We start from the raw sequence: 248,279 nt of genomic DNA on the forward strand, positions 1-248,279 counted from the left end.
GGAATCGACGGCGGCTTTTTGCGCTGAGTCACATCCCGCCGGCTGCGGCGAAGAAGATGAGCATGAAATATTCAAGTGGCTTTCTTGATCTTTTATGTACTGTGTCTTACAGAACGCTTCTCTTTAGCCGGAGCGTGCCTCTGCATTTAGCGTCGCTTGAATATGAAATGTGCAATTAGTGAGAAGCGCTCGGGCCTCGAGGGTGCCTCGCACTTTCCAGACTGTGTGCGTGCAGCTGTTGGAAGATATTTAGCAATTCACCCAATGCATTTCCAATGGCGGACAATTTCGCCAGTGAAACATTTTACACCATTGAAAAAAAAAAAAATCTCTGTAGGAGTGCTAGTTTGCGCTAGGCTGTTAACACGATTAGTCTCCCAGTGCTACGCTAGGCTAAAGTTAAATCGTGCTATGCCGAACGTTAATGCTTGCATGGTATCGTTTTTTTTATTTACTCAAGTCTATGACAGGGAGATTTTAAATTCAAAGTTTCCTAGTGTCTCCTGATACAAAATCGGCCCCCCAAGCCCCTTCTGCAATGTCGTTTGAAAAACAGCGATGCCTTGAGGCGTATGCGGCACAAACACTTCCGACATTCCTCATGTAAACAAAGAAAATACTGGATCGGAATGCTCTATGAAATGAAACTCACGAAATGAGCGGAAACTTTGGATAAAAAGCTGCAGGGGAAAAATAAATTGAACAAAGTCGACATTGAAAAACAGCAACATTATCGAGTTATCTTTCAAGAATCCCAATCTTTAAAAGAGTTTATTCTGTATTGGATGATCGATGATGTTGTGTCCAGGCCCAGGAGGACAAGAAGATTTCTGTTAAGTGTAAATTAAACGCAACTTTCGCCCGGTGGGCCCTAACTTGACTCCGCTTTGATTTATTAGCTCGGGAGACAAAGTGCAGGAGGCCTGGCAACAGATGAGCGCCCGAATCCCGCGAGTCGGCCGGCACGTCCGATCGGAAGCAAGCCTTATCCGTCAGGTGAGTATCGGGCGCATTCATCATTATCGGCCGAGGGTGCGTGTTCCGCGCCGGCTGACGCTGTGCCGGCCGGACGAAAGGGAAAGGCGTCATACATCATACATGGTGTCGCCTCCTTCAACCTTTATAGCTTTTTAATCGAGGTGGAATCCACTTTACATGATTTAAACGCAGCTGTAAATGTGAGGAGGCATCACATTCACGCCAAATAGGCGGCCATCTTTTTTTTTTTGGGAAGACATTTTTCTCTCTCTGTTTCACTTGTTGTGCAAAAACAACACTTGGGCGGTTCAAATCCCCAGACGGGGACCTTTTAAAGAAGGCAGATGAGCAAATGCAATCAGACGCAGCACTTTAGAACTCCCTTTGGCTTTTTGTGAAACATTACACACTTGATGGCAAGTGACAGTGCCATGATTCTCTCCTCTGGGGCACTTTGTGTATACACTGTGTCCAGCGTTAAATTCTTTTTTTTTTTCTTCTTCATGATCAATACACTAACGGGCTTTAACTCAATACGCTGGCCTTTCTTACTACAAAGTGTAAAAATGTCTCTCTTGACAATTCACTCGTTTTTGCCATTTTTCGGTTGACAGAATCCCTTTTTGTTATCCCAATACAAGTCTGTCTAGCAACACCAAAGCACTACTTTTTTTTATTTGGCAGGGCTTGGTGACATTTTGTGGCATCTTCTGAAAGAACAGAAAAAAAATAGTTTATGTTCTTATTTAAATGAACCCGGTGAAAAATATTGTCTGCAGCCTTTTCCAGCCAGTGGCATCTTTTTTTAACACGCTACTGACATCTAGTGGACAAAAAGTGAAACTACACGTCATTAAAAATGTAAACACGCCGAGCCAGCCCGCACTGATGAAAAGATGATTAACAACAAGGGAACATAACCCGAAAGCTGCTCTTTTGTTGTCACGCCTTTGCAGCATTTTCTCCAATCAAAACTTTAATGAGGAAACCAATTAAGGCTCTCCACATTCTTTTTATTCCCAATTCACTTTCTGCTCTGATGTAAACACACACACATATGCTAAATCCTCCCAAGACCTTTCCACCCCTCATTAATTCCACATCGTAGCCTGCTGCTGCTCACATCACACTTCGCCGAGGTCGCTTTGTTCAAACAAAAGTTGGAAACAAAACTCATCAACATTCGAAGCAGATCAAATATTTTAATTCATGGAAATTAATTGGTTGACTTTTTTTCTCTCTCTTGAATTTTAAAGCCCAAAACACAGAAGGAAAAAACTTGGTTAAAAGGCATCTCATTTAGTTTCATGAACAACTTTTATCATCTCATTTATATGGATCCAAATTGAAGGGATAGAAACAAGCGGTGGTGTAAGAAAGCCCGGAGCTCAAGCGGTTGACTTTTCCACTTTACAAGTGAGTGGTGGTGGTATCCCTTGATCAAAGTGTCTGAGGCAACCCCCACCCGTTCCCTAGACCCGAACCCCCTTCACAAAAACACAACCTCAGGAGTCTTATCTGCACATCCTTGATCCCCTTGCATACAATTAAGACTTCCCCACCCCACCCCGCTCGTCCCCACCCTTGACCATTACCTTCATTAACATGAGCACAATAAGCTGCACAGAAGGGGGATAATACAAAGATGATGAGTGGCTCTCATCGATACTGCCAGCTCCCGTTTTTAGTCCACTCTAAAATGAAAGCAAATGTTTTTTGTATTTGATCAGGTTAGAGTAAATTGCTTTGCCCACCGAGAGGAAATAAAAACAGCAACTCTGTGGCACTTATTTTTTATTTTTTTTTACACTAATGTAACACTGGACCTCCCCAAAAAAAAAAAAAAAAAAAGCTAATAAAAGGTAACCGGGACTAGGTAGTCTAAAAAAATTAAATTCATTTACATTCAAGCGTCGTCAGAATAACCATAAAGGTGCGTTTGATCAAAATAGGACATTCACAGTGACTAAGCAAAAATACAAAATAGGTGAATTAAAGAAAAAAAAAAAAAAGAGAATAAGAACCCTGTCTCCTACAAACGAGACGCGAAAAGCATACGACAATGAAAAGGGGGCCCGGTACGATGCCTAGCGGGAGCTTTGAACTGCTGCCCTCGGACACGCCCGCATCTCAGTCCCAGTGTCACACAATTTTCCAAATGCTTCAGCCGTGAACCAGCGACACCCCGTGGTGCAGAGCCCGCTTCCACATGTAGTAGGTGGAGCGCGGGGTGAAGGGGAAGTGGGAGCGGAATTCCTTGAAGGTGGGGAAGGACTTTTCCTCAAAGCGCGTCTGCAGGAACAGCTTGGCCTTGGCTTTGAAGTTGGCCAGCGCCACCACGTCCACGGCCAGCTTGTCCGGCAGGGGGCATGCCAGGGCTCCTCCGCCTTGGGGATGCGGGACTTCCAGAGGAGCCGTGCTGCAGCCACCGACATACGAGGTCATCTCAGCGCACGGGAGCTCCTTGCGTGCCACGTCGATGACGCTCAGCGGGGTTGCTTCAACCTCGGGGTCGTTGACCTTGCTCAACATCCTCTTGGTGTCGCCGCTCCTCCACAGCCAGAAGAAGCAAAGGGACAAGGTCGGGAACCTGAGCTTGAACTTGCCCAGGGACAACTTGGACTTCTGGACGAGCAGTTTTGCAAAGTCTCTGAGTTGCTTCTTACTCATGTAGGCGAGACGGAAACTTCTGTGCGTACGCCTGCAGAGCTTGGACCGCGGAGCCGCTTCTCCGATGTTCCGCATGACCGGAGAGATACTTTTCGGACTCTTGTCGGCGTCCGAGCTGTCCGAGCTGTTGGCTTTGTAGCCTCCGAAGAACAACATGGCCTCTCTCCTCCAGTTGTAGTAGGTGGACCTGGAGATGCCGGGGAAGTTGCGCTTGAAGACCCTGAAGGGAAAGGAGGCCTTGGTGGCGATGCAGTTCTGCAAGCAACGTTTGGCTTGCTGCATGTGGGCCACGCTCTGGGCCCGCTCCAGATCCAGAGGCCCCACGCTGAGGCCGAACATGCCCGCCACGCTGTCTTGTTGGTCCGACTCGTCTTGTCTGAGCTCGGGAGAGGACCAGGCTTCCTGCTCCGTGCTCTCCCCGGGACTTACCTCCCCCGTGGACGAGGGCGTGGACAGGGTTCCGCCTGACCTGAGGAGCTCCTGCTTCCAGTTGTAGTAGGAGGACCTGGAGATTTGCGGAAAGAACTCCTTGAAGCGGTGCAGCGGCATGAGCTTCCCTTCCAGGTAGCACGCCTGCAGGAAGTACTTGGCCTCGTAGCGGGCTGTGGATTTCTTACAGTGCTCCTGAGACTGCCTCTTCCAGCGGTAGAAGGTCCTCTTGGTGATGTTGTACTTGTCTTTCAGACTCGGGTACGAGAACTTGGAGTTTTGCTTGAGGAGCTCCTTGCTCTTGAGACTACTCGAAGCAAAGTCGCTCAGGTGGACCAGCGCCACAAAGTGATCGGGTCGGAACAAAGTCCCTGACTTCAACTCGCCGGACCACATGATGTGGAAGGTTTGAGCCTCGCGCTCTTTGGACCAAGTCCTGGGCCGGATGACCCGGTTGAAGTAGGATCGGATTTTGTGGTTGAACATGGGGTAGATGGAGTATATGTTCACCTGGAGCACAGACGCCAGCGCGTAGAGGTGCCACATGTTGGCGTAGGAGTCGGGGAAGCACGAAGCCTTGACGTCGGCGTCAAAGATGGCCTCCAGGACACTCGCCGACAGGTTGGGCATGGCCTCCGACTCCTCGGCGCAGAGGCTGAAGCGGACCGCCTGGAGCATCATCTTGGAGTCGATCATGCCGGACAAGTAGTACCTCTTCCACAGGACCATCTCCACAACTGTCCTCACCTAGCGGGGGCAAAGAGAAAACAAAAGAATGAACAGCTGTTTCATTTCAAATTCAAATGCGGCCGACTGTTGCTTCCGGTATGGACCGGTCGGCGCCGGACGCTCACCTGTAGCTCCAAGCTCAGCCCGCTGTTGCCTATTAGCAACATGCTGGCGGCGTCAAACAGCAAGTTGCCCTTTCCTTTGCAACGGAGCGGCAGGAGGTCCGCAGGGGCGTCCTGCGGGCACAGGCCCTGGGCCACGTCATCCACCCCCACCCACTCGGGGAAGTTCTGGCAGGGCAGTCGGGGCAGCGGGAAAGGAGCCAGGAGCCGGTCCACCTCCAGGGCTTTCAGGGTGAGTGCGTCCAGGCCTGAGTTCTCCGTGGCCTCCTGGAGCTCCCTCAGGATGGACAGCACCGCCTCGTTCCGCTGAATCATGACTGTGGGGATATGGCAGAACCAGGCAAAGCTCGACCAAAAAGATCAAATACTTTTAAAAAGGTTTATTAAAAGGTGCGAAGAATATTTGGTCAATTAGGTAGTCAAAATGGAAAGCGCGCGCGCGCGCACGTTGTAACTCGTCTTGTAACTTTTCTCACAAAAGTGAATCAAATAAACGACATTTAAAACTCACGAGTATCCGGATTTTATTTCCCGATGACTCCGTTCAAACGAGACTCGTGCAAAATGCGTGCGTCCGCCACCGGAACTTTTTGGCAAACTTTGACGAACGCAAAGGTAAACGCCCCGAAAGCAACCAAACATTTCACGCGAGGAACGCGCAAAGGAACAAACCTGCGGAATGGCGCTGGTGACTTGACGTCGCGGAAGAATGGAAACGGGGAGAAAAGAAAAAAAAAAAAAGCAACCTCGCTTTCTCAGAAGACTGCTCCCGCTGCTGCGTCCTCACTCCATCGCGCGCGTCAAAGGTGACAATGACGCGCAGCCAAGAAAGCTCCTCAGGAAATGGTCCATCGGAGAAGAAAGTGCTCCTCCTTCCTCTTTCCTCCTCCTCCTCCGCTTGGTTGGTGCAGTCAGGGTCAACTTCAATGTGAAGTGTTAACAAAAGGACAGGACCGGCGGGGGGGGGGGGACGAATATGTTAGTATTTTGTCAACAGTTCAAGGTTATTTGTCAACTTTGTTTGTTTCGCTTTGTCCGTGCAAACATTTAGTTTTACGCCCGTTGGGCATGCTTTTTTTTTTTATGGTGCTCCATCAAGCACAAACGTGCATTATTAGCTTTGCAATTTAAATGAATATTGTAAATGCCATGAATTTTTTTAAAAAAAGGACATATTTTACTTCATAAAATAAATATAGTAATCTGAAAATGGAATGTAAAGGATTTTTAAATTTGTGCATCATGATTAGTTTGAATCAGCATTTTGCAACAACTAAGTCTGCCGTAATATTGGTCCCAGATGGTTAAGAATATATAACTGAATATTTGGAATAATAATTTCTCTTCAAATTCTGAAAAGCCTTAACAGAAGCACATTAATTAGTTTGCAGAATTGAATGCAGTCAGGTGATTGTTTGAAAGCTGAGCTGTGATTGGTCGTTACCTGAAGCGCATATGAAAGCATTTTTAAAGGTGCGAAATGTTATCAAATTCATTATAGACCAAATAGGAACTTTTTACAACTAGAAAAGGCGAAATAAAGTCGGACTCGAAGTCAGGCCTGGCCAGTGGCCTGCGAATCCCGTTTGCGTATTGGAGAGGAAAGTATTCAGACTGGGCGTGGAGCTCGGCCTCTGCTCCTTTAACACCTTTGCCCTCTCTCTCGCTCTTGTGTCTTGCAGGATTTCGGTCATCAAGGCTCCTTTTGTTCCACGCACCCCCAGCAAAGTGACACGCGCACACACACAGCAGGGGCCAGCAGCATTTGGCCCCCGCCGACCCGTCAGACACGCTGGTGCCTGGCTCGGACAGGCTTCGCGGCTTTGACCTTATCAGCTGATTGCGTGACACACCTCACAATGCATCGGTGAGTAAATGATGCATGTAAGTTTTTCCACGCTTGAATGGTTGCGGCGTGTGTGTGTGTGTGTGGAAAGGACTTGCACATTTTGTACGCGGCGGGCCCACGCCAAAAGGTTTTGAAACGACGATGGGGAAATCGTTGCGCAAGCCAAGGGGGACGCACAAGAAGTGCATGAAAAAAAATATTGACATTTTGACATGGAAAAAAAATCAGTTAAAAATGATTTAAGAAAATGTGTGGTTGTTTTAATACACAAAGTGTAACACTCTTTGTTTTGTGTTTAGTTTGGCAGTAAACTTCAACTTGGAGTGGAATGAACGTTTTGACGCACGTGTCACTTTCGGCCAAACTGCCCGCTGCCATGAGGTGAGTCCAAATTGACCTAGCTCAAGAATAATGTATATGCACAAACATTTAGAAAAAATATTCGACAAATTTCTCTCGTCTTATCTGCTCAACACCCCCGCTCGCATCGTTCTGTCACACACACACACCTCTCTTAGGTGTGGAGATGCACTGTGAACAACACAGTAGTGGGCTGACTAAAAAAAAAAAAAAAAAGCATTTAAAATGCAAATCGGGCAACGCTGGGACCGGCTCCGGCAGTCTCTTGCCTGCTGAGAGTGTGTGTTGCAGTGTATGCGTGCACGTGTGACCACTGTGTGGTGTGACAATGCAAGCTAAAGTCAAAAATCTGGGGGAAAAAAGTTTGTTTTTATTAGAATAGACTCATGTGTTTTTGAGGGGAAAAAAAAGGAGTGAATTTTTTTTATTTAAATGTAGTTTAATCAAAATTTAATTTTAATCTTAAATGTTTCATTTTATTCATTTAAATTTAATTTAATCAAAATGTAATTTTAATCTTAAATGTTAAAAATTTCTGAGGGGAAAAAAAATCCATTTAAAATCCCCCCCAAAAAAGAACAGAATGTTCACAATACTCCAGGAAGTCACTTTTCTTGTCGCAGGATTTGACAAAAAAGGGGAAGTAGTATTTGTTGAGGTAGACCATATATATACGTAAGATACTTTAACAGCTGCTATGTACATTCAAACGGCAAGAAAACCTGATGAACCCAAAAAACGGAAAAAAAAACAAGTTGACTACCTCAGTAGAAACATTTAAGACACGTTTAAAGACACATTTCTATGACATGGCCTTTAACTAACCTGTAGTGGCCGATTCGGCTGGAGTTTGTTTTCTCTCCCTCTCCACCCCCTCCCTCCCCCCTCCCCGGCCGGGGAGGTGGTTAGGTGGTACCCATGCTGACAGCGGCTATCTGGATTCTCGTGGCCAATTCAGGATAGGGGAACTGCAGCTCAACCTCCTCGAAGAGCACTGCCAGGACAATTGAGGGCTCCTTTCGGCAGCCCTCTGCTGTGACATGGAGATCCACTTTTTATTTAATTGATTTTCATGTTGTATCATTTGTGCCCTCTCTGCATCCATTTCAACCTGGTGATCCTGAAAGGGGGATCCTTCCATCTGTGGTCCCTTCTCAAGGTTTCTCATTTTCCCCCTGCTAGGGGTTTTTAAGTTTTTCCTTGCCCTTTTGGGAGCTTAAGATCAGGGGATGCTTTGAGAATAATTGTCAATTTCTGTCTATGTGAAGCCCTTTGAGACTGCTTGTGATTTAGGGCTATACAAATAAACTTGACTTGACTTGACTTGACTACCGGTAGCGAACGCTGGCGTATTCCGTATCTTGGCCCTGAGTGAAAGAAATTCGATCTGCGCCAACGGGGAAGACCACATCGGCATAAACGACGTCGTCCGCCACCTGCGGCGACACAAAACCTTGTTAGCGTGCTCCCACTTGAAAGTGTCAGGCTTAAACTTACATGGTTGTGAACTGGCGTGGGACAGGCAGCTAGGGACAAGTCTGAAATCATCATTCCAAAACATCAAAATACATTTTTTGTTGGACCTTTTCTTCTGGTCACTACTTACTCGCTGCCTTTCGTCGCCTGACCACGACAAACATGGCAGCCAAGGCGGTCACCACGGCCAACGCCGCCACCGCCAATATCACGCCGACTTGGTAGCGGCTGCCGCCTGGACACACGGCGTGAAAGTCACTTTTCTGGCAATCTCAGTCATTTTTAAAAAAATGAGTGGACTTCATCCCATACCCTGAGGTTCTACGTCATCTAAATTGAAGTTTCCTCTTCCCTTTCCCTTCATTTTGGGAACTAAACAGGCAAAATGGCGTTAGTCGAATCAGAATAAGAGCTCTGTGTTAGTCGTCGGCCCATACCTGGTACTTGGACTCGCATCGCCGCCAAAATCCAGGAGTCACCGGGAGATTTCCCCACGCGAGCCCGGCACCTGAACGCCTCGCTCCCGGGAGCTTGCAAGGTGACAGTCAAGGTGACGTCGCACTGGGACCTTTGCGATATGTGATAGTTGGAGTTGTCGCGGACTTCCCGGCCATCTTGGTCCACCCACGTCAAGTGGACGCTGGACCGTTCCGAGAGGGAGCAATGGCGCAGCGTCAAGAAGTGCACCAGAGTGCACTGGAAAGATACGCCAAAGCCCGGCGCCACTTTGAACTCAGGAGCTTCTAAAGAAACCACAAAAGAAGACGTTGCTCTCTTGTTTTTGCTCTCCAACATTTTGCTCAAATGGATTGACGGACCTTTTTGCGGCACGAAGGCGTTCTCTGTTATTTTGCAGTAATGCAAGCCGACGGTGTCGTCCGTCAGACGTTGGAGCTTCTCGCTACATTTTATATCCTGGTTGTTGTCTCCTGTAGATCCCATCATCCGCCCGTTACTTGTTATCGCAACGTCAAGGCGCCGGGTTCCTGTGCTGAATCTCCAAAAGTGATAACACACGGAATTGTCGCACGGAAACATGAGCCGCAAATTGTCCGTGTCGCCATTGAGGCCTGCAAAAGAGAGTTGGGGTGCCTTCAGTTGTCGTTATATATCCTTTTTTTATTTTTTTTCTTACCTGCTATGATGAGAGGAAGCATTAGCAGTGTCATGGCGAAGCACCCGAGCATCCCAAGTATGTGTGCACTGCTGTATCAAGATGCACGCTGGAGTCGATTTGCCGTATTTCCTTCCTTTGCATGCAACTTCCTCTAACTCACTAACAGCCGCTTGTGTAAAGACTCGATGACGTCACAAGTGACTGCGTCGTTTGATACTTTGAATTCAGCAAGAGTCGACGTGGGAACTGGGACTTCATGATCAATGTGTGATCTTATATGCGTTGATAATATCATTAAGGCAACGGAATACTGCGGCATTTAATTCGGCCACTAGATGGCAGCATTGTACCTTTTACTGTCCTATCAATGATTGAGGAGCTCTACTATGAAGGCAACAACAGTCTTTCTTCTTTGTGTATAATTGCTTACTTGAAATGTAAACCATTTTAAAGCCATCAGTTACTAAGAATGTGTATATATGACAGCGATTTTGATTGCAAATCACAGAAAAAACACCAAACTATACATAGCATGTCTGGATGTTGAGTTGTGGTTAATTACGGTTCATTTGAATCCTACCAGAGGACCAGTTTTCCTTGGCAAAGCCCGTCTTGAATATTCTGAGCAAAAGAGAAGGGAGTTTGGGTTTTTTTTTCTTCTTCTTCACAGAAGGGTGTAACCACGGCTGGTTAGGTCTTTGCAGTTATGCAACACTTAAGGATGTCCTCCAGACAGCCGTGTAATAAAAGACGAGGAGCGGCTTTGGGGTCGTTCGGGTTTAGGCTGGTTTGCTTCTACCTGGATGTTTAGTTGGACATAGTTGTTGTCATTTTCTAATAATCTAAATCCCATTTGGCATTGGTCCAATTGTTGGATTTGCAATGGAGATTTAATGATATATTCATTTTGACGCAGCAGCTCTTTGGCCGCAGACGTGTCACGCGAAGGAGGCTCGAAAGAAGCGAATAGCATCTGGTGGCGAGTGGAAAGGGCGGAAATTTTCAAGGTCGTTACGCTTGGCCTTTCGAACGCGGCAGACTTGGCTTGATGTCGACGACGTCCTTGACGGCCGTTCTTGAAAGCATCCGTGACCTCACATGAGAATATTTTCCCTCTTGTCACTTACAGCAAGAAAACCGTCGACGTCGGCATTTTTTTCGTCTCTCAATTAGTCTTCCAGTCAGCTTCGCTGGCAAACTAATAAACGTACAAAGGTTCATTTTCATCCATGTTTGCGTCCACGTGAGCCGTCATCTTGGCCCTTAGAATAAATTATCCAACGGTCAAAGAATCTACAATTGAGCCAACAGTGAAACAATGGAGGCAAAAGATGTCAAAGATGAGAAAAATACAATACAAAGGCTAATCACAAAGCATCTCTCGAGATAATATGGAACAGACCGTGGTTTGGAGTCAAAACTTCAAGATAAAAAAAAAAGAAACATGTTTGCATCCAAAGCGGCATGTTCGGAATAGGACAATAGATTAGGTACACTTTTGTTTTATTCAAGGATGGACTGGTCGTTTCCAAAAACGTCCACAGGTTCCTCTTTGCCGCCTCCCACTTGACAGACTAAGTGTGATCATGCAAAGAAAAAAAACTTCATTATTGCGGTCTGCTATGTTTAACTGTCTGTCTAAACGCATGTCCGCACGAGAAGAAAAAAGAGTTGGACTAGTCGGCATGGAAAAGATGACAACAAAAAGCTTGAGGGGCAAAAAAAAAAAAAAAAGTGGAGGTAGTTTGAAGGTCAAATCTGTCAAATGACAATAGTGGTGACTAATACAAAGATTTCAGGTGAGTTTTCTTATAATTTAATTGGGGGGGGGGAATCAAAATTGGAAATCTTGAGCGTCTCTATTTCGTTTGGCGTTTGCCGCCCCTGAAAGAAATTTCACAAGTGAACCTTTAAGGTTGACAGATGATCAGCTTTTAGCTACGGCTCATTTTCCATTTTTGATTGAAATGGTGCGGAACATGCGGGTTTTTTTTCCTGTTTATATTCCCATGTGAGTGCCCCCAAATATAGACGAGAAAAGAAAACCACCTGGAGCACGACGTGATAAAATAAACAATAATTGGGTCATCGCTCGGAGATTTTTTTTTTTTTTTACAACCATAAAATCAGAGTGGGCAATTAATGATTTCCAGATTTTGATTGTTTTTATTGTTCCTTGAGGTTTTTGGTTCATCCTATTTTTTTTTTTTAGGTTGAGGCGGGTATGTCTAAAACTGAAACTTTCCTAAATGGGGTCCAGATGCCTTTTTTCTTCTCATGCACTTTAAAGCCAGCACAATGATAGTTAACACACACACACACACACATACACAAAATCATAAAAATGTCACAAAAGCTATTTTCAGTATTTATCGGCGCAGCTCCTGTGCCAACTACATTCGAATGCCATCTTTTGTTAATGAACCCAAATTTGAATGTTTAATATGTGTGTGTGGTCTTCAGCAGCCAGTCTGCTAAATCTTTGGAAGTGTTTTTGGACGATGCAACCAATGTCCTTCGCTAGCTGCGTTCTGTTTTTGGATTTCTGTTACAAGTTGACAAAAGTGATTTAGTGCAAACTATTTACAAATATATATATAATGTAATATAATATATAGTGGACACTGATGATAAAAAATAAAAATAACAAAATAAATGAAAAATATAAACAAATTAAAAAAATATTTATCAAAAAAAAAAAGCATATCAATGATGCTAAATATCTACAAATGAAATATAAAAGTAAGGTGAATGTGAGTAAAACAAAATAGCAGGTTTTGGAGCAATTCCACTCCAAATAAATGCATGTTAAATATTAGCGATAACAATGTCGAATCCGGAACTCGAGCTGTAAGTAAAACATCTGTTGTCAAATCAGAGGCTCTTAAATAGATTTCCTGCCTGTCAGAGGCTTCACTATGATGATTGAAGCTTTCTTAACTTTTTCCACTTCTCAATAACGTGACGTATGTTCACATTCTTTAATCATCTGGAATTAAAAAGGTGCTCTTAAATGCTCCTCAGTGATGCCAGAAAGAAGCTAATGTACGTGTGGAAAGTAAGCCCGGGCCTGGACTTAATCAAGCCGGCGTGGCCTTTTGCCCTTCATGCTGTAAAAGCTGCGTCGTTTGCCACGTGCACGGACCTTGACGCTCAGCGTCCCGCATGACAAACTATCGCACGTGTTCCGACAGATTCTGGGAAAATATCTGACAGTCCGCCCGACTAGATCTAATCAGACCTTAATGTGGTCAGCAGCATAGGTGACGCACACGGGCCAAACTCTTTGTCATCGGCGCATTTATTCCACAAAGACCACCGTGATGAGATGAAAAAAAAAAAAGGGGGGGGGGGGGCTTAAAGACACTTTTAGTGGACTTAATCAACAGATGTTTTTTTTGGGGGGGCAAGATTGGCTAAATGAAGTGAATCAAATAGCTTGAAAAGCACTGAGCACTGTACAGTTAAATATCAATATACAAAAAATATATAGCATAATATAAAGAAAAAAGTATAAAATAAATAATAAAATATACCGTATTTTCCGCCCTATAAGGCGCACCTAAAACCCTAAAATTTTCTCAAAAACCAACAGTGCGCCTTATAGTCCGGTGCGCCTTATATATGGACCGAATTCCTAAATTTAAACTGGCCCAAAGCATTGTGTCATGAAATCAATCATAAGTGGCCCGCTGAAGACTATGAATCATGAATCGTCTGAAGTTGAAATAAAAAAGATAAAATGGAGAATCATTTGATTTGGATTAAAAATCTGACATGATGAATTAATGGTGCGCCTTATAGTCCGGTGCGCCTTATATAAGGATAAAGTTTTAAAATGGGCCATTCATTGAAGGTGCGCCTTATAGTCCGGTGCGCCTTATAGGCCGGAAAATACGGTAAATAAAATGATATGACATTGACCCTACCGTTTCAAATTTGACATCCTGTCAGACATTTTGACAAATGAGCTCAGTATGACTGCAGAAACAAGCATTCATCTCCCTTAATTGCCCAGCGGCAGGAGCGACATAGAATATACATGACATCAACATTTTTGGCTTTAGTTGGCGCTCATGACAAATGAAGTATTTTGGCGAGCTAGCCATTTTATAATGACAGGACCCTGAGGCCTTTTCTTCTGGTGGAAGATGAACGCGGCGGCCGGTGGCTACCGCCGCCTATTTGAAAGCAACAGCTGCTCGTTGGAAGCAGCCCAACGTGAGCTGCAAATGAATCTCATGACGTAACGATTCAATCGGCGACAAATACGGCGCAGGCTTTTCCACTCGTTTTCCAGCCGACACATCACGGGCAAAGTATTTTTTCCCCTTTCGACACTGCGAGTCATAAAAAGTGACCGTTGGATGTGAAAATCCATGATCAAAGATTTGATCGTAAACATATTGAGAAGATTTGTCTGGCGAGACGGTTGCACTCCAATAAAAAAAGATTTCGATTCCGCAACAATTAATTATTATTATTATTTTTTTAATTCCTCACCATTAAAATTCCGACCCCGGCTCACCTGCATCTGTGCTCAATATGTTCTTTTTGGATATTTAGTAGTGTTTTAACTGCTCCAGTTGGCCGAAAATAATGTTATGACTCAAGTCTCCCATTGGATCGATTGGAACTCGAAAACAAAAACCTTGATCAAGCGCTGATTGACTAATAAAACGTGTCTGGGATGATGAAATGATCCGGCTCTTTTCATCGCTGCGCTTTCCGAGGGCGCCTGCTGAGCTCCTTTATTCTTCATCTGCATACATTTAAAAACATACGTGGTAATGCTTTGAAAGATTCCGATGGAAGTAAATGATAAAAAAAAAAAAAAAAAAAAAGTCAGATTTCAGACTGAAACTCAACAGACTTCAGTTTATTGCCTATTATGCATGTTCCTTAAATAAGATTGCATATGGACCTGCTGCTTGGGTGCTTGCTTGACAAGAATTTTACAAAGCTCATGCCTTTTCTTCCCTCATATACAGACTGCTTTATGTAAAAAAAAAAAATTAAAAAAATACACAGGGCTTGCGTCAAAGCATTATGTTCATTTGATTAAAAGTGGTGTCTTTTAGTTGCGGCGAGCAAAAGTCTCTGTTTTAGTTGGCGGGGCGACTGATTGGTTGCCCTTTGTAACAGTGCCCCCCCCCCCTCCCCCTCCTCCTACCACTTTCCAGGGATGGGCACCCCACATTCATACCAGCCCACGAAAGGATGGGATGTTCTTCTGCCAATCACTCCAAATGTGACCGGCTCCTGTCTGTAGGCACGATAATATCCTAGAGGGGAGGGGGGGGGGGGGGCGATATAGAATTAGCACCGCGTCCTCAACGTCATTGAATTGCTCCCCGTTAAACATCAGTCATCACAAACTCCCAAAGGGCAATGTAGATAATTGCGCGTAACTAGTCGCAACCAGTCCAAGCCAAAAAAAAAATAAAAAATCGAGCCAATCCCGCCTGTTTGAAATTCAAAAGAAGCCCAACGATGAGCTCATGTTTACCTTGAGCTGAAGGCAGAGTAAGAGAGAGATACGCGGGCCCAGTCCTGCCGTCCCTGTGCGAGTCCACAAACTGACAATGATCTTCTCCTTCTCCCACCGTGTCTCCGATACTGTAGAAAGGCTCTGCAGGATGAAACGCTTTTGTTTATACAGATCATCTTCACTTAGTTTGAGACTTAGCGTGGAAACTAACATCTGTGATGCATAATAGACAATAAACGAACCAGCACCATTGTTTTGACCTGAAAAGATTAAAGTAGGGTATTCAATACAAAATGTGGATTCAAACATACCTCTAAGACCGTCTCCCATGAAGATCTTGTATCGCAGAGAGTTGCACAAAACCACGCCCACAAACTTCCGGTACCACGTCCGCTTGACGTACTGACTGCCTTTACAGGAACTGTGGGCCGAGTTGTAGCGGAAGGAGAAAGGGATCCAAATTGGCTCTCCGCCTGAAACAAAAATATACCCCCCCAAAAAAAGATTAAATATAACTGTAGCAACATCTGGCGTCCCTCAGGGCTCCATTCTAGAGGTATTGCTTTTTTGATTTCGACGAGGTATGTCGTGGTCATTTTGTTTTAAGATTGACTTACTAGGATGTCAAAAACTAATTGGACCGGACTCATTGAAGTTTTCGTAGGACACGAGTCAAAATAATGTATAGACTCACCAGGCGGTCTTTCAATGAGAAGAGGATCGTCTGAAAGGAAAAACACGGAGGTTAATGTTTTCACCTGATAGATAAACACATCTGGTAGCCTGCGATGGCCTCCTTGAGGTCAGTCAGACGATTTTTATTTGTGGCAGAATAAATAACCCCGTCATGACATTTTTATGCTGCCCCGTTGCTCACCTGATTCGGTGACATAGGTGAGCGTATCGCTGACGGGTCCCAACCCAAACACATTCTTGGCCTGGACTTTGAAGTAGTACCTGAAAGAAAACAAAAAAGCACAACTCATGAGGGCTTTTAGTGTCATTCTGTTGTGGCTCTGCAAAAGTGAAGCAAATGCTAATGACTAGAACAGACGACTTTGGTCAGCCCCATTCGAGACTCGAGGCCCGTTTCCTATTGGTGGGGATTCAAAGTGGAGCAGATCACTTTGAAGGTAGGAAATATGCTCAAGGGACAAGCGTCGATTAGATGATAGCAAGGCAACTTACTGGAAGTATCACAACTTCACGGAGGATTTGTTTGTGCAGGAGTCCATTCACGCGAGTTGGCCCTCGGATCGTTTTGGGAGCCTGCAACCGCCAGGCCTGGTTCCAATCACCGGAGCCACATAACAACAGTGACCGAAATATACAGCACCGAAGCGAGAAAGAGGAGGAAAGAAAAAGCAGATGCAGAGAGCGGTGATGTCATGAAAAGCCAAATTGGAGCGGGGTGGAAAAAGAATCGCAAGCAGAATACAAAAACAAAGGAACTTACTCGAAAATATTTGGAAAAAGAGCCATGAATGATCTCTTGTAGTTTGAAATGGAGTGGCTTGATTCAACCTCTATTATTCCAAAATAACTCAAATGATTTATATTTCTCCTCCATTTGATCTGTTTGCTAACGAGAAACCGTTTCCAAAAATGGTGGAAACTGTGACGAGAGTTCTGGTCTTCTTTTCACGATCCGGTTCTGATAAAACTGCAATTCTTCACCAACCGTTTTCGTCCGCCCTATTTCGTCAGCTGTCGAGGTTCTAAACGACTTATGCTCCATATTTTGTTCATCTAACGAGCAGAACACCTTGTGGAAATCTATCCGCATTAGAGCAGCGACGTATAGTGTGCGTGTGCGTGTCTGGAAAGCAGAAGGGGCCTCAAGTTTTGGGAAATGCCAAGAGTGTCCCACAGCAGTGGTCCCATGAGTAACTGTAACCAAGTCAGACATGCCAGCTTGGATACACGCTGGTTGCTAGGGAGGAGCTAGACGAACTTTCGGAGAAGTTGACACTTGAAACACAGCTCCATTGTTTGACTTCTTCAGCAGGTGCTCCGTTGGGCTCTCGGCAGGCCGTAGACGAAACACCTGTGCTTTATCGTGTCGAAATCCGCATCGACGGGTCATTTTGACCCGACTTGAAAAAAAGGAGAAGAATAAGTGTCCTACATTGACGTGCTACTTCTTAATGTGAGACAAGCGTTGTTTAGCCTCGTGCAAATGGATTTCATCAGCTGATGACATGTTTGTGATGAGTATTCCAAACATATTTCTCCACATGCCACCGTTGACTCCAAATTGAGTCAGATGTTTGGATGATCAGGAAGCTTCATCATCAAGCTGCATCCCCTCATAAAGACAAACAAATCAGTGCCATATAAATGAATATACAAAGAAGTATGGGAATATTTTAGGTGTTGTGTCACGGTGAGATGGTGTCCTAACAGTCCAAAATCCAGCAGAGCCAAGAAAGAACACCAGAGGCTGTTCCACTTCATACCAGACTTGATCAATTTAGACAAGATGTTCTCTTACTTGGAAAACAAGAAGTTGGCCATTTTTACTGGGGCTTGATCTCATGGAGTTCAAAACGGATCGGTTTTACGACGTTATTATTGTTTGGGCCGCATTTTGGACGGCTTCAACAAAACATGACTCACCGAATATTGCAGGTGTGTGTGTTTTTGGAAAAGTCGGGCATTTTGTTTGAAGCCTGGTGCTACAAAAACAAAGTGATTGTTACCTGGAGTTGGGTTTGAGATTCTCCACAGCCAGATGAGTCCCGTTGGATACCTTTGAGGACCATCGATTGTTGAGCACGTCATCGTACGAAGCACTGTACACCATGTAGCCTGTAAGCCCAAAACAGAATTTCAATGAGTCCACTTAGGTCTACCGTTACAAAAATAGCTTTTCGGGGTTGGCTTTAATCCAGCCATTTCCTGTTTTCTTCTTCACGTCACTCCTGCAGTCATGCAGTGAAAAGACTCCAATCCGGTACGTGACCTGGAGGTCGCGCACCCTGGAGGAATTCCCTCTAAAGCTTTATCGAAACAACATATGGCAGCACATCAAACCCGACCTGTTGAATTTTGAGACTTTTTTTTATATTTTTATTGGCGCCACATCAACGCAGCTGACTGTTGACAGCGGGGAATAGTTTTAATCTACCCTCCTCTGTCGTTCCCTACTTCAACTATGAATGGAACATTCCAAAAGAAATTGACCAAAAAAAAAAAGCTTCAGAAAAATATCCTAAATACTGCAACAGATGATCATTTCATCTTATACTAAGTTGAAAGTAAAGCAAATGATTCACACCAGCGGGAAGGAAACGCTAAGGGCTGAAAAGAAAATACCAAAAAGAAAAAAAAAATGGGGCACTGGAGAGACTATCTGTTTTCCACATCAAAAGACGGCGGCCCGTCCCACAACACAAGAAGGGGCTCGTGTGTGTCTGCCAAATCAAACATTCTGCGACTCTTAAAACCTTGCCTCTGATAGTCCCGCATTTTTCACACACAAGCTCCTGATCTTAAATTATTTTAACCACCGTGCGTCACGGGCTTTTTTGTTTCCCCTGAGAAACGGAGTAGACTGAGAAATTCCAACAAACTGATAAAGCTTAAGAGCACAAGAAGCCATTTTGTTAGGCGGCCATTTTGTTCTCTTACCTGAAACCATGTCATCCTTCAATGGACGGCCCCAGTCCAGGATGATGAACGAGTGGCAGCCCTCCATGGCGACCACGGTGAGATTATGGGGTTTATTTTTGGGAGGCTGCTTTTGATTGGAGACGCGAGTGTCCTTCTTGATCAGATCTTCCAGGATGTCAACTTGGAGGTATTCCAGAGCCTCCGTCAGGGAGCACGGAGATCCCGGGTCCTTTTGGATGTAGTTCACATACGGTGCTGATGGGCAGATGGAAATTCAGCAATGAATGATGCCATTCATACAAAATCATAGTCGCTGATATTTATATTTCAAAAGGAAAATAATGTCAGGAAAACCTTGGATCTTGGAAACAGATCCTTTTCACTCCTTTTGAAACCAAACTCGAGTTTTGACTTATATGATCTTAAACCAAGTCCTTCCGTCGCCTCCGCCTTCGCCTCTTTGTTTTCTGAGTTTCGGAGAAGGCCAGCTGGACCTACAGCTGTGAATTCCGAGTTTAACTGGGATTTGGAAGCAACCGCATGAGGCTGGACCCGTTCCCACCTCTGCAGATGATTGGGCCGAGAGTCTTCCACGTGTCAGTGTCGACATTCCGCAGCTCTCGCTCTGTGTGTGTGTATGGGACAGTTTACCACTTCTAATTACAATGATAACAGTTTCATTTTTTCTTGTTTTTCGTTGCGATCCTGCAGTTTCCTCATCTTCGTTACGGAACCCTCCCTTTTGAGACTCCGCATCCTCCGCTTGTAATCCAAACATATCTGGCATGTGAGACTCCAACGCGGATAAAATATGACTGGGAAAAGTCTCGCAGCAGAGTTCAGATACAAGATAAAATATGTCGAGACATCCGACTCATCCAACACAATTCACTCTGTCGACGTGGACGCAATCGTAAAGGGGATTTACGCAAGTTATAAGAATGACAAGCTAAGACTCTTCGTTTCATGTTTGTCTGATCGTTGGCCGTAGAACAAATAACTCGAGATAATGTTAGCTTAAGAGAACAAATGTGACTCGTTTTGTTAGTTGTTCACTTTTCCTCGGTTCGGTGCCCGTTTTTAATAACTTTCAGATGGCGCCATGTGAAAGGAGGTGGTCACGTTACTGACCAAAATAAACAATGTCCAAAAGAACAAATGTTGATTTTGGAGCAAATGAGAGCCCTCATAAATCTCCACGATAAGGCCGATAAAAGCAAATCTGTCTTCTGGCAGAAAATTGCATGCTGTAATCGACCGGTCTAATCCATCGTTGAGCTAAGTCAAATTTCCAAGTTTCGTCTATATAAATAATCGCAAATATACCAAAATATTTCAATTGTGTTATGACTAGCAGGATTTGGCTCATTAAAACCAAATGAGACCGAAACAATAGCACCAAGGTGAGACCACAAACAGGAAATAACCAAAGAATTAGTTCAGATCAGTGTAGCTGTGATTCAGGGCGATTGTTTTGTTTTGGGTAAAAGTCCAGTTTGGGGGATTACAATGCTTATGCCAACACACTTTTCATATTTGGATTGCTCCAAGAGGCCTAAATAAAGGCTTATGTTATTTGGATCAACATTCATTTGGCTGGATTTGATTGCATGAATCGTTAATCCATGTTCAACTTTGGTCATAGAGTCTTTAAATGAGTTTTATCAGGAGGGCCAACGTTGACTGAGCGTCAAACATTAACTTTATAAATTACCTGTAAATCGCCTCTTCCCACTTTCGTCAAACTCTGCTAAAGGACCTCGGCCGGTTCTGGTGTCTGGAGTCGGCATCTCTGTTGTGGTGGTGGCGACGGTGGTTGTGGTGGCGACGGTGCTTGTGGTTGTCGGCGGTGCCGTCGTAGTAGGCGGAGGCGGCGTAGTCTGGAGTACAAAGTCATCTAGCGACAAAAGTATTTATGAGTATTTGCTAAGAAGTGATTTGTACACAACACACTGGATCCTTTATAACGTCCACCGTGAAGTATGTCAAACACAATGGAGTCATTAGCGGGCAGCTTGGATGAGATCATTTTGAACGCAATCCATTTTCTTCAAGCAAAACAATCGTTATTGACGTGTCGTGTGTGTTTACTGCCCACTTTCTCAGAATGCGTGTGTATGTGTATTCGAATCTAGTCAACAAACACATAAGGATGGAAAATGTGTGAAGGATTGTTTCAACAGGCCAGTTTTATAGCTTCTTATCATGCAGTACCGGAAAATGTTTTGTCATAAGCGCTTCAAACTGTGCATTATCTGCCCATAATGTTCGAAGCAAAAGCAAATCTTGTCATAAGAGAGGGGAAATATCAAATGGCGCTCATTTGCAGCGTTGTTCTTTAGACAGCCAAACACCTGCAGTGAACGACTCACAGCGGCCAAAACAACTTGTGTTTGGCTCACTTTATCCATGCGGATCCAAAATCCCAAGACTCAATTCATCAAATATCGGAAGAGAGAACCAATATCAAGGTTATATATATCATATTCGTTTGTATTCACAAGACTCACCTTCTGAGTAACAGTTTAATATTCCTTCCGAGTCAACCATTAGATCCCCATCTTCATCCATTTTGGCGAAGGTTCCTGGTGGACATGTCGGGAATGGATCTTCAGTGGTGGACTCCGCCGTAGTCCATTCTACGGTGGTGGGTTCCGGTGTAGTGGTTGGAGCTCTGGTGGTGGTGGTAGTGGTGGTCCTGAGGTGAGGCAAGTCCAAGCCAAGCAGCGGTTTTCCTCCAACCATAAGGATCTTCTCTTTGGGGTTGACCACTGGGCGACTATCTCGGCCGTGACCAAACAAAGCCATGCCTTCCTGGTTCAGCAGGGGGCTTCCCAGATGGTCTAGTTAGAAAGAAAGGAGTCGTTATACACTGAACCTGATGAGTGTGTTCTAAAACCGCTGTAATACCAAAAATGGTGCGTCCATCCTCGCCAAGTACGACTCTCTTTGGTTGGCCCTGGGAGTCCTGGAGGACTTTTCCATCCTGGTTCATAAGGATCCCCAACTCCAGATCTACCAACTTAATCAACCGCAATGGATGTTAGATGTTGGAATAATTAAGATCATGTCTAGTCCTGGAATCTTACCCATTTGTTTCCGTCAGGTCCAGTAATAAGCCTTTGCCCAACAGACTTGCTCGTTCCATGAATGTCTGAGGAGTCTTTATCCAGATGCGGTTGTCCATTTTGACCTAGATGATGAGAAGATTTACACAATCATTGTCTTACTCACGAGTTGCCGTGTGACGTCTCCAAACTATTTCATGCATTTTACCATTTGACTTTACCATTTCCATTGGCGGCTATAGCAGCTCCATTGGGTGTTTTGCCTCTGAGGGTAGGATAGCGACTTCTGCCCCCCTGGCTTCTAAAGCCGTCTCGAGGTGAAGATGGTGACAACGATATCGACTGGAATCGACCCTCTGTGATCCCCCCAGTCCTCGTTGGAGTCGAGATTCTGCTTGCGTTGCGATCTGACGTAAACATTGGTCTGAGTCGATTCAAAGAAGAGTGGGTGGATGATGAAGATGAATCAGATGTTGTTGAAGAACCCAGTCTAGAATTGTGTGTTGATTGTGATCTGCTAGGAAGCCTGGATCCACCAAACAGTCTGGTTCCAAGATGAGGAGAGCGTATCCTCCCATTCATGCCAATATTAGGACGGCGGTAAGACGGAGGGACCACGGGCGATGAGCTAGTCCTCGAAGGGTTGTCTCTTGTAGCTACACTCTCATTGTCCTCCGTGTTTCCGTTTGCTTCGGTTGGTGTTGTGGCTGGATTCGTTTGGTCCACTGCGGGTTTTGCAACATTTCTATTGATCCCACTGTTTTCTCTCTTATCAAGATAGTCCTTTTTATCATAATCGTTATTAGCATCGTCGCTTGATTTCACGTTTATAGATAGGCCAGAGTTTGAAGAGGGTGAAGGAGCTGGTGGAGTTGGATACCTTGAGTTGCTATGTTCGGAATTTCTGTCAGTCAGTGAGGGTTTGTAAGAACTCCCGCCCAGGTCATCGTTTTTTAGTGAGTCACGAGACGTGGCAGTTGGGTTTTCACTCGTCTCCTGAATCGAGGAGCCTCCTGCAGTACCTGAGTCCCTACTGGGTGTCCCCTGCAGAATGGGTCTGCTGGCTCCTGTTGAGGATGCAGATCTACTCCAAGGAGTCCTGCCACCATGTCTGGAAAATGGGACTCTTGTTCCTGAACCCGCCCTGGTTAGGAACTTAAATCTCTCCGCAAGGGAAGGACTAACTCTGATACGAGTTGTTTTATTAGAAGGACTCTCCTCGCTTTTCTTTTTCTCCTCTTCCCTGGGATCTTCTTTGTAGCTTGTAGTAGGTTCTTCAACTTTGGGTTCCCCTGTGTTTTTGAAATTGCTCTGGTGAAGTATTCCCTCATTTGTTGACGCATGTTCTGGTGATGGATTTGACTTTTCTATGTTCTGTAAAGAGCTCTGTGAATCCCGGTTTGAAGTTGCTATTGGTTGATGCGAAGTTAAAATGCTTCTGGTGTTTGTATCTGAAGCTCCAGCGCCATTTGATGGGGCGGATGAAGCGATTTCCGATTTCTCCGTCGTCGATGATATCGTTTTGCCGTCGATCCTTCCTTCCGAAGATGACCCAACTGCCGCTTCATTGACGGACTGCTCCGGTAAGGTGGACTGCAATGTGATCTGATTGTGAGAACGTGACTGTGAAGTAATACCCGGTCTGTAACCGTTGAGCGTTCTGGTTGAATTTCCTCGAAAAGGAATTCCTAGGTTCCTACGGCCATAACCGTTTCGTCCACCAAAGCCAGATCCATTGGTCCGGCCGGATGATACAGATCCTTTGCCTCGAGGATCATTGGACATGTCTTTGCTCTGAAGGTGTGTGGACGCTGTGTCCTTTCTTATGTCCTCTGATTGGGTATTACGCAGGGCTGTGGTCGAAGGTGAAGAAGATGATTTTGGAAGCAATGGCAATGAGGAAGAGGTGCCTCCTTTTTGATGGAGCCTGAGCTTTGTGGGTTTTCTTTGCTGCGGATAAACAGACGAGGGTTTCGTTGGGGAGAGTGTAAAAACTTTCAGGCTGGGGGTCTCGGGAGTTGGAGCTTCATCCACTTCACTATAAATGTCATCCTCAGATTCAGAGGAAACATCATTATATGGCTCTTTTGTCTCAGGTTCAGACTCCATGGTTGTCGTGGCTTCTTCCGGAGAGGAGGTTGTAGGTATTCCCTCATCATCTTCATCCTCCTCCTCATCCTCCCGAGCTGAGGTTCTGCCTTTGTTTACTCCATTCCTGACTCCGCCTCTTACTGAGGACATGATGCTGTGATAAGAGCGTGTCTGAGAAAGTGGGCGCACCCGTCTACTGACGGGTGCAGAGTTGCGTGGCTGAGCGGCTTCGGTCGCTTCTTCTTCTGGTGCCTCCGTTGATTGGAGCTCTGATTTGTCATTGGTGGCGTCGTTTTTGGAAGGCTTGTAGCTAGTCCTCTGGCTGTCCTTGGTCCTTGAAGAGACGGCACTGCTGGCTAGTAGAAGGGAAAGAATGGACCTTCAATTTATGATGTAAACACTGGAATACTATCCACGTTGAGTCATTCTTACATCCTGGCATGACAACGCTGAAGGCCTTGCTTAGTGGCCCTTGTCCCCTCCGGTTGGTGGCTTTGATTTTGAAGATGTACCGATCTCCAGGTGTTAGACCGTCTATCGTCGCTGAGGTGGTGCTGCCTCGGTACGTCGTACTTTTCATCCCAAATGGCTTCAATGCAGGAGCATAAGACAGGATGTACTCTGTGTGGAGACAACTGCTATGAAGACACATCTTGGAACTCGGGAGCTAAAGATCTTGGGCATTGCAGTAGGTTTTAGACTATCTGCTTCTACCTCGTATCCTCCCATTGGTCTCCTCAGGAGGATCCCAAGTGGCCGTCACAGCAGTCCCTTTACCCCGTAGCGGTTTGACTTCAAAGTTCTCCGGTGGGCCAGATGGTGCTTACAAGTGAGGAGAGAAAAAATGAGTAACACAAGGGCAACAACAGACATGAGGAAAAAGGTTGCTTGAAGCACTTGAAGCCATAAAATGGACCAGGGTTCTTTAAACGAAGGAAAATATTGCCGCTATATATCGTTTGCTTTCTTTTGACATCATGCATGGAAGTTGACGGAAAACTCAGCAGGGAGGAAATGCCGACATTGCAGTAAATCAACTTTTTGTCCGATACGTGCTCCAGCCGACGTTGAAAGCCAAGAATAAGCTCATCGGGAATTCTTCAGCGTGCTCCTACCTGACTCGGGGGTCCTCTGATAGACGGATACACTCCACTTGCCATCATTTTCTCCTTGAGAGATTTTGACGGCAAATTCGTACATGCTATCAGCAGACAGGGTGTCTACCATCACTCTCCTCTGGTTGCTCTCTTTGTACTCCCAGCGGGCTGATTCACCCTTCTCCCGGTACCGGACAGTGTAGGATCTTCAACGAGACAGACGGAGCTTAAGTTTCGATTTTTTTTAATTGCGAGATTTTTGGTTTATTCTTCACCTGAATTCCCCGGATTCGATCTTTCCCATTTCCACAGCAGGGTCAACCCAGGAGATGAGGACGGATTTTGCAGACATGACCCTGACACTGATGTCTTTCGCCTCGTATTCAGGCGGCTCTGCTTAGGGCATGACGGGAAAAAAAAAATGGATTCAAATCAACGGCGGTGAGAATGATGACCAATCAGCGCAACCTACCTGGAGCGATCGATTTTGTTGCTGCATCGTTTGCAGGAGCTCTCTGGCCTTGGGAGTTCTGTGCCTGCAGTGACACCACATGAACGGACTCAGATGCTATGAATAGAGAAGGATACCAGGCACGACCAGGGTTTACACGAATGACACTAAAAAAACGGAACCAAAAAAATGCACTCATTATACTCCTGTCGCTGAATTCTACATGTAGCTAAATCCCTCACCTAATACTCTGCTATGAAACAGTTTCTTACTTAATTTCTGCGAGTTACGGTTCCTCTGGTCAGACTGAGGCTTGGTGTGGTGTCTTCTCGCCAGTGAAGATGTTCTTGCGAAGCTCCTCCCGGGTTGTCGGGGACCGGTGGAAGACTGAGGGGCCCTCCTCCTGTAGGTCCTGGGGCTAGAAGCACTTTGGCGGTGTGTTGTTCTGTTCACCCGAACAGCACGCTTCAACGCTGTCTGATTTCTCGCCGCAGGGTATGTTAACCTAACTGCGCCTGTGACAGAAAACAAATATGAGAAATATGAAATATATGGAACAGCCTGGAAGGCTCAAGGAAGGGAGTTCTCTCAAAGAAACGGTCTGCTTTTCCGCTCACCTGCCTGAACTTGGCTTTGACTTGAAAAAAAATGCACTCGAGGTCAATGAGTTCTATTCGAAGCCCCCGGAGGGGTGTCTTGCATTTCAAAGGGGAAGTAAAAATGGGACACTGCGTGATCGATAACCTTGAGTTTTGCATCCTTCTCAGCATGTCCGAAACTTGGAGGTCAAGTACCATCTTCCCACTGGGTCTCGCTTGGCTTGTCAAGGTTATAGTGCATTTTCGGTTCATGCAGAAATCGGAATAAGCCTACGAGTGATATGGTGCTAAATCTGCTCCCCCAAGGCGCCAAGTCAATAATATGGCTAAAGGTTACTTTTACCTGTTGATGTGTTGCTGACTGGTGCGTTGCTCAGCACAGCAAAGCCATCAAGCTTTACCCATTCAGGATCTAAAAATAAAAATATAGATTTGGAAAATTATATACAGTGGACTCCCACCTCGCTATTCACTAATCAATTTTTCTTTTTTTCCTTCAATGAATCTAACTTTTGGGAGTCATCATCACTTTCCTTTTCCATCACAACTTTGTGTTTTATTTTCCTGAAATCTATTCCACTCCGCCTTCTCCTTCTGCTGGCTTGCTCGTAATAAGTCAAAACAAATGTGTCTTTGATGTTTCCAACAGTAGCTGGCCAGACACATTTATGAAGCGAAGGCTAGCGCTGCGTGTTATTTACGACGCTGCCGAAGAAATAACACAAGGTGTGTGTGTGTGTGAGCGTGGGGGTCTTACCGACATCCTCCACTAAGGGAGCCCGACTCTCCTTGCCCACTCGGGTGTAGCGATGAGTCCTCAATGGCCTGTTAAAGCGCTCCACCGGCCTTCCGTCCAGATGGATGGAAGGCTCCCAGCTCTCCCTCAGGCTTTTGACCAACGAAGTCGCTTTGCCATTATGTGTCCGCAAGGGCTTCTCCGCTGCAATACAAATCAGCCATGCGTGCAATTTTAGTTGACAGAGACGGAGCCGCGAGGAGACGAGATCCCTCGGGTCAAAGCAGGCATGTCAAAACTTTGGAAACACCATGGTGAGCTTTTTACGAGAGCACCTCTCACCTTGCCAGAAAAAAATCCCAAACGCCGACCCGGCTGCACGACCCCAACAACCGTACCCTTGACCCTAATAATTCAACTTAACAACCCCTCACTAGCTAGGCCCACCCGTGATCTGCCATTTGAGTGTCTACCTGTCGGTCTTCCCTCACTCCTGACCCCAAATGAACCCAAATGAAAAATAAAATACATCTGCAACCACTCCCACAGCGGCGCAGCCCTCCCTCTTGCAGATCAACCAACTTGGGCTTGTCTTTTCCTAATGACTTAAAACATGATCTGTAGAATTCCAAGGATTTGACGCAGATTCATTTTATTTTCTCTTTTAAAGCCTTCCAAAATTAATGTTTGAACTTAGCTTAGCGGTTTAATGACCTCATCGCTGCGGTGACAGGTGTGCATTATTTGTGGCTCAGACGGAATATTTTGGAGCGTTGCCCTGACGTGACATCATGACACAAGACGTGTCGCTGCTGGCATTTGGCATTTGGCCAGTCGAGGCGCAGGTGCTTGGAGATCATTGAGATCATTTCAATTTTTCTCCGTCAAAACGCAATAAAAGGCGCTAAAAATTCCTCATTGTGGAAAAGTCTCTTGAGAAAGCTCCTGCAGAATTCCAGCATGTTAAGAGGGGCAGGGAAATTAAATTCCACTGGCTTGCAAGGACATGATCGCCTCTCCCCCAACTCACTCACTCTTCTCCGTCTCACTTACTCTCCCGCTTTCCGCAAGGAGGTGAGCTGACATGACCCAAATACACTACGCCTCTGTTCTCCTGTTGCCAAGGCGTCCCGATACACCCAGCAGTCCACAAAATAACTTGATAAATATGACGCTGACAACCCGATGACATGTGAATAGAGAAAGTAAATGAGGAGCACTCACATCTCCATTAACAACTACTGTAAAAAATGCTCGGGGGGGGGGAGGCGTGTAACTGATCTGTGATTGCATTAAGGAGCTCCCCAAAGTGATTCGTCAGTAAGAAACTAAATGGACCCAACCAAAAAAAAAAAAAAAAAAGGAGGGCTGCTGAGGAGTGAAGAGGAATGTAAACTTGGAAAAATGTTCCCTTGGTCACTTTTCCAAGTCTGCTGCTTTGGAGATTTATTTTCGCATGACTGTTGTTACGACGATAATTTCAAGGATGTTTTCGCACTGAATCATATTAGACTGTAGGCACCAAAGCATTTGGAAAGTTCCAGGAAAGTGGAATTTAAGGAAATAAATTATGAATTGGCAACATTTCTGGACTGTCCGTACGGTAAATATATGCCCATATGTACCTAAAAAAAACAAACATTTGTAACATCATTTTTGCTATCAGTATGCAGACAATGAAACCTTCACTGCCACCTAGTGTAGTGGATGAGCAATTACATTTTATTCTAGTACAAAAAACTAAATAAAAACAAGCATGCACACCCCACTATGTTAACGTCATTTCTAAACTTAATGACAAAGCCTTATAAAATTTAAAAAATAACGATAATGACAGACAACAAATTCACAAAATTGATATTTTTTCCCCTCGTAAAAAAAAATCCAAAACAATATTGAAGAGTAATGGACTCAGCATCAAGCCACCCCAACCACACCTACTCTGCACCCTTTTTCTCCAAGCTTTCATTGCCGCTAAGCAGAAGTAATATTACGACAGAACATTCTTGGTACATGGGATTGGTAGAAATCAGCATTACCTGTCCACCCGCATCCAGGTGTGCAGAAAGCCACAAAGAAGGCCAGGAGCGTCCGACTTGCGCACAGAGCCATGCTGCGTGTGGCGCACAGTTGCAGCAGAGGCGCAGCAACCGAGAAGGAGCCAAGGGGCTGGGACTCAATGACCCTCCTCCTCCCAAGTCTCCACATTGGGCTGGGGAGGGGGGCGCGGCTCACACGCTTGTTAAACTTTAGAGATGTTTGGTGCCACTTGATGGTGATATGCTCCGTTTTATAGATGCCACCTGAGCTCGATCCACTACTTGGATCAAACTGGGAGCGAAGGGAATTGCGTTTTTTGTCCACTAGATGGCGAGTTAAGCCACGTTTTACAAACGCCACTATTTAAATATATTGTAAATCAAAGAATAGTATATAAAATATGAGAAAAATGACCCATTTTTATTATAATAATAGTTTACGAAATTAGACCAAAATAATACTTTTATTATTAAAATTGTATGTATAACTGAATGACCTCAAATTCACTCCATAATGATTTGTTGACACTTGATGACTCCTGAAGTCTTCAAATTAGGTTTCAATTCTAGACAAACACTCCCCTCTGTTGGTGTGCCTCGTTATCTGCAATGAATGCAGGAACAGCACATTTTGTCTTTCTCCACACACACAAGCCGACACACACGGAGAGTTTGCAATCCCGTCCAGGGACATTAGCTTCGCCCGTAATCACTGCTTGTCTGATGCTAATTACTTCTTTAACTACGCCGGCCGCTTGAGCAAACATTCCAACTCTCAGGTCTAATGAATAATCCAATACTCAAGTATCACAAATCAAGATGAGTCCAACAGTGCACAAAGCTTGTCCGGTAGAGTCTTCCAACATATTTTGGAGCCTTCCGGAAGTCCGAGTAGTCAACTGATTTTTTTTTATTATTATTATTTATTTATTTGCATTTTTTGTAATAAAATTGACAACTCCTTTGTCATCTAAAGTGACGCTAATATTGCACACATAGCTTTTTTTTTTTAACCTTTACAAATAACAAACAATAGTGTGTTGAACTGATCCCATCAATGAGCTGCTTCAGAGAGAGCAAAATTTTCTTCAAGAAATAAAAAAGAAGAAAAAAAAATACAGATCTGAGTAAGGAGAGTCCTGTTGACAAGGTTTACCTGATGTGACTCCAGCATGACCAGAACCCGCCTTGATGGACAGTGGGAAATTGGTTGCCTAGCAACTGGTCAGCATCTGTCCAAGCGGTTTCATCCTTCCTTTTTGAGCAGCTCCGTTCCTTCATTAAAACAAAATCGTTCAAGCTTAAGATAATGCGACTCGGTAGACCCATCGCATCGATTCATTCGTATCTCGGTTTATTTTTAAGCAGAAACTCTCTGAGTGATTCGATGATAAATCCATTTTCAGGTCCAATTTTTTTGTTGCAATCCTAATATATATCTATATACTAAAGTTCATGTTGTAATTTGCCAATGAGGAACTCATTGCATCATCTCTCAAACCGAGCCGTACGATATCGAATCGAATGAATCGTAAACTCGCTGAATCGAATCATTACAATTTACACTGAACTCTTCTTGAATCGTATCGCACTCTATAAATTGACCAAATTCTTATATTTATGACATCACTTTTTTTTTTTTTTTTTTTGATGATGCAGCTTGTATTGTATTTTCCTCTTTACTGACAAGTAATATTGTGCCAAAGGGACACATGAGGTCCAGCTACTTCATTACACGGATGCTGTAGCACGAGCACACACACACCCGCGCACACACACACCCTTCTCCACCTACCCCCTGCCCGCACCCAAGCAGCGAAGAGAGACGCGTGCCGCAGCCTGCGCAGTCGACTCGCATCTTTTGCCACGCACGTCGAGAAAAAAAAAATCACAAAACTAAAAAGGAAAAAAAAAGACAATCGAATCTTCATGCCGTGCACATGGATTTAGGATCGCGGAGGATCCACGCAGGAGGAGACGCTCAGCTTCACGGCGGAGAGGCAGCAGGTTCAAGTTTGCTCGTGTGGAGGAGTGAGGTGGACTTCCTCTCCCCGGCCCCGCCGGAGTCATGATGTCCCTCACGCTTCACCTCAAGTCGGTCGCCAACCTCCCGGGGAAAGGTGACCGCGTTGCCAAAGTCACATTTCGAGGTACGGCCAAACTTTTCCATCTAGTTGCATGCTCCTAAATAAGCTGCTGGAGATATTGATTGAAGTTTCTTATGTTGACTGCCAAGCTAATCAAGACTAAATCCAAACTATTGGAGCAATTGAAGAAGAAGCTGGTCAGGAATCATCTAATGTCATTCTAGCCAGTGTCACTTGAAGACAAAAAAAACCTTCTCAAAGGTTTCCGTTTCCAGGCTACCGAACCCAAATCATTCTTATCAAGTAAAAACAGTCTCTCGTTAAAAGCTCCCTTATCTTCGCTCCTTGTCAGACACACAAGAATGTGTTCACACAGGAATTACAGCCGTCCGAGAACTTATTAGAAGTGATTAGACCCAGCATCACTATTGTGTAGGATGTCACATTGCCGCCTCCCCTTTCCTTTTTCCTGTGTGTGTGTGTGTGTGTGTGTTCAGAACAAGCCTTAGTGTTGTGTTGCACGCTGCAGCAAACCCGCTCGGCTCTGGGTAGTACAGAACCCGTCAGCCGAGTCGGGGGGGATTGGACCTGCGCTGCTGCCTTGATCAAAGCTGGAGCTTTGTTGTTGTGTTCCAATGCCCAATTGCTCCCGCCAACGTCTTCATCGCTTTGGTTTTTTTTGATTGGCAGCCGAGACCAACCGGTGGGATTATTCGATGAGAGGAGAATTGAGGAGAGCTATGTAATTGATTTGAAGGCAGAGTCTTATCTGTAATTGTTCCTGCTTGTGCTCAGCACTCGCTCTCCAGCCTGCCAGAATGGAGTTGAAAAGTTAATTATGTGTATGTGCAGCGGTGCTACTTTCTTATCAAACTTTCTTTCTTATCATTTCGATAAAAAGTCTCTGTGAACTAGGCTGAAATGCTAGATGATTAGCGGCAGCATTTTTTTTTTTTTTTTTTTTTTAGTTTGACGCAGCACGCCTTATGTAAGCCTCATAGCATCTACTTTGGCAAACCCACGTCTCAATGGGAAGGCAGCAGAGCTTCTGTTTTGAATAATGTAGGAGGGATCTTGTCATCCTCTCTGCCATCGAAATTAAAAAAAAAAAAAAAAGGTGAGTGTAGATATATCAAAAAAAGCTTTCATTTTGCACTAGATTTGGAAATTAATTGAAATCATTTTATTTAGATTAATAAATACTTTAATATTATTATTATTATCATTAAAATAATTTCCCAATCACTCCACATCTTTATCCCTGAATGCTCGTGAGTTCGAACACACACACACACACAACACCTGCACAAAGCAAACTGTGACACGCCCGCTGCCATTCATAAATATCACAAAGCAACCAGGTGCAGCAAGTCACATGACAGAAAGTAATTAATTACCCCGATTTTATATCACACTTTGCACAGTGAGGTGCACCTGCAGCATTGGATCAAGACGTGCCGCTAATTTGGCCTTTGCATAAATAATGATTATGAAAATTGTTTGCTGGATACACCGTCGTATCAGATGTCATTGTGATTGTAATTACCACGCTCATTTGTTTTCCTAAGCAGGGGAAAGAGTTCTGGGGGATATTAAAAAGTCTGCACCCCTCCCCTGGTTGAGTCATATTACCAATATATATATATATATATATATATATATATATATATATATATATATATATATATATATATATATATATATATATATATATTTATATATATATATATTTTTTTTTAATCATTTCTGATTTCCTTTGCAAAACAAAAGGGCTGCTTTTATAAATGCGTTCACTGAATGTCAAGCACAGATAAAACTTAAAGCCGCCACTTAATTGCGCTCAGAAGCCATATACGATTTAAAGATCAGTCAGTGACATTTCTTCCCATCTGGAACCTGCCGGCTTAATTCATCTTTTACCTTTTCAGGGTCGTCCTTCTTCAGCCGTGTGGCGGCCAACTGCGACGACGTGGCTCACTTTAACGAGGTTGGTTCTTTCCAATTCCCCAATTATTGCTGGGATTCATAGGAAGATTCGTTTAGTCCATACAAATTGGGTTTATTTGGAAACAATGCTAATTCCTTTTTTTTGGGATTAATGACATCGCTTAATAGGGTTTACCGTTGTCGCTAATGATATCACAATTGAATCTCGTAGCAAAGTGCGTGGGGCTGGATTAGGTTAGAGCAAAGTTTCCGTTTTATAATAAACAAGGTGATGAACGGGAGGGATCCAACTTTTGTTGTCCTGCAGAAAAGCAGCGTGTCCGTGGATTTCTACCATGACTTTTTTTCCCGCTGCCTTGAACCGAAGCGATGTCACTGATTTCTTATGACAGCTTCATTTGTTGCTCTCTGCGCCGGCGAGTTCGTTAGCATCACTCGGCATCATGTCCAGAGGAACAACTTCAAGTGACCTTGCTATGGGGGGGATGCCAGAACATGTCTACATATATGTATAGTCCTCTTGGCTGGTCTCCTCGCTCATAAATGTGGCCTTCTCTGGCGTTGAGGGAGCACTGCGAGTCGTGTTGCTTTCTGCACGGTCTAGCACAAACGCCTTTCAACTAGTATGCCGCTTGCTTGGATGGGGGAATGTGCATTCATTATTCATTCCATGGTGGGATTTAGCTTTTAGCTACGGCGCGCTACTGCCTCCCCCTCACCAGCTCGACAGAACTAGAGCGGAGAACGGCAAAGATTGCGAGGGGTTGGAAGTTTGGCTGCGCTCCAGTGCGTGTCATAACTGGGAACAGGATCATATGCAAAAATGATGATGTTAATAGATTTATTTGTACACGAGTGAGCGGGCAGCTGCTGCAGCTCCAGCATTATGTTGTCAATTATTCAAATATATAATTTGATAGTTGACTTATTCTCAATAAATGATGACCCCCCCCCCCACACACACACAAGAATTTGTCCACTGAATTGGAAAACAGACTGCAAATATGAATGCAGTTAAAACAAGCACCAGAGAGAAATGAATGTTGCAGCGATCGAAGGAAAAAAAAAAAAAAAAAAAAAAAAGCTATTTCTGTTGATGTTCATTAGCTTGGACTTCTTCTGCTTTAACGAGCCCCACTCAGCAGTAACAATGCACCAAACAAACGTTATTAAAGTGTGAGGGTGAGGGAGCGGGGTTAAAATTATTCCAGCGAAGAGAAAAATTGTGTCTCAGCAGATTTTTTTTTTCCCAAGCAAAAGCTACTTCTTATAACCTCTGGGCACCACAGCAATTTTCTTCACCCTTGAGGAATTCTGGGACTTCAGCTGAGATGGATTTGAGTTCAGAGGTGTCCGGCGACAAATGTATGAAATATTTTCAAGGGTTATAAAAAATCTTCTCTTCTGGTCAACATTGCCGTCGATTGCTTCATAAAGCATGACGAATCTTCTGCTGTCACACCTCGTCACGGCGTGGTTTTTTTCTAACCTCCTCCTTTTTATCCTTTAAAAAGGCTCTGACAGAAGAGGGGGAAAAAAAAAAAAATTTTTTTTTACTGTAAGCTTTTACGCATCCAGATGAAAGGCAGGGTTGTTGCAAAAAAAAAAAAAAACTCAAGCTTAGTATGCTTCATAAATAACCAGAGGTGTTTCCATGCTCTGTATCCATGGCAACCAAAATTAAAATCATCACAGCTTCTTTTCTTGTGCATTTAACAACTTTGATAGAGCGCAGTGGCCTTCTGCCCTTGTGTCACTTTTAACGAGCAGCCCGCCAATTCAGTTGGGGGGGCAGGGGGGCGATCTCGGAACGGGAATGAGCGGCTCTGAAAAAGAGAGAAAGATCTAAAAAAAAAAAAAAACATTTTTTTGCAGCAGCGTTATCTTCCGTTTTCATGACTGTATTTTTCGTCAATGACGTGGTCTTTTTTTTTTTTTTTTCCTCTGGGGAAATTAAAGCCGTCATCCATTGTAGATGTCGGAGTAACAAAAACAGCTTTGCGCTTCTTCTATTTTTATTTTTTTCCCGCTGCAGAGGCAGTTGGGGGAACCCCAGGATTTGCTTAATGGGATGAACAAAGGCCTGATTGATAGCCTGCCCGCGGCGGCGTCTTGAATGAGAGCTCCGCGTTAGCGGGGGGACGTCTAATGAATTTTAAATCACCTTTTCCAACCTTCATCTCTTCTATCTCCTAAAATGCAACAGTGCAGCGCAATGAGAAATCTACCGTTGGACTTGATCAAAATGTCAAAAATGCTGTCCTGTCGGTAACCACTCGTGTGTGTCTTCTTCAGATGTTTCGATGGCCATTAGCGAGCAGGCTGGACGGCAGCGAGATGCTGGAAATCCAAGTGTACAATTACAGCAAAGTCTTCAGTAACAGGTAAAAAGCCGCAAAAAGAAAAATAATCTATTTTTTTCAGTCGAGTTATGTGTTTTTACACACCCATGATAGCATGCGTGGCGGCAAAATATGGCTAAGTGCTCAAACTATTGATTGTACGCATTTGTTTTATGATATGATCGTTCCCTGCGGGGGCTTTGGTGCCGTCAGCTGCTCATTTGCGTGCGTCATCAGAGCACGTGCAATGCCGTTTTTCACTTTGTCGACGTTTACAATTAGAGTGTAAGCAAGCCTGCGACCATGTTGTGTGTTCTTCATATACTCATTGGTTTTGTGGGCTGGAATCACTTTGGGGTGGAGGTGGGGGCAGGGAGGGGAGTCCTTTCAATTATTCAACAGCTCTAATTGGTCAATTTAATGGTGACTTGATGTTTATATGAAGTGTGGGTAAGCAGTATAACCAACACTTGGAGCCTTGATAAAAACATACAGTCGATAAAGTGCACACGCTATGTTAAGATTCAGTTGCTTTCAAAAAAGACGACATTGTTTTTTATGTGCACGCTTCCATTATGGAGGCAGTTAAGCTGCAGCGAAGAAGCAATGATTCTCAGCAGGGTTACACGATGAAGTCTGCTTGGTGCAGGCGATGATAGGCTGAGTCGAAGCAATCCACACCGTCTGCTTTGGCTGCGGCGCGCAGTAAGTCTTTGCGAGGATTTGTCCAACAACGGTGAAGATCAAAATGTGCAGCAAAGCCTCTACCCACATGCTCCATTCCATCAAGTTTGCAAAAAATATGCTGTGCTTTACTATTAGTTGCTCATGAGTGGAGCACAGCTTTCAACGTGTGTCTTCTCTGCAGGTCGGTGGGGACTTTCTGCATGGTGCTCCAGAAGGTGGCAGAGGAGGGCCAGCTCCAGTTGACTGACACGCTCATCGACGATAACAACACGTCCATAAATGTGAGTCGACATGCACCGCTGTATTATTTTTATTATGATAACCCACAAGTTCAGCTATTTTATTTATTATTAGCCATATAGTTCAGGTTCAGCAGGAGAATGGCTCTTTGAGTCCACCTAAAGTTCTAACAAAGTAAGAATGGACCGGTCTCTAGGCAACAGCAGCCTAATTGTATTCTTGCCATAATTATAGCTCTTGAGGGGAACTTGTTTTTCGGCGCAGCAAAGGGGCGAAGATTAGCGCGAGGACGACGCTGCTTTTGAACAAGGCGACTTTAAGGCCTTGTGATGGAGGATGGCGGATGTGCTGACTTTTTTTTTTTTCTTTCCAGAACATAACGCGCGCCGTGGGAACGCATTAACAATTCGATTACCGAGGCTCAAGGTTAACGCTTTTGTTATGTGCGCCGGTGTTGTCGCCATAGTAACACAAAACAAAAAGCTCGACAAAGAAAACATTTACTCGCTGCTTATTTTTCTTTTCGCTTGCAATAAATCGGCTTTAATAATAATTAGGTCAAATGAATAGTCACCCCCCCCCCCAAAAGAAAGACAAAGAGGCACCAAAAACAAATTCCATTGTCACCATTGATTCCGAAAGAGATTTTAAATGACTCCTAACCAGATTTCGCCTCGCAGGCAACGTTTCGATGATTTACAGGGCCTGCCGAGTCCATTTCCTATAATGACAAATGCATTAAATTTCAAATAAAATGCCAGTTAGCCTTAAGGTGCTTTACATTATGTGCAACTGCAACAGAAAGAAATCTGACATTTCCTATAAAAAAATAAATATTGGGAGTTTTTCCACGTTCTTCATAAACACAAGACACTTTTTCTTTTCCAGACCAGCGTTACCATAGAGATCCGATACCAGTCAATGGATGGCGCAGCGGGCATGTGGAGTAACGGCGAGCATCTGGATGTCCCCGACGATCGCGACGGGATATTTACCTTCGAGACGGACAGCTTGCTGTCGGGGCAAAGCCGCGGATCCGGGACATCTGCCAAACGATCTTTGCAGGGATCCATCCCCACGTTCCGAAAGTGAGTCCAATACGAGCCCGAATCCAGCATCCATGCATTCGGTCTGTCCTTGGGCGCCAAAGCACACTTTTTTCTGCAAAGATTCTTCCTTCTGTGCCACTCTGGAAAAACACTTTCCCCCTTTTCCATGCGGCAAATTCATTTTGATGTTAATCGGACCGGATGCTTGGACCCTCCACGGCACGGATAAGGTCACCGAGGGAGTGACCTCATCTTCCAGTCGGACGTTTTCTGTTTAGGAACCGCATAGTGAAAAGCGAGACGTGCACTATTGGATAAAATTGAGGTCAGGGTCCGCAGCATTTAGAGCCGCGACGTAATTGGGACTGCGTTTGACATCGATCTCAGTCGCCAGCAGGGGGCGCTGCTGCTTAGAATATCTCCTTGAATGCCCATTAAGCAGAATGCGCAAACATAGAAGATAGAAAAAGATTGATTTGACTCTAAAGGTCATCCAAGCTAATTTCAGAATCTTTTGTGCTTCTTTTTAGGAACCTGGATTTATTTATGGAGCTGCACTAGCTTCACCTAAATTGAAAGGCATGGCTTCCCCCTGTGGGCTGTGTGCCTGCAGGATGATTTATGACAGAACCCTGAACACATTTTTTTTCTTTTTTTGGGATGCACCTCAGCTCTGCAGAGGTTTAGTTCCTCCTCATGAATATATCAAGTCCCGAGTGGGTGGACTGTCACTCAGGGGTATTAGCCGTGAAGCAGCTGACACATTTGACCACAGCAAAAATAGCAAGTATGGCTGCTGCAAACATATTAAGGAGAAATAAAATCATAATAGCTGACCCTTAAAACATCGGACACATTTTTTTTTTTCACGAACGAGTTGGTATAACTGCAATGAATTCAAAGTGATTACAGAAGCGCTCCGCTCGCTCGGAGATCCGCAGTCTGTTTTTTTCTTTTTCCTTCATCCTGGCTGCCTGCATTATGTAGGACTCCTTCATTATGACACTATGAAACACACAAAGGAGACTAAAGGGAGTGGAAAGTATTTGGAAGAACAAATAATATCATTTAGAAAGTCAAGCCCGGAGAGATTTTTTGGCGTTTAGCTGAGTTGAGTTGAAATAGCCCTAGACTGGGAAAAAAAAAAAAAAAGCTCCACCTCCTCTCATCCGAGTGATGTTCCCGGTACGGAACACACAAATGAATTATTGAACGTGGCTATATTATTCATTTTCATATCCGAGCTCACGTGCGCCAAACTTGTGATAACTTTGCCGCATCTTCAAATATTTCTGCTCACGTGCGCTCTCGGAAATGGAAATGAACCGTTCTTTTACTTGTTGGATCAACTTTGGGATGTCGATTGTTGTTGATTGATGTATTGACCCACAACATCTTTTGACTGATGGTAACAGTACCCAGGCCTCATTATCTCCACTCCTCGCCCCCTCCCTTCCTGTGTACCTCCCTCCTTGACATCCCATGTGTCACCCACTCGTTGGTTATATCTGCTTGCTTGTTTTGGACCTGCAGCATTTGGCCCATGACAAATATAACGACCCATTAAGTTTATAAAAAGGATTCATCCATTGAGAAGGTAGGTATGTAATGCTTCTTTAGGCATTGTTTTTTTTCTTCTCTAAATGATGAAGGCCAATTCCTAATTTGTTTTTAATGTTTTTAAAAAAATGTCAATATTTTTTAGGTGATATATTCTAATGACTTGATCTTGTGAATCGGCCAGTTTCATTAGCTGTTAGATCAAACAATTTAAATTAATAACTGAGAAATTCAGTTTTTTACTTTTGAAAAGTTTCAACAATATTTCCGAATAACGAGATGCGATTTATGTTTTTTTAACTTCACCGAGAAGCTCGCTAACGCGAAACATTTTTCCACACGTGAGCTGGGGATTATAGCAGAAACTGGAGCCGGATAGATTCTGAAATGCTTGAGGAGGCAAAAGTGTTTTTCATTCATTTCCTGACATCTTTCCATAGCCGCAGCAAATTAGACGGTCACGCACTTTCTTAATTATTAAGGACGCCCATTCGTGGGCTGTCGCCGATGACATCACCAGTCTTTGTCGTCGCCGGGATATGCGATCCAGATGAAACAAATGTGCAGAAACCGAACACTCTTGTTTTTGTTCGCAATCGTGGCCGGTGCCAACCGGGGGTTATACCGACTTGACTTTAATGTCGCTATGATTGACTCGGCGGTCGGTGTTGGGTTGCCTCTTGATCGGTGTCATTGAAAGTGACCTTGAAGGTGCTTGTTTGTGGATGCTATCGCTTCCTACTTTCTCATTGTCTTCATCAACAGATCAGGGAACAGAGTGTTTGCAGCCATGAAGCTTGGCAAGATCAGGAGCTCACGAGATGATCACAAGAAAGGTACAAAATAAGTTGAGGAGAACTTTCTGGATAGGACTTTACGTTTCGAATAACTTTCCCGTCTGAACCTCAGATGAGCCAGCAGTGCTCGACACGGAGGACCTGGACAAGAAGGCCATGCGTCTGGCCGGAATGTTGGAACCAGACGCCATTTCTCTGGCTTCCGTCACTGCCGTCACCACCAACATCTCCAACAAGAGGTCTCGGCTTTTACTCCAACACGAAAAGATGTCAAGTCAAATACGAATGAACGTCAATGAGAAATGTTTGTCCAGGTCCAAACCAGACATCAAGATGGAACCGAGTTCTGGACGACCAGTGGATTACCAGGTGTGCTTGCTGAGCTAACATGCTAGCTCAGTCACTTTACATTATATTCACTGTGACTCCAAAAAGATTGAAACTGACAAATTCTCAGATCAACATCACGATCATCGAGGCCCGCCAGCTTATTGGTCTCAACATGGACCCCGTGGTGTGCGTGGAAATTGGCGATGAGAAGAAGTACACGTCCATGAAGGAGTCCACCAATTGCCCCTACTACAATGAGGTGAGATTCGGTCAGCAGATGATTCTTCCGAGTCGCCCCGTGAGCCCGAGCTCCGGCTCGCGACTTTGTCTGCTATCGATTGTTTTGTCTGTGACACAAACCCCCGCGGACACACAAAGTAAAAGGTAAAGCTATCAGAGTAATGGCCCTCACATCTTCCCAGACTTATTTTCTCACCCTTCAGCGGTGCTTGCTATTCATGGATATTTATGGTGCCGTGAATGGAGGTGAGGTCGATTAGGAATGACAGTAAACGCTTGGCTTCTTTTTTAAAGGTGAAAGCCAGAGTGATTTTCTTCACAAAAGATGACAAGCACAGCTTTTTTTTATGGTCTGCCCAATTTTGCCACTGAACATTGATGTTGATATCGGCTAACACGATTTTCTTCTCCCCCCCCCCGCAGTACTTTGTCTTCGACTTCCACGTCCCGCCTGACGTCATGTTTGATAAGATCGTTAAGCTCTCGGTAAGCTCTCCGCCCTTTATTACTGTCCAATCGTTAATTCATCGTGAACGTAACGTTCTTCGGCCAAGGTTATCCGCTCGAAAAACCTTCTTCGGAGCGGAACGTTGGTAGGAACCTTCAAGATGGACGTCGGGACTGTTTATCATCAGCCTGGTAAGCGACAATACCTGAGCTATCCACGCTAACGTGTACTAATTGGTTTTTCGGTGGATCCCAGAACATCAGTTCTACCACAAGTGGGCCATCCTGTCCGACCCGGTCGATATCACGGCGGGATGCAAAGGCTACTTGAAATGCGACATCGCCGTGGTAGGTAAAGGCGACAACATCAAGACTCCGCACAAAGCCAACGAGACCGACGAGGACGACATCGAGGGGTAGGCCGGATCTCAAATATGAATCCGCCGAGACCTTTAGCTTCTCAAGATCTTAACTTCTTCCAGGAACCTGCTTCTTCCCGAAGGGATTCCAGCCGAGCGTCAGTGGGCGAGATTCTATGTGAAGGTCTACCGTGCCGAGGGTCTCCCTAAGATGAACACCAACATTATGGCTAACGTGAAGAAGGCCTTCATAGGAGAAAATCGGGACCTGGTGGATCCTTACGTTCAAGTGCACTTTTCTGGGCAGAAGGTAAATCCCCGCCAAAGTTGGGCTAACTGCTGCAAGGGTCATTTTCAAAACATGTACCGTCCGCAGGGGAAGACCTCAGTCCAGAAAAGCAGTTACGAACCCATCTGGAACGAGCAGATCGTCTTCACCGAGCTCTTCCCGCCGCTCTGCAAACGCTTGAAGGTCCAAATCCGCGACTCGGATAAGGTGAACGACGTCGCCATCGGAACCCACTTCATTGACCTGCGCAAAATATCCAATGATGGTGACAGAGGTAGGTCAAAAAAAAAAAATTTAAAAATACAGGATGTCTTCTTAATTGCTTCCACGTGCTTCAGGGTTCTTGCCGACCTTGGGTCCGGCCTGGGCCAACATGTACGGCTCTACACGCCAGTACACCTTGATGGATGAGCACCAGGATCTGAACGATGGACTGGGCGAGGGCGTGTCCTTCCGGGCCCGTCTACTGCTATCCGTGGCCGTGGAGGTCCTAGACACCAGCTCCCCGGAGATCCTCAGCTCCACCGACGTGCAGATAGATTCCGTCTCCAACATCTCGGAGGTGAAGAATCGAGCCACTTAACTAGCGCTCAGCGTTTTTGATTGTCCCTGTGTCCTTCTTCCTGCCAGAGCGCCACGGGGAAGATGGAGGAGTTCTTTCTCTTCGGAGCCTTCCTGGAGGCCACCATGATTGACCGAAAGATCGGCGACAAGCCGATTACATTTGAGGTCACCATAGGTACGGAAGTAGCTTTCCTTTCTTCTCGTTGAAGCGTGAAGGTTGACCTTGTGATGATGCACCTCCGACAAAGGTAACTATGGCAACCAGATAGACGGCACCAGCAAGCCGTCATTGTCGAGAAAGAAGAAAAAGGATGACGAGAACGACGACGAGGACAGCGAACTCATCCAGAACTCCAGCGAAGACGAGGCCGATGAGGAAAGCGACCTGGAGTCGGTCTCCTGCACGCCCCACGTGAGGCCCGTCATCACGGACAGGTCAGAAAGGTCACATCCTAGAACGCCAAATGACCTTTCACCCCAAGATCCAACGCAACTGTTTGTTCCAGGAATTACTTTCACCTTCCCTACTCGGAGAAGAAACCATGCGTGTACATCAAAAGCTGGTGGCAAGACCAGAGACGACGACTGTACAACTCCAACATGATGGACAAGATCGCCGACAAGCTGGTCGGTGCGCTTCTTTTGCCCTCCGCCCCCATTTCTGGCTTTTCTTCTCACTCTCTTGTTTGGTGCCCAGGAGGAAGGCATCAATGATGTTCAGGAGATCATCAAGACAGAGAAGGCCTTTCCGGAGCGCCGACTCAGAGGAGTTCTGGAGGAACTGAGCGTTGGCTGCAGGTCAGCGCCATTGTTTACATTTGTCCAAATGCCGGCAATATTCTCACGTCCACCTTTTGCTCTTTTCCCAGCCGCTTTATAAATTTGGCCAACAAGGACTTAAACCAGGCCGGGAGAACCAAACTGGATCGGGAAAGACTCAAGTCCTGCATGAGAGAGATGGTAATGCGTCCATTTTTAAACAGTCCAGAGAGATTCTCGCTTATTGTCTCGGTTCTTGTAGGACAACATGGGCCAGCAGGCCAAACAGATGAGGACGCAAGTGAAGAAGAACACAGTGAAAGACAAAATAAAAATTGTGCAAAACTTCCTGCAGAGGCTTCGCTTCCTCGCCGACGAGGTAGACGCTCCAATCCGGAATGAAAAAGTTCCGATCTCATGATTCTCGTGATTCTTGTCCAGCCTCAACACAGCATCCCCGACGTGTTCGTGTGGATGATGAGCAACAATAAACGCATCGCGTACGCCCGCATTCCATCCAAGGACATCCTCTACTCGCTCGTGGATGAGGAGACGGGGAAGGACTGCGGCAAAGTTAAAGCTGTCTTTCTTAAGGTATGATGTCACCCGCTCGCTGGCTTCCAACCTCCAGAGTCCCACCTCTGCTGTTTTGTCCACAGCTGCCCGGTAAAAAAGGTTTCGGGCCGGCCGGTTGGACCGTTCAGGCCAAGCTGGAGTTATACTTGTGGCTGGGACTCACTAAGCAAAAGAAAGAATTCCTCAGCGGTCTTCCCAACGGTTTTGAGGAGGTCAAAGCTCCTAAAACGGCATCCAACCTGCTTCCCACTGTACCGCCCGTCAGCTTGGTGTATAACAGTGAGTGCGAAATTGGTTTCCGATAAATGTTTTTGGAGCTGATTGGGGTTTTTTTTTTTTGTGACCGACAGTGAAGCAGGTCTTCCAGCTGAGGGCGCACATGTACCAAGCGCGAAGCCTGTTCGCCGCCGACAGCAGCGGCCTCTCCGACCCCTTCGCCAGAGTCTTCTTCTCCACTCATAGTCAGGTTACTGAGGTAAAGCCTGACTCTCCAAATGGCGATGTTTTATTTTGTCATTTTTCAAGACCTAACTATGTTCTGCAGGTTCTGAGCGAGACCCTGTGCCCCACTTGGGACCAGCTGCTGGTTTTCGACAACGTGGAGCTGTTTGGGGAGGCCGGCGAGCTGAGAGACGACCCGCCGATCATCGTGGTGGAAATTTACGACCAAGACACAGTGGTAGGGTTTGCGCTCGGTGACATGGGAGAAAAACAACGGTGGACTCTCATGAAAGCCCTTTGCTTCTCTTTCCATCTTCTGACCTTCTGTGCACCTCCTGTCTTTGTTTAAATAGAGTGTGAAATCATCATTTTCAGGGGAATATTGTGATTTTTTTTTTTTTTTTTTTCTTGGGGTGGGGATTATTCAATTTCACCCTTTGCAGATTTGGATTGTATCATCCCACAAGTGGCACCATTTTATTTTTATTTATTTATTTATTTATTTTTATTTTAAGTGTAAGATAAAGAAAAAAAACAAAATTTCCCTGAAAATTTCCCATTTGGCCAAATACCTCCAAATTCCTTTCCATTGTCATTGAAAGTACTTTCCATATATATACATCTAACCAACACTGCCCTCAAGTGGGTGGCGGTGGAAACTGCATCCTCCCTCCCATCCTCACCTAACCCCAACTCTCCATCGCTATGATGCCGCGTCCAGGGCAAAGCGGAGTTCATAGGTCGCACGTTCGCCAAGCCCACCATCAAAATGTGCGAAGAGCACTACGGCCCTCCGAGGTTTCCGCCCCAGCTGGAGTACTTTCAGATCTACAGAGGGAACTGCACTGCTGGAGAACTGCTGGCTGCATTTGAGCTCCTTCAGGTAAATGATGGAGGCTAAAAAAAAAAGGCTTTCCATTTCCTGTCTTCCATACCAACTCCAACTTATTTCTGAATAGAACTCACCTGGTGTTATCATTTTCCCATTTCAAATGAACTACTGGGCATCGCTCTTCCTTTTCCCTCTCTTGTGAAACCACCCGTCCCCCGCTCCAGATCCCTTTCGATGGCGAGGAGGTTAGACGGGCTCTCATCGCTGTCCATAACTTTGCCGTTCCTCAGATAAAGGTGCTCTTCTCTTTTCATCTCTTCAATCTCACTTCCTGAACCTTCATCCATCATCGTCATGCAGAGGAAGCATTGAAATCCAGGAGACAATGCTAATAGCTAACATGGATGCTTACAAATCAAGTTGATTTATATTTACGGAGCCACATGGAAATCAATAAGTACAGAACCGAAATATTCTCTCCGATCCCTCGTTAGATTGGTCAAGGAGGGACGGCGGATCTTCCTCCGCTGGAAGGAGCGACAGATTCCGAGCGAGGTCCGATTATCCCGGTTCCAATGGGGATCCGACCCGTTCTGAGTCGCTACCGCATCGAGGTGGGATTTAGTTTTGGATTCGATTACAATCGACAACATACTAAGAAGTTGATTTTTGGCCGGTCCAGGTTTTGTTTTGGGGCTTGAGGGACCTCAAGAGGGTCAACCTGGCCCAGGTGGATCGGCCCCGCGTGGACATTGAGTGCGCTGGGAAAGGTGTTCAGTCTGTCGTCATCCAGAACTACAAAAAGAACCCCAATTTCAGCACATTGGTTAAATGGTTTGAGGTGGTGAGTATCTCCAAAGTCAGGAGCAGAAATTGGAAGTTAGGATTTTTAATGTTGACAACAACCTTTCTCCTTAGGACCTTCCTGAAAATGAGCTCCTCCACCCGCCGCTCAACATCAGGGTGGTGGACTGCCGAGCTTTCGGTCGCTACACGCTGGTGGGTTCCCATGCGGTCACGTGTCTGAGGCGTTTCCTCTACTGCACCCCCGACAAGACGTCCAGAAACTGGAGCAGCGCAGGTAGCAAACATTAGTTTCTGGTCATTAATTAGATTTTAAAATGTATATAGTATGGAAAAAAAATAATAATAAGAATGGGTTTTTTTGTAAAAAAAGAGACTTGTATAATAAGTTGTTTTTTTTTAATAAAAATAAAAAAGACCATTGCAGCATTTCCTTGCGCCCTCTGCAGGCGAAATCGTCATCAACATGGACTCCATGGAACCCGCCATCCGGAAAATGGATACGTGTGTCAAGTTAGATGCTGTAAGTACTAAAGTGGTATTTTGAATGTTATAGTTTTTGTAGAATCTCTGAAAATTTTGCAATGAATTAAACTCATCTCTGATATTTATTTGTAGACATCTGATGCTGTTGTAAAAGTTGACATGGTAAGTGTTTGTTCCGACAGAACAAGGAGCATCAGATGACCTCGTACTTGGGTAATAGAGTACTAAAAAAAAAAAATAGAGTGACTTAAATTTCTAATCTGTTTTGAATAGATTGAGGAAGAGAGTGACCGAGACAAAAAGAAGAAGAAAAAGAAAAAGAAGGGAGCTCTGGATGAAGAGGACGACACAGACGAGAGCGTGCTGGATTGGTGGTCCAAATATTTTGCTTCCATAGAGACGTTGAAAGAGGTTCGTGCAAGACAATGAGAATTATTACCAAAAAAAAAGAATAAATCATCATAAATTTCCAAACCTCTGTAGACCATCAGAGCTCAGGAAGCAGCTCAGGCCGAAGCAGAGGAGCGAGAAGACCTGGAAATTGCAGCTGAGACGGCAGGTACGGAACTGACAAGACCTGCTAGAATAATTTTGGGTGACTCGACTACAAAACGTTCAACCCGCAGATATCAAATACGATGACGTTATTCGGAAAGGCCACAGGATGAGGGAGAGGCACAAGGAGAAGAGAAGTGCCAAGGAGAAGAAGAAGAGCCACACGGTGGACGCGGCCGAAAAACGAACAGTTAGATCCAAAGTGGACGAGTTGATGGTATGCGACAAAATGGGGCTTAAAACAGAGCCCTGCGGAACTTTTTTTTTTTTCTTACTTTGCATTTTGTGACGTCGATTTTGCAAATTTGACTGAAAAATAGCAAAAGAATCATGAGTCAAACAAATCGTATCGTCTCAGGTGTACAACAAGGAGCTCGAGACCGAGTACGGTAACTTTGAAGACTGGCTGCACACCTTCAACCTGTACAGAGGGAAAGCCGGCGACGACGACGAACACGCTCTGGATGAGGACCGCATTGTCGGGCGATTTAAGGTCTTTTTTTGGGAAGAATCAAAAAGAGTTGAATCAAAGAGTTGATTCTGTAACCTGCGTTCAGGGTTCCTTGTGCATGTACAAAGTACCATTGTCCGAGGAGATGACAAAAGACGTGGGATTCGATCCAAACATGGGCATGTTCCAGAGCATTCCTCATAACGACCCCATCGGCGTGCTCGTTCGGGTGTACGTGGTCAGGGTACGTTGCCCGCTACGTCCAAATCCACCCGGACGTCAAACTTCAACCATCTTATTGTCCTCCAGGCCACGGATCTTCATCCTGCAGACATCAACGGAAAAGCAGACCCGTACGTTGTCATTAAACTGGGGAAATCCGAAGTCAAGGACAAAGAGAACTACATCTCCAAACAGCTCAATCCCGTGTTTGGAAAGTGAGTCAACTCCCAGATTTGGATTAAAAGCAAAAATTTGAATCGTATAATCACAGATGTCCATCTTGTCTCGCAGGGCGTTTGACATCGAAGCGACATTCCCCATGGAGTCCATGCTTACGGTTTCCGTGTACGACTGGGACCTGGTGGGCACGGATGACCTGATCGGAGAGACCAAGATCGATTTAGAGAATCGCTTCTACAGCAAATACAGAGCCACCTGCGGCCTCTCCTCCACCTACTCTCTGTAAGCCATCTTTGGTATGTCCACATTTGACTACTCCAACTATTTGTGTTTTGTCCACATTAGCCACGGGTACAATATTTGGCGGGATCCTTTGAAGCCAAGCCAGATCCTCGCAAAGCTCTGTAAGGAAGCCAAGATCGATCCTCCTCAGTACAGCCCGGGAGGGAAGGTCAAGGTGGCCAACTGCATTTTCGTGGGACCGACCGAGATCGAGGATGAAAACGGTAGGACGGCACGGCACGCCATACACAATTAAGCGTTGAAGTATTTCTAACAAAGTGATGCGCTCACACTTAAAAGGTTTGAAGAAGCAGACGGAAGAACATTTAGCTCTGACGGCGCTGAACCACTGGGAGGAGATCCCACGAGTGGGCTGCCGGCTCGTTCCGGAACACGTGGAGACCAGGCCCTTGTTGAACCCGGATAAACCGGGCATTGAGCAGGTAAAGGTGGGGGGGGGGGGGAGAAAAAAAAAAGGCGCGCTTGCTTTGACCGATGTCCCCGTGTGCTAAAGGGGCGAATCGAGATGTGGGTGGACATGTTTCCTGCCGACATGCCGGCTCCCGGGCCGGCCATTGAGATAGCACCACGGAAGCCCAAAAGGTGAGCCCGCCAGGCGTGCTGCATCCCTGAATAAAAGTGGAACAGAAATATATATAGTTTGGCGGCGTGGGAAGATTTTTGGGCCAATGACAAGGTACGGTGCTAAAGTTTTTGCATTCGCCAGTTTGAGTGAACCTTATGTGGCTAATGACATCATTGGAAAAACAAAAACACAATGAAGGTGCCACTATTGCTAAATACAAAAACAAATTTCAAATATTTTTCCAACCAATTCTACTTAGATAAAAAAAATGTCTCGGTTGCTTTTGATTTATTTTAAAATACATTCATTTTAAATGTAGGTCCCAATTTTAATTGTATTTTTTTTTCCCCAAGTTGAAGAAATAAAAATATATTAAAAATAAAAATATAAGAAATAACATAAGTATGGAAATATACATAGAAATATATTAAAAATAATAATAATCACTTCTTGCTACTATTTAGCTCCCCATGTGCAGTGTCTATGTGTATGTCCTCCTCCCTTTACCAGATATGAGCTCAGGGTGATTATTTGGAATACAGACGAAGTAATACTGGAAGACGATGATTACTTCACTGGGGAAAAGTCCAGTGACATATTTGTCAGGGGGTACGTACAGCGGGATGCAGCCAAGCAAATGGCGCCGGCCGCATCCCCAGCTGTGTGTGGTGTGGACTTGTTTTGTTTGCACTTAACTACCTTTTTTTTTCTTTTGTTTCCATTTGTCGCGTGTGTGTCCGTCTTTGGTGTTTGTGGCGTGTCTCTTGCTTGTGTGCAGCTTTGAGCTTCGTGTTATTATTTGGAACACTGATGACGTAATTCTAGAGGACGATGCTTTCCTGACAGGGGAGAAGATGTCTGACATCTATGTCAGGGGGTAAAAAAAAAAAAAAAGAGATTTCATCGCATGGCTCGTATCACTTTGTGCATGTTTACGGAAATGAGGAAAGGCTTGCTCCGTTGCTTTGGCGTAACCATTTGAGGCGCATGTACGGCCAAACCCGTCGACCGGGTTCTGATCCACGGTCTCGCCCGTCTTGCCAGGTGGCTGAAGGGGCAGCAGGAAGACCGACAGGACACGGACGTGCACTACCACTCCCTGACCGGAGAGGGCAACTTCAACTGGCGCTTCGTCTTCCCCTTCGATTACCTCATGGCGGAGGAGAAAATCGTCATCTCAAAGAAAGAATCCATGTTCTCCTGGGACGAGACGGAGTACAAGATCCCGGCTCGCCTCACCCTGCAGGTGTGGGACGCTGATCATTTTTCTGCTGATGACTTCCTGGGTAAGTCGTGAAATTGGACTCAATATATGAGAATGCGCCGAGACGAGATTTGGACTACTCGCAGGTGCCATCGAACTGGACCTAAATCGCTTCCCTCGCGGGGCAAAGACATCTAAGCAGTGCTCCATCGACTTGATCCGAAATGAGCAGGAACTTCCCTCCATTTCCATCTTCAAGCAAAAGAGGGTGAAGGGTTGGTGGCCCTTTGTGGCTCGCGATGAGAACGATGAAATGGAGCTGACGGTAAGACCAAACGTGATCAGGCAATCCGATTTTTTTTTTTCTTTCTACCCACTCTTGTGACCTTTTGCCCTCTCTGCTGTTTCTCCAGGGCAAAGTGGAGGCTGAACTCCATCTGGTGACTGCAGAGGAGGCAGAGAAAAGTCCAGTGGGACTCGGACGGAACGAGCCCGATCCACTGGAAAAACCAAAGTGAGCTCCAAGTGACTCCCTGCACAGTGAAGACACGCATGGCTGATTTAATTCTTTGCTGCTTAGCGTTCTTTCTCTCAGTGAGGAAAGCGGTGCAATACATGTGACAACCACTGCTTTCCTCACTGATACCTTCTCTTCCATTTCTTCTTCTACCCCCTCCTCTCTCCTCCTCTTCTGTCGTTTCTTTGCTGCCCCCCCCCCATGCTCATAAGTCGCCCGGATACAAGCTTCATGTGGTTGCTGGGTCCTCTCAAGTCCATTCGCTACTTCTTGTGGCACAACTACCGCTGGCTGATCCTCAAGGTGCTGGGTCTCATTCTGCTGCTCCTCATGCTGGGCCTCTTCCTCTACTCCATCCCTGGCTACCTGGTCAAGAAGATTCTGGGTGTCTGATGAGCCGAGCCGGTAGTCTTGGTGCTCCAACCAACCCCTCTTCCTCCTATTCTTCTTCTATGTTCTGTGCATGGCTTTTGCATCCTACTGTCTTGTTTTTTTTTGTTTTTTTTTCCCCACGGCTGCTAACGAGTTACTATTTCTTGTGTCCACCATCAAGTCGGCCAGACACCACCTTCCTGTGGTTCCTGAGCCCGCTGAAAGCTATCCGCTACCTGGTGTGCAACCGCTACAAGTGGCTCATCATCAAGATCGTGCTGGTCCTGCTCCTGCTCATCATGCTGGGCCTTTTCCTGTACAGTATGCCAGGCTACCTGGTCAAGAAGTTGCTCGGGGCCTAAACCAGAACATCAAGTGGGCGGGGAGAGTGGAAGTATATCTATCTATCTATCTATCTATCTATCTATCTATCTATCTATCTATCTATCTATCTATCTATCTATCTATCTATCTATCTATCTATCTATCTATCTATCTATCTCGATAGATATAGATATATGTAGATATAGTAAAGTGTGTATATATATAGTAAAGTATGAATATATGTCTGTCTGTGAAGTCTCTCTCTCTATTTATATGTATGTATAGTACATATACAACTATGATTTGACTTAATATTTTTCACATTTAAACATTTTCTTGTTTTGTACCAACAAAATAAACGATTGTTTGAATAATGGCAATTTCACTCATTACCAAGCTAATCATAATTAATATGATTTTTTTTTTTTATATAATCAGGCAGCCTTGAGTTAAATCAATTTACAGTTATGTTGATTTTTGGTTTTACGCATAAACTGTATATATGTTCATTTGTTGGTTCCGATATTATGTCAGGATTTTGTACCTAATTTTGTGTCCATTTTTGTAGCTACTTCTTTACAATCTCTGCTTGCTTCAGTATAAAATGGCAAATAGGAAACACAGATGTATGTACTCAGGATTTGACAGACTCTTGCAGGAGCATGCAAAGTTCTGCTGTTCCAGGTTCTCAATTTCAGGGAAACAATCGGAGATCTTGGTGAGAACAGCCCTGGAAGACAGGCTGTAAATAGGCAACTATTTAAAATTTGGTTGTGCATATGCATTTGTATGGATTCCACTCACTTATTCACGTGTGTTTTTTCAGTGTGATCTCCGTCCCCGCCCACACTTTGTTTATCCTCGGTGATGACGTCAGCCAAACGCTTCCAGTACACTTCGGCTAATTTAGCGGCAACAAATAGACCACAAGTGGTCAATTTCATCCATATATTGGTAAGATACATACCGTTGGACGTTTTTGTATTTTCAAATGATTTTCAAGATTGCAAAATTCGTCTTCCGGCCAATGTGGCTACGTCATTTGGTCCCACCTTAAAGTGATCGTCATTGGTTAATCTCTAACAACAGTGTATGACGTTATTGATTTTCATTGGCTGTTTTCATTTTATTGAATGTAAAATGTGGATTTTGTTTATTCTGTTAAATATTAAAAGAAATCAAATGTGACAATTTATTCCTATAATAAAACATGATTGTCCCCAAAACAATCTCATGTGGCACTTTATTGCATATTCGTTTACATGATTACGTACGGTGTATTTTGAGTTTTCACTATTCGCAACGTGACTAAAATGCAAACCCAGTTATTTTGTGTTACGCCCTGAAAAGTAAAAACATACTAATCAAATGTTTTATTCTTATTCCTTTTGACAGTCATTCTGAGGCCGCGCCCACTGCCGAGACGTTGCTGTTGCCTGCACACATTGGTTGCTTCTATGGGTCAAACCGCACACTCCTCCTCCTCCTCCTGATTTTTTGGGTCCGAAACTACATCGAGATTTCGAATACAGTATTACGTTACTGGTCCTGCTGGAAAATGGCGACTGCGATCCAGAATCCATTAAAATCGTAAGTAAGCGCTTATTATTGACGTACGGGAGGTTGCATCGGAGCAGATTGTGTGAATGCATCAAAGGAGTGCATGTGCTTCACGAAAATCAAATCAAAATAGCACATTTGAACGATGCTATTGTTAGACCTGTACAATCTGTGCACGCGTGTCTGCAGGTAATGGCATGGCAGCCTATTTGATGGATTGCGCAATGATACGCTATGGAAAGATGCATTTGTGCTCCTCTTTTACTTCGGAAAAGTTGTCCTCGATGCACTCGGGTTGAAGAGAAAGATGCATTATGAGACATTGCGTTCACATTTATTACCTCTTATTTTGTTAAATAAAAAAAAAAAGTGCAATATTTTGGGGGGGGGGGGGCGTGGAAAATCAATAGTGCCTAAAACACAAGTTGTGTTTAACTTTTCAAGTTCTGCACGTTTGTGTTTGTTTTTAAACATTTCGCTATGGGACATTTATGTACCATACAGATTAATTATACCAATAATTAAATACAGCTCTATTTTATTTTCAATAACAATAAATATACTTATTATAAATAAAAGCCTAGTTTGATGAACACTTAGGGTTACTAAGCTACTGTATTTTAGGCTGTCCATCTCTAAATTTTTACACAAATTTGGAATGACTAAATATGACATGATGACCGTATCGGGAACATGTTTGTCTTAAACACTTTACGGCATTTGTTTGGATGTATTGCAGGCTATTTAGAAGCTTTCCTGCAACTCTGTTTTTCCAGCAGTGCCCTCTCTATTCTCACCATTATTTTCACTTTCCTGAATTCCCGACTCAAAATGAATAGGGGCACAATGACGCAGAGTGTAACACACTTTAGCAGACTGGCGGCATGTTTCTGCAGAGTAGTTTAGCCTACAGACAGTGTCCAGATACAGGATTGTATTTGCTTGTTTTTGTTGTCGTGCATGTCTGAACATCAGATTAGTGAGAGGCCATCTGGTGTCATAGGAGTAAAAGGAAGAAAGACCTGGAACTGATTGTAGGACCTCAGCCAAGCCGGAATAATCCATATTTGGATCTGTACCTTCTTCTTCGATAATGGAAAATGGCTCAATAGAATACAAATGCACAGGCTGAGCCCGTCTGCATCAACGTTATTGATGTTTGTTTTTTTGTGTGTGTCTGGGTTAGCCCGGGAGCTCTGTGGGGGTTGTGTATTTTTTTTTTTTTATGTTTGTTTTATATGTCGCCACGCACCCCTCCCCCCATAATGGCATGGGGGGGGGGGGGGTCTGGAAGTGGAGGGCGGTCGTCTGGCTGCATGCACTTCATACATGCATAAAGCATTACGGGAGAACCTTGCGCTCCATCCATGCGTCCATCTTTTCATCCATTTCAGCCCAGCTGCATCGGGGACATTTTAACCCCCCCCCCCCCCTGCGCTGTGCATCAATGATGGCCCTGATAATCCCCTATCCACCTTTTCCCCTTTGTGTGTGTCCCCCCCCCCCCCCCCCCTGTCTGCATGTGAGAGTGATTCGGGTCGAAAGGGAACAAGTGTGCCTCAAGACACATCACTCCCCCCTCACACACACACACACAGAGCCAACCAAATTTATTCTGTTTTGCCCCAATACCCCCCCCCCCCCCACGCACACACTCCGCTTCTTCTCTGTTCCCTCAGCCTCCAACAAGCCCGACATGTTATCACTCATCCCGATACATTTAACATATTTTTGTATTGAAATATGGAGAATAAAACAATATCTTTTATGGGCTTGCAAAAAAACAATCATACCAACGAAGTAAGGACGACGAGCATGGAGTCGGTTTCACTTCCTGTATCACCTGACAGTGATGAGTTTACCATTGATTCATTGCTGTGTTTCGGGAAAAGAGGAAGTCAAAATACTCAAGTGCGCGATATGAATTTAACATGTGGCAGGCGAGGATGATTTGATGCGGTGGAATGACAAGCAGACATAAACTCCCCCCCCCCCCCTTTATAGCTCATATCCACTGTGGAAAAAACACTCACAATAGCTTCCACTCTTCTGGTGACGTTCAAAGTACATTTTGAGTCAAATAAAAATCCAATATTTATTCTGACTTCATCCGAATACCTCAACTGGTGACTGTATGAAGAAATGTTATATGAGGAAAAAAAAACATGCGTGCAAAGGAGAAACACATAGTCCAATCTTTGAAGGGTGAGTCGTGCTGGTCTCAGGACGCACGCCGCCTTTTTCCATTGCATATCATACAAACACACGTGATGGCACACATGAGCGATGACGGCGTTATGTAAGAGCGAATCAAGTCGCCCGAGGAAACGAGGTGACCCAAGGTCAGGCGGTGGAAAAAAATGATTATTATTTTTAAGAAAGGCGGAATTTTTCCGAGATGAAATCCTAAATTGTACGTTAGTCAGAATGCACTGGCGGTAAAGTCACAATTACAGAAGTCATGTTGATAGAGTACCTAATGAAATGGCCAGTGAGCCTTCACTCATCTTCTAGACCCGCTCGCTCACCCTTTCATCCAAACAAAGAACATCTTTGTGAAATCCACATGCTGGTCCTTGTCCAGTTTGGCATTCTTTACATATCTTCGCCAGGCATCTGCAGAATCTCTCCAGCTTGTTGGCACACAAATACAAAGTCAGATAGCATCCCGCGTACATGCAGGTATCGCCATGTTTGAACATTTGTCTATCTGTCTGTCTGTCTGTTCAGGCTGGGCGACCAGTTCTACAAGGACGCCATCGAGCAGTGCCGCAGTTACAATTCCCGCCTGCGCGCTGAGCGCAGCGTGCGCATGCCCTTCCTGGACTCGCAAACCGGCGTTGCTCAGAACAACTGCTACATCTGGATGGAGAAATGCCAGCGGCAGCCAGGTGAGGCTTGAAGATGAGAAAAAAAGTTTGGGCTTTTTATGCCCTTCAGAATTTCTTCTGCACCTGAAACCCAACACAACAGGAAGATTTGAGCTCGCGTCGAGCCGGACACAAATAGCCTCCCTCCACGGCGCCGCGCCGGCCGCACCCAGCACTTTGCGGGCGGGCGCACATTATATTACATTCGAATCCTCTCCCGCTGCCTTTTCTTCTTTTGCCCCGTGCAGACCCAAAAATAAATTCTTCACCATACAAATTGTGACAAACAACCTTAGTGGGACTTCCTGAATGTAAAATTGTGCATGTGTGATGGTATCAATGGCAGTTTTGTTCCAATATTAAGCTCGCCAGTGCTTGTTAAAATTCTTCTTGTGTCCCCTCATGTATGCACGACTGTGTGCAATTTTCTTATATGTGTGTGTGTGTGTGTGCCAGGCAGGGTGTCAGGACAGCTGTACGCCTACCCGGCACGTTGCTGGCGAAAGAAACGTCGACTCCACCAACCCCTTGATCCCCAACTACGCTTGTGCGAGCTTCGGCTAGGTAGGCAACATATACGCTCAAACTGTTGCGTAATCAACATCATTTCATATCACTATAAGAAAAACAAACTGACAAAAGGGAAAAAAATATCACATACGGCAAACCCTATGATATGATTGCAATGTGTGTTCAAGGCTCACTATCTGACCATCTGGCTCTGGTTAGTCTGGTCTCCAGGTTGGAAATCAATGCCCCCTCTCTCAATGTTGCGTGGAAACACACCCAGACACACACACATACACATACGACCATTGCGGCACAGAAGAACCTTAACAGGGCCTCTAATCATTTGGCCATGAGGTATTAGACTGTGAGTTTTTTTTATTTTATTTTTATACATACCAGGAAACTGATAAGAAGGGAGGGAAGCTACTAAGGCGAGTGTTTGTTTCTGCTTGGCCGCCATTGTTTTTCCTCTCTGCCTCGTCTTCTAAATGAGTTATTTTAGAAACCCCAAAAAAAACAGAAACGGGTTAGGGGGGGGAATAAACTGTGCAGCACGGCCCAGATATCAATGACAACACACGGTGAAGGAATGTGACTGCTCCCCTCACAGGATTTTTTTTTTTTTTGCTTCATGTTTATTTAATACTTCCTGTGCAGTGTGTGTGTGTGTATGGGGAATTGTACAAGGTCAGCGTCAAATAGGTGGAAAGCTGGCTGAATTGAACTAGAGTACTTGTTTTGTAGTTCTTGGAAATGAACAAATGATGACCAAAATAAATATTTCTTCAGAGGCCGAGCTGGCCCCCAAGCGTGAAGGCCCCCCAGGGGAGGCCACAGCCCTGGAGGCCCTTCTCAGGGGAGACAGCCTCCTGGAGAAAAAAGGCAACGTGTGCAAGGAGGAGGAGACTTTGCTGGAAATCCAGGTGATTCGAGCAATCATTTCAAATTGTTTAACCTCCCATTTTTGCAACTGACGTGTATTTTTTTGTTGGGCGTAGAGAGTGCTGGAAGCCGAGGAAAACGGTGACAGCTTTCAAGACGACGAAGATTTTGAAGCGGAAACGCCCAAGAGGAAGAACAGAAACAGAGGCAAAGTGAGTCCAAATACACTCGGAATCAACAACGCATAAAACAACGTATGTGATTTTATTTTTTACACAGAACAGAGGATCCAGTCGCAAGAAGAGCGAAGCGCTCAACGTGGACGACCAGGACAAACCTTACGTTTGCGACAGTAAGGCGCCAAAAAACACATTTCATTTTGATCCTGCCTGTGTCGTACATAGCCTAAATTTTGGATTCAATCTATATGTGAGGGGGGAAAAAAGCCAGTTGAATTCAGGTCACTTCCTGTCACCTGGCATGAAGAAAGAGCGGGCTGTTTGTATGACCTGCCTCATAAGCATGCTCCTCTCCTCCCAGGAAGGATTGCAGATGCGGACTGAATGAACCTCTATTTGGGAAAAACAAATTGAATGAATCCTGTCCGTCTTTTCTTTCTTTTTTTTTTTCCTTTTTTTTTTTGCCTGTGTGTCTCCTCTGTTCCAGATAGACACAAACAAAAGCATAACTCAAAAAAGGCTGAAGAAGGTATCTGTCTTGCTGTGTTCTTCTTCCTGTGTGTTGTCACTAATAGCTTTTGTTTGATTGCTTTTAAGAGCATGTCATTAACGCTTTTTCTATTGACTGACGAGGCATGCCGGCAAGCAGGCTAACAGGCTGGCTTTATACGCAAGCATGTTTGCAACAGATAGAGATCATTGTGAGGATATTTGGACAATTTATAAAAAGTCGACACACCCCTGTTTGAATGCAAAAGTTTTTAGCGTAGGGGAAAAAAAAATAACAAAGAACATGAATGGGGATTAAAAAATGTTTTGAAATCATGTGTTGCTCTCATTTTGTCGAACCGAGTATTTCAACAGGGGTGTGTCGACTTTTTATACTCACTGTGGTTCTGCAGCCCGACAAAATGGCTGCCCATTTTTTAGATGTAAAGCTCACAGGTCGATTGTACAACTTAAATCGGGTAATTGTCGTCGAATATTACTGAAAAGTTCATTTTCTCCTATTCACAACTTTCTTGTCGTAGTCCTATTTTCACTTTTGATTGTGACCCTAACCAAAGCTCTAACCTCCTCTGTAGTTTCACTTTTTTTGTCCATGAACCTGGCTTCGTCATAGACAACCGATAATTTTGGGGTTCTTGTCGATTTACAGTCTGCGGAAAGCGTTACAAGAACCGTCCTGGCCTGAGCTACCACTACACGCACACTCATCTGGCAGAGGAGGAAGGGGGCGATGACGAGAAGGAGAGCGAGCCGGCCTCGTCCCCCCCGCGACCTGACAACCACAAACGTAAGAAGCATTTCACGACACAATCAAATAGAGCCTTTTCCTCACCAGACTTTCTGTCACTGTAGCTCAGAAAGGTCCCGACGGCGTCGTCATTCCCAATGACTACTGCGACTTCTGCTTGGGGGACCAGGACTCCAACAGGAAGACGGGCCAGGCCGAGGAGCTGGTGTCCTGCTCCGATTGCGGACGCTCCGGTAAATCCTTTGAGGGATCGGAATGGTTCAGATGCTAATGTGCTGCTACGTCATCGAGAGGCTTTTCAAATAGCACATTAATGACCTTGTAATGCTCGTTTTGTCGTTTTTTTTTGGACAGGCCACCCGACATGTCTGCAGTTCACAGACAACATGATGCACGCGGTGAGAACGTACCAGTGGCAGTGCATTGAGTGCAAGTCCTGCAGCCTCTGCGGCACCTCCGAAAATGACGTATGTATCTCAAAGGGAAACCTATTTTCATTTCGATGACATTCTGTAATGGAATCCTGTGCTCAGGACCAGCTGCTGTTTTGTGACGACTGCGACCGAGGCTATCACATGTATTGCCTCAAGCCCCCCATGACCCAGCCTCCAGAAGGTATCGTAATAAAAGCGAGAGAATGCAATTTCTGAAATGATGTGAAGTGAATTGTTGGAATTCTTTTTTGCGTCCACAGGAAGCTGGAGTTGTCACGTGTGCGTTGACCTGTTGAAGGACAAGGCCTCATCCTTTGGCGACGTATAATGGCCGCCTCTCTGGCAGTGTACACACACAATATAGCCTTTAAATTCAGTTTCGTCATGTTTTTTGCTGAATCAGACTGTGTGTGGGTGTACCTAATGAAGTGTCCATTGAGTGTATTTACAATGTACAATACAGCCCCCTCTATACATACATACACACACACACACACACACACGCCAATGCAGTTTTTTGGATTGATTTTTTTTTCCCCCCTCTCTACCTCTCATGTAGCAGAGACAACCTTATGCTAATCAGTCTACCTCACCGCTCAAGCACATCTCTTGATTACTTATGTCAGTTTTTCTCAACAAGCGCGACTTGCGTCATTTCATGTTGGACTTTGTGAAACAAAAATAAATGTCTTGTAAATTTGACACATCACTGGGAAATGTGAATCATTCAAAAAAAACACTACAAATATAAAAAAAAGAAGGCTTGAAAAAGGTAAAAATCAGGCCTGCTATCAAAGTCAGCGCTGAAACCATGTAATTCACATGTCAGTCCGGTAGATGGCGGTAATGCTCCACAATACAGTTGACTACTGCCATTTAAATCCAACCTATGAATGGACAAGAATGAAAAGAAGAGGTAAGGGGCGTGGCTGACTGCTGTCCGTTCGAAGCGCATACACGCGCCTGTCCCGGCCAAACATGGACCCCGCCGGCCGGGTCGTGCTATTTCTCTGGCTGCTCTGCGGCTACCTGTGTCGGATAGCGCTGGGGACCGAGTTCTCGACGCTGACGCTGTTCAACAGCGAGCTCCACAAGCAGGGGTGCAGCTCGCTGTCAGACTGGGAAGAGTACGCGACGGACTGCGGTAAGCGGAACGGGGGAATAATGTTGTCCTTCTGCTCAACGAGCTAAAGCTAACGTACCGTAGGGACTGACAACAATGTTTTTGACAGCCGCGGGCGATCGTATTTCCTCAGTTGATTGTTTGAATGGTTTTGAAAACAACTGATTTGGCGTCTTCATTTTTTTTATAGTCTTGCAATTGTTAAAAAAAAAAAAAAAAAGTTTTCAAATATTTGTGTAGTCTGACGTGGGTACTATGAAAACATTGCAAAACTTGTTTGCTCGAGAATAAGTGAATGTCACACAGGAGAAGATTGTATTTTTCTTAAAATATATTGAATTTCAAATAGGAGGAGTAGTGCAGAATACCCTGCAATAAATTCATTTCATTGTGACACCTTTTTTTTTTTAAAACTTTTTTAATTACCTTCATATTCGTATATCATATTCACAACCCCTAAAGAACATACAGGTTTATCAGGACACACCACCTTTCAAAATCGTTGATGCTTACACGCCCTTCAAAATGAGACTATTTGGCAGACATGCACTCGTTCTGTACCTTACGAGTATTTGTACGCCTTCTGTAATTGGATCTAACACGTGTCTCTTTTCAGAATCTTCCATTTTGCAGCTGGATGACCCAAATTGCGATGAAGGCAGCAACCAGCCCTGCGAGTCAGTTTTCTCGCTCAACGCCGAGAAAATTCTTGTGAGATCACGCATCAAGAAAAAAACTTCACAAAGCAATAATGTATTATCTGAGCTGGAGTTTTTTTTTTTTCCTTCTCGTAGAATCAAGCCAAACAATTTATAGAACAGAAGAGAATCCCTTACCTTGTCAAAAACGTCAACACGAATGAGGAACTTGGTATGTTGCCCAAATTGAGCCTCTTTTGCAATTTGGTTAAGAGCCTACAATTTATGTGCTTTATTTTTTTTTTAAGCCATTGGTTATGTTCTGATCGGCAACGGCCTCTACGACGAAGCCATTAAACACTTCTCCCTCCTGCTACAGGTACGTCCAAACATCTCACCGTAATCTGAATGATGCTGCATGTTTTTTTTTTTTTGTTGTTTGGCTGTAGAGTGACCCTGAACTAGTCAGTGCCATTTATGGCAGAGGGATCGCCTATGGCAAGAAAAGTCATCCAGTAAGTGACATTTATATTGATTTTATTTATTTTATAACACATCTGCAACTGCTGTTCCTTTCTCCTGTACTTTGTAGGACATAAAAAATGCCGACCTGGCACTTTATGAGCTTACCAGAGTCATCACACTGGAGCCCAACTGGCCTGAAGTGTACGAGCAGAGAGCAGAGGTAGACAACTCCACACACAGCAACAATTTTTTATTTATTTTTTCCTAACCCCACAAAAAAAAATCAACTCCCTGCTTCATTGCTGTGTGTGTGTAGATTCTTTTTCCTCTGGGTCGCATCAGCGAGGCTTTGGCAGACTTGACCAAAGCCATCCAGCTGCAACCGTCAGCTCGACTCTACAGACATCGAGGAACACTACTCTTCATCTCAGAGGTTTGAATTATAAGGCACCGCCACTGTTTTCTTCAATCAAACCGATATTTGTGTTTGCACCACTTCTACCAGGACTACGTGTCGGCGTCGGAGGATTTCCAACAGTCTTTGGAGCTGCAGAAGAATCAGCCTATGGCCATGCTCTACAAAGGCCTCACCTTCTTCCACAGGGGGATGCTCAAGGTGTGCTGACCTAAATTATTTGACTCATGGGGACGAGAAAAAAAACATGTCTGTATCTTTAGGAAGCCATTGAGACGTTCAAAGAGGCGCTGAAGCTCAAGTCTGACTTCATAGACGCTTACAAGAGCCTAGGACAAGCCTACAGGTAGGCTAACTTCCTGTTGTCCTTTTTTTTTTTTCTTTTCCCCTTCTCTATCTTCTCTCCCTCCTTTCATTGTGCTCTTCCGTCGTCGCAGAGAGCTGGGCGACTTTGAGGCGGCAATGGAAAGCTTCCAGAAAGCCCTCATGCTGAACCAGAACCACATCCAATCCCTGCAGCTCCGAGGCATGATGCTCTACCACCACGGCTCCCTACAGGAGGCCATCGGCAACTTTAAGGTGGACCCAAGTCCACGCCTTTCCGATTCGGAGTGGCCACAAATTGAACAATGTGGGTTTTTTTTTTTTTTTGCCTTCAGAGGTGTCTGCAGCTGGAGCCGTACAATGAGGTGTGCCAATACATGAAGGGCCTGAGTCACGTGGCCATGGGGCAGTTCTACGAGGGTATCAAAGCGCAGACCAAAGTCATGCTCAACGACCCACTGCTGGGACAAAAGGCCAGCTCCGAATACCTCAAAGTCAAATACCTCCGAGGTGGGGGCCGTCCGGCGATCCGGATCATTTTCAATCACGCTGATGTGATATTTTATTTTCTTTCCCACCAACTAGAATACTCTCGCTACCTGCACTCCCACCTGGATGTCCCTGTCGCCGAATACAACGTGGACCAGGACTTGCCGGGCAATTTTAAGAACCACTGGGCCAAGAATTTGCCCTTTCTCATAGAAGACTACGAGGAGCAGCCCGGCCTACAGCCGCATATCAAGTACAAATTTGCTTCCAGACTCCAAATGTCGCAAAATAAAACGGCAAGAACGTAATTGGGTCATTTCCCTCCTTTTCCAGGGATGTGCTGCCTCAGAACTTTGAGTCCTACAGCAGCGAAGTCCAGAAGCTGATTTGCACGGCCGATCATCTTGGAGCGATGATGCAGTACGACACGCCGGGCTTCTTGCCCAACAAGAGGATACACAGAGGTGCCTGGAATGACCTCCTGACCTCTTAGTCATAATAATAATGCTCTTTGCCGTGTGCAGCCATGGGCCTGGCTACCTTAGAAGTGATGCAAGCCATGCAGCGCACGTGGAGCAACGCCAAAGTGCGCGTCAACGGCAAGACCAGGCAGATGCAGTGGAGGGACATGTTTGACATCGCCGTCAAGTGGCGGAGGTAGGAAGTCGAAAGAAGGTTGCCGGGATTGCAATTCAATCCTCGGGCATGAATTCACCCACGACGTTTTTCACGAGCTCTCGGCCCGACTTGTTCCCCATGTGTGAAGGATTGCTGATCCCGACCAACCAGTTATGTGGTTAGACCAGATGCCTGCCAGGAGTCTCAGTCGAGGCTTCAATAATCACATCAACCTTATCAGGTGATTGCAAGACTTATTAAACAGGCCTTCTGTGAACTGTTTTCTCAAATGTCTACACCCCCCTTCTCTCTCTTCTCTCAGGGGCCAGATTATCAACATTCGATACCTGGCCTACTTTGACAACATCCTGGACTTCATCAAAGACAGAATACTGGTCTACCACGGGTGCGCATACGCATGTCAAATTGAGAAAGGGAACTAAACCAAATCAATACATTTCCAATTTCCCAGGGCGTACAACCCCAAAGGGTTGGTGGAGGTTCGCCAAGCCCTGGAGAATGTCCATAAAGTGGAGGATCTTCTTCCTATCATGAAGGTAAAGATACAATGAGGGCAAGCGGAACTCCCGCAATGTGCTCGTCTTGCATTTGCAGCTCACGTTTGTTTCCTGAAGCAGTTTAACAGTAAAACCAGAGACGGCTTCACGGTGAACTCCAAAGTGCCCAGCATGAAAGATCCGGGCAAAGAGTACGACGGCTTCACCATCACCATCACGGGAGACAGGTGAGCGTGCGGGATTCTTTTATTTTATTTATTTGTTTTTTTAAGTCAGCAGTCAAATCAAATTATTTTTTTGCCGTCTTCCAGGGTGGGCAACATGCTGTTCTCGGTGGAGACGCAGACCACGGAGGAGCGCACGCAGCAGTATCAGTCGGAGATCGAGTCCATCTACAGGGAGCTGACCACCAAAGGGAAGGTCTTCGTGCTCTCCACTGAGTTTGCGGTAATGTCAAAGCGCCATATAGTTAATCAATGATGTTTTTTTATCGTTGTAACTCCACCTGACCGAGGCAACCTTTGCTCTTTGCAGGACGCCGACGCCGTGTGCAACCTCATTTTGTCTCTGGCCTATTACTTTTGCAACCTGATGCCACTTTCCAGAGGCTCCAGGTAATCATTACACATCCGGTTTAAAAAAAAAAAAAAAAAAAAAAAAATCTCAGGTTGAACGCCAAGATCAAACGGCTCACATAGTCCACAGAGATTGTTTGACACATTTTGTCCATGTTGTGATTGATTGAGACATTTATGGTGTGTATGGTCAGTGTGGTGGCCTACTCTGTCATGATGGGGGCAGTGATGGCCAGTGGGAATGAGGTCAGTGGGCGGATCCCGAAAGGAAAGGTAACAGACGCATTTAAGCCTAACTCAAGTTAAGTTCACGTATTCAACCATGTATTTTGAATGAAACTCAAATGAGGTTGCGGGTATTTTGTTGTCAGCTGGTGGACTTTGAGGCCATGACGACGCCCAGTCCGGAGACTTTCAGTAAAACGGCAAAGAGCTGGATGCATTTCAAAAGGTGAGATGAGCAAAATGTTCATTTTGATCAGAAGCATCATCATCATCATATACTTTTTTTTTTTTTAGTTTACCATCTTGGTACCAGAGTCTGCCCTCTGTGGCCGAGACCTTCCCATCCATCAGAACCATGATCGAAGTCCTCAACGCAGACTCGTCGTCGCAATGCTCAAAGAAGTCCTAGCACGAAATGCGCAAGAGATAAGTCAGGACAAGTTGGAAATTAGCGGAACAAATGGAAAAGCACAACATTCAGTCTCAAAAGGTGGCACAGCTCCGTTTTTATGCTTTATTATCATTTGGCTCTTAATTGCAAGAGGCAGAGACTAATTGTCGACGTGCAAAAGAGAAAGCACAACATTTTGGTCACACTCGCACAAATGCACAGTTGACCTGCGCGGAAGAAAAAAAAAAGCACAACAGTAGACAAAACTTAAACGAAGAGATGTTTACGCGGATTCTTTGTGAGCACATGGTTCTGGAAGGCTTTTTCATCAACTTTGGTATTCTAAATTAATTTAAGAAAAAATCAGATCAAACAAAAAGTTCCTTAGGATTTGTGATGACCCTTTAAGAGTGCAGGGGATTTGGAGTAATAAGCCAATAAAGTGGTTGACCCGTGTTGTTTTCTTTGCTATCTTTTTTTCCAATTATTTATATCGCAAACACAAATGTATTTTTTTTTTTATTATGTAACAAAAATCCTTAACCTGTCATAATACACAGCTGTGATGATCATAAAAGTTCAATTTTATTTTTAGTTTTCCTTCTCACCGCTAGAGGCCGCCAAAACCCGCTGTAAGCCCATTTGGTCACGTGATTTTCCGGAAGTGTAACTCCCACTTTAGTTTTTATCATGTTTCGTTTTCGAAGTTAAGCACTGTCCTAAACTGTGCTGAAGGATTTGAGGAGAGACAACGGCCGGCCATGGAGGAAGACGTGATCCCGGAGGAGAGCCTCACTACTGCCTTGAAGCAGCTCGTCAGTCTGGGCAATGTTTTGCTACAGCAGGCCAAGAAAGACGCGGAGGGTAGGATGAATAATTTTTGGGGGGGACCATCACATTTGCAATACATATTGCGACATATTGCCTTGCATGAAAGCTTGAGACGACTATTGCAGTATGTCCAGTATTTTTAAACATATTCCACTTTAAGAAATCCAAAGAAATAAATTTTCTGTGTTTTCTAGTCTCCATGGAGGACTTTGTCCCTTACAAGATTGCCACTTTGTTGGGCCTGATTGCGGCCGGAGCAGAGTTCTATAGGAGGTAAGCATTTTTCTCGTTTCTGGTAAAAAGTAATAATTAACTTTTGTATATTAAGATTGTATTTTCTTGCCATTGCACAGTATCGGAGTGAAGAAGAAAAGCGAAGCCGAGGCTGCCTGGCAGAAGTTGTATGGGTAAGTTTGAACAAACAAACCAAAGTTCACAGATTACCATATAATTCCTCTATATTGATGCGCCACTTTGTTACCTTGTGTAACGAGTTAAAATATCACCATGATAACACATTGACTAATCTACAGTCTTCCATGTTTGCATTTTTTTTTTCCTCAAGGTCACTCACGTCAGCTTATATGTTAAGTGACTATTTCTGTTTCACAGCCGTGCACCAGTGAGAGAGCAGGTGGAGGAGCTCCTCCAGCTCCAGGTCTGTACCAGAAAATCCACATTCTTTATATGGTTGCTTTTCTCTGAACATAGCTTGCATGTGTGTGTCTGCACAGAGCGAATGGGACTCCTTCCTGGAGTACGTGGATCAAAGTCTTCAATCATCTTGTGCTCCTGTAAAACCAGGAGGAGAAACAGTGGATATCTTTAGCCCCGAAACTTTGTTGACTGATGGACGCAGTGGAAAGTGAGTTTGCGTGTTCCTATTTCAACACTGCAACTTTCCCCAAAACTGAAACCAAAAAAAGTCCAGTTTACTCCCTGGCTCTGTCGATTTGTGTTGCCTTTGAAGGAGCGTCACCTTGGATCACTACCGGTCTCCGGGTCAGAAGCTTCTGCTGGTCCTCATCAGACACTATGGATGACTGCCGTGACGCGACCACGTGGCCGAGCTGGAGGGCAGCAGGGTTAGTTAGCCTCGAAATTACCAAATAGACATGTCATGTTTTTATTTATTTTATTTTTTATGTACTCCGCAGGCTGCCCTGGAGGCTCGGTCTGTGAAGGTCGTGGTGGTGGCTTTCGGGGCCCCGAAGGGGGCTCGTTTGTGGCTGCAGCAGACTGGATGCTCCTTGGACTTAGTACTCGATCCACACAGAAAGGTTAGCAATCGCCATGAATCATCTTGTGACCAGAATTTCATTACGGCAAAAGGTCACAGGATTACCTCGCTGTCATTCAAACTTAGATCTACCGGAGCTTTGGACTGATCTCATCCTGCGCTAAGGTCATGAACTTTGACTCCATGCTTCGGTATTCCGAGTACCAAGCTGCTGACAGAAGCTTCCCAGAATTCCCCATGCACATGCTGGAGGACATCTACCAGGTACACGAGACGCTAGCTAGCCATGTAAAGTTGACCTTTTTATACTCTAGGTTAGGTTAACCAATATGAGCTAACTTGTTTTGGTATTGTCAGCCACATATTAATTGTTAAAAAAAACATATATATTTCCAGATGGGAGGTGACTTTTTGCTCAGCGGTACCAACAAAGTCCTTTTGTCCCACCCAAGCAAGTACCCGATGGACCGACCCACCCTCGGCGACATCCTACGGACAGCGTCTGGCTCGACCGAGCTCGTCGCAAAGGAAGCAAGCGGTAGTGGCACGCCGATGCACGCCGATGACGTCACGCCTCGCTCTCACAATACCGTGAAGAGGTGTGACCGATGCCAAGCTGTGCTGACCGGCCTCCCGCTGCTTCCTCTCAGATCCTTGCTGTAGCTTAAACATGAACTTTTTGAGCATTCATTCCATATCCTTAATATCAAGCGCATGGAATGCTCTGACGAGGCCTGGGACCAAATCACTGGTTCCGATAAGACCTCTGATGATCAGCGGATACCCGATGACATTTAATTGGTTTTAACAATGACACAAAATTGTACTTTTTTTTCCTGATTTTCCTTTATTGCAGTGCTTCTCAATTATTTTCTGTTACTAGGGGGGCGCCCCACTATTTGAGAAGCACTGGCCTAGGTGACTGATTCACAATTTGGTTTTGTCTGATATCAGAGATTAAATAAAGAAAACCAACTGGCTGATTGATTTGTTTTAATTGAGAGGAAAAAAAACCAGCAAAAGTATTTCACTAGCTGACCAGGAGATGGCGACAGCGTGGCATCTGAAGACCATGGATTGTTTGTTCTGCTATAGCCTAGGTGACTGATTCACAATTTGGTTTTGTCTGATATCAGATATTAAATATAGAAAACCAACTGGCTGATTGATTTGTTTTAATTGAGAGGGAAAAAAAACAGCAAAAGCATTTCACTAGCTGACCAGGAGATGGCGACAGCGTGGCATCTGAAGACCATGGATTGTTTGTTCTGCTATAGCCTAGGTGACTGATTCACAATTTGGTTTTGTCTGATATCAGATATTAAATAAAGAAAGCCAACTGGCTGATTGATTTGTTTTAATTGAGAGGGAAAAAAAACAGCAAAAGCATTTCACTAGCTGACCAGGAGATGGCGACAGCGTGGCATCTGAAGACCATGGATTGTTTGTTCTGCTATAGCCTAGGTGACTGATTCACAATTTGGTTTTGTCTGATAATAGATATTAAATAAAGAAAACCAACTGGCTAATTGATTTGTTTTAATTGAGAGAAAAAAAAACATCAGCAAAAGCATTTCACTAACTGACCAGGAGATGGCGACAGCGCGGCATCTGAAGACCATGGATCGTTCTGCTATGCCGGTTTAAAAAAAAAAAAAAAAAACGTAATTAGCTAGGGGTCAAAGGTCAAAGTTTACGGTTCAAAGTTCACCCAGGGGTCAAAGGTCGGTTCAAAGTTCACGGGGTCATGTGCACATTTTCGATTTTTAACTAGAGTTAAAAGTTCAGGGTTCAAAGGTCACCCAGGGGTCACCACGGGGTCACCACGGGGTCACCGCGGGGCCACGGGGTCACCACGGGGTCACCGCGGGGTCACCGCGGGTTCAAAGTTCAGGGTTCACTTTTTTTTTTTTTTTTTTTTTTTTTTTAGGTTAACCTTTATTTAACCCAGTGCTTCTCAATTATTTTCTGTTACGCCCCCCCCTAGCAAGAAGAAAACTATTCGCGCCCCCCTCCCCACCGTGACTATCCTAACTTGTCTTGTAAGTCGTAAAATGTTGCACTGTCGCAAACGTGACAGAAGTAACAATGAGAGCGCCACTGCCCCCTGCTGTAGTAAACGCGCGATTACACTTTATTCTAGTACTGCCAAAAAAAAAGCCTGTTCCCCAGGGTCACACGCGCCCCCCCAGGAATAGCACCGCGCCCCCACATCCCCGGTTGCGATACGACCTCTGATGATCAGCAGATACCCAATGACATTTAATTGGTTTTAACAATGACACAAAATTGTACTTTTTTTCCTGATTTTCCTTTATTGTGTGAAATCAAAATCACAGAATACAAGTTGAGCACATGCACACTAGTCCTGTTGTATTCATTTTTGAACACTAAAATAGTTTTCTAGTGTCATTTAGGACTTGATGCAACATCGCCTTTAAAAAGATGTCTGGTGTATCACTCAGAGCGCATTCCAAAAGATGCAGACGAGCATGCCATGTGGTGCTATCTCGCGTGTGGTTGGTTGACACGAGGCTACAAAAAGTACCTGATAAATATCCATCCAAGGACAATAAATGTAACACTTCAATGAGAGCTACAAATGGTAATGCATTTTTTTTTTTAACTATGCGGTTGCCATGACTACGTTTGCCGAACAGTAATATTTTGGCCCTCGAGTTGTGACAAAATGTCATTTTCCACAGTTCATTAGAAATTGGAGGTCATTAAATTAGCGGAAGTAGTTAGCGTTGGGCTAACAAACATAGCAAAGGCTTTACAGCGTTACTTGCGAGAAGCAATCATTGTGCTAATTATCTAATTACTACAAATGAGCCATGTAGTCATTTTAACCATTTTTGCACATATGAATTTTGATTCTCAAAATGTTGGCACACGTTAACACCAATCAAGCTAATAAATGCTGATGCTATTGGCAGGGCAAAAGGTCCAGTAAAAGGAGTCTAGAAGACAGGCAGTGTTAAAAGCGGAAAGTGTTCAAAACAATAAACAGGGCATGTGAGTGGATGATACGAATGTCATTGATGAAGCAGTGATGACATCATCCAGCGGCCCCCGTCTTCACTTCCGTGGTTACCAGTTGTCCAGGAAGTCGAATCCTGTCTTCAGGATGCTGTTGCTGTTCAACTGCAAAGGGAAGGACATGTTAGAGAAATCCAAAAGAATCGAATTGTTGCCTTCAAGGTTTACCTGGGTAAAGGGGGGACTGCCGGGCGCGGCGTTATCCTCTTTTTCCTTCTTGCTGGGAAGAGTGGGGCTCTTGACAAGGCGATTGGGGGTGGGGAACACCTCATCCACGGTGTAGCTTACAACCGGCAAAGTGCTCTGCGAACGCTCCCAGCCCGCCACTGATGACAAGACGCTGAGGGGAGGGACGGGGCCTGGTGAAATAGAGATGGCAGCCGGAGCTGGGGGTGCGGGGACGGGAGGTTGCGGTGCAGGAGGCTTGGGCGCCCGTTGCTTGGCCGGCCTGGACAGCGCCAGTGGATGGGGGTTCGGCTCTGGCTCTTTGGCGGGGAAAGAGGTCTCCTGCGGACACAGTGAGGCTCCGTTCTTATTCCGAAATGAAGAAAAAAAAAGATGTTATAATGAAGAACTTAGCAAAGCTGTCTCACCTGGCGCAGGTACGAGGGCAGCGACTTCTCTCCTTTCTCTAGGGACTTGATCTGGCTGGGCGTCAACGACTGGAAGTCGGCTTGCTCGCCCTCAAGTCGCGAACGCTCGGCGCTGATCTTCCAAAAGGCAGACTCCTCCTCGGGACGCCTGGCCTCGCTCACCGACGCCTTGGTAAGACACAGAAGAATCAGGAGTAGACGCTGACCCACTTTGGCTTTGTTTGAATTCAGTTCCAGCATCACAGCAACCTCATATTGAACAAATGAAAAAACATTCATTACCTTGGTTCCATTTGCACTTTTGCTCATTTGAGAGGTCTTTGCAGATTTAGTGTCCCCCAGAGAGATGGAAATGCCCTGGTCGGGGCCTGGTGTCAAACTGAATTCTAGCTGGCTCTGAAATACAGTGAGATGGCTTTCAGTGGGGATATCAGGGTGGGATGAGCCGCCCTTAAACCAATCTCACAATGGAAAGAAATGCACTAAAAATAAATTATCATTGTTGTTCTTTGACATAAACATATGTTTACCTTGGTTTCCCAGGAGAAGGGGGCTGAATGCTCATCTTGCCATGTAATATCCTGAATACAAAAGAGTAAACAGTTATTGTCGCGTAACTTTAATGTACCCAATTAACGTCAGGTGGACCATAAATGTGTATATTGTTTTGAGTATACTGTACAAAATTCATACAGAGCAGATTTATTTTTCCTCAACTTGAACTGCAGTTCGTGACGTCACGACAATCCACCCCTACGTGGCTAGGGATTAGTGATGCAGCTAGCATGGCCTAAAAACATCGATTTAAATTCCCAGGGTGACTCTTTCTAAGCACCTCTTCTCCAAAATGGACGATCTTCTGTCCGGTCTGAATGAGGAGCTTGGGGTAGCAGACCACCTCGTCTCGATCCACCCGGTGCATAGCATATCGGGCTTGGATGTGCGGGTCCATCATCCAGTTGTCGATGGCGTTGTCCTGCTCTTGCGGCGACATCTTGTCCCATGTCGAGCCGTGGTTGGTTTTTATTTTCTCGCGTTCTTGCATGATCTTGTTAGCCATGGAATTAATGGACGAGAAGTACTGGAATTTCTTCTCTTCCATGTTGTGGGCTTCGAGCCCCGCGACCGACGCGGCGGCCATCTTGGATGTCTTCCAGCTGTTTTTTGTTGTGGGAAGGATACGTCATAAAATAGGCGGGGCTGGGTGGATTCGGGTACTTATCGTAATATTGAAGGTCTTATGATGCAGTTCGGAACACGATAATCACTCGAAGCCAAGAGAGTTGAGCGAAGGCGGAAAAACGTACCCACAATCAGTTTTAGTGTGACGTAACTTACGACTTTTCGACTCATAAGCTGTTGCTGGGATCACACGGACAAAAGATGCAGCGTTAACTGTCATAGGTAAGTCAGGTTTACGTGGTACATTGAACGCACCATCCAGCCGGGTTAACGTGACGTGTCTTTCTTTTTAAACCGGAAGAGATTGCAAAGGCCGCCTCCTGTGAGCTCGCTCACAAAACCATCACGTTTCTCCAAGAAATTCTATTAAAAACATAACGTAAGTTGTCGCATTTCCAAAGAATCTAACAAGAACCTTTTGTTTTCTTATTTTTTCTGTGTTTCCATACCTTGTTTGCATAAATTGTGCAGCTTTGGCTGAAATTGGGAAATGTGTGCAATGCTGCATATTAAATGTGCTGTCTGTTATCATTTGACAGAATGGTGACTGACGTGCAGCTGGCAATCTTCGCCAACATGCTTGGTGTGTCCCTATTCCTGCTGGTGGTACTCTACCACTACGTGGCCGTCAACAACCCCAAGAAGCAGGACTAAAAACTGGTGCAATCATGGTAGGAAAACAGCTAGAAAAGATTTAGTGACATTCATGCACAGGAGAATAGGGTTACACCATAATTTAATTTATTGCAACGATGTGAACACAAACTAGGTTATCTCATTTTAACTGCTCCGGTAACTTTAGAGCTCCTGAGAAATCGGGTTAAATGAGAATATTATCAGGAAGTGGAGGTACTACTAAAAAGCCTTTTTTGTTTTCAAATGGCAAATTTAATGGAAGCATTTTTTTTTCTCATTCTACAGATGGGAATCGTCGCCACCACACTACCCAGGAAACAAACATTCCCCCCCCAAAATGATTTCCCAAGGATTATGTAGTTGTTACTTTTTTCAATAAATAATGCCAAGAAATTTTCTTTCCTCGTTTATATTGCGCGGCATTTCCCAAACTTATTTTCAGTCCAGTCAAGTAAAACAAAATAACCAATGTGAAGTGTGTGGTAATCATTTAGTTTAATGTAGCCACAGTACACATGATGGTGACAAAATATATTTAACACTTATTGGTCCACAGAGAACATATTGCATGTGACGTGGTTTTATGACAATCGCAGGAGGAGCAACAAACGATAGGGCATTAAAGCACGTATCTAAAAATTGTGTTGCTCAAAAGGAACCTGCTGGAATCTATGAAAACACACAACAACATCCATTGTGTATAAATGAGCAGCATACAAGTGGATTCTTCCAATAGGCAACATTTTACAGAATGAGATTCATCAACAAGGTGCTGTGTGTGCAGTGTTAGCTTGAGAACGCAAATTTGAAATAGTTGAAAGTGTCCTCCTTGCCCATTTGCTTTGCATCTTCAGTGTTAGTTTAAAAAAAAATCATTTGGGTTGCTTGTAAGTCAAGCTATCACTGCATTTTTACACGTTAGGGTGTCACAGTATAGTGTTGAAGGTGTCGAGAAATGTGATACGAAATGAATTCGCTTGCTTATACTCACTGTGAAGGCACTTGGACCTGACAACGACAATACGATTGCACTTAATAAGATGGAAATAAACTACATGACACTCGCTGGCCACTTCATTAGGAACGGATGAAGCAGTGGCCAGTTTCGAGGTTAGCGTCATTTTTTTTTTTCCCCCGAGGCAATTCAGCGTTGAGGAAATACGCAGTTCCAATTTTGGTCGGCACTGAGGGTCGCTATTTCGCAACATGGCTTCGGGACGTGGTCCTCTTGTGGGATTTACTCGTCTGTTGCTTGCTTCGCTCGTCCTCGGCTCCTGCAGGGCACGAAAAAATAACATAGTAATGCATTCAACGCTACTGACCCATTATGCTAGCAAGCCATTAGCTTCTGGACCAACACTATACCTTGAACGAGTCCCTTCTGGCGGCTTTTAACGAGACGCGGCACGGTACCGTCGGACGCCCCTGCCTTCTTGTTGCGTACGGCCACGTGTGGCTGCAGCTCGCACCTGCGTGTGTGACACAAGGTTAGAATTCCAAAGCCAAATATCCCAAAAATGAAGTAAATACTCATTTTGGGGACTCACTTGGTAAATTTGACCGAGGCTAGGATGTGCTCTGGTCCACTCTCTTTAGGAGTCTGTAACAGATGAACACAGAAGACCATCAAAAAAGAGTTTCCGCGTAAAAAAAAAAAAAAAAAAGAGTAGATGCTAACCGCAGTGGCGGCGCGGTGGCCTGAGTTTCGGTTTCCTCTTCCGTTTCGGCTGGGGCGTGGGGGTAAAGCTGGTTTGGACCAGGCCGCCGACGAGCCCGCGTGGAAGTCTGGGCAGCCCAAACCTGCCGAGAAAAAACAACAAAGCGGGTGATTATTATTATTTTTTTTTAAATGCATCATAGTCTTGCATTGCCACCTGAACCAAAGAGAACAGGAGGGAGTACACACCAACAATGCTGGTGGGGACCGCCGCCGCTGCCACCGCGCACACTGACGATGATGAAGACGAAGAGGAAGAGGAGGAATGGGGGGGTGAGGGTGGCGGAGGGGGGCGGGCGGGTGTATGGCTGTTGCCAGGGGGACGCAGGACAGCACGATGATGGTGGGGAATCGGGCGTCTCTTCTCCGCACTTTTGGTGTCTACAGAGACAGACACACCTGCTGACGAACATGCGGGAGTGGAGGGGGGGCATGCTGGGGGCCGCCCGGATCTAGCGCGGCGCAAAAACGGCTACTCACCCTTTGTGGGCCCGGCAGATTTGCGACCGCCGCCTCGCCCGCCGCGGCTGCCTCCCGTTTGGGTCTTGGCGTGCGGCGGTGGGCACCCGAAGGCGAAGCTGGGCGTGTTGGGCGTCTTGGGGGACGGCGTCAGGCTGCTGCTGCTCTGGCTGTTGCAGCGGACCCGCGCAAAGGACCCCTCAGGGGTCGGGCCGCTCAGACCGCTGCCAAGCCATTGCCATTAAGAGTGTGTCCAAAATGGTGGCTGTGTGTGTCAACTCACTTGATGAAGGTCTTGGGTGGCGACGCCTTGCCGGGGTGCTGGTTCCCCTTGCTCGGCGGGTGTGTACCTTGGTGGGCGCTCGGGACTTTGGTGTTGCGGAGTTGCTTGAGCACCCATGCCCGCAGGTTGCCCAGGCAGCTGTGCTCTGAAAGCACCAGCCGCGGCCACGGGTTGCACTCGGCCATGTCCAGCGCCGAGATGGCCACGGAGCGTCCCACCTGGTTCGGGGAGCTTATGCTAAAACCACTCAATGATCTTTTTTGACAGACGCTGTACCTGTTCGAAGATTTCCGGCGTGTACTTGAGCGGGAACGATGGGATCAGAGGGGGCGTGGCCCGCCCGTTGTCATGGCACGCCGGCGGGATGGCATTCAGAGTCTTTCCCGTGTTATAGTTGCACTCTAACGTATAACTAAAAACCAGCAAAGACCCCTTTTTGTTTTCTGATGGATTGTGGTGATGTCATCCTTGTGTTTTTACCTGTGCAGGATGCCGATGGCTTTGTGAACGGCGACCCGGCCGCTGCCTTCCTTGGACTGGCCGTCGCGTTTGTCCCGCGCGTACATGTTCTTCTCAGAGAAGTTGCAACCTTGGAAGTCAAAGTGTGGGGAGTTGAGGGCGATCAGCCTCGGGTATAGCATGTTCTCCACCTGTGCACACGGGAAGAACCGCATTTTATTTTCCGCTTGGCGGCAGCAGCTTTTTGAAATGGCCTGGTTAGAGTTTACCTGCTGGTTTTCAGTAGGCAGATTATTTCCGTACATGAAGCAGCCTCGCTTGGAGGCGTGGCCGTGCAAGTCCACGTAATAGGCCACGCCCCCCTCTTTGTGCGGAATGGATTCCTGCTTCTCTTTTTTTGCCTCCAATGGTGTCGGCGGTGCCACCTTTGGCGGCTTTGGCGGTCTACCGGCGGCCGTGACAATCTCAGAGTTGGACAAACTGCTGACATTGCTCTTTGCCGTCCAGCCGTTGTGCGCCGTCGCCTCGGTGACCTCAAGCTGCGGAGGGGTCGCACCCTTGCTTGCGTTGCGCTGATTCAGGCTGACTTCCAGGGCGGTGAGGGCTGGAACCTCGTGTTCATCGCTAGCCTTTGTGGGCGTTCCGGGTTGCGCATTTTTGTGTGTCGTGCGATTGTGCGAGTGGTGGTAGAGCAGCAGTGCTTTGGCGCCGTAGATGGACGGGTGCAGCTCGGGGCTGGGATTCATGTACTGCCGGTTCAGGTTCACGCCCCGTGAGTCGGTCCTACACATTAGAAATATTGAGACTGTGCAGGTGTACCTAATAAAGTGCCGAAAGAGCAGGGTACATTGTTCTGACCTGTAGTGGCCTCGCACGACGCCATCCGGGTTGAGCATGGGGATGAGCTTGAAGACAAACATATTTCTGAGCGCGTGAGCTCGCGGGTCGTCTTTCTTCAGGATGAAGTCCAGGAAGCCGTTGAAGACGAACGAGGACGGCGTCTCTCCGGGGTGCACGCGGCTGCTTAGGAAGAACACCTACCAAGATGTACACGTGAGTTTTACAAACTAGCCAGATATTGGCCACGCCTACGCTAAGGTGTATCTGTACCCTTTTGTTCTCAAAGCGGTGAGGTCGAAGCGTGTCGACATCGGGGAAGAGCTGCGGCAGCCGAGGTTCGCGCTCGTCCATCATTCCGCTGCAGTTGGTCACAGTGAGGAGGTCCACGCGGTTGCCGTCAAGAGAGCGACACAGCAGCTCGCGTCGGTAGTACACCTCGTCCGGAGAGCTGACACACGCAGGGCACAGCGGGAACGTTACGATTCATTTCTTTTTATTTTGAAGCGCGCCGTGTTACCTGGCAGGACCGAGCCGTGCCGCGTCGCGGTGCCTGTCGTCCAAGCACCGCAGCATCTCCTGACACTCGGTGTACGAGAAAGGGAAGCAGAAGGAGAAGAAGGTGGTTGCACCTCGAATGTCCAGCAGGCGGTGAGTGAAGGACATTATGAACTGGCTCCGTACAATCTGTTGAAGCACGAGAGGGGTGTTATCATTAGCGATGATAACGATGCTTACTTCTTGGTACCTCAATGACGGGTCTGTCTCGGATCCTCTCCCATTTGTTTTTCCCAGGTAAAGTCCGAACGAGTGGCGCCATGCCTTGACTGTAAAGCTTCCTCTGGTTGTTCATGTTCATCACATTGAACTTGAGCAGCCTTCCAGGGACTGCGCCCTGCACGCTGAAGTAGAACCATGACCTCAAACACAAAATTTGACATCATCAAACATGAAATTTTGTCTCATCAAATTGCAACATGTTCCCTACAATTAGGATTCATTTTTCTTCTAGAATTACAAAATCACACAAATGATAATGATAAATCACTGTTTATCAATTTTGGTCTCACAATATGACATTTTAGATAATAGTTTGACTTTTTGCAGATTTTATTCCTGAAATATTACATTTACTTTTTAGGGTAAAAATGTTGTGTAATAAAAATAACATCCAACAGTCACCTGTTGCCATTCTCGTGTTCCGTTCCGGCGCAATCGTGCTGCGTCCAAATGTTAAACTCGTAGTCTGGGATGTTGGCGGGGGATGCGGCCCCCCCGAGTTGAGTGCCATCATTAAGGAGGCTCGGTGTATGCTTGTTCACCTTCTCCACATGGGCCAAGTTGCCCGAGTCGAACTTGGAACTGAACACAATGTTGCCAAAGCGAACCTCCATGGCTGAGAGAGGAGTTTCCTCTTGGGACGTTTTCACCCTCTACAAAACCTAATCAAACTTGACAACAAAAATACAGAAATGAGTGGTCACCCAAAAATAATTGATGTGCAATATTTGTAAAATTATTTGAAAAAAAATAAATAAAATATCCCCCCCCCCCCATTTCAAAACTCAAAATTATGACTTTATTAGACTTGGGCCGGTGGATGTGACAATATAAACAGATAACAGCGACACCCAGAGGCGGGAGCAAAGACTACAACCACGACCAAATGACATTTGCATTTGACAACATTTGATTATTAACATACCACGTAATGCATGAGAATGTGACGAATGTGATTGTTTCCAACGAATCCGATCATTTTTATCCTGCAGGACACGAAAATGGCTCAGGTTCGGTCCCACCAGCGCCTCCACGACAAACAGCTGACCCACAAAACAAGCTCAGGCATCGGGATTTCAAATCTCTCGCGATGCCACATCCGCCAAACAAGAGAGTTTGATTTTTATACAGTCCGATTATTAAATATCTTAGATACTACGTTTATGTTCTTTGGTCCCTGAACGCCCCTTGACGTTACTAAGCTACAGGGGACAACTTAGCTGCCGAGCTAGCGGTCGTTGCTAGGAAGAAAGGACGATCGCTATGGTCCTAATTCACGTCGTATCTCCTCCACATCGTTGCTGGTGCAAGACCAAATGATCAAATATTGACCCGATCGATGATGTTGTTGATCGATATCCGTATGTTTTGATGTCATGTTGCCGCCCCCCTTTCTCCCTCAAACTCTTCATTTGGCCGCTATACATGAGGCGTTCAAAGAACTCCTGGAAACGCAGGCTACAACCTCGTGTATTTTTTTTTAATGATGTGATAAATCAATAAAATTAGACTTTTAGTGTCTGAATTTGCTCATAGTTTTGACTCAATTACCTGATGAAATGTAAATTACAGTAGGTGTTCAATGTTCCTTTGAAGCGATTTATCCCACGCAGCATCTTTTCCATGACACGGCGGGTGGTAGAGAAAAAGGCTAAGATCATCATTCAAGCCATTTAGCTTGCTTTTCCAATTACTCTGCCATAGTGAAATGACAAATTTGATTGAGTGCATCCCCCGGAAGTAAATGTGACGTTTTGGGGACGTGCTCCATATCTATTTTTCAAAGCCTCCCTGTTTTTGTCATAGCTGTGTTACGTTGACATCAGGCAAATATGAGAACCTATCTACAATGAAGCGTTCAGGTGGCTCTGTAATAGTGATGTGCATTCCGGTTCTTTTAAGTGAACTGAATCTTTAGAATCGGTTCATTCAAAAGATTCGTTCAAACGAATCGTTCAACGAATCGTCCCCCCCACACACACATGTTTTGATTGGCGAATATAACTACAAGGGTTAGGGTTAGTGAGCGAATCACTTCCTAAAGTGATTCGTTCTTTTTTCAGTTCATATGAGTTCAACCAGTAGGTGTCGGTAATGCGCATTGAAGCTGGGTGCCACCTCGCCGTAAAACAAAACGAAGCAGAAAATGACGTCACTTCCCGTTCACGAACGAGTCGTGAATTGCATTTTCCGTTCGACAACTGAATGGACCTGTGAGTGAACGAAGCTGTGAGTGAGTGATTCGCTCACTTTAGGAAATGATTCGTTCACTCTCGTTCACTGAAAAGATTCGTTCTTTTGAACACTACTCTGCAAAACAAAATACCTACTTGTACACGCAGAAAAAAAATGCCGTTGCGCTGTAAAACCCATCTGTTACCATGGTAACGTAGCGAAATTGTCGCAACTCTGCTGAAGGTTCCACTTCTTCTATGTTCTCAGTGTTATTGTTACCAAATTAATTAAATATTGATGGAAGTCTGCTGATGGCCGTGGACTTTAATCTCCTGTTTCCTTCCCTCCCACGGTGCGTTATGGTCATCCGACCTTTGGGTGTCGCTAGTGAGCTCAACGCATTGATAGCATGCCGTCTTGTTTCATGGAGGAGCGGCCAGAGTGTTCCGATCTCACGTCACACGGCGTGACCGACGGCGGCTCCGGTCTATGATCGCTTAACGTCGCCTCGGCCGCTAAAATTAAACCCGGCACGTTCGCCCGGCACGAGAAGGAGTTGGATTGTCATTTCTTGTTTTGCGTAGCGGCGACGGACTGTTCCAACATGGCTTTTCTGTACGAATACGTCACACAAGAGCAACTCGCAGGCTTCGACAAATACAAGGTAGTATGCTAAGTGGCTAGCCCCTGTGTGTATCCATGCATGCAAGCAATTATGTATGAATGAGGATACGTACATTTGTCTGTGCAAATGTATGTATTTAACGCAGGTCATAAGCTGCAGTATCTGCAGAAAGCAATTTGTACATCAATCCGTAGCTGTTATACTTCATACTGAGCTCATATTTGCTCCAATCTGCCCCTTTTTGACAGCAATAACAATACTCAAGCGAGTCACGTTGTGTTATGTGTATGCAATGCATGCTCTATGAATAAAACTGCCTTGTTTAAAATAGAATCATGGAAACATTCATAAATGGCAAATCTAAAAGCTCTCTACAAGTTTTTGAAGAATTGAGACAATTTCATCCTTCCTGTTGCCTTCCAAAATGAGCATAATGTAACCACGCTTATTTAGCATCTTCTTGTTGTAATGACAAAGTCATCTATTGACTATTTTTAGTCATATTTGTAATTCCATTGTTATTATAAAATCCACAGTTTTTGTCCACCAAAACTAAAATGAAGTCAAACTCCCCTTTATGTCTCCCTGGTACAATTAATTTGTTTAATTGCTATTTGATTTGCATTTTACTGAACTGCCAGACCCTGCCTGAATATTTCCTTTTCAAAACACGCTTTTAGATGGTGTCTCAGGAAATTTGCTTGATTAAAAGACGAAACAAAACTGCAGGTATCTGCAAAGGTGACGTGTCGACAAATGATAAAGCAAAGCTAAACTTTCAACTGCCACGCCAAGATTATTCGTAATTCCAATGAGCTGCATTTGTGCGCGTGTCACTGACAACTTACGTCATGTGTGTGTTTGCAGTACAGCGCGGTGGACTCCAATCCTTTGTCCATCTACGTCATGCACCCTTTCTGGAACTTTGTTGTGAAGGTGAGAAACACGTTTGAGTGTGTGTTTTGATAACTGCTGTGACACTCCCTGAAAATGTTGCGTCATCTTTAAATTGCCTTTGGCAAATATGGCCGTCGCTGTCTATTCCGTTTGGAAGGGGATTTGATCAAAAGTGACATCAATGAGAAGAACTGGGAAAGAAATGTTTTGAAATGTTCTTCAAACGTGGAAGAGACATTCACCGGTGACCTTGAATTTCTGGGTTAAAAAAAAAAAAAGAGATATACACTTTTGTTTTTCATTGTAGTTTCTCCCAAAGTGGTTGGCTCCGAATCTTATCACGTTCACCGGCTTTATGTTCCTGGTGGTCAACTTCCTCATGCTGGCCTTCTACGACTACGACTTCGATGCCTCAGGTCTGTTCACAAAAATAAAACCTTCCAAAATTAGCTGAGGTTTGCTAAATAATGTGTACAATCAATCAATTTGTGCCCGTTTGTTTTAGCCATTGGACAGGATCATGTGCCTAGCTGGGTGTGGGTGACGGCGGGGCTCTTCAACTTCCTGGCCTACACGCTAGGTGAGTAACCTCACTTGCGTCTCCTCCCTCCTCGCGATGACGTCGCCTCCGCTTTGCAGACGGCGTGGACGGCAAGCAGGCGCGCCGCACCAACTCCTCCACGCCACTAGGGGAGCTGTTTGACCACGGGCTGGACAGCTGGGCCTGCATCTTCTTCGTGGCCACCGTGTACTCCATATTTGGGCGTGGCGAGAGCGGCGTGGGCGTGGCCACGCTTTACTACATCCTTTGGGTGGTGCTCTTCTCTTTTATTCTGTCACACTGGGAGAAGTACAACACGGGCGTGCTCTTCTTGCCGTGGGGCTACGACATCAGCCAAGTGGTGAGCTTGAGGACGCGGCATGTCACACTTGTGACTAAAATGATTATTTATTTTATTTTCTTCTTCTTCACTCCAGACCATCTCCCTGGTCTACGTGGTGACGGCAGTGGTAGGCGTGGAGACCTGGTACCAGCCCGTCCTGTTCCACTTCCTCTACAGAGACCTTTTCAGCTTCATGATCGTTGGTAAGACGCACACATCGATCACATTTTCTAGCAAGAATCTTTACGAGGTTTTGAAAACCCATTTGATGCTTTTCAGCCTGCTCCTTCACTGTGACGTTACCCATGAGCCTCGTCAACGTCCTCCGGTAGGTTTTGCTGTCGCCGTGACCGCTACGTTAGCACGAGTCCGACTTAGTCGTGTTTGTTCAGGGCGTACCGCAGCAACTCGCTGAAGCACGAAAGCGTCTACGAGGCCTTCCTGCCTTTCCTGTCGCCCGTACTCCTCTTTGCCATTTCCACCGTTTGGGTGCTCTTCTCTCCATCCGAAATCCTGGAGCTACAGCCCAGGCTCTACTACCTCATGGTGGGCACGGCCTTCGCCAACGTCACGGTAGGTGTCTTCCACTCAACGCTCTTTACATTTTGTCATTATTATCAAGCAGACTTTGTTTACGTTTGCGTTGCAGTGCAAGCTGATTGTGTGTCAAATGAGCAACACGCGTTGCCAGCCACTGAGCTGGCTACTGGTGCCCATGACCGGCGTGGTGACGCTGGCCGTGTCGGGCCTGGTGGCCGACGAGACGCGACTGCTGTACTTGTGGACGGCCGTCGTCGTGCTGGCGCACATACACTACGGCGTGTCGGTGGTGAGGACATGACTACTACGCTCGATTTGCGAGATTAATTTGTCACGTGGCGGTTATTGAAGTGTTCTTCTGATGGCTTCATTATTTAGCAGGTCTACTTTTGTTTATTATTTTGCAAGGAGTGTCATTATTTGGCAAGTGTCACTAATTTCCTTCCCTTGTGTGCAGGTCCAGCAACTCAGCAACCATTTTGGCATCATGGCCTTCTCACTGAAGAAGCCTCGCAGTGATTGACATGAGGACGAACGAATCGGCTTGAAAGGAGCAGAAGAAGTTTAGACTCTCCCCGCTCCTTTTCTCTCTCTGCTCAACGACATGTCACCCTCGTTACCGCGGTAACCGTATCCTCCATCCATGAGGGATGCCCCAAAACACGCACGCACACATAGCCGCCCGCCTCAAGTTTTTTTTTTTTTTTTTTTTTGGTGATCGGGGGGCTCAAGGAGGTTCGGCTTACCTCATTGGAGGATCGGTCGGTCCACTGTGTCGAGCCAATGAGGTGCGAGTGTTTCCTACGGAAATGTGTTCCATTTATTGGCTAGGGAGCCAATACGCGGCCCCCCCCCCCCCCCCCCCCACAGATAAACAATATTATGGTATTATGAATGTATATTAATAAGCTTTGAGGAAAAGTCGGAATTCAAAAGTTTTTAATTTACGCTTTAATGCAATCATTATTTTAATATTTGCGGTTATTTGGAAGTAGACCTGACTAATGGATCCTGCGCGGCGGATACACGCTGCCGGATGATACAGGGAAGTGTCGTGTCTTACACGCTGATTCGTTCTTTATTCGCCCCCCCACCCCCCTTCCCTCGTCTTTCGTGTCGTTGGGTTGCCGTGGCGACGGCAGCCGCTTGAATGAAGAGTGCATCCCAAAAGCCGTGCCACGGAACGGATTCACTCTGAGGGGAGCAAGCGAGCGCACGCCCGCCGCCTGGCCTCTTTTGTTGGTTTGTTTGTTCGTTCGTTTGTTTGTCGTTTTTTTTTTTGTAATGTGCGTCGGTTTTGTCAGCAAGCGTCAAGCCTGCAGCTCTGCTACTAATGCCTGGCAAACAGGACGCGAGTGTTGAGGGACAGCCTGCATGCCTTTCAAGCACATCGAGTCGAGGAAGCTCAACTTTGTATGTATGTGTGTACGTGTGTGTATATGTGTGTATGTTGAGATAAGGAAAGAAAGTGACAGAATACACGAGATGAACACAGACGTAATGCGTCTATATAGAAAAGTTTATTATGAGCAAATGCGATCAATTCATGGCTGAATTGTGTGGTGCTCGGTACACTTCATAATGTTCCATCCTAACATTAGAGAGAAAAAAAAAAAGAAAACCTCATTGAGTGTAATTTTTTTTTTCAACTACTATGTTGGACACCACTGTGTTTTTTTGTTTTTTTATTTTATTAAAATGGATGAAAAATGCCTGTAAGTGCTTAATACTTCTAATCAGTTGAAAATATCTGATGAATAAATGCTACACAAACTGCAACGTGTCAGTGTGTGTGTGTGTGTGTGTGTGTCACAGCAGCTGATAGCAAATAAATGGCAGCTGGAAGAACTTGCAAGGCGTGTGCTGGGTCGAGGGGGAGTCTTGCGGCCTAATGGCCAGCCGAGCTATCAGGAAAGTTCTCGTCTTGACTGACAGGCACCGCTTGTGGCTTTGCTGCCCTACAAGGGCACGTCAACTTTAGAGCTCTGGTGTTTCACGCCACACGTAACCCCCCCCCACCCGGTAGTGCTCGTATCTTCTGGAACCTTCTGAATGGGTGCTTCCAGAAACCCCCACCGAGGTATAAAAAGAAACCGACGTGTCGTGGGAGTCTGCATCGTGTCCAAAGACACTCATCGGAAGGAGCAGCAGCTCAAAACTGAGATTCAGAACTTCTCACAAAGGAATCCAACGTAGATTTCAGATTCAAGGTAAGTCTGAAACACGCAAATCTAACGCTATGCTATTTTATGAAGGGAAAGAAAATAATTGACAATAATATTCCACGTTGACGACCTACGTTGAAGCGTGGACTGAACACATGACCTTAAGAGTGCAATGGCGGACACCGGAGTAGCAGGAATAACGAGCAATTCGTGACGATTTCACACGCTACAATCTTCACGGCATTCAAATAGACTTCTATTTTAATTTAAATCAAATTTCTTGGACATGGAGGTGTTAGATAACCCATGGGGGGGAGGGGTCAGAGGTGTTTGATTGACAGGAAGAACACGTGCTCTTCCACCATATGCAGCTGCTCCCCCCCCCACCCCACCATGTGGTGGTCTTTATCAAGTTTTATTTTAAAGAACAGTTGTTAGCATGTTAGCGTCTGTCTCACAGTTCTTAGGTTCAGATTTGAATTTGATTTTGTTCGATTTGCTTTGATAGATGCCCGAGAACGCCGCACGTGCCATGGAGGAAGATATGGAGACCTTTGCCTTCCAGGCTGAGATTGCGCAACTCATGTCGCTGATCATCAACACCTTCTATTCCAATAAGGAGATCTTCCTCAGAGAGCTCATCTCAAATTCTTCTGATGTAAGCGTAAATTCTTGAATGGTTGTACAATCTTAAAGGTCGCAACAATAGAACGCTTATGTGATTTCTTCTCACAGGCTTTGGATAAAATCCGCTATGAGAGCTTGACCGACCCCAGCAGACTGGAATCCTGCAAGGACCTGAAGATCGAAATCAGACCTGACCTGCACGCTCGCACCCTCACCCTGGTCGACACGGGAATCGGCATGACCAAGGCCGACCTGATCAACAACCTGGGCACCATCGCCAAGTCTGGAACCAAAGCGTTCATGGAAGCCCTCCAGGCCGGAGCTGATATCTCCATGATCGGTCAGTTCGGCGTGGGCTTCTACTCGGCCTACCTGGTTGCCGACAAGGTGACGGTCATCACCAAGCACAACGATGACGAGCAGTACGTGTGGGAGTCCGCCGCCGGGGGCTCCTTCACCGTCCGTCCTGACACTGGTAAATCTCGCTCAACATTAGCCGTAGCATTAGCATGTTCAGTAGATCACTCCATCCATTTGTGACTTTCAGGAGAGTCCATTGGCAGAGGCACAAAAGTAATCCTGCACCTCAAAGAAGATCAGACGGAATACTGCGAGGAGAAACGCATCAAGGAAGTGGTCAAGAAGCACTCTCAGTTCATCGGATACCCCATCACGCTTTACGTAAGCGACTATTATCTTCTTGAAATGGAACCAAAAAGATCCTAAAACTGTTCATTATGATGAAGGTGGAGAAGACAAGAGAGAAGGAGGTGGACCTCGACCCGGGAGAGAAGGAGGAGGATGCTGAGAAAGACGCTGCGGAGAACAAGGATAAACCGCAGATCGAAGATGTCGGGTCCGATGAGGACGAGGACACCAAGGAGAACAAGAACAAGAGGAAGAAGAAGGTCAAGGAAAAGTACATGGACCAGGAGGAGCTGAACAAGACTAAGCCCATCTGGACGCGCAATCCTGATGATATCACCAACGAAGAGTACGGCGAGTTCTACAAGAGTCTGTCCAACGACTGGGAGGACCACCTGGCCGTCAAGGTAAATAAAGGAGATGTTTGTCAATCTGACTGTTGCAATGGAGCCTTCTAAGCTTGCTGTGTTTGCCTTCAGCATTTCTCCGTGGAAGGCCAGTTGGAGTTCCGAGCGCTGCTCTTCGTACCCAGAAGGGCTGCCTTCGACCTCTTTGAGAACAAGAAGAAGAGGAACAACATCAAGCTGTATGTGCGCAGGGTCTTCATCATGGACAACTGTGAAGATCTGATTCCAGAGTATCTCAGTGGGTATCTCATTCTGAAGGTTCATCTGAGGTTTTTCATCACTGACCAATTTGGCTTGTTTCATTTCTTCTCAGACTTCATCAAGGGTGTGGTGGACTCTGAAGATCTGCCTCTGAACATCTCCAGAGAGATGCTGCAGCAGAGCAAGATCCTCAAGGTTATCCGCAAGAACCTGGTCAAGAAGTGCTTGGAACTGTTCACGGAGCTTTCCGAAGACAAGGACAATTACAAGAAGTGCTATGAGCAGTTCTCAAAGAACATCAAGGTATATTGATCTGAAACTCGACAATCTTCATCGACCCCGATAAATCTTATTCAGCAACATTCCTGTTTTAGCTCGGCATCCACGAGGATTCCCAAAACAGGAAGAAACTGTCCGAGATGCTTCGATACTACACTTCCGCTTCTGGAGATGAGATGGTTTCTCTGAAGGACTACGTTGCAAGGATGAAGGACAACCAAAAATTCATCTACTACATTACAGGTTTGTATCATCTGTTGTCCTTCTTATTTCCCGACAGGCCTATTTATCTCCTGAAACTCTTGAAACAGGCGAGACCAAAGACCAGGTGGCCAACTCGGCCTTTGTGGAGCGCCTCCGCAAAGCCGGCTTGGAGGTCATCTACATGATCGAGCCCATCGACGAATACTGCGTCCAGCAGCTGAAGGAGTTTGATGGCAAAAATCTGGTCTCGGTCACCAAGGAAGGCCTTGAGTTACCCGAGGATGAGGATGACAAGAAGAAGCAGGAGGAACTGAAGACTAAGTTTGAGAACCTTTGTAAGATCATGAAGGACATTCTTGACAAGAAGATTGAAAAGGTTTGTATGCAGCATAATTACTTCATGACTATGTTCTTGCTGTGCCTATAACAAAATGCGACATTCTTTGAAGGTGACCGTCTCCAACCGCCTGGTCTCGTCACCCTGCTGCATTGTCACCAGCACGTACGGCTGGACGGCCAACATGGAGAGAATCATGAAGTCGCAAGCCCTGAGGGACAACACCACCATGGGCTACATGACAGCCAAGAAGCACTTGGAGATCAACCCACTGCATCCTATTGTGGAGACCTTGCGGGTGAAGGCAGAGGCGGACAAGAATGACAAGGCGGTGAAGGACCTGGTCATCCTCCTGTTCGAGACGGCACTGCTATCTTCGGGATTCGCGCTTGAGGAACCCCAGACGCACGCCAACCGCATCTACAGGATGATCAAGCTGGGTCTGGGTGAGTGTATTTCCATTTGGAAAATTTTCTCTCATCTACGTTTAGTTTGCCTAAATGATTTGCTCATGCAAATATATCATTCGCAGGCATCGATGAAGACGACTCTGCAGTTGAGGACCTCGTTCAGCCTACTGAAGAAGACATGCCAGTTCTGGAGGGCGATGACGACACATCAAGAATGGAGGAAGTGGACTAAACTATCGCCTGCTTTCATAGTACTTTTTTGTAACTTATTTAAGTAATTTGTTTCCAAACAACAAATATTTAGAACCATAGCTGATTATGGGAAACCTGCACAAAAGAAATCTTCATTTGGTTGATGCCCTCACACTGGAAATATATATGTAGCTTATGTCTTTTTGTAAAGTTTTTTTTAATGAAAGCTTTCAAATTTGTAATAAAATAAACGGAGGAATATAACGAACTTTCTCCCTTTGGCATTTGTATTGTATAATTAACTCTTGCCTTTATTAGTCACAAAGTGAGGTTTACTACGTTAGAATCTTCCAATATTCTGGAATGTTCCTGAACGCCGCGCGGTTTGCCCCCCCCCCCCCTCTTCGATGACGTTTCCGCTTCGATAGATCCCGCCTCCTTTTTCTGATTGACAGCCAATTCAGGCCAACCAACGTTCGATATTTTCCCGGCATCGAGGAGGATTCTAGAGAGTTCCAGAAGCTCTAAGCTCAAATCGACGGTTCTCGAACACGCCGCTTTGAAGAAAGGCTATATAAACCAGCTCAGCAGCCCTGTCCAGTAATTATTCCGAGCATTTTGACATCGGGATCTACTCTCCCAAACCACTGAAGACCAAGGTAAAGTAGCAAAACGTGTTTTAGCATGCAAGCTAAATCATTACTGTCGCCCAATTTTTGCAAAGTCATCTCGCATGTAACGAAAAAAAATGGCGTGATATGTACTTTTTTTTGGGGGGGGATTATTCCAATAGGTTTTTAAAACATTAAGGAATGCTTTTATGTTTTGATTTATATATATAATCCTAATCCATGCTTTGATGACTGAATTCCAATGAAGCTGCAGTCGTCGCGTAATATTGTCAGTTAATTGGATTTTCAATTGTTTCCTTCTCCTTTCAATGTGTTTTATTTACTGGCGATAAATATATTCATCGTTTTTAAGCGATGCTTTTGATAGACGACCACATGGTCCCAGGGTGTGCCAGACTAGTATTACATGTGACCGTTTGAAAGCGACATGCCACGCAGTTTTAATATTTTTACACACAAGTGGTCCAAGAGACGTTTTGCTATATCGTGAATCGTTAAAATTTCAAACGAGACTTTCCACTAAAAAATCTCAGAGTACCTTCTAGAAACTTGTAGTACACTACTGAATTCGCTAGGTGGTGACACCGAGCGTTAATGACGTGTAAAGCAACCGCCTGTCAAATATAAGTCCTAATTTACGTCATCCGAGGTTACGAACGCTAGAACAAGAAAGCCACGCGGTTAGTAAAGGTGGTATCATCTAGTCGTAGAGAAATTACGCTATCAAATGAAACTTTTAAGACAAAAGTGACCTTAGAGCAGATTGCAATGGGATTTTCGTTTCAAGGTTAGATTAAAGGAGCTGTAGGAGCAGTCTGTTGCGCCACCTGCTTTGGGAGAGCTCTCCTGGCCATACTTGTCATCAGGACAAATGCTATAGAAAATGGATGAATAATCTTGAATATTTATTTTAATAAGCATATGTTTCTTGTGCCGAAGATGCCAGAGTCACAGGACCATCCAATGGAGGAGACGGAGACCTTTGCGTTCCAGGCTGAGATTGCTCAGCTGATGTCCTTGATCATCAACACCTTCTATTCCAACAAAGAAATCTTCCTCAGGGAGCTCATCTCCAACTCCTCTGATGTAAGTTGCTCCAAATTTGCTAGCCATGTCTGTCCCTGTACTTCCCAGTCCTATTAAAGAAAAATGACAGGTTTGTCCACTAGGTGGCAGTAATTAATCTCTGTATCTTTTTGATGAATAAAAAGCTGCATATCAAGGGTTCATTCCAAAAAGACTTTGATCGGAAGTGACAAATGATTATTTCTCTTCAAGGCTTTGGACAAAATCCGCTACCAGAGTCTTACCGACCCCTCCCTGTTGGAATCGGGCAAGGATCTGAAAATCGAACTCATTCCCAACAAAGACGAGCGCACCCTCACCCTGGTCGACACGGGTATCGGCATGACCAAGGCCGACCTGATCAACAACCTGGGCACCATCGCCAAGTCGGGCACAAAGGCTTTCATGGAGGCCCTGCAGGCAGGAGCCGACATCTCCATGATCGGCCAGTTCGGTGTGGGCTTCTACTCGGCCTACCTGGTGGCCGACAAGGTGACGGTTATCACCAAGCACAACGATGACGAGCAGTACGTGTGGGAGTCCGCCGCCGGGGGCTCCTTCACAGTCATGGCCGACAAGAGTAAGTACATGCCGTCCGTTGACTTAGCACAGTTTCTTCCCATAGAAGCTCACCTGTAACCTGGCTTTCGTCCTTCAGTTAATGAACCAATTGGTCGTGGAACCAAGGTCATTCTGCACCTTAAAGATGACCAGATGGAATATGTGGAGGAGCGGAGAATCAAAGAGATTGTGAAGAAGCATTCGCAGTTTATCGGCTACCCCATCACACTCTTTGTAAGTGAAATGGATGATCCATTTTTTTCCCCCAGGTCGCTAGTTGCCAGGCAGAATTCGTCATCAGGCTCCATCTTGTAACTGCTGACTATTAAAATATCAAACTGAATTTTCATCCAGGTGGAGAAGGAGCGTGATAAGGAAGTGAGCGACGACGAAGCAGAAGAGGAGGGGGAGGAGGAAAAGAAGGAGGAGAAGAAAGACAAGGATGAGGAAGAGCAAGATGACGACAAGCCCGAGATGGAGGACATCGGCGAGGATGACGACGATGAGCATGACAAGTCTTCCGACAAGAAAAAGAAGAAGATCAAGGAGAAGTACATCGACCAGGAGGAGCTGAACAAGACCAAGCCTCTGTGGACGCGCAATGCTGATGACATCACCAACGAGGAGTATGGCGAGTTCTACAAGAGTCTTACAAACGACTGGGAGGAGCACCTGGCTGTCAAGGTTGGTTGTACTTGATAACTCCGCAGATCCTGTTACATTTCCCGCTAACAAATATTTCTGCTTTTATATTTTATCAGCACTTTTCAGTGGAAGGTCAGCTGGAGTTCCGCGCCTTGTTGTTTGTGCCACGCCGTGCTCCTTTTGATCTCTTTGAGAACAAGAAGAAGAAGAACAATATCAAGCTGTACGTACGCAGGGTCTTCATCATGGACAACTGCGACGAGGTCATTCCCGAGTACCTTAGTGAGTACATACAGACTGGTTGAATGTATTTTGCCCCCCCCCAAAAAAAACAAATTGCTGACCGGCTTATTGTCCTTTGCAGATTTCATCAAGGGTGTGGTGGACTCTGAAGATCTGCCCCTGAACATCTCCAGAGAGATGCTGCAACAAAGCAAGATCCTCAAGGTTATCCGCAAGAACCTGGTCAAAAAGTGCTTGGAACTCTTCTCGGAGCTTGCCGAAGACAAGGAAAACTACAAGAAGTGCTATGATCAGTTTTCGAAGAACATCAAGGTTGGTTTGGTGGCAAAGTCCACATGGCTTTTGGACTTCTACAGACTTTGTTACTTACACACATTTATATTTCAGCTCGGCATCCACGAGGATTCCCAGAACAGGAAGAAACTGTCTGAGCTGCTGCGTTACTACACCTCCACTTCCGGAGACGAGCTGGTTTCTCTGAAGGACTACGTAACCCGCATGAAAGACAACCAGAAACACATCTACTACATCACCGGTGAGCGTGCAATTCATCTCTCCGCCTTGACGAGCGGTTGAAACAATCGAGCTGATGATTCACGGAAATTGCCTGCCTGTCAGGCGAGTCCAAAGACCAGGTGGCCAACTCTGCCTTTGTGGAGCGCCTCCGCAAGGCCGGCCTGGAGGTCATCTACATGATCGAGCCCATCGATGAGTACTGCGTCCAGCAGCTGAAGGAATTTGAGGGCAAGAACCTGGTCTCGGTCACCAAGGAAGGCCTTGAGCTTCCCGAGGATGAGGATGAGAAGAAAAAGCAGGAGGAGAAGAAGGCTCAGTTTGAAAACCTGTGCAAGATCATGAAGGACATCTTGGATAAGAAAGTGGAGAAGGTAAGCCCAATGTAGGAGCATATGGCGAGAGCTTTACTGTTTTCCAAAAAAATGGTGGAACTCTAAAGAGAATCAATACTGGATCTCTTCACAGGTCACAGTCTCCAACCGCCTGGTATCGTCCCCCTGCTGCATCGTGACCAGCACGTACGGCTGGACGGCCAACATGGAGAGAATCATGAAGGCGCAGGCCCTGAGGGACAGCGCCACCATGGGCTACATGGCGGCCAAGAAGCACCTGGAGATCAACCCCGAGCACCCCATCATGGGGACACTGCGGCAAAAAGCAGAGGCAGACAAGAACGACAAGTCCGTCAAGGATTTGGTTATCCTGCTGTTTGAGACGGCTCAGCTGTCATCGGGCTTCTCGCTGGATGACCCGCAGACACACTCTAATCGCATCTACAGGATGATCAAGCTTGGTCTTGGTGAGTACTTCAAAAAGGTTTTTTTTCCCCCTGTGAATGCTCATGTTTATGTTTTATATGAATTCACAATTCTTGGTACTCCTTTTTTTTTTAGGCATTGATGAAGAAGATCCAACTCCAGATGACACCCCTGCTGCCCCTGTTGAGGAGATGCCCCCTCTGGAAGGTGATGATGATGCATCCAGGATGGAGGAAGTGGACTAAAACGACTGCTCATATGTACTCGGTTATATCTCATTAAAGTTCTGCGAGATCACTGTTAATACCGTCACACTTCCCCTAACTTCTGCAGTTCTGAATGTTTGAAAACTGGTCACATTTTGTATTTTTTATTTGATTAATGTTAAAGCATTCCATGTGTTTGACTTGAACTGTAAAATGCATTGCAAGAAAGATATAAAGCTGTAAAAAATTGTGGGAACCTTGAATAAATGTTGAACATGATGGAGCATCGTGCAGACTAATCCTAAAGAGAGATTACCTTCAAAAAATAAATTATCTATGAGACGTTAGATTCAACCTAATATAAAATATGACGTCACTGCGTGGATGCACGTCGCCGGTCGCGTTCACACCTCTCGCGATAATGACCGGGTTGGGGGCGGTCATTTTCCGCCATTGGCATGACGCCATTAATCGCGTAATTGGGTCAACTGACTACCGTGAGCCAATCAGATGCTGGGAACAGAATGAACCGCCTCACACTGAGCGACTGGCAGCGGGCAGAGAGTTGCTGTGGTTTCACCAGTGGAGGATCCGAGAGGGGTGCAAGGGCGGCGACGTTTGTACAATGCCGAATAAAACGAAAAAGGACAAGGTGAGTTGCTGGGGGAACTCATACCAGTTTAGCTTTTGGACCATTTTTCACGACTTAATCTCGTAGACGCGAATGAAAGAATTAAACCAGCGGGGATGAAGCTACCACCCCCTACCACTCATCATTGCTAAAGCCAACTAGCTCGGAGCTATCCGCAATCTGCCAGATTTAACCTAAATGCCCGTTTCGAAATGTCCCACACGCCCCTGATCCGCGTGAGATTGATTTCTGTCGTGTTTTCTCTCACTCGGGTTGAAATGTTGGGTCGTTATAAATTATGCTGAAGTACCGTTAGCTTGCTTGTTAAACATGCCAGTTGGGCAGGATTGAATTGCCCCCCTACCCCCCCCCCCCCCCCACACACAACTATATTGTTTTTCTTTCTTTTTTTCAGGATTCATCAAAATCTGGGAAAGTGGGCAAAAGCGGAGGAGGGCAGGAGAATTCACAACATGAGGTGGGCTAGCTCTCGAAGCTAACGCGTTCTTTTAATTGTGGACCATACAAACGTTAGGGACATTAATACATACCCCCCCCCCCCCTTTCCAACCTGGCTTTTTAAATATTAATATGCAGTAGTTTTAGCGATTTAAATGAAATCAATCGTTAGTGATCTTTGTATTGCGCCGTTGTATTAAATCCTTGAACAAGATGAATAATAAAAGCCAGAAAATGTCTCTTGATCAATATTAGATTTCACATTGCATGGTGGCCCATAGAACTTGACCATTGAATTGTTGAAAATACACAATGTGTAATTGATTATCTTGATTGTAAAGTTGAAGCTGGCAAATCACAGCTTTTAGACTCACTGAGCTGAAGTCTCATAATTGTGCAACTTTGTGTCCTTTCCACTCACTCCCATACCCCAACGAAAATGTGCAATCTACAACGAGTTTGTCTTGTGACACAGCAACGTAACGGGACGTACTGTGCTAGCGGACCCGCCGCCGTCTTGCGAACCAACGATGCAAGCGGGATCCTAAACAAATGCGATGCCCCCCCCCCCCCCCCACACACACACCGTGATTGTGTGAATCACACACTTTCACAGCTGCATGTTGCTGAAGTCAGCGCTGTGTGCAACTAAGCGGGGGGCTCTTTGGTGAAGGCGGGGGTTTAGGGCTGTGAGAAACCTGCCGCACGAGGCACATCTGTCTGATGGTGCGCAGCTGGCCTGGACAGATTTGCAGATAACAATGCTTCTTCTGTACCCCAACGTATCTCGGATGCACTTTGCTGAAGAAATGTGTATTTTTAAGCCTCCCCGTATGTAAATTAGAGGTGAAAGACATGTCACATATCCAGGATTGTTTTTTTTTCTTTTTTAAAAGGAGTGGAACATGCTTTGTATGCCATTTTTGTCTATATCTCGAAAAGTATTGAAGTATTTTGGCTTTTGCCGGCATTTAATTTGGGTTATTTTATCGTGTTTATTCAAAAGGCTCAAATTGACTCGCAGCATAATAGGAAACAAACCGCTGTGAACAATTTAGCTGTCTGACTAAATTTGTTTTGGCATTGTGGAAAATGAACAACCGCTCGACCCATATTTCTTTTGTCTGTTTCTCTAAGCGAGTTTGTAATATTTTTTCCTCTCGTCCTCTCAGCAGAGCTCCAACAGGAAGACCAGCAACAGCGTCCCGCCGACCACCCAGCTCCTCAAGGGCAAGCAGCCGGGCTCCCAGACGCCCGTCAAGAAGGACAAACGGCAGAGCTCCTCTCGCTTTAGCTTGAGCAACAACCGGGAGTTGCAGAAGCTGCCCGCTTTCAAAGGTACTTGATGTTTGGACTCTGAAGCCCAAATCTAAAGCCACCCAGAAGCTTTACATAACCCGGGATTCTCCGCGACTGATGCAATCAAACAGCTCGGCCTTAAATTGCGCTTTAATCTACTCCTGCTACTGTCCGCTCATTGTGCGTTTAAATTGCGGCGTGTAAAAAAACAAAAAATCTTTAAATCCCTGCAATCTTGTTATGGAGATGTACAGTGGGACTTTGGCATCACCCTCATTTTCATATTGAGCTGATGACACACGGAAACAAACACGGGGCGGGGGGGAACATACACAGCATTGACTTTGCGCTGGATTTATTCCAAGCGTCTATATTTAGTGGTAATCCAGATAAAGCTTTAATTCCGCAGGCCCTTGTGTTGCGCAATGTTAGGGTTAGATAAAGCGAGGCTTTCAGACGCTGTCACTTGGTTCCTCAGAGCGGTTGAAAAATCTTTTGGCAGGTCCTCGCCGGAGTATGCACGGGTAACCTCGCTCTAATGGAATTCCAGCAAAATAGTGAATAAAGAGTGCAGAGAATATCACCGGGGTGTTTTTTTTATTTTTTATAGAGAGCAGTTAAACTGACATAACGCAAAAGCAGGAATGTACGACCGCTCCGAGGCAGTTTTTCCTCTGACCTTCCCCATCGGGACCATACGTTCGAATGCGTTTGGGAGTGCAGCTGTTGCCCTGCAACGCGCGAAGAAGCGCCACTCTTATTGTGGCTCGCCAGCGGCTTTTGTGACGTTTCCCCGCGCATATTTTTACTTCAAATCCTGCCAAGCAAATGTAAAAAAAAAAATAATAATGGCGATTACGCACTAAGCTTTTGTTTTTGGTTGGGTAATTGGACATTCTGCCATTTTAGGAGATAAAGTCGGCTCACTCCCCACACCCCGCCGAGCGCTCCCCGCAACGTTATCCCACGGCGGGCTGAGAGATGTTGTGGCACCGACCTGCCCAAACAAAGTCCTCGCTTGGCCTGTTTTCATTCAGTGCACGTACGCCGCCTCTCGATGGTAACATGTCAGACAGCCTGTCCCGGCCGGGCACTTGAACCGCAAGCTCACCTCCCATTAAAACCCAATTCTCACCCACAACTTTAGCGCTGCCACATTTTAGATCGTAAAACCGAGGGATAGTCGACTGTGTGGCGCGGACCGGCCAGATTGAAAACATTTGTCGTGTGTGTGTGTGTGTGTTCCCTTTTTAAAAACAGGCGCTCGCTCTCCAAGCAGGTTGTTACGGGTGCCATCTGACGGCCAGTTGTTGTCGTTCACAAATAGAACCAACAATGCTTTGATACTTGTTCTGGTTTCATTTGACTTGGAAGCAACGTTGAAATCAAAGTCAGATTTGAGGTAATAGTTGCCCAGATTATACGGAGTAAATGTGATTTGCCACAGTGAAGCAAGGCCATGTTTTTTTTTTAACCCGGGAAGAGGCTGAAGGGGGGTCAAAATGACCCTGGGCTTCTGTTTGGGAGAGCTTTTTGCTCTCAGCGCGTCAGTGGGTGTCTCTCTGCAAATAGACTGTCGCCTCCAGCGCTCGCAACAAAAGGCCGTGACATTCTGATATAGAGGCAAGGCGGGGAGGATCAGCTGACTTTTTTTTTTTTCTTTCTTTTTTAATATGAAGCACTCAGCTGAGTCGTCGGACCGTCGGTGAATCTATATTCATGCTGTTGCCTTACGTCTCATGACTGCAAAACATAAGAAAGAGGTCTTTTATGCCAGTCTGCGTGGAGCTGTTTTATTGTTGACATAGCTTGACGAGGACTAATTGTGGGATTGCCATGTGTGTCTCATTCGAGAGGTTCTGGATTGGGATCTGGCCTCAGCGGTGTGCGGATTTGAATCATATTGCTCCAATTGTCAATGAACGGTTTGATCAAGAAGAATTCGTTTGGGTTAAGTCGGCGTCGTCTCACGCTCGCTCGCACATCCTGTGTGGCTGATGTCGACGCTTCCTGCCACGCCGTTTGTGTCACATCCACCTGGGCTCCTGCTGGGGCTCGGAGACAGCCATCTGTCATGTGCATGCGCGGCAGAAGACCAGAAATAGCGTTTGTATGACAAGGCGTGTCACCTGAAAGCAGGCTCGGCGCTCCTTTTGAGTTTGTCGTCGTTTGAATTTGAGCGACGCTATCGTGGTGCACGAATCGCCACCCGTATTAGAAATGTTTTTTCCAAAATGTTGGCTGATTCAAAGTGTGAGTGTGCAACATTAAAGGAGGTCTGCTCTCTCGTTTTAATTTGTGATTCTTAGGTGTCGAGCAACTGTGACCTGACTACTTTGTGTTTACATTCCAGCAACTGATGGCGGGCTTCCAGTTTGCATTGAAAAAAAAAAAATGTCGCCGCTCGTCCTGCTTCAGTTCCACCATTTCCCGCCTGCCCCCCCTCCCTTCGCCAAGCCCTCCCTCAGTATTTATGTATCCCCCACAGCCGGCCCACGTGAACGCTGCCGTCCAATCGGGGAGTCCGAACGCAGGGGGTGGGTGGGGGTCTCGCGGCTTCCCTCTAGCTTCATTTTCTGCTCGCGGCGTTTATACTAAAATGGAAGCCGGCTCCTCACCTTGCTAGTACCGGAGCCCGCCTCCCTCCGCTGTCCCGCCGCACCTCGCTCATGTCGGCATGCGTTGGAGCGGTTCTGGATACGCCGGCCTCCAATTGGCCTCTCTTGCATTTTAGAGGTGAGAGCAGGAAATGCACCTAAGTTGCGTTTGTGTTTGTGCCCGTGTTGTGTAGTTGTCAGGTGACTTTTTTGGAAGTGGCTCGAGTCGCAAACCAGGACTTGGGCTGTCACAGGAAGTGAGGTCTAAACTTGGCATCCATGACATGTGCTAAATTCTGCATAAATTCTTGTGCTGATTCCTCCGCTAAACACTTTATTTATGACCTAGTTAGGGGTTTTCTGCGCACGCTCAGTTGAGAAAGGCTCGGCTTTTAATATTTCAAGCTCGCAGGAACCCAAGTGCTGTTGTGCAACAGGAGCTGCAAGACCTCTCCACACCTGCCTTGATGTGGAGCCTCCCCTAACAAAAGACTGAATATTCACCACTTGCCCACGCAAGCTTTGTTTAGTTTTTCCACCAACGTGACAATCAGACCCAGAGCTGACTCCCAAAGGCCTTCAATGCATTAGAATTTTTACTTTTTCCAAGCCATGAGTGCGTTCCCGTTTGGAAATGAAAAGTTGTAGTGGCCACGCTGTGACAGGTGTGGCTCAGCCGCTGCATTATTAATCCACGCTAAATTATTGATTTTTGATGAGTGCGTTGTCGCTGCTAGGCGTCAAAATATGAGGAAAACATGACCACGGGATTTAAACCTCTCCTCCTCTCCCCTCATTGTGCAGATGTTGCCCCGGCCGAGCAGGAGAAGCTTTTCATCCAGAAGCTGCGGCAGTGCTGCGTCCTCTTCGATTTTATCTCGGATCCGCTGAGTGACCTAAAATGGAAAGAGGTGAAGCGGGCGGCGCTGAGTGAGATGGTGGAGTACATCACGCACAACCGCAACGTCATCACCGAGCCCATCTACCCCGAAGTGGTCCACATGGTCAGTAATGTGTATTGACGGCTTCAAGCGGGGCCAACGTGCTCTCGGCGGGTCGAGGTTGCTTCGTTAGACCGACATGTGCTCGGTCGGATGTGCTCATGTTTGGCATTAGCGGCATCGCCGCCTTTGAAGTGAATCAAAGCGGCCGCGTGACGCCCAGCTGCCCGACCGAGGTGCAAATTTGCCCTCCCGCCTCCTCCTCGGTTTTTGCGCGGCTTCGTTTCATCCGTGCGTCAGAACCGATCATCATAAATATGAACCCCGAGCCCCTCGGCGGTCCGTCTTTGAAACCCGGCGGCGGCTTTCATCATCAAAAGCGCCGACGGGACAAACACGTGTGGCGCGGAGATTTTGTACGCAGGAGGTCGTTTCCAAAGATGGTGTCAAACTCTTGCACTTGGTGACGTGGCTTTCCTTTCCCTTTTGTCCCCAGTTTGCCGTGAATATGTTCAGGACCTTGCCGCCGTCGTCCAACCCAACGGGCGCCGAGTTCGATCCAGAGGAAGACGAGCCCACGCTGGAGGCCGCGTGGCCGCATCTTCAGGTGCATTTAAGCAACGGCGGTCACCTCGACGGGGGTTAGCCTCTCGGCCGCCGCTTAAATCCCTCGTTTCCCTTCAACAGCTCGTCTACGAGTTCTTCCTGCGCTTCTTAGAGTCGACCGACTTTCAACCCAACGTAGCCAAAAAATACATTGACCAGAAGTATGTAATGCAGGTAAGGTGCGCTCTGGTTAAGTCCGGCTTTCCCCTCCGCGTTTGATGGAACGGTGCCACTCTGCGTTCAGCTCCTAGAATTGTTTGACAGCGAAGACCCCAGGGAAAGAGATTTTTTAAAGACCACCCTGCATCGCATCTACGGGAAGTTCCTGGGCCTGCGAGCGTACATTAGGAAACACATTAATCACATATTTTATAGGTGAGTGCGGGGTTATGTGAGGCGCAGTGTTTACTGAAACGCTGGTTTCCTTTTTGAATTTTTATTTTCTTTTTTTACAGTTTTATTTATGAGACTGAGCATCATAATGGAATTGCTGAACTACTGGAAATATTGGGCAGGTAAGAAAAGAATTTGGTTATCATTCAGAGCGCCGTCCGGTTTGGGCTTTTGCTGTAACGTTAATCCGATTCTTCTCTCCGCAACCCTTCCAGTATAATCAATGGATTTGCGTTACCCTTGAAAGAAGAACACAAGATATTCCTACTGAAAGTTCTGCTGCCGTTGCACAAAGTGAAATCATTGAGCGTTTACCACCCGCAGGTACCTTCAGCGAACGTTTTTTCAACTTCCGACTCAAAAGTCGGTGCACTAAAGGTTGTCCCTTCGTTCGCTTGTTTAGCTGGCCTACTGTGTGGTACAGTTCCTCGAGAAGGACAGCACGCTCACGGAACCGGTGAGTCGGGATTGATTTTTTTTGTTGACGCCCGTCCGAATGCTAACGCCAAGACTCAACTGTGCCGAGCAGACCGTTATGGCTCTGTTGAAGTACTGGCCCAAGACCCACAGCCCCAAAGAGGTGATGTTCCTCAACGAGCTGGAGGAGATCCTGGACGTCATCGAGCCGTCCGAGTTCGTCAAAGTCATGGAGCCGCTCTTCAGGCAGCTGGCCAAATGCGTGTCCAGCCCGCACTTCCAGGTGGCCGAACGGGCGCTCTACTACTGGAACAACGAGTACATCATGAGCCTGATCAGCGACAACGCCGCCAAGATCCTGCCCATCATGTTCCCGGCGCTCTACCGCAACTCCAAAACGCACTGGAACAAGTCAGCCTCGCCATCCTCACCCGCTTCAAAGAAATGATAACGTTCCGCCTGACTGACCACGTGCGCTTTGCACTTGCAGGACCATCCATGGCTTGATCTATAATGCCCTCAAGCTTTTCATGGAGATGAACCAAAAGCTGTTTGACGACTGTACGCAGCAGTTCAGGGCAGAGAAAAGCAAGTAAGACAGCGGCTTCTTTTTTGTGATGGTTAGTTTTTGTCATTTACGTATTGTCGTCGGTCTGCAGAGAGAAAGCCAAATGGAAGGAGCGAGAAGAAGCCTGGCTCAAGATTGAGAATCTCGCCAAGTCCAATCCGCAGGTAGTCAACGATATCACGCTGGCCCACTCGTGAGGGCCTTTTAACAACAATGGCCGTCGTTTTACCTTCCATAGTTTCTGACGTACACTGAGCCGGTGAACTCCAGCGGACCAACGGACATGGAGACGGACGGGCCGCTGCTAGATGACGTCAGCCTGCTGAAGAAAACAGTAGCCGAGGAAGCCACACAGGTAAGGCGTTGGCGCACCAGCGCTCCATCAGACAGTCTGGACTTTGCCCGCTGACATACGGCCGGAAAACCGACCGCAGACCTCTTCACTCGCCGTGTGTCCTCGCTCGGTTCAGCTGCAGAAAGACCAGCGACGAGAGCGGCCGCTAATGCGGAGGAAATCCGAGCTGCCCAAGGACATCTCCACCGTCACAGCTCTGGAGCTTCACCGGAGAGCAGAAGAGATGTTGACCACGCACGACGGCCACTAACGAGCCACGAATCTCTCGGCCCGGCCCGGCCAGGCACAACGCATCCGTTCAACCCCGCCACCCTACCTTGCCCCTTTTCAACCTCAAGCTGCAGCGGACAAAGCGGCGCTGGGTCGTCACCCATCACCACCTCCTTTTGTGTTCTCCCTTCCTCTTGACTATTATATCTGGGGTGATGTGCTGCCCCCTTGTGGTCATTGCTCTCAGGCGTTCCGTCTCTTTCTAGATGTCAGGTGCTTTCACAACAGCGACAAAAACAAACAATAATGTCAGCATGTGCCCAGTGTAAAATCTTCAAGTGGAGGCAAGTTTTTAATATAGTTTTCCAAATATTGAAGGTGATGGTCACGCCGACTTATCTCCTGAGTTAAGGTCTGTCAAAATAAAACCTCTTATTTTTGTAGGGGAGACAGGTTGTTAAGCACCAATTTCCTGAGAGGTGCCGCTGCAATGGGGCGGCAGAATCTACCTGACAGTCTTCGCTTCATCTCAGATGTGACCCCTCAACCCCCACCCCACCCCTTCCTTTGCTCATTGACCCCCAGGTAGGGATGACACTGCTTCACACAGGAGGTATGTTTGTTTTCATTTTTTTAAGAAGAGCTCAAACGCGCCTTTCTTTTTTCGCAGTGCCTTTTTTATGAAGGGGGACATTTGATCAAGTAGGAATTTTAAAAAGTCCTCCAAAGCACACGCCTTGCTTTAAAGCCCGCCCCCCCAACCTCCTGCCGAATAAACGGGGGGGGGTCTCGTTAGAGGTGCGGGAGCCTCTCGAACGAACGAAGCACTTCCTGATTACACTTGAACGTTTAAAAACTCGTAAAGAGATCTCGTCGCGTCTCACCCATTTGAACAATCTTGGTTTTGTGCCCACCCGCCCCGCCCCTGCCCACCCAACCATCCACCAACACCTTTAATCATTAAGCTGAATGTGCGAATTATAAATATGTCGCCTGTCATCAGTATTGTCTGGTTGCTGTCCTCTCTGGAAAAAAAGGCTTTAATAATGGCTCCTTTTTGGAGGCTCTCCCGGTTCCACATAAGCTTCTTTTTTTTTCTCACAGAATGACTATTACAAGTGTCTTTTACGTCTCATACTAAATGGCTTGTACATATGATGTACTATTATTTTATGCTACAAATAAATGTTTAGAGTCCATATTTTGTACAAAATATCCCCCCACACTCTCCCATGTGTACAGAAGAAATAGTCAAATCGTGGCAAAACAGTTTTATAGCAGTTTATTTTTGTCTCCAACATGTTGAAATCCTTGGAAAATAAGATTTCTTTTTGTGTGCGCGTGTGCTTTAACCCCCCCCCCCCCCTGTGATGTACATCTATCTATACACAGCAAATAAAGAGAACATGTGAGTTTTATATTTTCATCCTAAAAAAAACTCAAACTGTAAGTCTTGTTTTTTGTTGTTGCTTCCATCCAGAAATAGTGGATGTCCTTGAACCATTTAAAAAAAAATAACAGTAAAATATTGTACTTTGCTGCCCTCTGCTGGACAGCATGCTCTATTGTCGCCTAATTAAATGTTGGGTTGACAAAGTCCATTTCAAACAACCACATTGCTACTTTCCATTCATCCATTCGGACTTGTATTATATTTCAAATTTGATCTCATGTCTTCTTTTACCACCAGGCAAGAAAATGAGCAGTTGTCCCCCGACTGAACGTTACTAATGAGATCTAATCTCCATTTGAGCTTTGTCCTTGACACCGTTTGAAGGAGTTGCAGCGTGCTCCTTGCCCTCAGCCATTCACAGTCTCCAAATTGACTCCTCCAAGGTCGTTTGGGTTCTCTGTGTTTCATTCACGCGTGAGCAAGCAATGTTGGCACACCCATTAATAGTCCCTAAAGCAACACTATTAATCTTAATAGCTTAAATCTTGCGTGGTTAATCCGACTTTTGCTTGATTATGAACACATTGTTCGTCATTGAGGGTCAAATATGTCAGTCGCCGCGCCCGCACCTTTCAACAAAAGGTCACTTGCGTTCAGGGTCGTCGCCTGCAGACTAAAGCGCTCAACTTTAAATTTGGCGTGTTTTGTTATGTATCAAGCTTTTCTCTCACAGCCCTCCTTTTGACTTACACTCAAGCCCACCTCCCCTTAACGCTCGTCACGACCGAATATGTCAGAACCTATCACTATGGAAACAAGGCTCCAAAAAGTTTTGGAATTTTTAAGGGAAAAAAAATGTGGTACTTTACCTTGCATTATGCTTGGTGACTAAGGTGTGGGGTGCAGCATTGAAAGCGTGACTCATCAGTCCGAATCTAATGGGCCTCCACTCAAAAGATTTTTTTTGATGGACCCCTCGGCTTAGAATCGAAACGTTGTCTTCGACAACCGAGCTAGCAAGGCCGTGTTGACATTTCTTTTTCTCCTTTTGTAAATAGTCCTCAACGGTGCCAGATGACAGGTAGCTCTGTTTGAACAAGCAAGTGTTACGACAGGTTTACTTATCACTGCGTGCACAATTTTGCAGAAATATGTGGCGCTGCTATTTTCCCCTCATTTTTCAAAACACTTTCCTCCCCCTCAAAACCTCATTTGTGCTGCTCATGAATCGTCCGCCGCTGATGGCAGGGGGAGACCAGCCTCGTTACCGGATGAAAAGATAAAAGCTGATGCTACCATTTTAGGCACTGGCACGATGCAGCGGCTGTGCCCTCAGATAACCTCGACGCCAACCGCTGACTTCTGGAACTTTCTCAGACGTGCTGTATCACGTCGCGAAGGCCGAAACATTTTCTTTGACGTGCTTCCTATCTGGGAACTGTCAAAGGAAATAAAACCGCAATTCCCTGGAAAGCGGCCTGCGAGTGCTCGTAGAAGATGATTGTGATCCATTCAAGACCGCTTGGAAATCTGCGGTATGCTGACTTCATGGACTGTAAACACACACACACACACACACAGCGCCGCAGAACTGCTGCCACTATTTACCGCCGTGCTTAAAATGTTTGTTTTTGTCTTTTAAGTTCCCGCTGACACTAAGACCAAAGAGGACCTTTCAGGTGGTGGAGGTGAACCTCCAATGGCTCCTGAGTGAGCAGCTGGAACATTCCGTGACTCCTTCACGCAAGTCAAGTAAGGCCAGGTAATGTAAGGTTCTCTTTGGCTATTCGTGTTCGAAGTCAAGCAATAGCAGAGGAAGAAAAGGTGGCGGCCCATTTATGGCGAGTGTGTGTGTAAATACATTGAGGACATCAAGCAGCGGGGGCCCTCTTCAGCTATAATGAGTAGGTCGGAGGCTGGCTTCATCCCCGATGCTCCTCCGACTCCACCGTCTGGAACACGAGCATATTTAGAGCACCCGTGGACACGCGCACACACACTTGCACATCTCTATAGAGTAGTTACATCTCACACACACACAAGTGACAAAGGTGGAGGTGACGCGGCGGAGACGACTCAACCTCACCTGACTGTCTGGAGCTGAGATACACTTGAGGGATATGAAGTAGAGGAATAAGCTCAGATTGACAGGCGGGGATAAAGGGCGAGGGGGGTGGGATGACTCAGATGAGCGTAAAGCCCAATGTCCCGCAGATGACCTTTTGCGTGAGTGATTTGTGTGTGTGTGTTCAATCCTGATGTCCTCGCTTTGACATGTATGAAAGGCGCCCCCCGCCCCCTTGGTGCGAATATTCAAACACTTTTAGGCAATAGAAATGAAAAATCATTGTCAGAATTGCCCCTGAATATTTGCCCCAATTTTGTGTTTTCATTTTTCCCCAAATACAGTGTTTGGTGATTTTTTTAAAACTTAGCTTAGTTTTGTGATTTTATTTTATTTTTTAAACATATCTACATCAATAAACAAAAAAAATCAAATTTAGAAAAATAATTTGTTCTCATTTTTAGCACCCTTTTTTTTTACATTTAAAATAGTTTCATTTGAAGCACGGCATAACAGAAAGATTGAAATCAGCAGCAATACACATTTCTATCTCAACAATATGAACACAAGACAACTTGACTCTCCACATAAAAGGAGGCTTTACAAATATGTAAATCCAAGCGACGAATCCCTTTAGTTGATGCACAATGGCGTTTTGTGCCCTTCCTCACCGTGCGAAAATAAGATCTGCTTGAGTCGAGCGTATCGACACAAAAACAAACCAAAATAGAGCAGGAATGCGACTGATTTATCCCGAGTGGTGTCTATAAAAGGTCACACTCTTAGCCCCCACGTGGTCAGCACAAAAACAGAAGCGCCTTGGAGAACAGCGGCCAACTTTGAGGTCAAGCCGCGTTAATGCAACTCTGGCATCGTATTGATTTTGAAGCTGAGCCATCACTTCCAATGAGATAACAGCCCTGATCAAATTGTCCTATTACGCGCCGTTGATAGTCACGCCATCCCAATCTACTCGGCCCGTAACTGTTCTCTCCCACTATCCAATTTCTGGTCCAAAATGGGATGGGTGATTTTGGGGAGACTAGTTTTGAGCCAAAAGCCCTTTTCGCAATGCACTTAGTTTTCTTGGTGGGGTTAGCGCCGACCAGAATTTTTTTTATTATTGACCAGAATAGAACTCGCTCCCGATCTAATGCAATCCGAGTCTTCCTGATGTGTGTTGGCGGCATTTTCTTTTTCTTCTGCTTTCACTTGGGAGGTTAACCACTCTTACATGCCTCCAAATTTTAACAGTCTGTAGAGCACATGGCAATCTGAAATCACACTCCATCGACAACACAACACCATCCCTCCCCCCCCCCCCCCAAAGGAATACGGTTCAACGCCTTTTATCCGGCACCAAGTGGGGATCCAAGTCATTTATGATTGAAAACGTGGCTTCAAAACCACCGGAATTTGGAGAAAGAAGTCTCCAAACAATATTTAGAAGAGGGGAAAATGTCGACGTGCTGGCCAAAGACAGAAGCTCTTAGCAGGACCTCTTGCACGGATAACTTCCAATTATAATCACTCATTCGATTTCTTTGTAGTAGTTTTACTTTCTAAAGAAGTCGTTGGACCACTCGGCTCTGGTGTCGTTAATCAACGTTGCTGTCTGCCTGCCTTGGACATTCCGAAAGGCAACAAAGCAGCAAAAAGTCTTGGTGGGGCCTGGAAATGTATTAACTGAGCTCAGATAGATCAACTTGACCCATGTTTCTAATGTTGCTTTATGGATCAAATCTCATTCAAGTGAGATGCTTGACCATTTTTTTTTCTTTTGTTTTAAATGCTTCCTTCAAATAGATCCTGCCACTGAGCGTCTTTGAACGACAACGTGGTACCCGATTGCAAGGGAAGCAAAGAAGCATCAACGTATCGCAACAAAGTGGAAAGTGAGTGGATGCACGGCCGAGCCACGCGTCAGACGCGCTCAGACTTGCGTCATGTGGAGGAGGATGCAGCCAACCTGAGTCATCTGGTTCCATTCATGAGTGCCACTTGGCTCTCCAGAAAAACCGAAACAAAAGGTGGTACCCGAAATGCTTAATTTTTCTTTTCCAAATGAATCTTTTTTTTTTTTTTGTCCATCTAACGTGTCCACTGTTTGCTTTACACAGTGTTGTTATTGAGAAGCGGTGCCCGGTGACATCTGCACCAGCAGCTGGCACAACTCTCCAGACAAAATGGATCTCATGGCAACCAGGTCGCCATGGCAACCGGGACACAGATGCCACGCTGAGGTGATCCGTGCAATTTGCACCTCCTTTTCTCACGCCCGCATAGAGCCGTGAATGTTTCATCCAGTTTTTGCTTTATTTTGGTCGTGTTTGAAGTTTGTCGGCAAGAGGTCATAAACTCGTGATTTGCCGCTGCGGAGAATTGTCACGGCAGCATCTGAGCCCCCCCCTTTTTTATTTTTTATTTTTTAAATGTGATGTTTCTACACGCCGTCACTTTATCATTGTATGCATTATGTGCACACGCACAGCACTCTTTCCAATTTATTATTAATTAACCCCCCCCCCCCCCCCCCCCCTCAGGTTAGGTCATTTCATACAACAGAATCGCTCATGGGTCATCGTGACCCGAGGCACATTTTGTTTTTTAAATCCGAAAACAAAATCGCAAAGTTGTTTTCCAGACACACGAGATTGTTCTTTCGGTATCTTGTGAAAGTCGTCGTGTGTGTCCAAACTTTTATCTTATCTTATTTCCAGTGGACACACTAATCATGTGAAACACACGCAACAATCTTTCTATATTTCTAAACGAGCATGTTGAACTATTCATACAAAATGACACTCTCCCATCAATGTCGCACAATTTTTTTTTTTCCTCCCTTTGTGCAGTTGCCCGAAAGCTAATTAAACAGCAACCTTCAGTCTTTTGCCTTTCACAAGCTTTTTGTTAATTTTCCACCCATGTTTATGGATTTATGGAACTATTTTTTTTTTTTTTACCAACCAGTCCAAACACACTCAGGGTGAACTTACAACAGGTTACTGAGCGGAGACCCCCTCAACACTTCAAAGGTCAACCTGAAATAGTGATCTTTAAAAATAGACTCTGAATTGTGTGTATTGAACTGCTAGCGGCTGGAATTGTGCATTTATTTACATTCTATGAACATGAATTGACTAACCAAGCAATTTTTTTTTTTTACCCGAAACCGCTGCAGTCTTCTTTTCACTCAACAGCATTGAAGCAAAACCGAGTCGATATAATTTAGTGGCGCTTTAAATACAACCCTAAACAACTGCAACAGTCTGGCTTATCAAATCTGTTTGCTCTTTGGTCAGACAGATATTACCAATCGTCTGATTTTTGTGTCTGCTGTTCTTTTTTTGTTATTGTTTGTTCCTTGCAGGCCGTCTGAGAATTATCCAGGATGGAGGCGAGGGCGTTTGAAAAGTGAACCTCTTGGGACCAGTGTGAACCAGAGCTCGGTAATCCCGAATCCTCCGACCGTGCATGTGTCACATGATCCGCGGTGTGCATTTTGTTTGCATCTTGGAAATGTTCAACACGTATCTCACGCAATCCGTCTATAAGGGAACATCAATGTTTTAATGCAGGCGCCTTCAATTATGCATCACGAACGAGGTAGTCAGGAAAAAGGGCATCGTGATATTGTCACTTATTTATTTTATACAAAAAAATAGGTTAATTACACATCGGCGTGACATCACGTCATATTGCACCATCGTCATCCCCGGTGCCCACGGGGGCAGCCGCGCACCCGCCTGCCCACTGGGATGTCACAAACATCAGTGTCGGTTCTGTGGCTGGGCCGTTGAAGAACTGAACTTCACGCAGACACCCCAGCGTGCCACCTGGAACCCAACCCATCGATAATAGGCGTTTCAAACTGGGGTTCCTGGACCCTCCGGTGGTCTGCCAGCTGTAGCTTGGAGGGACTGCAAAATAAGTTGGAATCAAAGAAAAACTAGGGACAGTATAAAAAGAACATAGTAAACCCATTACTCTCTCCCTAGGCTTGGGGCTAATTAAGTGTTTTGATTGTGACATAACACTTGAAACTGGACTTTTCTGGATAACAACTTGTCTTCTTTGGGAATTTGTGTATTCCACAAGAATGCCGTTTATTTGTAGAAAAAAAAAGCATTTTTATATTCAACAACAGTTCTATTTTCTTAGCTCGTAAAGGCTTCCTTTAGAGAATAAAAGGGGTATTAGGGTTGCATAAGAATGTTGTATTGTATATGGGAAATTCATATATATATATTTTTTAAATGTGACTTTCGGATCATTTTTAGACTACTTTGAAAAATACCATTTATGCAGACTGGTCCTGTCACGATAATCTATTTTCTTCGAATAATCGTGTGAAAACAGTTGTATTTTTTTTTAAATGCACCTTAGTACTCTGTTGGGTCAAATTGGCCCAAGTTGGTCCATCTTTTCAAAATTGCAGCAGTTGTAATGGTGTTCCTTGAGGGATACGCATGGCAGTTTATTGGGGCGCACCCAGAATGTTTGAGAACCCCTGATTTCAAGGAGTAATCACACACATCGAAACGTATACGAAAACACTCCGTGTGTGTGCAGGCAAACAAAAAGTTTTTAAAAAATGAAAAGAACATAAACAAGGCTGCTCCTGGGTTAGGCTTGCAGCACCGGACACGCACTCGTGTCCCTCCGGTACTGTTCCAGCCACTTTCTGAGCTCCGAGATCCGGTAGCCCTCCGGGCCCCGGCCACCCTGGTAGACCACCCTCTGGTCACGCACGATGTAGAGTCTCTCGAAGTAGGCTCCGTAGGCGGCATTGGACGAGTTGTCCATGTTGTCCACCACCACGCTGCTGCCGGGCACCCGTGCCAGCATCAGGCGCGCGGCGCTCAGCCGGTCCTCTAGGCAGCGGTGTTTGAGGATCTGGTAGGGGGCGTCCGAGCTCACCCAGCCGTCCGCCGGGTGCGCCTCCTCAATGTAGACCACCACGAAATCGGCGATGTCGCCGTATTGGCCGACGACGCGCTGGAAGGCGGCCAGGCGCGTCATGAAGGGCGGTCAGGAGCAGCTGCCGAAGTTAAGCACCAGCGGCCGAGTGCCGCGCACGCAGTCCAGAATGCGCACCGGGCGCCGCTCGGGCACCAACACCACCTCCGTGTTGGGCGCCGCGCGTCCCAGCCGCGCCGACTTGAGCAGGTCCAGCTTCTGGCCGTACCACACGGCTCGCAGCGACTCCAGCGTGAACATGCGGTTGGAGTCGGACACGCACAACGGCGGGTCGTCGGCGCTGTGGGGCCGCGCGCCCATCTGGAGTAGCACCTTGCGGCGAATGCACAAGAAGTCCAGGAGCCACAGTGTCACGGCCGCGGCTAGAAAGCGAGGCACCAGCAGCAGAAAGAGGGCGGCGTGCCTCAGAGCTCGCGCCAGCTGCACCCCGCCGGAGTCGTGCATGGTGCGCGCGAGGAGGAACGGACTAGACGGATCCAAGGCGGCCGTCAGTCGCCTGCACACATTTGGAACGGAACTTTCCTGACGTGCGCGCGCCCGCCTTTTATATGGCCTGCACCGTTTAAGTCATCTCCGCCCACTCACATGGTGGGGGAATTACCTCCTCTCACCTCGTTTGCACTAGTTTGCGCGCACACGCGCGCGCGCGCTCTTACGCATCTTGTAATCACCTTAATAACACACCTTTTTAGATCCATATTCATTACATTGTGTTCTCTTTCCCCAGTGGATGGTGAAGAAAGAAGGAAGAAAAAAAAAAGTTTGACCTCAACACCAGCTGGGAGCTCCTGAAGCAAGTGCAGGGACGTTTGTCAACGCTAGACGGCGCTGGACCCACACACACACAAGTGAAGGTGGGTGATATTGTGTGGGCGATTCAGTCACTGTTTGGAGCTCTCATTAAGAAATGGCAAGTGTGCTCAAACATCTTGTTTCCATATTGTTTTATTTTTAGGGCATTTTATCGGAAAAAAAAAACGGTCATTGCCAGCTTTGAAATTCAAATAGAGAAGAAATGTACTAGATTTATTTATTCATATTCAATTGATTCCCAATGAAATGAAACGAAAAATTGCAATATTTGGTATTTTTAGTTGGACAATTTAATTATTTGTAAACAACTGTGCAGAAAATGCTCGTGCGTAACTATATTAGGCTAGATTATTTTTTTTAGATTAAATTAAATAAACATGTCGATTCTTTTTTTTTTTGGTTTACCAGAATATTCAATTCCGTATATTAGCTGCTGTTTTTTGTAATAAATGATTGCATTATGAAAACATTGAAGTATTAACAATGCCATGTAATGTATACATTCTTAGCGTTGCCTGGCCAGACCCCGTTAAAACCCACTCACCCCGGCCGGCCCTCCCCTCCTTTTTTTTTGGGTGACATCATCACGCTCATCATCATGTTTTCCTCTCCCACTCCTTTCCTTGCTCGTTCCCTCCTTCGCCAGCCACGTGTGAGGCATATGCGTCATCGTCCGCCTCCTCCGCCGAGCAGATGGAGCAGAGTGTGTTTTCGATGAAACGCTTGTCAAGGAATGCCGCCCGGGCGTAAAAATGAGCACAATTGCCCATGTGTATGTTTGATACAGCCACTCAATCATATGCAAAGTCGGTGAAAAAAACATAAGATCTAAATACCACAAAGGATATCTCCCATTGTTTTCTTGTTATTGGATAATAATAATTGACATGTTTTCAATTGTTGACCTGCAGCAAACTGTGTACCAGATGAAAATGGAAGCTTTCTTGTATAGCGCCACCTGCAGGACACTCTTTCTTGGGGACGTGGGGAGTGTTGCTTTTTTTTTTTTCAAGAATAGTCAGCCGCCTTATGAATAAGTCTCCCGAGCTCATTATGTTCGATCGCTTGAGGCCCGAGCACACACACACACACACACACACGTGTGCTCGGAGACACGCATTTAAATCCACCCACAAATCAAATATGTCTATAACATGTTGAGTCTTCTATATGTCTCACACAGTCAATATATTCCCTTTGTGAGGAAGTAGTAAATCATTTTTGATTGAAACAAAAAAAGATTTCCTTGTAAAAATGCATCGTTTTTCCATAAACCTCCCGTCTTCTGCCGCGTCGTCACCTTTGTTTCCCTCACGAGTCAATTGGACGAGCGGGTCTTTGTGAACAAACAGTCGGCTTAATTTCGCCCCCCCAGAGATAAAACTATTGGAAGCTTTCTTTCATTAGATGCTGGCAAGAGACCTGCCTGGGTTCATGTGAGGACATCCCAGAATAGTAAAAGCAGACTGGAAAGAGCCTGCAGCAAAGCACAGTGTGACAGCGGCCTAGCTCAAACCATTAGACTGGATTGTCAAGAACTACTACATGTGTGTGTTTTGGATGAGTTCTACTGCCATGATACCCGGGTGAGTCAACTCTGCAACTTGTGCCTATTCATGGCCCGTCTGCTCGCCAGGCAACGTTTGAGTGGGTTTGTAGTTGCTAGGCAACCATCACGCACTCCCGTATGGGTATGCATCACCTCGCATCGCGCGACCCCCCCCCCGTCCTCTTGGCTGCGTGTTCCTCTAATCAATTTGGGGCTCGCTTCGTTAGCGGCTAGCGACGATTGCCGTCGGCCCAATCTTTGTTGAGTGGTGTCAGGTTTCGACCACGTGACGTTCCAGTTCGTTTTCCCTCGTGGGAATTTGGAAATGTCCCAATTCTCTTAACTGTGAATCTTGAATACTCACGTATTCTCTTTGTAGTTTTTTTTTTTTGGAGCGAAGGCCATCACGAGTGAGGGTTCAAACAGAGGATGCCGAGTAACACGGGATTGTTTTTGACTCGCACAGCAGCACGGCATGTCGCTCAAAGCGCCCGACAGGGCGGATTCGGGATGCGAGGGGAGAGATGTGCGCAATCCGAGATGTTATCGCAAGGAAAGTTCCAGCTTGGCTGACGCACACTCTGACCGTTGACATTTTGGAGTGAATCCGTGTGACGGAGCAACAGGCATAACATCACACATGTCGTGTTTGTTTGGAAGACAGTACGGGTGTACCTAATAAAGTGGACAGTTTATCGATCACAAGACTTACTTTGAAGTAGCTCCGAATCATTTGATTGTGTTATTGTCTTCTTAACTCTAGTGGAGCACTAAATACAGGACACAGTGTCCATACTATTGTTGAAGTTAATCAACGACTTGAAAGTCAATCATTAGTTCAAAGGGAACCACGTGGCAATGGATTCAAATCTACCCGGGGCCTGACCTCGGATGAAACGCCATTTCCGATCTTTGCTTTGTTGTTGTGAGTTTGGAGATTTCCCAGTTTACCTTAATGCGCCGTGCAGCATCTCAGTCTTGATTTGTACATTTGAAATTTGGCAACAGAAATTGCAGACCTTGTCAATGGCGGCGACGTGCAAAAAAAAATCTGTTTGCGTTCAGTTCAGCGGAAGTCATTCGTGTTTTTATGAGCCTGTTGAGTCATTCCAGGCACGTGAAGACCTGTTCTTCTGGCGTGCTGGGATCATGCGAGGACACATACACGCAGGTTCAGTTGGTTTAAGAAAATCCCGGACTTGCTTAAGTGCTGCTTTCACACTGGGCCGTGCGTGATGCGACCCGCCACTTTGTCGTCGTAGCGCTTTGCTGACTTGAAACGTACCCTGCGCTGTCATCTTGTCAAACAGAAAGTGAAGTGCTGGATGTTGTTTGTGTGCTAAGTTGAAAACGTTCAGAAGATAGCCTTGAAGAATCGATAGACTTGCAGCTTGTTGACTCGGTGTCAAGTCTGGACTTTTGTTTTGCAGGGTTTTAAGTGCACTCGATGACGCCTTACCTCACCGTGTTATTTGTGTCAGTGCTTTTTGGGTCAGCGTACACGCGGGCTTTTTTTTTTTTTCTTTCCCCCCCCCCCCCCCCCCCCCCCCACATTGCAGCTGATACGACCGTCATTATTTTGCTTCGGAGATCGCTTTTGTGCGTGTGACCTTTTGCTCCCCATGCATCACTGAATCCGGCCGGTACATTTTGTTTGTGAGTTGACGTTACGCAAGCGTAAGTGGAGGCATGTGAAGAAAAAAACAGGGTGGGGTGGGGGGGTATTTCGAATGTACCTAAGCTTTGTTTGGACTTTCCAGGAATTTTAAAGTTAGCGCCAAGACTTGAGGTTTCGGATAACAGCTAGTCAGGTGTGAATTTATGTCCTCCACCTGTGTGATTCATGGAAGTGTAGTTGTTTTCCAGCTGTGAGCAGCAGGTGTTTTCAAAATGTGACTCATACGATGAACGCGCCGGCGGCCATTACAACACTTTTGCTCTGCCTGCCGCTGCCGTCATGTTTACCGGAGCGCCGTGTCCTAGTTTTGGGAAGCAAAAGACGTGTTTCCGCTTGTTGCGCCACTTCAACCCGTTGTTTTGGGTACCAGCTAGTTTCAAACCCAAATGAATCCAAGTTGTCGATTGGAAACGGATGTGCTGACACATGCCCGTTGGATCTCAATCTTTTTCTGATTCTTCCTGTGCTTACCCTTGAGACCTTTCCACAAATTCTCTCTTGGCTCAGGGATCGTGCGTCGCTCCAATGATTGACTGCGTGGTGCTTAGTTCCCGTGGTGAAAGCGCAAGATATCATTCGGTCATCAACCATATATGCACAGCGCCTGCACAATAACATCAACATGGTTCAAATTGCTCAAACCATAAATTGTGATTCAGTAACAGGTCTGTAAAAAAAAATCTGCAAAAAAATAATCGTCATTTTCCCTTTAGAGGTTGAATCTATTGATTTGATCATCGATTAGTTGCCGATTAATTGACTCACCTTAATAATAATAATTATTACTATTCAGCTACTTGGACCTCGGCCACGGAGCAAACGTGCCCTTCCTTCCTCTTGGAGGTTTTTCTTTTGCTCCTCAGACTTTCTTTGTCTTGCCATAGTCGTGTCCTTGAGTGCACTCTCTCCTTTTCATATCCTGTCCTCGGCTCACCTCACCTCACCGCCCCTCCTTCTCCGCCTTCTTGGTGCACCAGTCACATAACTCACTGACACGCTGTTTGGTTTGGCAGAAGCGCTGAAGTTATGCGAGCCATTTGTTCGTTTTTTCGTGGAATTCATCTCTCGAATTACTCCACAAGGCTTGATCAAAGATTGCACATTCGGCCGCCGTAATTGACTTCCCAATGTCTTGTCCGGCGCAATCACATGGCATCCACTCAGGCGCCAAAGATTTTTTTTTTTTTTTTTTAATGGGGTTGTGTTTTTTGTTTTTGGAATGCGGAGACTGTCCCTGAGCCAAAACTTTTGAGGACACGACCCCAGCCTTTGAGGTCTTTGGCAGGGGGCGACCAACTCGCCTGACGTGACCCTGAAAATCTGTAATAATAGGCGTGTTAAATGAGAGTCTTTAAAAAAAAAAAAAAAACATTATTGTATGTAACTCATTAGAAATAAATAATGTCTTGAAAAATACATGTTTTCAACGGATGATGCAATTTTATTTTATGTTGAATTTAACTGAAATTATTTTTGCTTGCCTAACCTATCTCATTCTTCTTGCCTTATATTGCGCTTTGTGACATTTATTTGAACTCAAGTCAGTCAAATTTGATTCCCTGCTTCCCCCTGTAAATGATATTAGTCGAAGAATTACTGTACATGGCTATCTTGATAACTTTCTGGTGCGAGGTTGCCCTCTGTTGGTGAGGAGTGGCCAGTTCATCCACACGTCAGTAGAAATACATATATATATATATATATTTTAATAACTAAAATTCTCCGCTCAAAACTAGTTAAAAATAAAAGGAGAAGTTACGACACGTTTTACTTCGTGATTGAAATAAATAAACGAAACGAAACTTCTGTAACAAGGAGGATTAACAGTAATACCAAATAATCTAAACAGTATTAATCTCCTCAGGCATAATGGCTGAAAATCAAAGATTTGGATGCCAGGACCTTGTTAGACACATAAGAAGCCCGTTTCTGCTTACAGATCAAAAATGAAGGTAATCGGCTCGTGTTGGGATTATCATTGAGCTAATATTCGTCCAGTTACTGACTCTAATGAAGACTTTGCAAAAAAAAAGCCCAAAAAATTTGGTCAAAGTCGTTTTTCGGTGTGCGGTTGCGCCAGAAGGATGCCGATTACAATTAGGCCCGTACGTTTGTTCTCATGACCCCACAAAGACATTCGCGGGAAGGTGGGGGGGGGGGGGGTCGCTTCGTACCGAACTCGAGCGACAGTTGGGACGCTTTGGCCACAAAGGACTTTAAGTAGGGCATCTTTTTTTAATTAATTTGGAACGTTTACAAATGTTTGGTGATATCCAGCGAGTACCAACTCTGATGCTACGCCTGCTGTGCGCAGCCTTTTGTACAAGCTGGAACGTCCGCTCGGGTGACCTGTTTACTCTTTGCCACGATAACTAATAAGCGGGCGTGGGGAAGCGGGGGGGCTCCTGTGTCCTGATATGAACTTTACCGTATGCTAACGATGTTAGCACGTAACTCAAAAGCAAAGTCAATACTGATGAAAGAGTTAGTGGTCATTGAACTTGTCCAAAGTTTCGAAAGAGCTGATTTCCACATTTGGTCAATTATCTTTATGGTTTTACGTCGGACGTCGTCATTAGTTTGTAGGAGCAAAGACGCCGACGAGAGCAAAGGTCCGACGGTCGCAATTACGTAAACGTAAAGAGCCCCACGGAGGAATGTCGGCCATTAGTCTATCCAACATCCGCCATATGTCCGATTGAATGCTTCACAAGCCATGAGAAATTGCAGTGTTTGTTTGTTTGTTGTGGGCGAAAAAACTTGGCCTTTTTTCCACCCGCCTCTCAATTATAAAGGAGGCTGTTCTTGTCGGACAAACGTGTCAGCGTCCACCGTCCATGGGAATGATGGCTTGGCTACGGTCATGAAAAAATAACGGCCGTGCGTAATTGAGCGTCGTAGCCGGGACGAAAACACCGCTCCATGATCTGATAGGTTACGCAATTAATTGGGTCCCGACTATTATTTTGATGTCAAGAGGAGGTCGCCGTCAAACGGTGGTTTGAGGCTACGCTTGACAAAGGACACAAAGCTTCTTTTGTAAGGAAGCCCAATGTCCTCCCACTCTCTGTTTGTTTTGAATGCTCATTGTCAAGTTAAAATAGATTGGACCTGTAAGATAAAATATAGTTTCTATTTTTCAGGATATGAATTTATGGACCGCCAAAATGGCCGTCTTCCTGTTCCGCTTTTTTTTCCCCCCAAGCCCAAAATGGCTTCTTCCAAACAAAATGGCTGACTTCCTGTTTCACTGAGACTCTTTCCTTTTGTCCCAATTTGTGTAAATCAAGTAACCGATGTTCATGTGATGTTTGGAAACACACAGTTAGCAGCAAAGGTTAAAGGTCATCCGGCACAGGCACCTCAGATTCTTAATCTATCCCTTAATCTAGAATTGGAACAAAGAATGTACATGGTCACCTTTTAAGCACTACTTAACCTGTTTGCATTACCTAACATATCAAGTGCTGGCATTACTTTAAGATGACTTTAATTAATCTCAAACAACAACACGACTTTTGTTGAAGTTTTTTTTTCGTTTTCTAATTAGCCAACTTGAGCCAGGTCACTCGTGAACATGCATTGCGGTCCTGCGCATTGCTTCTTGTCTACATCTATCGAAGATGTGACGTCCAACATCGTCGTCATCGATATTCCAGTCTCAAGCGCATCTCATGATGACTTTACATTTCTAAGGGGAATGGTTTACAATCTAGAGTATCTTTTGTGGAGTGAATATTAAAACCAGGCTGGGGATTATGGCATTAGAAGATACTTCTTTTTGTTAATTACCTCACCACTTGCGTAATTGCGTGTTTTACAAACTGATATCCTTTACTCCCAAGCTTCCTCCTTGACGCCTTGTGAGGCTTCTGTCGGGGTCCGGGGCCGCCTGAGTTTTTACCCAGCAGCACACGTCACCGCCGCGAGAGCGCAGACCTCCCAAAATAGCCCAGACGGCAATCGGCGTGAAATGGCCGGATTCGAGCGCTACAAAAGGACACACGTTGATGCGGAAAAGACTGATGTCGTTATCAGCGCCTTATATTCCTTTTTTTTTTTTTTCCCCTCCACAGCTGGCGCTCTCTGCACGGCTTTAATGTGAAGACGTGATGTCAGCATGCTGGTCGGAATGCTAATGATCTCACATACCCACTCAAGTCATAAAAATGCCACCGGTGTCATTTTTATGACATCGTTAGCATAGTTGTGACCAAACCATGTGTTTGGTTTTTCACACAATCAGAATTTTTTTTTTGGGAGTGAGGCCTTGATTTGTGCATACCTGGAATAATATTAATCAAACCTTGTTAGCTTATGTGTATGCTGCAATTGAAATCAAGTAACGCAAGATCGTTAATACTGAGTAAGGAACTCGTTTACTGTGTGCTATATTTTGTTGCCAAATGCGGTTTGGACTGGAACATTATAATTGTCATTGGAGCGGTCATCCCTGTAAAATATAAGGTCGTATTTAATACTGAAACGTGCAAATACAAAAATCTTTTAATCATAACCACCACATGGATGACACCTTAAAAATGTAATAACTTGACCTTCAAAAAGATCCTTCCTGCTCGGACCACAATCACAAGAGTAAAAACAACTCCAAAAACCGCCACAAGAGGGCGTAAGATCCCCAAGAAACGCCAATTAATAAATATTTTGAATGAACTTTTTTAAGTTGAGGAAACGCTGCTTTGATATACAACAAAATTACCAAATACCATCGCATGATATTTTTTGATTCAAGGCGCATACTCCCATTCACCAATAAATACAATTACATATGCATTTTAATGTGCGTGTTGCAGCTTGTTTTTCCCCAGTCAGTTCTTTCCGGCCGAGAGCCACAATTGGCGGACCGATAGCACCACCTAGAGGCCACAAGAGGCTTCCTTGTTAGTGCATAATGTTCAGAAAACAAATTTAGTCGGTTTGATTTATCTTGGAAAATACTGCCTGCCATTTTCAGAGGTATACAATATAGTTGTGTTTGATAGGCATGTCCCAAAGTTGAAGGTTTATGGAGTCATTCCAAGCCCACCCGAGGTGTGTCAGTGTTGTCCGGCTTGGCCTGCAAGAGGCTCATGAAAAGCTCGTAGGTGAAAAACACCACCAAGTTGACGGGGAAAGCACGCAGGCAGTTGATGCCCAGACTCCGGAAGAAAACGCCCACTCCCTCGGTGCGTATGGTCTCGGCGATGCAGTGCGCGAAGCCCCTGTAGCGCCGCGTCTCCCGTGCGCCGTCCGCCTGCAGCCGGGCCTTAATCACATCCATGGGCGTGCTGATGGACCACGCCACCGTTCCCGCAAAGCCCCCGGCCAACATCACTGAGCTCCACGCTGCAAGAGAAGAGGTTTTTACACAAAAATCAGATTTTGGATTCTCTCCAAGTGTTACACTCCACCTGGCTTCTCCTTCCCGCTCTCAGTCAGCCATCCACGAATGGTGTTGTAGGTCAGAAAGTACATGGCGAACCCGGGACCGTCCCTCAACGCCAGTGGCATGGCCCCCCGGTACAACCCCCGCAGGCCCTCCGCCTTGAGGATGCTTAGCAGACAGTGGACCGGTCCGCGGTACTTGGGCTTGGTCCCTCGCCGCACCGACTCCGTCTGACACTGAAGGCGCACTTTGACAATGTCACCGGGCGCTACCAGCAACATCTTGGCGAGGGAGGACAGGAAATGTCATCCATCTATTTTCTGGAGCCTTATGACTGTCGAGTCTCATACCTGCGTTATGCCGCCCACCATCCCTGAAAGGAAAATCTCCGGCTTGGTGCTGGGGCCGTGGGCGGTCCCTCGAGCCTGCTTCAAACACTGCAGACAATTCCTGTAGGTCCCGAACGCCACCGAGGACGTGACGGAGATGGTCGCCATCGGCAGCGACATGCCTTTGAAGAAGCCGTGCACCTGATGATGTCACAAAAAATATTATTGTACACATATGTGTTTGAAGCATCTTCTCTTTGTCTTTTGCAGATATTGTACTTATTGTGGGTGACTCTGGAACATGGCAATTGTAACAGGATCCTCATCCATCTGCATCCAAATGGTAAGGCCTCGAAACGTTGACAAATGAATGCTTGTTGTGTACCTAATGAAGTGGCAATGTGCGTATATTCTCACCCCTTCTTTGGAAAAGGTGGTGGCGATACACTGCCATATTCCCGTAAACTGTCTTTGAGTTTGGATCCTGACCTGGAGAATGGATTCAAATGTTTTTATACATTTAATTTGAAATATTTGCAAGTTAAAAAAAATAGACTGTGCACCTTGATGGTGTCCAGCGGGTATCCCACAGTCATGCCACAGGCCCCTGTGCAAAGAATAAGAGCATCACACACACACGCAGAAGTTCCAATTTGACAGACCTTGACCTTTCACTTCTTGCTCCAAGCAAATTGACATTAGTTTTATCCTATATAAACATGTATTTACCAGTCGAAAGGATTTTTTTTTTTTATTGAGTGTGATACTATAAATAATAGTCAATTACAGAATTGGACATATTTATATTATAAATGTGTTGTAGCACTTATTTAGCAACCTATGCTGTAAGATAATTGTTACAAAAGCTGACTAAAACTTTGACTTTCATAAAAATATGTAGTCGACTCAACGTTGCTAAGTAAAATATTACGGAAGCCCTGGGGGTCAGTTTACAACGTACAAACCGGCTTGCCTGGTTCGTTCAGTATGAAATATTAAAAGACAAGTACCCTAACAAAAATAAGCTACTACTATTTTTTTTTTTTTTATTACCTGTGTTTTAATTGATAACGACGATCGCTGTGTGCAATGTCGATTATGTAAACGCAGACAGATAACGTCATAGACAGTGGCCGCCGGCGGCATGTGTAAACTGTTACCTGCCAAAGAGCCGGACACGAAATCGGCGATGTGCATCCTGTCAGCGTGTCAACACAACCCGCCGTGAATACATTCATGGGTGTGCCGCCATTCTTATTTCCAGGGTTGCTATCTCGCTCTGCGTTCACGTAACCTTGCAGAACCACATATGTAATATCACGGGTGAATCATACGTCACTACAATTTCCGGGTTTAGTCGAACGACCAAAGAGAAAAGTAATCGTTTAAAACAAAGTGCTTTACTGATAAAGAACTCCTTTTGGAGACATTTTGCTTAAGTAATCTATTATCCTTGATCCCTTTAACGTCACATTTGGCCCCCAAAAACTCAACTTTATATCGCTTGTGACGTTGGTTAAGATCCACCCCCTCTCCCCTGTTGGCCAATGGCAGGCTAGAGAAATGTACACAAACCGAATGGCAGCGTTTGATTGGTCAGAAAAACCTTGCGATACTTCCGGATATGTCGCAAATCCTTCACATTGTATTAAAACAAGAAACTTTAGTGGTTTACAAATGTTTGTGTGTGGATTGTCATATAATTTCCCGAAATAAATAGTTCCCGTTGTTAACCAATTTCCTAGAAGTATCAACGCAGGTGTCGGCTTCGTTCCAGCCATTTGATTGGTCAGAAACCCCCAAACCCCCCACACTGACGTAATTCAAACCTGTGGAACCCCCTCCCAATATTAGCCAATCCCAAATTGTAAACATTGATACAAGCAAGGTGTTGCCTTCGTTCGCGGCCTCTGATTAGTCAGAAAGGTGGCAAACTCCTCCCCCCCTCGCCAATTGACTTCCTGTGACGCTCACTGCTCCAAGGCAACCTCTGTGAAGCCTTGGACACACGAGCTGTCAAGCGCGCTTCTGGGAGGACGAAGAGGTCACGCGGTAGTTGTATTATAAATAAACACAAAATTACAAATGAGTATTCTAACGTAACAGAGCCAAGAAGGAAAGAGGATCCCCAGCGCTAGATAAACGTCGCTCCACTTGCCATATAAATAGGCCGTCACGGGGCTTGTCATCATGCGCGTGGGCGATTAACTAACTGGGTGTGGAAAATAATCTAGATTAACGTGTTTCCCCGTGGTGGAATTACACATCGGCAAGCAGGTGACTCGAGCGGTGATGGACTTCGTGGCTGGCTGCATTGGTGGTGAGTGCGGCTCATCTCCCCCCCTCCCGTTTTACCAAAGTGATGCAAGTCTGCGTTCAGATTACAACTAAATGCATTTTTAAAGAGGAACCGCGTGTAGGCACGTTCAGGCGCGTCCTGATTGGTGAATGGTCAGAGAACCCTGGAGATCCTTGAAATGACTTCCAAATGAACCTCTCTGGTGTTTGTGAAGGGACTGGTTTAAAAATGAAATCATCATCCTCTGTTTATGCAGTCCCAAACAAATATTGATAAGCAAACAGCTTTGAAGCTAATATTGCTTTATGTTTACTTTGGCTTTGTCGTTTCCAATGCGAGATCACAGGAAGTATAAACGAAATAAGAATTTTGTAAAGTTGATCCAAGTGGGAAATTTGGAATATGAGAGAAAAGTAAGTTGTATGTCAAAATTGTAAAGTCTGAATATTACACGACACCTTTTTATTTGATGAGAAGACGGCCCTAAATCTACATCATAGATTTTTAATATCACATCCAGTTATAATAATTTCCCCTTTTTTTACATCATTTGTATATTTTTGTGATCTATTTTTTTATTTATACCTCACCTCCACTTTCACTAGTAGTTGACATGAGGTCAATGGCTCGTGTCATTTGTGTCAAACATGCTTGTGTTCTTTTCCTGGCAATCAGCTGATGGCCACCCTCTTTACAAACGGGTCATGTGATCAAACAGGCGCTTATGTCGGATTAGCTTTCGGACATTTGTTTACAACTGTCGGCTTTGATTCGTCTGCCCTCTGCGCCTGAGTCACATTATTCACGAAAGACCTTAATCATTAAAGCTTCAACTTGTCTCGAGAAAAATGATGGTTTCATATTTATTTTGCTGGTTTGTCCTCAGGTGCTGCTGGAGTTTTAGTTGGTCACCCATTTGACACAGTGAAGGTAGGAAAGAACCTTCATACCTATTTGCACACAAAACAATAAAAATACATTCAAACTGACGGAAGTAATATTAAATTAGAGCCACCTCGCTGACAGTCATCAGTATGCGTGTTTGTGTGTTGTTCCTCAAGGTCCGACTCCAAGTCCAGAATGTTAATAAACCTTTGTACCGCGGCACCTTTCACTGCTTCCAGTCGATCATCCGCCAGGAGTCGGTATGTTTGTATAGGCATATTTTCTATTTTACAGTCAGACAACAGTGAGCGCTAATTGTTAGCAAGTATGAGTATTCAATTCTTGAGTAGTCGCCGATACCAAGTACCGATAACCCTAACACGATTGAAACGTCTTCTCTGTGCCTCTCGCAGATGTTTGGTTTGTACAAAGGCATCGGCTCCCCGATGATGGGCCTGACCTTCATCAACGCCATCGTGTTCGGCGTGCAGGGCCAGGCCATGCGGGTGCTGGGCCAGGACACGCCCACCAACCAGTTTTTGGCGGGCTCGGCGGCGGGCGCCATCCAGTGCGTCATCTGCTGCCCGATGGAGCTGGCCAAGACGCGCATGCAGATGCAGGGCTCGGGCGAGAAGAAGTCCACCCGGAAGGTGTACAAGAACTCTGTGGACTGCCTGGTACGCATTTATCGCCGCGAGGGCGTGTGGGGGATCAACCGGGGCATGGTGACCACCTTTATCCGCGAGACGCCCGCTTTTGGCTTTTACTTCCTGACGTACGACGTGCTGACGCGGCAGCTCGGCTGCGAGCCCGAAGACCGCTACATGATCCCCAAGCTGCTGTTCGCCGGCGGAATGGCGGGCATCGCCTCGTGGCTCTGCACCTACCCGGTGGACGTGATCAAGTCGCGGCTGCAGGCGGACGGCGTGGGCGGGGTCAACCGCTACGCCGGTATCGCCGACTGCGTGCGGCAGAGCGTGCGCCAGGAGGGGTACATGGTGTTGACGCAGGGGCTCACGTCCACGCTGCTGCGCGCCTTCCCCGTCAACGCCGCCACTTTCGCCACGGTCACGCTGGTGCTCATGTACGCACGCGGGCACGAGAGGGACGTCGATGAGTGCGAGGTGCCGCCCCAGGCCGCCAGCCACCACCCTCAAGGTCAAGCTCAGGCCCAAACTTCCGGACTGTGAGTACTGTTGCGACACTTTACAGCCTTGCAGGCCAAAGTCCAAATCGCTATCAGGTTGTTGTTTTATTTACTTCCTTGAGTAGATCTTGGCATTTTATTCCTGTTTTACTCTTGACCGAAATTATCCTTGGATCAAAATATTTTTCTTTTGACGGTGGCCCCAATAACGGTTAGTCTTCCTGCCTTACTGAGGACAAAGCACTTTGCCGTCTGAGAGCAACAACAAATGTCGGTTAATGAAATTGTGATCGCAGCTAATTGTTTGATACAATCACAATAATCAAGTGTTCTTTGATTGACACAAGGGAACAAAATGCACAAGTTTATCATGTGACGTGACGGAGGGACCGATGACCAAAACGAAAGGGTATGTTCGAACTGGAATGTTTGTTTTTGGTTGCCTGTGTGTTTTTACGGCAACGCTGAATGTACCGTATTTACACTCCAGCATTTGATACTGTCGGAACTTTAATTCGACCTATTTAAGATTTTACTGTCTCACGTGCTGCTTTTTAAAAACCGAATGGTGGATTTGTCACGGGAAAAAAAGCTACGCAATAAGCTGAGCATCAAATCAGATGTTTTATTTATACTGTCAGAATAATAGAGGGAAAATAAGTGTGTTCTTGAATTTAATAGCAGATTATTCCAACTTTATTCTTGCTATAAAAGTTAAATTATTGCTATAGTTATATTTGCCATATACTTATCTGCTTTCTTACCTTGCTCCTTATACAAGTGCAAGTGATAGAAAAAAAATGCTTTGGAGGCAGTTGCTATTTGTCAAAGATTTTTTTTTCCTGTCTATGAATGTCACAAATGGACAATTTGAATATTTTATTGCCTCATGCAGTTGGCTGTGAGTTTAACTTAAGACCTGGATAAGTTGTATAATATATTTTTTTGTTGATATAAATAAAAAATAAATCACATGCATACAATTCAAGTCAGCTTTTTATTACACATCCAAAGTAACACATGATCTGGTTTGACCGCGACAGATTCCAACATATGATTGCATTGCTCCTCCTTCAGGTAAGATGTCAACTTTTTCCACATAGTCACTTTTTGTGCGCTTAATAGACAGGAAGGGAACCTGCATTTTTAAGAAAGTAGGTACCGGGTGCTCATGATACAAAATGATCTGCAATGACTTTATTTTGAGTCTATTTTTTGGCAGTCTGCAGACGCTCGCTCACGTTCTCCCAGTTGATGACATTCCAGATGGCCTTAACGTAGTCAGGCCGGACATTTTTGTATTGCAGGTAGTAGGCGTGCTCCCAGACGTCGATGCCCAGGAGCGGGATGAGGCCTGGTGAGGGTCACAGGGAGCTTATAAAAGAAGCATTTGATCAGATGAGAGGAAAATAATTGCTGCTGACCTGTGGTTCCTTGCAGGGGATCTTGGTTGGAGCAAGCGGCGATACTAAGTCGTGCCGCCTGCTTGTCGTAGCCCAGCCAACCCCAGCCTGAGCCTTGAACTGCCACCGTGGCAGCAGACATCCTCTCCTTCATGCTCTGGAAGGAGCCAAAGTCCCGCTGGATGGCTGCCATGAGGTCCCCTGACAGAACAATGCCAAAAATGTATTTCTAAGCTTTGGATTTTTCTCCCACCAGATTTGACCCAACAATAGGAAGCTAATTGGTTACCTTGTGGCTCACCCCCACCATTGGGGGAGAGGTTAGTCCAAAAGATGCTGTGGTTGATGTGACCTCCTCCATTGAATTTGAGAGCAGGCTGAAGGGCAACCTGTGTCGTCACGTCTCCTAAAACGGGAAAAAGTAGTCACAAGTTGTACTTAACTAGCCAAGTCCATTCACTACCTTTTGCGAGCGCCTCCTTATATTTCTCCTCGGCCACGTTGAGGTTGTTGACATATGTGGCGTGGTGCTTGCTGTGGTGCAGCTGCATGATCTCGGCGTTGATGTGAGGCTCCAGGGCGCCATAATCGTAGGTCAGGTCAGGAAGCGTGTGCTTCTGTCTGTGTACCTGCTGGACGGCTTGACCCAAACTTGCAGCACACCTGAGACAGGTAAAGTGATGCAGATTTTTTTTTTTTTTTTTTTTTTAATACTAAAGCATGTATTGGCTCAAAGAATACAGTCCTGCACACTCAACAAATAACATTGGGTCAATCATTTGCTTTTGAGCTTTAAGTGACTCATGGCAACTTAAAAGTGACTTCATTCCAAGTTATCGGGTTTGATTTGAAAGGAATTGGCATCCATAAAGTGCGTCTTTCAAAAATGAGTGCGCAACAAACTAACTTTGCCAGTAGCCAGGCAGCTTCAGTGTGTTAGCATGCGTTAGCTTTGCATAAGCAGCACAGCAGTGTCGCTAATTCACGGACCCTGTACACCAAGTGCAGATATATGGCTGGGAAATTATTTTCGCTTTACCTGCGTATCTGAGCAACTCTGCAGAGCATGTTCGCGACGATGTTAGCAGAACAGAGGCTGCTTACTTAACTGAATGATTTCAATGACTGCCCTTGAACTCAAATGCGCAAGTACGATTTGACAGCGGCGTGGGACCGTACCATTGTCATCAAGCGGGGGTGTTCTTTGAAATGATTAGCCGCATTGATATAAATTTAAAGTATTGTGAGGATTTTTTAAAATTCCCGATTACGTTTTAAACGTATTCTATGGATTATTATTTTATTATATACGTGCAACATTCGTCGTGTTGTGTATTTGTCGTAAAATTGAGGCGTAATGTTTTTATTTATAATTTAAATTTACACCCAATTCAATGAGCATTATTAAACAACGTAGATTTAAAAAAATATTATTAGTATTTATAAAATATTTGCAAACATTTTATACACAAAATGATATAATCACAAAAACTACGATGACGACAGAGCTCCAAAGATCGTATGCATAATAAAGTGATTTCTATTCTTCAAAACACAACCAACCGGACAATAAAAACCTCTATCTAGAAATTGCGTGTGAATAATTAAGAGTCGACGCAAAATTCGAAAGCTTTGAAATTAAATGTTAAATAATTGAATGGAGAATGTGAGAGTTAATGTTGTAATAGTTATTTTTCCTCAATTTATGGGGTGGGGGACCAGGCTGAATAAACACTTTAACTTTTACTTTAACTTTTGGATTAGTCGATCAAGGACTGCAGAAGAAGGTTTGTGGCAAATAATAAATGAGAAAACAAAATATGGATTTTGGCGCATCATTAGCAATTAGGATTCATAGTTGTCCCGTGAAACTTCCACTTCGTGTCTCTGGAGAGTGATAGGTCGTATTCCTTTTTTCATATCTCTGTCTCCTCCCCTCCTGTACTCTTTGTGTGACTCGGCAAGAGCTCGTCGCCATCCACCAGCCCGCCTGGCTCGTTCGTTCCATTCCGCTTCTGTCCTCCCCCTCGATCAACAACATGACGGAGCTCCTCGCCTAAATCTCAACTCGCTTTCGACAACCCTCCGTGAAGGAATCTTTCCAGCCGAAACGCCCGGAAAGCACCGCCGCAAACGGGAGGTGGGGGAAGCTGGTAAGTGGCATTTGAAGGCCCCGTTTCGTGCAGCTCGACAGTCCGCTAGTTTGAGGAAAAGGAGCGAAAGGGAGGGAGTCGTTTCCTTCACCGCCATTTTGTGATAACAAGGTGCCCGAAACACAGGCGAGATTAATGTGTTACTGCTTTTTTTCCTCGGGGAATTATCGAAGCCACGCGTCGCGGGGGGACATAATGCGTACGTTGGAGTAGCGGGGGCGATGCCGTGTGCGGTTTTAGCGGGCGAGCGTTAACGTTAGCTTGTTGTGGCTCTCGTGCTAACTGCTAGCCACCACACTCGCGAGGCTACGGACGCTCTTTAGTAGCGGGCAGCTTCATCTTCCCTTTACCGTCTTGCCTCAAAACAACACATTTGAAATAATCATTTCTTAAATTGTAACGATGTCTTAATGTTTTTAAAGCAGTTACTTTACTATGTGCCCCCCCCCCCCCGTAGAGTTCACAATGACCAACGAGGAGCCTTTGCCCAAAAAGGTGAGCTTATCTTTTTTTATAACTTAACTACTACATTCAGTTATAAATCTAATATTGACTCCTTTGTTGTCTTCTCACCCAGGTTCGCCTCAGTGAATCTGACATGAAGACCTTGACCCGAGAGGAGCTGTGCACACGGTATATATATATATACACACACAGTACAGTTTTGGCTCCTTTTGGTACAAGCAGCTCATTGTTGCGTATCTTCTCGTATTGTTAGGTGGAAACAGCACGAGACGTACGTGCAGGTCCTGGAGTCCAAATATGCCGAGCTTTGTTGTAAGTAAGCATATTCACACACACACGTGTGTGTGACTCCTGATGGCAATCATGCGTGAATCGTTGATGGCCGAGACGTAGTTTCCTGATGCCTTTGCTTTCTTCGCAGCCAATGACGTACCAGGCCTGAAGGAATCTGAGGAGAAGCTCAAGCAGCAGCAGCAGGACTCTGCCCGTAGGGAGAACATCCTGGTCATGCGGCTTGCCACCAAGGAGCAGGAGTGCACAGTACGTCAATTTTTCTGCTCCTATCAATGGCAGTGGGTTTTCTCATGTTTTGCATTACAAATAGACTTGAAAACCTTAGAAGATGCTAATCGTACTTATCTTGGGTGCTGTCAATCAAAGCATGCTTATTGACATTGTCATTGTAATGCATTGTATTCATTAACCAAGTCTCGGTCACGCTCCAGATTTTTGGACTAACAAACATAACTTACAACGCTTTTGATGTTTGCTTTTTGTTCTACTTACTGTCCTGGGACGTTTACTCATAGAGCTGTATTGTGACCTCCTCGTAGACGCACATCCAGTACCTGAAGCAAGCCCAGCAGCCCAGCGCGGCCCAACTGCGCTCGTCCATGGTGGACCCGGCCATCAACTTGTTTTTCCTCAAAATGAAGGCCGAACTGGAACAGACTAAAGACAAACTGGAGCAGGCCCAAAATGAACTGAGTGCCTGGAAATTTACACCTGATAGGTAACGACAATCGAAATAACACCACCCGCTGCAACCACCACCTCCCCAATAGAAGTCAAGACTTCTGCACGCCCCCACCAACCTCACTGTCACTGCAGGAACTATGGTGGGGGAAAACTGACTAAAAAGCATTCAAACTACAAAAAAAAAAAAATGTTTTTGATCTGCGCTGCGGCAGCCGCACGTCATTAATTTTATTTTAAAAAAGAAAGAAAGAGACAGTATGGTCAGATGACACTTGTGTCCCCCCACCCACCCACCGCCACCAAAGGAGTCCGGACTGTTCCTGAAGACTGTCCCTTTACCGCACGGATATGCCGCCGACCCCCCCCACCCCACCTGCCTCCTCCGCTCGAAGCAGACAGTTGACAGCTAAAATAGGGGGCGGCTAGCCGAAAAAGCGCAATTGGAAGCCTCTAAAGACAATTGTCGTACTCGTCTAAACGGTGGAACGGGCCACACGTACCTGACTTGTGGGACAGTCTAGACACCACCCGGTCGCAGTGGCAGAGTTTTAAAAAGTAAGACTAGAACTGTGGGCGGAGCCACCCCCCGCAATGTACTTTTGGGTGCACGCCACCCCTCCCCGCCCAGCCCTCCCGCTCATGGTAGGGTGTTTCCATGTTTTGTGTTTGTTTATTTTGTGCCTTGTTTTCCTACCATCGGCCTCCTTGGCGCGTCGAGCGCCGCGTTTCACCCCCCAGCGTTGGGGAAACGCGCCGCCGCTCGAGGCGCACGGCGACTTCCCTTTGCGAGCTGTCAATGCAAAAATGTTGTTGAAGTTGATGACAATGTACCGGGCGCTTGTATTTTGGCATTGTTGGCTCTTTGACTGTTTTGTGCTGTTCTGTGTTCAAAATTCGTGACCTTACAAAGCCGCCGCTCAGCAAGACCTTGAGTTTTATTTCACTTAATTGCTTGATGGTATTTCTGCAATATGTGGACAGTTTGACAGGGCGGGACTGCAACATGCTTAGGTTGAATAATGTATCGAGGTGACTCCCATTTCATCACATTTCATACAAGCTTGTTTCTGGTAACGCAGAAGAGTCTTTCAAATACATAGATTTCATTTTAGTCCAGTGGTCTTTTTCTAACTGAGCAATTCCTTGCTGCGGTTTTCGATGTTGATGACATTTGATTGTAGTTTTACAATCGCAAGGGACGCAATCCGTCGTCCGTCTCTGGGATGCCTCTGCCTCGCCATGTTTTTGTCTCCTGGTTCATCGTGTGATGTCAGCCTTGTTTCCCTTGCAGCCAGACGGGGAAGAAGCTGATGGCCAAGTGTCGGATGCTGATCCAGGAAAACCAGGAGCTGGGGAAACAGCAGTCGCAGGGGCGCATCGCCCAGCTGGAGGCCGAGCTGGCACTGCAGAAGAAGTACAGTGAGGAGCTGAAGAGCAGCCAAGACGGTAAGAACCAGACAATTGTTTTTGAATCAGATTCCATATGTGTTGAAAATAATCTCAACCTGTGATGCTGGTTGCCCCCCCGTTAGAGCTCAATGACTTCATCATCCAGCTGGATGAGGAGGTGGAGGGCATGCAGAGCACCATCTTGGTGCTGCAGCAGCAGCTCAAGGACACCCGGCAGCAGCTCACTCAGCCTCCTCAGGGAGTCTGCGCAGGGCCCAGCAGGACGTCAGCGACCGCCGAGCCGGCCGTCCCCATGGAGCTGGGCGCCTCCTCGGACCCTGCCGGTAAAGACTTCGGGCGGGTGTCCAACGGGCCCAGCAAGGCGGCCGCTTCCCAGAAAGGCGCCGCCGTGCCCGCCCTCTACCGGGAGGTCAGCAGCACTGATGAAGACTTCGCCATGTCTCCCATGGCGTCCAGCCCCGGTGAAGCCGAGACCAAACTGTCCAACCACTCGGAGGAGGTGTCGAGGAGTCATGGCGGCGCCCGGAGTGGAGCGCAGGCCGCTTTGAGCGCAGGCTACGAGAGCGTGGACTCTCCGACGGGCAGCGAGACCTCATTGACTCAGCACTCGAACGACACGGACTCCACCACCGATCTCCACGAGGACAAGGCTGCTGCCCAAGTCAGCAAGGGCACCAGGACTTCACGGCACGCTCAAAACGGCCTGGACTCCACCGCAAGCGACGGTGCCGTTTTGTAATGTACCCCTGATTAAAAAAAAAAAACAACGTATGGTCTTTTTTTCTTTTCTTTTTTTTTTATACAGAACAAGATGACAAATGCATAGTGTGTAATACAGCGTTGCTGTCAGGCACTTTGTTTCCCTGCCCTTCCCGTTTTGCTTCTCGTGAAACACGTTTGGGAACATGGGAGATGGTTAATGTTAGATACAATTGAGCGGATGTTTGATTTAAAACAAAAAAAACAACACTAGTATGTTTCAGTCTGCTGTTCATTTCAGTTGTCCATTCACATCCACTGTTTTAACTTGTCAAGTTCAAGAATTGTGGCATAAACATCTCACTTAGCTATTGACCTGTGTTCATATTTTTTTTTTTTTTTTCAATTTTAAAATTTCATTTAAAAAAAAAAAAAAAAAGTTCAAATTCTTCTGTGAGTAGTTTCTATGAGATGTTCATATTCTGACTTCAGTCCTTTTCATGTACTGACCAAATACAAATAAAGGATTTTAATACAAAAGGAAACAGCCAGTTATTACTCTTGATCAATACATGAAACGTATGACTCACTAAAAAAAAAAAACGATGTAGCTTTTAATTTTTTTTTAACTATAATAAAGGTATATAAATAAAAAAAATGGCTGCCTTTGATCCATAACAGGAGCTCCACGCCACACGGTGGCGCTGGCGTGCTGTTCTAGTCCAGTAATAGCGCAGAATTGCACCGAATCAGCTGCTGTTTGCACACAACAGGAAAACTGGACTGTCATAGCAAAGAGCAGCAGACTGCAGCCAAGTCAACATGGATAAAGAGCCCGTTGTCATCGTCTCTGCCGCGCGGACACCAATTGGTAAAGTACACACACTTTTTCCCCCTACTTTCATTCATTTAAAAGCGACTTCCTCCATTTTAATTGTTTTTCTCATTGAATTGATATGAACCGTTGCTCGTCGTTTTCTCGTCGACCTCGCGATTTATTCACATAGAAGCCACCGTCAAAATATTTCTATTAAATATTTTAAATTGTGTCAAATGTTTGTAAATTAACCATATCTAGCAAATATTGAAAGTTTAATCAATAAGCATTTCGTGACGTTGGGTCACGCTGAGTTCCTATTGGTTACATCCACTGTCCTCTCTGGGTCAAAGGCTGTGATTGGCTCAATAGTCATAGGCCCACGGAAATGGCACGATGTGATTGGTTACTGACAACATGGGAGCACATTGGACCATCACATGAACTTGACTGATAAGTTGTTTAGTCTTGCATTTTTGTGGAAGAATAATAACAATCTATTCTTACATCATGCGAAATATATTTCTCCGTTTTATTTTACCATCATATTTATTAATATTTGACATTGACAGTGAATATCAATTAATGATAACCAGCTAACCAAGTCGAACTACACTGTCCTCAAATAAAAAATCTGAATGCATGTCGAGTAGGATATGTTACAATATTCCATTTCTATTTCTTTTTCTCCAAAGGGTCCTTGAATGGTTCTCTGTCCACGGTGCCTTTGCATGATCTATGTTCCGTGGTGATTAAGGATGTCCTGAAGCGGGCTGCAGTGAAGCCAGAAGACGTGTCCGAGGTCATTTTGGGGCACGTCCTGACGGCAGGTATTTCCGTGAGTATGATTGGCTTGGTGAACGTCCGGTCACTAATTCAATTGAATCTGTCCTTTTGTCTCGGAGGTCACGGGCAGAATCCGGCGCGTCAGGCCAGTGTCGGTGCAGGCATCCCCTTCTCGGTCCCGGCGTGGAGCTGCCAGATGGTGTGCGGCTCTGGGCTGAAAGCTGTCTGTTTGGGGGCTCAGTCCATCCAGACCGGAGAGTCCGCTGTGGTGGTGGCAGGAGGCATGGAGAGTATGAGCAGGGTGAGGATTGCACGAGTTGATTCAATTTGAAACAAAATGTAAATTCGTGAAGGAGCTGTGTGACATCATTGTTTTCCCTCTTCAGGCTCCTCACACACTGAACATGCGGGCAGGAGTGAAAATGGGCGACGCCTCCCTGCAGGACTCAATGGTAGCCGACGGTTTGACCGACGCCTTTCATGGCTACCATATGGGCATCACAGGTGGGCTCCGTACAAAATGAGTGGAATCGTATGACGTGCATATAAAAAGTCTACACACCCTCTGTTTAAATGTCAGGTTTTTATGATATAATTTTTTTTTGCTGCTCTCAGCCGAGAATGTGGCCAAGCAGTGGGACGTCAGTCGAGAAGCGCAGGACGTTTTCGCCGTCCGGTCGCAGAATAAGGTGGAAGCGGCTCAGAAAGCGGGATACTTCCTTCAGGAGATTGTCCCAGTTGTGGTTCCGTCCAGAAAAGGCATGTAACAATTTTTTTATTTCACTGAGATTAGCTGGTAATGTTCCTGCTGTTTTCCCCTGCACTTCTGCAGGCGCGGTGGAAGTGAAAGTGGACGAGTTCCCTCGCCACGGCAGCCATCTTGAGAGCATGTCCAAACTCAGGCCGTGCTTCGCGAAAGACGCTAGCGGCACCGTCACCGCCGGCAACGCCTCAGGTGAGTGGTACGTTGTACACCGATGTAAATGAGCTTGATCTTTGAGGACTTTCTCACTCTGTAGGTATCAATGACGGCGCGGCGGCCGTCGTACTCATGAGCCAATCGGAGGCCTCAAAGCGAGGCCTCAAAGCCATGGCCCGGATTGTGTCGTGGGCTCAAGCTGGGCTCGACCCGTCCATCATGGGCACTGGGCCCATACCCGCCATCAGGAAAGCGGTGAGAAGTGGACACTCGTTTATTTGAATTTGCTTGTTTTCGAGATAATAATAATGGGCTATCAAAAAAATGCTGATTTATTCTCTAATGGTGTTTTTCTAGGTGGAGAAGGCAGGGTGGCAACCGGACCAGGTTGATCTCTTTGAGATCAACGAGGCCTTCGCCGCACAGTCCATTGCCGTAGTTAAAGAGCTTGGCTTGCAAGAAGAAAAGGTACCATTACATTTTTTTTAAAAAAGATTCTACGTGGGCATGAAACTCATTTTCCGCTACAGGTGAACGTGAACGGCGGCGCCATCTCACTGGGTCATCCCATCGGCATGTCGGGCTGCAGGATTCTGGTGACGCTGCTGCACGCGCTCCAGAGGACCGGCGGCCGGACAGGCGTGGCGTCCCTCTGCATCGGCGGAGGGATGGGCATCGCCATGTGCGTGGAGAGGCTCTGATGTCACATTGTTTACACTTCAAGATTGCTCAGTGTGGTGAGTTTGGACCTCAACCTTATCAAATGTGATGGCAAGTATCAGCCCCCTCACTAATAGAGCTGAATAAATGTCCCTAGGTACGTAATTACTAACACTTAAGAACTTTAGATGTTCTCTCTAAGAGAGTATGGTCGCTTGTAACTCAACATTCCATATGAATGGACTCTAGAAGAACGATACGTGCCATAAGATGAGCTTATGTGAATATTCATCTAAGACGGAACCAAAACACGTCATATTGTTAAGTTGTTTATTAAAGAACAGTTCCTATACCAAAATGATCACATTTGAAAACAGCCACATTGCTGGTTCCTTGGAATCCTGTACAATGTAAAAAACGTTTACAACATCAACAGAAAGAAAAAAGTAGTTTGAATAACATGACAACTTTTGTAAATTTAAAGTCCGTCCATCAAAATTACAATTGAAATTTCACTGCATGTAAAAAAAACATTAAATAAAAACATCAAATACAAACTGAATGTGAATTTGCTTAGAAACTAGAATGCCTCAGCTTGGTGACCCAGACCTTCCACGAAATCGATATGGACATCCTCTCAAAGTACTGGAAACGTATATTTGTCCCCGTGTGCTCCTTTGAGATGCATGTAGAAGAACAAGGGGCAACTCGTCTCGCTACTTCCCTGCTTGGTGAGCTTGACGTCTCAGCAGTACGTAAATCTTCTCCTTGATCCAGTCTTTGTTGTACGGCTGGTACGTTTGAGTGTCCGCTCTGTAACTGGGGGGGAAATTCAAAATTGGAATCATGCATATTGTGTTTCATTCAATTAAGACACTTACACAAGACAACTCAGGTCCGCCAAGTCGTCAACGAAGTCAAACAATTGACTAATGTCGTATGTGATGGACGGGCTGTTTGGATTCATTCTCTTGAGGTGCTCTTCATACATTTTGCACACACCTGGGAGAAATATGCACATGGGAAAGAGCTTAGAAAATTCCTTGTTGCTCCCTTCGCATCATAAAACAAATTCTCATTCATGTTAATGGACGCATCCTGAGCCAGAGGGGTCGTGCTTTGAAACTACGGAAGCCGAATGAGTTTCTAACATTGTTCAGCTGTGATCATTAGCAAATTGGCAGTCAGTTGGCAAACTTTCACCACACAAGTTAAGTCACAGGTTGTATTTTAGCGAGATTAGCATGGTGAAACTTTCAGACCTTCCATGCATTCATTCACCGACTCGTAGTCCGCATACGTTCGGCCTTCGGGTTTCTTGGTGGGCTGAACCAACAGGATCGTGTGCGACTAGGAAATGGACAAAAGTCGAAAGGTGAGACAAGAATCGTAAAATATGTATGACGAGTAGAGAAGCAATATTATTTTCTTTATTTGTGTTTGGTTTGCACAGCACGTTTGACCCAGTTAGCCAGCTAGCTCGTTAGCGTAGCTGCAGCTGCCCGTTCACTTCATTTGATGCACATTTGTTAAAGCCTAAAACAATGCGTTCACTCACCATGTTGGAGTTTAAATTAAACGAATGTATTCTAATTCCTGCACGACAAATCTGAGATGAAACGGCACGACAAATACGATTTGCAAATCCCTCTTTGCCTTGATGCTGTTTACATTAAGATACTGACAGGAAGTGACGTCTTGGCATTTCCTGTATTAAGAGAAACGATTTCAAAACAAAGTGTTTACAAAGTAAGAGTGTAGTCCTCATATACAATTTATTATTATTATTATTATTATTATTATTATATCAATTAAGTGTACTTTACTGTTTATTTTTTTCTGATGGTATTAGTACATTGGAAACATTTCAACTGTAAAGTACCACCAAACTGAATTACAGCATCTATGTGATATATGTGTCAAATAGTTTGTGATTACAGAATTTTTTTCAAACACTGTGACTTTGAAAATAAAAAGGGACCTTAGAAGCATAAGATGGAAGAGTATTTATTTTGTTCCTTGCAGATGAGCCATTATAGACAACAAAGTCAAACTTTTTTTTACCAGGATAAAAAAAAGAGATGAAGCAAGCCACTATCACATCATGCACCCTTTGCATTTCAATTGTTAGTATGCGGCTGCGGTCTCACATGCCGTCTGACACTCCCCGAGAGAAGCAAAATTGTTATTGTTGCCCTGGCAGCCTCCAAACCAAAACTCTTGGCATCTGCCAGTGCTCGCGTTGTAATAGAAACGTCTCTTCCAGGTATCACAGGGGCCCTCAAAACGTGGCAGCGAGCAGGCACCGTGTGGAACAAGACGGACTGGATGGCTTGTGTGCTGCGGAGGAATCAAAGGTAAATACAGTCTGAATCATATTTTCGAAGGGAACGAGTCTTTTGGGTGCTTGTGTTTCAAACACTTAAAATATATCCATTTTGACTATAATGCACCTGCAAAAAATTGAGGATATTTTTATAGGCATGATGAGGCCCTCAAAATTAAAATGTGCTAAATATATCTTAACTGTTTCATCACACAAATAGAAAAGAAACAGAACAATTATTTTTACCACAGTAGTTTGGTATTCAGAACATCCGGCTCTCCCAAATCCGCTAGCAGCAGTGACCCCATCCAGACAGCATCCATATCTAAAAATGGAAGGCATGTCAGGATTACATTTATTTGCATTGTAGAATTGCCACCAAAATATCTACCTGCTGTTTACGCAGTCATGTCGGGCGCAACCCTCAAGTCCCGGCCCGCTGGCGGCGCTACGACCATCGGGGCAGCAGCCGTAATAAGACCGGGCGCAGTCGGGAGCGTTTACTCTCACGTTGGGATTGTTGTTAGTGTTTGGCCTGATCGCTGGATCGGATGAAGAGAAACGATATATATGAATGTCATAGATTTTGTAATGTGAAGATCCGAGATCCGGGATATTTTTTTTCCCTCTTATGACAAACTGGTTGTAAATACCAAAAAAAGGAATTGACTACACACATGATGGAGTTGCAGGAACGTAGGGTACAAATCCCGTCGTGGTGCTTTCATGCAACCCTGGACTCTGTAGACTCGGAACACCTCGCGAAGAAAATATTCATCAAGTAAATACAACTTCCTCGAAAGAGTGTTTGGCCACTTGACTGACTTTGAGCTTGGTGGCAGGGCTGTACGTTGCATTCCTCCACAGTTACGGGCCTCCTTGTAATCCCGCACCTGACCACCGGGTAAGGGGTCAGGCTGCCGTCGAAACAGCCCACCTGCCTTTCCCTCACGCCGCCGCCACAGCTGCGAGTACACTGCAGAAATGCAATTTCAAGAATTCAAAGTCAAGAATAAGGCTTGTCCCATTCCGCTTACCAATCCGTAGGAGGCCACGTGCCATGTGACGTGCCCGCGGCAGGCCGGTCTCCTGCACACTTGGACCGAGGAAGGTCTCGCGAAGGCGGCGCAGGCGCTGTCGTCCAGACGTTCACCCTCGGCGCCCTCGCAGGTCACCTCTCGCGTCTGCTGGCCCGCCCCGCAAGTCACCGAGCACTGCCCGGCGAGCCAATCAAAACGGAGAGATTAGCCAGCTGAAATCGGGCCGGCTAGCTTCCTCGCGAATGTTTCTAGATAGCAACCTGGGAGAAGGCGGAGACTCTGTACTTTGCTCCGCACGAGTCGGTGTTGCACGCCTGCTGCCACTGAGGCCTCTGCAGGCCCTGATCGATGCAGAAGCTTTCGGCCACCGTGCGGGAGTCGAGCTGGTCCCGAAGCCAACACTCCACGGTGCGATACTGCATCCCGCCACCGCAAGTAGTCGAGCAGGCAGCGTAAGCGTTGGCTCTATACTCGTACGTTCGGGTCCCGTCGGGGTGAGCGGTGTCAGTGGGAGCCGAGTACTCTGGTTGTGGGACATCTTCCAGACCCAAAATAACCCCTTGGCTCACTGCCTGGAAGATCCATCACATGATAAAGACAAAAAAATATTTAATGAGGCTTTGCAAAGATGAAATCCTTTCTGTTCTCACCTTGCACATGCCGTCCACACAGATGTCATTTCGGCCCACGTGGCACAAGGTCCCGTCCACCACTTTGGGCCGGTGACGATAAACGGTGTTATGTTCTCGGGTGATGCAGTTCAGCTCACACGGGTTGGCTGCAGAAACGGAACATTCTTCATTCTTGTAACCGAGTATTTGAGCGATTCGATTTTTTTTTGGGACGCCGCATACCTCCGTAATATGGCACCCATGTGTGATGTTTCCCCTGAACGAAAATTCGGTCAAATTGGGAACATTGCTCCTCTCGGAAGTCTCTGGATCCCACCGGGCACTCCTACAAACAGGAGAAGCCGTTGAATGGTACATTTTATCGTCTCTACCTGGATGATTGATTCATTTACGATATTCCAACAATGATTTTCTCTCTTTCCTTGTTTGATTGTATTGTCTGGGTAATATCAGTACTATGTATATTCCAAATTGAATACTCACATTCAGGTTACAGAGCTGAAAAGACTTGGATGATCCCTTGCAGTTATGACCTCCATCCGTCCTAAAAATTTTTAATTAATAATAATTAGCTTAATTATTTCAATAGCGGGCTAACCTGTGCGTTACCTCAATGTGATACATTCCCTCGTCCTCATTGCAACTCCCGTGCCGCAAGAGCGGCTGCAGGGTCCAAAGGGCCCAAACTCACCCCAGTGGTCCTGGAGCGTCTGTGATTGCTAGAAGTGCAGACACATTTCGAAAACAATAATTTTAATCATTCCCATAATATTATAAATATCCTGCAAGTACAAGTTGAGCACGTAGAGCAATATCGCTGGCACGTTTTGTGGATTTTCGGAACATACTGTTCCGAAAATCCCCCATGTCAAACATTACCAGATGTGAGACTCACTGTAAAGGCGGGTACAGCCAGAAGATGGACCAGAGCCAAGACCCTCAGCGTGTCCATTTTTAGCACACTGCAAAAACATCGAATAATTTATTTTTGACTGCATACGCATTCAAGCGTAATAACCGTTTTTCTTTTTCCTGCACAAATTAAAAAAATCTGACTCCGTTTTAAATGTAAATGCCATCGGTTCCAATACTTTTGGCAATATTGCACTATTATTCTGATCTTCTTACCTTCTGGAAGAGAACGCTCAAATGGTAGGAATTCAGTAGCTCAGCAGTCCAGATGTGCTCTTAAAAGTGAAGTGACACACACACACACACACACACACGCCCGCCGCTTTTCTATAGTCTTCCTCCCTCTTGGCGCCGCACCGCAGCCAATCAGGTGTCCGAGTTCAACCATAACGCTTCATACCACGCCTGTGGCAGATTTAACATGTCATTTACGTGTTAAAGGGGTGTTTATAGTCTGGAGACTCGTGCAGAAAGAGAGGAGGAGGGAGAAAAAAATGTCTTTTGGAATAGTGTGTTTAGTCAGACCGCATCATTATCGGAATTTAAAAAAAAAAAAACACGCTTTCAGATTCATGGATTGATTAAGTCAAGGTCAGTTAAAATAACACTGTTAAATTGTTTATTTGAATGCATTTCAAGAGAAGCGTTTAAAAGAAGTGCTGTGGCGCCATAATTGTTGGGGGAAACAGAAAAATGCAAGCCAAACCATCATTACGGGAAAAAAAGAAAAATCTCACTGCCGCTTAAAGCTCACACTCATTCTTTTCCCGCAAAGTCATTTTGTGGCCTTGAAAACTACTCGTTTGGCTTCTCGGTGTCCTTCTCGCTGGCTTCGAAGGTGCTCTTGCTGATGCACACCCCCTCCAGGGCTTCCATGATCTCATTCATATCGGCAGCCATCTCCTGGTAGCTCTCCTTCAGTTCATCCTGCTGCTGTTTCAGATCCATGGCAGCTGCCAGAAGCTCTTGGGCCTGGACCCTGCACTGGCTCCTCAGCTGCTCCACGTCCGCCAGCATGCTCTCCATGCTGTCCATCAGCTCGTTCAAACCCTGGGCTGTCATCTCGATCGTCATCTCGGTGCCGTCCACTTGACTGCTGTCCGCCTTCATCTGCTTCCATTCCGCCGGCGGCCATTCCGACAGCGTCCAATCCGCCGACGTCCCCGCCACTGGTTCTGGTTCTGGTTCCGGTTCTGGTTCTGGTTCTGTCTTTGAGTCTTCTTCCATGACTGATAGCTGGAAGACAAGTGAATTACTCAATTTGTAGCTAATCTGGTGCACCATGGGGGGGCTTCGCCGACCTCTAATCCATTTCTATCCCAAGCGACACCGTCCAGACGGACCGGCAGCCGCCCACAGTCTTGACACTCAGGTGCATCATCGCACCTTGTCGCAATGCAACCAATCTTGCCATTTGCTCTCCTTTATATTGAATACCGAGCAGTCATTCTATCACAATGACTCTATCCAGCAAACTGCTCGAACCTTGGGATAAAGATTTTTTTTTTTTTTTACCAATTTCCATTGCTTGAAAACATAAATATATAAATAATAAAAATAGTGCTGCAAAGGTGCCTAGCCTTTAAATGTGTGTCGAGATAAGGATGACCTCACCACTTCAAGTCTCTTATCAAGGCAAGACAACTTGCTCTGCAATAGATGACAAGCGATGCCCTTTAACTACAGAATTGCCAACAAAATTGGTTTTAAAACTATTCATTAATTGATATATACATATTTATATATTTTTACAATATGCGCGATTATTCATGAAAAGTCTTCAGCAATTTCTTAATTGTCTAAATTGACACAATGACAACTAAAACACATTTTCCACTGCATTACATTACAGTTAAAAAGGGAAAAACCAAAAAAGTTATTCAAAATAATCAATGCAACAGTTAAACCTAAAATGAAAGAAATCGATCAAACATCACATAGCTAAAATAAGAATAACGCTTACTTGTTTCCCTGGTTGTTATGTGCACGTATGTAGACGGAAGATAAGTGGATCCTCTCAGGAACTCGCCCACTGCTCACGAGATGCACGTAACACACACAAAAAGCGACAAAATTATTTTTTGTCAATATTTATATTTATCTACATTTATTTTGAGCCTTAGACTTATTTTCAAAATAATATTGAAGCGTGATATTATTTAAATACTTTAATTATAAATATTTTTGCAAGCTAATATTTTCCACTCTGTAATAAAGAAAAGAAATAATTGAGAATGACTATCAATTTTGCTAAATAAATAGACGGGTGGTTTTGGACAATTTATCTTTTACAAGCATAGTTTATTTCCATATTTAACTGACAAGTGCGTTCAATTTGTAATTCCCTCAAATATCCGCCAGAGGGCAGTGTTGTAATGCGTTTAGTGCTTTTCAGCATTATCAAGCCAGTTTTTCTACTGCGTGTGTTTTGCTATCAAGTCAAGCATGCGATGTTGGAAATGATGTGATTGATTATATTGTTTGTATTTCGACTTTCATGTGATTATTCCCATATTTATGAGAGCCTGCTGGGCACATGCGATCATTTAAATTCCAATATAGTGTGTGAAAGTGCATGTGAGAGAGCTGTGCAGGGGGTTTCAGGAGTATGGATTATTTGCTATTCAGGGAGTCCAGCCAAGCGTGAGGCAGAGGAGAGAAAAGAATCATTGTTGTGGTCCAGATGAGTGTCAGAGGTGCCTGGCGATATAGGGGCTTTTTTTTTTAGGGGGGACAAAAACACACTTGCAACAACGACCTGACCCCCATCATATAAGGTCTGTTTTAGAACTTCTCCCCCCCACCCCAAAAAAAAAAATCACATTTAAATGTGGTTTATCCCAGATGCGACGATTATCCCCAAACTGCAGTTTAATATTCTGCAGACGCCAAAGAAGACCGAACTGGAAAGAAAAGTCCACAAATGGGTCTTTTCTTCAAAGGGGAATTGCACAAACAGTCGAGCTCCACCCCAAGCCTTTTATATCGGGATCACTTTCCTTCTTCTGGTAAATGGGTGGGATTCCCGATCCCGTCCCCCGGGGGGAAGAGTACAGCTACATGAATGGCTAATTATTTTTTCTTCCTCCAACAATGGGACCGCCCTCGCTTCCAGAGAATTACTTTTCCGTACTGTTAGCGACGCAACACCGTTCAGATTTTTCCGATTTGACTAGGGGGTGGAATAAAAACATGGCGGCATTGTCATGGAAAAATGTGGGCACCTGTTGGAAGATCCTCGGAATAGCTCCTCGAAGCAATACGGTCGGATACTTGACCTCATTCGTTTATCCGACGCATCGCTTAGCTTGGAACGCTTGTGAAAGTAATGTAAAGCAGAGCTTGAGCGAGGGATGAGAAACATTTCAAAGAAGACGAGAACAGATGTGCCTTTCATGTCGCTACCGCCCTTTTCACCAAAAAACAAAACGGGCCTCACGAATCGACCAAACAATCCATCAGACAAAAACCAAACAAGGAATGTTGACCTAGTTATTGTTGTCGCATTCAACCCAGTTTTTCTTCCACATGCTGTCATGTTTCGTGTCCTTTTGGGTTTTTCCTGCCCTCTGCCAGGACCTCATTTGAGGCTGGAAAGCAGGTTTTCAGACACCAGGGGAAATCTGCTTTACCTCCGCTCCCCTCGCAGCTCATTACAGCGTGAACTAATTGCATGCTAACTTTAGCAAAGTGGTAGCCTACTTCCGTCCGTTTGCTATCTGTAAAGTAGGTTGGGGATGGAGCTTACACTTAACATCCCGGACAGAGGGAAACTTTTACCTGAGCAACCCGCTTGGCAAAACAAATTGAATTTATCATATGAGCAAAAGTGAAACCAATTAAATGAGGCTAGCTCAGTTGATTCAAGCTAAGCTAATACGGGCTAGATTGTTTCATTGGATCTGAACTCCGATAAGCTCTTTTGAACGCCGCTACAGTATGGCTGCTACACGGGATGGCATGACACACCCTCTTTGGCATTTCCTGCTTTCCTCATGACCTCATGCGCTAATGTCCATTAATCCCGGCCAACTCTCGACAGCCCATTCTGTCTCAGGGTATGCTATCACAAAGGCTCTCCCACACACAGTCAGCAGAGCATGACTCCCAGTATTTCCCAGCTGATGGTGGAGATAAGCTTTGTCGTGAGCCGAGGTGTCTCTTTGTGCGTGGAGGTCGACGTATAGCTCGGCCTCGGGGAAAACCGAGCGGCAATGTCATGGCGATGGCAATCTGTTTCAAATCGTGCAAACAAATGTACACGTTATCCTGCGGGCGTTTTTCTTCCGTCTTGGGGTTTGTGCTGTTCTAATTGATTTGTTGACAACCGGAGGAGTCTTTTTAAGAGGAGCCAAGACCATAAACGCTCGTGTTGAACTCCAAAGTATTTGGACTATGAGACATGTCGGTTCACGTCGAAGCGTAAACGATTATAACCACCTATAATGTTTTTTTTTTTCCCCTGGAAGTCGAGACGCTGACATGCCGAGAGGTCAGCGATGTTAATAGACAGCTTCGGCTTTGTTTGCGTGTTGGGCTGCTACCTGAGGCCAAATGCTTATCAGTGCCAGGACTTTAGCGGCTTCAGTTGACAATGAAGTCATCTCGCATCGGGAAAACCGATATTACATGCAAAAGCCTTCAAGGCCCAGGCGGCCAAACGGACCGCCGGATCGGCGGCGTTATTGTTGACTACGAAACAATCCCGCCATGTATAAATCACATTGAAATTAACAATACAGTCACGAGACAAAGATCTCTTTGGATGGGTATCGGATAGTCCTCAATGGAATAAAATTACATTCTTCGTGGGGGGGGGGAATAAAGGGCATAGCAAGGAGGGGCCGGGAGGTGAATAATAGACATGCCTGGGGTTCCTCATTGTGACCCCGTTTCCATTCAGGAAATATGAACCAATCCAGCATCCGTGTTTTTTCTACCCATCTTAGCTTAGCCGCTAACAGCTGGGGAGATGGTAACCTGGCTTCACCTAATAAAAACAGTCGATGCATTTATTATTTATCTCTCGTCCTGACTGACATGATACACATGTTAAAATTAAAAATTCAGATGGGTGCGTGGTAGCTAATGCGTGCGTTAGTAAATCTGCCTTTAAACGAATGCCAGATGAATGATGGTTTGTTTTGCCCGTATCACACGTTTATTTTCTTTTTTAAATCTCGATAGAACATATTCGGAGACTCAACAACCTCTACCAGTACGGTGTAACTTTAAACCAGCAACAGAACAAACATTTCCCAGCCTGTTTTGGCAGATGTTAGATCTTTCAGATTTATTAGCTTTTTTTTTTTTTTTAATCAGGGAGAGGCACTTTGTTGGTCATGTGGAATCAATACTACATGAAATTAAGAATCATTTCTGCTGGGCACACATCAAACACCTTCTGGCAGACTTTTTGTCCCACTTTGAAAATCAAATGATGACTGGTACGCTAGCAGCTGTCAAGTCACTTTGGCGCTTTCCCCATGACGAATGTTTTTAGTGCTGGAATTTGCCCCATGTCTTTGCGTTTATGATGTGTAACATGTCTGTCCCTTGAAGATAATCTCAAATTAGCCCCCTCATCTGAACAAAACTCACATTACTCTGAGTTTTTTGCCCTGATGGGAAAGTTTGGCTGTGTGAAGGCTGAGGATCAAGCCGTGTATCATTTTCGGCTTTGGTCTGAGCCAGAGGACCAAATTACAAGATGCACTTGAAGTTCTGTGATGTCACACTCTGGCTGTTATTCTTAGAAGCGTATCTTGCAGGTAATTTGGACTCATGGGTTTTGCAATCGGGCCTGTTGTTGATGATACTTTATCTGCTTGTTTTATAAATCCTCGCTTGAGGCAGTAGGAAGGCACTGGGGTTGGCGACCTTTGACCTTAGGCTGGTAGCCTTCCCTGCTGGCATGTCACGTCAGGGCAGAGGCGTGACGAAACGGACAAAAGGGGTAGAAATTGAGGCGACGCAAAATGAATAGGGACCTTAAGCGGTAATATATTCTGACATTACCCAAAAAAAAAAAAAAAGGGAAGCCGAGCAAGACGAGAGTTTTTTTTTTCTGCTCCGTGTAGCTACTTGCTTGTAATCCTTTTCTTACAGTGAGTCTGCACGGAATTAGTGGTCGTGCATGACTGATAAGCTGTCGCCCATCCATCATCTCCTGTGTCTTAGGCTGCACAGCTGAGTGATTTTTTTTTTTCTTTGCTGCTGGCCACACAGAAAAGGGAAACGCGCGGTCTCGGCACGAGCTGGCCGTCTCGCTTGTCCATTGCTACACGTGCGTGTACCCCATCGTTGACTTTAAGCTAGCTGGGATAGGCTCCAGCTCAATGTTTCATGTTTCCAAATGCGTTGGCTTCGTGTTTCCTGTTCAAGTCAGGTGTGTATGTGTTATATAAATGTTTTTTTGTTTGTACGGGGTAGTTCAGGTCCAGCCCACATTTCCACGCCTGAAACTGGCAGCGGCAGACCGACATGCTCAGACGCGTTCTGTGCTGCAATTGTATTGTTAGCCGAACCGAGTAGAGATGATTTTTATTTCTATATATGTAAAACATGACCAAGGTCCCACTGCAACGTCAAAATAGCAATCATGTATGAAGTCTTGTTCATCCCTAAGAGCTTCTTTGTTGGGACCTGGGATGTCATCAGATCTGATTTCGAAGTCTGTCAAAGGGGGATTGGGCGGGAGATTAGACCTTCATTTAAAAACACCTCCACTGGCAATTACACTGATGACTGGGCCCATTTGCACCGGCGCTCTCAAAGAACACTCGTTTTCATATCCAAGCTCCGGAATGCTTTATAACCCAAGCGTGTGAAAACCAAAGCAATATTTCCCATAGGAAATAATGTAAATCCAATTAATCCGTTCCAGACACCTTAAACGTTTACCTTCTTTCGGCTTGATCCTGAAATAAAATTTTGCGGAGAACAAATTGTGGGCTCCCATGCTTGAATACAGCCCGCTATTCCTGGCCGTATATTCATTTGAATGTACGCGAGAAAGGCAGAGGGTCATAATGACCCATATAAAAAGCAGTGGCGAGCAAGTTGGCAAACATTTCAATGTTATTCAGCGTGCCCTATTAAATTAGAGAGCAGGCAGGCAGGCTATGTGATCTGAAGTCACTCAAGTAAATGTTTTTCAGGCTCCGGTGGCAAACGTTTCCATTTGGCTGCTTTTCTCCTCGCAGCTGGTCGCGTGGGCCGAGCAGCTGCCTTTTTCAACGTTGGCACGGACCAACACGAGCGGACCCAAATCTCTCGTGTCGGGTGTCTCGTCGATGAAGACGGGGTCAGCGTCTTTGTGGTCTTGTCGGTATGTGCGTGGCTTGGCGAAGGGCGGCGACCTCGCCCTAACAACAAAGTAATTTATCTCCCCGCCATTGAGAAAAAAAAATGGCAAGCACCCCGCCACCAACTCCTCTTTATCCAAGTCTCCCACACAGCAGCTGTTCCTCTCACTTTCCTTCCACCCCCCCCCCCACCCGCACCAGCCGCACTATGATGCCTTTGTTTTATTGTTTGGCAGCGTCTTGAACCCCCCCCCCCCCTCATCTGGAGCAGGACAGGGGTCCGACTCCCTCAGACTGCAGCCGCTCAGCTGTATGCATCAGCTTTTAAATATGTTTTTCAGAAAGCTAGCCGTACCGCCGCGCTAGTTCTTAACACCTATGTCTTTATGCTGAGTTTGCACTTTTCTTGCAAAATGCCAAGTGTTGCCAGATTTGGTGGCTTTTCCCAACAATGTGGATCTCGGCCCATATTTGCGGCTTCCGCGGGGAAACATTCGTAGCAGCGGGCCGCGCTGTGTAAAAAAAAATAAATAGCACGTTGGTTTCCTGCACGGTTTTACGCTTTCCCAACTTTGCGACGTCAACGTCTCGCCTGTGGACATGTCGGGACGATAACAATCAGAGCTGTTTACCCTCCAGGGCCGCTTTTCCTCATCGGAAATAACTCGGAGTAAATGGGCAGAGAGACGGCGTAAACTGAAATAGAGATAACCGCTTCATGGGGATTTGGCGGCGTATAAATAAATAAATGCCTATTTTTGTTTTTGGAACTTTGCTGTTATTTCCGCAGCGCCATGTGACGTTGAGTTGGTGCGACCGACTGTCCGACAGGTGGTGTCAGCTATTGGAGCTTGCCCCCTCGGAGCTTGAACAAAAGCTGGGGATATTTTGGAATGCCGGCTTGTGTCTGGCTCTTGTCGCACTCTTTGTGTGTTCCATGTGTGTCAGTGTGTGGTCAGCTCCGGACTGGCCATTGTGCCCTTGGCCCTCAGCAGATGTGGTCTGAACAATGAGCCGGGTAAATAAAAGGAAGTGGTTTATAAATAGCCCCTTATGTCTGCATGAGTGGTGTTCTGCTGCAATGTGTGTGTGTGTGTGTGTGTTCGTTCCTGTTTGTATTGGATAGATTCTACTGTAGAAAGTTGCGATAGCGCAGGTGCCGTTTGTTTCAATATCAAGCTAGCTTTTCCCTTTCCGGCATTTCCATAAATTTGTCCTCGTGGTTGCTTTCGCTTAGCAACGACACCCAACCGTTGCTAACCATAACAGCAGCACCTACCGAGTCCGTCCAATGAATTGGAACGGTGGCGCCTGATTGGCTGCCCGCACATTCGGGTCATCCGAGGGAAGAATTTGCCGCTCTTGAGTGGCAGTTTATATTTCAAGCCCGGCGACCTAGATTCGGGGTTCTGTTACAGCTCCTCGGGGACGCGTGGCCACATACAATCAGTGTGTGTGTGTGTGTGTGTGTGTTGCAGGCCGGGGGCCCGTGCTGGGTGTTGTCCCCCGATGCCCTCAATTAACAATATTATAATTTTTCATAAAAAAAATTAGCAATCACTTTGGCATTTTCTTTCGGACTCGCTTGCAACAAAACCCGCCACTTTATTATGTCGGGCGAGACTGGACTGATTGGCGACTAGCGCAGAGGCTGAGGGGAGGGGGGGGGGGGGGGGGGAGCAGCCATTTTCTTTTGCTACTGTAAATAATAGCCCCCGCTTGAATTGGACGGCCTTCACGGGTCCTTTTGTGCGCCGTGACATCCGAGGTTCCCTAAAGAGAGCGAGCTGGTCTCCAGCCCGGCATGGGAACGGCAGAGTATTAGCGCCATCTGAATATGAGGCAAAGTAAGCCTCGGCAAGCTGCCAACACACACTCCTGCCTTTTTATTCATCCTACTGAAAGCCACACAGGCAGGAGAGCAAGTCATAATTCACGTCGCCGGACTCACCCCGTGGCTTAATTGAATTCAGGTTGCAACACTTTTGCCATCAAATTTGTTCTTCAATCCGTATCATCAACTCTTGTTAAATATTTTTTGGGTGGTATTCAACAGTGTGAGTGCAAAATGGGTTTTGTTAAAATATCTCAGGTGTCAAGTGTAAGATGGTGTGGAATGTTCCAAAGTTCCTTTTGAGGTTTACGACTTTATCGTGGAGAACTCATGACTCATGAAAGGTGACAAGGATCACAGCAAGCTAGCAAAAAAAAAAAAAAAAAAAAGCAAAGACGTCAACATTTCCTGGTCATCATATGTCCGTCGGAGGAGATAGAAATCAAATCGGTGACGAGGTTGAACGTGATTCACCTGCCTAATGATGTGGCATCCTGTTTGCTAGCTTGATCTGTAAACAACCAAATGAGACATGCAGGAAGCAGGGTGGGGCGGCGCTGATTGTTCTTCCTGTAGATTGCCAAAACAATTCACAAGTTCCCTGCCGCTCATCTCCTCCATGTAGAACAATGACCAGAAGATTGTGCAACTTTTCTAGGGACCAACAGCTCATGGAGTTTTCTCGTTCAGAACCTTTCGCGGTCAACAGAACTTGGAGCCGTAAATCGAGCTCACCCTTCGTCACATTTTGGGTCAGCGCAGCTTCTTTGCGGTCAGGAAGTGGGCTGCTCATATACACGAGCCCCCCCCCTCCTCCTCCCCCCCTCCTCCCAGTTAGTGGGCAGTCAGTTTGCTTGCTTCCATCTGATCCATCCGTGTGTTTCTCTCATTCTCTCACTATCGACCTCATGCACAGATCGGATCGCCTTGACAGAAAGCTTGTTTATTTCTTTTTTTCCCCCCCAAATGATGAAACCCTCGGACGTGGGATTAACGTGTGATGGAATACCGGGTGAGCAAGGCTAGTCCTGGGCATGATGGCCCAGAGGTGAGTGACAACTTGTCATTGTTGTGATTGCGGGCAAAACAACAAAATGGGTTTTGAGTTAGTCCAGTCCAAGTATAATTGTAATTGCATTATGCTACAAAAGCCACTTTGACCTACTTTCATTTGATTTTAAATTATTTAAATTATAGTTATTATTGAATTATTGTTATGAATTATATTTTATTTAATTATATGAAATTATATTTCTGAAATTATTTTCGTAACGTTGCAAAACAAATATGTCGTCACGGCAACAACTTGTATGAGGTGATTTCTTTCTTTTTTTTTTTAGGCGTATTTTGCTGCATGTCACATGTTTCCCCTTGATTGCAAAAAGTCCCTCACTCCCTATTCTATTGGACTCCTTTTCCTGGAGCGAGACCCCCGTCTTGTATTTTTAATCTCGGGCCAAACACCGCTTCCTCCACGTATCCGCTACTGTACTAGCCTCAATAACTCATACACACACACGGAAACACACACACACAACGGTACAACGGCAAAGTCTTGGAGGAGGGCGGCAAGACTCCCAAATTCCTGAGTTTGTCTTGGCACCGCAACAAGCAGACAATCTCTGGGGAATACCGTCCGGGAAAGTAAAATCTAGGAAAGCGAAAATCGATACGTGACTTTAGTGAATTCCTTCAGTGAACAATAACATGAACTCATTAATTTGAGGATCCGTTTTTTTTTTTATGTCTGCTTACACACTCTTAAGCATTTGCAAGAGGCCGCTTTCTTCAAGACTTGAGTTTACTATGTTGTCCAAAAGCAAATACCGCTTGTGTGTGTGCCCGCCGGTAAATGTTGAATAGGCCGTGTGTGTGAAACCTCTTTGGCGTTAACGCCGGGCCAGCGTGATGAGGAACAAAGTCGTTTATTGGCAACGAAAGCATTTGCCCGCTGGATCCTCACGCCGTGATGAACGCTTGCTGTCGCCACAGCGACCGTGCGAGAACAGTCCAGTAGCGTTTTTCAGCAACAAGGATTTAATTAAAAGTTTCGAAGGCCCCGTGTGGTCTTTGTGGATCTCCGAGATTTCAATGGCGGGATGGCTTTTAAAGCATTGATCAATTTGTCCTGATTGGCTTTACGGGAACCGAAGCGCCCTCTCGGGTCATTTGCCGCGATTTTCTGTCATCGGCTGGTCGCGCTCGGCTGAAGCAAAGCGTTCCGTCTGTCGCCGCCGCGTGTGTTTACCAAAGTTGGAGATGCTCATTACGCTCCAAAGGGGGTGAAGCTTTAAGGCCTTCGTGGGTCAGCGGACCTTCAGGAGGTCGCGCTTCTTGGGCTTGATTCTTGTGTCGGTAGGGAGCCGGGAGGTGGGAGGGGGTCCATTTGTCCCCCTTAAAGCTTAGGTGTCAAACTCGAGGCTCGGGGGCCAGATGCGGCCCGCCGTATACTTTTATGTGGCCCGCAAAGACAAATTGTCTTTTTGAGATATTTGGACAATTTCTACTAGTTTCAAAACTAGTTATGGAAACTATGGCTACGACAAAAATGAGTTTGACGCCGCTGTTGCCTAGCTAGCTGTCGCTGTCCAATGCTAGCAAGGCTTCTTGCTTCAAAAGTTGGGAATATTTTGAGACTATTGTTGATGCAGCTCATCCACCCCCGCCCTAATATCTGCGTACGCGACGGGTCTGGGCCTCTCGTGTCTTTTCTTACACTTCATTGAGCTGGTGGAGTTTTCTCTGATCTGGCTTTTGTTTGAGCCGGCCTATTGATCAAGCGCTCCCATAGCCGCACAGCATGTAAAAGTGTCTCCAAAGCGTTCCACTCCGATTGTACGTGGAGAGAAAAAGATGAAGAGAGAACTTAATGGAGAACTTGTCATTTGTGGCTTGGGGAGTGCTGGATGGGGAGGAGTCAGGGGGAGGGGAATGAGCCAGCAGGGAAGGAGCAGAGGCCATTCACGCACACATACTCACACTCGCATTAAAAGCCACTCGGGAACACTTTTCCACACGCTCCGTGGGCGATGGATGTGTTGCCACAGGGGAGGGACGGATGAAGAGCCGAGCCAGGAAGGGAGCGACCCCCCCCTCCTCCCTTGGAACCAAGGGACACAGTAGCCAGTCAGAGTGTGAGCGAGGAGTGGACTGCACACTTTTGACTCCCTGGAGAAAGGATTCACAATGAACTTATACGAGGGAATGGCTTTTTGGAATACTCGGACCATGTGATGCACGAGGCAGATCTTTGTCACCCTTGAAACTTTGTCACCATGCCAACCGGTAAGGACCCCTTGTGTGCATTTGTGGGATGAGTTCAAAAATGGACAAGATTATTATTTGATCGTTGGGTTTTACTTGACAGCTGCGTTGTCCGAGAAGACATGCGCTTGTTTTCTTACAGAGGGCGTTGCAAGCGGCGCGTTTGCTTTCCCGCAAGTTCATTTGGACCTTTCGGAATTTTAATCAAAGTGTCTGAGGAATTCTGGCTAGGCTCAGCAAAGAAATAAGAACATTTAATAGTTTGTTAGAATGCCTGTAAATGTTAAATAGGGACGTAAGTGGCACCTTGTTGAAGTGTGAGTGAGTTTTTATGAAATTATTTTTAGCAAAAACAACCACAAATTGCTGTTGATGGGGAGGGGGGGCAGTTTCCTTTTGCTGCGAGTGCCGCCGGGACGCCATTCTGCAGCCTGTGACCCAAATTAGAGTCTTAAGGGTAGCCCAATTGGGAAAGAGGAGGGGGGGGGCTACAAATGGCAAAGTAAGAAAGGAGGTGGGGGGGGGGGGGTAATTACTGTTTAGGGCAAACTATTTAGTAGTAGAAGAAATGCCAGTGGTTGGACATTTGTGTGATTTATTGCAGCAGGCCGAAATCCAATCAGGTCAGAGAATAAGACGAGGGTCGCACGGGTGGTCCAAAATTGGCGGCCATCGGCTAAAAATAGCCGGTGTAAATTTTCCCATCGCTGCTGATTTATTCCAGTCCTGCGCGTGAAAAGTAGAAGTGAAACGTTTTTTTTGCAAGCTGATTAGGGAATTTATGAGTCATTGCGCTTATGCATGTTTGACCTTTAGCATTCTCTTCCAGGAAAAAAAAAATGCAGCCAATTAGCAGCAGAAGATAGTGTTTACAAAAAAGAAAAAAAATTGGATTGCTGAGTCAGCACAGGTCTTTGTTGGGGCAAATGATACAAGCCCCGCCCCCTTGCAACCCCTAGTGTGCTCCTGTGAAATCCTGAGTGACACTTTAAGGTCCTTAGCGTCAGTTGAGATCAAGTCTGCATCTCTATCACGGCGGCCGTCCCGCTGATGACATCACATTTAGACTTTGGAGGGATGGATTCAAATTGACGGATGGTCACCAGTGGAAGAAAGGAAACATGGGAGGGACCAATAGCAAAAAGGGAGTGGGTGGCGTTTGGCCTTTTGTCCTCTCCTTGCTTCTTCCTACTTTCATTCATCCGAGGGGCCCTCCTCCTCTCCCTCGTGCACATATTCGGCATTTTTGCAATGTTACGAGATCTGATATACTTGGAGCTGACCTAGAAACGATATGTTGACCACCAAGGTTGAAGGAAACATCTCTGGAATGAAGATAGATTAGCTTTGAATGCATTCAAGAAAGTGTGAAGAGAATTCTTACACGCTGGGGGGAGGTGCCCTTTTTTCCTTCGAATCTGAAAAACGAAACCTGGTTGTTGATTTGGCACATGATGAGTCTTTTTTTTTTTTTTTTGGGGGCTTTCTGGTATGATGGAGAACACACCCTGCACACCATGAGAGGGGGAACAGTCCCAACCTGCATACTTTGCAATTAGAGATCATTGACATGGATCAGGTTGAACATAATCTGGAGAGGAGGTAACCTTAGCTCGCTTCTGTGTGTGTGTGTGTCGTTCTCTGTGTACACGAGCCAATTCACCCAGGAAACGTGCAGGGTGGGTCCCAAACAAGAAGGTGGGAAGGAAGGCTTGGACAAACACAAGATGGAGCAATCGCTACTCATGTTTGGCTTACAAAAGGAAACACTTGCTTTCGCTATGCTAACCTGACTTGGCCTTCAGTGTGTGTGTGTGTGTGTGTTGCCCACCTGTAACTAGATAAAATAGCTAATGTGAGGGTCATTATGCTTTAAACTCTATTAGTCTTATCTCCTTGGTGATAAACTAGCTGTTGTGCGATGCACACACACACACACACACACACGCCATAGTTTTAAGTGTATCGCTGCCAGTGATAAGCGTCTGATGCATTTATTAAAGGGCAAAGGAAACGTCCAGTTAGCTATTAATATCACGATTGATGATAATGTCGGCCTTTGTGCTTTGTGTACTTGCTTATCGGAACCCCTCCTCCTCCTTCGCCCCTCCCACCCCGCACGTCTTTCATCGAACCGATTCATTATTATTGTCTGGCGTGTCATCGTAAAAAAAAAAAAAAAGTGGGTCAGGACCTGTGATGTTCTCCATCACTGAGCAGGGCCGGCTGCCAGTGCGAGGCGTCGGTGCGCCCACTCGAAAGGTGAGAGAGTGTGAGGGCAAGCTCTATTGATTTCTTTTGAAGCCGCCGCGGTCAGTTTCCCGTTTCATGTCGCTTTTTTTTTTTTTTGGGAAGGCGACTGTGTGATCTGGACGGAAGACTGGACTTAGGAGGATCTTAACGGCTCGGTCCCTGAGCCAGTTTGGCAGCGTCCTGATGTGAAATAAGCGCAAACATAAACCCGCCTGTCTTGGTGGAATAGACCTTTCATTCATTGCCCGAGGCGAGCGCTCAGATCGAGACGGTATCTTAATACGAGCCTTCGTCTAAAAGCTCCGCATTCCTTTAAACGAGCGTATTTCATCTCTCCTTGGCTCGTCCTGATTAGAATTCTTGTCTCAATGCAAACCGTGACGGTTGGACCGCGGTCAGCTAGCATGCTAGGAATTCCGTTCGTAAACCGATAGCCTCCGTCATTCTGATTGTCTGTTTTTCCCTCTCTCTTCAGATGACTACAGCTATCTACCCGATGCGTTGCCACCTGTACCCGAAGTCCCGGACTCTGGCTCAGTCCTGAGCTCCAGCGACATCCCCGCCCGTTGCCTCGGCAACCCGGCCTTCCGTTACCCCTCCTCGCGCAATTGCTCAGCCCACAGCATGGACTCGTCTCTGGACAGCGCCGAAAGACCCGTCAGCTACAGCTCCACCTCTTCCTCCGCTTCCTCCCGGGACAGTCACTGCTCGCTGGGCAGCCGCTCCACCCTTGTCCACACCCCCCACTGCAACCCGGTGAACTCGGACCCGGACTCCGGGGCCATACGTCTGGAACTGGTTCCCGCCCGGCAGCTGGGATGCGGAGAGGAGGACCCCAGAGATGACGGAGGGATGGAAACAGGAAGGCAGCCGGGCAGGAAGGGCACTGAACAGACACCGACGGATCACTCGGAACCGGAGCTGGGTCTCGACGGGGGCATAGAACGGATCGCTCAGGTGCAAGGACCCAGGACATATGTGGACCGTGTGGTGCAGGAGATTCTGGACACAGAGAGAACCTACGTCCAAGACCTGAGAAGCATCGTGGAGGTAAGAAATCATCACTTTGGGATTTCCAAACTTAGGCCTTAGTGTCTATAAATAAATTAAATCCATTCACGTTTGAAGCCGAGATTCAAACCCAGAACCTCCCGACTGTGACTTGTTTGAACCTGAGTGAGGTCAAGGTAGCTTGAGTTCAAAGTGACGGTTGTAAACGTTTTAGTCAGGTAGGCGGTTGACTTTGTTCCTTTCAAGAGCGAGGGCACCTTTCAATCAGCTGATAACACACACACACACATTGGGTTGTTGTGTATCTCGCACATGTGACACACACCAACACACACACTACCGCTTGTTGTCCGTCAGAAACTTTTCAACACAATAGGGTCACCTGTGCTCGCAGCCGACGGGGTCGGTTGAGTTACACGACACCGGTGCCTTTGTACTGCAGGAACAGGCGCACATTGAAAACGTGTGTACTTAAACACACACACTGTACACACACACATGTTTAGACAAACGGGCTATTTTTTAACGTTTTGCTTGGAGGTGAATAGATCTTGTTTGCTTCCTTTCAAGGATTTGCAGACTTTGGTTTGGATGGTCCGGGCGAGTTGGTTCACCTTTCTTGATCCCTTCTCATTGTTATTGACCTTTTCTAGTTCTCAAATGGGTCCAACAGATGTGACGCATGTCCGTTAGCCACTTTGGATTCAAGCGATACCTAGAGTTGGCCCGGCAGAACTGGCCTTCAACGCACTGCCCGGCAAATCCCAGCGTTCCATTTCCTGATAGCTGATACTTTGAAATTCGATGGCTGACCTAGACCCTAACCGGAACCGGAATCCCCTCACCTGGTGGGAGTCTGCTAATCCCCGAAACAGCAAACAAGACTCGTAATCAATCTGACTCTAAAATCACTTGGTCCAGTTGGAGACAAACTGAGTCAAGACAGAAGATTAGCGGTGACACTTGTGATTGATGTTCCGCTTTCCCGGATGCAGAGGTGAGGAAAAGCCACAGGCTGACGACAGGAGGCTAGGAAGAAGAATTTAGCTCGGGAGATAACAGCAGGTTAAGACAACACGGAAGAGGGCTTAAGAGCTGCAGACCACCACCAGTCCACGTTTAACGGACCACCCACTCTTGGATTACCGCTTTCCACGGCGGTCCAGTGTTCAGACGCCAGAATAAATCTGCGTCCGAGCTGTTCCTGCCTCTTTAATGTCGAGGGTATCCGTAGCAGCAATGCTAACGTACCAAAGCCTGCATTAATGCAAACCCCGTCTTCCGTAATCCCCGAGTCCATGCTGCTTCCTGCAAACCAAGAGGGTGTGACAGGCCCAAGACAAATATTGACCCAGACTCCCATGGGCCCGGGATCTCTCTGTGCTCATACCCGCCATGCGAGTGAACTGTCATGTGGGCCTGAACTTTGAATATCCAAAAAAACAGATTCTGGTTGTTACTACCTCCAGCTGCAAGGAAAATAATTTCTTTTGGACTATAATCATTTTGGTGAGTCAGCGCTTTTTCAGCTAACTCCCAGGATTAGCGTTGGTAATGAAGCCGATCAGTCATCTAATCCCAATTTTTTTTTTTTTTCTGCGATATGACACCCAATAATCATGGCGAGGCCTTTGGGAAGTCACCTGTGACAATTCCAGCGGGGATGTTTACACTGGTAATCGTCGAGAGTAATGACTTCCTACTACAGTGCAGGGTAAAGTGTTTGGATTGGAAAGGAGTCTGCGTTGGAGGAGGTTAATGGTTAACTCCACCCAGCGTCAAGTTAGTACATGTTGAGGCCGATGCTTAGCGGGGGAGTTTACCTGCCGAGAGGTGCGTAAGCTGCCCGTTCTTGAGCTGGAGAACGCATTGAGGGGGAGAGGTCGTCAAGCCGGGTCGCACCCGTGACCCCGCGACTAATAGAGCATCACCTTACACGTAACCTCACATAATGAACTGAATCTTGACGTGGACCCCCCCCCCCCTGACATGACCCCTAGATGGCGCTAGTTGTATTAATCATGTTTTTAACCCTAGACCTTTGGTTTGAATATTAGCATTAGCATATATGCTGTGAAATGTGAGGAGTGCTTATGCAAACTGTGCTTGAAGGTAAAATGAAGTTTTTGCTTCAAATTCCTGAGTTTATCGCAAGGCGCAATTTTATTATTATTGGCAGATTAATAAACAATTTTTTCCAACAAATTTTCCGAACCTATAAAAAAACAAAAGGAACAGCTGCAGGACATTTTCTTCATTGTGTGCTTGCACGGGTGAATTTGAAGCAAACATTCTTTCCGCATTAACAGTTTTTTCTCAAATTGCTTGTCGCAACAGATACAATCAATGCTGTCGGATTCTAATTTTTATGGACTCTATTTTTATTGACTTATGCGCAATTCGTTGTGAGAAGTGTTCCACGCGCTATAGACGCCAAGATAAAAGTTGCGTAAGGTCGAATTGAATTGCCTGACTTTGAAACCGGTCGAGGTAGATCATTAACACCCAAGATGAGAACTTTTATTGCTGACCACCAGTCTTTCTTTAAATCTAAAAAAAGATTTAAAACTTTATTAAACTCACACAAAAAGTCGTCTTTTCCTCCTCCTCTTTGTAGGACTACTTGGAGATCAGCAACCAGGCTCGGCTGGGTTTGAGCAATGAGGACAAAGGCTCACTATTTGGCAACATCCGGGACATCTACCACTTCAATAGGTACGGCATTTTTTTTTTTATATTTGTTTTTTTTTTATATCCAATCATGAAACTCAGAAAGTCAGTCCCTATCTGCCCCGCCCCTCCCCCTCCTGTGCAGTTTGAAGAATAGTCGAGCATCATGGTGGTCTTTGGAGATAAACATGCTGCCACCCAGTCATTTGTCAGCTGTCGGACGCCCCCCCCCCCACACAAAAAAAGTGAACCGGTCTAAGAAAGCACAAAAGCAGTTTCAAGCAGTGACCTCAAGCGTTAGTCATGAAACAATAACTTCAGCACCGGGGGACGATTTTGTGAACACAGGAGCTGCGCTTTTCAATTCAAGGAAGCTTCAGCAATCATTTCTCTTCCCGACTTGACACAATAGTCACAAACAATAAAGCAGAGCATTATTTTATGATCCAATGCGTGTTTGGTGTGATCTGGGAACATGGCGGACATGTTTGTTTTCAGGGATTTGCTTCACGAGCTGGAAAAGTGCAACGCGGACCCCGTGGCCATCGCCGAATGCTTCGTATCGAAGGTAAGAGCGATTGTTTTGCTTTGTGGTGGACCGTTGAAAGGCCACATCGTCGCTGAATGAGTTCAGATTCATCGTTCTTGGCAGAGGATCAAGAATATATTTTGAAAACGACCAACTTTGTTTGATGGAAAACAAATCAAGGAGAGAGCATCCGAGATGAGTCATCCTGATAACATATCAAAATTGGTCTTTTTTTTTTTTTTTTAAATAATTGATATATTTTGAGGGCACGTCTGCATTTTCCCATACGTACACGCCGCACAAATTAGTACTCTATCCAAACGTTTATACGTCCTGCGGTCGCTGTACTAAAGTTCAGCCCAATGTGTATTAGCGCTTCGTGTGTGCCATCAAAAAAAAAAAAAAAAAACTGGATGGCGGACACATCTGGTTGCGTTTAGGCCCGCCGTGTGGTAGCAGATTACTGGAGACGAGGAGGAGGAGGAGGAGGAGGAGGAGGAGACCTCTGCTCTTCAATTTGGCTCCTTTTTCCCATGGAGAACCTCCGGCTACTGAATTATTGGCTGGAGGTCCTTCAAGTTTCCCTACGGAGATAAAAATAAAAAGTCGACGTGATATCTGATCATCTTTGCTGTTTGTGATGTCGCTTCCTGATCCCCCCCCCCCCCCCCCCCCGCGGTGTTTATGGACGCGAATAGATGTCGGCGAGACATGTCTCGTGTTACGCAACAGCAGGGGGTGGGGGTTCAAGTCAAATTTTGAGTTGCCAGGCAAACTTTTCAAGTTTGATGTTCACGGAGGCGACCAAGGTCTCAATTAAGGGGGCGGACAAGTTGAACGAAGGGCTTTTTAATCGCTGTTGGTTGATTGCAAAGCAGAGTCAGCATTTTTTTCTACGCCTGGCTCCTAATTTTAAGTACAGGCCGATGAGCCCGATAGACCTGAAATTATTTCACCAGCACGTCTCCGGTTATGTCGAACGAAGCCATGTTGGGTTTTTTTGTCTCATTTTTTTTTTTGTAATTGCAGAGTGAAGAATTCCACATTTACACTCAGTACTGCACCAATTACCCAAGGTAAGACGCTTGCATGACGACACTCAAACATCTGAGCTAGCATTATTATTATAGCGACACTATTCTGTCGCCCACGTTTCTTCCCAGAGTCTCGTGTAACTCCGTCGTGTATGCGAGGAGTCGAATTGTCGGCCTCGGGGGGGTCACTGCCCGCCCCTCCCTTTTTTTCTTTCTTCGTTTACAGTAATGCTCGATGACAGACTTATAGCGCACGTTGTTGATAGAAGGTGTATTGTTGTTATGGTCCTACTTCTAATTGTTGTCTGCCCTGCGGGACGCCTCCATGGACGAACGCGTGATGGTCTAGTTTGAAACGTGAGGCTGCTCCTTGCCCTCAGGATGCAATTTCCCACGGTTTATGTTAATACCCTCGTGATGACATCGTTTTTGGGCCCGTCGCCTCAACAACAGTCGTGTTTTGACCCGGCAGGTCGGTGGCTGTGCTCACCGAGTGCATGAGGAACAAGGCGTTGGCCAAGTTCTTCCGCGAACGGCAAGAATCTCTGCGCCACTCCTTACCCCTGGGCTCCTACCTGCTGAAGCCGGTGCAGAGGATCCTCAAGTACCATCTGCTGCTTCACGTACGGCATCTCCACTCTTGGAAAGCATATGGTACTCGCCGCTCCCCAGCTCACTTTGCCAACGTTTGTAGGAGATAGCCAACCATATGGAGAAGGACACGGAGACGTATGAGGTGGTGCAGGAAGCCATAGACACCATGCAGAGAGTAGCTTGGCACATCAACGACATGAAGAGGAAGCACGAGCATGCTGTGAGGCTGCAGGTACGACTTCGAACCTCATTTCCGAATATTGCCGACGTTCATCGCCATGACGACCGATTCACTGCAGGAAATCCAAAGCTTGCTGACGAACTGGAAAGGCCCCGATCTGATTGGCTACGGCGAGCTGGTCCTGGAAGGGACGTTTCGACTGCAGCGGGCTAAGAACGAGAGGACGCTCTTCCTCTTCGATAAGCTTCTGCTCATCACGAAGAAACGGGAGGAAACGTTCACGTATAAGGCTCACATCCTGGTGGGTCGCCCGTCTTGTCACGTGACATTTTGCGACGAGCGACAGGACGCTTAAGCTGATGTCCTTTTTTTGCAGTGCTGCAATTTGATGTTGGTGGAAGTCATCCCGAAAGAGCCGCTGAGTTTCAGCGTGTTTCACTACAAGAATCCAAAACTACAACACACGGTCCAGGTACCATCGCATAACATACGTGCTGACTCGGCAAAAAAAAAAAAAAAAAAACAACCAATGTGGGTGCGGGTAAACCTTCTTTGTTGTGTAAGAAAGCAGAGTGGGGCTTTATCTCTTTTTTTATTTTTTTATTTTGGGAAATGTGTGATGTTCTCTGATGTTTGATGCCGCCCGCAGGCCAAGTCCCAGCAAGATAAACGCATGTGGATCTTGCACCTCAAGAGACTCATACTTGAAAATCACCCTGCCAAAATCCCTGCCAAGGTGAGCTTTTTTGGGGTTTTAGCGACACCTAGTGGCCAGGATTATAATGACAGTCTAACCTGTTTAATTTTCTAGGCCAAACAAGCCATCCTGGAGATGGATGCAATGCGTAGGTGACACTCAATATAGCTTTTCATTTGTCAAGGGATATTTTGCCAATTAAAGTCTGATATTTTTTTTCTTCAGACCATCCTGGATTCCATTACAGTCCTGACGGTGAAAAGAAGGATTCCCCACGCACCAAAGAAGGCCCCACTCCTCGCAGAGGACGTAGAAAAGGTGCGGATTGCAGCATTGAATCTAATCAAATAAAACAAGTTTTGTATAATAAATAAAATAACAAAAGTTTTGTATATTAAATTAAATTAAAGTTCTGTCTCCTCAGAACCGCTATCCAAAATACTGAAGAACGCCAAGCAGAATGCAGCCAACAGCGACGGCGAGAAGGTCAGTCATAAAGATGATGCACGGTTAAGGAACACGAGAACCCGCATCCACGCTAACAGAAACAACCCTTTGTATTTCCTCCCCTCCCTTAGCGAACAAGTCTGGGCTCGAGTTTGCTCTCTCCCGTGTCCCAGCTGGCTCTGGGGACCATAGGCCGCAGCCGCAGTCTCATCAACCAGTCGCAGGAGTCGTTGGACCCCGCTGACCACTACGACCACAGCGATAGAGATGAAGGGGAGGAGCCACACCAGCAAGATGCGGACGATGAGGACGAGAGCATCCTGGTAGAATGAGCTCATCACCTACATTTGATTTTTCTGCCGTTTTCTTGGACCTACATTTTGCGGCTGTGCCTTCAGGGTGGTGGAAAGAGGTTACGAGTCCCGGGGAAAGGCAGTCGGAAGAGGCTGAACCCTCAAGCATCGGTGGACAGTATCGAGCAGTGGAAAACCTTCAACATGAGCCCTTCAGATCTTCAGGTTTGGGAGTGCTCGAAAAACGCTTGAGGACCTCTTTGGGATGCTTGTCTAAATCTTTCCGTCTGTCGCTTCAGAGAGCCAGGGAGTCTCTCGTAAGGGACGGGAGCCACCATCCGCCGCTCCGCAGGACCGCTCGTGTGACAGAAGAACCTCCAGAGTCGCCCGTCCCATCGGTAGTCGTGACAGATAACGATCATTCCGTTCGAAACATCTGGGCGGACCACCGCGCTCGCAGGGCCATGTTCCCCACCAGACAGCGAACCGTGCACCCGGACGACGAGGATGACGACATCTACCAGACGTTCGTTCCCACTGAGCCGAGCGGACCGGAACCGGACTTACCCCGTGAGGGATCGGAGGCTACTTCGTCCCCGCGGACCGCCCGGCCTTGCAGCTGGCACGTGGAGCAGATCCCCTCAGTCCAGGTTGAACCTCCATCCGGTGACAGCAGGGTTCTTCGAAGGGCGAGCAGCGTCGGCGAGAACGCCACCAAGGCTCGCGAAAGTCCAGATGACAACCAGGTCGGCGGCAACTTGGAAGTGATTCACACGGAGTCCTCGAGCAATGACATGTCGGGATCGTCATCAGCCGAGCAGCTGACCACGGATGACATCGAAAACGTGTACGACAACATCAGCTACGAGGACCTCAAAAAAATGGGCCTGATCAGAAGAGACTTGGACCAATGCCAAGCACGGAAAGAACCTCCTTCTGATGCACAGTGTTATCAGAGCCAAGCAGCTCGGCCACAAAATGTTCCAGATGCCCTCGGCACCTCAGAGCCCATCTTTAAATTAGACAGATGTTCCAAAGAGCACATTCAGTTCTCCACCCAGGAAGGAAGTCCCGAGCTCAAGATAGTCGAGGAGAACATCTACGACACTATTTGTTTTCGGGATCCTCCATCGATGGAAAACAAAACCGATCTGGTGACGTCAGAGCAGGACTTAACGTTTGTCTCGCAGGAGAGCCTTAACTTTGTCCCGTGTTCCTCAGAGCCAGAGTGCTCATCATCATCTGCTTCGTTGGGCTCCCGACAGTCACGGAAAGGCGCCAAAACATCAGAGCGCGCCGACGAGCTCTGGGTCGACCTGGAGAACTACATCAGGAGCAACGAGAAGAAAGCCGACCGACTGCCCGCCGCCTTCCCAGTCAGTGCCGGTGAGTCGGCCAAGGAGCGATCGTCAGTCAACGGCAGTCCAACCAAAAAGTCTCCTGTGGCCAGTCAACCGAGACACCCTCCCGTGCGCTCTTCACAATCCTTCAACATCCCCGCCATCAACCTCCCTGACCTTCAAAGTGACGGAACCACCGAAGACCCAAGTCCTGTTCCCACTCCGGTCTTGCCAGAGCCTCAGCCGGGGACAGTGAAGAGCATGCGTAACAGACTCGCCCGCCTCAGCAGCGGTAGCTTCCGGCTCGAGGACGACGATCTTGTAGAACTTCCTCCAAAAACACCTCCGCAGGGGGATAATCCCATCAAGGATATCCACCGTCTCTTCCCGGGGCAACTGGACTCGCCGCTGGCCTCTTCTTCTCTCCTGCTGGGAGAGTCCGTAGACTTCCCGTTAGAACTTATGGACAAATCTAAGAATCGAGTCTTTTTGATGGCGCGGCAGTATAGCCAGAAGATCAAGAAAGCCAACCAGCTGCTGCGCATGAGGAGCATGGATCCCGGCGACTCTTGTAGCCGAGCAAGAGCCGACAGGAGGCAGAGAGACCTGGCGGCCATACTTGAAGAAAAAAAACAAGGGGGAGCCGCCATAGGTAACACAATATTTGAGCAATTCCCAATTTTTTTTTGATGGTGACCTCTTGTCAATTTCTCGCATCTCCAGGTGCCAGGATCGCCGAGTATTCCCAGCTTTACGACCAAGTCGTGTTCAAGGAGTCCTCGGCGACGACGCACCACGCTCATCCAGGTCTTTCCTCCTCTCCATCCATGCCCGAGACCTCCCTGGAGGAGGAATGGCTCCACTCCACCTACAGCAACGGCGAGCTCTCCAACTTCATGTCGTCCGCGGGCGACTTGCGCAACCCGCGGGGCGCTTCCACCCCTCAGCGCAGACTCGCCTCTTCCTGCTCCATCCCGTCGCTCAAGACCTCACCGAGCAGCCCCCCGCCGTCCCAGAGGTGGAGCTCCTGCATATCGGCACCGAGCGAGGAAGAGGAGCACGTCTACAGTACGATCAAGAGACATCCTTCCTTGAACGCACCGTCCTCGCCGTCTCGGAACTGTCAGTCGGCTAGCTCGCTAATTAGCGAGCAACCGGAGAAAACACAATTTAAATGTAACGGGTCGACAGAGAGACTCCACCGCCCCAGTTTGGGCCGCGCCGGTCGACAGAGCAGCCTCCCCGAGAGGTCCACCCAAGGCGAATCGGACCTCACCTTACACGACGGCCAACACGTGGTGGTCCTGAACCGAGCGTCGGCCTTGAGCATCCTCGCCGCCACCCAGAACTACTTTGCCAACTTTAAGGACAACGGCGACGACGACGACTACGTGGAGATCCGCTCGGAGGACGAAGTAGAACCGGAGCGGGGCGGGCTGGCGACGGCTGATCCTACCTACCAAAACCGGGTTCTGGTCCATTCGCGTAGTTTGCCCGGCACGCCCGTGCGCTCCAGCGACGCGTTGAGATCTCTGGAACGTGAACATCTGGAGAAATACCTGTGGAGCGAACCGCAGCAGAACCAGCCCAACATCGTCCAGTCTCTTCGGGAAAAATTCCAGTGTCTGAGCTCCACTAGCTTTGCCTGACCTCACAACCAAAATATTTACACGCTAACATACCGTACATACAAACTACAAATAAGGGATCTTACTACTACTACTACTACTTTATCAACAATTTACCCAACAAACAAAAGGGAATATAACAAAGTTCTACAAAAGTCCAAACTGATATTTTTGAACGGTTAACAGTACTGTAAATAGAGATATTTTATGTTACAGGTTGTTAATGGTCAGAAATGGCGCTTTGAATAATGCTTGCAAGCTGCCTTGGCACTTCTCATGAAGTCATCAAACTTTCTTGAAATATTTCTTAAATTGTGCTTACGGCAATAAACACGCTTCACAAATTTGCACGTCGAATGGCTGTCTTCAGGGTAGAGTGTCACTTTGCACATACACTCCTTTTAGCAAATTTAGCTAGCACAAATATGCGATCCAACAATTATGCTTTAAAACAAGGGAACCTGCTGATATTTTACAATAAGAAATGTAAAGATTCCTATTTATTTTGAACATGTTAGAAAAAGGCAAATGTTGTAAGTGACACCTGTATTTTTTCATAATTTCAAATTATATTCTGGGACCATAATGGCTAGTTTTAAATCCATCACCCCAAACCTCGTATTTTGAAAATTAACACCGACTCGACAGTTTAAGGCAGATGTTGATTTAAAAAAAAATTGTATTAGTTTGTTTAAGATAGCAGCAAGTTTGCTACAGATTACCCACACACCGTTTTATTTATTCCAAAGCATCCCTGTGATATTTTACTAAGAGGGCAGGTCCATTACGGGTTGTAAATGAAAGACTCACGTATTTATTAAAAGATGTTTGGGGGTGTTCATTCGCCAAATTCAAGTCAAATACTGTGAATTGGTAGTTTTTTTCTCGTTTTGTTTTGTTATGCACTGCTTAATGCAAGTTCCAAATGTAAAGTTAGAAAGCACAAAATCACGGTCTACTGGTCATATCAGGACACATCAAAAATATAAGTTAGCAATATGAAGTATGTTTTTTTTTTTTTTTGTATACGTCTGTCCTCTGCTTCAGTGGTGGAGATTGTTGGTCTTCATTGACTCGTTTTTTTTTTTTTTTTGCACTTTTCTTCAAACGTCTACTTTGTAAACACTTTGTAAAGATATGTACATTTTAGGAAAGTTATTCTTGTATGTCATAGTATGCTTTAATGTTTAGGTCAAGTGTACTGTATATTTTTTTAACGGCTTAGTTGTCATTGCTCAATAAAACAACGTATTGGAGTTAATAAATTTCAAATTAAACTATGTGGTGGTTTTGTCCTCATTTAATATCAATAAAATACTTTGAAATTAGTAACTTGTTTGATGACCCTTGAACTCTATTGCTGAACGTTTCATAAAAAATGGGGTTTGAATCTAGTATATGAATCTAATATATGATCATATACATATACATTATATATATGAAGTTGAATCATTACATTATAGATTTGAATGCCTTCGTAATGGTTATTAACGTAAACGACCAGCAGGTGGCGCCCTGTCTGACTGCTCTGCCATACCAGGTTCCGCGAAGAAGAACCAAGGGTTTATGGGATATGAAGTTTATACAAATCAAAATATAAAAACATGATATTCGTGCCGTTTTGTTACATATATTTAACATATTCCTATGCGCAATAAATTCAAAATGAATGGAATTACACGATTCCAAATTTGAAGACAGAATGATTTTTTTTTTCTCGAAGTTTCCGATTAAGGCCGGCTTACCCATAGTGCATTGCGCCGCCCATTTCTTTCTTCTTGCTGGTGTGGTGGTCCAAAATGTCGCTTCTTGAGGGTCCGTTAAACGTGTTCGGCCAGCGAACAACTGGCGAATCTGTTCGCACCCAAAATGGTGAGTAGTCGTCCTTAACTACGTGACATGTTTAGGACGCTTCTTTATGTTTTTTGCACTCCGTAAAGGCCATCAAATGAACGATTCGTATTTAGCACGTGCGGAGCTATGTGCTAACGCTAGCTTAAAAGTGGCTGTCATGCTCTATTATAATGTCTCAGAAAACATTAATATAACAGCACCAAAGTAGAAAATTACAATTTGCAATCCCGTTTTAGCACCTTCCATTCTAAATCATGAATGGATAGATTTATTAACGGGGTAGAAAATCTCTGTCTTTGTCTGAAGGTGTGGTTGCATCCTTTGTTGCCGTACCTAATAAAACGACAGAACAATACTACCAAAATCTCATTTGTTTATGATCCATGATGTTCCCTCCTCAATCTCACTATGTGTGATGTGTGTTTCAGTCATGGCTGCGTCAGCCATCGCTAACATTGTCAAGAGCTCCCTTGGACCAGTTGGCCTTGACAAAATGTTGGTGGATGATATTGGGGTGAGTTTTGGTGGATCCACCTTGTTTTATATACAAGTGTATGCTATATTCTTTCATTCTGTACAGGACGTAACCATCACCAACGACGGAGCAACCATCTTGAAGCTCCTGGAAGTGGAGCACCCAGCCGCCAAGGTCCTTTGTGAGCTGGCTGACCTGCAGGACAAGGAAGTCGGGGATGGTACCACGTCTGTGGTGAGTCGAAAGTTCTTCCGTCCTGACCGTGGTGTGCTGTCGTGTCCTGTTTTAGTACCATACGTCTGCCTACTTCTACGGACGTGTGGCTATGCTAACAGGAGAGAGAAACTTCATCTATGTCTTAAGAGGATACGCAGCCTCACTTCTGCTGCCTCGACTGAATAGATGAAACAGTGGATTTCTAAAATATTTAAGACAGTTTACACAAGTCATTACTCCAGTTGCTGTGTGGTGGCACTGAACTCTGCATTCTGTGTTAGGTTATCCTCGCTGCGGAGTTATTGAAGAGCGCCGACGAACTGGTCAAGCAGAAGATTCACCCCACGTCGGTCATCAGCGGCTATCGCCTGGCTTGCAAGTGAGACGTCCTCCCAGAAGAAGCTTGGTCACTTGTCGCTGACTCGAGACGATCTGATGAATTTTGATTCCAGGGAGGCGGTGCGCTACATCAACGAGAATCTCACCATCGGAACAGACGACCTGGGCAGGGAGTGCTTGCTCAACGCGGCAAAGACCTCGATGTCCTCCAAGATCATCGGATCGTATCCTTTCCGCTTTGAGATGTTAGCAAAGCTGCCGCTACGTGATTGCCGCCTTGACCCCGAGTCCTCAGAGACGCCGACTTCTTCGCCAACATGGTGGTGGACGCCGCCGTTGCCGTGAAGTTTGTGGACGGCAGAGGGACGGCCAAGTACCCCATCAACTCCGTCAACGTGCTTAAAGCGCACGGTCGCAGCCAGAAGGAGAGCTTCTTGGTCAACGGCTACGCGCTCAACTGCACGGTGGGCTCGCAAGGTACGTTGCATTTGGAGGACGGACGTTCCCGACTCGAAAGCACCTTCCCATTTTTGTTTGCTGCCTCGTCTTTTGCAATGACGTAGGCAGTGATACGCGTGGGATACAGAAACCTGGCTTTGGGGAGAACACGGTCACAATGGCTACCACCCTGTGACGACTCTTTCCTGGCCAAACACTTTGTGTTCCGACTCGTATAAAATGAAACTTTTGAGAGAAACTCTCCTTTTCTCCGTAGCCATGGCAAAGAGAGTTGTCAATGCCAAGATTGCCTGTCTGGACTTCAGCCTGCAGAAGACCAAGATGAAGATGGGCGTCCAAGTCGTCATCAACGATCCAGAAAAGCTGGACCAAATCCGACAAAGGTAGAGTTTTTTTATTTTCCCACAGCACTGCTTTTCCAAAATTACAAGGACAAAATGAATCGTGAATCGCCAACATAGTGAGTGAACAGAATGGGAATGTTTGTGGCAGGGAGTCCGACATCACTAAGGAGAGGATCCAGAAGATCCTGGCGTCCGGAGCCAACGTGGTGCTGACCACCGGCGGCATCGACGACATGTGCCTCAAGTACTTTGTGGACGTCGGCGCCATGGCTGTGAGGAGAGTCCTCAAGAAGGACCTCAAACGCATCGCCAAGGCCACAGGCGGTAAGACAAGCCAGCTTGACTCCTCAACATATGGCGTGGATGTGATTTTAATATTTTTGTTTTGTCCGTTTTATCAGCCATTATCTGCTCTTCTTTGACCAATTTGGAGGGAGAGGAGACATTTGAGGCCACCATGCTGGGTCAAGCTGAGGAGGTCGTGCAAGAACGCATCTGCGATGACGAGCTCATCCTCGTCAAGAAGTAAATGCTCAGAACTTTACTCAAAAACAACCACAGCTTCATGAAAAAAAATCCACATTAATCGGAATAATATGCTACCCTCTAGCACCAAAGCGCGCACGTCAGCCTCCATCATTCTCCGCGGGGCCAACGACTTCATGTGCGACGAAATGGAGCGTTCGCTGCACGACGCGCTCTGCGTGGTCAAGAGGGTGCTGGAGTCCAAGTCGGTGGTCCCGGGCGGTGGCGCCGTGGAGGCGGCTCTGTCAATCTATCTGGAGAATTACGCCACCAGCATGGTAAGAAAAGCGTTGCCATGTCGATGGCGACCGGCGGGTAAATGTGCCGCTTTTGCTCTGTGATGTACGCTCAGGGTTCCCGGGAGCAGTTGGCCATCGCCGAGTTTGCTCGCTCGCTGCTCGTCATCCCCAAGACGCTGGCCGTCAACGCCGCGCAGGACTCGACGGACCTGGTGGCCAAGCTGAGGGCCTTCCACAACGAGGCACAGGTCAATCCTGAACGCAAGAATCTCAAATGGTGAGTGGTTCTGGAAGAAGGGTTCGTTTTAGTTTGGAGCAGCAGTTCCTTTTAGTTTAGATTCCAAACAAAAGCGATGCTTGACGGGCGGTGTGTTTGCTTCAGGATCGGTCTGGACCTGTTGAACGGCAAGCCCCGGGACAACCGTCAGGCGGGCGTGTATGAGCCCACCATGGTGAAGACCAAAAGCTTGAAGTTTGCCACGGAGGCGGCCATCACCATCCTGCGCATCGACGACCTCATCAAGCTCTTCCCTGAGCCGAAGGAGGGCGGCCAGTCATACCAGGACGCCGTGCGCTCCGGCTCTCTCGAGGGTTAAGTTGACGTGATGAAGCTCTTGAAACGGCTCTCTCTTCGAGTGTATGTAGGCTTTGCACTTTGCCTGTTTACTGAGTCCCCCACTCCTCCTCCCTCTTTGACTGTAAGTGATTTTGCTCTTTTGTTCTGGACACTTAAATAAAGCTCCAAAAGCGGTAAGATGGCCGTTGATACAAGTTAAACATTTGTTCTTGGTCTGTTATTTGAAAACAAGAAAAAAACATGATGCAAAGTTTCAATAGCTCATGTTAGTTTTTGGACCCTCAAATATAGCATTAATTTCCAGGACTTTATTAAAATATGACCTATAGAAGTAATAAATCTAACAAAGGGCAAAAGTAGGACCTGTAAATGTGCAAATATAAATGTACATGTGCCTCAAGGCAGATCCAATGTACTGGGACAGGTCTCAGTTAGACCCACTAGAGGGCGCTACCCCCTCTATTCTTGTATGGCAACTTTAAAATACTATTACAATATTTGCCAGGCATGTTACCTGCAAAGTTTGGTGCTTTTTTGTTCATGCTTAGTGTGTCAAAAATTATTTTCTTTACGGGGAAAAATGGGAATCCATAGAAAAACAATGAGGACCTTCTAGCCGTCTGTTTGGGCCCTTAATAGCATCGTATCGGCCCTCAAATAAATATATATATTTTTTAAATTTACAAATTCTGTAATTGTGATTTTGTTTTTTCCGAAAACACAACAAATTATGTATTGACTGTTATTACGTGCTCGTAATAAAGAGAACGCGACTTCCGTCATTTACTGTCTCTTTAAATGTGGCGGGCTGCCCTGTTGTTGCTGTGCTGGAAACCCCGTATAGCCTGTTGGGGCTCAAGATGGCTGAATACTCACGGGGGACTGTTAGCAAATATCCGAGCAAGACATCGGGAATGAATGGCAAATAGCAATGCGGTGTAAAGCAAAACCCTCGAAGTAATTTGACGCTCACGACTAGTTGCTTTGCATTATTTTTGGCATGTATAAGTACCAGAAAGGAGAGAGTTTTCTCTCCGCGGCCCCGAGCCAGAACATGGCGGAACACTTTGGGAAGAAATAGCAGCTAGCGCTAGCCAGCTGGCGCATTATTGAGTAACATTGTTTAGCATCAAAACAAACGATCAGTACTGCCCGCAAGTGTGAGAATAATGTTTTCGGTGTGCAGCTGGGGTCATTTTGCCTTAACACGGTCAATATACGAATTGCTCGGATTTGGTTTACGAGGAGGCAAGTCAACTCGTTAGCTTTGCTATTCGCTAACGTTGCGTGTGTGTGTTGAGCGCAACTAACAACGGGGAGAGTGTTTGGGGGATAATTGGTCGACTTTTGGATTTATTCTCCCAAATAAGGGCACGTAATTCATGTCACCATTGCGTGGTGTTGATGTGTAAACTCCCACCACGTCCGCGTTGTATATTTAACATGTTTTGTTGTTATTACTCATCACGTTGGCTTTTATGTAATACCCGGTGATAAAAATCTTTTGGTGGAAATCATATAGTGTAAAATACATTGGTGTGAATATAGAGCTGCACTTGTGACGGAGGAATTGTCAGGTCATCTGACAAGCTCGATTGGTGGACCCGGTCCGAGAGGTGAATTGGACGTTGTGGCGTTACTAAGGTGAAGCAGGTACCCCTGTAACAGCCCATCACGGGTTGGGTGGAAGGTGGGGACCGCTCACGACCACCTGCCAGGATGACGGACACTCGACGAAGAGTCAAAGTTTATACCCTCAATGAGGACAGACAGTGGGACGACCGCGGTACCGGACACGTCTCTTCCGGGTATGTGGACCGACTGAAGGGGACGTCTCTTGTGGTGCGAGCCGAAAGTGACGGTGAGTTTGTTTTGCATATGCGCTCCTTGACTTGAATAATATTTGTGTTGAGATAAAATTTAAAAAAAAGACTGGTAAAACTTCCATTCTGATTTCTTTTCTCTGTTTGTTGCACTCAAGGTTCTCTACTACTGGAGTCCAAAATAAACACAAACACAGCATACCAGAAACAGCAGGTGGGTACTTTTTGTAAAGTTCAAGTGCAGCGTCATCATTTTGTTTATTGACATATACATATGACACTTTGCTTTTTTTTTTTTTTGACAGGATACGCTGATCGTGTGGTCAGAGGCTGAAAACTACGATTTGGCCCTCAGCTTCCAGGAGAAAGCCGGTTGCGATGAAATCTGGGAGAAGATTTGCCAGGTAGCTGCAAATGTCCCCTTATTTCCTAACCAGTACAGAAAAAAAAAGGTGAATTGAAGGCGATTTTCCTTCTCAAGGTGCAAGGAAAGGACCCGTCTGTGGACATCACCCAAGATGTTGTGGATGAGCTGGAAGAGGAACGCTTCGATGACATGTCATCGCCCGGTTTGGAGCTGCCGCCGTGCGAGTTGACTCGTCTGGAGGACTTGGCGGAGCTGGTGGCCTCCTCGCTGCCTTCGCCGCTGCGGCGCGAGAAACTGGCGCTGGCCGTCGAGAACGAGGGCTACATCCGCAAACTCCTGGAACTGTTCCGCGTGTGCGAGGATCTGGAGAACCGGGAGGGACTGCACCACCTCTACGAAATCATCAAAGGCATTTTTCTACTCAACCGCACGGCGCTCTTCGAGGTCATGTTCTCGGACGAGTGCATCATGGACGTCATCGGCTGTCTGGAATTTGACCCGGCGCTCCAGCAGCCGCGGCGGCACCGCGAGTTCCTCACCAAAACGGCCCGCTTTAAGGAGGTGATCCCCATCTCGGACCCTGAACTGCGTCAGAAAATCCACCAGACGTATCGGGTGCAGTACATTCAGGACATGGTGCTGCCCACGCCCTCCGTCTTTGAGGAGAACATGCTGTCCACCCTGCACTCCTTCATCTTCTTCAACAAGGTGGAGATTGTGGGCATGCTTCAGGTGGGTTGGCGTCATCCGTGACACCCGTGACAATTTTGGGGTTCAATAATTTATGACCCTGGGAGAGTTTTAGATCACATGACCTTGAGTGTAAAGTGTGCGCGCGTGTGTGTGGTTGTCTCCATAGAGACCAGGAAGTGTTGTGCAAAGCTGTCATGCCGAATAGCAAACTGAAGTGTGTGTGTATTTGCTGTTGTCTCAGGTGAAGTTGCCTTGACGACAAATGTGGATTGAACTCGAGCACACGGACTGTTCATGCAGTACTTGCGGACAAAATGTGGATTGAGTTAGTGCAAAAATAAAGTTGAATCTCTGCACAGATTATAACCCAAAGCCATAAATTGTGATTTGTTTGCTTTTCCACCTGCCACGTCGGATATGAGCCCAATGACACTGCAATTTAGTTTGGGGTATTATTTTTATGATTGATGCTTCTAACCGCTCCTCCTCTTCTCCGATGACAGGACGATGAGAAGTTCCTGACAGATCTTTTTGCACAGCTAACAGACGAGGCGACAGACGACGACAAAAGACACGAGCTGGTATGACAGTTTTCAGTTTCAGCGCCAAGCATCGTTTTTTTATTTTTTATTCAACGGCCTCTTTTTTTTTTTTTGCTTCGCAGGTTAACTTCCTGAAGGAATTCTGCGCGTTCTCACAAACATTACAACCTCAAAACAGAGATGCCTTCTTCAAGACACTGTCGAATATGGGCATTCTTCCCGCGCTGGAGGTCATACTGGTGAGTGGACACACCTCGACGGCCATTTGAGCAATCCCGCTTCACTATTGGGATCACGCTAAATCCCAGACGCCTTTATTTGTGATGCAGGGAATGGATGACGTTCAGGTGCGGGGGGCGGCCACCGATATCTTCTCTTATCTGGTGGAGTACAACCCCTCCATGGTGCGGGAATTTGTTATGCAGGAGTCTCAGCAAAATGATGACGTGAGTAGACGATTGCAAACATGGCCCAAATTACGGTTGTGTTCAATTTTTATTTTTTTCTGGGGGGTGTTTGCAGGACATCCTACTGATCAACCTCATCATCGAACACATGATCTGTGACACGGACCCCGAGTTGGGAGGGGCCGTGCAGCTGATGGGTCTGCTCCGAACCTTGGTGGATCCAGAGAACATGCTGGCTACTGTGAATGTGAGTTTGGTGCTTTTCGAAGCGTCTCGACAGAAATATCGTTTACACCAGTCGTCTACTTACAGAAAACGGAAAAGACGGAGTTTCTCAGCTTCTTCTACAAGCACTGCATGCACGTCCTGTCAGCTCCGCTACTGGCCAACACCACCGAGGAGAAGCCGAGCAAAGGTAGCGACCGGAGTCCCCCGCGCGAGGAGCTTCTGTGACAACTAAAATGTCCTCCCTTCTCTTAGATGACTTCCAAACCTCGCAGTTGTTAGCGCTCATTCTGGAACTGCTCACCTTCTGCGTGGAGCACCACACCTATCACATCAAGAACTACATCATCAACAAGGACATTCTCAGGAGGGTCCTGGTGCTCACAGCATCCCAGCACGCCTTCTTGGCACTATGTGAGCTCACCCTAGATCTTTTTTTTTTTTTCAATTTTTTTTAAGAGTCCCGTAGTTTTCTAAATTGTCTTCCTGCGTCGCGCCAGGTGCCCTGCGCTTCATGCGGAGAATCATTGGTCTGAAAGACGAATTCTACAACCGCTACATTATGAGAAACTTCCTCTTTGAGCCCGTGGTGAAGGCCTTTCTCAAGAACGGCTCGCGTTACAATCTCATGAACTCGGCCATCATCGAGATGTTTGAGTATGTCCGTGTGGTGAGTAGTTTGTTTCGGTCAATCTCCTTGGGAAAAAAAAAATCAAATAATGAAGACTTTTGGGGTGTCAATGATTTGAATGCTTATTAATTTGTATGGTGCATTTCCTTCCCTCCCCTTTTTCTTTTTGTTCTCCTCTTCTTGCGCCCCAATATCCCTCCCCCCCCCCCATTACCCTCCCTCTCCTCTTTTCCATTGCCTCTAGGAGGATGTGAAATCTCTCACCGCTCACATCATTGAGAATTATTGGAAGGCTCTGGAGGACGTGGACTATGTCCAGACCTTCAAGGGCCTCAAGCTGCGCTACGAACAGCAGCGCGAGAGGCAGGACAACCCCAAACTAGACAGGTCGGCACAATTTTTGCCCAAGTATTTGCAACAAAAGAAAATAACTTCATTATTATTCATTAGCATGCGCTCCATCCTGAGGAACCACCGGTTCCGTCGCGACGCACGCACGCTGGAGGATGAGGAGGAGATGTGGTTCAACACGGACGAGGAAGACCTCGAGGATGGCGAGGCTGTCGTGCGTCCCTCGGAAAAGATGAAGAGCGAGGAGGACCTCATGGAGCCTATTAGCAAATTCATGGAGAGGAAAAAATGCAAGTCACTTATTTAAAAAAAAATATATATATATATTGATGCATATTTCCGCTATTAATTAAATAAATGATCAGCATTTAGTTTCATTTTATCTTTCTTTTATCTTACTTGGGATCTCTGCCCGCAGTGAAAGACACTGACGACAAGGACGTTCTGGGGAAGTCGAGCTTGTCGGGCAGGCAGAACCCGAGCTTCAAACTCTCTTTCTCCGGCGCCACCAAAACCAGCCTGTCAAGCCCGCCGTCGTCCGGCTCCCCGAACCCCGGTTCTCCCGGCTCACCGGAGTCTCCAAGCTCGGGAACGCGGAGCTCAGGTGCCACGCCAGCGGTAACCACAAAGGTGTGTCTAAATATCACAATCTCTTTTATTTATTTATTTATTTTAATTCCGCTTGTAGAAAAGGCTAATTCTTTGTCTTCCGTAGGGGGGATTAGTGGGACTGGTGGACTATCCCGATGACGACGAAGACGAGGAGGAGGACGAGGAGGAGGACGGCGAGAGTAAAGACGACCCCCTGCCGCCTTCGAAAAAGTCCAAACTGAACTCCTAAAAGACACGCCGCCATTTCCTCTTTGCGCTCCAGTCAGACGTTTTCAGCAATTTCTTCTTCACACGGGAACGATCAACCCTCAACAAACGGAACGAACGAAAAGCCGCACTCTGCCGCCGCCGCCGGAGGAGACGGGACGCCAACGGATTCTTCCTCCTCCTCACCTTTGATCAGCCCGATTCAAACAAGTGCCAATCATACGAGCGGGAGGGAACCGCGTCTTGACGGGATGGACGTCAAGTCGAGGCGGAGGAATGGCCGCGCAGTGAGACAAGCGCTGGAAAAGACCACATGAAAAAAAAAAAAGAAAACAAAAAAAAACATGTATATGCAGACTGAAATCCCCCAAGAGCTAGCGCACTTGGATCATAATCCCACTGAACACCCCCCCCCCCCCCACTCAGGGAAGGACATCATTTGGCCAAATGGTTCAGCCAATTCAGACCCAAACACTCAAAGCCCTCTCGAGAATCTTCTTCTCGTTCTTTTCTTCCTCTCCTCCTCGTCCGTTGCGTTCGTGTTCTTTAAGTTAGCATCGAGGACCAGATAAAAGAAAGCCGTCTTGTAGTTTGATCATGTCATCAGTGTTGTCGTTCTCCGGCAGATGTTTGGTTTTTCGAAGAGGAGAAAGGAGGGGGAAAAAAAGCCAGCGTTTTATTTCGTTTTCTCACTTTGTCTCACAAACCCTTCTCCTGTTGCTTTTTTTGTTTTTTTTTCCTCCCTCTTTACGTTTTTGTAAACGACGACAAAAAGAGACCTGCCTTTAAACGTTCAGGATGTTTTCAGTCACTCTTGAACAGGTTTTTAAAGACCTCAGTAGGTGAGCTAGTTTTACCATTTTTGCCCTTTGAAACTGCAGATTTTTTGGAGAAATTTGTAATCCCGTCTTGATTAAAGATTGAGTGGAATTCTAGATATGATGTATTTTGTCATATCTTCTCATTTTTGTTTCCTTTTACATGAGTGTACACTTAGTTGTTCGGAATACTTGGGACCATTAAAAAGAACTTTGCTGTAAGGTGTCCTACTACCGTGTGTCCTCAAGTGTCTCCATGTCGTGGCACAGTTTTTAAATCAGGATTCTTTAAAGTTATTGTTTTGATACCACGCGGACTCAAAATAAATGCCCATAGTAACACAACTAAGCAATAGTTGACGTTAAAGCACAGACTTGCAGGTTCACTTTTTGTCCGCCAGAGGGCAGTGTTGTCTTGTAAAAGCCTGAAGTCAATCACGCGTCGTTTCATGGGTCGTTTTAAATTGTTGTATCTTCCTTCTAAGCATCCTTCTGCTTCCCACAATAGGCCTAAAATGATTCATGCTTAGGTGCATTATGGCCTTCAACCAGTTCTTATTAATTAAAAGTCAACAGAGGAGCAGCACACTGCTCAGATGGCACACATATGCCTTTCACATGAAAGCCATCATGAGACAAAAGAAGCCCTCCCTACCGCCGTGAGCGGGATCTTCTTCGTCTCTGCTCCGGCAAGCCGCCCGCCGTTGCCTAGATGCCGGCGCCCGTGCCGGCACGACCCGTCTGTGTGTCTGCCAGTCTTGTGGGGTACACCATCCGCGAGACATTACTGTTGCGCCACATCATGCTGGGTCTGTGAAAAGCATATTTGACACTTCTTTTTGATCAACTCGGCTCCGTGGCATCGGCCCTGTCACGGATTTGAAAAAGGGCCAGCGTGTGTTTTGTATAAGTGTCATTCAGTGCACGAGAAGAGGTAAGAGTTGATCATCAGACAGTTCCTGGCCGAGAAAAGCAATCTCCCCATTCACCCGACCTGACTCCCTTTTTTTTTTTTTATCTCCTTTTTCTTTCTCAGGCTCAAGAGGTCATCAAGGGCACCCATTCTGAAGACAGTGACTGACATCAACATGGCCGTGACGACGGAGGTGCAGAGGCCGGACAAATTCTTGCATGGCGTGGTGGAGGAGGTTGATTGGCGTATTAGGAATTGGGAAATGATCACAAGCTTTTCTTTCTCCTGCTTTGGCCTCCATTGGGGGTAGGAGACTCCACATTCAAACTCAGAACCGCTGCAGTACTGCTGCAGAGGTGAAACCATTTGTAAGGCTATAGTGGGGGTGTCTTAAATTCCCAATGGCATTTAACTTGAAGACAACCTCCCAAAACATAAAAGTGTCAGTCACACACTTGGCATGCACAAAAACGGATAGCCTAAAATAATAATTATTAAGGAAAACTTTATTGTATTTTAATCCCGGTAGCCCTTCGGAGCGAACCCCTTTACCAGCGGCTTTGGTTGATTAGAAGCACCTGTGGCCAAAACCAAACTGTTTCTCCTTTCTGGACCGGAACTCGACGCTTCTGTAGAGGAAATATACCGCGCACGCAGCTATGCAGTTGTAACTTCGGAAGCCCGGCCGAGGTTATGTCAACACCGGTACAAAGTCAACCCTGGCCGACCCCCCCTACGGGCCACGGCATGTTTCCCCCTCACAAAGTCTTCTCTGTGTCCGCCAAAGTTCCTCGGGCCTCGGTGGGGGCGCCCGGCTTCGCCCGCCCGCCCGCCGCGTCGCGTGCATGATTAATCACCGCCTTCCATGCCTGGAGCTGCCCGCCCCTCCAGGTAAGCATGGAGGGGCTTCAACTGACAAGGACCCCTCTTGGGGTTAGCAAAGACATCCATGAAAAGAGTGCAGGAAAGTCATCCTGCGTCCCATCTGGTGCACATTACACAAGAGGTGAGGATACAGTCACGCAGAGAAGCGCACCCCACGCCGCTTTTCACTCGCTGCCCGGCCTGTTATGGTGGCCTACTACATTTGATGGCTTGACAGCTTCCAGTCAAAAGGGCAGAGAATGAAATTCCCCAAATATTTAGAAGCTGGTCAAACAGCCTGGCTACATTTAGGAAAGCAGGACATGTATCATGGAAAATGGACTTTTATTTTTTATTTTTAAATAATTTTCTTGCCTATTTGGAGTATCCAGGAGTGTAAAAAAGTGTAATATATCCCTCCTGGTTTTGCAGAGATACTGTTACGATCGTTTTGGGGGGCTAATTTTTAATCTATTACGTCACATCCGTTGGGGGGGGGGGGGTTGTTAGGACGAACATCCGGGTAATAAACATAGCGCGAATCCGCCATGTTTTAAACGAATTCGTCTTATTCCAGTCAGACTTTAGTAATCCAAAAAATTTATATTAGTCCACATAATTCATTGGACAAAATCAGAACCTTAAAGAAGTGCCTGGTAAAATTTCATTTTTCAAACAGTATTTTCACGTCTGTGGGCAAAATTCTGCTCGTTAAAGAGTGTTTCAGAAATATTTTGAGAATTTGCCGAAAGACTTCATTTCGTTGATGGTTCGGTTCTTCAATCTATGGAAAGGACGGACACAATAAAGAGGTGAGTTTGAGGTGATACAAAAATAATAAACTCACTTTAATAATATCGTGTCTACACTCGTTTTCATGTCACTCGTTTTCATATCATATCTTTCTGCTGATTTTAGAGCTGTGTGCTCTATGTTTTCACTTGTAAGTGTATTTTGAGTAGTTATATCATTCTGTATTATTCTTGGGTAATAATAATGATAATAATGTGTTTAACGCATTCATTAGCTTCCCGCTAACGCTAGCATTAGCTTCCCGCTAACGCTAGCATTAGCTTCGTACCTTGAATGCAGTGCTTAATTGTTTGAGGTTCATGAATATTGTGAGGGGATCTATTTTATTACGGTTGTATGGACAATGTCGATATCTTTTAATCAATCGAAACGTTTGTGGCGCAAGTCAACGCTAAAGCAAAAAATAATAAATAAATAAATAAATAAACGCTACCTCGGCTAAAAAACTACAAATGGCGACCGGAAAAGCAGGTGCACATCTTCCGGCCTGAGGGGTGTGACGTATCTTATTTGCATTTGAAGAGACTGCGCCTCAGAATACGACGAATTCAGACAAAGGCATTGTTGTTCCACTTTATGGAGACCAAAACTAAATGAGTAAAACAGTAGAATTTATTACCGTGATATTTGGGCTTTAAAGTACTTTAAAAAAAAATTGTATCTCGCCTAGAACGTACACTTTATTCGTTTTATGGATTATTGTGCTTTTGAATAGCCACAAGATGGCGACAAATCCCAGACTTCTTAAACAATTGGTGTTAATGGCGTATTTTGAAGTGATACTTTGGCTGGAATGAAAGTTTTGGGGAAGGGTCGATTCTTCAACTGATAAACGCCAAGCTTTTTTTTTTTTTTGCCTTTACATTAGTGCTGGTTGTAGGTAACAAGAGTTTAATCATCCAGTTTGCAGTATGCCTGTTGTTCTGTTATTACTCTTTGTCAATTGAAATCCAGCTTTTCCCATGGCCAATGTCAGGAAGTGGAAGAATATGTTCCTGATCTGCCATCACTAATGTTAAGTGACCTGTTTTGTGCCTAGGCGTGGGCACAGGAAACATAGATGTGAGCGCGAGCACTCCACAGGCTGCATGTTAAATGGCAATGTCACAGTGATAAAGACTGAACCTTACACACCCTGTGTGTGTGTGTGTGTGTGCGTGTGTGTGATGGGTCGGAAGTACAGCAGGCAGATGGGGGCCCTCCATAAATCCGCACGGATAGTAGCAGCAACTACAGAACTGATTTATAGCTTTGTGTCTTCCTCGTATTGGAACTTCTAAGATCTACCAGCAGTGAATTTTGGAGAGAAAAAAAATCGAGTAACCCGACCACAAAAATGTGTCGACACACAAATGTCTGCCTTGAAACTATAAGTTATCATTTTAAAACCAATGTTTGGCTATGTTTGTCAACTTGAGTCAAAGTTTATAGAGTACACAAAAGTTCTTTTTTTATGGAGAGAAAAGCGTGACAACTTCTGTGAAGGAAAATGGAATAAAGTGAATAAAAATAGTTATGAGCAAATTCAGCGCCTGAATCCGCCCGGCGGCTCAGCGTGTTAGCATGAATGAAGCCCTTAAAGGTGTCGGTTTCCAGTCAATAAACATGCGGATCGGACTCTCAGTTCAGCGGGAGTTGAACATGTGGGACCAGTCACTCGCACATTGGGCCCTCTGGTCACTTTTTTTTTTGTGTACATTAAAGTCACTATTCAGCCGCACAAATCAAACCTTCGCTTAGCTAACAGCCGGTAACCTAAAACTAGCAAAACACAACGTTTCCCTAAATACAGTAGCAATCACAGGTCTGTTTGACAGAATGAATATTGCTCTATAATCAACATTTTTTTTTTTTCTCCCTCCCCTTCTTTTCTCGTTCTTCTTTTACAGCCACGCAGCTCGGCCTGATGGCTCCTGCTGCCGGAGTGTCTGAGACCATTGATGGTGTCTCGAAGTCATGCGGCGTTGGCGCGCGTCGTGCCAGGTTCATCACGCCACGCCGGTTAGCGTGTGTGGTCAACAGGCGACGGGGACGCCATAGGGGAGGCTTCGTTTGGTCCAAAGCTGCTGTGTCTATTCAGGGTCTTCCCTGGCTGACCCAGCGGACCAATTTTTTTTAAAATGGCATGAAAGCAGAAGCATGAGGTGACAAACTACTTTTTTATTTTGATTGTGTTGAATGTCTTATTGTGTGTCAGATCACAACCACCTTGAATCTCTGACTGTTTTTATTACATGCTGTTTTTGATCCGATCTAAACTTTTTCAGATTTTAAAGCCTTCCGCTATGGTGAGCAATCGCAATGGCGCTGAAAAAATGCAATTGCCAAATCATGGCTCACGAATGACACCAAATGCACTATCCTCCCCCAACCACCAACAAGGTAAGTTTGGAAAAACTTTAAGACATTTCAAACAGTTATAAATATGTTTAAATACACAAAAGCCAATTTATACCCTATTGGGTCTTTTTAGACTACAAAAATTTTATTATTCATCTATTGCGAGCAATCACAATGGCACTGACAAATGGAAGTGCCTAATCATGGCTCATGAATGACACCAAATGCATTATTGTCCCCCAACCACCAACAAGGTAAGAGACATTTCAAACAGTTGTAAACATGTCTAAATACGTAAAAGCCCATTTGTACTCTATCGATTGTTTTTAGACTACAAAACTTTAATTAAATTGACCTTTTACTCTTGGTCAAATTACACCACTTCTTAAACTAGCCTCTATTGCTTCCCCTGGTGGTCGTATTTAGAAACACAGCAATGTCAAATATTCTCTGCTCAAATTGATTTAAAAGTTCAATGCCAAGAAGTCATGTGTTTACAGCATCTTAATCAGAAAATCGCAAGCGCTATAAAAATCTATGCATTTTGGTCCGGGCCATTAACTTAAGGAAGCTGTGAACTGTACTTTGCACAGTCTCACAAACTTCTCGCTCAACTTTCTCCCCTCTGGCTGGCCAAGGGCATATGGTTAGTCTGGGCAGCAGATAAGAGGAATGTGTCAGTGTGCGCTACTGAACAAACACATCTTTCATTCCTGCCTTTCTTCTTCCCTCGCGTTCCCCTCTTCCCGGCTCCTCACCTCTTCCGTCTCGCTGGCGGCTGGGCACAATTAGGAGAAGGGGCGCTGTTATATTTGCGGGCGACGGCGAAGAGGCCGGGAATGGGCTTCAGATGGGGCTGCGAGGGAGCCCCGCTCTTTCCTCTCTGCTAGGGCACATCAGAGATGCCGCTGGCTTTTGCGGAGGGAGAGAAGCCCAACTCTGCTTCCATTTATTTAGCTTTGCCGTCCCCCGACACGCACATTTGTACGGCACATGCATGCACACCCTCGCTCGCTTTGATTTCCGAGTGCGAATATGGATACGTTTTCTACGATGGTCAATTCATCAACTGTGACTTTGAGTGTGTATGGCTTTTAGCTAGCTGTTAACTAGCTAACCCGTGAGCTACACAGTTGTCGAATGGTGTGAAGATGGTCCTCCTTCAGCCAGCGTTGCGAATAGCACCGTTCCAGTGGCTATTATTAGCGCACTGTTCCACAGGCCTGATTCTATCACCCCCCCCCCCCCCCCCACGTTTCCTGTCCAACAGGATCGTTTCATCATTATCTCGCCGCGGCTCACGAAGAGAAGGGCAGCCCCTTTTGCTTCCATTCCAACAAGGCTTTTTATAGACCTGGACATACATTGTGTTGCTCACGCGGCGTGTCAAGGGCTCTGGGTGTAAAAGTTCCCAGAGTCAGGCGACACGCTTATCCTTTCACTGAGCACTCAAACGCTCGCGCCTCTTCATCCGCCCGCCATTTCAAGGGCGGCGCCGCCCGGCGGCTGCCGTCCCAGCATATCGCACCTCGGCCCGTTTGCGTCGCTCTCACAATTTGTGCATACAAATAGAAGTACAGATATAGCACTTGCTCCATCAACACCCCCCTGGCCCAGTTTGGGAAAGTGTCTTATATTACAGTATTGACAAGGATCGTTTCTGACCGGACATTTTTTAAGCGCAATGCCAGTCATACGCGCCGTGTAAATGTACTTTTAAGCGAGTCCTCGGGCCCTGAAGAAAAATAAACGGCCAATTAAGAGCGTCTGCCTTCCTCTTGTGTTTAATAGCCGACCCGCGACCGGCACGGTGTTGCTTGCTCCGTCCCCGGAGCTGTGAGGCCGTTCCCGCCCGGGGACGAGACGTCTGTAAGGTTTGTCAGCGCTGTGTTTTTACAGCTAGTGTCAGTTTCGGAGTTCAGGGCTCGACGCCGTAGGAGGCGAATTCTGATGCAGTCTAAACACAAGTGATGAAATGTCATCCTCGTCAGGCACTTGGGCCTTTCCTTTTGGGCTTTTTTGTTTTGTTTTATACGCTCGACGGGGATATGAGTTAGCTCATTTCTGGGGAATTTTAGCACAAAAAAAAAATTCTGGTCAGCTTCAGTTAAATCTGCTTGTTCGCTCACGAGGTATCGCAGCAAGCTAATACCGCCGCAGCCGACCCGCTGGGTGGTCGTGTTCGTCAGGTGCCACATGAACCCGAGTGGCACGAGAAGTCCAGAAAATAGTCCTGAGCCGAATCATTCCAAGAGCAAAACAAATATCAGGGAGCGGACTTCATCTCGGGTCCGGCTGGCTCTGTGTGGTCCTCCTTCCCTCCACCAAGTCTCATCTTATCTGTCATCTCCTCCATGAGACTCAACCTTATCAATGGTCTTACACACGCTGTCCAAATACCGCAAGCTAAGGCTAGCGCACGGAGGCCAAAGTTCGCCTGTCCCTAATGCGACCCCCGCGCGGCCTCCTCTGATGTGATTGACCGCTCGCACAAAAGAGCCCCAGTGGTCCGAGCCCGCTAAGGGGTTCTGCTCCATCCGTTAGCCACGGCGGGGGCCTGATAGGGGGGGGGGGGGGGAGGTTTCTGGGTCAGGGGTCGGCAAGATGCCACATGTTCGCTCGTCTGTCACACGCTCCGCCCGTCTCTGGTGACAGTGGCCAGCTTTGAGAGGCAAAACGCCGCACCCCGCCCCTCCCTTGGAGAGGCGTGCGGTTCATTCCTGCCCCAAAAAAAAGCGTCCTACACTCGGCGTGATACTACAGGCAATCCGATTTGGAGGTGACCTCGTCCAGACTTGGGCGGTGGCGTGCTTGCCTTACTGCTGAGGAGGTGAAATGCGAGCCGGCTCAGCTCGCTGTGCCGGATCGATGGACTCGCCCCTGCTGCCGTCCCAGGAGTCCACTCGCTCTCGATCACTGTCAGCGCCCCCCCGCCCCCAACCTTTGTGTCGTCCTGCGTCGGCGTCCTGTCGACTCCTTTTGGCTTCTCGTCTCGTCTTCACTCATGTTCTGCCCTTTTCTCCTTGCCAATATCACGTCAAATCTGCAAAGCCAAGCAAGCGTGTTCCTGCTGAGGCGCAAGAAAAAAGCTATTTGATTCAAATATTCAATAACGGAAACCCTTGACCGCTATCTGCCCACTATTATTAAATTCCTCAACATCCTGCCCCGCCCTTTTTCCTCCATCCTTCATTTTTTTTCCCCTCTCAGCTTGGATTTACCGAAATATTCTTGATCTAAAGGCATATCTAAAAATCAACCATTTGTAAGTTAAACAGCCAGTCCCTCGTTTTTACTCGCATGTCAAGGTACCAGTGTGTGTGTGTGTGTGTGCGTGTGTGTGTGTGTGTGTGTGTGTGTGTGTGAAAGCTCTTTTGCACTCAAGTACTCGAATGAGACACATGAATAATATACGTCTTTGTATCTAATTTGTGGCCGGGAGCAAAGACCACCTTGACTTTGATCGTCTGACGTTGTTTGCCTCTGTCCTCAACACATGTTTCTGTGATTTCTTTTTTCTCATTTTTGTAATGAGTCGAAAACTGCAAAGCGGCCTCGCCGACCGATCGCCTTTCTTCTCCGGGTCGGGAATATCGGCCATTAATCATCACCTGGCCGGGTGACAGCCGGCGTTTGATTGTCGGCGCTTTCTTTCGTCGGTGTCGCTAGAGGGCTAAAAAGGTGGCGGCGGCTGTCGGGAGGTGTGAGGGAGGGAGGGAGGTGGGAGGAGGAGAGGGGGCGACCACACATCACAAGAAGCATAATTGGCCATGAGTGAGCGCTTACTGGATCAGCAGCCCGGCCTCCTGACTAAGCGCTGTGTATCCGCCGAGCTGGACCCCCTCCAAGCAGCCGGGAAATGTTTTTAATTTGCCACCTACATCAGGCCACAGGAATGTAGCCCCTCCCCTAACCAACCTTCATCCTACCTATAGGCATCCAATGCCTCCTTCCTCTTGGCCTGCTTCCTATTAGCGTCATTTCAAATGCTGATCTATATTGACTCCTCAAAAACACATGTAGCGCGTCATACGTGCGCTAACGCCGCGCGTAGCTTTTTATTCTGCGGGCTGACTGTAAAATAGCTCCAAGGTGCACTCACGCCGCCGCGGATCAAAAAGGTGAGTCGAAGCTTTGCCTCCAATTCCCTGGAGGAAGGCGAAGGGGCGGCGTGCTTTGGCAGGGTTCACCGGCGAGGTCTGAATGCGTGCGTTTGTGCCCGGCGGGTGCCGGCTCCGTCTTTAGCGAGGTCCGCCTGAGCCGAGCCGCCCCGGTTTTCCGCCGCTGAGGTAAATTCCTGCGCGCCTCTTACGGCGTCTGCGCCGACAGCGGGGTCGTCTTTAAGGGCGGTCACGCTCGAGAACCGGTTTCAAAATAAAGAGGCTCTCTGTTTTTGTGCTCTGGGAACATTAGCGATATACTCGAGTCAAGTAGCTTGCGTTTCAGCTAGCAAGCGAGGCCTTTGCAAGGAAGGCTTTGTTTTGAGTTTTGGCAATTTTCTTGAAAGTAATTTATCCCCCACCGCCCCCTCTGGGGTTGCCTTCAAATTGTTGCCGTATTGCTAAAGCATTGTTGTGCATCCGGCTGGAGAGCGATGGTGATCTCCAGCCAATTAGTGTTGGAGATGCAGTTAATTATTCCCGTTGTTGATTATCCTAATCATGTCTTGGGGAGGAGCCACCAAACGTGCACGATAAGCGTTTTATTGTCTCTCTCAATTGGACCGTGGAGGGAAATCGAATGGCAAGGGGGGGTTGGTTGCTACTGTTATCTAACATCTGATGCGATTGTAACACTTGCATGTAACAAAGCAGTCAGCTGGGGGCGGGGCTAAAGGCAAGAGACTTCCATCAATTCCTCCTCCTCTTTGTTCGATACGTTGCTAGTATGCGGTAATGCTACAGTTGCATGACGTCACTCTGGCGCTTGCACCCGGGACTGTAATAGCTTCTGTGAGGGGAGGGGGGAGAGGCCAGACAGCTTATTTTCCAGCAGTACCTAGTGGATGGTCTTCCTTTGTCCAGAGCTCTACTCAAACAAAACGAGCAATTTTCTTCGAGTAAATTCCTCCACTGGTCAGTCCTCCAGGCTCAAGGCAAAATAGTTTCTTTTGTTGCTTTGCAGGACGAAACACAAATGCCACGACTGCTTTCGGTTAAGCTATGGAGACGCTCGATTGTGGTGGGGAGGGGAGGGGGGTGATTAACGGGGGCAAACCAGAGCGCAGTACTCGGCTGCAACCAGTAGAGGCGCCGTTGAGTCAGACTCTGAGCAGCGGCGTGTAAACATGTCCGCCCTGTCAACGCTCAGCCCCCTGATGCGAGCGGACACGAAGAGCAGAGCGGACGAGCCGTGATTGATCGGCGGAGCTTTCCAACCTACAACGGCGTCTTTCATGCGCCTGAGAAGAGGAAGAAGAAGAGAAGGAGTTGAAAAGAAAAATGCTCCTCAACTCTCATCGGGGCAATGAGAGATGATGGCTGGTGACAATGCAGCTTTCAGCCAAAATGTTCCGCTGACCCCTCCCTGATCCCGCCTCGCTCGGAACCTCCCACCCCCCCGTTCCGCTGCACCTTGAGGTCCTGGCTTGCCAACCTCGACAGCTTCCAAGCCACCCTCCTCGCTGTCAGCCATTGAACGCCTCTGCGGGGCGTCCGACCGAAAGCGTGCGAGTCCTTTGATTGGACGTGGCCCGTAGCTTCGCCTCCATATCAACCCGATGTGACAATGGCAAATTACCGCCAACGAGAGGCGCCGAGGGAAGCTACGACGAGTACAAAGCCGCTGTCCCGCCGCATTAGTTGTGCCCGACGTTTTATTCGACTCGCCATTTATTGCTCCTGTCGTGGAGAGAAGCTTTCGAGTTCTGCTCGCAGTCTGCAACTTATGGATCTGCCGTGCGGAACCACAAGCTGGTGTGGCCGACGCCGAGATTGTTTGTCTGCTATCGATCTCGACCAGCCGGAATCAATCAGATGTTCACGCTAGCGAGAATGGCAAACTACTCCGACTGAAATCCCTGATTCATGTAATCTTGGCGGGCGGGCCGGGCCCTTGAGTGGTCAAAGGTGATGTAACCCCCCCTCCTCGATTGGGGACCTGATAAGGTCACGTGATCCATGTCGAGGAATCCTCGCTCAGCCTGACCCCGCTTGTGCTCCACATAAAGCAAATTACTGTTAACAATCTGCTGGCAGCAGAGGCGGCCGATCAGACGTGGGCGCAACGGCGACAATGCCATTGTTCTCCCGTCTCCCTCCTTCCCTCACTCCCCCCGACAAATTGTAACTACCCCACTGGGCTCCAGGAAGCCTGTCAGGCTTAATTCCCAGAAACTGGCGACATCTAAACCGTCTTACAGATGGCAGTGAATAGAAAAATGTTTCTGCCTTTCTTTTTTTTTTTGTGTTTTCTGTCTTTTGTCCTCGAGCTCCTTGATTGTCTTTTAATGGCTGGCGCTTTGAGGTTCAACTTCATCGGGGATTTTCCCATGCCGGCCATTGGCCGGACGGGCCCTGGGAAGGTGATGGCAAAAAATAAAATAAAAAGAGAGATTGGACGTGACAGGTTAGCATGTGTAAATGATTTTGAATCGTAACCTGAAGAATCCAAATTGAATTGTAATTTAGAGAATTGACTCTAATTAGAATCTTTTTTTTTGCTTGACCGTCGCGTAACACCAGCTAAACAACCCTCACTCGTCCTTGGCTCTCACTCTCATCATTTCCCAGACTGTTTAAAAATAGACATTGCGCAAGAAGCCACACTTCACTGCTGCATCCATCTTGCCCCCTTCGTCCGGGTCACCTTGTGTTGAATGCACCCCCCCCCCCTCTCTCCCGTCTATATTTTGAATACATTTGCCTCACAGTTGCCGATTTGCATATTCATTTAAACAAGGATGTTCTCATCATATTTCATCCAATGGCCGATCTGGGAGCGCCGCTCGGCGAGATTAATTAAAGTCATTTATCTGCCAAAGTTACCTGCTGGGCTCTTGCAGATCACCATTTGTCTTTGGGAAGATTTTTTTTGCTTTGAAGCAAGGTGTCATCTCTCTTTCGGAGACAAAAGAAGCAGAGGCGGCGGAATGTAGTCCAAAACATTCGGTGCATCGTCGCACCCATCCCCGCTAAGCCTCCTGTTGTTCACATGGCGCCCCCACCCTAAGCCCCCCCCCGCCCAGCCCAGCACCCCACCTCTCCCCTTCTTTCTGTTGCATAATAGCTGCTGATGCTCAAAAGCTTGCAGCGGTGAGCTCACAGCGGTGCCTCGCCCCGCCCACCTGAATCCAGCCGTTACTGAAAAGCAGCCAGTATTTCATCATCCTCCCCAAGCTCCCCCGTGTTGCTGCACTACCTGCCACCGCCTCAGGGTGGCAGCCCAGGCACGCCTGTCCTCCACACGACCAGACACGATGCCCTCGTTGACTCTGCGTGCGCGTGCTCGTGCTCGTGCGTCTAACGGCTGACAGGAACAGAAAGCGCCTGGAGTCGGCTCTCGCTGCTCTCGCTACAGTCTGGCATCGACTATCAACAAGATACACCAGGGAGGAAAGGAAGAGGAGAAAAACTGAGGGAGGGGAAGGGGAAAAAAGGACAAAGAGAAAACATAAGCAAAAGGGAGGGGCTGTAGAGTGATGTATGGACTGATGGCGAGAGAGCAAAAACGACAGACACAATAGGAAGCGAGAGAGGAGGGATTCAGGGGAAGATGATTTAAAAGCACGGACGAGGCAAAAATAGACAAAGGCGGGAGACAAATATAGAACAAGAAAGACAAGGAGGCCTGATTTAAAGACAGATGTGCTTGGAATGCAAAAGACGTGCCCGAGAGGGGTCCGTAGGGTATTTCAACTGCTTTATGTCTGCTGAGTTAGTCCAGAAGGCAATGTGAGGTTGGAAAAAAAAAAAATCTGTGCAAAGGTGCATGAGAGGCGTAAAGGGAAAAAATTAGACAATGGTGAAGCTCTTTGTTCGGAATGATGTCTCCTTATGGTAATTGTAATTTTACATTAGCGATGGTATCGGTACTTGGTATCGGTGTACACTTGTTTTCCCGTAGAGTTTATTCTCAAACAAATGCAACTTTATTTTTATATATTTTGTATTTTTGGCTTCTGTCAAATGCAAGCACCGAGCTACTGCCGTTAGTTTATGTTGTCAGAACGTTAGCCAGAAGGAGAGTGGCACTTAAGCCTGCTGCACCTGTCGTGTGCGAGTGTTTTTTTTTTTTTTTGCTTTGCAGTGAGGGGGCGGCTGCCTGTGAATAAGAGGGAGGGGGGAAAAAAAGTGTAGGAATTCCGCTCTATCCCTCGAGGTTAGCAGGTCCCCGCTGTCATGCACCATCTCCCCCCGATGATTCCACATGGCGCTTTTATGGGCTAACGTCGCAACTGCGTCTATTACACAAAGAGGGAAGTCACAGACTGATGCGCACACGCTCGTGTTCATCCAAAGTGCACCGTGCAAAACGTTGGCCAAAGTCCAGAGGATTATATCACTTCCCCCGTTGCTTCAATGGGGAGGGGGGGGGGGGTCGGTTAATGGAGCCCCACCTGTGCCAATGCAGCAGAGCTTCCCCTACTCCGTTTTGGCATCTCCGCCAAGCCAGCTGCAGCCATATTCCAGGCGGTTAGAAATTGACACCATCTATAATCTAACGGTCTTGTCTGGAACCATCTAATTTACAGTTTTAATTCACACCCCTTTTAAAATCTCTTCGGGAGTTCATGTATCATTTTTTTGATGTTCATAAACCGGTTTACCGGTATTAACAAAGCCCCTCCAAGCCCAAACAATGTATCATTTGTAGACATTAGCCCCTTGTAAGTGCTCGCGGATCCTCTATAAAAAAGCATTAATGTGAGCTGTCTGGACCCCTTTACTGCGTAATGACCTCTTAGCGTGAACTTTGACCCGCAGATTGTACCCTCAATGGGGAGCAATGAAACGCCGGGGATGCGGCAAAGTAGGGCAACTCCCCAAGGTCGCTGGCTTTATTCGCCTCAGAGGGAGCAAGAAATAAAATTGACACGAAAAGGAAGCGGGAGCGAAAATTGTTTCGTTTCACACAAAAAAAAAAAAGACACGTAGGAACACAATAGCCTACTTTTCCACTATTGTTTTGGCCCGCTCGAGTCTCCGAAGTAATTATGAAAATTAATTACGATTCCTCTGGGAGTTGGGTAGAAATGAGCTTCCATTTTCCAGAGCTGGATTGAGAGAGTGCCAGAAATTCTCAAACAGGATTACCAAAGTGTCGAGTCACTTCACGCCCTGAGTACATTTCCATTTTTGTCGTAAATGTCATATATGTCATATGGTGTTCCACAGGGTTCAATTTTGGGACCCCTGCTGTTTTACTTGTATTTGCTGTCCCAGGGTTCCATTCTAAGAAAACTGTAATAAATATTATTTGAGTGTCGTTTGACTTTAAGAGCAATAAACTTTAGATGTCCGACTGCTCTGAATGGATTGTAACTCGGCAGATTAAACATCGCTTGACAGAAATTTGTATGAGGTTCGAACGGCCGGAGCGAAAACAGAAAGAGGCCGGAGTCAAGTGCGACGTAAATCCAAGGACGCAGATGTTCCGCGGAACACCACAATCCAATCGCGTCTTTGCACTATGAAATGCAGTCAGAACAATATAGCACATCAAAGTATGGAGGCTTGTAAAATCTAGGGGCTTGAATAACCTCTGAGATTAGCGTTGTAAGTCAAGGCGGCCATCTCCACTCAGGGGGACCCAGACGTCATAAATGTCCCCAGACACTGAAAGCCAGTCTCGAGCTTGGCCTCTCTGACCCCTGGCTCGACGTCTCCGGGCGTGAAGTAACGTCGTTAGGCGGCTTCCGAGGTCAGTCTTTGTTTGTCACGTCGGGTGTTAAAAGCCCATCGGGGGCTTTTGTTTTAGATGCTGATATCTGAGAGCGTGTGCACAGGAGCAGCTGCGCCGGCCGGGGAGGTCCGGTGGGTGCAGCCGTGACTTGACCCCCGTCACAACCGGGTCCCGGTGACCCTGAAAAAGCAGATGTGTCCTTGAGTTCCGCTAATCAATGGAAAGGAGTCGTTATCACGGCAATATTAAGCATCTCTATGTCAGATACCCAACCAAAGAGAATCACTTTTGATTTTGGGCCGTTCCTTCATCAGTCAGTCGAGGAGATTAAATTCGTTATTAGTTTGAAAGATTATGCAAATGGTCTTTTAGCCATTTCCACTGTACTTAGAATGGAGTATGAATGAATGAATTCAGTTCTGGCCTGGCTTTGGATTAAGGTGTGGATTTAGGATTTTCTCCAGGAGTCTTAATGGAGGGGGAAAAAAAATTAAAATCAGTGAAATGATGTGAATCTATGAAATTGTATAAATTGCCATGCTAATTGCTAAACTAAAATCGGATTGACAGACTAGTTGGAGGAACAAATGAGGGATGAGGTTTTGGTCCCGGCGCTTCATCATCGGCACCACCTGTCGAGCAGAAGCGTCGGCGGCGCACAGGAAGTCAGCTGTAGCGCCAGCGGACGCGGCGGACATGACGGCGCACATGCCCTCGCCATGTGTGAGCCGGCCGGCTACCGCATCAAGTGGTTTGTGACATCACGGCACCATATGAGCTTGACTGACAGACGCGCTGTTTGTTTTCCTCTTTTAGAAGGAGTCCATTTCCTGCGCTGCCTTTGTTTAAGAGCGCTTATTTTAAAGGGGGGGGGGCGAAAAAAGATCTCCCCCTTTTTAAATGTGCTGTTTACATTGTGCGAGTGCTTTGAGGGGAAAGCACAAAGCCACCGCACAGTGGCTGGATTATAAACTTGGACCGAGTTTCAAACGGAGTGAATTTATAAACACGGAGCCCCCCCCCACCCTCACTCGTGGCCCGCTCTCGCATATGACTTTGGATCAAACCCAGACCAGGCCTTGCACTTTGACTACGTGCGCCCGCTTTGAGTTTACACACCTTTGTTTTTGCGCTCACATGCAAGACGACTATCGGAAAACAAAGACTCTCATTTTCAAAAGCTGTTCAGAACCTTTTCACTGCCAGAACAGCAAGGGTGCATAATAGCCAGCACACCTTGACGAAGAGACAGCGAGCGACGACCCGAGCGGCACTTTGGCGCAGGAGGGGGGACGACCTGCGAGCAAAGACGGCAAGGACCTGAATGGCCATTATGGGCCAGCTGTTGAGAACGAGGAGTAATGTTGGCATGACTCCACATGGGCCCCAGTGCTGCGGTTATACCCCCCCCCCCTCGCCCCACCCTTCGGAACTTTGCCAAGCCCTCCCGCACGCTACGTTACGTCCCTGACCCATCCAGGGCCGCACTTATTACACCTCAGCAGCGAGCAAGACCCCCTTTACCGCCAGCCCTCAGTTCCACATTCCAAAGGGGGGCCACTGGTTAAATCTAATCCCATAATAAGACGCTCAGCTGTCCGGGAAAAGAAAGAGAACTTTCCTCTGGTAAATTCTAGACTTCCTTTTTTCTTCACGCCCTCCCTTCTTTTCAACCAAAGTGGAGGCAAGATGACACTCTGGGCCCCATTGGCCAGTTGCTTTTGTCTTTCTACGACCTTGATTTATCCTTTCTTCTCACTGTTTTATGGTTTTTTTTTTCTTCTCCCCCTCAATGGTATAAGATTGCCTCTGTGTTGGGTCTCAGGAGCCTGAATGCATGAGGGGGTTACCTTCCTTAAGGGCCACTTTGCTCTCTTTGGCGTTCTTGTTTAGGTTCCAAACAAGACAGATGTAAGCAATTTTACACCTCAGATCTCTGAATGATTTGATATTGTGTGTCCAAGTGCTGCAGAAAAGCTAAAGGAAAAATTTAAATGGAAAATAGGCTCAAAGTCCCAATTTCTTTTTGGAACCTCAGTCAGATGTTCAACATTAAAGCTTCAAGTCCAAGTGTAATCCGGATTTCATTCAGATTTTGCCACTTGGAAGCAAATCCAATGCGGCAAATACCATTTAACTTGTTGTCCGCTCTCAACTCTAATCAGATCAGGTGGGATATTAGCCACGTTAGCTCCTATTAGCTTTTGAACATTTTACGAATAGATTTACTGCGTTACCAAAGGTAAAACAATTGTCTATTTCTTTTATTCTTTTAAAAAATATTATAAAATTACAATTTATAAAATAAATAAAAAAAATATCAAATAAAATTATTTTATTATTAATTTAGATGTTGAGATGATTTAGACATATAATAAGTACTTAGTGCTTGGAAAAAACAACATGCTACTCTTTAATAATTAATACCACATTGATGTAATGGTTTGGTGGGGGGTGGGGGGGGGAGTAAACGGTGGTGGAAAAAACCAAAACAACAGATGGACCGTGAATGTCTTTAACCCAGATTCTGCTGCTCTAATCCCGTCTCCCCTGCAAGAATTTCTACGTCGCGTGCTCGACGTGCCACCGAGAGAATATTCAGGTGCCACCCTGACTCAGGTCGGGATGGCTTCTTTGCCGTCATCAAGGCAACCCGAGTGTCTGTTTTGCATTTTCCAAGTGGCGCCGAAATGATAGAACTCATTGGAAATGAGCAGTTGGTGTGGGGGTAGTGGGACCCAGACTGTCAGCCGTCGGGGTTTAGAAAGGCGGGGGTGGCATCCCTCAGCTGATGGTGGGCGGGGTTAGTCAGCTGATGGCATCAACAAGAGATGGGGGTGCTCGCTTAAGCAGTCAGCTGGCATAACATCATTATTTGACCTTGTAAAGCAGGTCAGTGGGAGGACTTAATGGCTCTCATTGCACGCACGATGTGTACCCCGTCGCTGTCACGCTTTGGGGCCCTCTTGCCAATCTAAACCTTTCTAGGTTGGGTCAGAGGTCATTTTGGATGTAAGGGATTGCCTTGTAAATTAGTTGATTACAAATCCCTAATTACACATTTCTAATCTTTGTCCGGTGGGGCTGTCTCTAAAAAAGATGGAGAGACAGTGTGAAGTGAGCTGTAAATTTCTTGTTGTTGTTGTTCAATTGTGCGTCACAGGCCTCTTTTGTAATGTTGGTTTACAATTTGTAGCAGAAGATATCAGTTGCTATCGACAGCCGGCCTGGCGCCATCGACGGCTGTTTAGAGCTTTTGTCAATTTTTACCTGAAATCAATACGACGCCATCGCTGACGCGGCACAAACGGCAGCCAGACAAAAATCAATGAGTTTGTTAATGGGATCAAAAACCGCCGCAGTTGCCGGAACACCTTCAAGGTTGCGACTCGAAAACGAGTATTAAACGGAAGCAGTGCAATGAGAGAAAAATTGGGTTCGGAAATGTCCATCTTTGAATAGTTGCTTAAATGTAGTCTTAAAAAGTAACCTCAAGATCTTTTTTTCTGTCTTTTTTAGAAATTCTGTTCATCCATATCTATGATAAGGACTCGGAAATTCCATATATGAGGAATCAGGAAATCCATTAATGAGGAATCAGGAAATCCATTAATGAGGAATCAGGAATTCCATACATGAGGAATCAGAATTTCCAAGTGATCCCCTTTGCATCTTCGGATTCAAGGTAAGTTTGTTTTCCATTTTCAACAGTCTGTTTTTGTTATTTACCATAGTTTTCTGACTATAAGGTGCACTTAAAATGAATTAATTTTTAATGATCCAACGTAAGTTTGTTTTCCATTTTCAAGAGTCTTTATTTACCGTAGTTTTCTGACGATAAGGCTCACTTAAAATTAATAAATTTTTAATGATTCAAGGTAAGTTTGTTTTCCATTTTCAAGAGTCTGTTTTTGTTATTTACCGTAGTTTTCTGACTATAAGGTGCGCTTAAAATAAATTATTTTTTAATGATTGAAGGTAAGTTTGTTTTCCATTTTCAAGAGTGTTTTTGTTATTTACCGTAGTTTTCTGACTAAGGTGCACTTAAAATGAATTAGTATTTAATGATTCAAGGTAAGTTTGTTTTCCGATTTCAAGAGTCTGTTTTCGTTATTTACTGTAGTTTTCTGACTATAATGCACACTTAAAATGAATTAATTCTTAATGATTCAAGGTAAGTTTGTTTTCCATTTTCAAGAGTCTGTTTTTATTTACCGTAGTTTTCTGACTACAAGGTGTGCTTAAAATGAATTAATTTTAAATGATTCAAGGTAAGTTTGTTTTTCATTTTCAAGAGTATGTTTTTGTTATTTACCGTAGTTTTCTTAGTATAAAGCACACTTAAAGGTTCCCTAATGTCCTTTATCTGAAAATACCCCCGAATAAACCTGCTGATCCGGTACGGCCTGAAAGTCCGAAAAATACAGTAAATCAGCCCTTCACCCGCTGGCTTTTAACTTGTTGATGGTATTGGCAACGTCACTTGCGGCTGCATTAAGAGGATGAGCTTGCAGCTTTAACCTTGACAGCAGTTTTTTTATCGCTCCGAGCGTCCTAAAAAGCTGACTGGCTTTTTTTTATTCCCTTGTTGGCTAAAACGACATTCTTTTTTGTCCTGTATGATGTGTGAACGTTGGATGTCAATGATAATTAATTGGAGCTACGCAATTAATTGATGATTCATTCCACCGTAAACTGCCAAAATATGCTAATCGGCTGCAATTTGGCTGTTGTTTTTATTTGTTGGCTTGTAAAATGTTAAATGGACTGATGTTAAGAAGAAAAAAAAAGGCTTTAATATTTGATATGTCTTGACTGATAAAAATGTTGGAATAATGAAATGGGAGATATAAAATTGTTACTTGGGGGCAGAGTTTTAAACCCACAGCTGATTAGTCCCAATCATAAAGTCGAGCCTGAGAGTCGAGCGAAGGAATTCGGGGAGAGAAAACAGAAGGCGTCCGAAAACGGCCGTGTGGGCGTTTTTTATTGGTGTCATGAGAGGAGAAATCAATAAAAGAGGTGAAGAAAAGCTTCACGCTTTTAAAAGCTCCATCACGGAGGCAATTAAAGAGGCCTTCAAAGAGTCGGCCTAATCAGCGCTTAAATAAAGATAGGAGCGAGCGAGGCGGCGCTTCTGTAATCTAACCGCCCTGGACTTTGTGGCCCTTCGAACCCGACGTGTGTGTGTGTGTGTTTATATGCCTTCTCTTGCGGACATGTGGCAGAAAGCCCGGACGTGTTTGTGACAGCTTATATGTGGTTAACGGGCCCGTTAAAGGGTCCACTCCTTCCCTGTCAGTCTGGCGCGTCTGACCTCTGTCTAAACCGACAAAGCAGATGTGTGCGCCCCGGCGTTCTAAATGGCGCTGGTTCCGCGGATGCCCCGCCCCTCCGTATCCGTGACCCCCTCCTTCCGTTTACCTGCCCGTCTTATCTGCGGGCTCCATAGACCCATTCGTCATGTGTGTAGGTTCTCACCGTGATAAGGCGCCTTGCCGGTGAGTCAATACGGCCGGTTTGCGTTTGCTCTTTCTTGCCTTGCCGCTCCCCGCTTAAAGAGGCGGCGTGTCGACATAGCAGATTCCAGCCGGAGCAATGAGTTTACTCTGGGCACACAAGAGTTCGTTAGCCAGGTGGAAGAAAATCGTACATATGTCGGTCTGCAGCGGAAGGGAGAAAATCCTACTGAGCCGTTCATCAGATTGCCGCGATTTAGTTTGTGAAAGTGGACGTAAAAGTCAAGTCGTCCCGTGTTGACCATTAAAAAAGATTACAGGTTAAAAGCTTGGCTTTTCACAGCCCTGGAGGCCGTCTCCAATCTTGTCAATGGCGGCCCAACTCCTTTCCCTTCCTTGCCATTAACCCCCGTCACCTCTCGCCTCCCGGCACGTCAACCCACGCTTAAGCTAGCGTGATTAGCGCCGCTCATTAGGACGGCATTAGTGTCAGAGATGCACACATTGATATGGAAGCCAAAGAAGACACCCCAAGCCAAAAAAAATCTTCTCTAGCTTCAGCAACTCTTCACGCTATTGTTCAGGGAGGCCTGGGTCAGAGGTCATTCGTCCACCGGAGCCATCCCGCTTCTTCATCCCTGGCTCACTGTCATGACAATTCACCAGTCACGCCGGTCCCTGTCAGCGGGTCCCGACACACCCGTCACTTACGCTCGCTGGCGTGTGAATGTGCTTACGTACGCTTTGCCGTCTGAGCGCTGGCGGCCCCTCGACTACTTAAAAACCATCGAGCCCGAGAAGACAAAGAGACTTTTCTTTCGTAGTGACCCGGTCTTGTTGGAGGCAGCGTTGGCACACAAGGCGGCAGGGTCAAAACATTTATTGTAATTGGGCTTTTTTGTGTCATTACGTTGGTCATCTTGGCTTTGGCGAGATTTGGAAGGATCTGGAAACATATGCCTGCAATCTCACAAAAGTGGAGTTTGAACCATGTTGAGGAGCTGCGAGGTGACACTGAAGTCGTGATTGTTACAGATTACCAATATATGATATTTGAAGTTGCTAATGATGACTTAGCGGAGGTTAGCGATCGACTGACTCCTTTTATATTGTTTGTGTGTTTTACAGCGTTCAGGTGGTTTATACAAGCCCACCACGTCAGTTTTGGAAAGTTAAACTACAACCTGACATTCTGTCCAAATAGCATTATTCTTCGGGTTCAAACACAGAACCTCAAAACTATCAGACAGACATGCTAGCTAACCACTAGTCCACCATATATAGTAATTGCAGACTTGGAGTTCTATGGGGTTAAGCTCTGTCGTCGTTTTGTTTGGCGAAAAACAAACGGGGATCAAAGTGCTCCGGTCTCTTTTCCACGTGAGTGAGGAGCCGGGCTGATAGCGAGCGGCCGCTAGCCTTGGCCCTGTGACCCAGATAGCGCCACTTAGCAAACCACTGCCCACATTCCCATTGCTTACTTGCAAATGGTCCCCTTCCTCCTAATCATTAACACGCCAACACACCATGTTTCTACACGTTTTTGTTTGGTGCTCGACGCTAAGAAAAACATACGTAATTGTTACGTGGTTACATTTAGCAATATTAGCATCTTTGCTTTTGTGTGTTCAGAATGTGATTGAGTCCCCAAGAACAATGTATGTGATAGTCAATTTAAAAAAAGAAATAAAAAAATAGACGTTGACTAACTCCTCAAACAGTTAAGCTACTTTATGATGTGTTTGATGTATGTATGCGCTCTGTAGGCTACACGTGTGCCTTCCCGCGAGGTCACTCCAGCTCACATCCCTTTCCTTGTGTTTATATCTCATAAAAGAACACACACACTCGCTGTCAGACGTCTCACTGGGATTTTTCTCTCGGGGGCCCCTCGAGGCTGCTCATTTAACAAGCAAAAGAGAATGCGTGAAATAGAGCGAGTCGAGATGAAACGCTAGCAAAGCCGTGACTCAACAGTATCGAGTGTTCAGGTGAGCAGAGGTGAGAGGACGAGCATGTGTGGGTGTGTGTGAGGTTCTCCTGCATCGTTGGAGGAGTGATTGACTTCTCGTTTGTTGGCTGACTGGTGTCCTAAGCAAGGATCCACCTCGGGGAAGCCACCTGATAGGCTACTTAGGAGACAGGTGAGGGTCAAAGAGCCCAGTCAGGAGCCCAAATGGACTCTTCTGATTTTTCTTTCTATTTGGATTAGCCAGGATTTGGAGAAGGGAATTCACCCACGCAAACAAAAAAAACATTGCTCGGTTGCTGCGAGGGTAGCGCCGCCACCCACGCTTCACGTTCCTCCGCTGATCCCGCTGTAGGTGTTCGCCTGACTTGCATCATCTTGGCTCAGGCACACTCGAGTTGATTCTGGAGAGCACCGACAGGCACCGGTTTCCGTCTTTTTAGATTCATTCCTCCGCGAGACGTGTCGGATTTGATTCCCGAGGCAGTTTTCGGGTAGCTCGGGCGAGATGCCAAACCTCTCCGGTTTCTTTCGCGGCTGCGTGAAGCGCTTTCAGTCCATGGGCGCCACTGTAGCCAGAAGTCAGATCGCAACACAAACGCACAGCAGATTTGGACTAATATAATCCACCGACAACAGCCGGAATCTCTTAGAGTCAAACGTTAACACTCCCCTCTGAAGCCTCTTTTAAAGTCCTCCCAAGAAAAAAAACCCCAAAAACTCAAGACATGATAATTACACGGAGCTCCTCTTCACTTATGAATATCGCAATAAATCTTCTTCCTCATACTCACCTGTGTGCATCTGAGCGTCTCTCAGCACCTTAAGAACGTGGCAATTTAATATTACCCCCTTAAAAATAATAAGCAAGGATGTAATGATTGCACGGGAGAGCGCCGTCGATTTCGACGCATTTGAAATCACAAACGGACCAAATCTTTGAAGTGTCAGTGTGTAGGCGTTTACCTGCCAGAACTATGGATTTATTCTTTTTTTGTTTAGCCGCACCCACTTCATTTTTAACAAAATGAATGCTTGACAGTCTGTTTGATGTGCTTAGAAGCTCTGAAGTCAAACATCCGTCAGCTTTGATGTGTTAGCTTAAATCCTCACCCACCCTAAAGCTCCATTTCACTTTTTGTTTCCTTTTTCACTGTCGTCAATTATTTCGTTTCTAGATCAAATCTGTTTTTTATACAATCAAAAATTTGATAAAAGACGGCGGCAGATGCGTTTCCGGTGCCAGTTCCGTTGCGTTGGCAAGCGCGCTGAATTTATCGCCTCCCGAGCCGGGAGTCCTCTTGCGTCTGGGACGCAGCCGGCTTTGCGAGATCGGATCAGTCCGGGACAGGAAATACCCTCTAACAAGCGAGTCAAAATGTGATTAGGCTTCATTTTTTCCCCCCATGACTGTGGGGTTTATGTGCCTGTTCTGGTGACTCACATCGCTCAGGTAATGACACATTATCCTTCGACACACACACGGTAAAGCGGCCGCTACTTTACAGCCGTGATCAAACGCAACGTGGTGTTGTTTCATCACTCTTCTCCACCAAATGAGGCCAATCATTTCGTTTTATGACAAGTCTCCAGCTTGCTGCCATGATGGCTCCAGGCCTTTGCCTTCATTTGATTTCCTAATCGTGCCTTTATGACAAATTGTCCCGGCAGTTGTGTTTATGATGAACTCCTAACCTTAGGCCAGCTTGGTTTTCGGGTTTGGCAGGATAGTCTCTCCCCTGTCGGTCACTAACGAGTCGCCGCTCACTGACCTCTCGGCGGTTGAAATTAGATGTAAATTGTGCCTGATTTTTACGGGGGTCCCTAACGTGATCCAGATCCCCCCCCGGCATCCCCTGCCAGCGGGTCAACGCCGTGAGAACGTCTCGCTCCCTAACGACATTTGGAGTGGTCGATGAGAGGGGTCGCGGGTAATGGTGACCTCACCGGCCTACACTTCACTTCCTTCTAATTAGAGCGCCGGGCCAGATCAAAGGAGCCGTGCATATCGCAGCAGGAGGGCTACTGAAGAAGGAGGCAGGCTAGTAAAGACCAAGGGGAGGCGGGAGCAAGACCAAAAGCCCGGAGGAGGCTTTTCTATAGGTAATCGTGTACGGATGGGGGAGATTTTTTTTCTTTTTTCATTAGTTCTTAAGGTCAAGGGAGCACTCAACCTGTGGGATGGAACTTCTCTCTAGTGGCATCCGGCGTCCCTTAAAGGCTAAGCAGGGGACTCGAACGATAGACCGAGCCGGACACACAGGAAGTGGTAACACAAATTCGTAAAACAAAATCAGCACATACAAAATAAGCAGATGGAAATTAGGTGGTTCCCATGGTTACTAAAAAGGAGCGCAAGCTGGACATGTGAGCGTAGGAATATGTAATTGCACTTGGGGACACTTCAGGCCTGTATAAAAATAACATTAAGCAGACGCCGTTCGAAAGTTGAGTGCGGCTTTTATGCCACTTGACTTATACAAATATGAGGTCAACTCGTATCCTGCAACAATTTTAAATTGAAGCCTTAACATGGCTGACAAAATCCAGCAATATATATATATTTCAACTTTTAGCCTTAACAGTGTTGACAAACTCAGGGTGGTATTGTAAGGGTTCCAAGATTGACCCCTGGGGAACCCCTCAGGTCATAATTTGGTTTCGAAAAGCATATCTATTTTTAATCTCTCTACAACTGTTACATTTTGCTCTTTTATGGAATATCCTTTGGTTTGTTTGCGGCAGCTTTGTATGGGTTTTATATTTCCGAACATATGGTAGAAATGTAGGCTAATGTGATACCCTTCAATGAGCTTTCAGTAATTTGCCAGCGATCTGCTATCGAAATCCACTTTCCCCTACGAAACAGATGCTAGAGCGCCAGTGTGTTGGCCGACACGCTCTACTGTGCTTTAAATTGCATAATTAGGATTAAAGCCGTATTAAGACAGACTCCGGCTATCGTTGCGATAAAATCGTGTCATCCCTGTCGCTCACCTGGATCAGGAAATCTTGGAACGCCACGACATTCCAGTCTCGGACAATGAAGGCCACAGTGAAACGAAATTTGGCACTGAACGGCGAGGCCTATAGCATGCTTGTCACAATACATCCATCAAGTTAAGTTTGGATTATTTGTAAACCTAACCGCGGAGGAAAAGGGCGATTTTGGCTAATCGAGAGCACTCATAAATCACAGTGATTAAAAACTTGTTTGTAAAAGTCAAGAAGCAGAGCCGCTCTAGTCAGCCATGTCGCCCCCCCTGGGGGCGAACCAGTCCGCGAAACAACCCCCTACTATTGATGTTGACATGTTCACTGACCTAGTCCGTCAACACAGGCACGCAAACACACACACACAATTGGGCTAGCTATTCCGTGCGAACAGGCTCTGATATCGTTTGTCGTCTGATCAACTCTAATCTGACCTCGGTGTGTGTGTGTGCCGCCCCCCCCCCCCCCCCCCCCCCCCCGGCATGAAATTCAAGTTAGTAGCTTGTATTTCCACGTGTTTAGTCTGTTTAAAGATGTGGGCCCGTCTAACGAGTGCTACTAAAATAAGTTTGCAAAGTGACTGACAGCTCTCGACGCCAACTCGTTATGGTAACAATTACCTTGGAATCTATCGGTCTAATTTGAGTCCAGCGACTGAGGCCTTATTGTGCGGCGGCGGCGGAACACAGCGGCCCGCTTCTCATCTCCCAGCCCGGCGCATCATTTTGGGCTTGACCCCTCGGGGCCCCCTTCAACCCTTCTCCTCCTAATACCTTCCTGTCTCCATTATCGGTCCATGGGGGTCACGCTATGTAAAGGTCAGGGTTGAGGGGGTCATGGCGTCACCCAGGCAGGATGCCAAAAATAGGTGGCCTGTATTTCTATTTTTTTTTAAACCCAACGGAAATAACTGCGAGCTATCCACTTGAGCCGTGATTTATCTGTTTGCGTCATTCATTTTCTTGACTTGGAGAAGTCGGCATGAATAGTTAGGAGAAAGTCCTACTGCGCCTTAACTAAACAAGTACCAGTTTATCGGCCCGCATACCAATGTCGTTGCTCATAACTGAAGGCAAGTCGGCGTCCATTTTGAGTGAGTACCGGAGTTGTTATACTTTGGAGTTATTTAGATCAAAGTACCTGGATGTCTATTTAAGTGTGAGGCCTGCATGGAGGATGCCCGCCCGCTTGCCGTAATCCAAAACGACGCCCCTCCCAGCATAAATCACTCCCAGTGTGGTCTGCAGGATCTGAATACGCCTGCATGGCGGCCTGCATTCCCGAGCGGCAGCTCACCTGCGCGGCGGCAACGGCGGCACGGTGACGGCAAATCGGGGCTCTTCCTCCTCACTTTGCCTTGTTGCTTTTAACGCTCCCGGCGCAGCTGCAACGTGAGAGCGCTTCTTAAGGTTCTGCTGAATGGGACGAGTCGACGTCGTTGGTTAAGTTGACACGCAAGTGACAAATGGCGCCGCGCCATTTAAGTGCTTGCGGGTATCTACAATTACCTGAAGAGCTGAGAGGAAATGGTTGACCTTGAAAGTTATGCGCGCCGAAGATTGACTCCGTCGAAGTTCTTATCTGCATCGTGAGCAAAGTGCATTGTTAGTTAGCAAATATGAATAAAGAAAATGGCCGCCGTACACTTTGGATGATTTACTTGCTTGTGTAATTTCACACTTGACAGGTAGAGGGGCATTCCTGAAACCAAATACTCAGGGTGTACTCTAAAAAAAAGATATCTTGACATCCCTCATAACTGTAAAAAAAAGCATCAGTAGCGGATTTCGCGCTATACTAACGACCGCTAGCATCGATAATGACACGAATTCCGGTTTGAGGAATGCTCGCTTCCTTTGATGCAGACAGCGAACAACCACCTTTCATCGGCAGATTATTCTCAGAGCGAAACGACTTTTTTTTTTTAAAAGGAGGAGGAACTGATAATAAATCCCACCTGCGTTTGCACATCTAGCATCTTCCTCCAACGGAGGATGTGAAGTTTCCGAGGCACCCGCATGCGCCGCTATAAAGACTCCCACCTCCTGACCCAGAGGGGCCAACCTGTAATAAGAACCGTTGGAATGGCGTGATTGATCGCGCAGCTGAGAACGCGGCAGGCTGGATGGGCCGCTGCTTGCCAGTGCTGACGATGGTATGCAGAGAGTGTGTGTGTGTTTCGCAGAGGAAGGCCGCGTTCACCTCAAGCGAGGTGTTTTGTTTGTTCCTGCCAGCTGTTTGTCAACGCACTGTTTCAAAGTGTCATCTGGGTGATAGATGCCCCCCAAGCACAATGAGGCTCGGGAGAGGGGAGGGGCCGAGTTAAGCGTTTGTTGGCGTCCCGTTTTGCATACCTGATGTCATCTTGAAGCACGTTCTCACGGGCAAGTTGTGTCTTTGTCGCTGTTACGTCTTTGCATTCTTGTGATTGTAGCTAACTAGCGATTACGCGTGTGAAAAGTAGCCAAAGCAGTCACATGTTGTACTTGAGTACTCAAAAAAGAGGCGGGGGGGCTTCTAATAGCACGTCTGGCAATTTGCAACACCCATCCCCCATCCCCCTGGAAAAAACAAACAAAAAATGAGTAGGTGCGATTTGCCGGTGTCTGATCCGATTAGCCTCGTCTCCCGAGTCCGCCCTCCTGCGGGTCATGAGGGCTCTCGACGATTCCCGGCCGTGACTCAGTCACACCTGCAGCCGCCAACTTCCCGGCGTCACACTCCACTGAATGCAAGTCCGATTCCCCCTATGATAAGGATTGCGCCTTTGTGGGCGGAGCTTGAGAGTCAAAAAGATGATTGAGCGTGTAAGCGCGGGGGTGGCAGAAACGGGGTTGCGTCTCAATGGGTGGGAGGCGTTCTGATGGGCCGAGTGACAGAAAGATGAAGAGGGCGGATTGGAATTTTTTTTCTGACGTCTGAACAGTTGATTGATTGATTGATGGTTTAAAACTCCCCGAGGGAAATCATTGCTTGAACTTCCTTTGCGTTTTATGGGTGCAGTCTTCAAGCCATTTTTTTACTTGCAATTCACGCTCCTAAAAATGCACACTCAGCAAAATGAGGGCAAACAATTGGAAAATAATTGTGCCACAAACTGAAAAATCCTGCAGTGAGTTTGTGCCATATCTTCCTCCCTTCTTTTTGAATAAGAAGCAAACAAAATGCAAACTAATTCGTTTTTAGCGCTTTCTTCTGAAGCAAGTTCTCGTCAGATCATGCTGACGTGCGTCGTGCAATTAGACGTTTTTTGCCTCGCGGGCACGTTTTCCCGACAACGTTGGTCAATTTCCAAATAGACTTCAAAGCTTCCACGTCCACTACTTCCTTCCATAAATACCTGCTTTGAATGTACTTTTAACCCGCCCCCTCCCCCTTGCGCATGTGTGTAGCACATCTCTATTGAGTGCCCACTTGCACCCTTGGTGTCGAGTTGTTTCCTACAAGACACTCGGGCGTCAACAAAGGTGCATTGTGCACTTTACACTCCAAAATAAAAATGACTGAAAAGGAACAATGGAGCGTTTGTGGATGCTGTGCAAGAGGTGGGGAAGGGGGGGGGGGGATCATTCCAGGAGGAGAAATTGTTGTGTAAGTTAAGGAGGAATTCAAAGTGTTTGAGGAGATATTAGGTAGAAGAGCCGGCAGAACATTCTCTCACGTTTGGCTGTGAAGTGTCGCGGTGAGCACCAGGCCACGTTACCAGTGACGCCCCCGCCCACCAAACACACACACTGTCTCAGAGGCTGTTAACAGGCTTGGTAGCAAGATATTGCCTAGGGGGGAAAAAAAAGTCAAGTGTGTGAAATTGCTTTGTGACCGGGCCGAGTCGACAAGAGTTGCACAAGGCTGGTGACAAGCCGGCCTCTCCTTCTTTACGGCCCTGGATTATTTGAAAATGCATTACTCACACCCGCTGTCAAGATAGAGCTTAAGGCTGATGTGCGCGGATGGGGAAAAAAAAAATTGGTTCACACAAATCAAGTGTGGGTAGCTGAGGTCAAAAGATGAAAGTTGAGCAATTATTAGTGGATGGAATTTAAAAAGAAATAAAGCATCATCACGCTTAGTTGGCAAACGTTGCCCACCAAAGACCCCGGCGAGCCTCAGCAACATAGAATGTCCCGACGCAGCGTTTTTTGTTTTTTTTCTCAAACATTTTTGCACGTGTTACACGCAGGCTGATGAGGGCACTCTGCGTAGGCTCTGCAAATCTGCTGACATCAGCGCTTTGCACTGACAGGCCTCAGTCGGCCGTCGACACTCGCAATGAGCGACCCAAAGATTGTTGCTACGTAATTTCCGACCTCTCTACTCTGCTGCTGGACGGGAAAGCAGACATTAGCCTTTTTCATTTTGCTGCGGAATTGTTTGGGAGGAGGTGGGAAAGTGGGTCAGTGTCAAACACCCCCGGGGAAGAAATAATGTAGCAAACTGGGGTATAGTGACTCGTGGAGAGATGGGATGAGAGTCGAGTGAATTAGCTACTCATGCAGAAAAAAGCAAGCCTCCAACCTTTCCAGCAGTGCCCCAAAAAAACAAGCCGATTGCCATAGCTCTGCCATCCAAAAAGGAATGAGAAGAGATCATTGCTACCCCCCCCCCCCTGGTTCCTTCTCGACTTCTTTCCCGCCTCTCCTCGACAGCAGGGGAGAAGCGACCAGAAGGGGTGAGAGACGTGGACGTGTGAGCGAACGAACACTTTCTTCCATTCGCTCGCATGAAGTCGACACCATCCCCTCCGCCGCCGTCTGTCCTCCCTTCCTCGCCCGCCCGCCGCCTGCTCCTCAAAGTGTTTATTCAGGCTGGTATTGTTTCCTCGCTCCTCATTTTCGCAGCAAAGACTCCCGAGCGCGATTCAGCGCATTCACTCGAGGACAGTGGGTGAAATGAAAAGACATTTTGGGGGGTAAAGACCCCTAAGTAAGCGGGAGGCCGGGGGGGGGGGGGGGGGGGGGGGGTCCTTGCCACTGAGAGGTGGCAATAGTGGAAGGGGGCCTCTTTGCTCCGTGCCCCTCACTGATTGAGATGTACCCCACACAGGCTGAACCCACTTTGAGGTGGTACCGCGGTGCGAAAGACCCCCTTTAGCCTCCGTAGCGCCAATTCCAGTCAAGAGCCTGCTGAGAAGCGGCTTGTGGAGCGAGGGGGTGCCATGCCACTGGACACGGCCAAAAGGAAGCCGTGGATGGGCAGGATGGGGTACTGCTTGCTGCCAGGGTTGCCTGGGTTACAGCCACCAGGAAGAGGCTCGAACCCCCCCCCCCCCCCTCCCTTTATGTAATATTTGTGTGTTTGCCGCTGTGGCGATGCGCCCATCCCTGCCGCTCGGGTGTCTCGGATGCTCCCCTTCAATGACACGGCGTCGGCGCCGCTTTCATTTGAAGCTAGACGTGACATGGTATGATTTATTGACAAAATTCAAATTTTTCGGCACACTTTGATTACACTCTTAATAGAAAGCCCTCAGGAGTGTCTGGCAATCCCACTCGGTGACTTTTATGACGGCCTAAGCACAATAGTTGGAGAAATTACCGAGTCGACAGATTGATTGTGCAGTGAGGTGTGTGTGTGTGTGTGTGTGTGTGTGATTTCAAGAGCGTGGCTCATGTTATGGCTCTGCGGGACTATAAAGCGCTGAGTGTATTGTGAGCCGCTAGAAGGTGTTCTGGTATCCATTTGGACCAATCGGCACTGATGACAGGGGGGTGGCGAGAGGGGCTTAAGGGGGGGTTGCCCCCAGATAACTACTCCTTTTCCCTGATCAAACAAACCGCCAAGGGAGATGCTTTGGCTTACTCCACCCGCCATATTTTCCATCCTAAGCCGGGGGGGGGGGTCATGATTCATCAGCTGAAGCGAAAGACAGAAAGCATTTTGGAGCAAACGGCGCTTCAAATGGAAATGTAACTTATACCTGATGGGAATGAGTGATGCATGGCGAGGTTGAGGCCAGACGGTAGTCACCCTTAACAAAAAAAAAAGATAATTGGCCTCTGCCGACTTAGTAATGGAGCCGCGAAATACGTGAAAATGCGACCCTTTTTTCGAACTGAATTTGAAATATCATTCAGGTTGAACAAAGATGAGGAGACAGAGGTAATGGCGAGGGCCCGACGGTCCTAATCCCTCCTTGGTGGCCCGGTGTGCCTTCAGCACAACAGGTCGTGTAATTACCCCCGCTCGGCTGGCAGCTCACAACTCGAGCGGCGGGGAGCAGGCTAATACTCTTCATCCTCCCTGCGCACCGGCCCACGTCCGGAAAACGGCACAGAAATTATTTTTAGATTTAGGTGGGTTTAAAACTTTTTTTTTTTTGGAGGGGGGCAACAAGACTCGGTCTGTAATGCACCTCGATGCCGCACCCCGCCAGGAGATCTCATGCTTAATGAAGCAACCGTAATGGACTGCCAAGAACATTAATAATAGATCAGTTGCGGGTCTCTGATAGCATCTAAATAGCTCCCGAACATGATGACATATTCCGGATCAATAAAAAGACACTTTACACCCGGCGCTAGTGCTAACCCCAGGAACGAATTTCCTTCTGCGCTCTGCATTGATTTAGTGTTGTGGTCAACGTGAGCTTTTCAAGAAAACATGCGTCATTTTTAAATTTGATAGAATTTTGAATCTGCTAGTCTTGGCGCCTGGGCGGCCATTGCTGGCATTGTTATGTAACATCTCGTTTGCATATCAAGACAAATAGCTGACATTTTTGCGTGGTGTGAGGCAAACCAGATCACCCACTCCGCACTGAAGGCTCCAGGTCAAAGGTTAGACTCTTTTTGGGTGCCGACGTGTCGCTACTTTTTTTATTTTCGCACTCCTTGCCATATTTAACCATAACATGATGGGTCAAAACATATTTTTCTGTTGTCTCCTCCTCGCGGTGTAAGACAACCATCCTGGATCATGCACCCCTCTTCATCCCATCTCAACCAACCATGACACCCCCCCATGGGGGAGGGGGGGTCATACAATGACTGTCATGCATATCATTATTAGCAGGGGCCCTCCTTCCCCTCTGGGGGTCCGCTCATTGACCTCCCAACAAAGGATGAAAGTGTCCCGTCCAGGGGAGGGGGCCGGCCAGGCCGAGGTTGGGGTGAAGAGGCCTGCGTCCTCCTCCGGGTCGGGATAAGACCCAGCGGGGCTTTCTTCACGCTAATAGGCACGACCCCTGAACCCCACACAAAGAGCGTCACTTCAGGAGCCGTGGGCACTCGGTGGGTGAGAGCAAGCGGGGACCAATGTGACGGAGATTGGGGGTACTGACAGAATGGGAGCGCTGACTTTACAGAGGACACAAACAAGAGAGCAGAGATCACAACCACGGGGACGCTCGGCTTTTTGTTTTAAAGGACGGGACTTGTTGCGGAGGTTCAAAAGTTCTTTCCCCATTGCAGAAGTTCTCCAGTGTCTTAATAGCCAAAGTGGGAGGGATTGTTGTGCTTTTCACATTAGCTTTAATTACTTGTTGCTGGTGTGGCGTTTGGAACGTTACAACAGCGCCTGACATGTGTATCCAATCTATTATTTCAGCCGGCTTTTGAAAGACGCTCGGTAGAATCGCTGGATGGTAGCCAAGAGCACGCTTTGATTTTTTTCTTTATGTGTGCGTGTACATCAAGCCATCCGTTTTCTAGACTTACTGTCGGTGACTCGTTAGGGTCACGGGTGAGCTGGAGCCAATACTGGTTGACTAGCGCGTTAGCCTAGCCTCAATAAGAAGCGACATATATACTATATTTTAAATTTAGGAATTTTTTTTTTTTTTTTTAAATCATGTGCTTGTTGTTGTATCGGAGAACATCTTTTCAGCACAGTAAGCTCTGAAGGAGTTTCTAATGTGGGATCCAGAGGCCCCTCCTGGCCTTCCCGTTTCAGCTCCGTTGATCAGAAGAGAGGAGTGAGAAAGTGGGTGGGTGGGGGGTGGGGGTTGTACTGTACCTGCAGGGAAGCTCCAGTGTGAGGCAACAAGAGGGGTCCACTTTTTGGTTCTGCTATAATCCATCCACAATGGCTCCCCTCCCTCCCCCACTTCTGCTTCACCTTCACCCTGCAGGGCGACCTGTCCCCCCCACCTCAATAAAACTCTCAGCGTCTTCCCACATCCTCATGATAACGGAGGGAGAATGATGGAAAATGTATTCCATTGGAAGCCATCATGGGATGTCAAATGGTTATTTTGGCTACGATTGATTTTGTTTGCAGGGGCGAAGGGGGTTCATTTTTTTTCCTTCAGGGTGTGTGTGGTGAAGAATATGACACTCAACCCACAAATAAAATGCTCTGATATTTGCAATATAGGTTGTCATTGTTTTTTTGATAGGTCATGTCAGCTGTAATACCTTCATGATATTTAAGATTATACATTTTATTTCAAGATAGTGAATGTGATACTGGACACAAACACACACACACTTGTGCACACGCACACACACGCAGGCTGGAAGAGTGTTATGTCAAGTACCTCCCATCAAGCTTTGTTCCTGTGCACTGAAGTGAGTGAAGCGAATGCCAATTCTTCATTCTCACCCCAACTTTTATCCTCTCCTCCCTCACCCCCCCGCCGAGTTTGTCCTAATCCGTATTGAGGAACGCCAACCGACCCTTCCTCTTTTCCTTCCTCTTCACCTGAACACCCCCCCACCCGTTTTTTTAAAATGATTTGAATTCATTTGCTCTCCCAATTTAATTCCTGATTTCCTTCACAACTGAGATTTTGACTTTTTCTTCAGCGTGATTGACAGCTCAGTTCGCCCCCTCCACTGGCTCCCACTGTCATCCCCGCAACTCACTATACCATCACTCCCATTTATTATTTTTTTTACATTCCATTACTCTTCTCCAGCATCCCATCATGGATCTGAGACAAAGCAGACCCCCGTGGTACCCCCCCCCCCCCCCCCCCACCCTACTACCCTTCAGTTTCCGACCAGGCTTGGGCCGGTTAATCTTCCCGAGGCGTTCAGTGTCTTACTGCCCCCCTCCCCAATGCCAGCAGACAAAGAGAGGGCTCCCTAATTCTCCCTTTCTCTCCTTAACCCCCCCCCCCCCCCCCACCTACATTCTCCATCCATTGGGCCTCAGAACCAGCGGAAAGGCTTTGAAGACTCAGGCCCCCCCTTTACTCCTGCCTTCCATCCTTCTAGTACCCTGAAAAGAAATGGCTGAACTGTCAGGGTGGCCCGTCTTCCTATACCACCCCCGTCCCACCATATAGATGCTAGATGCCCACCCCCTAAGTCTCCACTTATAAAGGAAGGACATGCTAGAGAATGCATTTGATCCTCATTGAGTGTATGATTGGTAACGTTGCCAGATTTGCTCGCAAAAGGCGGCCATTTTTAATTGGGCATTAATTCATTGCGCCGCAATCTCCAAAATGCGTCATCAATGCTAGCTGAAATGTAATCTTGTGAGATACTCATGAAAAAAACACGCGCTTCGCACCATCTTAGTGGTCTTTGTTTTCTGTTTTTGTTTTTTTAAATGTCACATTCCAAATGATTTAACCCCACAGGCTTTTGGGTATGTTCCTTCTTACAACTGCCCTGAGGTTCTCAAGCCAGGAATCTTCCCATTCATTCAGCCCAAAGATGACTTTTTCATTTTATTTTTACAAAATCTGCCTCTATTTATCCACCCTGGTAATAATTTTCCCCCAAAATGTTTGAGGGGTGAAATAGAAAGCCAAAAAGCCGGGGAATAACAAAGTACTTATTATCGCACAGAGGTGAGAGGTGTGTGGTGTGTAATTCTCGTATGCATGTCGTTCTTATCGTGGTGCTCCAATTATTTTGAGATGTGGTTGAAATAGCTTTGGAGTGGAAAGTGATCAGGTGCCGGAACTTTAAAGCAGATGCAACGTAATACAGGTACACTAATAATAATACACTGTAAACTGGCAAAGTGGAAATCTGAGATGGAAGCATGACCAAACAATCGGTGCTGGCCTTTCTCTCCCCCCCCCCCCCCAATGCTTGTGGCAAATCTTTTCAAGGCCACTCTTCTGCGGCATTCCAAAATCCATTAGCAGTCAAAGTAGAGGCTTTGACTTGTTTCCGTGGGTGGATACCTGCTTGAACGGCATCTGCACAGCTGGAAAAATGATCCGACTTCAAACAAACGTATGAATGAGACGGATCGCTAACACCACCCACTCGAAGGCAGTAAAACAAGCGCGGGTTAGCCGCACCCTTGTGCCAATGCAGGAAAAGTGAAAGGGTTAAAAAAGAAAAAAGAAAAGCCCGCTGATGGTTTTCATGGAATTACCCAATTTGGCAGACCTGATTATAAGGCACTTTTTTAAAAAAAATTTTGACTGAACTTTGACATCTATAGCCGTGAATGAGTTAAATATGGAAAAATGAAATGGTGTTACTTTCAGTTTCGCGGCATGTGTCGCCAGGCAGCTGTGCTAGTTATGTAATCCGGTTGGCAGCGGCTGCGGGGGTACGTATAGGGGATTTACAGACCACCGCTTCAATAAGACTTAAAACGGAGGGTGCAGGATATGAAGTCAGGCCTTGAAATTGCCACCAAGCTTCAACGCCCGCCTCGAGGCCTTTTAATGCAAACGCAGAGCAGTGACAGAACGCCGCGCCTTCTTAGCTAACTGTACCAGACAATTGAGAACTTCAAAAACCCACCGACTTTCTTTTTCTTTTGTTCTGCCGTATCTTATCGCAGTACAGGAAACAGTCATAACTTTTTATCGCTGAGCTCATAAAGAACATGAATGGGAATCGTGTGGGCGGACGTATATGTGTGGTAGATCGTGTCGGATACGGCGCGTTAAAATAAATCAAGAGTCATAACCGACCAACCGACCTTTTCAAAAGCATTTCTAGGAAACGCTTTACCTCTGACAGGAAAGTAAAAGTGGATCACCCTAGAAACAAATAGTTCAACTCAATTCAAATATGTTTGAATTTTATGATGACTGAAAAACACAACCTGCTAAGGCTAACACGCTAGGTGTCCAGTCCGGTCGGCTGGTTTCATCACCTGATCCGAGGGAAATCTTCAATTTCCAAAAAGCCTTTAAACTTAATTTACGCTCGCGTCTTTCTCCGTAACCGCCGCTTTCAATGAAAATAGTCTTTTTGTCCGGCTCGGCCCGAATCCAGCACGCTGCTTTCAATTGACCGCGGCAGCGCACATAAACCACCGAGCGAGCCGTTAAATTGAGGAGCACATCCTTTTTAACATGGTGAAAAGCCACATATATTATTTTTACATTGGCCTTGACGGCGCTTCAATGCACTCAACAGAGAGTGGCCCTTTTTGTTGCGCCCCGTTACGACTCCACCGGCCCCTTCCTTGGCCTCGCACGCACAAACGTAGAAATACTCCAAGGCAAACTCGTAAAAGTGTCGCATGGACCCATTTACCCCCAAAAGAAGTCATATGCCATTGTGGCCCCCGCTCTGTTGAAATCTGTTCCGCTAAACTGAATGAGGGTCTCCGTCCGCTCTCTCCTCCGGGCCTTGTTGCGGCGGCTTAAAAGACCCTTGTGATGGCATTGTGCGCTCGAGATGTTGCGAACCAAGAACACTGCGACAAATATGGCAACAAAAATAATATGCACTTAAGATCGTTTAATCAATCACAAATTTCGCTGCCTAATCTTCAACTCAAGAGCTGTGCTGCTCTCACATGCATCGGCGCCGTCTACAGGGATCTGTTGGCATTACACCGATTTACAAACAGGTCAATAGGAGTTATCAGTTGGATTCTAGTTGACAATTAGAAAGATCCGCACTGACGTAAATATAGTAAATTCTTTTTTCTCAAAATAATCGATAAACAATCATATAGACCGTCGTGTTGAATTTGCATCTCGTGGCATTTCAATGCTGCCCTTGAAAGCACCGTCCTTGACTATAATATAATAATCGGGCTTGTCAGAGCACATATTTCATTGGCTCAAACTGTGCAAATTATCATTCCTATTGTCATTTCTTGACATATATTCAATCTCTAATTTCACATTTCATTTCTCTTTTTGATTCCCCCTCCGCTATTCGTGGCTCACATTCATCCCCGCGAGGCATATCGGATGCTCATCAAAGACGATTAAGGCTAATATAAGCCTTTTATGTACACAAAATCATTTTACATACATTTAATGGCTGCCCGCATCGGCACTCTTGGCTCGGGCTTTGAAAAGTGGAATAATTTCAAGGCTTTGAGGATGATCGAGAGTGATTGGAGAGCGCTGTATGGAGAGGCAAGGCGCGCTTTTTCCCATATCAATCAAGGCCTATGGATGGCCGGGCTAGTTAGCGGCTCGCGATTGTGTTGAGGCCCTCGGTCGGGCTTCCAGCGTGTCCCCGAGGCCGCTCCCTTTTGCTTGGCCCAGTGGGGGGGACGAGGTGGCGCCTCTCCGGCCCCAAATCCAGCCCACGTTCATGCGTCCGTTCGGATCCATCATTGCGTGGCTGGTGCAAGGGCCGGCCTTTGTCCGGCGCCGCATTCTTTGGCCCATTGTAGGACCACCGCAACCATTTAGGGATTTTAAAGGCTCGTTTGCACAATTCCTTTTGTCGGCGACCCTCGGCACAAAAAAGCGACCGAGGTTGGGGGGGTGGCCAGCGGTTTTTCCAGTGAAAGGAGGGAAAAGATTTCAAACTAAATGGGAAGTGGGGAATTTAGTTTGTTGGCAATGTTCATTTTTTAATGAGTGGAACCTCTAAGGATGAACACAATCCGTTCCGGCATGCTTTTTGATCTCTGCTTTGTTTGGATTTTGCAACCGTTTTTCGGAAGTCATGGAAATTAATGCGAGTTTAGAAAAAGAAAATTCAATATTTTTAATAAATATTCAAAGTGTTATTTTGCCAATGTAGTTTAAGTCAGACAGCACAGCTGATTCCGAAGGCCTCGGACAGATTACATTGACATGGCAACACCTGGATGCTGAAATTTGATTGGATAGACAAAACCACTGAAACAAAACTAAAAAGTTGAAACAAAAAAAAATGGCTAAATGCATCCACAGACAATCCCAGAACGCTCGGCGAACTGAGCCACAAAAGCACGTGGGTGCGTCCTTGGCCTACATGACGGCCATGTTTTTCTCATGCCGTAATGGGATGTCCAGATAACGACTCAGACGCGTTGCATTTTCTCAAGACTTAAACAAATGCGGAGCAAAACAAAAGCTATCGCTAGCCCCTCCCGGCAGCCTGTATGAAAACAACTCGTTATCATTTCGAGGGGGGGGGAAGCGGTATTTTTGCTGTTCTCTGCATTCCCAACCTGAGCTGTGAGGGACCTTGGTGCAAGACTTATTTTGACTGTGATAAATGCTGTGTGTGCGAGTCTCTGTGTGTCAGTCTTATCCCGCATGCTTAATGACATCATCATCTCCAAGCAGAGCGCGTATAGATGTCAGATGATTTAAAGGAAGTCGTTAAAGCTACTTATTGATATTCAACTGCTGGAGCGACCACCCTCGCACCACTTTAGTGCCTTAACACTGATGGGGATGTCGCACTGTAGGATTGTAACGTGCCCGTTGAAAGAAATCATTCTTGTTCAACTCTTTTGTAATATCGCACTTATGTCTTGTTCAGTTCTAAATTAAGGATACAATTATTAGATGCATTGGTGCCTTATTGTGTCGAATCATTTTTGCCGTCTGAGGTGAATGGAAAGGACATTAATGTTGCAATAATATATTTTTTGTGAGGTAGTTCACATTATAAAAACACAACGAAAAAGAATTAATCACTTTGTGCGTCATGATTAAGTCGTATGCATCTTGACCACCGGGGGGCAGTACGATCTTGTCATGCAGACATAAACAAAGAATTCGTTCACCGCTAAAGTAATAGTCGTCTTTTTTGCAGAGGATAAAGAATGTATTCTTTGTGATGTGGCACAGCTTCAGAAAAGTAAATCAAATATTTCTCCAAGACTTAATCCACACAATTGCCATTAACAACAGGGGGAGCCCTAGAGCAAGAAAAACTCATTGTGGCACAAAAGGGAAAAACCCGCGAAGGCTGATGTCGTCTTTTTCGCCGCAGTAATCACTTTCCCAACTCTGAAAACACATGAATACAAATGTGATTGTTTCATTGATTAGCACTCAACCCGCTGATTAAGCGGCTTGATGTATAGGCAACTGACGTGACGATGCGCCGGGGGTGGTGGTGTTAATTTCTGTTATTGTTAAGTGTTGGCCAAAGGCTGCGCGTGAATATTCCGCCACCTGGGGGGCACGCTTGATGCTAGCCGGCTAATCTGATGCTATGTAGGATACTTAAAGACTCTTGAGGCCCCTCCAAAGCGCATTGTTATAATCCTGATTGGGTTTAGCACTCAAGCAGAAAGCAATGCATTCCTTCCTATTGTGTTTCATTCAGCGGAAAAGCTCGAGTGAAACAAAAGACTCAGCGCATCTCAATCTGGGCCTTTTGTTCCTCATACAGTGACGAGCGGAGTCTGTAGTAGGCGTTTACTAACTTAACACTTGACTGTGAGCTGCGATCGTTTGCATTGTATTTTCATTCAACGGGACTTTTTGCGGCTGGATTCGGAGATGGGGAGGGGCGATGAATGACCGAGGCGGGGGTCGTGGCTTGTGGCTGAAGAGGTCACCGATGTAAAGACATGCAAGGTGGTGATGAAGCAAAAGCTCAAAAAAACAAAAGGTTGCTATGGAGAAACCGATGGCATTCGAGCAGCGGACTGCTTTTGAGAAATGCTTTATTAGGTAGATTGTCTCGCATCCCGCGTGAGTTGTTCGACTTCGATTTGTTTTAACGACAACTTGGGACATCGATCAACAGGGAGAAGAAGTCGTAAACGTTTTGACGGATGGATAGATGGTCGGGTTGTTGATCTCGGTAAATGGGATTTATTGATGAATCAACTGCGTCGACTTGCCGAGATGCGTTTGAGGCACGTCGGATTTTAAAGCTCTCGTGGAGCACACCTGATGCTTCTATCGTCCTTGTCTTCCGGGCTTTTCCGTTTTCTTGCGCCTTTTAGCAGCAACTCGCAGGAAGTCATTCACTTCCTAATTATCTGCACATCAAACGGAGGCCGCCGCGGAGACGCAGACCATAAATTCAAGCTCCCCCTCTTCCCCTCCTTTGTCCTCTTCCTCTTCGATGCTGTGGTCCGATAGCGAGGCGGCAGCTGCCTCTAATTGGGGCGGTATGCTTCAAACTGCAAACATATGACTTCCACTAATGCCAGGGCCGCGGCGTACGGATCGGGTGGCCCGCATCGTGAGGGATGAAGTTTCAGATAAAGAAAGGCGGAAAGAAATAAAGGCCCTCCGTGGCATTGGGGGGGGGAGGGGGCGGTGCGGTCGCTGAAGTGGTCTGGCGTGGTCCGCTCCTGCTGCACGGCGGGCCTCCGGGGTCAACGGGAGCTCGCCCGGATTGACAAAGAGAGAGAGAAAGCGACGGGCTGCGATAACAAAGGCGACCACAGTGCGGTTCGGTGACGGCTCTCCGGGCCAGCGCTGACGAGCTGTTAAATCCGGCCTGGCCCAGATGTTGCGACCCCTGGAGATGGCTGCTACACTTGCTGCACTTATTTGGCCTTATTGGAACCTCATGTCGCAGCGCTACCTAGCTTACCGCGCTAACAACGGCAGCTTGATTGTACATGGTTCAAATAGAAATAACCATTAGTCACCACTTGCGTCTTTAACCAAATAGACAGCATCGCACTTACACAAACCCCGCCCCCTCGCAAAAATAACATCCGGACTCTTAGCCAGGTGAGTAAATGAATGCCTTTAAGTCAATATTTGAGGAAATACCGCCTGACAAATAAAATGAGATATACTATTTCAGTTCGATTTTTGAAACAAATTTAAACCCGATTGTGCTCAACATGGCTTGAGTCGTATTTTTTTTTTATCTTTCTAAGCAGCCACAAAATATTTCGAACGGTTCTTCTAGCCAAGCCAGAGGTGTCGTGATGGTCGCAAGCTTTACTAGCTCACGCCAGTGTGTGAATTGGACCCTCAGAAAGTAAACGGGGGCCGGTCTATTGTCCGTAATGGCCCCTCTTGTTCCCAACAACGACCACAGTGGGAATTTGACTTGCTCTGGGCTATGTGCATATGCACTTCCTTGCTTTCTTTACTACATTCAGCAGGAAACACAATTAGCCCAATCAAAGTGAAAGGAGTGCGGGGGTTGGGGGGGTGGGGTTGGGACGGGGGTAGCCACGCTGGTCGGGCTGGTGACGGCAGCATTGTCACAGCGGAGAGGGTAATAGGTGTTGCCCCGCGGCTTTTTGATGTAAAAGAATTACGAATACGAGCGGCATCTGACTCTTGTTAAACGCTGGACGCCGCGTACAATTAAAGCTATACGGGCCGACGTGGCCTTGTTGTGAGGATACATTAGCAGATTAGATTTGGAAAGGGACACGTGTGTAAAATATGGCCAGTAAATATTGTTCAGCGCTAATGCCGGCGTTTTAAAAAGCACGTTAGCGCCAGTCTATTCAAAGCGGCGGCGCAAAGATTCACGACCGGTCGGCAAACTGCTGCGTGAGCCGGTTTTGATGAATAGAGTCATCGGCGGAGATGCGCCGTTTGATTTCCTCCACTGAAAGCCTCTCGCTCGCGTGTGACCTTTCACCCCGTGTTGAAGACGTTCCCGTACCATTGAATCATATCGGTTAGCCAATGTTAGCACGTGTGGTTATTTTCGCCCTTTTTCGAACTACAAATGCCGGAAGAGTCGTACCGAGTTCAAGAATCAGGAAATTCTTTAACATTTTGGTTGTTTCGGAGTTGGAGGGGGGGCGGGCTTAGCTCGCCCTCTGTTTCCAGCCCTCTGAAAAAGTAGGCTCACTGGATGTCCGTAGTCAGCAAATGCAAGGGGTTGCGGACAAAAGGTCCATTCTGGCAACAATAGGGGGCATTTAGAGCGTCACATACCCTGGTTATTCTGAGGGTGGGGATTTTGGGCTGGGGGCGCTGAGGGAGCAAGAGGAGATAGCAGTGAAGGGGGCGGGGGACTTCAATGGCGTAAAAAAAAAAAATGCTATCTAGAAAAGGGTTAGCGGTGTCCAAATAGCTAAGCTTACCTATGGGCCAGGGTCAGAGGTCAGGTGCTAGACACACAGAGCAATCCCTGTGTTGGACTGGATGGACAACATAGCTGTCTGAACGTAACACCTGAACAATCTGTTAGCGAGGCTGGAAATTAGAGTGAATGCGTGAGATGCAGAGATAAGCTTTGGGAAGGAAATGAGCTCTCGAGGCGGTCGTCTTCTCCAGGCCCCAACGACAAACAGCCGTCCTAGTCGAAGTCGTTTTTCCAGCTCGCATACCAATTTCTTTTTTTCCCATCTCTTGAGGGTTTAAGCCTTCTAAACAGGTCTATCGTGATGAAGAAGCTTTATATGGCCCCAACCGCGCCCCGTTTGGGTTCAAAAGTCACTAAATTGCCCCCTCAAGAAAACACCTGGCTGTTTACGGAGTCTCCTAAGAATTTCGCTTAACAGCTGTTTCATAAATCAAGTTCTACGAGACTCTTTGAAGGCCCATAAGATACGGCCGTCAAGTAGATGTTAAAAATACATTTTCAAATATATTCTTTCCGCCACCATGTCAATATCTGAGTGGAAAAAGGTCCACTTGTTTTTTTATTTTTGAAAGAGAGAGAGAGGGAAGATGATCTGCAGCGGTGCACAAAGCAAGGGTACGAGCACCGGGACACCCCCCTCCTGCCCCCCCCCCCCCCCCTCAGCCCTTTACAATCGGCCTTGAGGATCGTTAAGTGATTGTATTACACAGAACAGGTGAACTGCGTCTCTCCCCGCCTCGTCTTTTATATTTGGGTCCCCATTATGATTTACGGGTCTATTCTTCTCGGGCCGCGGTAACTTGTGCTGTTCATTTGAAGGCGGGCTGCTCGCCGCCATTGTACCTCCTCGACTTTGAAGTGCCCCGGTTCTTAAATGAGGATGAGACGAGGAGAGTGGATTTCTACTGAAAAAAGAAAAATGGGGGCTCTTGTTTCTGACAGGTGTCTTTTGTAGAAGGGAGTGTGCTGGGCCGCTGTTTTGTCCCAGCTCGGGTTCCAGGCAACCCCATCACCTGCTAATTGAATAACACTAGCTTGCCATCTGTGGAGATTTAGCCCAGCTGACCTCAATGTACTGTTTCGATGACTCGACGATACATCCGAAAGTCGACGCCGTTATGACGTTTGGAATTGCGAAGAGTTAAAATCCGAGGTGGTCAGCTGGAGCGCGCACATACCCGAGTGCCGTCATGCGCGAGCTAATCGCATCAGATGTTATCTCTTCATTAACTCCAGTCTAAACACTTCACCCGGGTTTAGCGCCACGGCTTGTGAAAATGAGAGAAAATCAAGCGTAACGTTGACACGGGGGGGGGGGGGGGGGGGATGTTTGCGTGTTATTTTTTTGTTGTTGTTGTTGGGTGTGTGTATCGCCGCTTGCTATTTAGGAGCCCGCCGGCGACAGAGATAGCACCGACATGCCATCTGAGTCTGGCCCCAGGCTGGTGTTTTCAGTTTTGGGGAGGGGGGCGTTGTTGGTAGAGGGTTGCCGGACAGTACTGCAGATTCAGAGGTCGGGTTAGACCAAATACACCCCTCCTCCGATGGCGAGAGCCTGAACACACAGCTGTCCTCGGCCATTATCAATGATGGATGAAGCCACATCAGAGCATCAATGGCATGCCCCGACGCACCCCCCCCCCCCTTCCCTGTGTCCGTGTGTGTGTGTGTGTGTGTGTGTGTGTGTGTGTGTGTGTGGTATCTGCGACAAAGACTGAAGGGAATATCCCAGTGACATAAATTAATCACTGCCGGCGATTATAAGGACGGAACAAAAGAGGAAATGTGTGCTCAAGATGCCTCGTGCAGTAAATCCTCCCATTGCGCCATCGGTTTTCCAGTGGGCGTCGGCTTATCGCTGCAGCTGGCCTAACCGTCGATTTGTTTCCATCTTCCGGTTTGATAGCGCCACCTGTGATGCCCTGTGACAGGCCGGGATGTCTCGCTCAATTCTGGCTCCTTTCACGATTTGGAAATCGGCGCAAAATACGTGTTGAGGGTCGGATCCAGACGGTCGTGTGACGGATGGCCTTTCAATGATGTCCTCCACTCCGACCAATTAAACTAATCAGCGTCACGCCCGAGTTGATCGAAAGGAGCATTGTGAACGCTATTACCTTATTCTTCCGAGCCATCAAACCATTGTCCCCCCTCTACAAATCGAATTCATCCACAATTAACCTTGTGTGTAATCCCGGGGAGTTGGTTGATGGATGTCCGCAAAAGAGATTTAATCCCTGACAGAGGTTTGCGCTGATTAGATTAGTCTGCCGCTGAGTCATATTTTCAACAATGGCGAGGTCCGACTCAACAGATGTCAAACATATTAAGAGATGGGCATAAGCTTGCCTTTAAACGAGCTAATATTTTTTTTTATCCGTTTACATGGGGCAAATTATGAACAGGCTGCCGGTCACACGTCCTAATCTGCCCAATCTCGGTTTCTCAGGTTAAACCGGGCAGCGCCGTGTTTTTCTTAGCAATCTAATCAGATGCATCCGTTTGCATCCGTGTCGGCCCGCGAAGCAGAAAAGCGCTCGTGTTATTAAAATAGAAGACGTGTCTGGCACGTTCTGATCCATCACAGGCAAGTGACGGCAGGCAGACAGGCCTTTAATGGAGCAGTCACGGACCATAGATTCAGAAATGTAACAGGATAAACGTGTCACGTGTTTCAGGCTAACATTGAGCTAGCTTAATGTACACCAATGCTCAAGTGTAATTAAAAAAAATGGAGCAACCAAAGTGCCTTTGCATGATACTCCAAATTTCAAGGTCGCAAATTGATACAGTTTTAATTTGGGCATTTAAAACTAGCTGTAATTGTGACTAGTATCTGATGCGTAGTATCGGTACTCTCGTATGTCTACTGCCCCAAACAACAAATAATAAACTGTACTTGATTGTAAGACATCCAAATAGCCCCTAATCGACACATCAGAGTGCTTGCTTTGTCCAACTCATTGCAGTGTGTTCCCGTCTTTTTTTTGGGGGGGCGATATACACTTGCTACCTAGTGACCCCGGCTGTCTCGGCCTGTCCCGACCGCGCAGATGAGCGCCGCTCCGACTGATAGTGACGGCCGGGTATTGAAAGGCGAGCAACCCCGCCGCTCGCCCCGTTCTACGATTCATTAACCCGATTTCCACTGGGTTCTGTCCAACGTGTCAGCCAGGGCGCCCGCTGAGGATCCCGCCGCCCCGGCTCGTCTTTCTGCCCGCCATCAAACTGACAGATAACTGTCGGCAAGTGAGGTCGCGGCCCTTTTTTCATACGCTCTTTTACCCCCAAACTCCTTTTCGGGCTTTCTTTTTTGGCAATATAACGATGGGCGCTTATCCAGACACTTCACAGACCATTAAATCTGGAAGTGGTGCTTGTTTAGCACCATTTCGATTAACTTTTTTCTTTTTTTTAATTTTAAAGTGTATTATGCAATTGTTTCACCCTCTCTTACAGAGGTCAACTAGCTTCTAAAATGGAATTATGTAAAAAAAAAATTGCTTAATATGTGTCCAATTATTTTTTTAATTCAGTTTTGAGCTTTCACAGATTTCAATTCTATTCCATTCAAAAGGTTGCTTGAGCGTTTTTTGCCAGTGACAATTTGAGCAAAGGTCAAAAAGGTCAGCTACCATCCCAAATAGGATTGCGTTGAGCCTCGAGAGCTTACACACTTTATTCATCCCACCTTCTCGAGTATGTCAAATATCACTCCAAGATGTGTTTTAGCGGGTTTAGTTTTAATCCAATCCGATCTTTTGGAGGGTCAGGTCAACGGTCAGGCCTGTCGGAGTGATCAAACTCCCAAGCGGAACTAAACGGGCGTTAAAGCGCCGGTGCATGAAGATTGTCAGGAGCAATCAGATCGGCAAACAATGCACATGCTCCGCCGCATTTTTACGCTTTCTAATCTCGAAGACCGACCGACAATAGGCACCTTTAAAAAAAACGTATCGTCGATACAGGCCGAGTTGGCTAGCGAGTGGCTCGCCGTTAGCATAGCTACGCAAATGTAAACCGGGCTAGCAGAATTTGTTTTAATAATTAGCACTTCACAGTGGCTTTTTCCCCCTCTTTCTTCTCATTGTCGCACTTCTCTCCCTTCACTAATTCCGTTCTAATCATCACGGCTTTTTTTTTTCTTTTTTTTTTTTATCTCCCTCCGTCTTTTCCTCTTCCTCAGTCCGGGCCGGGCTTTCTCTTTCCAGCCGCTGTGTTGTGCGTCCAAGGCCGTTTTCTTCGTGCTCTTGAAAGGCTATTCATGGGTTCTTCAATGCGGCCCTATTACATTTGTGTGTAAGGGAGAAAGAGAGAAAGAGAGAGAGAGCGAGAAAGACAAATAAGGCGAGGGAAAGGTATGCTGGGGTTGGGGTGGGCCGCGCTACAGTACCATCTGTATGCAAATGTCTTCAGACTTGGTAAACTTTGATCAAACACGCAGGCCTCCCTTTCTCTCTCTCTCTCTCTCTCTCTCTCTCTCTCTCTCTCTCTCTCTCTCTCTCTCTCTCTCTCTCTCTCTCTCTCTCTCTCTCTCTCTCTCGTAGCCCCGACCCCTCCCGTCCCTGTCCACTACAGCGCAATTACTGTAAGCTTGCGTCTTTTTTTGGCACCGGACTGCCTGGAAGAAGTGACCCTCGACCCCTGCCCACACACATCCACATCTTCGACCCGCCCCTCAAATGCCCCTCACACACGCAGAGTCTCTAAGCACCTGCGGCCACACTGGACCCCTCAACAGATGGTGAACCCCCCCACCCTCACACACACATCACATGGCTCTTGGCAATGGGTGACGGGCATGCCTTTGTGCAGAGGTTGGGCACGACACACACACACACACACACACAGTTGTGTACCCATATACAGCAGCCATTGTTTGGGCCATATGGGGAGGTTAACATGTTGAATACAGATCGGGTGTCGGTCAGGACAATAGAAGTGCTGTCCCAAGTGTGCTCATCGGAAGTGAGGAAACAAAACAAAAACACGCCGCCTTATCTGTTGTGCAGCTTTCTTGTATGCCAGTCAAGAGATTTGTAAGCCCCTTAACAAGTGTGTGTGTGTGTGTGTGTGTCTGGCCTGTCCAAGCAGCCACCCATTCCTGGCAGTATAGATGGGTATTAATCAGGGAAAAGCCATTGCCATATGTTTGTTTAATTCTGTGAAATTAGCCTTGTTTCAGACGGGACGTAAAAAAGACAAAGCAGACTTACAATTGGTCATCCCGAGATGAGGACCACTAACAGTGGTGCAGCATTGTAGATTGACAATGAGAGTGTCCCGGTGCCTCCCTCACTCGGGTATCACCTGCTCCAGCCATGCCCAAATCCTGTGAAGTGTCACACTTCATCTGGATGCCTGCCATTTTTATTCGCCCTTGATGTTATTGTCGATGAATTTGTTTTCATCCGGTAACCTAGTAGGATAAGCCATCAGGCAGATGGCGAGTGGAGTGGAGGCGAAGGGGAGAGGCGGGGGTCCCGTGAGGGGAGCCACATACACTTTGCAAAGACACCAGACTCCTGTAGCATCCGCACACATGCAGACACCAGACCCCTGTTACGTAATCCACCAGTTGCACTCCCCCGCCGAGAGGCTCAGTCTCGAGCTGTCTCAAGTCCAAAACAAAGTCATCCGTCTTCATGTTGCGTCTTACGTAGATGCTGATGGCGGGAAGAGCACCGTCCCGTGCGTTCTCGGCTAAACCGGATTAATCAAAGTCATCGCTGATGTGTGTTTTTATTTCATTTAGTCTTCCCCCTACGTGTGCGCCCCGTCCCGTCCCAGACCGCGGCGACAGATTTCTCTTTCAGCCGTCTCCAGAAAACGCCCGGCTTGGCCCCTGAGTGGCACATAGTTGGGCTCAAGCCCGGCAATGAAAGGGGGGTGTGGGGGAAGCCATGTGGTTGATGTTGGTAAACAGTATCCAGGCTTGTCCTGGCATTGTGGCCGCCAGCGAGTGAGGTCGAGGGTATCGGGCACCCGGGGGCCACACACAGACCGGGAGGTGGCGGCGTACGGCGGTGGGGCGGGATCTTTTACAATAGATACACACACACGCAGATGCATTCATGCACATAGGCAGAAATGGACCGGGCAAATAAAAGACTCACTCTCTGTGTCTGCCACTCAGCAGCTGCTCTAGTTTCCATGGCGACGACCGGAACAATGTAGTAGCGAGTGGGTGTGCGTGTGTGCGTTTCGACGCACTTCAAGTGTGTTGAGGTGGGTGTGTGTGTGGGTGGCTGTGAGAGGCTACGGGGCAAACAGGATCCAGAACACTTTATGATTTCTTTGGAAAAATAATAGGGGAATTGTAAAATACTACATAAGGAGGGGTAAAAGAGTAACAACAACCAAGATGCCGGTTTAATGATGTCTATTTATTTGTCAAAATGAGGTATTTCAAAGTGCTATGAGTTGCAGCACTAATAAATGTACATTTGAAAAATCGGGAGTGGGGGGGGGGGGAAACATCTCATATCCATATACCCAGTTCTATGCGCCCGATAGTTACAAATATAAACAAAAGAAAGTTTGGGGGGGAAGGGGTGGGGGGTTAAAAAGTACATTAGGATAGAACACATTTGCTGTACAAAAGTCTGAGATAGAAGATGAAAAAAGATAAGTTGATATCTACCGGGAACTCATTTTCATACGAAAATATAAGTATCAAATTTAGTATGTCTCAGGTTCACACTAAAAAGCGTCAAAGGTCTGTAGAATTAGTAAAATGATACTGTACAAAGAAAAAAAAAGAGGAAGGGAAAAGAAAGCAATATATTGTTAGATTACAAAGTTCCTGACTCTCAAAAAGTGAGGCCTTACAGTACTTTTTAAAGGTATATAAAATTCCAGTCGAGTTATTATTGGCAGCTTCCTGACATGTATAGACTTATATAAAAACCCTAGGACAAAATTTATTATAAAACAAGGCAGATCTGAGTGTACTTTGTCTGTACATCGCTGGGATGGTGGATATTAAAAAAAAAACAAAAGTGTGCACACCCCTGTTTGGATACAACATTTTTGTGATATAAAAAAATGAGATAATTCATTTCAATCATTTTTTCCCCCCCGTCATTAATGTGCCCTATAACTTATACATCCCAGTTGAAAAAAGAAATATGTACAAAAACATAGTTGCATAAATATGCACACCCTCTTCAGATCACACCAGCTGTTCCACCTCATATACATCTGGACTCTGGGTGGGCCTTCTCAAAACCTGACTGCAAAACAAATTTAGTGGATTTGGATGCTTTGGGCCATTTTTTGTAATCATTGACTGTTATTGTTGTTTTTTAAGACAGAAGATTGTTGACATAAATGTCAGGAATAGCTCACTGAACAAGCTCAACTTTATTTCAGAGGCACTTTAAACTACCATTTGACATAGGATTCAATTTAAATTCCAGTTCTAAGAGGGTGTGCACACTTATGCAAACACCTCGAATTTTTGCTTCACCTCTATTGTTTTAGTCTAGTTGTACAAGTTATACAGTAGAAAATAATCTTGATTCATCGTCAGCTCTTTTTTTTCTTTACAAAAAAGGTAGCAGTCGAACCAGGGGTGTGTAGACTTTCTCTCCATTGTATGTACAAAAGTGTCTGGTAGAAAGGTGCACAGGTATACATCCATTTACTTGGCTGGAGCACCAGTATGATCGAGGAGTGAAAGAAAACCTGTAGTGGCATCATCATTTGTGTCCATATAGTCTTTTTTTTCTTTTTCGATTTCATATAAATTTGTCCGCTTTTGCAGTGGTGAAGGCAAAGTTAGAGTTGCGCACGGCTTCTTAGTTAAGTCGAGCGCTCCGAGCAAAGTGCCCTCCAACACCGGTCCCGGTAGGAATCCCTCTTGGATTCCAGGCTGGTGTCACAGTGAGTACAAAAAAAGCACTATGCATACAATACAAATAATACAAAAAAAGATATAAAAAAAAAAAGAAAAGCCTCTATTTCCTCATTCTTTATCGTTCCTCAATGTGACTGGATTGAAAAAAAGTAAACCCTAAACATTCTTAACGTCAACAAATGTGCAAAAAAAGTGGCGGCAGTGAAAGTCTCGACATCCCTGCGATGCGCATCCGCCCCCTCCGAGATGTTTGTGTACATGCGGGCCTGTTTGTCTGTGCTTAAGTGTGAAGGCCAACTCAAAGTTTACCCATCTGGAGTGGGTGGCTGAGGCGGCGGCGGCCGGGCGTCATCCCGGGAACGTGTGAGAGTGTTCTGGGTGTCGACGGCGGCCGATGCGCGTCAGCGAGTCCTGGCTAGCTCGAGCCTGCGCATCAGCTGCTGTCGGCGGGCCTGCAGCTTGTCCTTCTCCAGCTGCAGCCGCCGTTGCTCCCTGTCAAGGGAGCTGACGTACTCGGTGGCTTTCTTCAGGATCAGGACCTTAGCCGCCTTTTCGTTGTACGCCAGCTCGGGCACGTGGTCGCGCAGCGTGAGGAAGCTAGAGCGCAGGTCGTTGCGGCGCTGGCGCTCCAGGATGTTGTGGTTGCGCCTGCGCTCGCTGTCCTCTGAGTCGGAGCCGGCCCGAGGGCTGCTGTCTCCGCTGGAGCTGCGCTTGCTGCGCGGGGCTGAGGCGCAGGACGAGGAGGCGGTTCTGGTCGGCGGTCTCGCTGAGTCCGACGTCCGCTGCTTTTTGGCGGGCGGCGCCCGGTCGTCGTCTGACGTGTACGGAGAGGGCGCGGCGTAGTTGTGTTGCTGCTGGTGCACTGAGCTCCTCTTCAGAATGAGCTCCTGAGGGGCTCGGCTGACAAAGCGACCGGCCACGCCCCCCGCGGCGCAGACGCCCCTCTGCTCTTGACCTCTGCACGCCAAGGCTGTTTTGCTGATTGTGGAGCGCCTCTTTTCCACCGTAACCACGTCAATTTCCTCCTCGTCCTCCTCATCATCATCCTCCTCTTCATCATCATCATCATCATCATCTTCTTCCTCCTCGTCTTCCTCTTCTTCTTCTGGGAAAGTAAAACGGAATGAGTTCATCGGTCAGGCCCAACAAGCATTCTCAGAATGTGATACATGTGTACCAGCTGGTGACAGGTATGCATGCGTCTTATGAGAGACAGATAAAGCGAGCGTTGCTCAACACCCTTTGCATAAGCAGAAGCGCCTTAATGCTTAGTGTCTGTCACCGCTTGGCTAATCTGCCGCGCAGGCGTTGACACGTCGAGCAGCAGCGCAGAGCAACTTCTAATCGGCTTCGTCTGGACGGGACGAGTCGGAAGTCGCCCGTGGTCTGTCCCTGGCACCGACTTTGACCTTTGACGATGACGGACCCTCTTTAGGTTAAGCCGATCTGCCTAATACCCGTCAATGAAGTGTCCAACGAGAATACTTTCCAATTTGCCGACTATCCCGATAACAGTTGCTCGGTCTTCTTTTTGTTATTATTATTATTATTTGTATCTTATTGGCTGCGTGAGCGCTACGGACGCCGGCGTGCGGCAGCAATCGGATCACCGGCATTTTTTAAGCCCCCTCACCACCTCCCCACCCCCGGGCTTGGAGGGGCGCCAGGCAGACAGCTGTCGGGATGGAGCGCTCGCTCAAAGCTGTCAGCCCCCTTAAAAACACACAAAAAAGGAGAGAGGGCTGCAGAGGAAGCGTTTTGGCGAGGCTGCCTTGAGCGTACGCTCGGTGCCAACTTGGGGGCTCTTTGTCCTTTACGTAGTGTTTGTTTAGATTGGTAAATAGACATAAATACTCACTTCCCCTCTCGTGTCTCAAACGGTGCAGCATCAACATCGTTTTTTGTAACCCGCCGATGACTTCATCGCCCAATTAAATGAGTCATTGCAAAAAAATAAAATCCGTGATCCATAATCGACTGCAACATTTGATCACATCTTTTGTTATTTCACACTGTTCTACTTCGATAAAATGGAAAGCTTTTTGGGGGTTTTATTCACATGCCACTTGGGCACGCACAGTTCCCTATTTTGCCGCCATCTGCCGGAAAGGGGGGGGTGTCTGATTACATAAACTCAGTTCACTGTGTCACTTTGCCAGTGTGTGTGTGTGTGTGTGTGTGCGTGCGTGCGCGTGTGTAATCCGATTGCGGGCCAGTCATATGAACAAGTCATTCCAGGGTGCGCACAGTGCGCTTTTGTTATTGTTGGCTTTGGCGGTCAACTCGCCGTAGACAAAGACATTTGTTGTTGACATGCGCTCATTCTTACCGGAGTCGCTGTGGGCGCTCCCGTGGGTGGTTGTCGCGCTGACGATCGACTCCCCGCTGCCGTTCCTTTTGTTCACCGGGAAGGGAAACACCACGGCGGGGTCCACGCACTCCGACGCCGCGCTGCGGCTCATCGCTTCGGGCGCTTTTACGCACACGTCCCGCCTCCCGGAAGTAGTAGCGGCAGCAGAAGAAGCAGTAGCCGCCGTTGCGACCACCGTGGCCGTGGAACTCGTAATAGCCTTGCCCAATTTCTCCGTGACCGCCCTCTCCAGCTTCTCCCGGGCTGAGAATCCACTCCACATACAGTCCTGCAGGATGATGCTGTTTGGGTTTGTATCCAAAGCGGAACCGAACAGATCCAAATCGTCGGACGCCCCCCAGATATCGTCTTCGGGCAGGAGCAGCAGCTCCGAAGCCCAGTCCAGTGGGTCCCCCAAGCCGAAGCCCAGGAGGTCCCCCTCCGGGGAGGCTGCCGCCGCCGCATCCCCAGGTAGCGCGGCGCGGCTCGGGGAAAGGGGCGGGGTGGGCAGCAACTCGAATTTCTTCCAGATGTCCTCCCCCGGTGGCGCCGAGTCGGGACCACAGAAGTAGAAGTCGTCCTCATCCGGGTAGAAGCACGGTTGTAAAGAGTCAAACTCCATGTCGGAGTTTTTGCTTACGACCGCCGGCATCCTTCCCCCACGCTTGAGAAACCTGCGTGGAGTGACAATTGCAAAAACTTAGGGCACTCCTTGCTATACCTGGAGACACAGCCCACACACAGACACGCAAGTCCTCTCTCCACACTGCATTCCACTCTCACTGCCGTCCGTCCCTCGTGACTTTTTTCCACCCTCCCACTCCGTGCGTGTAAAATGTGCCACCCGTGCGTAAAAGATGCAAGTCTGCAACTGACAGCGCAAGCTTCCAATGCGTCAGCTTTGCGGGCGCGCTTACCTTATCCTGATTTGTGGTTGTTCACGCGCGGACCAGTTGGTCTCGACAGTGGCAGTCAGCAAGCGGCACAGACACCAGATGTGGAGCACTCATCGACGTGGGGAGCTCAGACAGTCCTCTGACATGCACCGTGGCCGGCTGCACTGTTTTACTCTCGCAAGGCGAGCAAGCAAAGGCGGGCTGGCTCCTCCCACTCACCGGAGCTTGGAGAAGGCGGAGTTGGGGGGGGGGGGGTGATATTGGGTGCATAGTGAGTGTGTGTGTATGGGGGGGTTATGCTTAAGGCTCGTCGGCCTCTTTCTCTCAAGGTGAATGGAGATAAACATTCAAAGCGAGACATAAAGACGAGTGTAAAACCGACTAGGACAAAAGGCTTTACGAGCCAAATTTACACTGTGTAACACAAGAGCTCTTTGTTGATGTTTACATTTATTGTATTTTTTAAGAATAAATGTTGAATAAATATTTTTGGAGCTATTTCAAATTGTAGGTACTGCAATTTGTTTACCGCAAATACATTCGTGGTTTTAAAAAAAAAACAACCTCCTAATATGGCTCTATAGCGCATCATATTTTCTCCAAATGGATTACAGTTACGTTTCCCTCCCATTTCTGCAATCCCTTTAGTCAGCAGCCTCTTTGGTGTGAAGTTCCGCAGCTTGTCTGGTTGCGGTTATTCATAGCTCACTGCGCCCTCTTGTGGCTACCTTTGGAAAGGCAGTCCTTTCAAAGTGAGACAATGAGCCATCCGGATGTGTGTTTTTTAAGGAAGAAACACAATTGGTGATGAAATCTTTCCTCAGCAATTCCCAGTTATATTTACACTTTTTATTTCGATGTATATTAAATTTAGATGGTTTTATTGAGCACACGTGAGCTATTTTCAGGGTGTCATAACAATTTCACGCTTTTTGGGAATTGATTTCTTGGATAGCTGCAGTGTATCTTTCATCCTTTGTCATCTAAACTCGGTGATACTCCTTTGACTAATATTTAATTACATTTTTTCGCCATATTATTGATTCAAGATCAGTTGAGTAGTCAATCCCTAATTTTATGTCTTGGCTCAATAAAAGTTTGGAAACACTGCAATGAGGTGTGTTCGTTTGCCACGTTACGTAAGCGGTGGTTGTAGCCTGGAGTCATTCCCACCCTCATTTTTTAATGACAACTTCGAATAAAGGGCACATCTGTAATTATGCGCACGGGCACACACACTCGCACACGGATATTGACATAGGGCAATGTTTACACAATGGCTTCGATTTAAGTCCAGCTGGAGGAGGCGGAGGAGAAGTGACTTCCTCCTGTTTTCCTCACTTAAACAATAGAAGATGACTTGAGCAGAACGCGGGATTATATCGCACCTTCATATCGCAAAATGACATCTGCTGCAGCGGCATTAATGCTAGAAGTGATTATTGTATTTTTTTTCTAGGTGTTTGTTTTGGGGTTAAATTCAAACAGCCAGTGAAAAGTGAGAGCGCAGCTGTCTCCTCCATGGAGAACTCGTAGGGAGTTTCCTGGGACAGAGAGAGACGGTTGAAGGAGTGGAAAAACTCCCCACGGGCTCTTGGCTTTAACTTTCCCAAACTACTGTTCGGTATATTCCGGCATACTTTGTATGGGAAAATAAAACAATCCTAGATGATGAGCCGTGATATTTAAAAAAAAAAAAAAAAAAGCAGGTGTAAGTATAACCTGCATGCAACATAGCAGCTATGGCTAGCTAATGTTGGCTTTTTTTTTTTTTTTTGCTGTGCACATCTTTGGAACTCAAGGGAGTCGTGAGTGCAAAGGGGGGCATCCCGATTGTTTTTGATAAGCCCCGCCCCCCTCACTGCTTGGACGGTTAAACAATTAGGTCAGTTATGATAAAAGATTCATAAGTCACTCGCCATGGATGCTGCAAAGACAAGCTGCCGCAGTGGCAAGGGCGCAGATTGTACTGCATTATGGATGTGCCAGGGGTTTCTTTCTTTATTTTAAATTCTCTTCCGGGGCAACCCAATGACCCTCGAGCGCATTCCTTCTTTCGTTTGCCGATTCGTGCGCAAAGTCGTTATATGAAGGCTCCAGTGTGACGTCATGAGAAAGTTTGCAAGGGCCTGTCGATGGGGGGGACGCACAAGCGAGTTCCACCAAAGCACTGAGGAATTTACGAAGAACCATGCCAGCTAAATGCTTTTTCCCATTATATAAACCGACATGACAAATGATTATGAAACATTCAAAGTTCCCTTTTGGGGAGGAAATGTTCTAACCTCTTAGAACATGCACGATTGATTCCATATTTTTTTATTATTTGTTCTATCTGGAATCTATCTTGTTGGATCATGCCCACAAAGCTTGTTCATCTCCAGGTCTTACCGGTTCAATGAAATCAGATGAGTAACGCAAATCAAAACGCCGTTAGGCACACTTGGATGATTGCCCGCAGCTATTCCTTTTTTTTTTAAAGTTTTCTTAAAAACACTTTTATTGCCAACTTCCACCGAACCTCATCTCACCTTGCTGGGTTCGTGTCGGCACGCGAAGACTTGCGGCGGGTTGCACGTGTCGAACGCCGTCAAGTTATTTCACGCGACCGGCAACCGGGCATTCCAATCTGTGTGGGAACTTTTTGTCAAGATGAGCGATAAGGGCGTTTTGACATCGCTCATCATTTTGCGGAAGTGAAAGTATAGATAGGACATTTTGTTATGGCAAAGCAACAATGAGGTGTGAAATTTTTACAGTCAAAAGACCTCATTTGCGTTAACTGTAGCGTTAGCATTGATGCTAACACAACAAGCTCGGCTTCATGCCAAGACAATGATAGACTATTTAATCTTCTTTTTAAAATGTATTTTAGTTTTCACCTTGTCAGTTTAAAGTATTTGGTCCTAACTGTTTATTTATTCATGAAATCGATCAATACCAGACCTCAGCTTGTCCTATCGGAGCGTCAAATGCTAGCGCCGCTTCATGCCTCACGTTACCAGTTTTGGATCAATTTGTGAATATCATTAGAAAGCCTGACGATCAACTGGAAATCAATATCACTGATGGATTAACAACAAGGGCGCCGGCGAGAATCGATTTTGATGTCGTTGCGTATAAGCGCAACGATATTTCCCCCCCCCAAAGTCAACCTGTGAGAAAAAACTCCATTGTAGTTTGCTGTGTTTAAAGTGGCACACGTAAATTCCCGTCGACTTTGACAGCTTTACTGGCTTGTTGTTGCTGTTTGTATAAAGCCGAGACTTTGTGGCCTCGTCAATCACGCAACGGAAAAGCCGTTTTGACTCTTGTTGATGTGTGCGAGTGTGTGACTTGAACATTTTTGCTAAGGTGCATATGTGATAGCTAAAAATGTCATTTTTGGCAAACTCCTCCTTCTCTTCTTTCTTTCCCCATCTTTATCATCCCTAGCATTTGTTTTGATCCTTCAGGGTCATTAACCAGACTAAATGTTTGTCCGCTCACAAAAGGGAAACGGTTTACACGTTTCAGCGCTTCCATTTGTCAGCTCGCTCATTGCGCGTGTGAAAGGGGAGCTCAACGTCCCAACTGGCATTTCAAGACTTACAAGCATTTCAACACCTCTGGCGGGGGGGAGGAGGAAGGGGGGGGAAGGCTTTTCCGAGTGTGTTTGTATGTGCTTGTACGTATGCGGCTAAATGCATTCCACCTCCAGGGTTGGGTTCCCGGGCCGGCCGGCTCGATATATCACACCTGACATCATGGTGGAGGCGAGGAGAAAATAGGACGTTAGGAGAACATGCGGCGTCTTGTTGGTCCGTTCCAGTCAGATTAGCTTGACTTACGAGCGGCAGGGCGGGTATCTGGGCCGAGAGAAGCTAGAGGCCGTTTGGCGGCGAGGTTATTTACTCGAGAGGTGAGAAGGAGGAAACCCCAACCATAAATTTGGAGTCAAATGTTTGTGTTGACAGGAAGCGGTGTCGTTGGGGCCTCTTACGATGATATCGCTGGTGATTGGAGCGGGATGGGAAGTCAGGGAAAATGGCCGCCCTTACGGCGTTTAGCTAACAGCGGGTCATTTGTGACTCTTTCCTCTTGCGGCTCGTTTGATTCACTGTGAGCGCTACAAGATGAGTCTGGAGCTTAAACGTGGTTTCACCAACGCCTCGGTTTGGACAAAGTGTCCCAGCGGACTTCTCCGTCTTGTCATCATTGATCACGCTTAGCTGTCAATTGCCCTTTGTGACGAGATTCCAGTAGCCTCCGGGCGTTTGACCTTAGTGGCGTCTGCAAGGCCACATCGTCTTCCTCTCCCGCCTGTCCTCTTAACAAAACTCCATCATGTGGTCCTCAAATCAATTAGGCCCCATCTGACATTCCGCCGGTGTGAAGTCATGCCAATGTTTCCTCGAGGGGTTTTCTCCCTTGACCCCGCCCCCTTCCGCCTCCCCCATCACGCCAGAGCAATTATTACTTTGGATAATAACATCATGTCTGGAATTTCTGATAAATGTCGCTGTACCCGAGCAAATCCGATTGATCCACCAGCTCGGATTTTGTTTTTTTCTCAACTGGGCTCGGTGACCTCGAAGAGCGCTATATATATAATGGCTGCATGGAAAGACAGTGTGTAAATTGTCCGCGTTTAAAAAAAGAACATGCATGGTCGCACACATGACTCTCCGTCGTATATATATATCAAAGAAAAATTCACATCGCATTCTTGCCGACTTCCTCACATCCTCTCCGTGTGTGTCCCGTGATTTGCACGAGGCCCACAATCACACACAGCAATCACAGCGCTAAATTTAACAGCGGCCGGCCAATCAAAGGCCTTGTTATCCACCCCGTGATAATAATGTCCATTCTTAAACTAATCTGATAAACATGCAGCTGAAAAGGGGGCGGGGCCAAGAACATCTGCACGCCTGCTGGCCACACGGTAGCACGTAGATAGAAGAAGTCAACCCCTTACTGGGGACTTGAAGTCGAGTCTCGCGGGACCACTTGCGTCCAAGTGGAAGAAAAAGGAGGGAGCGTTCACAACAGGAAGAGCCATTGCCTATGGCAAAGGAGACTTCCTGTCAGATCCAGGTCACTCAGTTGCAGCGTGACAGTGCGGGGGCAGGGGGGGGGGGGGGTTGGTCGTTCTGTAATCGCAATAATCAAGGTGATTAACTGGAAACAAGCTGGAATCGTAGCCACCCAGGCTGCTGCTCACAAACCAGTCCGGCGTCAAGTACTCGAGTAGTCACTATGATAAGTACGATTTAAATGTCCGCAACGTTCAAGCCGATTAAGGAACCCATCAGGCCACCAGTGTCGGCGTTCTGCGACCATCCATCTCTTTGTGTCTAAACAGCTTGTCAATCAAAGCGCCGGCCCTTCCTGTTTACCTGTCCCGTTGACCCTCTGCGCCTTTGGAGAGCCACCGGCGCTGAGCGCCTGAGGGCAAGCACTCAGGCGGCCCGCTTCAAAGCTCCGCGCAAAGTTTACCCAGAGTTGAGCTTCCACAGGTTGCCCTGCCCTGTCATGTCGTGTCCTGCGCTGTAGCGGCGTTCAGATAACGTGACGGGCAAACAGAGAAGGAACACAAACAGTTAAAGCGTTATCATTTCTTTGAAATGCGTTCCTCGATGTCCGCCTGCCGATCGTTGGGAGTCCAGTATTGACCGAGCAGTGAACTGAGAGCAAAATGATTGCTCCTGTTCCCGCCATCTCGCAGTCTACGTAAGAGTACTGTAAGCCGACATGCCCTCGAGCCACGTTAGCGCGCAAATTAGGGAGCCAAACGAAAATATTCGCTCATCTGTCAACGTGACGAGTGAAAGGGGGGAAATCGGGGAGCCATTTAAGCCTAATGTCTTTCAATTAGTGGCTAACTGTTAAGCGGATGTCCGATTCGAGGGACTCGAGGGTTGGTCGCTGAAGAGTGGCGGAGTCGCGGGTGGGGGGTGGGGGTCGAGTATAAATAAAGGCCTTGTGAATTTTAGCAAATGAGCAGTAATGTCGGAGGAATGGCGGCGATAATGATGCATTGGACAGGACATTGGATTTCGTTGGGGCCCCCAGCACACACAGGAACTGCTTGTTTGTTCCAAGCGGCGCTGTTTCCTGTCGGACCGGCTGTGCGTGCGTGCGTGTGTGTGTTTTGCTGCGATAATCAAGGCGGGCATGTGTGTGTGCGCGTTAGCCCAGTTTGGCCTCGCTTTGACTGTCTGTTCAAAGCGCCCGTGAGGACGGATGCGCTACGCAACCCACGGATGAGATCACTTCCTCCCCGCGCAGGAAGTGGAAACGCAGCTGAGAGAGAAAGGGCTCTTCCTTTGCCGCCCCGCTCGGCTTTTCTCCTCTCCTCCGCCGCCACCAGCCGTGTTTTGTCTCAGGAATGAGATAAAGCGTCAGTCAGCTTCAAACCAGGAAGTACTGCCTGTTGTGTTTACGCAAGAGAGGTCCAGCCAAAGTCACCAAGAGGCCTCTGGGAATTTGGGAATCCCCAGGCTTATATCCTCCCATTTGCCAAGCGGACATCCGTCACGCGTTGACGAAACCTAAGTGTGTCTGCTCGGTCTTGTGACGCTCGAGCGGAAGAGAGTAACAGAAGAGCATCTGTGTCCATGTTGATGGCCTTTTCCTGATTGTAAAAGTGACGGCTTGTCTCAATGACAAATTCATTCAATTTAACACATTTTTTACTTCACACTCGCGCATGATTCCAATCCAAACTATTTACAGACGTAACGCCGGGAGCTGTACCTCAGTCAAATAGTTTGTCCCCATTGAAATGCATTGAAATGGCATCAATTTGTTCCAGATTTTTTTTTTTACGCATTTTAAAATGAAGGCGGGGTTCTGCATTGTATAGAAAATAATCAAAAACAAACGAGAGCTAAAATGACCACGCAGCACAAATTCTACTCGAGTACATCTACCAGGAGGGTCCTGGCGGTATTCTCGAGGGCCCTTTACCGTGCTCATAAAGTCAATGGCTGCAGCGGCTGCCATAAGCACCGATGGCCTCAGGACCCGTTGGCCGAGGTCAGCGAGTGCAGGAGGCGACAGCTGTAGAAACGCCGGGAGCCGGGTCCTGCATGAATACTGGTGATTATAGCAAGCATCGCACACACACACACATGCAGAGTGATCAGATCTTTATCTAAAGGACACATTGTTCAGCGCTGGCTCGAGAGTGTGTCTGTGTTCGCTTCTTATGGTTGGGCCTGACTGTGTGTCACATGATCAAAAAAAAGGGGGGCTGGCGTTCGGCTTCTGGTTTCTTTGCATGAGTCTGTGCTGTATTTATGGTCCATCTGTGGAATATGCTATCGTAGCGGTTTACTCGGGGAGGCGGGAAAGTCTGGTATGAAAGCACCTCGATTGCGTTCATCAAAGAATTTTTCTTGGTTCCTTTAAATACAAGAAAGACCTTGGGCTGATTTGAGGTCACGGCCTTGGATGCCCAGAGAGAGGTGTTGCAGCTGGGCTGGTACTCGGCAGCTGTTGTGTGTTAGACTGTCAACATGGAGGGCTGAGGACTTTTTGGGTGAAGTCTGCACTCGGGTTACATTTTGTTTTGACTCGATCACTTTTTTTTTCTTCTTCCTTCCATCTTGTGTAATCAATGTGCTCGGGAGGGTTCCTTGTTAATGCCATCCGAATTTTTGATCTTCCCTTCGCACATTCTCACGGGCCGTCTGGTTCGCCTCTCAGCGCCGGCCGCACCGGGGTTAACGCCGGGGTTCAAAGGTCACAGGATCACAGGCTCCACAATTGTTGATTGTTGACGCAAAGGGCGGACACCGAGAGGAGCGCTTGTTTGATTGCGCGCCTTCTGTTTCTGTTTGCGTGATTGCTCCAGTCCGGCTCGGGCGTTTGGGCTTGTACTCGTCGCACGTTTGTGACAGAACCTGATTGGTCGGACCACCGTGGCAGATGAAACTTGATGGACTGCAGGCTCTCTAAGCTCCTGTTGATGGGGATTTGGAAGGCCTGTCTTTGAGGAGCAGGAAGGGGGGGTAAATTCAATTTCCTCCCCTCCCCCTCCCCTACTCGCCGGCGCTGTTTGGATAGCTTGGCCCGGGATTGTCGAGGGTGTGTGACACTCAAGATTAGCCACTCGCTGCTGAGAAAGTGGCGCGGCGGGGATCAGAAGCATGCCGTGACTCAACTCGGGAGGAATGTGGCACGACTGAGAGCTGTCAGTCTGTCCGTCAGCAGAGGTGTACATCTGTCATCTGTCTTTGGACTCTTTCCTCAACACTCCTCTGTGACGTACGGCCGCTGTGTTTCCGCTCCGGAATAATGAAAATTCATATCTGGCACAATCGGGTCACACATTCAGAATTCTATATTGTTGTTCTGTTGTGTGTGCTCGTCTCCATTTGGTGCTAATTAACCATGATGGACCTCAGCAGGAATGTTAATTACCACCCCATTGTTTTTTTGTCTTGTTTGTTTATTTGGCCCCGGCCTGCAATAGGGATCATGGTTGGGGGGGGGGGGGGGTTGCTGTACCCGACACTCGAGCTGTTGGCCTTCCCATTACCCTCAGCCGTCGCGCTCTCACCCAGCCGTAAAATAGAGGAATGTCTTTAAGGTTCTGTCCTTTTATTTTACAAGAGGACGAACTACTTAGTCATACACAGATGTTGCAGTGTGTGTCTGTTTGGTGCTCCAATGATAAGAATAAAATATACGCAGCGCGTTCTCTTATCGTTCCTGGAAAGCTGTCTTGGTTTTATTTACTGTAAAATCCGAGTCAGGGTACAGGAAGCATTTAAAAATAAAAGTGACCTTTTATTTAAAAACTAATATATTTTGGTTGCTGAAGTTAAAGAGGCACACAGATTTGCTGCCCTCAATAAAATACAGCTACGTAATAAAAAACAGATAGATTCCGAATCGTCTTTAGGGTTGTGTTGCCCGCAGTCTCGTTCATGTCCGGACATGTCTCGGTTCCCCCCCCCCCCGGCTTCGCCGGACCGGGTCGAGGGTTCCCAGGGCCGAGGGATGGAAAAGATAAAAGTCCACTTTTGTGCTTTTTCACAGCCGTAAACAATATGATGGAAGAAGCCGTCCATCACGCGCACGCCACGTCGTGCGCACGACTCCCTCGGGTGCGCGTCGGCACGGCTAAATCACGCCGCTCACCTCGGGCTGCCCTCGTATGGATTTCACTAAGAGGCCTTACATGCAAATCATACGCAGATTAGTGATTTACCACGCTCGCCGTCAGATTGCATTTACAGACGCGGCGCGGAGGAGGTGCTTGTTTGGGATGGGAAACCTTGTTTGAAATGTCAAAGGTCATCTGTCATATCCCTTTAACATCTGTGTTTGCATCAATGCACCTCTTTTAACTTTTTTTAAAGATGTTTTTATTGACTTGGGCTCCTGGCCTTACTTCGTTTCCCTCCACTCATCATCTCGTCGCCTCTTTTGGCCTTTTCGGGCTGTTTCCCGCGACGCCATTTCGCCCTACCGCATCTTCGCTTGTCCTCGTCTCCCTTTTCATCTCCTTGCCAGGCCCTCCCTCACCCTTCCTCCTCACAACTGCCTCTCCTCATCTTACCCCTCTCCTCATATTTTCTCCCCTTGCCTCAAATCACCTTACGTTCTCTCCTCGGGGTATCGAGTCCTCGCAAAGGTTGGCGATACCTCATTAGGCTCACTGCGCCTCGTCTGCGTTTTCTTATGAAATCCATCGTTGGCTGTTCTTCACCCTCCCTCAACTTCTTGCCTTTGTTCTTCAGCCCCCCCCCCCCCCTCGTCCTTATCCGAGATCTTCCTCACCTCGCCTCAACTGGCTTCGCCCAAACTCCCCTCGCCTCTTTTTCGCTCTCCTCGCATGGGCTCACTTCTCACGCCTCCTCCCTTTGCCTCACCTCACCTCCCTTCCGCCTCTCCTCCTCCCCCGTTTCACAGGTTCTCACGCGTTGCCCTCCATGTTTCCGGCGTTGCGGATTTCGCTCTCACCTCATCGCCACGCGGGAGCCTATCTCCCCTGTTTGATCCATATTGCTTTATTTGGGTTCATATCAATCAGCCTCCTCCGAGGCTTCTCTTTCTTTTCCGGCGCGCGGCTTCCTGCCGCAGATTAGTCCTCCATCCTGGCCACCTCACGATGCCGCGGCGTGACAGGATCACGGGTCAGAGGGCAGAGGTCGGGTAAAGAGCGTTGTAACGATGTCCAGACTCTGAGCAACTGACCGCCGCTTGTTGTGTGCGTGGAGGTCGTTAAATGCTTGAAAGGAAACTGTCCATCACTGCTCAATCTGAAAACAATTTGACCGCATTAAGGCATTTAAAGCGTCGCCATTGATTTCCCTGTTGGCCTCTCGTCAGCGGTGCGCGCACACACATATTATAAATTCGCTTGCCTGTTTAATCTATGCACGTTTATTCGTTTTCTATTGACAGCCACTTGTCATGTGTTTGGTGACGCGTGAAGTGTGACTGCTTTGGAAAGTACGCCGGTGTGTATAATGGGGATCCAATACAGAATAAAAAAAGCTGGCCCCCCCTTCGCCCCACCTCATAGCTCCGCCCCTGGCTGCATGCAAGTACAATAAAATAAAACAGATGGACAGGCCTCTGGTGGAAGTGTTGCTCTTGTCGACTTGTAGGAGCGCCGAGCTATATGGGTTCCGACCACAATGTGATTCACCAGTTCCACAATGCCAAGCGGGCCTTTTCTCTCAAGCTTCCCAAGCCCCATGAAGACGCCCGCTGATACCTCCCGTTTAATTGTAGCATGTGATCTGCCTTAAACGCAAGGCTGATGATAGCGCTCGAACGTCTAAATGGAAGTTAGGAATAGAAAGGCCCGCCCCCTCCCGATCCGTCCCGACTCTCTTATTATCCCCTCAGCCCCGGCCGCAGGGAAACGCCGAGGCGCTGCGCTCGTTTCAAGCAGCGCCAGTTTCTCTGTGAGTCATGAAGGTCGAGAAACGTCGGAGGAGAACGGCGCCCCTGTCTGAGCGTGTGCCTGACGGATAGCCGTAAAGCGGGGACGAAGAAAAAAAAACCAAACCACAAGTCCTTGGATAGAGTAGGCGCCATCTCTAAATGTTTCTATTTTAAGGCGGAAAAAGATGCCTGGAGATTAAAAAAAAAAAAAAAAACTCTTTGTTGTCTACGATGACATTAATAAAAAGCTCAAATCGAACGCTGAGTTGGAAATGCAGGACCGCAGATCCACATCAACTTAATAGTAATAATAACAATCAAAAAATAATCATAACAATGTGCGGCTCTAGATGACAAATATTGACTTACCCCGAGTTTGTCCTTTTTTTTTTTTTTTTAAATACACAAAACATGTTTTGATGTTCCAAATGTGTTTACTCTGGATTAATGTTCACAACGAATGGCGCTAATCAATAGACATGTTTAATGCTAACCGGCGACCACGTTGACCTATCGCATCGATTCCCAATGTGCGCTTTGGGAGTGACAACAGGCCCCTAGGTAGAAGTTCACGGCTCTGCACACAAGCGAGCACGTGGCCGCTGTGCGTCCAAGCGCACAACAAAGATCCACGCGTGTTTGATGATGCTGCAAAAGGCTTGTACGTATCGATCGGCGCTGCCTCTGAAGGACACGCACGCGAGGTCATCCGTCACTTGGCTACTTCAAACGGATCGGGCAGACGCCGACTTAAAAGTGGAGTCGGTTTTGCGCTCGGGCCACATTTTGGCTTACCGCTGGTAATAATCAACTTTGGTCGGTTGGAAAACGGAGCTAGCAGGAAGTGTATGAAGTCACTCGAATTCAGCTTTGAAATCAGCTGAAGGCCCAAAGGAGGGAGTTGCCCGCCCACCCGCCTGCTTGATGGCCGCCCCAGCTGAAAGGCAAATATGCTGCTGACACAGCCTGAGAAGTATTCGGGCTATGCTTTATTCTGTTTCCGCGCGGCTACATCCTCACTTTGACATTTGGCTGTGATAAGAGGAAAGCCTTGAATCCCACGCGGATCCACAGTGAATTCCGCCCGCCGCCGATTTCCCCCCCCCCGACTCCACTCCCACACCAGAGCAGTACTGTAAGACTTTCCGGGACAATGGCGGGATTCAAAGCCCGCATGCATGAGGCCCATTGAAGACGCTATCGCTAGCATCTGCAATGCTAATGACGGTTTTCTCCTCGTCGGAGAGCGGCGCTTACGATTCGGACGTGCTTTTCCACAGAGCGCTCTCTGAGCCCGTTTTTTCCGTTTCGCTAGTTGTGTAGGCGTGAGACGTGAAGCTGCATCAAAGCGCGATCTTGGTAGCTGTCATCGACGTCAGCTAGCAGTGTAAGCAACCACATTCGGGTCAAACGAAATCCATTCGAGGAGGCCGGAAAGATTTGCCATTGACAAAAAGTAGAATACGATGAAGGACCGCGGGAGGCGCCGGGCCTGCCCGAGGTGACTTCCTGTTAAACAGCTGGGCCCTTGTTCGTCCCCGACACGGGCTCCACGCCGATAATCTCCTCGTGAGTCTTTCCACATGGCGGAGAAGCCGCCGTGTCGCTCGGCTGTTTTTCCTGCCGTCCGACAAAGAAGAAAAGGTGATTGTGTTAAGTCCTCTTGGCCTCCCTTCGGGGTCCGGGTGTGCGCCTTGTGTGTGTGTGTGTGCGCATTCAAGCTGTGAATCACTTTGCTGCCAGGACGAAGGCATGAATCAGCCTTTTCAGTAAGTATGCGAAGCAGCGGCTGGCCGAGGTGCAGCGATTGGGAGCGTTCAGCTGTCACCGGCTGACCTCACCACAAACCACCTTTGTGAAGCACACTGGGCTTTTCTCTCAGACCAAGAACACTCACACCTCAGTTGGCTAGCCTTCCGTCATATACTCGGATTTGTGTGTATGCCCAAGGAGGGGGTAGTTTACGAAAATTCTCCCCGCTCATCACCCGAGCCTTGTCATGACCTTTGACGCCCCGGGCACAGGAACTGACCCGGGGAAGAGGTCACCTAAGTCGGGCCTGATCCTTCTGGAACATTCTGATGGAACTGTGAGGAGAAATGTCTTTGGATGGTTGGCAGATTAGAGGAACACACAAAATAGTATTTTGGAGATAGTCTGGAATTTTGGTGGTTAATCAGATGCAAAAACTCTTATGGGTTTGGACTAGTGGCCCAAGAAAAATTGAAAAAACGGGCCAAGAAAAATCCATAAATGCCAATCCAAAGGTCAAGGAAACTATTGGGCCACAGTTCAAGCAGGATCTCCAAGTTTTGGCTAACGGGCCAGGAAAAATACAAGGATTTTGTCAAAACAAGATGCAAATTTTTGGATTGCATGAAGTAGTCTTGATGACAGACCTTGACATAATCCTGATTGTGAAATATTCTTTCTCGCAACTCTTATCCTCATTGAACGACTCTGTCCAGTTGTGTTAGCAAAGGACCGCCGCAACAAAAGTCCTGCTGTTGGGTCCGACCAACAACTGAGCCTTTCTCAACTTGATTTCCAAGTGAAAGGCGGATGACACACGTGCTGCTATGATTGGACGAGACAGCTGCTCCTGCCATGCACAGAGCCCTTTGATTGGCCTTGGCAGCTGCCCGTGCTCAGCTTCGCTTTAGTGCTTGCTAAGTGTGTGTGTGTTATCAGTGAGGTCACCGCCGTATACCACCAGAGCACGTAAATGCTTTTGAGCTGATGTTTATCACGACTAAAGCTTCGAAAGAACCCTTGCGTTTACACTCTGTGATGCTTGAAAACATTATTTGGGGGATGTTTAAACCTTTGTGTGTAAATAGGTCATATAATAATAATTAGAATAATGGGCCGAAAAGTTACAGCTGTCATACCGCGGAAGGTTTAAGATCAATGATTGATATTTTTTTTGTCTGATACGGTTTGTACCGATTTGAAGATCCCCAGGGGGGGGGGGGGGGGGGGGGGGGGGGGGGGGGGGGGGGGGGGGGGGGGGGGGGGGGGGGGGGGGGGGGGGGGGGGGGGGGGGGGGGGGGGGGGGGGGGGGGGGGGGGGGGGGGGGGGGGGGGGGGGGGGGGGGGGGGGGGGGGGGGGGGGGGGGGGGGGGGGGGGGGGGGGGGGGGGGGGGGGGGGGGGGGGGGGGGGGGGGGGGGGGGGGGGGGGGGGGGGGGGGGGGGGCAGTATAAGGAATGCGTACAGTGGCGTTCGTAAAAAGAGCTTTCGCCACAGCGAGGCCATAAAGTCAATCTCTAGCCTCTGCGGTTTGTTTTGAGCCGTAGCGACAGCTGAGATGATTACATAATGGCCGCAGACCGGGCCGCCACCGCCGCGGCGGCGAGGGGTGCCACCGAGGGCGCTCCACACCTGTGAGTCATTTGGGCCCAAATTGTTTATTTGGCTTTACTTAAGTGCTACCAGTGTTTCCTCTGTGTCCCTTTAGAAAGACCCTCTAAAAAACAGCATGTCCCTTTGGGCGATGCACAACTTTAGCATGACCACCAGCTAAATAGGAGCAAATTAACCTAAAAGGAACCCCCCCCCACCCTTCATCCCCGCCCCTCCCCTCCCTGTCCTCAGGCGGCACTCTTCCAGAAACGCGCTACCACTTAAGACAAATAATCAAGTATAATCTAGTGGTTTGGAGGAAACACAGAATACTTGTGTTGCTATCATTTTTGTCTTCTGGGAAAAAGCTCTTTTCCTGGTACTGGAAATATCTTTGCGCGTGTGTTTGTTGTTGCCACCGTTGCTCAAACAGCTGTATGGGCTCGGGTGACTCAGCTTGCGCGCCTTCGTAACAGCTGCCGGCCCGACCCGGCCGCGGCTTCAAACTCGCTAAGATGATGCACAGATGCAGTCACGCTCCTGGCGGACGGTTACCGCGGTGACCAAGGCATCTTCCCGGAAAGCCAGTTGAGACACTCGCCGCTGGACCGGAATCAATCTCGAACAAATACTCCTCGCCGATTTTTTATTATTTTTAACAGGTGCTAACGAGGTCCTCGCTTTTCGTCTAATGAGATAACAAGCCGGCTAATGAGGCCTTGAAAGAAGGTCATGGTGTGATAAAACACAGGAGGGAGGGGGAGGAGATGTACTCTTGTGGGGAATTAAAGATGTCGAAGTGAACGTACAGTATAATAAGCGGTCTATTTCGGCGCATCCCTGGTGGGCCGGCGAGATGGGGTGGATAATAGACGCTAAAGTGGAGTCGAACGAGCGGAAAGGGAAATCGTGTTTACAGTTTGTCACAGATAACCGGAGCGCTTTAATGAGACACAAATGGGGGAGGGGAGGGGGGATTATTTTTGGAAAGCCATTCATTAATGACATTGAGAACCCATTTTGCACATAAAGTAACTTTTGTTTTACAAATGATGAAAAAAAAAAAGTAGATCTTCAATAAGTATTTTGTGACTTGACATCTCTCTCGGCGGGAATTGTAATTTCCCTTGACCTCCACACTGGTGTACTTTTCAATTGTTTGACTTCTAAAAGGAAGGGAAAGGAATTCAAAACACATCAACAGTGAGAGTAAAATCGTCTGACTCACTGAACAACGCATCCTTGGTGTGTATTTTGAAAGCCTGAAATAGATCCGGGAGTGTATCCGCACATTCTCCCCTCAGCGTTTTTAATCTTCCCTGCCCATTTGTCCATCACGCATCGCCTCGGCGCTTCCTGACTGCGCCACCAATAAAGAGTCAAACAGGAAACTTAGCGCGGCCCCTCCGATTGTTATAAAGGTGTCTGTGCCAGGAATCTCCCCACCCACCCACCGTTTGGACATCCGTTGTGCTTTTTTACCCCCCCCCCCCCCGCCTCCTCTTTCAAGCGCCTAATGAGTTTGTGTACAAACTCAAGGAGGTGAAACAACATTGTGGCGTCCCTGTTGCGTAACTAAATACACAAACACACGCGCAGGGGCGGAGGTAGAAGGGGGGATTCGAGGGGAGTGGCCACACGCCGCCTGCCGCTATATTTGATAATATAATGTCGCTGAGCGGCCATGTTTGCTTGCAACCAGACAGCAAGGCAGGCTGGATGTGGCCAGGTGAAAGGTCAAGGCCTGGACCCTCACCCTGGAAGGAAGCCGAGAGCCCGTCGTGCTAAGAGGGGCCCAGAGTGTTCAGGATGTGTAGGAAAGGGGCCGCAAAGACTCAACGGGCCAAAACCATTTGTCTGCGACGTGTCAGTTTCTATTATTGCCTTACTATTTTGGTTCTAATGATTTTTCAAGAATATCTAATTGCCTTTTTTTTTTTTTTTGCCAATGTTGTAACTGTAATTTAACATGTGATTAGTGCTGACTCTTAATTGCACACGCCAGGGATTGACTTTAAAAAGAAAGCAACTGTGTGTATGTGTGTAAACCGTAAGAACGCACAAACGCGCCGCTGACTGCCAATTTGGCCTTGATGTCCCGTCCGCAGCAAAACGAGCAGAACCGAGTGAAAGCATCTTTTGTGCGTCTCTCGCTCTCGCTCTCTCTCTCTTTCGCTCGGTTGACATCTGCAGTGTATGTTTTCTCTGCAACATGCGGCGTCACAACATAACCCCGTGCCAGTTTGTATGCCGCCGCTTAGCCGGCGCACGCCGCGCCAAACCCCAATTTACGTCGACTCATCCTGTTCCTGACAGCACAAGCATTCACATCATGGACCCACGAGGAGGGGAAGAAAAAAAAAATAAGTGCAAGACTATTACTCTTATAATACAAGGCATGTCAGAAAAGTACCAGGATTGTGAACTACAACTAAATTTCATTCTGGGGGAAAAATTAATACTTATCTCATTACGCTAGCTCTTTGATTCTTACTAGCAAGCCTTAGCGAACATTCAAAGTGAAAAACAAGTTTTGATTTAACAGCCTTGGCAATAGGAGCATATAATAAGTGTGTTTATAGATGTGAGAACATCATAAAAGTGAGGCACACAGGAGCAGCACGCCAGACCTCAACCTCACTACGAGCAGCGCGTTGGAGTTTAATGGATGCTCTCATAAGGCCAGCATTTATTTTCGCCGGCCCAACGTCGGGCGAAAGCCTGCAATCGGGGTCAAAGTTGTCACATGACGTTCAAAAATCACGCCTCCCACGTTTGGCCGGAATGCTTGAGAAAACTGAGACGGGTAATATCAGTCGCTTCTTTTCTCGATGTGTTTTGACGGCTGAAAGAAAATGGAACAGTCAATCGTTTTCCGTAAAATGTCAAATGAGCACGCTTTTTAAATTTGGCTAAGGTTCTGTCGGAGGTCACGGGGTGTCGACTTTGTGCCCTTGAGTGGGTCAGCGGAGGTGAGGGCTTAGCCACGGGCGTTACACACACACACACACACACGGTTCTTTCTGCCAGTTTTCCGAGCAAGGTCAATACTCGTCTCTTTGTTGCTGCACATATCTCAAGGTCAGCATTATTTGTGCGGGCCCTCACTGGAACTTCAGTATATGTTCCACGTGAGACTCCGCCCCCAAGTGCCCCAAGACCACCGTCGTTACAGAGGTCAGCATCTTCGTCGGGGTCGGGGAGGCTGGGTAACCCCCCTCCCCTTTTCTCTTTTTCGTCGCTGACCCTGTGAACCGTACGCGTACAGAACCGGAGCGGAACTAAACGGGCTGGCTCCGGCGGCGTCATGAGAAGAGCTTGCCCGTCATGCGTGTAGAATGCGCGCGAGGCGGATTGGGTAACTCTGCCAGGAGAAGAAAAGGCGAGGCGCTCACACTGCACACATTGTTGAAACGCAAGACAGCTCACTTACACAAGACAAGTGCCGCTGTGTGTGTGTGTAGCATGATGCTAGCACCTTGAAGAGGTTCCGGTCCAGATCTTAAAACGGTCTGGTCGGGTCAACGGCGAAGTGACCCACTTTGATCGTCTGGCGATCGTTGACCCCGCCCCTCGGAGTCACGACGGGATAATCGACGCGGATGATGAATGGACTTTGACTAAACACGTCGTGTTTTGAGAGGCATTAACGTTGAGCAACGGGTTCTGCCGGGGCCGCCTATGACGGATTGGATTTCAGCCGTCCATGCGACCATCTGTCCTGCTTGTTCATCCGCAAAATCCGGCTCCACCCTGGAAAAGCGACCGAGCTTTGTCCTCGGACGGCGACGCTTGAAGGCAAAGCGTGTAAACTTAGAGGTTGACTCACCGCTCTGCTTTCTTCAACAATATTTCTATTTATATCGGTCCAGCCAAGAGAATGAATCGTCCAATGACATTTTGAATTTGATCAATATTTTATTGATTTTTTTTATATATTGGTTCCACTTGAGCTTGGCAGACAAGCAAAGATCCCTTCTGTAAACAAACCAACAACTAGCCATAAAATAGATTGATGTCCACATTAGCCTCTCGTGCTATAAGAAGCTTGTAATTTATGCGCCAGTAAATGTCCCGCTCATCCAATCCAACATTTTTTTATTGCATGAAGACATTTTTTTTCTGTCTTCTAGGCATGAAATGAAATGAGGACTTCATAATCACTAACCTGAAATTTCCCTCATGAATTGAAATGCTAATGCTAATCAGCGGTTTAGATGACTACTTTTGAGAAGATAGCATACGCTTTTCAGCAAGATTTTACGAAATTCTAAGGAATGAGTTACGTAGAGGGCCATTCAAATGTTATTTATAAAAGCAGAAGCTTGACCTCGGAACAGATTCATTCTCCATCATGTCCCACAGGAAACAAATCTGAGCTTAGCTTCTTTCTTCCCACCATCATCATCATCATCGTCACCATCGCGAGCTTCCTCAAAGACACCAGTCATCCATCCAGCTCGTACACTCGAACCCATTTCCTGATTCGGATTCCAGCCGAGAGTTGCCTCTCCATACATCCTCCTAACCAAACCCACATTTTCAAAACATCCCACTCGTTCACAACGCCGGCCAAAAAAACGGCAGCGGCTCGTTTTCCGTCAGGCTCGCCGTCGTTGACGCTCTCTCTCCAGCGTAAAAAAGAATGCGACGGTTCTTCGGGGTCGCGACACTAATGGCACGGACAGATGTTTAGATGCGAGCGAGACCCCCCCCCTGCTCGGAGGCCCCTGGCGGCAAGCAATCAGTTTGATGTGGAGGAACACAGAAGTGTACTGTACAGTCGCAGGAACATGAGTCGGGGAAGAAGGATCGAGATGAAGCCGTGGATAAGGGGGCAAATTAGCACGAGGGAGGTAGAGAAGAAAAGATACTCGGAGGGATGGGAAGTTTATTTTCCAGCCACGGTAGGGCAAATCGGAGAGAGGGAAGGTGCGATAGATATGAGTCATGCTGGCAAGAGCCAAAGAGGGAAACAGCTGAGAGGTTTTTTGGAGGTGCGCCTTTGGCTCCGCTTGCACTTTTATTTTGGCTCAAGTAAGGTGATCCTCGCCATTAAAAAGCTGCACACGGTCCGACTCGACTCCCCCCCCCCCCTTCTCACCCTCCACGCCGTCTGTCGCTGCCAATTTTTCTTTTTTCCCCTCTCTCTCTTTTGTCGTGTGAGTGTTTCCACATGTGGTGAGCCAGCGCTACTAGTTTGGCTTGTAACACCGACTCAACACAAAGCCCTCCTTATAGCGAGCCAAGAGCAAACAGGAAAGCGGCCATGATTACCTCATAATGCTTCACTTTTAACTTAAAAGACTGCGTCGGGGGGGGGGGTGGGGGGAGGAAAGCGGCGGCCATGTTCTGTGTGTGTACTAAAGCCTTGGCAAATATTTATTATGTCGCACAATAGGCCTGCTATGTAGTATCTTAAAAATTTAATAAATATAAGATACTATTTGGAAAAAATATTGAAACAATTGGCCATTAAGCATTTAGGAAACAGAGAACAATGGTAAATGACTTTTTAAAATTTATTTTAAACCAAATGTGGCTTCAAATGCTGCATGCTAGTTAGCACACGTGGCTAGCGCCACCATGCTAGTTGTCTCGTCTTTTGACTGGAGGCTATCAATTTTGTTCTCAGAGTGTCTTGACAGGTGTAAATTCAGCATTTATGACGAGACGTGTCGCAGCATCAGAGACCAGAAAAAGTGGGCGGGGGGGGGGCAATTAGCGTGTACACCCGGGTGTCATGTTTACGTCGGCGCTGTTCTGAGCTGGAGCCGATAAACAGCCGTGTCTACCGCACAGTCATCGGACACCGGAATGAAAACTGATTGTGTTCCCGTAGCAGACAAAAGCCAGATGTCAGTATGTGTGCGTCAAGTGAATTGAACAATTTCATTTTTAGCAACTTCAAACCACAATCGTGTCTGTTTGGATTTTCAAGAGAGAAAATCATAATATTGTAATTGTTAATAATTTCCCACTGTGACCTTTGTTTTGCCAAGTCCGAGAGTGTAAGACACACTTGCGTGTGTCACCGTCACAGTTGGGGGGGGGGGGGCAGCGTAGCCTGAGAATACGAAAGGCTAATGCTGCAGGAATGCTCCAGGAATGTGAAAGTTGAGTCAGGGATCGAACGAAAGAGAGGATGGATTGAGAATGAAGAGACTAGAGTGAGCAGAAGGGGGAGGGTGGGAACAGTTTCAATGAATATGGATTTGTTTCTGAAGACCTTAGCTCTTGCAGATATATATTTTTTTCCTCCCGCTGTGCAAACACCTCGTATGACCACAAAGCACGCAACCGGCTTGTAACAATAGACATCGTTGCCACTCGAGGCCTTTCGGGATAAGCCCGGGCTTGTCCTCACTTGAAACCTGAAACATGCTTATGAATTGAATCTTTAAAAAAAAAATTGATGTGGTGGCACTGTATTTGTATTTCTTCAGTTTACCTGCATGACAGGTGTTCATACAAGGAGGAGC

At 46.6% G+C, this 248,279-nt stretch overlaps 26 protein-coding genes and 1 long non-coding RNA gene across 53 annotated transcripts in view; 15 read left to right on the plus strand and 12 right to left on the minus strand.

The window, feature by feature from the left end:
- The window catches only part of otofa (otoferlin a), a 121,096-nt gene extending 70,276 nt beyond the window's left edge, over positions 1–50,820 (plus strand). For 2 of the 7 annotated variants that reach the window (XM_061270618.1, XM_061270617.1), the window contains 51 exons: positions 900–996; positions 6,611–6,795; positions 7,077–7,158; positions 30,868–31,067; positions 32,933–32,991; positions 35,247–35,335; positions 36,162–36,261; positions 37,109–37,308; positions 39,595–39,665; positions 39,739–39,865; positions 39,941–39,995; positions 40,084–40,215; positions 40,620–40,682; positions 40,751–40,835; positions 40,900–41,059; positions 41,126–41,312; positions 41,379–41,565; positions 41,630–41,853; positions 41,922–42,030; positions 42,104–42,290; positions 42,362–42,482; positions 42,553–42,653; positions 42,725–42,815; positions 42,877–42,993; positions 43,056–43,208; positions 43,274–43,469; positions 43,541–43,665; positions 43,735–43,869; positions 44,353–44,514; positions 44,688–44,759; positions 44,958–45,077; positions 45,146–45,307; positions 45,382–45,544; positions 45,717–45,790; positions 45,886–45,915; positions 46,027–46,164; positions 46,237–46,312; positions 46,380–46,525; positions 46,667–46,801; positions 46,866–47,003; positions 47,069–47,196; positions 47,273–47,443; positions 47,507–47,667; positions 47,744–47,886; positions 47,958–48,046; positions 48,540–48,638; positions 48,808–48,906; positions 49,074–49,315; positions 49,380–49,558; positions 49,647–49,747; positions 50,304–50,820. In XM_061270618.1, coding sequence (XP_061126602.1) covers positions 30,986–31,067; positions 32,933–32,991; positions 35,247–35,335; positions 36,162–36,261; positions 37,109–37,308; positions 39,595–39,665; positions 39,739–39,865; positions 39,941–39,995; positions 40,084–40,215; positions 40,620–40,682; positions 40,751–40,835; positions 40,900–41,059; positions 41,126–41,312; positions 41,379–41,565; positions 41,630–41,853; positions 41,922–42,030; positions 42,104–42,290; positions 42,362–42,482; positions 42,553–42,653; positions 42,725–42,815; positions 42,877–42,993; positions 43,056–43,208; positions 43,274–43,469; positions 43,541–43,665; positions 43,735–43,869; positions 44,353–44,514; positions 44,688–44,759; positions 44,958–45,077; positions 45,146–45,307; positions 45,382–45,544; positions 45,717–45,790; positions 45,886–45,915; positions 46,027–46,164; positions 46,237–46,312; positions 46,380–46,525; positions 46,667–46,801; positions 46,866–47,003; positions 47,069–47,196; positions 47,273–47,443; positions 47,507–47,667; positions 47,744–47,886; positions 47,958–48,046; positions 48,540–48,638; positions 48,808–48,906; positions 49,074–49,315; positions 49,380–49,558; positions 49,647–49,747; positions 50,304–50,484 — 6,165 coding nt within the window. In that variant the 5' untranslated portion in view covers positions 900–996; positions 6,611–6,795; positions 7,077–7,158; positions 30,868–30,985 and the 3' untranslated portion in view covers positions 50,485–50,820. Of the gene's footprint in view, positions 1–899; positions 997–6,610; positions 6,796–7,076; positions 7,159–30,867; positions 31,068–32,932; positions 32,992–35,246; positions 35,336–36,161; positions 36,262–37,108; positions 37,309–39,594; positions 39,666–39,738; positions 39,866–39,940; positions 39,996–40,083; positions 40,216–40,619; positions 40,683–40,750; positions 40,836–40,899; positions 41,060–41,125; positions 41,313–41,378; positions 41,566–41,629; positions 41,854–41,921; positions 42,031–42,103; positions 42,291–42,361; positions 42,483–42,552; positions 42,654–42,724; positions 42,816–42,876; positions 42,994–43,055; positions 43,209–43,273; positions 43,470–43,540; positions 43,666–43,734; positions 43,870–44,352; positions 44,515–44,687; positions 44,760–44,957; positions 45,078–45,145; positions 45,308–45,381; positions 45,545–45,716; positions 45,791–45,885; positions 45,916–46,026; positions 46,165–46,236; positions 46,313–46,379; positions 46,526–46,666; positions 46,802–46,865; positions 47,004–47,068; positions 47,197–47,272; positions 47,444–47,506; positions 47,668–47,743; positions 47,887–47,957; positions 48,047–48,539; positions 48,639–48,807; positions 48,907–49,073; positions 49,316–49,379; positions 49,559–49,646; positions 49,748–50,303 lie in introns of those variants that run through there. The other 5 variants (XM_061270620.1, XM_061270619.1, XM_061270622.1 and 2 more) reach the window with 5 other exon arrangements.
- vrtn (vertebrae development associated) lies at positions 2,760–5,906 on the minus strand. Of its 2 annotated transcripts, none has more exons than XM_061271012.1 (3): positions 5,675–5,906; positions 4,932–5,245; positions 2,760–4,824 (listed from the first exon to the last, which is right to left on the minus strand). In XM_061271012.1, exons 2-3 carry the CDS (start codon positions 5,241–5,243, stop codon positions 3,142–3,144), a joined length of 1,995 nt encoding a protein of 664 aa, XP_061126996.1. In that variant the 5' UTR covers positions 5,244–5,245; positions 5,675–5,906; the 3' UTR covers positions 2,760–3,141. The 2 variants fall into 2 exon arrangements, with proteins under 2 accessions (XP_061126996.1, XP_061126995.1); XM_061271011.1 differs by having other exon boundaries at positions 5,601–5,905.
- On the minus strand, positions 7,787–9,928 carry LOC133146685 (uncharacterized). 2 transcript variants are annotated; one of them, XM_061270643.1, is made up of 8 exons: positions 9,749–9,928; positions 9,432–9,683; positions 9,051–9,356; positions 8,926–8,985; positions 8,744–8,848; positions 8,635–8,663; positions 8,470–8,573; positions 7,787–7,900 (listed from the first exon to the last, which is right to left on the minus strand). In XM_061270643.1, the coding sequence occupies exons 1-8, from the start codon at positions 9,798–9,800 to the stop codon at positions 7,897–7,899; spliced, it is 912 nt and encodes a 303-aa protein (XP_061126627.1). In that variant the 5' UTR covers positions 9,801–9,928; the 3' UTR covers positions 7,787–7,896. The 2 variants fall into 2 exon arrangements, with proteins under 2 accessions (XP_061126627.1, XP_061126626.1); XM_061270642.1 differs by having other exon boundaries at positions 8,635–8,675; positions 9,749–9,902.
- fndc1 (fibronectin type III domain containing 1) lies at positions 14,589–29,069 on the minus strand. 5 transcript variants are annotated; one of them, XM_061270626.1, is made up of 21 exons: positions 28,918–29,069; positions 26,900–27,082; positions 26,486–26,554; positions 25,816–26,058; positions 25,565–25,660; positions 25,368–25,485; positions 25,111–25,298; positions 24,710–24,817; positions 24,428–24,616; positions 22,126–24,351; positions 21,926–22,029; positions 21,747–21,858; positions 21,347–21,679; positions 20,551–20,733; positions 18,855–19,091; positions 17,924–18,032; positions 16,099–16,178; positions 15,916–15,945; positions 15,533–15,694; positions 15,240–15,362; positions 14,589–15,015 (listed from the first exon to the last, which is right to left on the minus strand). In XM_061270626.1, the coding sequence occupies exons 1-21, from the start codon at positions 28,988–28,990 to the stop codon at positions 14,900–14,902; spliced, it is 5,082 nt and encodes a 1,693-aa protein (XP_061126610.1). In that variant the 5' UTR covers positions 28,991–29,069; the 3' UTR covers positions 14,589–14,899. The 5 variants fall into 5 exon arrangements, with proteins under 5 accessions (XP_061126610.1, XP_061126609.1, XP_061126611.1 ...); XM_061270625.1 differs by having other exon boundaries at positions 25,368–25,488; XM_061270627.1 differs by lacking the exons at positions 26,486–26,554; positions 26,900–27,082; positions 28,918–29,069 and having other exon boundaries at positions 25,565–25,710; positions 25,816–25,956.
- A 1,055-nt stretch (positions 50,821–51,875) lies between the features above and the next one.
- On the plus strand, positions 51,876–58,841 carry dpf3 (double PHD fingers 3). Of its 2 annotated transcripts, XM_061270640.1 has the most exons (12): positions 51,876–52,036; positions 54,737–54,897; positions 55,333–55,440; positions 56,176–56,309; positions 56,385–56,480; positions 56,548–56,620; positions 56,935–56,976; positions 57,607–57,744; positions 57,810–57,938; positions 58,060–58,172; positions 58,239–58,320; positions 58,400–58,841. In XM_061270640.1, exons 1-12 carry the CDS (start codon positions 52,005–52,007, stop codon positions 58,465–58,467), a joined length of 1,176 nt encoding a protein of 391 aa, XP_061126624.1. In that variant the 5' UTR covers positions 51,876–52,004; the 3' UTR covers positions 58,468–58,841. The 2 variants fall into 2 exon arrangements, with proteins under 2 accessions (XP_061126624.1, XP_061126625.1); XM_061270641.1 differs by lacking the exon at positions 56,935–56,976.
- A 214-nt stretch (positions 58,842–59,055) lies between these two features.
- Positions 59,056–64,375, plus strand: ttc13 (tetratricopeptide repeat domain 13). 2 transcript variants are annotated; one of them, XM_061270226.1, is made up of 23 exons: positions 59,056–59,283; positions 59,879–59,973; positions 60,057–60,132; positions 60,209–60,279; positions 60,350–60,415; positions 60,493–60,585; positions 60,682–60,798; positions 60,871–60,981; positions 61,044–61,126; positions 61,218–61,359; positions 61,440–61,614; positions 61,690–61,846; positions 61,927–62,057; positions 62,118–62,250; positions 62,360–62,452; positions 62,534–62,617; positions 62,684–62,768; positions 62,847–62,956; positions 63,041–63,176; positions 63,264–63,343; positions 63,499–63,577; positions 63,676–63,755; positions 63,824–64,375. In XM_061270226.1, exons 1-23 carry the CDS (start codon positions 59,118–59,120, stop codon positions 63,936–63,938), a joined length of 2,478 nt encoding a protein of 825 aa, XP_061126210.1. In that variant the 5' UTR covers positions 59,056–59,117; the 3' UTR covers positions 63,939–64,375. The 2 variants fall into 2 exon arrangements, with proteins under 2 accessions (XP_061126210.1, XP_061126211.1); XM_061270227.1 differs by having other exon boundaries at positions 62,850–62,956.
- A 144-nt stretch (positions 64,376–64,519) lies between these two features.
- On the plus strand, positions 64,520–66,974 carry selenol (selenoprotein L). The gene is made up of 9 exons (XM_061270228.1): positions 64,520–64,784; positions 64,946–65,024; positions 65,105–65,158; positions 65,364–65,409; positions 65,486–65,616; positions 65,722–65,836; positions 65,909–66,031; positions 66,118–66,255; positions 66,388–66,974. The coding sequence occupies exons 1-9, from the start codon at positions 64,682–64,684 to the stop codon at positions 66,652–66,654; spliced, it is 1,056 nt and encodes a 351-aa protein (XP_061126212.1). The 5' UTR covers positions 64,520–64,681; the 3' UTR covers positions 66,655–66,974.
- Positions 66,975–68,280: 1,306 nt separating this feature from the next.
- Positions 68,281–70,805, minus strand: lg22h1orf198 (linkage group 22 C1orf198 homolog). Its single transcript, XM_061270878.1, has 6 exons — positions 70,462–70,805; positions 70,157–70,207; positions 69,909–70,022; positions 69,627–69,794; positions 69,202–69,540; positions 68,281–69,138 (listed from the first exon to the last, which is right to left on the minus strand). Exons 1-6 carry the CDS (start codon positions 70,765–70,767, stop codon positions 69,085–69,087), a joined length of 1,032 nt encoding a protein of 343 aa, XP_061126862.1. The 5' UTR covers positions 70,768–70,805; the 3' UTR covers positions 68,281–69,084.
- Positions 70,806–71,175: 370 nt separating this feature from the next.
- ost4 (oligosaccharyltransferase complex subunit 4 (non-catalytic)) lies at positions 71,176–71,837 on the plus strand. Its single transcript, XM_061270879.1, has 3 exons — positions 71,176–71,187; positions 71,348–71,479; positions 71,730–71,837. The coding sequence occupies exon 2, from the start codon at positions 71,349–71,351 to the stop codon at positions 71,460–71,462; it is 114 nt and encodes a 37-aa protein (XP_061126863.1). The 5' UTR covers positions 71,176–71,187; position 71,348; the 3' UTR covers positions 71,463–71,479; positions 71,730–71,837.
- An 80-nt stretch (positions 71,838–71,917) lies between these two features.
- agbl5 (AGBL carboxypeptidase 5) lies at positions 71,918–76,593 on the minus strand. 2 transcript variants are annotated; one of them, XM_061270873.1, is made up of 15 exons: positions 76,382–76,593; positions 75,948–76,119; positions 75,720–75,886; positions 75,473–75,650; positions 75,221–75,399; positions 74,632–75,145; positions 74,384–74,553; positions 74,180–74,315; positions 73,904–74,121; positions 73,642–73,844; positions 73,351–73,542; positions 73,123–73,244; positions 72,992–73,044; positions 72,810–72,913; positions 71,918–72,718 (listed from the first exon to the last, which is right to left on the minus strand). In XM_061270873.1, the coding sequence occupies exons 1-15, from the start codon at positions 76,591–76,593 to the stop codon at positions 72,639–72,641; spliced, it is 2,700 nt and encodes an 899-aa protein (XP_061126857.1). In that variant the 3' UTR covers positions 71,918–72,638. The 2 variants fall into 2 exon arrangements, with proteins under 2 accessions (XP_061126857.1, XP_061126856.1); XM_061270872.1 differs by having other exon boundaries at positions 73,351–73,560.
- Positions 76,594–78,170: 1,577 nt separating this feature from the next.
- On the plus strand, positions 78,171–82,879 carry selenoi (selenoprotein I). Its single transcript, XM_061270877.1, has 10 exons — positions 78,171–78,818; positions 79,647–79,715; positions 79,984–80,092; positions 80,182–80,256; positions 80,316–80,578; positions 80,655–80,763; positions 80,840–80,888; positions 80,953–81,133; positions 81,210–81,389; positions 81,558–82,879. Exons 1-10 carry the CDS (start codon positions 78,759–78,761, stop codon positions 81,666–81,668), a joined length of 1,206 nt encoding a protein of 401 aa, XP_061126861.1. The 5' UTR covers positions 78,171–78,758; the 3' UTR covers positions 81,669–82,879.
- A 272-nt stretch (positions 82,880–83,151) lies between these two features.
- Positions 83,152–86,835, plus strand: hsp90aa1.1 (heat shock protein 90, alpha (cytosolic), class A member 1, tandem duplicate 1). Its single transcript, XM_061270876.1, has 11 exons — positions 83,152–83,310; positions 83,774–83,923; positions 84,001–84,367; positions 84,440–84,573; positions 84,639–84,944; positions 85,017–85,182; positions 85,258–85,448; positions 85,520–85,667; positions 85,736–86,004; positions 86,078–86,411; positions 86,498–86,835. Exons 2-11 carry the CDS (start codon positions 83,774–83,776, stop codon positions 86,605–86,607), a joined length of 2,175 nt encoding a protein of 724 aa, XP_061126860.1. The 5' UTR covers positions 83,152–83,310; the 3' UTR covers positions 86,608–86,835.
- A 213-nt stretch (positions 86,836–87,048) lies between these two features.
- Positions 87,049–91,472, plus strand: hsp90aa1.2 (heat shock protein 90, alpha (cytosolic), class A member 1, tandem duplicate 2). Its single transcript, XM_061270875.1, has 11 exons — positions 87,049–87,226; positions 88,139–88,285; positions 88,478–88,844; positions 88,923–89,059; positions 89,180–89,509; positions 89,587–89,752; positions 89,835–90,025; positions 90,101–90,248; positions 90,332–90,600; positions 90,695–91,028; positions 91,123–91,472. The coding sequence occupies exons 2-11, from the start codon at positions 88,139–88,141 to the stop codon at positions 91,230–91,232; spliced, it is 2,199 nt and encodes a 732-aa protein (XP_061126859.1). The 5' UTR covers positions 87,049–87,226; the 3' UTR covers positions 91,233–91,472.
- A 246-nt stretch (positions 91,473–91,718) lies between these two features.
- LOC133146136 (serine/threonine-protein phosphatase 2A 56 kDa regulatory subunit gamma isoform-like) lies at positions 91,719–116,905 on the plus strand. 5 transcript variants are annotated; one of them, XR_009711289.1, is made up of 21 exons: positions 91,749–91,845; positions 92,240–92,302; positions 93,456–93,621; positions 96,984–97,183; positions 97,617–97,727; positions 97,808–97,900; positions 97,971–98,101; positions 98,182–98,241; positions 98,335–98,443; positions 98,523–98,576; positions 98,649–98,947; positions 99,027–99,128; positions 99,196–99,268; positions 99,343–99,459; positions 99,575–102,597; positions 102,706–102,824; positions 104,934–105,157; positions 105,248–105,370; positions 106,498–106,576; positions 108,835–108,961; positions 116,224–116,905. XR_009711289.1 is itself a non-coding variant. In XM_061269495.1 (15 exons), the coding sequence occupies exons 1-15, from the start codon at positions 91,819–91,821 to the stop codon at positions 99,707–99,709; spliced, it is 1,740 nt and encodes a 579-aa protein (XP_061125479.1). In that variant the 5' UTR covers positions 91,719–91,818; the 3' UTR covers positions 99,710–101,280. The 5 variants fall into 5 exon arrangements, 3 of the variants coding, with proteins under 3 accessions (XP_061125479.1, XP_061125480.1, XP_061125481.1); XR_009711290.1 differs by lacking the exons at positions 102,706–102,824; positions 104,934–105,157; positions 105,248–105,370; ... (1 more) ...; positions 108,835–108,961; positions 116,224–116,905 and having other exon boundaries at positions 99,575–100,254; positions 100,340–101,280; XM_061269495.1 differs by lacking the exons at positions 102,706–102,824; positions 104,934–105,157; positions 105,248–105,370; ... (1 more) ...; positions 108,835–108,961; positions 116,224–116,905 and having other exon boundaries at positions 91,719–91,845; positions 99,575–101,280.
- Positions 106,756–108,847, minus strand: LOC133146140 (thyroxine 5-deiodinase-like). Its single transcript, XM_061269506.1, has 2 exons — positions 107,509–108,847; positions 106,756–107,047 (listed from the first exon to the last, which is right to left on the minus strand). Exon 1 carries the CDS (start codon positions 108,549–108,551, stop codon positions 107,754–107,756), a length of 798 nt encoding a protein of 265 aa, XP_061125490.1. The 5' UTR covers positions 108,552–108,847; the 3' UTR covers positions 106,756–107,047; positions 107,509–107,753.
- Positions 108,846–123,181, plus strand: LOC133146138 (mitochondrial basic amino acids transporter-like). Of its 4 annotated transcripts, none has more exons than XM_061269503.1 (5): positions 108,846–108,961; positions 118,133–118,205; positions 121,048–121,091; positions 121,223–121,306; positions 121,460–123,181. In XM_061269503.1, exon 5 carries the CDS (start codon positions 121,460–121,462, stop codon positions 122,234–122,236), a length of 777 nt encoding a protein of 258 aa, XP_061125487.1. In that variant the 5' UTR covers positions 108,846–108,961; positions 118,133–118,205; positions 121,048–121,091; positions 121,223–121,306; the 3' UTR covers positions 122,237–123,181. The 4 variants fall into 4 exon arrangements, with proteins under 4 accessions (XP_061125487.1, XP_061125485.1, XP_061125483.1 ...); XM_061269501.1 differs by lacking the exon at positions 108,846–108,961 and adding an exon at positions 110,360–110,506; XM_061269499.1 differs by lacking the exon at positions 108,846–108,961 and adding an exon at positions 110,891–111,640.
- On the minus strand, positions 112,011–113,302 carry LOC133146142 (uncharacterized). The gene is made up of 2 exons (XR_009711291.1): positions 112,913–113,302; positions 112,011–112,751 (listed from the first exon to the last, which is right to left on the minus strand). It is a non-coding gene; the product is annotated as an uncharacterized LOC133146142 (long non-coding RNA).
- On the minus strand, positions 116,636–119,330 carry LOC133146139 (solute carrier family 25 member 47-A-like). Of its 2 annotated transcripts, none has more exons than XM_061269504.1 (6): positions 119,023–119,330; positions 118,426–118,469; positions 118,280–118,351; positions 117,884–118,063; positions 117,559–117,814; positions 116,636–117,493 (listed from the first exon to the last, which is right to left on the minus strand). In XM_061269504.1, exons 1-6 carry the CDS (start codon positions 119,057–119,059, stop codon positions 117,180–117,182), a joined length of 903 nt encoding a protein of 300 aa, XP_061125488.1. In that variant the 5' UTR covers positions 119,060–119,330; the 3' UTR covers positions 116,636–117,179. The 2 variants fall into 2 exon arrangements, with proteins under 2 accessions (XP_061125488.1, XP_061125489.1); XM_061269505.1 differs by lacking the exon at positions 119,023–119,330 and adding an exon at positions 118,142–118,192.
- On the minus strand, positions 123,177–124,794 carry sod2 (superoxide dismutase 2, mitochondrial). The gene is made up of 5 exons (XM_061269507.1): positions 124,636–124,794; positions 124,060–124,259; positions 123,886–124,002; positions 123,618–123,797; positions 123,177–123,547 (listed from the first exon to the last, which is right to left on the minus strand). The coding sequence occupies exons 1-5, from the start codon at positions 124,662–124,664 to the stop codon at positions 123,402–123,404; spliced, it is 672 nt and encodes a 223-aa protein (XP_061125491.1). The 5' UTR covers positions 124,665–124,794; the 3' UTR covers positions 123,177–123,401.
- A 737-nt stretch (positions 124,795–125,531) lies between these two features.
- wtap (WT1 associated protein) lies at positions 125,532–129,846 on the plus strand. Its single transcript, XM_061269498.1, has 8 exons — positions 125,532–125,749; positions 126,207–126,244; positions 126,327–126,382; positions 126,468–126,526; positions 126,636–126,754; positions 127,048–127,226; positions 128,484–128,638; positions 128,725–129,846. Exons 2-8 carry the CDS (start codon positions 126,215–126,217, stop codon positions 129,339–129,341), a joined length of 1,215 nt encoding a protein of 404 aa, XP_061125482.1. The 5' UTR covers positions 125,532–125,749; positions 126,207–126,214; the 3' UTR covers positions 129,342–129,846.
- A 187-nt stretch (positions 129,847–130,033) lies between these two features.
- Positions 130,034–133,040, plus strand: acat2 (acetyl-CoA acetyltransferase 2). The gene is made up of 9 exons (XM_061270775.1): positions 130,034–130,172; positions 130,814–130,948; positions 131,024–131,205; positions 131,291–131,408; positions 131,520–131,663; positions 131,737–131,859; positions 131,924–132,078; positions 132,181–132,291; positions 132,354–133,040. Exons 1-9 carry the CDS (start codon positions 130,124–130,126, stop codon positions 132,522–132,524), a joined length of 1,188 nt encoding a protein of 395 aa, XP_061126759.1. The 5' UTR covers positions 130,034–130,123; the 3' UTR covers positions 132,525–133,040.
- Positions 132,800–134,185, minus strand: erh (ERH mRNA splicing and mitosis factor). Its single transcript, XM_061270776.1, has 4 exons — positions 134,042–134,185; positions 133,746–133,833; positions 133,365–133,485; positions 132,800–133,302 (listed from the first exon to the last, which is right to left on the minus strand). Exons 1-4 carry the CDS (start codon positions 134,042–134,044, stop codon positions 133,200–133,202), a joined length of 315 nt encoding a protein of 104 aa, XP_061126760.1. The 5' UTR covers positions 134,045–134,185; the 3' UTR covers positions 132,800–133,199.
- A 289-nt stretch (positions 134,186–134,474) lies between these two features.
- Positions 134,475–139,450, minus strand: paplnb (papilin b, proteoglycan-like sulfated glycoprotein). Its single transcript, XM_061270765.1, has 14 exons — positions 139,357–139,450; positions 137,610–138,629; positions 137,377–137,443; positions 137,091–137,200; positions 136,965–137,025; positions 136,704–136,806; positions 136,500–136,627; positions 136,110–136,421; positions 135,847–136,023; positions 135,635–135,785; positions 135,487–135,567; positions 135,201–135,351; positions 135,056–135,134; positions 134,475–134,823 (listed from the first exon to the last, which is right to left on the minus strand). The coding sequence occupies exons 3-14, from the start codon at positions 137,431–137,433 to the stop codon at positions 134,611–134,613; spliced, it is 1,623 nt and encodes a 540-aa protein (XP_061126749.1). The 5' UTR covers positions 137,434–137,443; positions 137,610–138,629; positions 139,357–139,450; the 3' UTR covers positions 134,475–134,610.
- A 7,917-nt stretch (positions 139,451–147,367) lies between these two features.
- LOC133146445 (pleckstrin homology domain-containing family G member 1) lies at positions 147,368–163,755 on the plus strand. 2 transcript variants are annotated; one of them, XM_061270203.1, is made up of 17 exons: positions 147,368–147,582; positions 152,527–153,101; positions 155,680–155,777; positions 156,231–156,300; positions 157,291–157,337; positions 157,768–157,918; positions 157,990–158,121; positions 158,189–158,371; positions 158,447–158,542; positions 158,720–158,806; positions 158,882–158,915; positions 158,993–159,085; positions 159,192–159,253; positions 159,346–159,537; positions 159,613–159,732; positions 159,807–161,499; positions 161,571–163,755. In XM_061270203.1, the coding sequence occupies exons 2-17, from the start codon at positions 152,676–152,678 to the stop codon at positions 162,494–162,496; spliced, it is 4,410 nt and encodes a 1,469-aa protein (XP_061126187.1). In that variant the 5' UTR covers positions 147,368–147,582; positions 152,527–152,675; the 3' UTR covers positions 162,497–163,755. The 2 variants fall into 2 exon arrangements, with proteins under 2 accessions (XP_061126187.1, XP_061126186.1); XM_061270202.1 differs by lacking the exon at positions 147,368–147,582 and adding an exon at positions 149,480–149,819.
- A 459-nt stretch (positions 163,756–164,214) lies between these two features.
- tcp1 (t-complex 1) lies at positions 164,215–167,703 on the plus strand. The gene is made up of 12 exons (XM_061270032.1): positions 164,215–164,347; positions 164,758–164,843; positions 164,910–165,038; positions 165,302–165,399; positions 165,473–165,583; positions 165,655–165,836; positions 166,075–166,201; positions 166,311–166,486; positions 166,564–166,687; positions 166,773–166,965; positions 167,040–167,203; positions 167,309–167,703. Exons 1-12 carry the CDS (start codon positions 164,275–164,277, stop codon positions 167,520–167,522), a joined length of 1,677 nt encoding a protein of 558 aa, XP_061126016.1. The 5' UTR covers positions 164,215–164,274; the 3' UTR covers positions 167,523–167,703.
- A 621-nt stretch (positions 167,704–168,324) lies between these two features.
- Positions 168,325–174,401, plus strand: smek1 (SMEK homolog 1, suppressor of mek1 (Dictyostelium)). Of its 2 annotated transcripts, none has more exons than XM_061270030.1 (15): positions 168,325–169,364; positions 169,485–169,540; positions 169,632–169,730; positions 169,808–170,425; positions 170,890–170,967; positions 171,051–171,167; positions 171,258–171,374; positions 171,451–171,582; positions 171,648–171,750; positions 171,816–171,974; positions 172,061–172,230; positions 172,436–172,578; positions 172,642–172,832; positions 172,961–173,172; positions 173,258–174,401. In XM_061270030.1, exons 1-15 carry the CDS (start codon positions 169,223–169,225, stop codon positions 173,381–173,383), a joined length of 2,463 nt encoding a protein of 820 aa, XP_061126014.1. In that variant the 5' UTR covers positions 168,325–169,222; the 3' UTR covers positions 173,384–174,401. The 2 variants fall into 2 exon arrangements, with proteins under 2 accessions (XP_061126014.1, XP_061126015.1); XM_061270031.1 differs by having other exon boundaries at positions 172,439–172,578.
- Positions 174,402–222,822: 48,421 nt separating this feature from the next.
- On the minus strand, positions 222,823–227,741 carry mycn (MYCN proto-oncogene, bHLH transcription factor). 2 transcript variants are annotated; one of them, XM_061270414.1, is made up of 3 exons: positions 227,584–227,741; positions 226,646–227,340; positions 222,823–225,418 (listed from the first exon to the last, which is right to left on the minus strand). In XM_061270414.1, exons 2-3 carry the CDS (start codon positions 227,316–227,318, stop codon positions 224,718–224,720), a joined length of 1,374 nt encoding a protein of 457 aa, XP_061126398.1. In that variant the 5' UTR covers positions 227,319–227,340; positions 227,584–227,741; the 3' UTR covers positions 222,823–224,717. The 2 variants fall into 2 exon arrangements, with proteins under 2 accessions (XP_061126398.1, XP_061126397.1); XM_061270413.1 differs by having other exon boundaries at positions 222,823–225,421.
- Between the last annotated feature and the right edge of the window lie 20,538 nt (positions 227,742–248,279).

Source organism: Syngnathus typhle, linkage group LG22 (assembly GCF_033458585.1).
Source record: "Syngnathus typhle isolate RoL2023-S1 ecotype Sweden linkage group LG22, RoL_Styp_1.0, whole genome shotgun sequence".
Lineage (NCBI taxonomy): Eukaryota > Metazoa > Chordata > Actinopteri > Syngnathiformes > Syngnathidae > Syngnathus > Syngnathus typhle.

Bases quoted from the DNA above. Each gene is read 5' to 3' on its own strand.
- vrtn (XM_061271012.1), bottom strand. From the start codon at position 5,243: ATGATTCAGCGGAACGAGGCGGTGCTGTCCATCCTGAGGGAGCTCCAG. The intron at 4,825-4,931 runs GTGAGCGTCCGG...TGCCCCCGCTAG, and splicing joins GGCTGAGCTTGGAGCTACAG to GTGAGGACAGTTGTGGAGAT.
- LOC133146685 (XM_061270642.1), bottom strand. From the start codon at position 9,800: ATGCTCGGGTGCTTCGCCATGACACTGCTAATGCTTCCTCTCATCATA. The intron at 9,357-9,431 runs GTCCGTCAATCC...TGGTTTCTTTAG, and splicing joins CGCCTTCGTGCCGCAAAAAG to AAGCTCCTGAGTTCAAAGTG. The intron at 8,986-9,050 runs GTATGGGCCGAC...TTGCCTGTTTAG, and splicing joins GATGCGAGTCCAAGTACCAG to TTCCCAAAATGAAGGGAAAG.
- fndc1 (XM_061270625.1), bottom strand. From the start codon at position 28,990: ATGGCTCTGTGCGCAAGTCGGACGCTCCTGGCCTTCTTTGTGGCTTTC. The intron at 27,083-28,917 runs GTAATGCTGATT...TTTGTATTGCAG, and splicing joins ACCTGGATGCGGGTGGACAG to CGGAGAAGCCCTTGCGGACA. The intron at 18,033-18,854 runs GTAAGAGAACAA...TTGGGCTTACAG, and splicing joins GAAGGATGACATGGTTTCAG to GCTACATGGTGTACAGTGCT.
- dpf3 (XM_061270640.1), top strand. From the start codon at position 52,005: ATGGCGACTGCGATCCAGAATCCATTAAAATC. The intron at 56,310-56,384 runs GTGATTCGAGCA...TGTTGGGCGTAG, and splicing joins AGACTTTGCTGGAAATCCAG to AGAGTGCTGGAAGCCGAGGA. The intron at 56,481-56,547 runs GTGAGTCCAAAT...TTTTTTACACAG, and splicing joins AGAACAGAAACAGAGGCAAA to AACAGAGGATCCAGTCGCAA.
- ttc13 (XM_061270226.1), top strand. From the start codon at position 59,118: ATGGACCCCGCCGGCCGGGTCGTGCTATTTCTCTGGCTGCTCTGCGGC. The intron at 60,133-60,208 runs GTATGTTGCCCA...TTTTTTTTTAAG, and splicing joins CAACACGAATGAGGAACTTG to CCATTGGTTATGTTCTGATC. The intron at 60,416-60,492 runs GTAAGTGACATT...TGTACTTTGTAG, and splicing joins ATGGCAAGAAAAGTCATCCA to GACATAAAAAATGCCGACCT.
- lg22h1orf198 (XM_061270878.1), bottom strand. From the start codon at position 70,767: ATGGCCGCCGCGTCGGTCGCGGGGCTCGAAGCCCACAACATGGAAGAG. The intron at 70,023-70,156 runs GTAAACATATGT...ACTGTATTTCAG, and splicing joins CCTTCTCCTGGGAAACCAAG to AGCCAGCTAGAATTCAGTTT. The intron at 69,139-69,201 runs GTAAACCTTGAA...TTCCCTTTGCAG, and splicing joins GCAGTCCCCCCTTTACCCAG to TTGAACAGCAACAGCATCCT.
- ost4 (XM_061270879.1), top strand. From the start codon at position 71,349: ATGGTGACTGACGTGCAGCTGGCAATCTTCGCCAACATGCTTGGTGTG.
- agbl5 (XM_061270872.1), bottom strand. From the start codon at position 76,593: ATGGAGGTTCGCTTTGGCAACATTGTGTTCAGTTCCAAGTTCGACTCG. The intron at 75,651-75,719 runs GTAACACGGCGC...TGCGTGTGTCAG, and splicing joins GCACGGCTCGGTCCTGCCAG to CTCTCCGGACGAGGTGTACT. The intron at 73,561-73,641 runs GTGAGTAGCCGT...GTTCGTCAGCAG, and splicing joins ATCTGCCGGGCCCACAAAGG to GTGTGTCTGTCTCTGTAGAC.
- hsp90aa1.1 (XM_061270876.1), top strand. From the start codon at position 83,774: ATGCCCGAGAACGCCGCACGTGCCATGGAGGAAGATATGGAGACCTTT. The intron at 84,368-84,439 runs GTAAATCTCGCT...TGTGACTTTCAG, and splicing joins CACCGTCCGTCCTGACACTG to GAGAGTCCATTGGCAGAGGC. The intron at 85,183-85,257 runs GTGGGTATCTCA...ATTTCTTCTCAG, and splicing joins TCTGATTCCAGAGTATCTCA to ACTTCATCAAGGGTGTGGTG.
- hsp90aa1.2 (XM_061270875.1), top strand. From the start codon at position 88,139: ATGCCAGAGTCACAGGACCATCCAATGGAGGAGACGGAGACCTTTGCG. The intron at 89,510-89,586 runs GTTGGTTGTACT...ATATTTTATCAG, and splicing joins AGGAGCACCTGGCTGTCAAG to CACTTTTCAGTGGAAGGTCA. The intron at 90,249-90,331 runs GTGAGCGTGCAA...CCTGCCTGTCAG, and splicing joins ACACATCTACTACATCACCG to GCGAGTCCAAAGACCAGGTG.
- LOC133146136 (XM_061269495.1), top strand. From the start codon at position 91,819: ATGCCGAATAAAACGAAAAAGGACAAG. The intron at 97,184-97,616 runs GTCAGTAATGTG...TTTTGTCCCCAG, and splicing joins ACCCCGAAGTGGTCCACATG to TTTGCCGTGAATATGTTCAG. The intron at 98,444-98,522 runs GTACCTTCAGCG...TCGCTTGTTTAG, and splicing joins TGAGCGTTTACCACCCGCAG to CTGGCCTACTGTGTGGTACA.
- LOC133146138 (XM_061269499.1), top strand. From the start codon at position 111,560: ATGAGCCTGTTGAGTCATTCCAGGCACGTGAAGACCTGTTCTTCTGGC. The intron at 118,206-121,047 runs GTAAGGCCTCGA...GTTTGTCCTCAG, and splicing joins CATCCATCTGCATCCAAATG to GTGCTGCTGGAGTTTTAGTT. The intron at 121,307-121,459 runs GTATGTTTGTAT...TGCCTCTCGCAG, and splicing joins CGATCATCCGCCAGGAGTCG to ATGTTTGGTTTGTACAAAGG.
- LOC133146139 (XM_061269504.1), bottom strand. From the start codon at position 119,059: ATGCACATCGCCGATTTCGTGTCCGGCTCTTTGGCAG. The intron at 117,815-117,883 runs GTATGAGACTCG...TCCCTCGCCAAG, and splicing joins TGGTGGGCGGCATAACGCAG to ATGTTGCTGGTAGCGCCCGG. The intron at 117,494-117,558 runs GTGGAGTGTAAC...CTTCTCTTGCAG, and splicing joins GAGCGGGAAGGAGAAGCCAG to CGTGGAGCTCAGTGATGTTG.
- sod2 (XM_061269507.1), bottom strand. From the start codon at position 124,664: ATGCTCTGCAGAGTTGCTCAGATACGCAG. The intron at 123,798-123,885 runs GTAACCAATTAG...TTGTTCTGTCAG, and splicing joins TGGTGGGGGTGAGCCACAAG to GGGACCTCATGGCAGCCATC. The intron at 123,548-123,617 runs GTCAGCAGCAAT...GACCCTCACCAG, and splicing joins TCCCCTGCAAGGAACCACAG to GCCTCATCCCGCTCCTGGGC.
- wtap (XM_061269498.1), top strand. From the start codon at position 126,215: ATGACCAACGAGGAGCCTTTGCCCAAAAAG. The intron at 126,245-126,326 runs GTGAGCTTATCT...CTTCTCACCCAG, and splicing joins AGGAGCCTTTGCCCAAAAAG to GTTCGCCTCAGTGAATCTGA. The intron at 126,527-126,635 runs GTAAGTAAGCAT...CTTTCTTCGCAG, and splicing joins CAAATATGCCGAGCTTTGTT to CCAATGACGTACCAGGCCTG.
- acat2 (XM_061270775.1), top strand. From the start codon at position 130,124: ATGGATAAAGAGCCCGTTGTCATCGTCTCTGCCGCGCGGACACCAATT. The intron at 131,409-131,519 runs GTGGGCTCCGTA...TGCTGCTCTCAG, and splicing joins CTACCATATGGGCATCACAG to CCGAGAATGTGGCCAAGCAG. The intron at 132,079-132,180 runs GTGAGAAGTGGA...GTGTTTTTCTAG, and splicing joins TACCCGCCATCAGGAAAGCG to GTGGAGAAGGCAGGGTGGCA.
- erh (XM_061270776.1), bottom strand. The intron at 133,486-133,745 runs GTCTGAAAGTTT...TATTTCTCCCAG, and splicing joins GGTGAATGAATGCATGGAAG to GTGTGTGCAAAATGTATGAA. The intron at 133,303-133,364 runs GTAAGTGTCTTA...TTTCCCCCCCAG, and splicing joins GCGGACCTGAGTTGTCTTGT to TTACAGAGCGGACACTCAAA.
- paplnb (XM_061270765.1), bottom strand. From the start codon at position 137,433: ATGGACACGCTGAGGGTCTTGGCTCTGGTCCATCTTCTGGCTGTACCC. The intron at 135,568-135,634 runs GTCAGTCAAGTG...TTTCTTCGCGAG, and splicing joins GCCCTGCCACCAAGCTCAAA to GTGTTCCGAGTCTACAGAGT. The intron at 135,135-135,200 runs GTAGATATTTTG...TTCCATTTTTAG, and splicing joins CATGACTGCGTAAACAGCAG to ATATGGATGCTGTCTGGATG.
- LOC133146445 (XM_061270202.1), top strand. The intron at 157,338-157,767 runs GTAAGACGCTTG...TTGACCCGGCAG, and splicing joins TACTGCACCAATTACCCAAG to GTCGGTGGCTGTGCTCACCG. The intron at 158,122-158,188 runs GTACGACTTCGA...GATTCACTGCAG, and splicing joins AGCATGCTGTGAGGCTGCAG to GAAATCCAAAGCTTGCTGAC.
- tcp1 (XM_061270032.1), top strand. From the start codon at position 164,275: ATGTCGCTTCTTGAGGGTCCGTTAAACGTGTTCGGCCAGCGAACAACT. The intron at 165,584-165,654 runs GTATCCTTTCCG...CCGAGTCCTCAG, and splicing joins TCCTCCAAGATCATCGGATC to AGACGCCGACTTCTTCGCCA. The intron at 165,837-166,074 runs GTACGTTGCATT...TTTTCTCCGTAG, and splicing joins CTGCACGGTGGGCTCGCAAG to CCATGGCAAAGAGAGTTGTC.
- smek1 (XM_061270030.1), top strand. From the start codon at position 169,223: ATGACGGACACTCGACGAAGAGTCAAAGTTTATACCCTCAATGAGGAC. The intron at 172,231-172,435 runs GTGAGTAGTTTG...CATTGCCTCTAG, and splicing joins TGTTTGAGTATGTCCGTGTG to GAGGATGTGAAATCTCTCAC. The intron at 172,833-172,960 runs GCAAGTCACTTA...CTCTGCCCGCAG, and splicing joins ATTCATGGAGAGGAAAAAAT to TGAAAGACACTGACGACAAG.
- mycn (XM_061270413.1), bottom strand. From the start codon at position 227,318: ATGCCGGCGGTCGTAAGCAAAAACTCCGACATGGAGTTTGACTCTTTA. The intron at 225,422-226,645 runs GTAAGAATGAGC...TTACTTTCCCAG, and splicing joins GAGCGCCCACAGCGACTCCG to AAGAAGAAGAGGAAGACGAG.